Source organism: Furipterus horrens, unplaced genomic scaffold, assembly GCF_987537825.1.
Source record: "Furipterus horrens unplaced genomic scaffold, mFurHor1.1.pri manual_scaffold_4, whole genome shotgun sequence".
NCBI lineage: Eukaryota > Metazoa > Chordata > Mammalia > Chiroptera > Furipteridae > Furipterus > Furipterus horrens.
The window spans coordinates 162,506,862-162,776,572 of NW_028327174.1; the positions used below are offsets into that span (position 1 = coordinate 162,506,862).

Sequence of the window (269,711 nt, forward strand, 5' to 3'; positions counted from 1 at the left end):
GTCTATTATTTTCAGTGGAGGTTTCTATCCCAGACCAGACCCATGTTTCCAGTCCTTAAGAGATTTGAAAGAAACCTTACAGTTAATATACTAATTCATTATCATCTCTCACTACTTCTTCTACTATAATTACAATCTCAGCTAATGAAATCACCAATCAACTTGTCACCCAAGGTAGAAATTTATGATTCATACTGAACTGCCTTCTCCACGTCACCTGACCACCAAGTCCTATCATTTATATCTCAAATATATCTTTTGACAACTTTCCATCCCAATGACCCCTGTCTTAGGTCAAGTCCTCACCATTCTCACCTCTAAATTGCAAATATCCTATCTAGTCTTCCTCTCTTCTATTTCTCCCTGATCTAGTTTATTCATCATATTCCCATATAGAGCGATATGAGTAAGTTGCCTTAAAATAAAAGTGGTAAGAAAAAAAAAAGTAAAATTGTATCTGCTACTCCCTTACTTAAAGGATTGGTAGCTTATGGAAATCTACATAATTAAGTCCAGATTTCTTATTTGGTGAATGATGATAATAACAGCAATACCATATATAGGGTGTCTATTTTATATGTGAGCAAGATGAGTCTCCATAAAACTCACAAGTGACAATGCTGGAATTTCATTATAGACAGAATCCAACCCTGCAGTCCATGCTTGATTTGAATGTCACTTCCCTGATCTAATTCATCTATTTACATATCTATTTCCCCACATAAGCTGTGAACTCTGGAAGGACCGTAATGGTATCTTATTCATTTTTGTTTCCTCAGTGTCTAACACTATATCTGGCACAGAATAGATGCTTAATATATTCTTTTTTTAAATCTTCACTGAGGAGATATGCTTTTTATTAATTTTAGTGAGAGAGGAAAGGAAAGAGAAGAAGGGAGGAAAGGAGAGAGAGAGAGAGAGAGAGAGAGAGAAACATTGATGTGAGAAACATTGATCTGTTGCCTCCTGCATGCACCCTGACGGGGATCAAACCAGAAACATTTGTGTATGGGATGATGCTCCAAACAACTTAGTTACCCAGCCAGGGCTATAATTTTGTTTTTTTAAAAATGAATTTAGGAACAGAGAGAGGAGGAAGGAAAGGAAAGAAGAAATTGAAGAAACTGGTGAGGTTGTTTTAAAAAGAACATGATGTCATTTTAAACTGAAAAACTGCCATGTGGAAAAGGCTTTATCCTCCATATAGAGGGATGCTTTAACCTGAACTTCATGAATGAGCTTAGGGAATGCATTTTTCTAGGATGAGTGTCTATAACTTTCATAAATCTCATAAAGCCGTCTGTGATCCAAATAATAATGTTTAGAACTATTTCTCCAGAGAACTAATGAGCAGATGTTACATGGAGACCAGTTTCAGGTCTTTCTAAAGAGGAAATTTATAACAAGGAGAGTTGTTTGAAAATAAAATCTTTACAGCAAAATGTCAAGAGCTCAGGATCAGTGGAAGCATTCAAGCAAAAATCAGATAAACATGTCCAAAGATATAGAGAAAGAAATCCATAGAATTTTGGCATGCTGAAGACTACCCTAGAAAAATTCCCACACTCTTTCAACCTCTGTGATTCTGTAATTCTCAGATGAAATCCACAAGAAATTTGTCCTTTCTTTCTTTCTTCCTTTCTTTCTTTTACTTTACAAAGATTTTGATTCTTTTAGAACCACCACAGCGTCTTTCTCAGTCTGTTACCTTTCCATCCACTCACCTTTAATAATCATCTTTAGATGTCTTTTCATTTCTTAATAAACTCAACAACTTATATGTGATTTCTATTGATATCTTCAAGCACTAATAATTTCTATTTTTCATGTCTTATCTTCTTGTAACTTGTTGTTTAGCCTGATTGCTCATTTGTCATATATTTTTTGCTTCTTAGGTTATTGAGAAATTAGTTTACATTCTATAAAACTTTGAACATGAGATGTGGAAATAATTGTTCTGTAGACCTAATCCCCTCCAATACTTGAATTACTTTATTGAGTATGGTTTCCTTTTCTCCTCAAAGACATTTATTTATTTCATAATCACTGATTACAGAAAAAAAACCTCAAAAATATTTACATTGCTGCTCCCCACCCCCCAAAAAATCAAGAGTTTAATTTAATGACGTGTAGGAGATTTTCCTAGAAAGTTTTCCTGACATATATCTCATTACTTGCACTTCCAGGTGATTGAAAGGATGCAGTACACTTAAAAAGAGATGGTTCTGCATAAATGTGACTTAATCATAAAATAATAATAGTAAATGTTTACCATTTTGTTCATGTCCTGAAGTCATTACATTCTATTTAGAAATGTAAAAAATATTTGTATCTTTTACAAAGAGTAGCCCTCAAAGCTAAAATTAAATAAATAATCCGTGTTTGGTGATATATGTTAAATTTTATATCTGTGTTATCAAGGAATAAATTAAGACCTTTGCTTTACTATTTCATGTAGTCAAACTTTTATTACAATTTTTTCAAAAGGGAGTAACCTTGCTTCTCAATGTGAGAAGTAATGGGCGAAGCAAATGTAAATGACTTGTTTTTGTTTACACAATTCAGGGAAAATGCATGAAGAAAATATCAAGTCTGAAAGTGTAAATTAGTGCCCATGTCTGGCCAATATTTGCTGCCATCTTCTGGCGAAAAGAGAAAGATGCCAGAAATGGACACATGAGTGGTTTGTGCTTGTAAAATTCCTGTACATCCTGGCTTTAGAGCCAGACCCTTCTGAATGGCAGAGGGGAAGAAAGAGCCAGGTGGCTGATGGGCTGCCTGCCCGCAGGGTAGAACTATGTATTTGCACTGGTCCATGGATTTTTGTCACTTAAACCTTCATTTCAAACTCCTCCTCCCTCAACTTTGATTACAAAGCAAAGAAATCCATTTCTTAAAAATGTTGCCTCCCAGGAAAAATGGCTCTTCTTGGTCAAAGATCGCAAGCTGGAGGCTAGATACAAATTACAAAATTTAGACATAGCCCTGGCTGGTGTGGCTCAGTGGATTGAGTGCCAGCCTGCTAACCAAGGGGCCACCAGTTTGATTCTTGGTTGGGGCACATGCCTGGGTTGCGGGCCTGGTCCCCAGTTGGGGGTGTGCGAGAGGCAGCTGATCGATATGTCTCACTTTCTCTCCTTCTCTTTCTCCCTCTCTTCCCCACTCTCTAAAAGTAAATAAATAAAATCTTTTAAAAAATTTAGACATAGAATTTTATTAAAATGTGGATATTGATTTTAAAATGGGTATGTCCACATAAAAATATGCATTTCCAGCTTCTCTTGGAAAATTGGAGCATCGGACCACACTGGACTCTATTTCAATCAAATCTTTTAACACCTGGTATCCCAGGTTTCTAATCAGCAGGGTTTACTTTATTATTAACAGAAGAAGTATAAAAACTAGCTCAATAAAGTTCTCCTCAGTGAATGTCTTTTCCTCCTTTGGACAGGTGCCATCTTAGGTCAGTTCTCCTGGAAAAGAGAGTTGGAGGTGGAGATTTGCATGTAGGAAGTTCACAGGGAGGCTCTTGGGAAGAATCCCTATAAGGGAGCTAAGGACATGGGATTGGGCAGACAGAAGCTGAGTGGCAGGGTCATTTTGCAACAGAGGGCTCAGGCAGTTCTGTAGAATGTCTGCATCTGAGACCCCCTTTTAGGAGATGTTCTCTACTCAAACAAGGGAACTGAGTTTTTGTACCCTTACACGAACCACTCACTGGAGGTAGGCTGTCCCTGAAGAGGAGACATAAGCCTGTAGGAGGAAACATTCTCCCACCCAGGGCAATGCTCAGAGAAGGACTAAAAATATTCCTGGCCCTTCCTTGTGTGCTCTAGGATTAAAGATAGGGCACGTTCACACCATTCCTAAGATTAGCAGCTGTGAACAGCCACGCTGAGTAATAAATTCAAGGTGTCCTGATCTTTTAGGTGATGAGAATGGTGACTGTAAGGGTGAATAACAAAGATCATTCTAAACACTGAATTTGGAGGGGCAGGTGTTCAGGGCAAAGAGATACCCCTAACAAGAAACAACAGGGACAATGTGGCAGGTCTTTTCTCAAGGCAGGTGCTCCTGGCTGCCTCCCTGCAGTTTTCCTAAGACCTTCCTAATCCTTGACATGTCCCTTACATCAGTGGTGACTGGCATAGGCCCCTCTGGCTTTCCTTGCCATGCTCCCGGCTGCTCTGCTATCCAGCTGCCTTAATGATTCTGGTATCAAAACAAAAATCACTATTGACTTTCATTAGTTTCAAGATCAGAGCTAACAGAAGTAGCCTGTTTCTTAATCAAGGTATGCTTGCCCACCATATGGGTGTTAATCATAGTTCTGTGTTAATTCACTGATTTAAAATGAGAGCAATTGAATACATCTATATGCTTTCTGCTGATTCTATGCAATGCTCTTTAATTGCTTTCATAGACCTGTTTAATGGCTTCTGTAACACTGAAAATAAACCTTTAAAGTAGATCATCTGGGAAACAGAAATTTAAAGATTGAGGAGGAAATTATGGTTGAGTTCATATTGATTTAGTACCCAGTTTCTTAAATCATGATGAAAAGGAAAATTTCAAAATTATTCATACATTAAATATGATAGATACTCTGTAAACACATAATTTAATCCTTCACAAAGATTGGGCTTTAGTAAGATTGAAAAATAAACTCAATTAATAGAGTTCCTTTATACCAACCAAGTGCAAATACTTTCTCAGAATTACATGGTGTTGAATGAAATTCTTGAGGGAAAAAATATTCAGATGGGTTAAAATATATTAAAATTATAATTCTAACAGCATGTTTTATTTTTATTGGTTCCTGTTTAGGTATTGTTATAAACATATAGGAATGTATAAGAGTTAAATGTGCAAGGATTATTAATTGTATAATCTGTCTCCTCTGACTAAATAAAATCAGTATAATATACCTCGTAGAATTGAGTGAAAATGCTCCCTGAGAACAGGGACTTCAATTTGTATACTCAGCACCCAGAACAGTTTCTGGCACATAGCTATAGGTAGTAATAAATATTTGTTGAACAAAAAAGGATTGATGGTGAAATCAGCTGCATGGGGACCAAAACACTTTGAAATATCTCATAGGGCTTGAAGCCAGGATGGTTAATGAGATGGCTAATTAAAACACAAAGTACAAAGAACTGAAAAGAGCACTAGGAAAGCTCAAGGCAAGGGAAGGTGTTCTTTTTTGAGGATAGAAACTCCTGGCCCCAAAGGAGAGTCCCTTGAATATTTCTGAGAGAGAGAGACATAGTCACCAAGCAAGATAAAAGTCATTTAATCCAGAGATGCTTGAGTCCATTGAAATAATTCAATCCTCAAGACAGAACTTGCTCTTATTTTTTTGAGGACCTGACTTTTACATCCAAATAACTTTTTAACATTTAATTCAGGTTTCCTCCTATCTGGGCAAGTTGTCTCACTGCTGGAATCCCAGCAAAGTCCTTGTGCATTTCCTTTGGTAGGGATCAAGTCTCTTCTAGCCATTTCATCCACTCATGTACAACTACTAGCCACATAATGTGGAAGAATGCCCAATTCTGATCAACCATCTTGTAGAAAAATGGCAGACATGCTTATTTATATCTGTTTTTTCCACAACCTGAGTCAGCTCTGATCCATTTCTGTGAAGCCGTCCTGACTTCCCCAAGCAGTGTTAGAAGCTCCTTCTTCTAGGCTCCTGTTACACATTGAACATACATCCATGATGAAATATTGTAAAATAATTGGTTATGTCCCTTTTCTCCCCACAGATTCAATGCTCCTTGAAGGAAGAGTGTGTCTCTATTATCTATATATTTATAACTTGACACAATTGACTTTTGGTAAAACATTCATTAAAGTAGACATTAGTCTGGGGTACTGGCTCTCTGGAGGATTCATGGACCTCAACATACTTGCCAGTATTAGGAGGAAAGATCGGACATGTTCAATCTATCCTTAGAGGATATGTTAACCAACACTTCTAGAAGTCAACAAAAATACTTTTTCCATTGAAACACTTCACTCACCCCTTCCAGGTGATCTTTCCTCTCTCTGTCATACAACCCACATTTCATTACTTTAGATTGAAACATATGAAATCACTGATTATCAACTATTTACCTAGGAAGTACAACAGTATCATATGCCTCAAGCTAATAGTATCAGGGAAGATAGAAGGTAGAAACCTATTAATCCCTCTAACGTCTCAGAGATACCACCTCATCCTCTTGTGAGCTTTGGGTATCTTCTGACATATAGAACCTTTTCCTCAGAACTTAAAGTTTCCATATGACTCACGTTTCCTCATCATTTTGTACCAGGAACATCACTTGGGTAATGTAAAATATCAGTAGATTTATCAAGATTACAGGGGGGAAAGATGAAGGCTAAATATTCTGAAACAAAGAAAAATGCAGATTATCACTGGGTGGATTTGTTTAAAAGATAGTGAACTTGATGATGTCAGAGGACTGTTACCATTCTTAATCTGATGAACATGTGAGGGAAACATACTAATTAATATTGTGACATTAAGACATTATAAAAAGCCAAAGAAATAGGGGTGTGTGTGTATATTTCAATTTTCGATTTTATAACTTCTGACAATTATAATTATTTTACAATGAAATTCCCTAGCAAAAAAATAGGAAGAAATAAAAAAGAAAAAAGAAGCAGCGGGACTCTTTCTATTTAAAAAAAAGAAAAAATTAATTAACCCTCCATTTGTGTTTAATGCAGTAGAGTGGCTGCTAGGACCCCTTGAGAAAAATTTGTCAGTGATTGCACTGACCGCTCTAAAGTGACCAAATTGAAAGGGGCCAGTCAAGCACGGAAATATCAAGTACCCGGCTCACTAATGAACCTCAAAGACACATTCCTGTCACCAGAAACTATATCCTGCAGACAGTAGTAGGCAAAGCAAGGGGCAGGACACAAGAGTTTACTTAGTGTCAGGACTTTGGCAAACAAGTTGTTGAAGAGAGAGCTTGAGCTGCCCTGGATCCTGCCAGGGCTAAGGAGGTACTAATGCTGGGAAATGGGGATTTAGCAACAGAGGGCTCAAAAGAGACTATTGTCATTATAACCTACATCCTTTGGGCTGTATCCATATTCCAGGGAGGAGGAAAATGAAGACCTGTGAGTTGCATGTATAAATCTATTAGAAAAATCAGAAACCTCCTGTTAGCTTTTATTTCATTTTGTGGTCTTCTGAAATATATTGAACATTTTGAAAACTAAATCATGACTACAAAGACTTTATTAAAGAATCTACAAAACAGATATGATAATCATCTTTGGAAATGCAGTACTCTATTTAAAAAGGTAGAATATTTAGGAAAATGGAAGCATAGCACACTCTCCTGGCTCAAAACAATATGAATTTGCTTCACTCACTTGTTTCTCAATGTAAAAAATGTTTCTTTCTCTCTCTTATTTAAGGTTATTTTTCTGATTACAAAATCAATAATGCCCATTGAAACAAATTCAATCATTAAAAACAAACAAATCAAATACTCAAACATTGTCCCCTAATTTTACCACCTGGAGACAACCATTGTTACATTCTAGTGTAAATTCTTCCAGACTGCTTTTTTATATAAATGCTTACAAGAGCTGAACAAATGTCTCTGAAGTGCTTAGCATGCAGCAAGTGTTCAAAAAAGAGGTCAGCTATTTTTCTACCAATCTTTTAAATTTAACAATATTCTAAATACATGTCCTTTCAATATATATATATATATATTCGCTCAAATACAACTTGCATAGTAATTCCCCCCATTAATGGATAATGAGTGCTATTTTTTACTTTTCTCTATTATAAACTTCCCAGTAAACATCCTTATTCTTACAGATGTTCATATATGCCACCCCCTTCTAAAAAAAACCTTATAGACTTGTATGTAACTCCTATTCCAAGTCTTTAATCTCTGGCTTGTCACTGTTCATTAGTTTCCTCATCTGTAAAAGTTGATGATACCATCTGCTTACAAAGTTGTTGGAAAATTAAATACTATGTTTATAAAATGCCTACTATAGTGCCTGGCTCAGAGGTAGAATTCAATCAGTGGTATATTTTATTAAGAATAATTTACCAAAGGTGGATATAATTAGTCCAAGTTGAAGGCTTTTGATATACATTGTCAGATGTCTGTCCAGAAAGATTATAGCAATTTCTATCACCATCAACAGTTCATCATTTCTGTCAGTCTTGTAGGTATTTTCTTTTTTAAAATTTATATTTATTTTGTTTTCTGAAAACTCCAGTATCTTATATAGTTATAAGGCATCTATATCCTGTCACTTGCGCACTTTTCTACCAGAGTTCTTTTACATTTATAAGAATATCTTGCATTTTAATAAAATGACCTGAAAACCTTTTCCTTAATTTATCATTTACTTTTAAGTTACCTTGCAATACTTGGCTTTAGTGTCATGCATAGAAAATCCTCCAACATACCAAGATTATGTTATTCATACATATCTGTTTGTTTGTTTGTATATATACATAGATACATAATCAATTTTCTCAATTATGATATAGATATTCTAAATATTTATTCCTGAGAGAAGAGTGTTAAAGGTTTCTACTCATGGAATGTTAATTTCTCCTATATTTCAAACAGCTTATGTATTATGATCCTACTTAGTTTGGAGCTATATAATTGCTCAAACTTCTCTGTAGGTTGTACTTTTTAACCAATAGAAAACATTTCCCTTTGTCTTATTAATTTTTTTACTTAAATGCTAGTTAATTTTACATTAATATTAGCATCTTGAATTTCTACTGAATTTTCTTATTTTAACTTTGGCTATCCTTTAATATCAATGTTTTTATGTCTTTTTTCTTTTAGAGGCATATCTTACAATACTACATAATTATTTTGCTCTTTTACTCACTGAGCCTAATAAGGAGGAATTAACCCACTTATACTTACTATAGTGACTGATATGTTATTTTGAGTCTTGTTATTTTATATTTTGGCTTAATATGTTTTATTGTTTTATTCTTTAAAAATCCTAGTTCCTTTGATATATTGACCATTTAATTTTTTCACCTTTTATTTTTCTATGGTATAATTAATAGATATATATTTTGTTTCTCTTATCAATTCTATTAATGAATACTTTAAGCTTTTTTGAAATGTATTTGACCCACTATTTCTCAACATTCTATAACCATTTCTCCTACAGAAATTAAAAAATATCTTTCATATTCAACGCAGTATTTCTGGTATCAAGAGAGGAAGAATAAAATTAATTTTTTTCTCTTAGAAACAATATTGTAAATAACATTTTACTGTGATGATAATCATAACAACTATTGTTTTCATGAAGTTCTCTGGGTGTTAGGCACTCTGCCAAGTGCTCTACATATTAAATCATTTAGTCCTCAGCAAAACTCTGTGAGATAGGTACTATTATTATCCTCACTTTACAGATAAGGAGACAGAGACTTAAATAATTGTAATTCATACTGTACATATCCAGGTACATTATGCAACTAACCTGTGTATCTACCACTATTTAGATCATTTCTCTTTTGACACTGACATTTTACTGATTTTTTACATCCCTGGTAATTTTTAATTGGATGCTGGACACTGTGTTGTTATGTTGTTGCATTTCAGGATTTTTTTTTTTTTTTTGGTATTGTTTTAAAGAGTATTATACAGAGAACCCAGAAACAGACCCACACAAATACGTGCAAATTCTATTGACAATAGGGCAAAAGCAATTCAATGGAGGAAGGATAGACTTTTCAACAAATGGTGTTGGAGCGATTGGACAGCCACTCTGGAAAAGTCTGACAGCTTCTTAAAAAACTAAACACCAGATTACTACACTACTGAGCAATTGCACTCATGGGCATTTGTACCAGAGAAATAAAATTAACATTCACACAAAAATATGTTTATAGCAACTTCAGTTATAATGGCCCAGAATGGTAAACAATTGAGAAATTCTTCAATGTATGACTGGTTAAACAACCCATGGTGTGTCCATGTCATAGAATGCTACTTACTCAGAAATAAAGAAACACAAAGTACTGATACATGAAGCAACATTGATGAATATATACTGAGTGAAAAAAAAGTTAACCCCAAAGGGTTACATACTGTATTATTCCATTTATATAACATTCTTAAAATGACAAAATTAGGAAATGGAAGACAAATTAATGTTTGCCAGTGTTTAAGAAAGTTATTTAGGAGGGAAATTGGTATGGCTATAAAAGGGGAACATGAATGATCCTTGTGGTGATGGAAATGTTCTGGATCTTGACAATATCAATGTCAACTTCCTGGTTGTGATATTGTACTATAGTTTTCCAAGATGTTACCACGGAGGAAATTCACTGTATTGTCAGGATTTTCTGTATTATTTCTTCTAATTGCACATGAACTACAATTATCTCAAAATAAAAAAGATTTTTACAAATCATTGTTAAGTGAAATGTCATTTATGGTGTGCCTGTGGGATAAGTAACCTACCTATTTCCATGCCATTGAATCTATCCTTATATAAACTAAAAGATAGACCATCATAAAGTTATTACTTAAGCTGTAACATACGGCCTACCTATCCCAAACAGATATTTACTTGTCACATACAATGCTGGATGCTAGGGTTGTGGCAATGAACAAAACATGAATTTCCTGCATTCAGGGAGTTTGCATTCTAGGGGAGGGTATACTGTATAACAAACCAACCCTAAATGGTGTCTTAAAGAACAAGCATTATTATTAGAGTTTTCCAAACACAAGACTGAGAGTTAGCTTAACTAGGCCAGTTGGGGTTACTGGGGCAACTTTTGTGACTTGGTACTGCCCCCTGTATTACCCATTTTCTAGTAGCCTAGGCCATGTGTGTTCTCATTGCAATGACCACAAGGGAGAGAACAAACCCAACTGTGCAACTGCTTTTCAAGCTCTCCTTGCTTCGCATCTGTTAATACCTCATTGACCTAAACAAGGCACACAACTGAGCACAGAGTCAAAGATTTGGGTTGGATGCACCACCCATAATATGAAGTTTAATGACAAGCTAGAAATGGGCAAACTAATAGAGCCAATGTTGAAATTATTACAGAGAGAGACAGAAAATAAACAAATATGTATTATGAGAGGTAGTGATAACTAGTATTACTGGGGGTGAGGTATGGGTAGAAAGATGGTTGGTGCTATTTTTGATAGAATGGTCAAGGAAAGCCTCTTTGATTAGGAGACATTTGAAGAGCGACCTTAACGTGAGGAAGGATCTTTTAGGGAATTTGAGGAATAGAGGCTACAGGAATAACAACAACAAAATTAATGAAACAAAAGAATAAACCTGTAAACTATAAACTTGTACTCCTTTCAGCTAATATGGTTGAAGGACTGCTTTCATGCGTTTCCAGTATTGAAAAGACACATGAACTTCCTTTGCTGCTCCCATTGTTTACAGGACTGCTAGTCTGATGATGGAATCAATATTTCTGCTGAGGTGCTCACCATGTTTGTCTTTTCATACCAGATGTAATAATGAAGTTTATACAATTAAGGAAAAATTCAAATAGTTTGTATTGGGCATTGCCACTAAAAGATAAATTATAATTCTACACCTAAGTAGTTTGAACCTCTTCAAAGACAAGCTCAAATGTTTGACGTAACCAGTGAGAAGAACTAAACTTTTGTTTAAGAACTGATCCATTAACAATAAATGTTGGGAGAAAAGACAAAGCTGAATATCTATTCAATAACATAAAATTGCAATCAAATATTTTTAAAAATATATGAATTTTCATGAAAAGTAATAAAATATTTAATATGTTATAATTAACACTCAAGTGGGAGAAAAATCAATTCAGTAGTTAAAATGTGGTTAAAATGTCATAAATGAATTATTAATTTTGATTTTCTAATCTGAAGTTTAGTTGAAAATATATTTAGAATTTATTTTAGAAATATGAGACTTAATTTATAATCACTATCGTTTAAAAAGAGAAGTTTAAAAATTTATTACTTCAATTTAAAGACTAATTTGGAAGAACTTTATGTCAAAAATTCCACTAGATGGTGCTCTTATAACTTTCTCTAAGGGAAAATTGAAGCGTTTGAATCAGTAGTTGATGTCTGACTCAGCTAATTTAAAGTTAAAGAAACCAAGTTACTGCATCTGACTCAGAATTTCCTTGGCTATAAGAAGCACAGTGTATAATCTAAGAAAACTAAAAATGTGATAACCAACTGATGGAGACTACTTTTATTAGAAGTGGAAAAATACCATTACTTTCAAAGAAGAGATTTTTGTGCACTTTGGAAAATAAGATCTTATAAAATGTGAACATAGAAAATTTTAGACATTACTGCAGTAATTGTTGAATTAAGCTAAATATTTTAAATAAAAACACACTGCCAATAACCTTTATTTGTTATTAAAAATCTATTCTTCACCTGTGATTGTGATACTACATGTGCATTTTATATATACATATATGATATATGAATTAAATATATAAAATTCATAAGCTATACATGACATGACAAAATTATTAAAATATTAGAGCATATTACAACTTCTATATCACATGTGTTGTGTACATGTATTAAGACTGGGGAGCGAGGGATTTGCTTTTTCAGAACCTCACATACATGCTTATGGTGTTATAGTGGTATATCTTGTTGAGATTTATAGAAGTACATAAAATTAAAAAGGAGTTACATATATAGTTTCTTCAATATCTATTTATAGATGAGCATATTTCCAGGCAAGTGGTTGTTAAGTAAAGAATGCAGGGACAAACTGTGATGAAAGCAGCCAGAAAATAGAATATGTGGGGGTGACTGTTTGGTTTATTTCTGGATCAGTTAAGAGTGATATTTTATTGTGATGATAAAAGCACATACTAGGGCGCCAGCGCAAGCTGCGGGCGCCAGCCGACACCTGCGGATCTGCAGGACCCGGTGGCGAGCCTATGTCGGCGGGGCACTGCACAGAGGGCCTGGAGTTCCCTGGTCCGTCCTGTTGCTGACGTCGTTCCTCATTGCTGGGCTTTTGGTTGGAATTCTACTGAACCCGGTCTGTCGGCTTAGAAAATCGACAGCTTTCCTGCGGTCAGTCTTCCCGTTCATGAGCACAAAGGAAGAAGAGGAGAGAGAGAGAGAGAGACAGAGAGATAGGGAGAGAGAGAGAGAGACATCGATTGGTTGCTTCTCATATGTGCCCCAACCAGAGCCTTCCAAATGGTTAACCTGTGGAGTCTTTGGGAGAGCTGAGTGGGAAGTGTATGGGAACCACTGCTCCCTCTACGCTCTTCCCTTAAGGTGTGGCTTCCTGATGTGCTGCCTACATACCCCCTGAAGCCACGGCCCCGGGGCCCACCCAGACACGGCTCACCTGAAGGGCTGTTGGTTGATGGACCGTCTGAAGGATGCTCACCCAGTTGTTTGGACCTGAGTCCTGTTGTTCTGTAGCCTCTTCGCCCTAAGCCTGTTCACCCGAAGGCTTTTCATGGGAATGCTCTTTACCCGAAGAGTGGTCACCGGAAGGCTGTTCACCTGAAGGGTTTTCTTGCGAAAGCTGATCAGCAGAAGGTTTTTCGCATCCAGCATGCTCACTCCCAGCAGCTGGCTCACCTGCACCAGGCTCGCGGTCCCAGAAACCTTGACCTGGACAGCAGAAGCTTGAAACCTTCAAGCCTCCATGGATCAACTTCAAAACTCTGCACTGATCAGAGCAGTCCAGTTGAGTGTGGTTGTAATGCCACCCATCTGGAAGAGATGAAATTCACGTTCAGTCTGCAGACTACAGCCACGTGCACCTCTGGGCAAGGGCCCCCTCAGCCTGGAGAGCCCCTCACAGTGCCTGAGGTCAGGGGTCTGCTCAGCACAGCACAGCCTGGCTCAACAGCATCACCTCCAGCATATCCAAGCAGATAAAGACCACATTACTACGAGAAACTGAATGTGGACTTTGGAAAAGACCCTGATATGGGGCATCCAAGAGCAGTGAAGAAATACCGTGAGCCGAAGCTCCCAGTGCTGAGACACTGCTCTGGGAAGTCTAGAACCTCAGAATCAACTTCATGTTTGCTAACAATGGGCTGTGCTCTGAGGTTCTCAGCTTGGCCCTCCAGTAGCCCATAAAATAGGCCAGTGCAGGCTGTGTTTGGCACATGCGAGGCTCTCTGTCCTGTTTTTAAAACATTTTATTACCAAAATAGCATATACTCCATAATAAAATTTAAAAGCTAAAAAAAAAAAAAAAAAAAAAAAAGCACATACTAGGACAAGAAGAGCTTAAATAATGCAAAAATACAAAAATAATATGAGCACTTATTGAGTTAATGAACCCTTATTGAAAATGAGTGTCTGTTTCAATATCAAAGGAATTGTGTGTATGTAAGTTCTTGGTGTCAACATGATTTAATTTTCTAAAACACAAACATACCATTGGTAAATATAAGGTTCAAATTTGTTAGTAATACTTTGATATTAAAATCTACTCTTTTAAAATGACGTTGGTTAGGCAGCTCTTAGTTGGTAAATCAAAAGATTTTGCAAGAACACCCTAGCTGGCATGGCTTGGTTGGTTGGGCATTGTCCTGTAAGGCAAAAGGCTGCCTGTTCCATTCCAGTCTGGGCACATGCCTGGGTTGTAGGTTTGGTTCCTCATAGAGGCAACCGATCCACGTTTCTGTCCCTTTCTTTGTCCCTCCCTTCTCCTCTCTCCAAAAAATCAATAAATATTTTTAAAAAAAGACTTTGCAAGTACTCCCTAGTAACTGAATTTGATTTTCTCAGTTTTCATCTTTCCTGACATCTCTAAAATTTTGATGTTGTTGATCACCCCTTCCTCCTAGGAATCCTTCTTGGATTTCTGTGTCCTCCCACTTCAAGTACGTACACTGACTCCTGTACTAGGCCTCCACTCTCATGTCCATTTGACTCTCCTCTAAATGAGAACGTTTCTTCACTGTTCAATCTGAGATCTGCTTTTCTCTCTCTATGTTTCTTCACTTGCAAGTGTCATCCACACATTGAGTATGGATAATTACTTCTTTGTAGGGAGCTCTTAAGAATCCATCTCTTGTTCTAGTCTCACTGGGACCTCATTTCTTAATTTATATCACTAGATAAATCACACTATGTCCTGGATACTTTTCCCTATGTTTCAAATCTTATGGAACTACCCAGAATCTGAACTCTTCTTTATCTCCTATAAAACCAATACCTTCTTTTTACATTTTAGTTATTATGAATGACACAATCTTGAGATTATTTTATTTACCTAATCAGTTTCCAAGGCTCATAAATTCTACCTTAAGACCTCCATTTCATTCATGCCTTTTTATTCAATTAAATTGTCACGATCTAGTTGAGATCTACAATCATCTCCTGCCTAAATCTTGACAGTAGCCTCCTGGGCTGCTCTCTAACTCTGAAAGTTCCCACCCCATTTCATCCTGATGTTAACCTAAAGGTGAAAAAAGGTGAAATAAGAGGCAATAAGCATTTATTTGGGATCAAGGAATTGCAATTCTGAAAGCACAGATTCAGGCAGAAACCCAAAGAATGGCTGAAGGATGAAGGCAAAGGGTTTTTATGAGAAAAGTAAATAACTAGTTACTTGGCTAGAAAAAAGAAATCCCTATTGGTGTCAATAAACCGAGTTACTCTTTACATATACATGGTTGGTTATTGATTCTACCTTCAGATAGAGAATCCATAATCATCAGTCCTTATGGTCAGAATATCTCTTTTCCTGCTGGCTTTACAAACAGTTGTTCAGAGCCAATATTGGGTTGGTCCAGTTCAAGGATCTGGCCCAATTCAAACAGTCCAAAGATTCAAGGAGCAAAATATGCAAGACAGTTCCTCTGGAATGGCTGCTCTGGCTCTATTTTAAAATGGCTCTTCTTATGCCAACTTTCACACTGATCAGTGCCTCTTATTTGAATGTTTCAGATTATTTGCATTAATAGATGGACTGGGTAGGATAGGTAAGGCAGAGTGACAGGCTGGCCTTAGAAGTACACACTGAGATCACACACACACACACACACACACACACACACACACACACAGGATCACACATCCTCCAGTTCAGTCAGTCAGTGGTTCCCTAACGGGGGAAAGAGAATAAAGGCAGGAATTTTAGATAGTTGTCAATACTCAAAAGTTCAGATAGGCAGAGAGTTTGTATCTGGTAGGACTTACAAATTCTGTCTAAAAAAAATTAGCTCAGGAATTGGGAACTGGACTGAAGAAGTAAGAAAGGGGCTGACAGCAGTGGATTCAGTTTATAGTGAGTCACCTAATCCCACTGCTCCTGCACCAAAGAATCATTAAGCACAAACCCCTAGCACTTCATATGTCTCCTGCATCCTTCATTGTGTCCACCGCACACTTCACTGCCTGACCTGTTCTTTTTTTTTTAGTATATTTTATTAATTATATTGTTACAATAGTTCCAATTTTTTCCCCTTTGCTCCCCTCTGCCCAGCAGCCCCCTTCCCCCAACAAACCCACCCCCCACCCCCAGTCCATGCCCATGGGTCATGCATACAAGTTCTCTGGCTTCACCCTTTCCTATATTATTATTTTTTAAAAATAATAATTAATTTTTTATAACAATAAAAATTAACAATCCCTCCCTCTCAGACTTAAGACCATTTATAATCTTATAAAGGACAGTGGGCGAAGGTCTCATGCTCCTCTAGCTGCTTCAATCTGGGCATGCCTGACCTGTTCTTAATTATCTCAGCCCTTGATCCTTGGACTCATTACCTTATTGACTGGCAGCTCCTGCTAGTCCTGACATTTTATTTGATCTCTGACCCTGAGTCTGGCTTCTGTCCTCACCCACAATTTGCATTTACTCTCTTTGATGCTGCTGCTGCTTCCTTCTCTCAGCCTAACATCTCCCCTCACTCATACTGCTCATACTCAATTGTAGACCCTGACTCCGCTCCAAATAAAAAAGATACCTACAAGAGAACTGTTAACAAGGTATAAAATTGTTAAGTAGTTAAAGAGTGAAGAAAAGAGCTCTGATGTACCACCCAGGTAGTTGTTGCAGGAACCCCAAGCATTGAATGAGCAAAGGGACAGACTTGGGAACTTAGAAGAGGAGCCCCTGGACTGAAACTCAGACCTCAAAGAAGGGGGCTACTTGGCTGGGTGTTTCTTTCAGGGGAGACAACGAGGTTGGTTCTACTGCCTCTGAGATGGTGCAGTGATGCTAATTGGGCAAGTTGGGGAGAACAGAGGTCGGATTCAGGTGCTGCTTAGGAACTGCTGATGTCTGGGTGAAGAAGGGTTGCTGGGGTGATGCTCACAAGAAAAGGAAGTAGACAGGAAACCCCAAAAAGAACAGAAAGAATCAAGTCCCTTCTTCCTCCTCCAGCCCCTTTACTGCCCCCTCTTGGCAGAGCCCACCTAGAAGCCAGCTGTGGAAGATGAATGCGGTTAGCCCCCTCATCATAGAGCAGAATATAGAAGGGTAGGTAGGTTTGGCGTTGATTGACAATAATTGAATACGTGGCAGGTATGCTTTTCCTACCTTCCACAAATATGTGAGTGCTCAACCTGTTCTAGGCACAGAGGATAGAACCATGAATAAAACAATAATATTAATTTATCTTTGAGTAGCTTACATTATATTATATACATTGTAGCGGGGAGAGAGAGATGGATAAGAAGCAAATCAGTAAAAAACCCAGCATGTTAAGTGCTAAGTGCTCTGAGGAAATATAAACCAGGGAAGATGGTAGGAGTCCTGAGGAGTGGGGAGAGAGCAGGTATATTTTAACCAGGCTGTTCAGGGAAGGGCTGAAAAAAAGACAAGACCAGAGACATAGGGAGTGAGTCATGCAAATATTTGAGGAAACAACATTCTAGATAAGGGCAGGGTAAAGAGGAAGGCTGGTTAGGCAGGGTCTTATCTACCATTGTAAGGGCTATGGCCATTACCATGGTGATATGGGAAGCTTTGGAGCACATAGGTGACCAGATTTGACTTATCCTTTTGAAGGGTCCTTCTGGGTGTTCTTTTGAGATTAGATTGGTCTCCCTGGACCTAGATTCCCCTCAGCGCTGCCAAAGTGATGGGGGACTCAAATGTTGGAAAATTTTAGTTTCAGGTAACAGCTAATAAGCTTTGTAATTAATGTATGTAAAAAGTTATTGTCTCAGGAACTGGAGGTACGACCTACCTTGACTCCAGGTAAAGATAAGCAGTTCCAGATGAAAGCATGCTGCAGCTTTTATTTGATTAACCTTTTCCCCATATTCCAAGCCCCTTACCTACACTTTTCCTCCCCTTATAAAAAGGGTCCCTTTATAATGGAATTTAAGACAGTCTGTTATGGTACAGACCCACTGTCTTCTCAGATCGTCGACCATCTGAAAAAAGCACCTGTAAAGATTCAATCCCCATCTCTGCTTATGGGTCTGGTAGATGACAGGCAGCATGAACACTGGCTTTTCCGGTTTCAAAAGGGACTTTAATTCTGGACCTAGAGTCTTGTCTTCCATCTGCATCATTTCTCTCTCCTTGTACCTGCCTATCACAGCACTGCAGTGGTAGGCCCCAGCCTAGCTTCCAGTGTCCCTGCTCCTGGGGCTGCAACTTCATTCCACAATCACAGCCTCTGGGGTTCTGTTTGGTTTGTTTGTTTGTTGTACCTGCTGAATAGTCTCTCCTTGAGTGGGTCTTGATATGTTAATCTACTTCTCTGATGGTGGCTTCATATTCAACATTTGTTCATTCTTTCAACAATATGTATTGAAAACCTATTATGTGTCAAGTGCTCAAGTAGGTACTGGGGATATAAGAATCAACTAGACACATGAGCTCTCTATTCTGGTAGTGGCAGTGGTGAGAGAGACAAATTTAAAAACATGTATGGAAGATAATTTCAGAGACCAGTAAATGAGATGTAGATCATAAGGTGCATATGACAGTGTGATTGCTGGCTGGTTGAAACTGAGAAGTCAGGAGGGACCTTTCTGATCAGGTGATATTTGGAGAGCAACCGGAATGACAAGCAATCAGTCATTTGAAAATCTGGGATCAGCAAACACTGATGAACATCAGCTTTTGGGACTCCTTTTTATAGGGAGAAGTGCTCAGTCATTTTAGATACTTTGAGCCAGAGGACAGTGCTCGAAAATTCCTTATTATACATCTTTCCCTTTTACTGGGGACCACAGAGTAATTGATATTTTAATATGTTGTGACAGATCCTTTTCCTTCTCGAGTATTTTACCAAGTACCTTGCACAGGGATATTAAAGCATCATGTAGAATCTCAACTTTCAGGCTACTCTCATGCTCAGGGGCACCTCCTGTTAAGCCCCAAGTTAGCAGAGCATTTAAAAATTATTTCAAAATAACTATAGATTTACAGAAAGTTGCAAAAAAATTTACAGGGAGGTCTCATGTACCTTTAACCCAGTTTCCCCCAATTGTAACATCTTGCATAACTATAGTGCAGTATCAAAACCAGGAAATAAAAACATGGGTATCATCAATGGAGCTTATTCAGATTTCACCAATTTTATATGCCTTCATTTGTGTGATTGTGTATATAGTTTTGTGCATTTTATGCAACCACTACCACAATCAAGATACAGAAGTGTTCCATAAACACAGGATTCCTCCCTGCTATCCATTTGTAGCTACACGCATCCCTCCTCCCCACACCTAGCCATTGGCAACTGCTAATGTTTTCTATCTCTATAACTTTGTTATTTTAAGAATGTTTTATAAATAGAATCATACAGTTTCCACTCAGCATAATGCCCTGTGATCCACTTAAGTTGTTGTATGTATCAATAGTTGATTACTTTTTATTGCTGAGTAGTATTACATGGTATGGATGTACTACATATAATTTGTTTAGCTATTCATCTGTTCAAAAACATTTGGGTTGTTTCCAGTTTTTGCCTATTATGAAAAAAGCCATTGTAAACATACATATACAAGTTTTGTGTATACACCAGTTTTCATTTTTCTGGGATTATGATCAGGAATACAATTGCTGGTATGTATGGTAGACACGCGTTTTATTATTTTTTTAAATAGAAACTGTCGAACTGTTTTCCGGAGTAACTGTACCATTTCACACTCCCACTAACGCATGAATGATCCGGTTTCTCTTTATCTTCACTAGCATTTGGTGTTATCACTTTTTCTTTTTAGCCATTTTGATGGGTATGTATGATAGTGATACCTCATTTGTGTTTTTGTTCATTTCCTCAATGGCTAATACTGAACACATTTTTATGTGCTTATGTGCCATGTGTATATCCTTTTTAGGAAATATCTGTTTATGTCTTTTTTTGAAAGTTCACACACATCACTGTTATCAACTCTCCAAGGCTGGGACCTCGCTCACAAAATTCAGTTAGCTCTAACCCCTGGGCTAACTCGCTAACTCCTAATCTGAAGAAACTCTTGATACGATGAAAGAGGGCTCCGCGTTTTTCATTAAACGAGTGCCATCTCAGATGCAGGGATACGGGCGTGCAATAGCAACCACGAGTTTATGATTTGCAGCCCGGGAAGTTAAATGACCTACAGTTAAGTCCTCGCTAGGCACTCGGCGAGTAGGGGAAAGCAGTTACGGTTTGGCGGGACCCAGGTAGCCAGGAGCCCCTGACTCCCAACCTGTAACAAAGGCAGGGGTGCTCCCTAGAACAACCATCGCGCCAACTCCCGCCTAAAAGCGAAAAATCCACCCCCGCCTTATGAAGTGCAGGCTCTCTGGACCCACGTGTTTGGGGGGGAGGGGTTCCTTCTTGATAGGGGGTGGGCCTTCCCCGGCTGGGCGTAACCGCCCCGCCCCGCTCACGGTGCCGGCCTTGACTTTGGTCTCCAGGTGGGGGCAGGGGCGGAAAATATCCGGCAGCTCTGGCTACTGTCCCCGTTGCCAAGCGATGTGGGTGGAGACGGGCCCACCAGGAAAAGGAGTGGGGACCCCCCCACGAAAAGAGCGAGCGTCCGAGAGCTGGTGGCGCAGTCGGCTTGCTTCCCTCTCTGCCAGGCTCGCCCGGGTTGGCGCCTCGCCCCGCCCCCGTCCTCCAGCCCGAGCTGCGCACGCGTCGCTTGAGCGACCGCCTCCTCCTCATGTCCGGCCGGAGGCGGGGCTGCGCGTCCGGCACGGGTTACGCTAGTGTCGGAGGCACCCCGGAGCCCGTGGACCGAGCCGGTCTCGAGGGAGGGGTGCGGTAGGGCCCGCACAAGAAGAAGGTGCGTGGGGTGCCGGCCTCCGTGTCCACCGCGGCTGTGGAAAATGGTGTTCGAGTCGGTGGTCGTGGATGTGTTGAACCGGTTCTTGGGGGACTATGTGGTGAACCTGGACACTTCCCAGCTCAGTCTGGGCATCTGGGGAGGTAAGGAGACCGCCGCTCTCCCTCAATCTTACCTCCCTTGCGACCACGTATTGCTGGAGCCGGGCCCTACCATCTTGGGGCTTCATGTCCGTGGCTTGCCGGGCGTAGACACCTGCCACCACCCTTCTCGGGGTCAAATTACGTAAAGCGGGTGGCAGTTTCGGGCCTCCGCCCGCGAGTTGTTTATTTTTTGTCAGGAGGGGATGGGGTCGTGGATCCTGGATGAAGAGGCCCCCTTTCCCCCAGCCGAGCGGCCGAAGGTGCCGTAGAAGACTCGAAGGGTCTGGAGTTCAAATTCCTGCCCTCGTGGTCCGGCTTCAGCTGTATTGGGCGAGGGGCACAACCAGACGCACCTGGGCTTGGTCTTATCCCTGTCATTTCTCCCCCTTGGCTGATGATGGACAGCCCACGGAGTGTCGCACGCTGCCTTGCACGTGAAGGCACGAGGCTGTCACCAGAAACGCCGCCTTCCTTCCCCAGCTTCCGTGTATGGCCAAGCCGTGATATTTTCTCGGGCCACACCACCCAGACTCCGGGTTGCTTGCCTGAATGCGGCTGATAAGAAAAAGCGAAACTAGTGTGTAATAACTCCAATGGTTGGTTGTGTGTTTTCAATTCACAGCCTGACCTAGGAATCGGTTACGTTTGTAAGGGTTTGGGGTTTTGTGGGTCAGCGTGAATGACTGAATTTTTAAAGAAACGAGGTTGCAGGTGTGCAACATATCACACCTGCAAAAGACTGGGATGCACCTGCGCGTAACATTGCCCGGGTAGTGAGGGACCGAAGCTTTACTTTGTATCTGTTTACTGTAGTGCTCTAACTTAATAGCAGCCTCATGCTTTACTTTGTATCTGTTTACTGTAGTGCTCTAACTTATTAGCTGCCTCATTTTTAGCTCTAACTTATTAGCTGCCTCATTTTTAGTGCTTCCATCTGTTTTTTTATTATACCCTTTATTTTAAACACCCGTTAGAAAATAGATTTCTTTTCTTTATGAAATGAATCTCCCAGGCCAAAGTTTGACTTGATTTTTTTTTTTGTGTGTGTGTGTGTGTGTGTAAAAAGTATATAGTTTTTTAAAAAATGTTTTATTCTTGAATATGCACACACTTTCAGGCTTCTTCTAAAATACTTGTCTTTCTTGATTTTTGTCTCTGATGACATAGGTAACTTAGTTTGATAAAGAAGACTTAAGAAAACCTCTTCTTGTTAATTACGAACGTTTGTACCTAGAACGATGATAGAGAATGGAACTACAAGAACTAAGAACATAAGTGTTAGGTCAGCATCTCTGACTAGTACCAGAAACTTGCTTATTGTTTAATCTGTGCTGCTTTTCATTTGCAAAGTTAAAATAACAAAACATGTCTCCTCCTACCTCAGAAGGAAGCCTTGAAAATATTTTATGGTGTACTTTGATTTCTCTTGGAAGTTTGCTTCTATATGCTAGGTGGAGCTTTGTGTGGAGTGTGATTTATCCCAGGATTTGTTTTTTTAAAATTTACATACAATAAAATCCACTCTAGTGATAATGCAGTTCAATCTGTCTTGACAAATGCAAAGAAGCATGTAGCCACCATCACAGTCATGATATAGAAGAGTACCAACAAGACTTCCAAATTTCCCTTTACTGCCTCTTGGCAATCCATCCCACCCAGTCCCTACCTCTCCTCCTGGGAACCACTGGTCTGTTACCATCTCTCCAGTTTGCATTTTCTAGAGTGCCATATAAATGGAATTATATGGTATATAGCTTTTGGGGTCTGGCTTCTTTTACTTAGTTTTACTCCTTTCACTTAACTTCTTATGTGAAATGAATTTTGAGAGTCATTTATGTGTTGCATGCATCAGTATTTCATTCTTATATATTTTTAGTAGTATTTCTGTTGTATGGTTGTGCTATAAATGTTTATCTGTTCAGGGTTCGAAGGACATTTCAGTTTTTGGCAACTATGAAGAGCTACTATAAACATTCATGTACTGGTTTTTGTGCGAACATAAATTTTTATTTCATTGTGTGAATACCTAAGAGTGGGATTTTTAGGTCATACAGTAAGTGGATATTTAATTTATGTGAAGTTATGGAACTGCTTTTAAAGTCGCTCTAGCATTTTGCAATCTCACCAGCATTGTGTGAGTGCTGAGTTGCTCTACAACCTCACTAGCACTTAGTATTGTCACTTAACGGAACTTTTTTTTTTTTTTTTGGCCATTCTATTAGGTGTATAGTGATAAAGCATTCTAGTGTTAATTATTTTCATTTCCTTAGTTATTAAAGATGTTGAGTTCCTTGTTCTTCTTTGCTCTTTGTGTCTTTCTGTTGATGTGTCTCTTCAAATTGTTTGCTTATTTTTTCTTTTTCTACTGATACTTAATTCACATATTAAATTCACCCTTTTAAAATGCAGTTTTCACCCTTTTAAAATGCAAAGTGTTTTTAGTGTAGTCACAATATTGTACAACTCTCAACATCATCTAATTCTAGAACATTTTCAAACCCCAGGTAAACATCATACCCATTAACAGTCACTACAAATTCTCTCATTCTTCCTCCACCCTACCTCCAGCAACCACTAATCTACTTTGTTTCTATAGATTAGGATGTTTCTATGGTTCTGGACATTTCATTTAAATGGAATCATACATGGCCTTTCATTTCTGGTTTCTTTTAACATATTTTCAAGGTTCATCCATGTTGTAGCATGTATCAGTATTCATTCCTTTTTATGACTGAATAATATTCCATTGTATGAATGCATCACATTTTGTTTATCCTTTGTTCATTTGATGGACATTTAAGTTTTCCTACTTTTTGGCTTTTAAGAGTAATGCTGCTATGAACATTTATGTACAAGTTTTTTTGTGGGCATATTTCAAATTCTCTTGGATATATACCTAGAAGTGTAATTACAGAATCAAAGAACTTTTTAAGGAGCTGCCAAACTCTTTCCCAAGTGTTTGTTTTCTTATTGTCCAGTGTTGAAAGTTCTTTAGATATTATGGATACAAGTCCTTTGTAAGATATGTGATATGAGAATATGTTTTCTTACTCTTCCAAGTTTGTCTTTGCAAAGCGAAAGTTTTAAATTTTTATGAAGTCTATTTGATAAAAATTTTTGAGTCATGCTTTTCATGTTATCTCTACAAAATCTTTGCCTAGCCCAAAGTCATGAAGATTTTCTTCTAGAAATTTATAATTTAATATTTTACATTAGATTTCTGATCTATTTTTTGTATAAGGTGTGGTATAATTGAAGACTGAGATTCATTTGTTTGCATGTGGATGCAAATGCCCAATTGTTCTAGCACCATTTACTCAAAAATATTTTTTCTCCATTGAGTGTCTTTGTACTTTTGTAAATATCAGTAGACTTTATATTGTGTGAGTTTATTTTTGGATTATAGTCTCTTTCAGTAGTCTGTGTGTCCATCTTTTTTATCAGTACCACACTCGTCTTGATAATGACCTGTATAATAAGTCTTGAAATCAAGTAGTTTGACACCTCTAACTTCGGTGTTTATCACATTTTAAAATAACATGTCAGTGTTTTATGTGTAGAAGATGGTTATATTTTGATAAATGAAGCTTTAAATAATAGCTGGAAATTCTAAAAAATCTTGAGACTTTAAAAAGTAATATTTTATGAATTTAGAGGATTAAAAAAGCTTTCTTTGAACATTTTAATAACAGAAACTAAATAGATGCTGCCTAGGAAAAATGTTAAGGTTATAGACTTACTATTTTATGATCTAATATCAGAAAGACCTATTAGTTTTAAATTTATGCTTATGCTTTTGGGAGACATCTCTGTAATAATCCAGCTAATTTCACGGTTAGTATATTAATTGTATTAATTAGTATTCAGGAGTCACATATGGTTCCAAACTTAATTATGGGTAATATGGTGAAAATTTGTTTCTGAGTTAGATTTTTGGAAATTAGAATCCACTTTTCCTTAGAAACATTGTTATATATGAGTGAAGAATTTCCAAAAACATATTTAATTATAATGTTGGAGAACGGTGCTACTATACTGGGTTCTGTAGCGTAAGTAGATTAAATGCTGGAAAGTATTAATTTGGGGGAAGGGGAAAGATAAATTCAGCTTTATCTCAACTCTTGGCAAATGTTGATGTTGGTAAAGTATACTTTTTCTACACTACTCTTTACAAATTTCCACTCATATATCAGCTACTCAGGGAGGTGGTAGTACTTCATAGACTCATCTGAGATTCATCTTCCAACTTTCTAAGGCAACCTTAGCATTTCACATTTCTTTTAAGAGCCAGGCTGCATTTTAGTATATGTCAATTTTAACTAAATTAAACTGTTAATATATAGCTAATTAATTTATCTGGAGTAGGACACCAAATCTTCCTTTTATTTATTTTTTAAACAAATGACTCAGGATTGCAATGCACCACTAGATGCTTTTTAAGAGTACTTCGGGGCAAAAGTATTAGAAATTCAGAGTCAGAAGCAGTAGTAAGGGTGGCTTGTGTGATAGAATTATCATTTGTAACACACGGAGCACCTGTACTTCATAGCCTCCTCTTATTACAGTAGTCTTTCCTTATCCACAAGGTATATATATGTTTGAAGACCCCCAGTTGAGGTCAGAAACCACAGATAGTACAGATCTTATATATACTGTGTTTTTTTCTTGTGCACACATACCTTTTCACTTAAGGAATCATTTTACGGCTTCTTTTTGGCAAAACTGAGCTGTCAGTATCACTGTTCTTGCACTTTGGGGCCATTATTAAATAAAATAAGGATTATTGGAATACAAATACTGTGATCCCCATACAGTTGATTTGATAACCTAACTGGCCACTAAGAGACAATAATGGGCCAGGAGCATATACAGCATGGATACACTGAACAAAGGGATGGTTCCAGGAGGGTAGAAGCAGGACTCAGTGAGATTTCATCATGCTACTCAGTGCGGTGCACAATTAAAAACTTATGGATTACTTATTTCTAGAATTGTTCACTTACTATTTTCAGATCATGGTTGAACACTGGTAACTGGAACTGCAGGTAAATGAAACCGAGGAAAGTGAAACCTAGGATAAGTAGGTACTTCTGTGTAGTCTTCCTTCTCCCTCTTTCTATTATTTTCTTTAAAATGAAAATACTCGGACAAGTTTGCAACTTTTTTGTTATGTCTGACCTATGTATGTAACATTAGAAGCTCAGATTTGTTTTTAACTAATTTGCATTTCTGTTTTTAAAATGTTAATCTTTCAGTGTTCTTTTTATAATAGAGTTTTATATTCAATGGCCTCTTACTGCTTCCCCCAATGTACCAGTGGCTCTGTAGGAAGATCAGGATTTACTCAGGGCACAATTCCTGATTTTAAGGCATTATCTTGTGTTAGAAGAATACTGTGGAATTGCACAAATGATTGTTTAGTGGTAATTATTAATTTTAATTTTTAAAATTTTAATTTTACCTTTATATTCTAAGATAATTTCATTGAACTTTAGAGCTGGAAGGGAACATTTTGTTTTGAAAAGTGTTCAAATGTACATCAATGTTATAAGGTTTTACAGACCATAACCATATACCCATAATCTGGATTCTACTATTAACTATGTATTAACAGCTTTACCTAGTTAAAATTGACACATAGTAAAATGTACATATTTAGTCTACAATTTGATAAATCTTGACATATGTATGCTCCTGGGAAACTATCATTATGATCAAGATAATGAACATATCCATCACACCCAAAAGTTTCCCTGCCCCCATCCCCAGATGCATCCAATATTCTGATTATTTTCTGCCATACATGTATCTATTCCTGATATTTTTTTCAAGATTGCTGAATTTCATAAAATGATTTTTCTTTATCTGTTGGTATGGTCATAAGATTTTTCTTTTTCAGCCATTGATATAATGTATTACATTAATTGATTTTTGAATGGCCTTTCCTTTAATTTCTGATAATTGTCTCTTCTCTTTTTTTCCTTATTTAACCTGATTAGAGCGTTATCAATTTTATTGACCTTTTCAAAGAACCAGTCTTTGGTTTCATTGATTTTTCTCTGTCGGTATTCTGTATTGAATTTCATTAACTTGTGGTCTATTTAGTATTTATGTTTACATAACATTTAAGTTTCTCTTTTTCTAAGGTCCTGAGGTGGAAGCTTTCATTATTGATTTTCAATATTCTTTTCTAATATATGCATTCAATGATGTAAATCTTCCCCTGAGCCCTGCTTTTGCTGCATATCACCAGTTTTGATAAGCTATATTTTTATTTGATTCAAAATATTTTAAATTACTTTTGAGATATATTCTTTGACCTAGTGTTTATTTAATAATCATCACATATTTTAGGCTTTTCCAGCTTTCTTTCTGTTATGGATTTCTAGTTTAATTCTCTTGTGGTCTGAATGCAAACTTTGTATGACTTCTATTACTTTAAATTGTTAAGGTATGTTTTATGGCCCAGAGTGTGGTCTATCTTGGTAAATACTCCATGTGAACTTGAGAAGAATATGTATTCTGCTGCTGTTGGGTGAAATGCTCTATACATTTCAGTTAGATCCCTTTATTTTTAATTTGTGTGTTTATGTTAAAGTGGATTTCTTATAGACACATTATAGTTTTTTTTTGTTTTCTTATCCACTCTGTCAAGTTTCTTTTTCTTAATTGCTATGTTCAGACCATTAACATTTTATTAAAGTCATTATTGATATAGCTGGGTTAATAGATTTATAGCTATCATATCTGTAGCTCTTTTCTATTTGTTGAATGTCTTTATTAGTGTTTAAAAATCTTCCCCTCTTTTTCTGCCTTCTTTGCTTTTAATTGAGCATTTTGTGTGATTTAATATTTTTCTTCTTTTAGCATATCAGTTATACATTTTTAATTTTAAAAATGGTGCCCTAGAATTACAGTATTCCTTTAATCTAATTCCACTTTAAAATAACACTATACTGCTTCAGAGATAGTGGAGGTACCTCATAACAATATTCTAATGCATCCCCTCTATCCTTTGTAACTTTTTAAAAAATATGCTTTATTGATTATGATGTTACAGTTGTCCCAATTTCTTTTCCCTTTGTTCCCCTCTGCCCAGTGATCCCACCCCCTACAGTTGTTCCCCCCCCCCTTAGTCCATGCCCATTGGTTGTGCATGTAGTTCTTCTCAACATCTTCCTGTCTACTCCACTCCCTCCTGCTGTGCTTCTTAATTCCTGTACCATCTCCCTCCCTTTTCCCCCTTCTATCTACCTGCTGACCTCCCTCATAATGTTCTCCATACCTATAATTCTTTTCCCACTCTCGTTGCCTAATTAGTTTGCCTTTGTTTTGGTTCCCTAGCTTCTGCTGTTGGTTGGTGTGATACAGTTTTCATTTTAATGTTCATAGTTTTGATCCTCTTTTGCTTAAACAAGGCCCTTTAACATTTCATATAACAGTGGTTTGGATTTGATGAACTCCTTCAGTTTTACTTTGTCCTGGAAGCACTTTCTCTGCCCTTCTATTCTAAATGATAGCTTCACTGGATAGAGTAATCATGATTATAGGTTTTTGCTTTTCATTACTTTGAATATTTCTTGCCAGTCCCTTCTTGCCTGCAGAGTTTCTTTTGAGAATTCAGTTACACATAATTTTCTTCTTCTCTCTTGCTGCTTTTAAGATTCTCTCTTTATCCTTAATTTTTGACATTTTGATTATAGTGTTTCTTGGTGTGGTTCTCCCTGGGTCCAGTTGTTTTGGAACTCTGTGCTTCTTGGACCTGTAAGTCTGTTTCCTTCCTCAAGTTAGGGAAGTTCTGCTTCATTATTTTTTCACATAATTTTTCAATTTTTAGATCTTTTTCTTCACCTTCTGGCAGCCCTATGATTCGGATGTTGGCCCGCTTATAGCTGTCCCATAGGTTTCTGAGCCTCTCCTCATTTTCTTCACTTTTCATTTCCTCTTTCTGCACTGATTGACTGTTTGTTCCTTCCCTATGTTCCAATTTGTTGATTTGATCCCTGGTTTTCTTTCCCTCACCACTAGTTTCGTATGTGTTTTCATTCATTTCAGCAGGACTGGCCTTCATTCCTTCCCTGTCTTGTTTAAGATCTGCTGTTAGGTCTGTAAGAATTTTTATAACCAAAGCTCTGAACTGTGCCTCAGAAATATTTCCTATCTGCTGCTTTGCTAGATTAGATATTTGCTGTCTGGTCAGTTGCGTCACCGGGATCTCTATCATGATCTGTGCCATCCTGACAGTTTTGTGTTTACCTTTGCTTCCTGGGTGGGGCTGTCATACCTCCTATGGAATAGGAGACAGAGCCCTGTGCACTCGTCTCAACTGGGCAACCCTTCTCACCACGCTGAGGCATTTTCTGTAGGGATGGGGGTCCAAGATGGATTCCTGCCATTCGCTCTCCGCTGAGAGACAGGGAGCCTCCTCCACTGTACCCATCCCCTCTGGGCCTCACAGTCCAAGGCAATGGGAGTCTGCCTTCCCTGCTATTGGAATCGCAAGGTGACGGGTCTGGTCTGCAGCTGGGAGTGCTCCCCAGGCACTTCTCACCTCCCCTTAAATACAGGTGTCTGTGCTTACTGCCATCCTGCCGCTGTTACCACTGCTTCCGCCGCCAACACAGGTTGACCTGTCCGCCCTGGCTTTGCCCCTCCTTCCCATCCAGACGAGCACCACTTCTTTATAACTTTATACATTGGGTTTCCATGGAGCTTTATTTTCTGGAACTTCTGGTTATCTGGTTTTGTGGTAGTTGTATTCCTTCTTAGTTGTGGAGGGAGATGGAGCGTGTCAATCTAGGCCTCCATCTTGGCCGGAAGTCCGCCTTTGTAATGTTGCTGTCATTCATTTCACTTATCCAAAAGCTGTACTCAATGCACTGTTGCTATTACTATTTTGAACAGTTTTCATTAGATTATTCAGATTAAGGAAAAATAAAAGGCTTAATTTTACTTTTATTTATTCCTTTTCTCATGCTCTTGTACATCTGAATTTCTTAACCTATATATTTTTTAATCTCTAAAAACTTTTAACACTTCTTGCAAGGGAGGTCTGCTAGCAACAAATTCTATCAGTTTTTGTTGGGAAAGTATTTCTCTTCTACCCCCACCCTCCCTTATTTAAGATGCAACATAGAATTTGTCATCTCAATTAACCATTTTAAGTATACAGTTCATTGGCATTAAGTATATTTGCATTGTTGTGCAACCATCACCAACATCTGTCTTTAGAACTCTATTTTGCAAAACTGAAATATCGTGCTCATTAAGCAGTAACTACCCATTTCTCTTTCCCTCAGCTCCTGGCAATACCATTTTATTTTCTGTCTCTGTGAATTTGGCTATACTAGGTACTTCATATAAGTGGTATCATACAATATTTGTCCTTTTGTGTCTGGTTTATTTCACTTGTCATAATGTCTTCAAGGCTCATCAGTGTTGTTGCATATGTCAGAGCTTCATTTATTTTTAAGGTGGAATAATATTCCATTGTACGTATATACCACATTTTGTTTCTCAGTCAGTCTGTCAATGGACACATGAGTTGCTTCCATCTTTTGGCTGTTGTGAGTAATGCTGCTATAAACGTAAGTGTTCAAATATCTCTTTGAGTCCCTGCTTTCAAATATTTTGGGTATATACCTACCAGTGGAATTGCTGGGTCATATGGTAATTCTATTCTTATTTTTGTGGAACCACATACTACTTTCCATGGAGGTTGCGTCATTTTACACTCCTACCAACAGTGCACAAGGGTTCTGATTTCTCCACATCTTCAGAAACATTTGTTATTTTCTGTTTTGTTGATAGAAGCCATTCTAATAAGTGTGAGGTGACATCTCTTTGTCATTTTGATTTACATTTCCCTGGCAATTAGTGATGCTAAACATGTTTTCCTGTGCTTATTGGCCATTTGTATATCTTCTCTGGACAAATGTCTATTCAAGACCTTTGGCCATCCTTTAATTGTTTTTTTTTTTTTTTTTGTTGTTGTTGTTGAGTTGAAGGAGTTCTTTATACATTCTGGATATATGAGTTGCCAATATTTCTCTCATTCCATGTGTTGTATTTGCACTGTTGATAGTGTGCTATGATGCACAAAAGTGTTTTAATTTTGATGAAATCCAGATCATCTCTTTTTTGTTGTTATTGTTCCTTGTGCTTTTGGTGTTATATCGAAGAAACCATTGCCAAATCTAGTATCATGGAACTTTTTACCTATGCTTTCTTTTACGAGTTTTATAGTTTTAAGGTCTGACATTTAAATATTTGATACATTTTGAATTAATTTTTGGATGTGTTATATGGCTTTCATATTAAATTAATGTCAACTTCATAGATTGAGTTTGGAAGCACTCTTTGCACTTTACTTTTCTGAAAGAGGTTGAAGGAGATTAAAAAAAAAACATATTCGGTAGAATTCACAGTGAACCATCTGGTCCTGGGCCTTTTGTTGCTCTTGGGTGGTCCTTGATTACTAAATAAATCTCCTTATGAATTATAGATCTTTTCAGATTATCAATATTTTCAATATTCATTAGGTGTTAGAATTGTGCTTCTAGGATTGTATCCATTTCATCTAGGTTATCCAATTTGTTGACATATTGTTGTTCATAGTACTTTCTTACCTTTTTTGTACTTGCAAAGTTGGTAGTATTGTCCTCTCTATGTTTGAGGTTATTTGACTCTTCTTTCTTTTCTTAGTCAGCCTCGCTAAAGATTTGTCAGTTTTGATTTTGAAGAAGCAACCTTTGATCTCATTGATTTTTCTCTATTGACTTTCTCTTTATTTTGATTATCTCTCTTCTAATCTTTATTATTTTGATCTCTAGTAGTTTTGGGTTTAGTTACTCTTTTTCTATTTCTTTAAGGTGCAGATTTGTATTGTTGATTTGGGATATGTATTCTTTTTAATGTAAACATTTATAGCTATAATTTTTTTCCCAGGACTGCTTTTGCAGCACCCCATAAATTTTGGTATCTTGTGTTTTTGTTTTAATTTTTCTTGAGTCAATTTTTTTCTTGTGGTTTCTTCTTTGCATGTTTATGAGTATGTCAATTTTTTTGGATGTTTCAATTTTACTTCTGTTATTGATTTCTAGATTCATTCCATTATCAGAAAAGATACCTTATGTGATTTAAATCTTTTAAAATTATTCAGATTTATTTTGTTGCCTAACATGTGGCCTATCTTAGAGAATGTTCCATGTACACTTGAGAAAATTGGTATTATGCTGTTATTTGGTAGAATGTTTTGTATATGTTTAAGTTCAGTTAGTCTATTTCCTTGTAATATGCTGTCTGGTTTTTCTATCCATTATTAAAGTCATGTTGAAACCTCCTGACATTATTGTAGAGCCATCTGTTTCTTTAATTCTGTCAATGTTCGTGTCATATGTTTTTAAGCTGTGATGTTTGGTGAATATATGTATATTTACAATTATCTCTTTTTAGTAAATTGAACCTTTGTTATCATATAATTTTTTGTCTGTTGTAATGACTTTGACTTATAGCCCATTTTGTCTAATATTAGTATAGCTATCTCTGCTACCCACAGAGGCACCTACATTTTGTATACATTTGGTGATCACAACACCATGGACGCAAACACATGTGGTTTGGACCCATGCACTGCACGGCAGAATACAGTGGTAATCCACTGCTGCATTAAAAAAATTTTTTTTCATTTCATTTTACTTTGAAAACCCTGTGACGAAACAGTCCAAAATGAACTATCAGATAGTACTGAAAGATAAATCTCCCAAGTCAGAAAGCACTCAAATGGTTACTGGGGGAGAGCAGAGAACAAGTACAAATAGCCTTGTTGCTAATGACATAGCCAAACCAAAGCCAGAAGAACATCTAGTAGTTGATGTGCACAGAGGCCAATGGAAAGTACAGTGCTGCACAATACATGCCAATAGAAATGGAATGTAGCAAGCATGAACCAGGGTAAACTGGAAATTGTAAAGCAAGAAATGTAACATCTACACCTTGCAGTGTTTGGTGTTAGTGAACTCAAATAGACTGGAATGCAACATTTATAGTCAGGCAACTACCAAGTATTTAATCTGGAAATGACAAACTCAGAAGAAGCAGAGTGGCTTCACTACTGAGGTGAGATGTAGCACAAGCAGTTATGGGCCACAGTGCAATGTCTGACCAACTAATATTGAGGAGACTTCTAAGAAAACCTATTAACATAACCATTACTCAAATCTATGTTCCCAACTACAAGGGCTGAAGAAGACGGAATTGAAAGCTAATGCAAATATGAGGAAGAATTTGATCACACTTCAAAACAAAACATGTTGACAGTTATAGGTGATTGGATTGGAATGCAGAAGTAGGAAATTAGGGATCAGAAATAAAAAGCAGAAAATTGGCTCATGGATTTCTGTGAAGCCAGCAACTTGTCCATTGCAAACACATGCTTCAAACAGCTGTACAGAAGACTGTGTAGATGGACATCGCCAGATGGTTAATACAGAAATCATATAGACTATGTAATTGGAAGCAGGAGGTGGAGAGGCTGTGTTCTCCCTGTCAAAACAAGAGCAGGAGCAGATTGTGACACTCACCACCAACTGTTAATATCAAACATTAGAATAAAGCTGAAGAAGAGCACTAAAAGAACTTTAGTGCCAAAATAAAATGTGAATAACATTTCTGATGGATTTGAAGTTCACATAAAAATACAGACTGTTAAACTTGATTGACTGAGCACCAGAACAGCTGTGGACTGAAACTAGCAATATTGTTAGGGGAGAATGAGAAAAAACAATACTGGAAGGAAAGGATAAAAGAAGAAACATGAAAAATTGTTGAAAACAGGCCAGAGGCAAAAGTAAAAAGGTGACGAAAGCAGGGCGAGAACCCTCAACACAGTTTTTCAACCACTACCATGCAGAGAAGAAGAGAACTATTACAATAGTCAGTGTAAGGAGGTAGAAGAGAGCAATAAAAAAGGAAAAACAAGTGATCTCTACCAGAAGATTCTAGAAATGAAATCCAAACCTGAATAAGAAGGCTGAACGATCACCCAGAATGTACATTATCTGACCAAGAGAAAATACAGGGAAGGTGGAAACAGTATACTGAAAAATCTGTCGTCGTCGTCGTCGGCAGCCGTCCGTCTCGAGAGACGATGGTGTAGCTTCTTAAGAGTCTATCTGCACCGCCGAGAATGGCTGTGCAGTCCGACTCGGGAGTGACACGGTATCTGTCTCCTCCCGTGTTGAATCGACATCTTGCGATGACGCTGGAGTGTCCTCTCCAGTGAAGCTGAAGCTACAGAGCCTGGGCAGGGTGATATGGAGGGTCTGCTGTTGCCCATGCAGCAGACCCCCCCTCTCTTCGCAGCTGAAGGGTCCAAGGGAAAGACGGAGTCAATACAGCTTGGCTTCAGGTGCGCCACAGGAGTTGCCGGTGTTGACTACAACGTCAAACCGCCTTAGGGACTCCGGCTCCGGATTTTCTGTCGGGGTTTACTCCCTTAGCCTTTCCCCTGAAGAGGTATGCCGCAAGGCAGCGGAGGTTTTTTGGAGACAGAGTTTTCCTTCTCTGAACTGAAAAATCTGTACAGAACAGACAAAAATATGACAGATAGCTTTGAAGTAGAGTCTTAAGAGGAAGAACCTGTTATTTTAGAAAGTGAAGTGGAACCTGCCTTGAAAGTATTAGGAAAAAATAAATTACCAGGGTTAGATGGGATTCAGATAGAAATTTTTTAAGCCAGAGAGACCAAATTTGTCAAAATTCTAACAAGAATGTGTCAACACATATGGAAAATAAAACAATGGCTTACAGACTGAAAACAGTCAATATACACCCCAATTTTTAAGAAAGGATAATATGTCAAGGAGTGCAGTAACTATAGGACCATTGCCTTAATTTCCCATACAAGTAAAGTGATGCTCAATGTTATGCAACAAAGGCTTCTACCTTATGTAGAACAAGAAATTCTAGATGTTCAAGCTGGATTCAATAAAGGAAGAGGTACTTGAGGTATAATTGTGAAAATTCATTGGATACTGGCATGCTTCAAAGAATTTCAGAAGAAGGTTAGTCTGTGTTTTATAGACTACAGTGAAAACTTTGACTATGGATCATGAAAAGCTGTGGGCATCTGAAAGAAATGGTTGTACCTCAGCACTTGATTGTCCTGATGCATAAACTGTGCTGTGACAGGAAGCCACTATCAAAAGAGAATGTGGAGACATAGACCAGCTTCCTATAGGCAAAGGGTGCATTTAACATTTCTATTTTTAAAACCTGTACCAGAGATATCATATGAACACTGGGATAGACTCAGAGGAAGGAGGAGTGAAAATTGCTAAAAGAAATATCAATAACTTAAGATATGCAGATGATCATCTTACTGGCTGAAAGAAACAATGGTTTGAAATGACTTGAAAGTGAAAGGAGAAAGTGTCAAAGTATGACTGCATTTGATCATCAAGAAGACAAAAAGGATGACTACAGAAAAATATACAACTTTAACATACACTGTGAAGATATTGGAATTGTTACAGATTTTGCTTTTCTTGGTTCAGTAATCAGTTCAAATGGAGACAGCAGCCAAGAAATTAAGAGAAGGCTGAAACTTGGAAAGGCAGCAGAGGAAGAATAGGAATGGTCACCAGTACAAAGATGTGTCATTAGAGACCAGGGCTAAGATCATTCACACCCTCGTATTCTCAATTACCATGTGTGGATGAGAAAACTGGACAGTGAAGAAGGCTGTTAGGAGGAAAAAGGATTCAATTGAAATATGGTGTTTTGGGGAGAGCTCTATGGATACCTTGAACCACCAGAATGATGAACAAAGGCATCCTCAAGCATATTAAGCCTGAAATACTGCTGGAGGCAAAAATGGCAAAACTGAAGCTGTTCTACTTTGGTCCTAATCGTGAGAAGGCAGGGATCTTTGTAAAGACAACAATTCTGGAAAAAATAGAAGGCAGCAGGAGTGAAGGAAGACCATATAAGAGATGGATTGACTCCATAAAGAAGCCATAGGCATGAGTCTTCAGGAGCTGAGCAGGGCTGCTGAGGACAGGACATCATGGGCATCACCCATTCATAGGGTTGGCAGGAGTTGGAGCTGACTCAGTGGCACATAACACATGGGCATGCACGTACACATATACCTCTTGGATATTTGCATGGAAATCTTTTTTCTACCCTTTTACTTTCCATGTATGTATGTATGTATGTATGTATGTTGTCCCTTCAGGGAGTCTCTTGTAGATGGCATAGAGTAGGATCCTATTTTATTAAAAAAAAAAATCCATGCTGCCCATCTTTGTCTTTTGATTGGGGGGGTTTATTTACATACTGATAGGGAAGGACTTACTATTGCCATTTTGTTAATTATTTTCTATATGACATTTTACTTTTTGTGTCATTTTCCCCCCTTACTCTCTTTGTATCCAGTCATTAAAAAAAAAAAAAATTATTTATTTTCAGAGAGAGGGAAAGGGAGGGAGAAAGAGAGGAAGAGAAACATCAATGTGTGGTTTCCTCTCCCATGCCCCCAACTGGGGACCCATCCCACAACCCAGGCATGTGCCCCAACTGGGAACTGAACCAGCAACCCCTCAGTTCACAGGCCAGCACCCAATCCACAGAGCCACACCAGCCAGGGCTAGTAAGTTTTTTTTTATAGTGACATATTTTTATTTTCTTATTTTCTCTTGTGTATTTCTATAGATATTTTCTTTGTGGTTCCACAGGGATAACATATAATATTTTAATTTTCTAATATCATATTTTAAACTGATACCATTCTTTAATCACATCAGTAACTTTTAGTCCTTTAGAGCTTGCCTCCCCAACTTTGTTGTTGATATAACAAATGACATTTTTATATATTATGTGCCTATTAACATAGATTTATATTTTTAATTCCTTTATTTCTTTTATTTCTGAAAAAGACAAAAAATGGAGTTACAAAGTAAAATTACAATAATACTTTTTTTAAAAAATTTATTTGTTTTTATTTATTTTTTAGAGAGAGGGGAAAGGAGAAAGAGAGGGAGAGAAACATCACTGTGTGGTTGCCTCTCACTCGTGCCCCCAACTGGGGACCTGACGTGCAACCTGTTCATGTGCCCTGATTGGGAATCAAACCAGCGACACTTGGCTCGCAGGCCGACACTCAATCCACTGAGCCACAGCAGCCAGGGTTACAATAATACTTTTTAATACTCGTCCATGTATTTACATTTACTATAGAATATATATATATTCTACATATATATTTATATATATATATATTTTTTAATATGGTTTTAAGTTGCTACCTAGCATTTTTTCAACTCTGGACTCCCTTTTAAATTTCTTGTAAGGCAGATCTACTAGTAATAAGCTCCTTCAGCTTTTGTTTATCTGATTGTATCTTAATTTTTTACTCATTTTTGAAGTAGATATATTTTGCTAGGTACAATGTTCTCAGTGGACTTTTTTTGTTGTCTTGCAACACTTTAAATATATCATCTCTGTTCTGGTTTGCAAGATTTCTGTGGAGAAATCTACAGACAATCTTATTGAGGAATCTGTGTATATGTCAATTTTTTCTTGCTGCCTTTAATCTTTCTTTGTCATGTTTCTTGGTGGAGATTCTTGGATTCATATATCCATGTCTTTCCTCAAATTTTGGAGTTTTGGTCATTATTGCTTCAAATATGTTCCTTTACCCTTTTTTTCCCCTCCTTTTGGACTTCTATAATGCATACATTTGGCAGTGTTCCCTGAGTACCTTAGGTTCTGTTCACTTTTCTTCATTTAAAATTTTTGTTCCTTTGTATTTTTAAATAATTTGTTTTCAGGTTTGCTGATTCATTCTTTTATCTTTTTGAGTCAGCTTTTGACTTTCTCTGGTGAATTGTTCAGTTATTCCTTGTATCTCTCTTGGTGTGTGTGTGTGTGTGTGTTTCTGTTTTCATTCAAGATTTTTAATTTTTTTGTTGATCTAACTTACATATAACAGTGTGTAAGTTTAATGGGTGCGCCATGCTGATTTGATATATTTCTTTACAGAATTGGGCAAAAGTAGATTTATGATTGTGAGTACGCAAAACATAGTTTATTCTCGTATTACTATTATTGTATTATGTTCCATACCTACTTTTGCCTCTCCCTGTATTGCATTGTGAGTACCACTGTGGCTTTATCTAACACCTTTACCATGCCACATAATTATAATTTCTTTTTTTTGTGGTTAGAACATTTAAGATGTAGTCTCTTAGCAATTTGAAGTATATAATGCAATATTGTTGACTATAATCACTATGATGTGCATTAGATCTCCAGAACTTACTCATTTCCTAGTTGCAAGTTTGTTTACTTTAACATTTCCCCAATCCCCCACATCCCAGCTCCTGGTAACAAACATCTACTCTCTTTTTCTGAGTTTGACTTTTTTATATCCCACATAAATAATATTTGTCTTTCTATGTCTGGCTTGTCTTACTAAACATAATGCCCTCTAATGTCCATCCATGGTATAGCAAATGTCAGGATTTTCTTTTTTCTCATGGCTGAATATTTCATGTATTTGTGTGTATGTGTGTGTGTGTATCACATCTTTATCCATTCCTTGTTGATATACACACTTAGGTTGGTAGCACATTTTGGTTATTGTGAATAATGCTACAATAACCATGAGAGTGCAGATATCTTTACAATATCCCATTTTCTTTTCTGAGAAGTGGGACTTATGGATCATATTCAATTTTTCTTAGTCTTTGGTTTTTTTCAGTTTGATTATGATATGCTTAAGTGTTGATTTTATTTTTTACTTTTGTATTTTTCTACTTGATATTCTTCAAGCTTCCTGCATCTATGGTTTGGTGTCTTAATCATTAATTTTAGAAAGTTCTCAGTCATTATTACTCCATTTTTTTCTTTTTTTCCTTCTGGCATTTCCATTATGCATATGTTTCAACTATTACATTTGTCCTATAGTTCATGGACATTGTTTCATTATTTTTCTTTTATTTTTTTCTTTGCAATTCAGTTTGGGAAGTTTATGTTTATATAGCTTGCTGATGTTTCCAGATGTTTATTGCAAGTATATTTAAATACAATTCATTTTTGTATCTTGTTTTTATATCATGCTACCTTGCTATATTCATATTATTTGTGTAATTCTGATTAAAATGTAAAAACATGGAGCTACAACTGCAGAGGTCATAACTTAAAATAAATGATATTTGATCAAACATACAATCTTAGACAAGTTGAAGAATGAAGGTGAGCTAATAAGATTATAGTTGGATTCTGTTTTCTGTTATGTATTCGGCTGGCAAAAAGTTCATTTAGTTTTTTCCGTAAAGTAAAAGATACATTTTTTATTTTTACCAACAACTTTATTGATTTGGATATTTTGAGTATGTTCGCTATCTCCTGCTATTGGCTTCTAGTGGGTAGAGGCCAGAGTGGCTGCTAAACATCTTCCAGTGCATAAGTCAGCCCTACAGCAAAGAATTATTTGGCCACAGTGTCAACAGTACCAGGAAACTTCTCGAAACACTTTTGACACATTCTATCAGTCACAACACCTTCTCCATACACTGCAGAAATCTTTTTATGTATTTCAGTGTGTTTTTACCTTGCTTGAAATAAAGCATAGTATGCCAAAAATCTTGCTTATTGTCTTCCATATTCAATATTAAAATGGCTACACAGAAGTTCATCAATTTTGAAGAGCTTTTTTTGAATGCACGCTGATATGACAGCTGTCATAATACTACCTAACAAAATTGTTTCTAATGAGGTGAAGGACAACTAAGCATTACTAGAGCCATCGTATGGAAAAAACTAAATGAACTTTTTTGGCCAACCCAATATCTTATTAGTAATTATTTTTTCTTAATACAACATTTTAGGAATGAAGTATACCTAACTTCAAATGAAAAATATTTGAATATTCAATTTTATTTTTTTAAATAATCTTTTTAGGAGCTGTGGCCCTGAAGAACCTTGAAATCAAAGAAAATGCCCTGGTATGTTTTGACTGTAAGAAATATGTTAGTGCATTTATATAGATTTCTGATTTACTTTGTCCCTTTAAGTCATTTAAGTTTCAGAAAATTATTTGAAAATGTTTTGTAATGTGAATTTTGCAAAAATTGATTCTTAATCTCCTTAAAATCATAAACTGAATGTAATTTTCTCCACATAAAAATACTTATAATATTTCTGTGTGGTTTTATTTTAAAAACTTACTGAAGTATAATAGACATACAATGTTGTATTATAATAGTTTCTGTATTTTTTAAACTTACGTCCCCAATCATCTTCAATTTCTTATACCATTTCAGCCAGTTTTTACTATAGAACTGAGTGGTATTAATTACATTTACAGTGTTGTGCAACCATTGCCAGTATCTTTTTCTAAAACATTTTCATTATGCCAAAGGGAACCCTGTAACCATAAAAAAATTAACTTTCCAGTCCTTCTCCCTGTAGACTCTGGTAACTTCTACTCTTATTTTCTGTTTCTATTCATTTACCTATTCCAGGTACCTCATAAAAGTAGAATGATGCTATTTTGTCATTTTCTGTCTGGCTTGTTTCACTTAGTGTAATTCCTTCAAGGTTCACCCATGTTGTAGTATGTATCAGAACATCTTTCCTTTTTATGGCCAAATAATATTTTACTATATGTATTTGCCACATTTTGTTTATCTATTCTCCTTTTGATGGACACTTGGATTGTTTCTGTCTTTTGGCTCTTATGAAAAATGCTTCATGAACATTGATATACACATATATGTTCAAGTCCGTGCTTTCCATTCATGTGACTAAATACCTAGGAGTTGAATTGCTGGATAATATGATACATTTATGTTTAGCCTTTTCAGGAACCACCAACTGTTTTCTATAGCACCTGAAGCATTTTATATTTCCACTAGCAATGCATGAGAGTTTCAGTTTCTTCACATCCTTGACAACATTTATTTTCTGTTTTTTGATAATACCCATCCTAATGGGTATAAAGTGGTATCTCATTTTGGTTTTTCTTAGCATTTCTGTCATGACTAGTAAGGTTGAGCATATTTTCATGTGTTTATAGCCATTTGTATATGTGCTTCGGTGAAGTGACTTATCAATATTTTAATTTTTTTTTTTTTGGCCAAGTTATATAGTTCTTCATGTATTCTGGATATTTACCCTAATCAGATAAATGATTTGCAAATATGTCCCCCCATTCTGTGGGTTGCCTTATGTCTCTGTTCATGGTGTTCTTTGATTCACATAAGTTTTTAATTTTGATGGAACTGAATTTTATGTCTTCTTTTTCCTTTCGTTGCCTTTGCCTTTGCTGTGACATCCAAGACATCACTGCCAATTATTACCTTATGTTTTCTTCAAAGATTTTATAGTTTTAGTTCTTATGTTTAGGTCTTTGGTCCATTTGGAGTTAATTTTTGTATATTGCATTCTTTTGCAAGTGGGTATCCAGTTTTCCCAGTACCATTTATTGGAAAGTTTGCCCTTTCCCCCACTGAATGTAGAGAATTTTTTGATGATATTTTTGCAAAATGGAGTTTTAAGCTCTACAATTACTTGCTGACATTGGAATTTTTTCCACTTTTTTCCCCCAAACAAGATAAAAGTGGTAGTGATTCTCGTATGGTTAACTTAGGTGGTCATTATTACTGTAGAACCTTTTCGCTATTTATTTTCGAAAGAGCAGTCTTTTTGAATTTTATGGATTTGAGAACAATAATCCAATTATGTGAATATAAATGTGTTACAGGTAAAGGGAGGGTAACCTCTTTACATTCTAGGAAGGAAAGAAGTAGTCATCTGTTTTGTTGAACTATGTGTGTACTAATATTTTATATCTATGTATTTTTTGTAGAGTCAACTGGATGTACCATTTAAAATTAAAGTTGGTCATATAGGTAAGCTCTGTTTATATGAATGTTCTCCCTGCTGGACATGCAACCAGAATAATATGCTTAGTATCTCTGTACTGTGATATTTTTAATGTTTCTGAGCATTAATTGGAAATAATCATGTGTTTTCATCTAGGTTGAGCTTAATTGTATGACTTAAAAGTATTGCATGGTCCATATATTCTTAGCTCAATACTTATGAAATTATACGATTATTAGGTTTTAAGAGTTCATTGAGAATCAAAGCATTAATTGAGAGAATAACCCACTCAATTTCTTAGGCTTCTAACTAGTTATCATTGCTGTATTCTGATTGGCCGTGTATATGTGGTGTAAGTAGTAAAGTCTAGATCAACCAGACAGTGTGGCTACAGACCTATTAGAAACTGAGTTTCTGCTCTGGATGTTTTCTAGGTTTCCATGAATGTTGTGCTAGTTCTTGTTCTGAATTATTTCCCAGTGTTCATATTTGACATTTTAAGTGTATTGCTTGAGCAAAAACTGATTTTGAATATGATGTTTTTAAATGTTTAATAAAATATTTATGGCTTTTTAAATTGTGTTGGCTTAATGTTCCAACTTTATTGTTTAAATTACTGTTTGAACTTGATTGCTTTAAATATTGTGCATGATGATAGTGTCATTATTTGAGACTTGAAAGTATCTAGATATACTTTATTGTGTAGTTTGTGTAGTAGGATTTATATAATGTATTGCAACATTGGTGTCAGTGGGGGACCAAGGCATTTTGAAAGCTTATCTAACAGTCCATAATTTTCTGCCACTTATGGTGGTTGTTAGACCATTTGCCCAAGAAAGTTTTCATCATTTTACATTGCTGAGGCTCAAATTATCTCCCCCAGCCAATTTAAAAACACTTTAGTATAAATAAGAGGGGAAACCATATCACCTATTACTTTTCCACCTGACATACTTATATTTGCATATTTGTATGTGATTTTTTATGTGTATCTTTTAAATTACTTGTAATCATGGTATATGTACAATTCCATATTCTACTCAGTTAACATTTAATAAATATTTCTCATAATCCATGTTGATTTTACCTCATTTTTTAAAATGGTAGTGTTATAAACCAATTAATACATATTTGGACATTGTAGTGAAATCCCGTATTTTCAAAGGTACAAAAATATTACAGTAAACATTTTCATGTAGCTTTTAAAATTTTTCCAAAAGTAATTGAATTTTATAATTATAATCATTATATTTCAGTGTTCATAAATTTAACATTAATTCAAGAAAGGTAAAAGAATGTACAAGGAGAGTAGACAGATCTGATTTTATTTGGAGCCTTCCTTCCTTCCTTTCTTCCTTCCTTCCTTCCTTCCTTCCTTCCTTCCTTCCTTCCTTCCTTCCTCTTTTTTCTTGCCTGACCATGTTTAACAATGATAATCAGGTAATTTTTAGTGTTAATATAAGATAGTGGAAAGTACACTGCATTAAGTACCTAATGTACAAGATAATTTTGATACTCATTTAAGGTGTTGTTTGCACACCTGTCATTCTTTAATATCATTTTTCCTTCTGCTAGACAATGTTTCCTGAGAAGTGGATTTAATTTTTATTGTATCCAAAGCACTTAGCACAATACCTAGCATATAATTGAAACATAATTTGTTCAATGAAAGAAATACATGTTTCCAAATGAGTTACAGTACAGTAATATAACCAGTTGTATAGGAACATATTGTTTTCTTGCTATTATTATATATTGTATATTGTTACTCTTACTGACCTTTCAAAGCTTTCCTCATTAAGTATGCAGAATCCCACATTTATTGAATATAAATATTTATACATATGTATTTTAAAAGTAGTTGTCTTTGTGAGGGAGATTTTTGAAATTATCTTCATTTATATTTTAATGGTGTTTCCAAATTTTCTATAAGAAGTCTACATCTTATAATGAGTGAAAAAAATTGGTTAAAAAAGATTTAGTGGTGAAAATGCTACATTATTAATTTTATGTTTTTCTTTGATTACTTAATGCTATTTTGTCACTATTCTTTGTCCTTAAGTTCATTTTTGGGTTATTAATATACATGTGTGTATGTGTATAACCAGTCTGCTTGATACAATTATTAATAAACTGTCAAATTTGTCACAACTCATTTCATTTTGGTTACATTTTGTACTGTACAGAAATTTGAAATGGTCACTGTCTTCTCGGATTTCAAAACTTAGAAGATTATTCCTCTTTTAGAAATCTGATAGCTTCTTCTTCTCTAGATTGACGTTGTGTGAAGAAATCTTTTTCTTAATTTGTTTTTTTTTAAAACATGGGTTATAGAAAGAAATCTAAGTAGATTTTTTTCCCTTGCCAAATTACTAACCAGTCAATGTGATAATAATGTATTTAATAATCTTTCCCTTTCCCAATTATGAAACTGTTTTTAAATCTAGAGATTCATACTTTCTAAAGAATGTAAAAATATTTAAAACTATTATAAGAATTTTCTAAATACACAAAACTAAAATCAATAGTATAGACAACCCCTTATGTAATATTTTTTTCATTCAAGAAGGTTTTTTCTTGCTATTGGATTGTAAAATATTTGAATAATTTTCAACTATTTCCCATAATCCTCATTATTACTAGAGATATTTGTGTGTACTTTTATAGTGATAATCATACACATGTGTATTACTGTACATCCATTCATATACTGCATGACATTTTGATCAACAGCAGATGCATATACTATATGGTCCCATGAGATTATAATGGAGCTGAAAAGTTCCTACTGCTTAGTGATATCATAGCAATTGCAATTCAATGCATTCATGTGGTTGTAGTGGTGCTGGTGTAAAAATAAACCCACTGCACCGCCAGTTTAAAAGTATAGCACATATACTTATGTACAGTATGTAATACTTGATAAAGATGATAAATTGACTGTTATTGTTTTATGTATTTACTTTTTGCTTTTTATTTCTATTTTAGAGTATTTTTTCTACTTAATAAAGTTGGTTGTGAGTCACTATGTCATGTTACGCTGGCAACAACCTCATACATCTTGTGCTTACTCTCCTGATTGCATCATTTTCTCTTGTGCCTGATTTAATTTTGTGTGTTGTTTTGTACAGTAATATTCTGTATAGGTTTGTAGCCCAGGACCAATAGGTGGTACTATGTAGCCTACATACATTCTAGGCTAGACCTAGGTTTGTGTAAGTACACCTTATGATGTTTGCACAATGACAAAATCACCTCATGATGAATTTCTCAGAATGCATCCCTGTTGCTAAGTTGCACATGACTATAGGAAGGGGGAGCCCCCCAAACCAGAATTATCTTATGAAGGGTGGACCCCTTGTAGTACAGACTTCCCCCGGTAAGTGAGTGTTCTAGGGATTCATCTGTATCAGTGTACCAGCTAGTGTTGTGAGAGCCAGCGTTTGGCTTCAGTGAATTGTTTTTGAAGACTCTCAAGTGTCTGCCCATTTCATGATGGGTGATTTATGAGCACACCTGCCCACACGAAGCAGAGTATTCAGCAGCTTTTGGCCCAAAACAGCATGACCCCCATGCCCCACCTCCCCTGTTCACCCAATCTCACCCCAAGCCACTTCTTTTGTCTGCCCGGTTGAAAAAAGTCCTCAAAGAGAAACATTTTGCAGATGTGGAAGAGGTGAAACAAAAAATGGCAGAAGCACTAAAAGGCATCAAAATTGACAAGTTCAAAAACTGAGTAGTGGAAAAAACATCTCATTAGGTGTATTACATCAAATAGAGAGTAATTTGAAGGTGACTGAAGTATAAACATGTAAAAATAAATACAGTTTTTTGGGGGGTCCCCTTATATATTTGGGGGAAAAAAACACAAAAAGTATATAATCTACTTTTTAAAGGTATAATGAAAGTACTTATAGAGATTTAGAGTAAGAATGAGGAAATTCTAAATTATAATGTCAAGGATTATTGGTTAATAGAAGAAGAATATTAGTATGTTTGTGGTATAAATTGCCATAAAGAGAAACTTATAAATATGTAGGTTATCATTTAATAGGTTTTCCAACAATACTAATACAAATAATTTCACATTTTCCCACCAAATGCTGTTGTTTTGGGTTGTAAAATGGCTTTGTATAAAGTGACTGAGCTTGTAATGTCAGAGGCCACTTTATCTCCACTAATGTCTAACAGAAAATAGGCCAGCAGTAAGTGTTGGTTAAATGAATATGTTTTGTGTTTTTTTTTTAATGTAGGTAATCTAAATCTTACAATTCCATGGAAAAAGCTTTATACTCAACCAGTGGTAGCTGTACTGGAAAACATTTATTTACTCATAGTGCCTACTTCCAGTAAGTCAAATTTTAAACATTATAATTTAAATTACTCTTGTGTGTGAATGCAAAGTCTTTATATTTTATTATTATATTTGTTCAAAATACTTTCGGGAATTTTTTTAAAAGATTTATTTATTTATTTTTAGAGAGAGGGGAAGGGAGGGAGAAAGGGAAAGAAACATCAACGTAAGAGAGAAACATGGATAGGTTGCCTCTCGCATCTCCCTGACTGGGAATCGAACCAGCGACATTTTGCTTTGCAGAACAACACTCAGCCAACTCAGCTGCACGGTCAAGGTTACTTTGGGGGAATTTTTTAAAATAAATATTGAAATTTGGTAATAGGTAATGGAATTGAATTGGTTTTTATATTAAATTTTTGCAGACTTGGAACTAGTCTTTTTTGGAATGAGTCTATTTAAATTTAAGGTAATTAAGAGTCTTCCTTTTTATCTTTCCTGTAGTAATAAAATATGATCCTTTAAAAGAAGAAAAGCAACTCTTGGAAGCAAAGCAACAGGAACTAAAAAGAATAGAAGAAGCAAAACAAAAAGTAGCTGATCAAGGTAAAGAGAGCAAATAAGAATGTTAATAAGAAATGGGGAAAAGACCTAAATATTGTTTATATTTGAATGTTATTTTTCTCTGGAAGCACCAAGATAACAAATATGAGAGAATTTTATTACATGGGGCATTTTAGTGTAGTGTGTTCTATCATGTTTATAGAAATCTTACCTTCTAGACATTTACCTTAGGGCAAATAATATACCTAGCCTATAAGGCTATAGGTATATTAACTATAATAATTAATTTAATCAATTTTGTTTTCTTTCTAGCCATTTTTAAAAATTGAATTTTATAGGTTTTAGATGTATATTTCTACCATATCATGTCTATTGTGTGTTTAACACCCCAAGTCCATCACCATTTATGTCCCCTTTACCCTTTTTTTACCTCCCTCACCCCACTTCCCTCTGGCAGTTGCCCTCCTGCTGTCTGGGTCCATGGGTCTTTCTTCTTTGCTTATCTGGCCTTTTCTTTGTTATTCTCATTATATCAGTCCACCTTTTGGATCTACTTTGTCCCTTGATATACTTATATTTCCCCAGATCTGTTTATTTACCTTCTGGCTTCACATCCTTTCCTGTCCAACCTAGACCAAATGGTCCATCACTTTAACCCCTTCTTTTGTTGGTGGAAGAGATTTCCTGCAGAAATTTAATCCACTCCCACTTGTGCTTCATGCAGTGTCAGCAGCTACCTTCTGTTCTGAGACTCTTAACTTCTCCCTCTAGTGAATCTTTCTTCTTAGCCTGTAAATATACTGTAGCCTTTCGTACTTCTAACATAAATCATGTTTCTAACTTGGTCATGTGTTTATCTTCTCTGTCCTTCATTTAAAAATTAAGCATCTTTAAAAGAAAAGTAGATAAATGAGGTCTGTCCAGAAGGTATCCATCAGGTAGTATGAAATATAGAGACATTTACTGAAGGAGATACAAGATACAAGAAACATTGTACATAGGACAGTGACATCTCAATCCCCTTTATAGTAGGCACCTTGGGACCTCACACAGTTTTCCTGTTGTAATTTCCTGAATCTCATTGACAATCTGAAATCTCTTCCCTTGCAAAGGTGATTTTAGTTTTGGGAAAGGCCAGAAATCACAGGACGCGAAATCTGGGCTGTTGCAGGGCTGAGTCCCCTGGGTGATTTGATGTTTTGCCAAAAACCTCTGTATGAGACGTGATGCATGAGTGGGCATGTTATTGTGATGAAGCTGCTAATCACCATTTGCCCGTAGTTGCGGCCTTCTGAATCACCCAAATAGTTTCCATGGAGGAATGTTCAAGCTTAATGCAAAATTTAATGCAGATTCATTGCTCTAATTGCCTAGTCATTTTGAATGCATTGGCCACACAGTACACATGCTCACTCAATGATGTCTTCCATCTCCAGTGACTAGTACAGTAAAGTCATCGTTGTTCCCGCGTGTGCATTCCAGTCCACTTTCCTTGACTGCCAGGTTACATTGATGTTGCACAAACTGTTCTCATTATGTTAACAATGGCTGGACTTTTTCCGGAAAGACCTCATATACTGATTTCACTATTGTTTCCATACATTAATTTTTTTAAATAAAAATAAAGCCCAATATTTAATAGTTAAAAATATTTAAGGAGATTTAATGTAATTCTGGGCAACATTTCTTATAATTATCTGTCACGGCTCTTTTATATCATGTGTAGTCATTCATACATACCCTCAACCCTCTTTTTAAAATAATACTTTTTACTGTGGCATACACATAAAACAATTTATCATCTTAATCATTTTTACATGTACAGTTCAGTGGTATTAAATACATTTATAAAGTGCAGCCATGACCACCATCCATTTTCATATCTCTTTTCATTCTGTAAAATTGAAACTTTATACCCCTTAAACAATAACTCACCTATTTGTCCCCTCACCTTGCACTCTCAGCCCCTGGCATCCACAATTCTACTTAATGTCTTTATGATTTTGACTAGTCTAAGTACTTCATCTAAGTGGAATCATACAGTATTTGGTTTTTTCTGACTGGCTTATTTTACTTAGCATCCTGTTTTCAAGGTACATTCATGTTGTAGCAAATGTCAGAATTTCCTTCTTAAGGCTGAATAATATTCAGTTTTATGTATGGACCACATTTTGCTTATCTCTTCATCAGTGAACACTTGGGTTGCTTCTTTGCTTTAGCTGTTGTGAGTAATGCTCATTTGAACGTGGGTGTACAAATATCCCTTTGAGACACTGCTTTCAATTTTTTTGTGTATATACAGAAGTAGATGTGCTAGATCATATGGTAATTATATCTTTTAAATGTTTTGTGGGGTCACCATACTGTTTTCTACAGGGACTGATACCATTTTATATTCCTACTAACAGTCCACAGGGTTTCCAAGCCTTTCACATCCTTGCAAGCATTTATTATTATTATTTTAAATAGTAGCATTTTAATGGGGATGAAGTGGTATCTCATATAGTTTGTGTTTCCCTAAGATTAATATTTGAACATTCTTTTATGTGCTGACTGGCCATTGCTATGTTTGGAGAAATGTTTATTCAAGTCTTTTCCCCATCTTTTAATTTTTTTTGTTTTGCAGGGCAGGGGAGGTCAGAGTTCTCTATATATTCTGGATGCTAATTCCTTACTAGAGTATTTGATTTGCAAATTTTCTTCCATTCTATACAGATTATGATTCCATGGGGAAAAGTGTGTTTTAGGAAGTAAAGAATATATCAGATCCTACTGAGATACTAGGTAAATTGAACATTAGGAAATCATTTTATTTAAGATAGCGAGATCATTGGTCACCTTAGAAATAGATATTTTGATTGAGTCATGATTTCAGAGAAGGAGCTTGTATTTCTTCCAAAGTTGGAAGCAGTGTCATGCTAAGAGCAAAGAGAGCAGTGGGAGAGTTGTTGAAACTTGGAGCAGAATCAAAAATAATTTTGAAATAGTTGTTCTGGAGAGTGTGAACAAGTTAACTAGAGGAATGTAGCAGGGTTGCTGGTTGGTGGAAGTTGATGATGGCTAATTTACAGTAATTCCAGTCTGTCCTGTTGTGATTTTTCTCCTGTAGTACTCACCTGGCAAGACATAGACATGTTTATATAAAAAGTAGATAGTTGGTTTTATTCAGGGTTGGAGCTGTATTGGAAGAGGAAAGTGAGAAAAAGAGACCAAGACTTTAAAGTGTTGGTGAAATAAATGATGGAATCTGAGCTGAATAAGGAGATCAGGAGCAAACCAATGGATAGTGAGAGAAAGATTTAGCATGTAATTGAACGAACAGATTTATAGAGTAAAGGGCTTTATTAGGCAGTGGTATGATTTAAAGATTAAAAACTTCTGTCTTCAAAGAGCTTATGTGTATTTACTAATTCTAAAGTTCTTTTATATTCAAATATATGTACTTCTCATTCACGCACACTGCATTTGATGTACATATGACATCTTCATCAATATTCCTTTAAGGCCTCCTGGGTCAGCTGAATTAAGGAGCCGTAGATCCTTAGAGGAAAAGATAGATAATATGTATATGCAGATGAAACAGGACTAGAACGAGGAAAGGAGATAGCTTTCACTGGCATTTATAGGGTGGGGGGAAAGGAGTTGTAACTAGTGGTTATCAAAGGTATATTAAAAAGATTACGAACCTCAACTTTTTATTCTTTGTTTCCCTGAAAAGTATTGAAACTTGAGATAGTAAATATAATTTTTAGAAAAAATAAAAGATGATGAAGTTCATTCTTTCTGGGAAGGAGAGGGGGGAAAAACCTATTTTGTATTCATCAGGAGGAGGGTCATATTCAACTATTTTGTACATCTAATGTCAAACAACTTATGACATTACCTCTAATTTTAACGGAGAGTCTGCCTTTGCTGCTTTCTTGGCTTTTCTCATTTAGAACTATTTTAATTCTTACCTAATAATCTTCATTGTTTTTCATATCTTTATTTATTCAGGTATAGATAACAGAGGGAAGTTATATAATTTAATACCAATAAATTCTACAAAGGCTTTATTTTGACTGAACAAGAAACTAGTTTTGGAAAACTGTGTTTTTAGTTGCCTATAAAATCTTTGGTGCCAAAGACTTTTAGAAAGGAAATCTAAAAATATAGATTTGTTTTTTAACAAGATAACATTAATGTTACCTCAACATGTGGACATTTATTGAGTACATTTTTCATTTAAGTTAAAAAAGAAATATTTGCAATTCTAGAAAAACAGCTGGTGGAGAGACAGGACACTTTTACAGAAAAATTAATTACTCAGATCATAAAAAATCTTCAAGTGAAAATTTCCAACATCCATATTCGTTATGAAGATGATGTAAGTATTTTAATAGATGATACCTGTTTTTATATTTACATGTATTCCACTGTTTATTGAAACCTCCTCTGTAGAAGCCAGCCTATTAGATATTGGGAAGTGGAGGTATATGGCTAAAGATGACATGATCTTTCTTTTGTATAACTAGAGTTCTAATTTGCAGTACTTACTGCCTTGATTATGCTTTTGTAAAATGTTCTAACATCAGATACTGAAGAAAAATGCCTTTCTTATCACCTTTGATAGGTGGAAGTTATGAATTTAGCTATTATGTGTTTTTTACATACTTTATACAATATTTATCTCCTGGGGTGAGCACTGGTCTAGGAATCAGTAGAACAAGATTTAACTAATTGATCTCAAATAGATCATGTATTCTCTCTAAAGCACATAATAATTAGCTTCTCATAGTACTATTGTGAGGGTCAGTCATTTTTTTTATAAGCTTTATTTTTGTAAACTGATATACATTATGCAGGTATATTATTGTATAGCACTAATGCATTGATACCTAATATTTTGATTAGTACTGTAGTAGGAAAAAATATAGGAATAAAAGTTCTTGGAAGTATTAAAAGTGTTTTTGAATGTTTGAAACTGCATACTTCCCAGAGAGTGAACTTTTTTATAATGTGAATTTTGTCCCACTACTAAAAACCTGAGTAAAATTTACTGTGTTTCCTCTTTAGGTCACAAATCGAGAAAATCCATTGTCATTTGGTATTTCCCTTCAAAATCTCAGCATGCAGGTACTTTGTTTAAAAATAAATGTAACCATGTTTAATTGTATAATATGGTTAGTCAGACTACTAATTACTGTTCATTTATGCCAGCAGCAGAAATAGGTGTATATGTAGAATTGATACAGATAGTGCATAAATTAGATTAGAAATGGGGATAGGTAATTTCACATTTAAAATAAAGGTTGATAATCAAACTCTAGTTAAAATATGAGGACCTATTACTATTTGCTAATTATGATATTTGATACTTTTTTACTTAAAAGAATCCATTTCTGAGTACGTACAAAATAAAAGTAACGCGTTTATTTTATAAACTTTGATAAGTCATGAGAAGTGTAAAGAAATAAATCACCATGTCCTTGCCGCCAATATTAATAATAATAATTTTATAATTTTTCAAATTGAGAAATTTTACAAGTAATAGGAGCACACAGGAGATTATGAAACAGTGCTTGAAACCAGAATGAACCTTTGTTAAATTTGTCATTTGGTTTAAATTTTAAATACGTTCAAAGACTATAGCCATTAAAATTGCATATGGTATTTGGTAGGTTTTTAAAACTTTACATAAATATTTTATGTGATTCTTCTGTAAGTTCCCTTTTTCTCTTCACAATGTTTTTTAACATCTGTGTTGCCACATGTATTTCAGTTCATTCAGTTAACTACCATATAGTATTCATTACATGCTTTTATTTGTTATATCCATTGGGTTTTTGTGTATGATTTCTTTTTATTTCTTTATTATTTTTAAACCCTCACCTGAGGATATGTTTATTGATTTTAGAGAGGAAGAGGACAGGGGAGAGAGAAATTGATGGGAGAAAGAAACATCTATTGGTTGCCTCTATCTGCACCCAAACAGGGACCAAACCCACAACCTTTTAGTGTACAGGATGATGCTCCAACCAACTGAGCCATCTGGCCAGGCCATGTATGATTCCTTTTTAAAACATGAGTCCACTACAAGCAAAAGAAAAGAAAAAGGAAAATCCTAATGAAAAGTTGCTCAGTAAAGTTGGGTGGGATAAAATGGCAAATGCTGTTGTTATGTTGAAAAGTTAAGGATGGAGAATTAGCTGTTGAATTTGGCATTGTGAAGGTCATTGGTGACTGTGACAGCAGTGGTTTTGACTATCACCTTTGGAGGTCCTTGGAAACTTTTCCCCAACCCAGATTTTTTTCAATTAGAAACTCAGGTATGGGTCCCAACAATCCATGTTTTTATTTAAAGTATTATTTTATTGATTATGTTGTTACAGTTGTCTCCTTTGCTCCCCTCCACCCAGTATATCACTTCCTTCTAGCAATCCCACCCCGCTTAGTTCATGTCCATGGGTCGTGCATATAAGTTCTTTGGCTTCACCCTTTCCTATATTATTCTTAACTTCCCCCTGTCTCTTTTGTACCAACCAATTATGTTTTTTAATCCCTGCACGATTTCCCCATTTCTCCCTCTTCCCCCTCCCAGCTGATAACCCTCCAAATGATCCCCATACCTATGATTCTGTTCCTGTTCTGGTTTGCTTAGTTGGATTTTGTTTTCATATTTTAGATTCAGTTGTTGATAGTTGTGAGATTGTTGTCATTTTAATGTTCATAATTTTGATCCTCTTTTTCTTAAGTCCCTTTGACATTTCATATAATAATGGCTTAGTGACAATGAACTCCTCTAGATTTACCTCGTCTGGGAAGCACTTTATCAGCCCTTCCATTCTGAGTGATAGCTTTGCTGGATAGAGTAACCCTGGTTGTAGGTCCTTGCTTTTCATCACCTTGAATACTTCTTGCCAGTCCCTTCTTGCCTGCAAAGTTTCTTTTGAGAAATCAGCTGAAAGTCTTATAGGCACCCCTTTGTAGGAATCTCTCTGCTTTTCTCTTGCTGTTTTTAAGATTCTCTCTTTATCTTGAACCTTTGGCATTTTAACGGTGATGTGTCTTGGTATGGTCCTCTTTGGGTCTAGCTTGTTTGGGACTCTCTGTGATTCCTGGACTTGTATGTCTATTTCCTTTGCCAAATTTGGTAAGTTTTCATTTATTATTTTTTCACATAAGCTTTCGATTTCTTGATCTTCCTCTTCTCCTTCTGGCACCCCTATGATTCGGATGTTGGCACGTTTAAAGTTGTCCCAGAAGTTCCTAAGCCTCTTCTCATTTTTTTCAGTTCTTGTTTCCTCATTCTGTCCTGGTTGACTCTTTTTCTTCCTTATGTTCCAAATCATTGATTTGAACCCCATTTTCCTTCCCTTCACCATTGGTTTTGTGTGGATTTTCCTTTGTTTTATTTAGCATAGCCTTCACTTCTTCCCTTATGCCAGCAGTTCTCAACCTGTGGGTCGCAACCCCTTTGGGGTCGAATGACCCTTTGACAGGGGTCGCCTAAGACCATCGGAAAACACATATATAATTACATATTGTTTTTGTGATTAATCACTATACTTTAATTATGTTCAATTTGTAACAATGAAAATACATCCTGCATATCAGATATTTACATTACGATTCATAACAGTAGCCTAATTACAGTTATGAAGTAGCAACAAAAATAATTGTATGGTTGGGGGTCACCACAACACGAAGAACTGTATTAAAGGGTTGTGGCATTAGGAAGGTTGAGAACCACTGCCTTATGCATTTGCTATACTTAAACATGTCTGTTAAGCCTGTGGGCATCTTTATCACTAGTGTTTTGAACTCTATGCCTGTTAGGTTGGCTATCTCCTTGTCGCTTAGTCCTCCCACTGGAACCTTGATCCATTCCCCCATTTTGGGCTATACTTCCTTGTTTCCTTAACTTGACAGGCTCCTATGTTTGTTTGCCTCTGTGTCTTAGGTAGAGCTGTTGCACTTGTTACGTTGTAAGGGGCGGAGCATTAGGTATTCATCAGTACAGGGTGACCTGTTTCACCATGTTGTGGCACTGTATGTGGGGGAGGAGTTTGAGAGGGAACAGCTTGCTCAGCACTTGCCGCTTTTCCAGGCACTTCTTTCACCTCCCTATGGGACTGGCACCCCTCTCGCTGCTGCCCTGGCCACCATTCCCAGAGTGGGTGGGTCTGCAGATACTCTAGGACCATGGGGACCTTTTAAACAAGTGGACTCTACTGAGAGACTGGCAGTTTCTGCCTTCTCCCCCACCCCCACTGGTTTGCACAATCAAGCAATGAGGCTTTATTTTCCCTTGTGCTGGAACCTTGAGCTGTGTGGTCTGGTCTGGTACTGGGAGCGCTTCCCAGGTGTCCCTCCCTACTTTTCAAAATGTGTGACTCTGCTTTTCGCTGGCTTGTTGTTGCCACTGTTGTTACTGCCACCACATCTCTTCCTTTCCACCCCGGCTCTGCCTGACCTACCTGTCTGGATGAGTATTTCTTCTTTATATCTTTGTTTGTTGGACTTCCATGCAGCTCGGTTTTCTGGAACTTCTGGTTGTCTCTAGTTCTGAGGTAGTTGTATTCCTTCTTAGTTGTGGAGAGAGATGCAGAGTGTCTGTCTAGGCCTCCATCTCGGCGGGAAGTCCAACAATCCATCTTTTAAAAACCCTCTATATCAGTGATTCTCAACCTTCCTAAGCCGCGACCCTTTAATACAGTTCCTCGTGTTGTGGTGACCCCCAACCATACAATTATTTTTGTTGCTACTTCATAACTGTAATTTTGCTACTGTTATGAATCGTAATGTAAATATCTGATATGCAGGGTGTATTTTCATTGTTAGAAAATTGAACATAATTAAAGCATAATGATTAATCACAAAAACAATGTGTAATTATATATGTGTTTTCCGATGGTCTTAGGCGACTCCTGTGAAAGGGTCATTTGACCTCCAAAGGGGTCGTGACCCACAGTTTGAGAACCACTGCTCTATATGATCCTGTTGCATAATAAAGTTTGAGAACCACTGTTCTAATTCATTCAGGTCTCTGCAAAAAAATGAAACAATCTTTTTATATAGCACATATAGCACTTTATTCTCCTCAGTACTTTTTATTGCTTTTAGAATAAAGTCCATAGTTTTTTCTTCAGGTCATTTATAATCCTTTTATAATCCAATCCCAGGTAACATATCTGGTTTCAACTCTTGTTTTACATTATGTTTTCTGGCAATACTGGGCCTCTTTAGTTCTCTGAATGTGTCGTATATTTGTGTATCATCCTAGAATGAATCATTCCCTTCTAATCTTAGAATCAATAATTTTATTCATGTCCTATATTAGGTTAGACATCTCTTTCTTCATCACACGCCAGAGTTTGAGGCTGCTACCGTGTTCTCCCAGTACTGTATATGTAACCTCTATATAGCATACCCTTGTTGTAATTGCTTCTTGCTTTTTCAACCAACAAGGAGCTCCTTGAAAGCAGAGACCTTCTTGTAGTCAGTTAATATTCTTTGAGTGTTATGCTTTCAAGGACATCTTCATGGAAACTTGGTCTAGGACATGATAGATAATGATCTCTCACTGCCACATATCACATGGAAATGACAGTTTTATTATCATTTTTCCCTTTCAGACAACTGATCAAAACTGGATTCCTTGTTTACAGGATGAAACTGAAAAACTATTTCGTAAGGTACTAAATATTCTATTTTGTCAACCCATGGAATTAACAAAAGAGACTTTAGAAAACTAATAGTGATATATAACATTGCATGAATTTATGTGAGTTGTGTTTACTTGCCTAACTCTATTATATGAATGAATTATTTGGGGCTTCTGAAAATAACATGTGTTAAAGATCCTTCAAAGAAAATGAGACATATAATGAACTATTTATTTTCAGTTAATCCGATTGGATAACCTTTTTGCATATTGGAATGTGAAGTCTCGGATGTTTTATCTTACTAATTATGATGATTCATTGGTAAGTAAATTTTTTAATATGTGTATATACACAGTTGTTTATATCCTATTTCACATAAAGTTTCATTGTCATTTATCTAACATACTATAGTCTGTGGACATTTTTTTAAGGCAAAATCTATTAGCAGAATTTATAAAAATAGGTGAATATGTACAAGGCCTGTCCAGAAAGTATCCAGCCACATAATATGAAAAATAGAGACATTTATTGAAGAAGATACAAGATACAAGAAACATTGTATATAGGACAATGACATCTCAGTCCCCTTCAAAGTAGGCACCTTGGGACCTCACACAGTTCTCCCAGTTGCCATCAGCTGCCCTGTCATATTTTCCCGAATCTCATTGACAGTCTGAAATCTCTTCCCTTTCAAAGGTGATTTTAGTTTTGGGAGAAGCCAGAAGTCACAGGGTGCCAAATCTGGGCCGTAGTGAGGCTGAGTCACCTGGGTGATTTGATGTTTTGCAAAAAAAACCTCTGCGTGAGATGCGATGCATCAGTGGGCGCATTGTTGTGTTGAAGCTGTCAGTCACCAGCTTCCCATACCTGTGGCTTTCTGAATCATCTGAATAGTTTCTGCAGAGGAATGTTCAAGCTTAATGCAAAATTTAATGCAGATGCATTGTTCTACTCCCTCAGTCATTGTGACTGGGACACCACACAGTACACATGCTCACTCAAATACATCTACCGCCCCTACTGACTAGTACACTGCATGTGCATCCAGTCCATCTCCTTGGTTTCCAGGTGACATCAATCTCATACAAACTGTTCTCATTATATTAACAATGGTTGGACTTTTGTGGACAGACCTCATATATACCTGTACATGAACATGTATAAACACACACCTTGTTTATAATAATTGACATAAAACATTATATTAGCTTCAGCATAATGATTTTATATTTGCATATATTACAAAATGATCATTTCAATAATTCTAGTTAACATCTATAACCATACTTAGTTACAAACAGTTTATTTCAAGGGCTGGTTGTTGGAGGGTGGAGGGCAAAAAATTGGGACAACTATAATAGAATAAAAAACAATAAAAAAATTTTTTTTTCCTGAGATGGAAACTTTCAAATATGCAATGCAGCATTATTAACTATAGTCATCATGCTGTATGTTAAATTCCCATGACTTATTTATTTTATATCTAGAAGATTGTACATTTTGATCCCTATCACCCATTTTGCTACTATCCACGCCTGGCAACCACCTGTTTGTTCTTTATATTAATTAGCTTTTTGTTTTTTGTAGATTCCACAAATAAATGAGGTCATACAATATTTGTCTTTCTCTGTCTGACATGTTCTATTTAGTGTACTGCCCTCAAAGTCCCATGTGTTGTCTCAAATGGCAAGATTTCCTTATTTTCCTATGTTTGAATTATATTTTTGTTAAATATATTGCTTCATTTTCTTTATTCATTCATCTGTTGATGGATGTTTAGGTTGTTTCTATATCTTGACTATTGTAAATAATGCTGCAGTGAACTGAATGCAAATATGTTTTTGAGATAGCGTTTTTGTTTTTATTTGGATAAGGTACCCATTATGGTAGTTCTGTTTTTAATTTTATGAGGAATCTCCATGCTGTTTTCCATAGTGGTTACACTAATTTACATTCCATCAGCATTACACAAGTTTCCTTTTCTTCCTATTCTTTGCAACACTTATTTCTTGTATTTTTATAATACTAATTCAAACAAGTATTAGGTGATAATATATTGTCATCTGGTTTGCAATTCCCTGATTAGTGAGGTTGAGCATTTTTTCATGTCCCTGTTGGCCATCTGTATGTTTTCTTTGGAAAAATATCTATTTAGATCTTCTGCTCATTTTTAATCAATTCGATTATTTTGTTTACTTTTAAGTTGTATGATTTATTTGTATATTTTGGATATTGACACCTTATCAGATACAAGAATAGCAAGTGCTTTTTCCCATTCAGTAAGTTGTCTTTTTATTTTGTTGATTGTTTCCTTTGCTGTGCAGAGGCTTTTTAGTTTGATGTAGTCTCACTTGTTTTTGCCTTTGTTGCTTTTGTTTTTGGTGTGAGATCCAAAAAATCATCACTAAGACGTATCTTGGAGCTTACCATGTATGTTTTCTAAAAGTTTTATGGTTTCAGGTTTTATATCAAATCTTTCATTTATTTTGAGTTAATTTTTGTTTATGGTGTAAGATAGTGGTACAGGTTTATTCTTTTGCATGTGTCTCTCCAGTTTTCCCAAATTTAATGCTTTGTAATAAATTAACTGAGTATGTGCAGGGACTTATTTGTGGACTCCCTATCTGTTCCACTGATCTATGTGTCTGCTTTCATTCTAGTACTATACTGCTTTGATTACTGTAGCTTTGTAATCGAGTTTTAAATCAGGGAGTGTCATGCCTCTAGCTTTGTTCTTGTTTTTCAAGATTGCTTTGGCTCTTTGGGGTTTTGTGACTCCATACAAACGTTATGATTGTTTGTCCTCTTTCTGTGAACAGTGCCATTGGATATTTGATAAGGATTGCATTGAATCTGTAGATTGCTTTGGATAGTATGGCTATTTTAACAATATTAATTCTTCCAATTTTGAATGTGGGGTATCTTCCTATTTATTTGTGTCTTTAATTTCTTTCATCCAAGTTTTATAGTTTTCAGTGTATAGGTCTTTCACATCCTTAGTTAAATTTATTCCTAGGTATTTTATTCTTTTTGATGCAATTATAAATGGGATTGTTTTCTTAATTTTGCTTTCTCATAGTGTGATACTAATGTGTAAGAAATGCAATGGATTTCTGTATATTGGTTTTGTATCCTGCATCATTACTGAATTTGCATGTTCTAACAGGTTTTTTGAGAGGAGTCTTTAGGGTTTGCTATAAATAATATCATGTCATCTATAAATAGTGACAGTATTATTTTCTCCTTTCCAATTTGGATGGCTTTTATTTCTTTTTCTTGCCTAAATGCTCTGACTAGGGCTTCCAGTACTATGTTAAATAAAAGTAGTGACAGTAGGCATCCTTTTCTTGTCCTGATCTTAAGGAGGAACTTTCACCTTTCCCTCTTGAGTGTGGTATTAGTTTTAGGTTTGTCATGTAGATCCTTTATTATGTTCAAGTATAATTATACCTCTATTCATTTTGGTATAGAGCATTTTAATCATAAGTGGATACTGAATTTTGTTAAATTTGGTATATGTGCTTGTATATAAACATATTTAAACATACACATAAATTTTAATATTTATAAGATATTCTTTTATGAGATATTGTATTTAATGAAATATTATTGAACCATTTTAATATTTTTATATCTAAGTCCTAATTTAAGTTATTTTTTTAAAACTGCTTTTAAACTTTTTCTTTTGCATATAATAGGACTTTGTCAGATAAAGTTATACTGGCATTAATATAAATAAAAACAAATTGTCTTTTAATAGGACAGCTTGAAGAATGGCATTGTTGATGAAAATATTGTTCCAGAAGGTTACAATTTTGGTAAGTACATTTCAGAAAATAAAAATTGCAATTTGTATTTTATTAATCAGCATATATTTTAAATGAACATTGTTGATATTACTGGTACTTCATGTTAGTTTTCTCATGCAATTAAATGTATTTTATATATATATTAGTTGTGTGTATATATATATATGCAAAAGCAAAACATTATTCATTGTTGGTGAGCTTTATATTGTTTTATAGCAAAACTGGGAAAGAAGAATGATGTCTAATATGAGAGGTTGTTAATAAATTGTGAAGTCTCTAAGGACTATTTAATAACAATTGTGATAATTTTCAAAGACTTTTAACATGGCAAATATAATTTAGTAAGGCTAGCTGCTGTAGTTTATAATGTGATATTACTATTTTGAAAATGTGCCTTTAAACTTTTTCTTTAAATTTTTTTCTGGTTTTAAATTCTTAAATGAATATGTAGTACTTTAATAATCAGGAATAAGTTACTAAAATAGGCAGAGAGAAGGAGTGCTGTTTCTTTTACCCTGAAGACTCTCAATAAATATTGATTGGTGATGGATAATGTAGTTCTTGAATTGACTGACAATGTTATTAACCATGACTATCCTTCCTGAAAGTTTTTTTTTTTTTTTTTTTTTACTTTAGTGATATGTTGCTGTGTATTTCTACTATCATAAATATTCCTTATTAATTTTTTGACATGGCTATTTTTGTGCTCTCTTAAAATATCATTTTCATAGTTTTGAATTGGTTTCATTTTCTTGATTTCCTCTTCAAAGGAAACGTTAAGAACAGACAGGATTGTCTATGATGTGTGTTGATGATTCTCAAACCTGTCACTTTAGGTTTGACTTATTTCTCCTTTGTTTATTGTCATTTCCTGCTGTCAGTCAGGGCCCAGTGAGGAGAAAGAGAAACCACAAAGTATTATGAGTAGGAACAGTTTAAAGAATTACAACTATTGTGTAACAGGGGATTGGAGTAACAAAGGGAATGTTTATTGAAAAGTGGAGAGAAGTCTAAAGAATCTAGGAATAGTAGAAGAAATAGCTCCTAATCAATGACTAAGATGGAGTGTCTAAAGAGGAGAGCATGCCTTCCTCAGCACTGAGATCTAGAACTTCTTGGAAAGGGCATGGCTGTGGCTCACTGGTTGGAATGATTGAAATAACTGGTCATGGAATTTCAATAGGGTAGGGAGGGAACTGGGAACATGAGGCAGAGGTGAAGGACAGAGAGAGGATCAATGTATGGCGTGTCCCCTGGAACTTGAAGGTTTGGTATTGGAATACTAGAGAGATAGATGGTAGTGGTAAGGAGTTTGATGCTTGAGAACAAGTTTATAGAGAGGTTGAGGATATTGGTGCAATAAGGTCTAGTGGATGAAGGAAGAGTGGAAGAGTCCAAGGAACTGAGAGACCATGGTTTTGGAGAGTTGCCAGGATCCAAAGTCTGAGAGAGGTAGGAGAGGGTATGTAGCACAGAGATGGATAGTTGATTGCAAGTAGGGATGGTATAATGGGTGCTATATCTTTTATGTAACACAAGAATTAAAGCTGTGGAGAGGAATAATTTTATTTTTCAAATAGTGATATTTTTTGCTTTATACACATACTTTTTAGACTTGCTGTACCTTCTATTTATGTACATATAAACATTTCTCATTTTAAACCGTATAGTGTTCTATTGTATAGATGTACCAAAATGAATTTAACTGATGATCTTTTAGTAAAGATCTCCTTTTTTTTTAAAAGTATATTTTGTTTTTTATGCTGTTGTTTCATTCAAGTTAAAAGTGTGTTTGAATGCTTAAGGTGTAAAAAATTAAGTGCTAGGCTTCAGGGGTGATTAAAATGAGAGATACAGTATTATTGTATATAAATTAGCTTTTAATTTAATAGTTGATCTCAATCTAGATGCTGCTATTACTGGTCTTCCTGTGTGTTATTCTCATTCTTTTTTGGCACTCAATACAAGGAGCTGAGAGCAATCTGTCTTAGATTATGAGCTGAGCCAATGAGGTTATCCTGAGCAAACTCTCACTCATCTTTCCTCTTTTTTTACAAGTTAAAAGGGAAAACAGATGGATGCAAGAAACTGATCAGAAATTCAGAAATTATAATTATATAATAGAAATCAGTGGTTAAATGCAGGAATTGGCAAAAGTAGGTTTATCATTGTGAGAACAGAAAACACAGTTTATTCTTGTATTTTTTTAAAAATTAATTATTGTATTACCACTCCTGTATAATCTTTTTCCTGCATTTCTCATGTACTTCCATTCCTTAAATCTGTGTATTATTACTAAAACTATTTTATTGGACTGTTTTGCCTTTTAGAGAGTGTTCTTTCACAGCTTTTGTTGGTGTCTTGAGGGGGAGTTTAGTTAGCCTTTATTGTACTTAAAGATGACAATATGATTTATAGGTAGGAAAAAGGTAAAAGAAACTTTTTCACCAATTAAGTGACAGTTCACCTGACAAAAATCATAGCATTGTGGAAATTGGAGACTGTAGAAAGGATATATAAGAAATGAAAATCAGTGTTTTCAACTTGATCCCTTTAGTACTTTGAAAGTCTTGAAATATAACTCAGTCTATTAAAATTTGTATTATTTTCCAGTATTTCGTCCCATATCTGCTAATGCCAAACTCCAGATGAATCGCCGATCTGATCTTGACTTTTCTGCACCCAAGATAAACCTGGATGTTGAGTTACATGACATAGCAATTGAATTTAATAAGCCACAGGTGATTTTTTTAAATGTTATTTTAAATTGTGAGTTATAGTTTGATGAAAAAAGAACTAAGACTTTAAGTGTTTTTTCAAAAATTCTTAATGTTACGTGGTAAAATTTCCTTTAAGAAGTCAATAATTTAACTTTTATCTTCAATAATTGGAAAAAACCTGAAACATGTAAGAGCTTCAATTTTTCCACTCTTCAGTATTTCAGTCTTATGGAGCTTCTTGAATCAGTTGATATGATGACGCAAAATCTTCCATATAGGAAATTCAGACCTGATGTACCTGTTCATGACCATGCCAGAGAATGGTAAGATGTCTTAAATGTTTAAAAATGAAGTATAATTGATATACAACATTATATTAGTTTTCAGTGTACAGCCTAGTGATTCACATGATCATGATAATAGGTTTAGTTACCATTCATACCATACTTAGCTACAAAAGTTTTCCTGTGATAAGAACTTTTAAGATCTACTCTCTTAGCAACTTTTTAAATATGGAGTGCAATATTAAGTATAGCCACCACGCTGTACATTACATCCCTATGATTTATTTTATAACTGAAAGTTTGTACCTTTTGACACCCTTCAGCCATTTTTCCTACCCCAGACACCCACCTCTGGCAACTACCGATCTGTTCTCTATATCTATGAGCTCAGTTTTTTGTTTTCTGTTTTTTTTAAGATTCTCTTTATAAGTGAGTTCATATAGTATTTATCTCTCTCTGACTTAATTTCATTTGGCACAGTGCTCTCAAGGTCCATTTATGTTGTCATAAGTGGCAAGATTTTATTTTTTTATGGCTGAATAATATTTCATTGTATATATATTACCACATTTTATTCATTTATTCTTCCTTCAGTGGACACTTAGGGTGTTCCACATTTGGCTATTGTAGGTAATGTGGCAGTGAACATGGGGTTGCATGTTTTTTGATTTAGTATTTTCATTTTCTTCAGGTAAATACCCATAAGTGGAATTGCTCAAGCTAAACTTTCTTTAAAATTAAAAACATATAGCATAAATGTGAATTTATTGACTTTTTTAAGAAACTCTTTAAAGGCTGATGCAAACTGTAATTTGACTACAGTTAGAAATTTATTTAGCTGCTTTTGCTTCTTACGCTAATAAAATAGACTTAAGGGATTCTTTATAATCGACTTTACAACTGGAGATACTAAAATACTATTTACTGTATTTTTGGAATTATTATACTAAATTCCAGTTTGTTGTCCATCAATGTTTTTTTAAAAAATTTCAATTTTTTTTATTATACACATTAAACATATTTTTAAACATGAAAAGGTTATGGGAGTATATAAAGTACTATCCTTTTTTGAAATTCAGTCAGAAGTCTTGTTATTCCATTTATTAAGCTCTTCCATAGTTTCTAGAGGTTGTAATTATTGTTTCAGTTGACTATTTTAATTTCTATTCAGGGGACTGTTTGCCAATTAATACTTGAATAGTTTTTCTGTAGACTTTTACTTATTGTAACAAAATTAAAAGATGTTGCTTATTTTCACCTAGGAAAAAGAGAATATTAATTATTGTGAAAATAAATATGCTGTTTGAAAAAAAGCAGGTGCTCAGATAATATACCATTTTTATACTCTCTGAAGGATATGTATGTTAGAATGGAAGCAATATTAACTATTTCATACTGTTGGTTTGAGGGTGTTAAGTGTAGGGTTTTTGTTTCTTTTTAACTAGGTGGGCTTATGCTATACATGGTATTCTTGAAGTAAATGTTTGCCCCCATTTACGGATGTGGTCATGGAAGCATGTTAGAGAACATAGGCAAAAAATGAAGCAATACAAGGAACTTTATAAAAAAAAACTAACAAGTAAGAAGCCACCTGGTGAACTTCTCAGCTTTTTGGAGGTTAGCATTTTTAAAAGTTGTTGAATGTTTTGTGCTATATAACTCCTCACTCTTTAGTGACTAACACTTCCCAATTATTGGTTCTAATTTTAACTGAGCTTTCTCTGTGTTTCTTTTCTTTTCGTTTTTCTTACTCCTGATTAAAGTCAGTTGGGTAATATAACCTTTGGTGTTACTCTCCTGGGAGCTTTTGGAATTTGAGATTATTCTTAATCTGGAGAGATTTGGGTTTATGTAAATAGTAATTTAAAGCCTCACATTAAGATGCTAATTTTCAAGCTGATACATAAATTAATATAAATATATTAAACTATTGCTTCTCAGAACTTAACAGGAATATAATGTTGATGGATGATCTGTTTCCTGCTTCCTGCTTCTTATTATATCTTTAGTGCAGCAATTTGAGAGAATATATATACTAAAGTTATTTATGTAAACACATTTTTATTTATATTTTTAGGAGTTGGAAAAGACCCTGGATGTATTTAATATAACTGTAGTGAGACAACAAGCAGAAGTTGAGGTAATTTCATATTATTTTTCAGTTAGTAAATATTGATTAATATAGATTTGACAGGTGCTGTGACATTATTAGTATGGTGTTGTGTTATAGTATTTCCTAAAAGGGGTCCAAATGTGCTTTTTGTGTTTATTATAAGAAAATTTGATTTAATGCTTTGCTACATCCATTGAAATCAGACAGGTTCTATTGGTAAAATATTATTTCTGAATTATTGGACTTATCAATTACTCGGAGTTCATGCGGAGATGAAAAGCCAATTTTTCTGGTTTGTTTTTGTTTTTGGAATTACCTTTGCTATAAGACAGTGAGATTAACTGCCTGGCAATCCTAAATTCTACATTTGGCTAGTATTGCAGTTATTTCGTTCTGTTGTTAGTTTGTATATTGTTTACATTTATTTACTCAAGTAGACAAGTTTTGAAATGTCAGGCTTCTATTTTTTTGCATTGTTAAATAAAGGATGATTTGTTATTTATTTGAAAATTTATTTTAGGTAAAGAAAGCTGGATACAGGATTTACAAAGAAGGAACAAAAGATTCAGAGGAAAATAAAGGATGGTTTAACTGGTTGTGGACTTGGTCGGAATCAAAAACTGAAGAACAGCAGCCAGATGTTAAACCTGGAAGTATGTTCATTTTATTTTATAGCAGTGCAGTTAATCATCAGGTATGGTAATTTAGCTAATCATCAGGGATGAAAATTGTTTTGCAGAAAATTCTCTAATTAAATAGACATTGTAAGTATATATGCATATGATACATACTTCATCCTTTTTATCAATAAAATTACAATTAAAACATAAGTATATGCCAATTAAAAATTAGGTAAATTTTAAAAAATCATACTAGTGTTTGCAAAAGAGCTTTATGCCCATGGGGTTTAGTAAATGCACATAACACCATAACAGATAAATAAAAATTCCAAAAGTGTATAAATCATTGTCAATTTTTATTGAAGTCAGATTGTTTCTTGGAAAGATTTTTGTGTCTTAACCAAATGCTTAAGATTATAGCTTTGGAGTCTTAGGGACTTAGGTTTATATCATGGATCTATCACTTATGAACATTATGGACCTGGTAAATTATTTAAGCTTTTTGAATCTCAATTTTATCATTTGTAACATGGGGGGTAAGTTATGATATTAATACTACTTTTCTTTGTGTGCTTTGTTGCCTAGCGCAGTGCCATTAAGTTCCTAATACAGTTAACCATTTTGTAAGCTCTTGGTTAATACCAATATCTAGAAACTTATATTGCTAAATTTATGTATTTAGAAATTTATATTTTTGAAGAATAATCCTAAAATTGCCAATACCATTTCAACATTTTGACTATAATTTCTTGAAAGTATTATAAAAAAGAGTAAAAGTTACATTTAATTTATTAAAGGCAACTATATTATGGATTAGTTTTATCTTGTTACCAGTTAAAAACACAAAACACTTTTATGTAATTTGTAGGTCTTGAAGAAATCTTGACACCTGAAGAAAAAACTTTACTGTATGAAGCAATTGGCTATAGTGAAACAGCAGTTGATCCAACCTTGCCAAAATCAGTAAGAGGTTTTCTAGCCTTATACTTCAGTTTAATGATAGTGATACCTATTTTCAATCCTTTAGAAATATATGTTACTGACTTATTCTTTGATTTTTTTTCTGGGTCTGTAATTATTGTTTTTACTTTAATTTTTAAGATGGGGGTAAATATTGTCCCATACTTTGTAGTGTTATGTGGTGATTCTTTAAAATATAAAGGGTTGCTTTTGAAGTATTCTGGTTTTTGGAAAGAAAAAACTATATGAATAGGATATGAATAAGAGTGGTGGTTGTTGCTGTGTGTATATACATACATATACACATATATGTATGTATATACACACTTATTTATTTAATTTTATTCCTCTGAATATACTCTAGTTTGAAGCCATGAAGTTTTATGTACACTTGAAAAGTATGTCTATTGTTCTAAGAGAAGAACAACAAAAACCTGAGCTGTTAGATATTGTAGTAGAAGAATTTAGCACTTGGATTGTACAAAGACCAGGAGCACAAGCAATTAAGTAAGTATTAATTTATTCTCTTTTATCTATAAAAAAGAATTTCACTGTGAAGTTGGAAGTTAGATTATAATTTTACAGTATTTTTTAAAGACTACTGTGGTTTAATGTATCCTTCTGTAGTTTTAGGAGCTTAGTTTTTTCAGTAATACAGATTTTTAATAATTATTGAAATAATACATAGTCAATAGAAAACTGCATGCTGAGGAAACAGAAGGACACTAAAGAAAAACAGAAATCTCAGCAGTCACACTATACAAAAGAAACAGCATTAACAATTTGGTTTTTATCCAGAAATGTCTTTATTTCACCTTTGTTTTTAAAAATAGCTCTACTGAGATACAATTCATTATGCAATTCATCCTTTCAACGTGTAAAATTCACTTGTTTGTGACACTGTATTGTATACCAAATTACAATGGTATGTTTATCAGGTTGTGCAATAATTACCACTAGCTAATTCCAGAACAGTTTTATTCCCTAAGAAAGAAATCCTAATACCCATTAGCTGTCACTCCTCATCCTCCCCTCCCTTGTGTCTGGGAACAACTAATTTACTTTATTTCTGAGAATTTGTCCTTTTTGGGCATTTGATATGCACAGAATCGTGCAATATAAGACCCTTTCTATCTGGCTTCTTTCACATAGCATGGTATTTTCAAAGTTCTTCCATAGTATAACATGAATTAGTGCTTCATCCATCTTAACTGCTGCCAAGTTTGGCAATTATAAAGTTGCTATAAACATCCATGTGCAGGTTTTTGTATAGACAAGTTTTCAACATCTTTGGGTAAACACTAAGGAGCATGATTTCTTGATTATATTGTAAGACTATATTTAGTTTGTAAGAAACTGCCAAACTGTCTTCCGAAGTAACTATACTACTTTGCATACTACCAGCAATGTATTAGAGTTTCTGTTGTTTCACATCCTTATTATTATTTGGTATTGTTCAGTATTCCAGATTTTGGCCATTCTAATAGGTGTGCAGTGGTATCTCATTGCTTAATTTGTATTTCCCTGAAAATACATGATGCGAAGCATCTTATGCTTTCCCTAGGTCATTTGGGCTCTGATAATTAATACCCATCAGGTTAAGCTTGGTTAACTGGTTTCTCTAAAGACCTGGCCTTGTTAAGAAGAACAGAGTACTCTGGAATATTTTTAAATGGTTTCTGTCTCTGCCCCTTGCTTGAAGCTAAAGGGAATTTTTCTGCAATATTTACTGTAGGAACCTGGTCAAATTTCTGGAGATATCTCAAAATACTGTGGAGGCTTCCCTATGACTGGGTCAGCCTAGAGTTTTTGACACCCTGAGTTCTCCACACCGAGTCTTCAGCAGTTCATCAACTACATTTCAGGTTTTCAACCTCGGCACTGGTGTCCTCAGTACTCTACTTTCCTTTCCCAAGTCTCTCCTTTGGTAACTGGGCCTCCCTGTACTCACCGGTCTGCCTCTCTAACCGTGGGGGCAGTGGCTTGCTCTGTGTCCCACTGTTGTCCTCTTTTATGTATCCAAGAACTGTTGATTTTTCAGTTTGTTCTGCTTTTTTACTTGTCATTAGTACAGAATGGTTACTTCCAAGTTCTTTTCATGCAGAACCAGAAACCCCTTACCCTTCATGGCTTTTTAAATGTAGAAATCAACATGTGAATAGGTAGGATTCTCAGTGAATTAATCTTTTTCAAGTCAGATCTAATAGTTGTATATTTTGTTTGATGTGAGCGGACTGGAATAGCAGGAAATGCACAGTGAAATTTTTTTCATTTTTATTATTTTCAATTGAAAATACTTTATAATGATATCAATTGCTAATATTTACCCTATCTTTTTCATGCAGATTTGAAACCAAAATAGACTCCTTTCATGTTACTGGTCTACCAGACAATTCAATAAAACCCCGCCTCCTGTCTTCATTGGACAATGCTACATCACTTTTCCGGATTACATTTGAGACTAATCCATTAGATGAAACTATTGCTCAGAGGTGTATTATAGAAACGGAACCTTTAGAAATGATATATGATGCAGTAAGCTTTGAAAAAATTTCTAAGTTTTCATACATTTCAGTTTGGTTTGATTTTTGTACCTAATTTTAATGATGCTTATTTTGCCAGAGAACAGTGAATAGTATAGTGGAATTCTTCAGACCTCCAAAAGAGGTAAACCTAGCACAGCTCACTTCAGCGACTTTGACAAAACTTGAAGAATTTCGTGATAAGACAGCAACAGGTAAAAATTCCGGTATTAATTTTGGTGAATTAAATACTGAATCCTATACTAAACTTTCAGGCATTTAAAGCTGATTTTAGTAATGTCTTCTTTACGTTTCTATCTAGACTAGATATAATTGAAATTAATTTTGTACATAATCATTTCTTACACTCAGGTCAAACCTATTGACCACATTCAAATTAATTACAAAATTTTGTTAGGATATTTGACATTCTGTTTATGAGAAAAACTGGCCTTTGAATTGTTTTATAAAATCATAGGACTTGTTGAAATGGTGTTTTTTTAGTTTAATCCCTGCCCTTTTATCATTTAGCTCTCTTGTGACCTCTCCTAATCTCTTACTTATTCCAAACAAAATGTTCAGTTAACTACACATGCTTTTGACTATAGTATGAGGTTATACATGTTAAATAAACTACATCACTTAAAATTTTCAATCTAGCTATTCATAATTTTACATATTAGGTTGTTACTGTCATTTTTAGTTTCTCATAAATCATGTTAAAAAACCTGGTCCTCATGTTCTTGTGTGGGTTTTGTTATTGTTGTCTTTTTTAAAGTATATTTTATTGTTTATGCTGTTATAGTTGTCCTAGTTTTTTCCTCATTTGCCCCCTTCTGTCTGGTACCTCTTTCCCTCCAGTAATCTCATCCTTAGTTTATGACCATGGGTTGTGCATAAAAGTTCATTGACTTATTCATTTCCTATACTGTTCTTAACATCCCCCCATCGATTTTGTACCTACCGATTATGCTTCTTAATCCCTGAACCATTTCCCCATTTCCCCCCCTTGCCCCTCCCAGCTGATAATCCTCCAAATGATCCCCATACCTATGATTCTGTTCCTATTCTGGTTGTCTGTTCAGTGCTTTCTTCTTATTTTTATTTTTGTTCTTGTTTTTGTTTTAGATTTAGTTGTTGATAGTTGTGAATTTGTTGCCTTTTTAATGTTCATGGTTTTGATCTTCTTTTTCTTGAATAAGTCCCTTTAACATTTCCTGTAATAATGGCTTGGTGATAATGAATTCCTTTAGCTTTATCTTGCCTGGGAAGCACTTTATCTGCCCTTTCATTCCAAATGATAGTTTTGCTGGATTGAGTAATCTACATTGTAGGTCCTTTATTTTCATCACATTGAATACTGCTTGCCATTCTCTTCTTGTCTTCAAAGTTTCTTTTGAGAAATCAGCTGAGGGTCTTATGGGTACTTCTCTGTAGGTAACTCTCTGCTTTTCTCTTGTTGCCTTTAAGATTCTCTCTTTATCTTGAACCTTTGGTATTTTAGTTATGGTATGTCTTGCTGTGTTCCTCTTTGGGTCCAACTAGTTTGGGGCTCTCTGTGCTTCCTGGATTTTTATGTCTTTTTCCTTTGCCAAATTAGAGAAGTTTTCTTCCATTATTTTTTCAAGTAGGTTTTCAATTTCTTGTTCTTCCTCTTCTCCTTTTGGCATTCCTATGATTCAGATGTTGACACGTTTGGAGATGTCCCAGAGTCTTCTTGTATTATCCTTGTTTTTTTTGAATTCTTGTTTCTTCTTTCTCTTCCGGTTGAATGTTTGTATCTTCCTGATGTTCCAAAGCATTGGTTTGAATCCTGGCTTCCTTCCCTTTTCTGTTGGTTTCCTGTGTATTATTCATTTCACTTAGTGTAACCTTCATTTCTTCCTTTAGTTTTTTTTGCAGTGTACAAGGAGTTCTCTGAGCATCCCGAGTAGCAGTGTTCAACTCTGCATCTGATTGGTTGGCTATCTCCATTTTACTTAGTTCTTTTTCTGGGGTTTTGTTCTGTTATTTCATTTGGGCCATATTTGTTTTCCTCCTCAATTTGACAGCCTCCTTGTGTTTGTTTCTGTGCATTAGATAGAGCTGCTTTTAATTCCTGTCTTAGAAGTGTGGCCTATGTTCAAAGGCACCTGTAAATTGTGGGGCAGAGCCTTAGGTAATTGCCAGGGTTGGGCCACCCATTTCACCATTTTGTGGCTGTGTGACGAGGGCTCAGAAAAGGGACTGTGCTGCCACCTGGCTTCTGGCGGTTTACCCAGCACTCGCCCCCCTTCCAGTCACTTCACCCACTTCCCATATGTGACTGGTGCCCTTCCAGCTGCTGCCCCAGTGGGTGAATCCCGGAGTGGGTAGGTTTTGGTTCATTCTAAGATCATGCTTGCCCTTTAAGCAGCAAAAATCTGGCAGTTTCTTCCACCGCCCCACCCTCCAGTGGTTTTTACCACCAGAGGTAACAGGGATCTATCTTTCTGGTGCTGGAACCCTGGACTGTGTGCTCTGGCCTGAGCTGAGATTTCTCTCTCCCAAGGTATCCTTGCCATCAGTTCCACTACTGTTGCTGCTGGTTCCTCCACCCCCTGGCACCACACAGCCTCTCTGCCCCATCTCTGCAACTCTGCCCCTCCTACGGTCAGGATAAATGTGGCTTCTTTACGTCCTTGATTGTCAGACTTCCATACAGCTCGATTTTCTGGCAGTTCTGGGTATTATTAGTTTTGAGATCTGGTTGTAATTCTTTCTGTGGTTGCACGAGGAGGCGCTGCCTGTCTATCTACCCCTCCATCTTGACCAGAAGTCTATTGTTGTTGTCTTTTGTGAACTAAGGTACCTTTCTGTTTGAATATCAGATGCCCTAAACTTCATAAATTAACATTGTTAATTGATTCAAAATGATTCAGTATCTGCATACAGAATTTGATCTTTAAAGAATAGTTCCCATCTCATGGGGTCATTTTAATTTGATAATTGATAATAATTTTGGATTTCAAAGCCAATGCTGGATTTGGGGCTATAAAATAGATTAGTTCGGTATACAAGTCACATGAAAGTGAATGGATTAAATTTATTAGAATAAAACACCTCAAGTGAGTGAAATACCTAAGGAATAGAAAACACTGGTTTGTTGCCTTTTCTGGCTTACATTTGCTTTTATTGAGGATGATTTAATAATCTAGGCTTTTTCTAGTCTTACTGATATCATAAGGATCAAGAATCATTGTTCAGTAAGGGAGATGTAGCTATATTAAGTTCATGATTTGGAAAGAATTATGTAAATTCATTAGCAGTTATGAATATATGTTTCAAAAAACTTAACTTTTTTAGATATATTATCTCCTGAGTTTTACCCAAATTGATTTTTTGGATTACGAACATTTATTTGAGGAATCATTCTAATTTTGCTCTCAGTTATATTTAAATTAGGAGTACACACATTGAATAGCAAAACTTTTTACTTTATATTGGAAATATTTTGCTCTAGGTAATTTTAAAGTGAATTCTAATTTCACATTCATGCATTTAATAATCCTCTGTTCCTTGAGTAATTTGTGGAAAATATTCATTGTGATGATTTAAATGTTCTGCAGGTCTGCTATATATTATTGAAACACAGAAAGTTCTTGATCTCAAAATTAATTTGAAAGCTTCATATGTTATTATCCCACAAGATGGAATTTTTAGCCCTACGTCAAATCTGCTTCTTTTGGATCTTGGTCATTTAAAGGTATGTACTACTAATATTTATTTTGGAAAATGTATTTAGTTTTTTAGACAGTTTGATTTGGTATATTGATTTTTAGACTTATGGCATATCTAGGATTTGAGAAATCTTTTCTGGTGAATAAAGTGAAATTTCACTTAATTAGGTAGTTTTCCACATTTCTAAAGGCAAAATGAGCAATTGAACTCTGCAGGTCAGGGGTGAACCTAAGAATTATATTTATATGTATAATTTGAGAGTAATGGTTAAGTTTATTTTCTTTTCAATTGAAGTTTATTTTCTTCTCAGTCAAAGTTTATTACTGGATTAATTACAATATGTAGAATGTGTGGGAGTTCTGGAAATAATCAAATATATCTGTCCTTCTGAAGTATTTTCTGTATATAACTTTAGATATTCATATTTTAATATTTCTATTAAATAATCCTAAATTAAGAGATGATAATATTATATTTACCTAAGTCATTTCACTTTCTATCCAGTTATATATATTTTTTTCCTTAGTTTCGAATAGAGAATAATTTTTTGTGTTTCCAGATCTGCACTGTTCATATGATACCTCCTGACTACATATGGTTGATTAACTTGATTAACATAAAGTAAGAAACCCTGGCTGGTAGCTCAGTTGATTAGAGCATTGTCTCGATACACAAAGGTTGTGGGCTTGAGTCCCTGTCAGGTCATATAGAAGAAGCAACCAATGGATGCATAAATGAGTAGAAGAGCAAATTGATGAATCTCTTTCTCTCTCTCTGTCTCTCCCTCTCTCTGTGTGTGTCTCAAAATCAATAAATAAAAAAAATTTTAAATCTTAAATGTAAAAATTCAGTTCCTTAGTCACATTAGCCACATTCAAGTGTTTAATAGTCACAAGTGGCTAGTGGCTACTATATTAGACAGCACAGATGGAAAACAATTTCATCATTGTAGAAAGTTCTATTGGCTACTACTGCTCTATATCATTGACTACAGAGGAATAGTTGTGACAATATAAAGATCCAAGAGGGATGAAGAATGTTAGAATGCCCTTTCTGGCTGCCTAACAAATATATGCCTTACCTTGATTTTGACATTCTCCTTTTTTCTGTTTTACTCTTCAGTTGGTAATTATGTAGGCAACTGCTGGCTTTAGTTATATTTATAAAGCTAATTACTCATATTTCAATTTGGTTATGAAATTAGTTCAAGGTAGTCTAGTGGAATGAGCATAAAGTCAGGAGTAAGGGTATCAATCTAGTTTTGTGATCTTAGGCAATTTGCTTACTCTTTTGCTTAAAATTCATTACCTTTCAAAGAGAGAGAATCAATTTTGACTGTGTATACGTGAGCTATATGAAATAGAGGGGAAATGTTAAAAAAATATATATATATATGATTAAATAAGATTTTTATATACTGCTGTGGAGTGATTTCCGGGATGTTTGTGTGAAAAAGGAGTGTGCATATTATATCAGTAAAGAGGAGATACAAATATAAGTTGCTTGGAGGTCACATAAATGACAGAGTTGGGACTAAAATTTAATGCTGGACTTTAATTAATTTTATTTTATGTTTTAAAAAATTTTTATTGTACTTTTTTCATTACCATTTAGTCCCCTTAGACAACCACCTCACCCCCACAATCACCACACTGTTGTCCGTGTCCATGAGTCCTTTTTCCTTTTCACTCAATCCCTCCGCCCCCTAACCTCCCCACCACTTAGCTGTCAGCCTGCTCTCTATCTATGTGTGTGTGTCTGTTTTACTTGTTAGTTCACTTTGCTCATTAGATTCTGTATATGAGTGAAATCATATGGTATAATTGTGGACTCTTATTTCTTATTCTAAAACTATATACCTGTCATCATGCCAAAAAATGTTTTATAAGCTATATTTGTCTTTTGTCTTCAATAAAAAGACTTATCAGATTTTTAAATAATTTAGATGTATTATTCTCTAGGCCTGGCTTGGTTTCCTTCTTTTAATATAAATAATTAGGAAACCCAACTTAATATCTAGAAATTCACTTTATACCCAACCTTCTATTATACATGTCATGGATCAAGACATTTCTAATAGCCTTATATGCCAGCTTGTGAGTTTATCCTGTCCTATTAACATTTTTATTATAATCCGAATGATAAAAACCTTATATTTTCACTTTGAAGTATTTTTGCAAGGTCTAAACTCTTAATATTAACTTCAAGGTGACAAGTAAAAGTCGTTCAGAATTACCAGATGTGAAACAAGGTGGAGCCAGACTTGAAGAGATAATGCATAGAGCTTATGATTCCTTTGATATTCAGCTTACAAGCATACAGCTGCTTTACAGCAGAGTTGGTAAGTATACAGTGCATTATATATTGTTCATTTTCCCAAAGGGATTAATTATGTTTTTAGACAGTTTCTCTGAAGACATTCATTCTAAATTTGTTAGAACTTTGTTAGAACTTTCATATTTTTTAAAATTAGAAGTATATGGTAGGTAGGAGCAATATCTTAACTGGGAGCGATTTTACCTCCCAAGAGACATTGTCAATATTTGGAGACATATTTGTTTTAACACATGGACAGTGGGGACACTACCAGTATCTAGTGTTCAGTGATGCTACTGAACATACAATGTAGAGGAATATCAGCCAAGATGTATTTGGCACAAAGGCCAGTAGTGCTGAGATCGACAGATACTGATTTAAACTAGTGTTTTCCAACATTTGGACAAGGTTGGAAAACACTGACACATTTTAAAAATATTTGTGTAAGACGGTGGGATAACCAAAAGGGACTGCTCAAGGGTGGAGGCAACCAGCTTAGGGTCTCTGACAACCCCAGTCATAAATATCCACTCAAAGACAGAGGAGAATCACTCTCTCAGGCATAACTACACTCCATTCACTTTGTTGTACTAATCAGGAGTCTCTGATCCAGATCTAGTCAACAGAGACAGAAATTCACTTGTCAGGAGCCACTAAAGGATAGTGAGAGAGCCCTGAGAAGTTGAGCCCTCTTTGCACTGTGTCATATTGCTTTTGAGTCTCTGGAGTGTTAGTGAACATTCAGATAATTCAACAAAGGTGGGTTGGTGACTGTTTTAGAGATCTCTATGTTTATACATATATGGTCATATTTTAATTAACTGAGCTAACTAATGAAAGGAGAAGCAATAGAGAATCCAAAGTAATGGTTGTTAAAAATGTTGGTTTACATACGATTGGAACATTTTGATTTTACTTTTTTAACTATATTTGCTTTAGGATAATAAAATTGGTTTTTGTTTTTATCATATTCTAGTTGGTGTAGAAGGAGCCCAGGAATAAAGTGGGTGGCACTGTTACACAGCGAAAGGGGGTTCATTCACGTGGCACCTTGGTGTAAAACCCAACAACTAGTGTTGAGGAAAACAGGTCTTTATTTACAATATTCCAACCTGGGGAGAGGAGTAAACACTTTAGCTCAGATCCCTGTTTTCCCACGGGACCCAGCACTTCCCTTGCTCCCCAAAAGGGTATAAGCCAAAACCAAGCCCAATAGCGCCCCATCCCTTATCTGTCAGCTGTCTCCTTCAAGATCTGGGGCACGATGTCATCAGCCTCCGTATAAGAGTCCAGGAAAACATGTGCCATGTTGCACTGGATTATGCGTGGTTCTCTCTCTGCCCTTTCAAAGCCGCATGGATCTCTTCTTCTACCTCCTTGCAAACTCTGTGGAACACTATCTCCTTGTAAACTGTGGATCTCCTCTTGGCAAATCGTGTGGTCCTCCTCCCCAAAATGGCAGCCACCTAATTTTTACATCCCTGACCATGGCCTGTGATGCAGTGGGCGTGGTAACTGACTCTGACCATTCACAGAACCTTGCGCAGGCCCTGTATGCTTTCTTCATCATTCTGTGGTCAAAACCCCTCCCATCTCCTTGGGGCCTTGGAAGAACTAAAGCCATTTGCATAACTAAGACACTAGTCACTAGCTATAGATATGCAAAAGCATCTTGAAAGCTGCTCCCTTCCCTTCACCCCCCATCCCGCAGGCTCTGGGGACTTTGGGGGAACCTGCTCTGTAATTGTTTGTAGAAAATTCATCATTTTTTTTCAGGGAATAAATTACTGTATTTTGGTATGTTTGATACATTTTGGTCATTAGTTTTTGAAACCCATTAACTATACTTAATATTTAAGATGTTGAGATGCTTTGTGAAAAAAAAAAATTTATTATCTGAAAATTATTGGAATTCCTTGCAATGTTTTTGATGATCATTAACTATGCTTAAATAATGAAGTAATTTTTGAGCAAGGTTTTATGATATTGGGTTACTTTATGTAATTGTCATAGATTCTCTTGATAAATACTAAAGTACACATTTTTAAATATCTTTTTTAAAGTGTATTTTATTGATTATGTCATTACAGTTGCCCCAATTTTTCCCCCTTCCCTCCAACAGTCATTCCACTGAGTTCATGTCCATGGGTCATGCATATAAGTTCTTTGGCTTCTCCATTTCCTATACTATTCTTAACATCCTCCTGTGTATTTTGTGCCTACCTATTATGCTTCTTAATCCCTGTACCATTTCCACGTTTCTCCTCTTCCCCCCTCCCAGCTGATAACCCTCCAAATGATCTCCATACCTATGATTCTGTTCCTGTTCTGGTTGTTTGCTTTGTTTGTTTATTTTTAAATTCCATTGTTGATAGTCATGAATTTGTAGCCTTTTTAATGTTCATGGTGTTACTCTTCTTCCTTTCCTTAAGTAAGTCATTTTAACATTTCATTTAATAATGGTTTGGTGATGATAAACTGCTTTAGCTTTACCTTGTCTCGGAAGCACTTTATCTGCCTTTCCATTCTAAATGATAGCTTTGTTGGATAGAGTAATCCTGGTTGTAGGTCCTTGCTTTTCATCACTTTTTCAACTGCTTGCCAGTCTCTTCTTGCCTGCAAAGTTTCTTTTAAGAAATCAGCTGAGAGTCTTATGGGTACTCCTTTGTAGGGAACTCTGCTTTTCTCTTACTGCTTTTAAGATTCTCTTTTTATCTTTTACCTTTGGCATTTTAATTATGTGTCTTGGTGTGGTCCTCTTTGGGTCCAACTTGTTTGGGTCTCTCTGTGCCTCCTGGACTTGTATGTTTATTTCCTTCGCCAAATTATGGAAGTTTTCTTTCATTATTTTTCAAGTAAGTTTTCAATTTCTTGCTCTTCCTCTTCTCCTTTTGGCATTCCTATGATTTGGATGTTGACACATTCGGAGATGTCTCAGAGTCTTCTTATACTACCTTCATTTTTTTGAATTCTTGTTTCTTCTTTTCTGTTCTGGTTGAATGTCTTTTTTTTTATGTTCCAAATAGTTGATTTGAATCCCAGCTTCCTTCCCTTCACTGTTGATTCCCTGTAGATTTTTCTTTATTTCATTTCATGTAACCTTCATTTCTTCCTTTATGTTGTTTCTGTAGTCAGCGAGTTCTTTGAGGATTTTGATGACCAGTGTTTTGAACTCTTCATCTGATAGGTTGACTATCTCCATTTCATTTAGTACCTTTTCTGGAGTTTTGTTCTGTTCTTTCATTTGGGCCATATTTCCTTGTCTCCTCAATTTGGCACCCTCCCTGTGTTTATTTCTATGTATTAGATAAAACTGCTCTGACTCCCTGTAAAAAGCACCCATCTGGATGAATGTGGTTTCTTTAAACCCTTGGTTGTCCAACATCCATACAGTTCAATTTTCTGACAGTTCTGGGTGATACTTGTTCTGAGATTTAGTTTTAATTATCTTTGTGGTTGTGTGAGGAGGCAAAGAATGCCTGTTTATGCCTCCATCTTGACCGGAAGTCCAGGTTTTAAAATATCTTATTTTTTCAGCCTGTAAATTGAGAAGTGAAGGAAATGTTTTTTTTTATATCTCATTGCTGTTGGAATTTAAAAGTCGTAATTAAATCCATTTTACTTCCTATCTCTAATAATCTTATCTTTCATTGACTGGTTTTTCTTGACTGAGGATTTTATCTGACTCATGAAATTATTAGGTTCAAATGAGGTAGTGTATATAATATAGTTCAGTGCATACCTACTTGGGTGTTCTTTTTCAATGTATGTGGCCACGAGTATATGGAATATGCTTGCGTGGTATTTTGTGAGTGTCAAGTATTTGTGAATGCATTCTTTACATTAGTTTTATATCCTGATTTTTCTTTCACTTATCAGTAATACTCTGGGCACTTGAATTCATGATTTTTATTGGCTACCTAATGTTCTAAGCCTATGCTGTCAATTACTTAGCTATTTCCTTATTGAACATTAAGGCTTGAAATACTGCAGTGAGTGTTTCCAGAGGGTCACATGTTAGCGAACCTGGATGTAAATTTCAGCTTTATCACTCAGTAGCCTTTTAGTGTTAAGCAAGGTATAAATTTCTTTGTGTCTCAGTTTTCTAAAATGGGATGATTATAAATCATTGTGAGAATTATATGAAAGTTTAAACATTGCCTAGAACAATGCCAATTACAATTCTTGAATAAATGGCAGCTTTTATTAGTTAATACTGAAGAACTGTGTTCTGCCCTATCTTATTCATTATTGCCTTGGAGCCATGTTGTTTTTGTAAGTAAGGTATCTGGTTGAAGTGGTTACCAGTGAATGCACAGCAGATTTGATTAAAATTATATTGTTGTTCTTTTTTTTTTAATATGCTTTATTGATTATGCTGTTACAGTTGTCCCAATTTCTTTTCCCTTTGTTCCTCTCCACCCAGTGACCGCCCCCCCTCCAATAGCCACCCCCTCCTTAGTCTATGCCCATTGGTTGTACATATAGTTCTTCTCAACATCTTCCTGTCTACTCCTTTCCCTCCTACTATGCTTCTTCATTCCTGCATCATCTCCCTCCCTTTCCTCCTTCCTCCTCCCTGCTGACCTCCCCCCAATATGTTCCCCATACCTATAATTCTTTTTCCACTCTCATTGCCTACTTAGTTCGCCTTTGTTTCGGTTCCCTAACTTCTGTTGTTGGTTGTTGTGATACAGTTTTCATTTTAATGTTCATAGTTTTGATCCTCTTTCTCCTTAACAAGTCCCTTTAACATTTCATATAACAGTGGTTTGGATCTGATGAACTCCTTCAGTTTTACTTTGTCCTGAAAGCACTTTCTCTGCCCTTCTATTCTGAATGATAGCTTTGCTGGATAGAGTAATCGTGATAGTAGGTTTTTGCTTTTCATTACTTTGAATATTTCTTGCCAGTCCCTTCTTGCCTGCAGAGTTTCTTTTGAGAAATCAGCTGATAGTTTTATTGGGACCCCTTTGTACATAATTCTCTTCTTCTCTCTTGTTGCTTTTAAGATTCTCTCTTTATCCTTAATTTTTGACAGTTGGATTATAATGTGTCTTGGAGTGGTTCTCCCTGGGTCCAGTTTCTTTTTTAGCTCTCTGTGCTTCTGGACCTATAAGTCTTATTTCCTTCCCCAAGTTACAGAAGTTCTGCTTCATTATCTTTTCACCTAATTTTTCAATTTCTAGTTCTTCTTCACCTTCTGGCAACCCTATGATTCGAATGTTGACCCGTTTATAGCTGTCCCATAGGTTTCTGAGCCTTTGCTCATTTTCCTCACTTTTCATTTCCTGTTTCTGCACTGGTTGACTGTTCCTTCCCTATGTTCTGATTTGTTGATTTGATTCCTGGTTTTCTTTCCCTCACCACTAGTTTTGTATGCGTTTTTGTTCATTTCAGCAAGACTAGCCTTCATTCCTTCCCTGTCTTGTTTCATATCTGCTGTTAGGTCTGTAAGCATTTTTATAACCAAAGCTCTGAACTGTGCCTCGGAAAGATTTCCTGTCTGCTGCTTTGTTAGATTAGATATTTGCTTTCTGGTCAGCTGCGTCACCGGGATCTCTATCATGATCTGTGCCATCTTGACATTTTTGTGTTTACCTTTGTTTCCTGGGCAGGGCTGTCACACCTCCTATGCTATAGGGGGCAGAGCTCCGTGCACTCGTCACGACCAGGCAATTCTTCTCACCACGCTGAGGTGTTTTCTGTGGGGGTGTGGGTCCAAGATGGATTCCTGCCATTCAGTCTCTGCTAAGAGACTGGGAGCCTCCTCCTTTGTTCCCATTCCCTCTGTGCCTCACCGTTCAGGGCAATGGGGGGTCTGCCTTCCCCGGCGTTGGAATGGTGAGCTGACGGGTCTGGTCTGCAGCCAGGGGTGCCCCCCAGGCGCTTCTTGCCTCCCCTTCAATATGGGTGTTGGTGCATATCGCCGTCCTGCTGCCGTTGCCGCCAGCACAGCTTGACCTCCCCGTACCGACTTCACCCCTCCTACCTCTCTGGACAAACACCACTTCTTTATAACTTCATACATTGGACTTCTGTTTGTTTTCTGGAACTTCTGGTTATTTCTGTTTTTTTTGCGGTAGTTGGATTCCTTCTTAGTTGTGGAGGGAGACAGAGCGTGTCAGTCTAGGCCTCCATCTTGGCCAGAAGTCTCCTGTGTGTGTGTTTGCATATTGTTGTTCTTAATAAGCTCTTTCCCTATTAAAACGTAGAGAATTTTGTGAAGTAGCAAAAGGAAAATGTGAAAGGGAAAAGAATTTACCTGCCAATTGTGTGTAGCTTGACATGTGGTATTATGATTATCTAGATTGTATCATTCAATTTGTGACTGTGAAGTATTAAACATAATTTTAGATATAGTGTCTTTCAAGTTATACATGTGTTAAATGTACTGTTTTCTGTAATTAGGTGATAATTGGAAAGAAGCACGAAAACTCAATGTATCTACACAGCATATTTTGGTACCTCTGCACTTCAATGTGGAATTCTCGAAGGCCATGGTTTTCATGGATATAAGGATGCCTAAGTATGTATTATCTGTTTTGTGAGGTAATAGATTTTCTCAGTAATTCTGTAGCTAAGGAAATACCATATTTATTGGTTCATTCTGTGTGTGGTAAAATATACGTCACATAATAGTTACCATTTTTAACTGTGTAATTTACTGACATTAAGTACAGTCATATTCCTGTGCAAGCATCATCACTATCCATCTCTACAGCTTTGTTATTTTCCCAACTGAAACTCTATACCCATCAAACATTCATGTCCTTGCCTTTCCCTCCTGCCCTATGTAGCCTAGCTTATGGCAATCACATCTATGTTATATCTCTATGAATTTGACTACTCTAGGCACAATTGACTCTTGGACAATGGGTTTGAACTGTTTGGGTCCAATTATATGCAGTTTATTTTTTTCAATAAATACACAGTTGTTCTCTGTATAGCCGGATTTTGCATCTGAAGATTCAACAATATATAATGAATGGGCACAGCTGTGTTTCAATACTACTATATTTACAAAAGTAACCCCTGGCCATAGTTTTCCAGCCTCTGGTTCAGTGCATGACAGGCAAACATGATTAGTAAAAGGGAAATAACACCAGGAAAGCCATTTAAACTAGGATTTTATGATACAAAAATGGCTGTGAGTTAGGATTAGAGATGTGTACCTAAAATAATCATGGCTTAGAAACTATAATGATTTAAACAGATGAAATCTGAGAAGCTTTTAAAGAAATTTTGTAAGTTGTGAACAGTATAGATACGATAGTATATAAAATCCTGGAACTCTGCAAATATCAGGTATTTTTTTTTAAGTTTGAACTTAGAAAGTTTAAGGCAAATAAAAGAAGTTTCTGTTATTTGGGAGCTAGTATGTTGGCACCCATCATCTTCAGGTTGGACAGGCATGTTTAAAGAAATGGAAACGTTTAGATACATTAATGAGACTGCTCCATAATATGTCCCTAAGTTAAACTAGTATGTGTGGGATTAATTACAAATATTTAGTATATTGGTAGGAAAAGAAAGCTTATAATTTTCTCTGTGGAATTCAGTTATATTTTTAGAATGATAACCTTAGTAGACTGTGCGTGAATTGAAAAGTAAGTTTTAGGAAAATTTGCTCTCTCTTTGATGTCAGATTCTTTTATTATTATTTTTAAAGAATTTTAACAGTTTTGGGCTCACAGAAAAATTGATAGGAAGATAGATTTCAGCCGTGTCCACCTATACATAGCTCCCCCCATTAACAACATCCCCAACAGAATAATACATCTGTTATAATCGATGAACTTCATTAAACATCATAATCACCTGAAGTCTATAGTTTGCATTGCAGTTCACTGTTTGTGTTGTACATCCTATGGTTTTTGGACAAATGCATAATGACATGTATTCATCTTTATGGTGTCATATAGAGTACATCACATAGAGTATTTTTACTGCTGTAGAAATCTTTTGTTATCAACCTATTTATTCCTCTATCATCCTCAAGCCCTGGCAAACACTGACCTTTGTACTATGTCCATAGTTTTGCTTAATTCAGTATTTCATGTAGTTGGAATCACACAATGTGTAGCCTTTTCTGATTGTCATCTTTCATTTAATAATACACACTTAAAGTTATTCCATGTCTTCTCATAACTTCATAGCACATTTCTTTTTAGTGCTGAATAATATTCCATTGTCTGATACACCAAAGTTTATCCATTCACCCACTGACAGACATGTTGGTTGCTTCCAAATTCTGTCTATTAAGTTGGAATATAAAGTTTTATGTGGATAAGCTTTATTCATATAAAACTATGAGTAAAGATGCTACAAACATTTGTGTGTAGGTTTTTGTGGGGACACAAGTTTCAAATCATTAGGGTAAATACCAAAGAGCTCAGTTGCTAGATCATATCTTTAAACTATGTTTACTTTCGTGAGAAACCACCAAACTTCTTCCAAAGTGGCTGCACCCTTTTGCATTTCCAACAGTAATGAATGAGAGTCCCTACTGTTACACATCATTGCCATTATTTGGTATTGTCAGTATTACAGATTTTGGTCATTTTAATAAGTGTGTTGTGGTATTGCATTGCTGTTTTTAGTTTGTATTTCCCTGATGATATGAAGCATCTTTTCATATGCTTATTTGTTATCAGTATATCTTTTTTGATGAGATATCTGTCAAGATTTTTACCCCATTTCTCAATTGAATTGTTGGTCTTACTGAGGTTTAAGTCTTTTGTATACTCTTGGATAACAGTTCTTTATGAGATGTACCTTTCTCATATATTTTCTTCCCATCTGTAGCATGTCTTATAATTCTCTTAACGTAGTCTTTTGTAGAGCTAAAGTTTTAATGTTAATGAGGTCCAGCTTACCAGTTATGTTTTCATGAATTTTGCCTTTGTATATAAAAAGTCTTAGCCAATACCTAAGGTCATCTAGATTTTCTTGAATTTACCTTTTTGGAGTACTATAGTTTTTGCATTTTTACATTTAGATCTGTGATCCATTTTGAATTTTTGTGAAGACTTAAGTTTGTTGTCTAGATTCATTTTTCTTGCATGTGGATGTCCAGTTATTCCAGCCCCATTTGTTGAAGAGAATGTCTTTGTGCCATTATGTTGCCTTTGTTCCTTTGTCCAAGATCAGTTGACTGTATTTATGTAAGTCTTTTCTTGGGCCCTTTATTTTGGTTAGTTGATCTATTTGTTTATTCTTTCATCAGTATTAATGTCTTACCTACTGTAGCTTTATAGTATTTTTTAAAAGATTTAAAATTTATTTTTATCTTTAGAGAGAAGGGAAGGGAGGGACAGAAACATTGATGTGCAAGACAAGCATCCATTGCCACTTACATGCCCCCAACCAGGGACCTGGCCTGCAACCCAGTCATGTGCCCCAGCCAAAAATGAACTGATGACCTTTCTATCTGCAGGATGACACTCAACCCACTGAGCCACACCAGTCAGGGCTTTAGTAAGTCTTAAAGTCAGGGAGTGTCAATCCTCCAACCTTGTCCTTCTCCTTTAATATTGTGTCGGCTGTTCCAGTGCTTTGCCTCTTCATATAATTTTTAGAATTATTTTGTTAATACCTATTAAATAAGTTGCTGGGATTTTGTTTGTGATTGCATTGAATCTATAGATCAGTTTGGGAAGAACTGACATAGTACAATATTGAGTGTTCCTATTCATGAAAATGGAATGTCTCTTTGTATGTTTTTATTTCATTCTAAAGAGTTTTGTAGTTTTCTCATGTAGATCTTATATATATTGTTAGATTTACACCTGAGTATTTCTTCTGGGTGGGTTGCTAATAGAAATAGTATTATGCTTTTAATTTCAATTCTACTTTTCCATTGCTGGAGTATGGGAAAGATATTGATTATTATATATTAACTTTGTATCCTGCAGCCTTACAATAATGGTTTATAACTTCCAGGAGGTGTTTTTTGTTATTGTTTCTCTTTGGGTTTTCTACATAGACAATCATTTCATCAGTGAACAAAGACAGTTTTATATTTTCTTTTCCAATCTGTATGACTTTTATTTTCTTTCCTTGCCTCATTGCATTAGCTAGGACTGCCAGTATGATCTTGAAAAGGAGAGTGAGAGGAATGTCTGCTTTGTACCTAATCATAGTTGGAAAATTTTTGAGTTTTTTCACCACTAAGTATGACATTAGCTGTAGGTTTTTCAAGTTGAGGAAGTTATTCTTTATTCTAGTTTACTGAGAGATTTCTCTTTATTGTGACTCTACGTTGGATTTGTCACATGTATCTATTTATACAATTATGTGGTATTTTTCTTTTTAGTCAGATCAGATTTTTAAACATGGTTTTAGATATATACTCTCTAGGACAAGGTATTTGAAATTGCTAAAGTCGTAATTTCCTGGTAGGAACTATGTACATATGGGAATTTATATGAAACCGGGAACAGAAATAAGTTGTCAACATCTTAGGTTGTGAGGATGATTTAGTGTAATGCAGTATCAAGTGCTTTCCTTAATGCCTATCATGTAATTAACAGTTGACATATAGTAATTGTCAACTGTCCTTAGCAAATAGTGGTGGGATAATAAACATAATAACATTGGAAAATAAACCTCTAAAAAATAATGAGGGTAATTTATCTAATGACTGGTCAATAAGGTCAAATTTAAATTTGAGTGGAGAATACGGGGTAATTTGTCCATGGTCTGTGGATAATTTTTAGCACTAAAATCACATTTGATTATTTTGGGATAATTTAAGGGGAGCAGTCATCTTTTTAATAAATGTACTTAAATCAGAGTGAAAATTACTTTATAATGATTCCTCTCTTTTTGATACAGATTCAAGATTTTTGGAAAGTTACCACTGATTTCTTTACGAATTTCAGATAAAAAACTGCAAGGGATTTTGGAATTGATTGAAAGCATTCCAAAACCCACACCTGCAACTGAAGTACACGCCCCTGTCAAACCACTTCAGGTAATATTATTTACAAAATTAATTAAAGCACAAATTAAAAAGAATTCACAAATACTACTTTAACAACCACAGCAATTTTGGGTTAAAAAATTTATTCTGAATAGATCTTTAAAAATTACATTTTAAAAAAGCAAATGATGAAGTAGTTAAAGGTACATGTAGTAAAGAAAAGTGTAAAATGGTGAGTCTGCCTTTCTTCACTTCTCCAGCCTTCAGTTCTTGTCCTCAGTGGTAACACTTCAGACGCTGAATCTCTACTTCTCTGAAAATGTTTATTGCATTTGCTAGTATACACACATATAAATATATGTGCCTATGTGTTTGTACATGTATATATATCCTTGTGTTCTTAAAATTTACATAAGTGGAATTATACTTACTCTTCTGAACCTGTATTCTTTACCCTTATTATTTATGTTAAACACCTTAGAGATATTTTCATTTTAGCACAGATCTACCTTATTCTTTTTTATTGTAATATATAGGATGGGGAAAAAGTAGTTTTGCAGTTGTAGTAGTTTATTCTTGTATTATTATTTATTAATTATTATTTTCCATATGAACAACTATAAACCTACTTTTGCCCCCCCTGTAGTTTTGAATTATGTGAATATACCATAATTCACTCCAGTGACCCACTACAGCCAGCGCTCTTTTAGCCCTTTAAATGTCATTCTGTTACTTTCTGTCTTTCATGGATTCTAATGAGAAATTGATTGTTAATTTAATGAGGATACCTACTATGTAGCACGTGGCTTCTCTCTTTTAACTGATGTTTTTGTATTGATTTATTTGAGTGTATGTTACTTTGATTTTAGTGAACTTGTTGGTTTTTTAAGATTCATTGTTTTATTAAATTTGCGGACATTTTTGGCTATTATTTTTGAGACTCCCCCCCTTTTCTTTTTATTCTCCTATTGGTATTCTCATAATATATATATTGACTCACTTCATGGTGTCCCACAGGTCCCTTAGGTTGTGTTTACTTTTTTAAATTTCTTTTTCTTGGCAATTTTGATTGACCTATCTTAATTTTCACTGATTCTTCTGCTAGCTCAAATCTCTTATTGAAATTCTCTAATGAATTTTCCTTTTAGTTTTTTTATTTTTCATATCTATAATTTTTTATTTTTATAATTCCTATCATCTTATTAATATTTTCTAGTTGTGGCTTCATTTTTTTATTTTTCTTTAGCTCTTTCTTTGAAGTTCTTTCTAGCTCTGAGCATATTTAAGACAGTTTAAAGGTTTTTTGCAGTTAAGGTGAATACTGTGCTTTCTCTTGCACTGTTTCTGTAACTTTTTTCTCTGTGTGTGGGCCATACTTTGTTTCTTTGCATGCATTATTCTATTGTAACCTGACTAAAGAATTATGAGAAAACTATAGACCAATGTGTTCATTAACATAGGTGTAAAAATTCTTAACAACTAGTGCAACCAAATAGTATGATATATAAAAAATACAGTACACTGTGACCAAATGCATTTACTCTAAGAAAGTAAAAATGGTTCACCATTCATTGTTATTAACCACATTCATGGAGTAAAGTAGAAAAGTATATGATCATCTCAATAGAAGAGGAAAAAGCATTGACAAAATCCAACAGCCATGCATGGTAAAACTGTTAACAAACTGAGAATGAACAGTAGCTTCTTCAGCCTGGTAGAGGAGATATAGGAAAAAACCTATGGCTGATATATTCTTAATTTGAAAAAGACCGAATGCTTTCCTTGCAGGATCAAGAAGAGGGTAAAAATGCCTTTTTAAAAATTACTTCCAGTAGACTATACTGAAAGTTCTAGTCTTTGCAGTAGTCAAGAAGAATAAAGACAGGATGGAATAAGAAAGTAAACTTATCTTCATTTGCAGATTACATGATCATTTATGCAGAAAGTTCCAGGGAATGTAGAAAAATACCAATAATAATAGTAAGCAAGTTGAGCAAGGTTGTGGGAAACATCAGTGTAAATAATTAGTTGCTTCTAAAAGTGAAATTATGAAAAAGAATATTTATAATAGCATTAAAAAGGGTTAAATATGTAGGAAAAATTAATGAAAAGTACAAATACTATATACTTTACAAAACATTTCTGAAAAAAAAATAAAGACCTAAATAAGTGGAATGATATACCTAATCAAGGTTGGAAGGTTTACTTTATTAAGATGGTAATTCTCACCAAACTCTAAACGCTTCTTACAATCAAAATACCAAAAGATTTTTCTCCTGGAAACTTAACAAGCTTATTATAAAGTACATATGGTAATGCAAGGGGTACATATTTAGCAAAACAATTTTGGATAAGAATGATGTTGGAGGTTATCAAATACTTGATTACAAGGTTTATTTTATAGCTACTTTATTCCAGCAACTGCTGTAGTGGCATACAAATAGATAAGTCAATAAAGTAGAATAAAGTCCAAAAGTAAATCCACAATATGGTTAATATACATTTGACTTCTTACAAAAATGTCAATCCAACTAAGTGAGGGAAGAAAAGTTTTTACAACAAATGGTTCTGAAATAACTAGATTATATATGTGAAAAAATATGTTTTAAAAAAATGACCATTAACCCTTACCTTAAATCATAAATGGAATTTAACTTGAAATGGAACATAGACCTAAATGTAAATGCCCAAGGGTGTTAAGTTTCTTTAACAAAACCCATAAGAGAAAATATTTGAGTCCTTGTGGTGAGTAAAGATATCTTGGGTTTTAAAAAGTGCAAATACAGAAGAAAAATAAATTACATCTCATGAAAATTAAAATTTTCTGATATTTTGAAAGACACTTAAAAACGAAAAAGGCAAGCTATCAATTGGGAAAAACATTTGCAACACATATAACTTAAAAAAGACTTAACCAACATACTCATATATAAGGTTGCCAGCAGCCAAGTAAGAAATGGACACATGTCTAAGTATGTGACTTTATTACTCAGCAGGAGAATACAAAAGAAAACTATTCTTTTATGGCTTTAAATGTAAAACATTTTATTACATTTAAATTAAAATTTGGGCAGCATGATCATAACCTTTTGGGAGCATGTGTAGTGATTCTGAAGAGCATTAGGGAGGCTTCTGAGCTGCTGGTAGTGTTCTGTTCTTGGATCTGGATTTTGGGTGCATGAGTGTTTTTAATTAAAATGAAGGTGAAATTGGCAGTGATATTGGCAAAATTTTAAATGTCTGAAAACATTAAGCTTTCTTGAGGATACGGAGCCATACAAACTCTAATCTACTTCTAACATTAGCATAATATGTTGCAACCACTTGTGAATAATACAGTTTTATATACTTAGAAAGGTGAACATATGCATTTCCACTCTTTGATATATACACCATGGAAGTCTTGCATATGAGCACCTGGGTCAGGTTCAAGGATGCTTATAGTGCCACTGTGAGTGAAAGCAAAAATCTGTGAACAATACAAATAATTATCAACAGTGTAAGGGACAAAGAGGTAGTGGTTTATTTATCAGATGAATACAATATAGCAGTGAGAATGAGTAAACTGTCAATGTAGATGAAATGGAAAGGTTATTTTGCAGAATGTCCCCCCCAAATATATGCAATATTTTCTTTTTCTACAGTATAGAAAGATGCAGATGTAAATGCTTTATTTAGAGACTCATTCTTAAGTTTAAATAAACTAAATAAAAGCGAAGTCATTATCATTAGTAAGGAATGGGATCAAAGGAGGAGCACATAAGGTGCTTCTAGGTTCCTCAAGTATATAGGCTTTAAATCTGGAGACTTTTGGTTGTTTCTCATGGATGTCATGAAGATGGCTTCCATATTTTGCAAGACCTTGAGTTTAGATATATCTAAGATCACTTTCTACTCAAAGCCTGTCAGCAGAGAAATGATTGAAATAGTTCCAGTTTATATTTAGCCCTGAAATTATAAAAATCACTTCTTTATACGTTTTATAACTTGTCTAATTCAGACTGGATTTTTTTCTCTTTTTTGAGGTGGGGTTCCAAATTGTCTTAGAACCTTGAATAAAAGTCTTTGTGCTAATTAACAGTGAATTACTTTTCTTTCAGATACAAAGGTCCGCTTCTTTGGGAGCATCACAGATTTCACAGAAAGTGATTCCTCTATGGGAACTTAAATGTGTTGAAGATGGTAAAATGAAACGGCTTTAGAAAATTTTCCTTATTACAAATATCTTACGGAAATAATTTTTATTTTGAAACCATATTAAAATTTTCAGGCAATAGTAGATATTTGCATGTTTTCCACAAATTTTACTAAAATTCCCTTAAAGCAGTATAATTTGGATGTTCCTTAAAGTTACCTTTATAGTGAGACTTTGGTACATAAAAGTTAAGCTCAGTTACAAGGATCGCTAGTAATTTATTCGTCTTAATCCTGCTGTGAGCTAATTCATGTGATAGTTGTTTTGGAGAATTTTATTATTATAAGTTTATTTTTACTTTATATATTTTCCTTTTTTGTTTTTTTTTGCTATTAAAGGAATAAAATCAAGTCAATATATATTTACACATGAAAACTTGTTAAATATTTTGACATCATCAAATAGATGCTTTTTCTTGGCCACATTAGAATGAAAAATAAATATATTTTTCAGTTTTTAAGACTTTTAAAGTTGCAAAATATTAAATAACAAAAATTTTCATGTTGATTGTCATTTTTCTAGAGAATGTTTTCCTTTGTGTGTGGTGACCAGGGTAGAGATGGGAGGGGAGGGTGGAGGTATGGTTTGTGAGATCTCTACCCTAAATTTGATCTTAGGCTATTAGAGGTATACTTCAGCTGGTTTTAGTTTCCTTTAAGCCTTCTTTTAATGGTTTTACTAGTTTTTGACTTTTTTAAAAATAGCAAGTTCTAGAAATTTATCATATATGTATTTACATATGTATGTATATGAAGTAGTACTCCATCTCAGTTTCTTCATTCAAACTTCAGGACCTGCCTTCTTTTAATATTGCAGAGTGTATGCCAAGGTCCTTTTCTGCTCTCCAGTTACAGGGAACATATTAATGTGTTCCTTTGATTTTTCATGATGTGGTAACCATTGGCATTGTCATTTGCTATAAAATTTTCTTTAACCATTTTTAGATAGACCAATGATTTTAGAAGGTGATGTTCATTAAGGTAGAGATTACATATTATAAATTTCAACACTTTTTAAAAATCAAGACTGTTATTTGTTCAGACATAATCTCTAAATTTTTTAAAGATTTATTTTCTCATCTTTATATTAAACTTTTGAAAGAGACCGTTCTTGGTGTTTTATTCATATTTACTTCAGAAAAATTATAAATGTTATTAAATAAATCCTTTTGGTTATTGATTTAAATAATGTTCTTTGATATTTAGATTCAGAGGAGGAATTTTATGATGCACCATGTAGTCCCTTGGAAGAACCTTTTCAGCCAACAACTAAAGTTAAAAGTTGTCAACAAAAAGAGTTTCAAAAGCTGGATTATTCAAAAAATATAATTCAGTATAAAATAAGATTTGAAGTACCAGAGGTATGTACCATTGTAAAATTGATACGGTTTATTTAAATTGCTTATTATTTCTGTTATTTACAGCTTACTTTTATAGTGTCATTACTAATAGACATTGTTGCTTTCATCCTATTTAAACTGAATCCAGATGTTATTGTCTTGTTTTTCCCTTTGTTTTCTTTGTGTGTATTGTTTATTTGCTTATAAAGTCTTTTCTACATTTTTAATACATATCATTTGTATCATATGTATACCTCATATATCTGTAAATCACTGTCATCCACATAAGCAGTTCTTTGATTTAATAATAAGTTTCTTTTTTTCTTTCTTCTCTAGGTATCAATTCAGTTTTATCACCTTGTTGAAAATTGTGAACTATCTGTGGTAGAAATTGTTGTCCTAGGGTTGGGCACAGAAGTAGAGCTTAGAACATTTGATTTGAAAGCCAGTGCCTTTTTGAAAGAATTCTGCTTAAAATGCCCGGAGTACTTGGGTAAGAATCTGTGTTTTAAAATAAACAGTTTTATTGTTTGGCTGCCTACTGTAGAGTTTTAAATTCTCTAGGCATTAAGTAAGTACATTTGCTAAAACATTCTCAGAAACACATTATGAATTAGTTTTTAACTTTTATACTTGGGAATCTAGGTAGACCAGAGAGAAAAGGAAGATACATTTTTTATTATGGAAAATAAAATAGTCATGGTTTAATTTTAAATTCGTTTAACTGAATTCTTCAACACTGAATTTATTTCCTATTGCTATTGTAACAGTTTATCACAGGCTTAGTGTCTTAAAACAATACCAGTTTATTACCTTAAATGTCTTTAGCTCAGAAGCCTTACATAGTCTCAGCAGGCAGAAATCAAGATGTCAAGAGAGTAGTTCCTTTTTGGAGCGTGTAAGGGAAGATTAATATCTTTTTTTCACTCAGACATTGACAGAATTCAGTTCCATGTGGTTTAAGTGTGTTTTCCTGCTAATTATTAGGTAAGGGCTGTCCTTAGCTGCTAGAGGAATCTCTGGGTTCTTGCACATAGTCCCCTATATCTCATAGGGTACTAGATCCTTCTTATGCTGTCATCTGTCTAACCTATTCTTTTGCCTTCTCATTCCACTATTAAAAACTGAGATAATTAGATTGGGCATATGTGGACGATCCAGGATAACTTTCCCTTTACCTCTGTAAAGTCCATTTTGTCGTATGAGAGAAGATATTTTCAGGTTTTGGGGATTAGAGCATGGACATCCTTGGAGTGGGGGAGCATTATTCTGCCTACCACAAACACTTTTTGTCCCATCATCATAATGGATAAATTGTATGATACCTTAGAAAATATTTACATTTGCTGTATTAGGCATTTAGGAGAGTATTATTTGTATTTCCTCGTCTTACAATTATGGTTTTTTTCTTGAAAGATAATTCTGAATGGTTGATGGAATGATCAAGACAAACTTTTTATTTCCAATTTGGATGCCTTTTAAGCTTCTTTTTCTTTACTAATTTTTCTGGCAATGACTTCTAATACCATTTCAATAAAATGGTGAGAGTAAGCATCCTTGTCCTGTTTCTGATCTTAGAGGAAAAGCTTTTAGCTTTTCACCATTGAGTATGATCATTTTTTTTTAATGTTTTTTATTGATTATATTGTTACAACAGTTCCAATTTTCTCCCCCTTGTTCCCCTCCACCCAGCACCCCCTCCCCCAGCAATCCCCCCCAAGTCCATACCCCTGGTTCGTAAAAATTAACTATCCCCCCCCCTCTCAAATATTAGGACCCTTTGTAATCTTGTAAAGGACAATGGGCGAAGGTCTCAAGCTCCTCTAGCTGCTTCAAGCTGGACATGGTCGTCGTCCTACCTACCCTTGGGTCCAGAAATCCCTAATAAGAGTGGGGGTGTGGAGGGGAGGGTGGCCTTCCCACATGGGGAAGGATCGTGCAGACTCCAGGTCAGTTGGCTGTCTCCGGTCAACGGCGTGCTTGGTTTAACAGGCTGGTGTCCTTGTTGTGTTCTGGGGGCAACAGATTTGGCGAAAAGGGTTAAAAGACATCATTCAATCCATAACTACTAGATGACAAAAGGCAGGGATTAATTTTTCAATGTTCCATATTAGGGAAAAAAAAAAAAAAAAAGCTTCTTTGTAAGAAGGTGTGCTAGGCACATCTCGCCTGTCCAAAACCCTTTTGCCCATTATACTTAGTTTGGGCTGAGGTAAATAGTTTAGGTTTTTCCCCCTCTCAGACCTCTGGGCCTTTTCTGTCCAAGCCATTAGGATAGAAAAGAGAAACCCGTTTTAAAGTGAAGCCCACAGACCACCCCATTCTTCCCCAACCCAGCCATTTAGTTCAGCCAAACCGTTGAGTCTCAGGAGGCAGCGCTGCAGAGAGGATTAAGTGAGGCTTATGCGTGCAGATAATCACTCAGGTAATGCGATCATTGGCTTATGTCCTTTGAAAACAAAAAACACGTGTTAATTTATGTAACATAACCCGCAAACAAGTCTCTAAATCTGGAGAAGAAACTTTTAAGACGGTTAGTTGCCCTGTTTTATACTCTACTACTGATCATTGTGATTTTCCTTGAGTAATAATTTTTCTCCCTAAGGTTACCCTCCTTGTCTTTAAAGGGACTACATTAAGTCCATTTTTAATTTATCCTGTTCGTTTGCATAAACATAACAAGAGCAGCAAATGATCACTTATGATCTTTAGTTCTGCTTTGCTGGAACTTACCCAAGGAATATTCGGGGTGACCTTCAGTCTGTTCTTCAGGGCACAGAAGCTGTGCCACATATCTGGCATTCATCCTTGCCTGTACACACCTGTTTTTTCCAAGTCTTTCTGGTCTTTCCTTGTGCCTTAAGGTCCCTTCTAGCCATCTTTCAGGAAAACAACCTTCGTTCCTTCCCTGGAAAGATTGCTGTGGACCGCACAACCAACCATGGTACCAGGCCTTTTATCTCACGGGCTTTTATTACCTTTGAAAGTCATTCCCAGTTCCTCAGGGCTTTCTGGTAACAATCTGAGCCCAAGTATGTTTCCTTTAGGCTTGACATTCCAGTCAAAGACTTGGTCAAAAAAAAAAAAAAAAAGAACCTCTGTTGACAACTGGTCTTATTAGTTCTATGCAAAGGAACTTATGTCATTACTTACTTGTTTAGAATGCCAAACTCTGGAGGGATCAAATAGGGAGAAAAATATACAACGTGAAGGAAAATCTTTGTCCTAATATTCACTGAACTGGCATTTCCATTCTTCATATTTTCATTTTTCCCCCACTAAAAAATTTTTGTTTGTTTTTCCATTACAGTTGTCTCACTTTTTTAGCCCTCTTGTTTCCCTGCACCCTGTCCCTCCCCTCCCCCACATTTAGTCCCCACTCAGTTGCACCTGTCTGTGGGTCATTCATATATATATATATATTTTTTTTAACTTAACCCATCCCCTTACACCTTTCTTTTCCTCCCCCCCGCCCCCCTTGTTACTGTTAGTCTACTTCTTGTTTACATACCTCTGGTTCAATTTTGCTCATTTGTTTGTGTTGTTCATTAGTTTCCTGTAATAGGTGACAGCATAAGGTATTTTTCTTTTGTTGCCTGGCTTATTTCACTAAGCATAATTTTCTCTAGTTCCATCCATGTTGTTGCAAATGGTAGAAGTTCCTTCTTTCTTTCTGCTGAGTAGTATTCCATTGTGTAGATGTACCACAGTTTTTTGATCCACTCATCTACAGATGGGCATTTAGGTTGTTTCCAGCACTTGGCTATTGTAAATAGTGCTGCTATGGACATTGGAGTGAATAGGTTCTTTTGAATTGGTGTTTCGGGATTTTTTGGATATAATCCTAGCAATGGAATTGCTGGTTCAAAAGGCAGTTCCATTTTTAGTTTTTTAAGGAAATGCCAAACTGTTTTCCACAGTGGCTGCACCAATCTGCATTCCCACCAGCAATGCACCAGGGTTCCCGTTTCTCTGCATCCTCTCCAGCACAAGTTGTTTGTTGATTTGTTGATGATTGCCATTTTGACTGGTGTGAGGTGGTATCTCATTGTGGTTTTAATTTGCATCTCTCTGATGGCTAGTGATGTTGAGCATACTTTCATATGTCTATGGGCCCTCTGTATGTCTTCTTTGGAGAAGTGTTTGTTCAGGTCCTTTGCCCATTTTTTAATTGGGTTGTCTGTCTTCTTGGTGTTGAGTCGTATGAGTTCTTTATATATTTTGGAGATCAATCCCTTGTCTGAGATGTCATTGGCGAATATATTTTCCCATATAGTTGGTTTCCTTGGCATCTTGCTGATGTTTTCTTTAGCTGAGCAGAAACTTTTTAGTTTGATGTAGTCCCATTTGTTTATTCTTTCCTTTATTTCCCTTGCCTTAGGAGATATATCAGTGAAAATGTTGCTACGTGGGATATCTGAAATTTTCCTGCCTATTTTTTCCTCTAGGACTTTTATGGTGTCACGGCTTACATTTAAGTCTTTGATCCATTTTGAGTTTATTCTGGTGTATGGTGTGAGCTGGTGGTCTAGTTTCATTTTTTTGCATGTCCCTGTCCAGTTCTCCCAACACCATTTGTTGAAGAGGCTCTTTTCACTCCATTTGATGTTCTTTCCCCCTTTGTCAAATATTAGTTGACCATATGAACCTGGGCTTATTTCTGGGCTCTCTATTCTGTTCCATTGATCTATATGTCTGTTTTTATGCCAGTACCAGACTGTTTTGATTACCGTGGCCTTGTAGTATAGTTTGATATCGGGTATTGTGATTCCTCCTACTGTGTTCTGCCTCAAAATTGCTGTGGCTATTCGGGCTCTTTTTTGGTTCCATATAAATTTTTGAAGTATTTGTTCTAGGTCTGTGAAATATGTTGCTGGTATTTTAATAGGGATTGCATTGAATCTATAAATTGCTTTGGGTAGTATGGACATTTTAATGATGTTGATTCTTCCCATCCATGAGCATGGTATACGCTTCCATTTATTTGTATCTTCTTTAATTTCTTTCTTCAGTGTTATGTAGTTTTCTGTGTACAGGTCTTTTACCTCTTTGGTTAAGTTTATTCCTAGGTATTTTATTTTTCTTGTTGCTATGGTAAATGGGGTTTTTCTTTCAGTTTCTATCTCTGAGTTTTTATTGTTGGTGTATAAAAATGCCTTCGATTTCTTAATATTGACTTTGTATCCTGCTATTTTGCCGAATTCACTTATTAGATTGAGTAGTTTTTTTGTGGAGTCTAAAGGATTTTCTATGTACACTATCATGTCGTCTGCAAATAATGACAGTTTTACTTCCTCTTTTCCAATTTGGATGCCTTTTATTTCTCTTTCTTGTCTGATTGCTGTGGCTAGAACTTCCAAGACTATGTTGAATAGGAGTGGAGAGAGCGGACATCCTTGTCTTGTTCCTGATCTCAGGGGGAATGCTCTCAGTTTTTGCCCATTGAGTATGATGTTGGTTTCAGGTTTCTCATATATGGCCTTTATTATGTTGAGGTATGCTCCCTCTATTCCCATTTTGCTGAGAGTTTTTATCATAAATGGGTGTTGTACTTTATCAAATGCTTTTTCCGCATCTATTGATATGATCATGTGGTTTTTGTCTTTCATTTTGTTTATGTGGTGTATCACGTTTATTGATTTGCGAATATTAAACCATCCTTGCATCCCTGGGATGAATCCTACTTGATCGTGGTGTATGATCTTTCTAATGTGTTGCTGGATCCGGTTTGCCAATATTTTGTTGAGGATTTTAGCATCTATGTTCATCAGCGATATTGGTCTGTAGTTTTCTTTCTTTGTTGTGTCTTGACCTGGTTTTGGAATTAGGGTTATACTGGCTTCATAGAACGAGTTTGGGAGTCTTCCCTCTTCTTGTATCTTTTGGAATAGTCTGAGGAGGATAGGAGTTAGTTCTTTCCTAAATGTTTTGTAGAATTCACTTGTGAAGCCATCTGGTCCTGGGCTTTTGTGTGCTGGGAGTTTTTTGATTACTGCTTCAATTTTGCTAGCTGTTATTGGTCTATTCAGACTTCCTGCTTCTTCTTGATTCAGTTTGGGCAGACTATAGTTTTCCAGGAATCTGTCCATTTCCTCTAGGTTGTCAAATTTCTTGCCATACAGTTGTTCGTAATAATTTCTTATAATTCTTTGTATTTCTGTGGTATCAGTTGTGATTTCTCCTCTTTCATTTCTGATTTTATTTATTTGGGTTCTCTCTCTTTTTTTCTTGATGAGCCTGGCTAAAGGCTTGTCAATTTTGTTTATCTTTTCAAAGAACCAGCTCCTACTCTTGTTGATCTTTTGAATTGTTACTTTAGACTCTATATCATTTAATTCTGCTCTGATCTTGATGATTTCCTTCCTTCTACTTGATCTGGGTTTTGCTTGTTGTTCTTCCTCTAGTTCTTGTAGCTGTAGGGTTAAATTTTTTATTAGAGATTCTTCTAGCTTTTTTAGGTAGGCTTGTATTGCTATGAACTTTCCTCTTAAGACTGCTTTCGCTGTATCCCATAGGTTTTGGGTTGTTGTGTGTTCATTATCATTGGTTTCCAGGAACTTTTTGATTTCTTCCTTGATGTCATTGTTAACCCATTCATTATTTAATAGCATGTTATTCATTCTCCATGAGTTTGAATGTTTTTGAGTTTTTTCCTTGAGGTTGATTTCCAATTTTAAGGCATTGTGATCTGAGAAGATGCTTGATATAATTTCAATTTTCTTGAATTTATTGAGGCTTGTTTTGTGTCCTACCATGTGGTCTATCTTTGAAAATGTTCCATGTGCACTTGAGAAATATGTATATTTTGCTTCTTTGGGGTGTAAACTTCTATATATATCGACTAAGTCCATTTGATCTAAAGTGTTGTTCAGTGCCTCAATATCTTTGGTGTTTCTTTGCTTTGAAGATCTGTCCATTGTTGACAATGGGGTGTTAAAGTCCCCTACGATGAGTGTGTTGCTGCCTATATCTTTCTTGGAGTCTTTCAAAATTTTCCTTACATATTTGGGTGCTCCTAAGTTGGGTGCATATATATTTATAAGGGTTATATCTTCTTGATGGATTTTTCCCTTAAGTATTATGAAATGCCCTTCTTTGTCTCTTTTTATGGACTTTGCTGTGAAATCTGTTTTGTCTGATATAAGTATTGCTACCCCGGCTTTTTTTTCATGTCCATTTGCTTGGAATACATTTTTCCATCCCTTTACTTTCAGTCTGTGTAGATCTTTTGTTCTAAGGTGGGTCTCTTGTAGACAGCATATATGTGGGTCATTCTTTCTAATCCATTCAGCTACCCTATGTCTTTTAATTGGAGCGTTTAATCCATTTACGTTTAAGGTTATTACTGATAAGTACTTATTCATTGTCATTTTCCCCCTTTGTACTTGTGTTCTTCTCTGTTTCTCTCTGTTTCTTTATCTTCTTAGAGCAGACCCTTTAGCATCTCTTGCATTGCTGGTTTGGTGGAGATGTATTCTTTTAGTCTTCCTTTGTCTGAGAAACTCCTTATTTCGCCTTCCATTTTGAATGAGAGCCTTGCTGGGTAGAGTATTCTTGGTTGTAGGCCTTTGTTTTTCATTGCTTGGAATATTTTTTGCCATTCCCTTCTGGCTTGTAGTGTTTCTGCTGAGAAATCTGAGGATAGCCTTATTGGAGCTCCCTTGTATGTTATTAGTTGTTTCCCTCTTGCTGCTTTTAGGATTCTCTCTTTGTCTTTGGATGTTGCCATTTTAATTATGATGTATCTTGAGGTGGGCCTGTTGGGGTTTATCTTCATTGGGACCCTCTGTGCCTCCTGGATTTGCGTGACTCTTTCTCTCCTCATGTGAGGGAAGTTTTCTGTCATTAGTTTTTCAAAGAGGTTTTCTATCCCTTGCTCTTCTTCTTCTCCTTCTGGAATTCCAATGATACGGATATTGTTACGTTTCATGTTGTCCTGCAGCTGTCTTAGAACCTCTTCAGTCTTGTTCAGTCTTTTTTCATTTTGTTGCATTGTCTGGGAGTTTTTGTGTACGTTGTCCTCCAGCTCGCTGATCCGATCTTCTGCTTTCTCTAGCCTGCTTTTAATTCCTTCTACTGTGTTCTTCAATTCAGAGATTGTATTCTTCATTTCCTCCTGGCTCTTATTGATAGCTTCCATGTCCTTTTTGATGCTGGTATAATTCTCAGTAAGTTCCTTATAGTTCTTCTGGAGTTCACTGTAGTTTTTCTGGAGTTCTTTGTAGTTTCCGCTGAGCTCATTTAGCTTCTCCATAAACCATGTTTTAAATTCTGTATCTGATATTTTGCTCCCCTCTATTTCATTTAGCACTCTTTCTGGGGATTCTACCTTTCCTTTTGATGGGGGGTTGTTTCTCTGTCTCCCCATTTTTGTGATTCCTTTTGTTTGTTGGTGCTTCTTGGAATGATCAGTTCTTCCTGGATCTGCCTCTGGTAGCGTCAGATCATGTACCAGACTGGCCCTAGGCAGCCTGTTGGAGACTTCCAGGGATCTACTACCTTTGTCTCTCTTCTTTAGTTGTTACTATACTCAATCTGTGATCAGCCGTCAGGCTTAAGGACCGTGGGTGTGGCAACTTAATTCCTGTAGGCAGGGCTTTTATTTCCCCTTAGTATGACACCACTTGGAGGGGGATGGTCTGTCTGCTGTACTGGGGCTGAGTCAGCACTGGCTGGTCCTGGGAGGGGTTTAGTGTAGCTTCCACTTACTCCTCCGCCCTCCTGGATCTCCGTCTGTGTTGTCCTTGATGATATTTCTTTAATCTGTCTGGTTGTATTTCAGCTACTTTTTGGTGGATCTTTTTCTCTGGTTAGTTGATTGAGAGTCACTCTGCCCACCTTGTCTTGAGATCTTTTGTGAAGGTGCTGCTAAATCATAATTACACAACCCAGGCAAGAAACCCACACCCTCCAATGTCTCCCCCAAATACAATCCCACTATAGGCTGCAAATGAGCCCGTGTTAATATACTTGTGGAGATACTGGGACTCTTATTTCGTAGGAGAAACAGAAAGGAGTTGTTTTAAATGAAGGAAGGGTAATTTTTGAGCTGGAAGTTGATAGAGTATTAATATTAGCAATTGGGATCAAGGTTATGTAAGAGAGCAGTTAACACTTACACTGTCTGTTTGAAAAGGAGGGGAGGGTTACAGTGTGGAGTGTGAAAGTTGAAGTGTATAGTATTAGGATTATATAATCGGTATATACTATATGATTAGCGTGGGATGTAGGGTAGACACAACAGACATCCAGGTAGACAGACAGCCAGAAATTGAAAGAGAGGGCTGGGGAGGTTAGAAGGTCAGAAATAGATTGAGAGAGAATTTTTTAAGGATAAAAATACATAGTAGAAAATAGCAAGACAGGAAGGGAGAGAGGAAAGAGAGAGAGAAAGTAGAGAAGAGAAGGGTAGGAGAGAGAACAAAAGAAGAAGGGGAGGTAGAAGAGAGGGGACTGGATTAAAATTCTTTTTTAAATTATATGTTATAAAAAAGATTAGGAGATTAAAACATGATATAAAGTTGCAAGATAGAGAGAAAAGGTGATTAGAGAGAGAGAGGAATAGGAGATAGGAAAGCAAGAGGATTTGGGAGGAAAAGAGCTCAGAGGAGGGAAGGAAATCAGGAGGAAGAGGAGATATTAGGGAGGGGAGGATTGAAATTGAAGAGTTGGCAAAAGATAGGATGAAGGAGAGAAATACAAGAGGTAGGGAAAGAAGTGGGGGGATGGGGTAGAAAAAGAGAAGGGGTAAGAATGGGAGAGTAAAGGGAGAGGGGGATAGATTAGAATTATAATTTGAATATTAAGAGATTAGAATATAAAGTGTAATAGGGAGAGAGAGAGATTATGTATAGGGAGAGAAGGAAAATAAGGACAAGAGATGAAAGAAAAATGAATGTAGACTGAAGGGGGACAAAATAAAGAAAGAAATTTAATAAAGTTGAAGGTGCGTAGCGCAGAGAAAGGAGAGGGTGAGAAAGGGAGAGAACTTAAAATTATAAAATTAGCTGAGAATAGGATGCAGGGGAGAATGCTAAGGGGAGAGAAGAGGGGGAAGGGGAGGGGAGAAAAGGACCGAGAATAAGAAGGGACTGACGGTAGGGGTAGTTAGAGAGAGAGTGAGAGATAAAAGAATGAGGATTTTAACTCAATTCAACTTTTATGCACAGTCTCTGGGTATTTTTGGTTTGTTTGTTTTTTGGTTTTTCCTTGCTTCCTTCCTGAGTCCGCTCCTATTCAAAATTCCATGAGTTTCAAATCTTTTCTGGTTGGTTGGCTGGCTGTGGGAGGGTTCTGCTTGATTCTGGGGTTGCTAGTCTTTTTTTCGTGGGCCTACCACCGCTCTGCTGTGATCTGCGTTTAGCTGTCCCCCCCTGAGGCACCCTCAGCCCTCCTCAGGCTTGTCCAGCTACTCCTTCCCCCTGTTGGTCCAGCCTGTGCCTGCCAGCACTCCCCGCCCTGCCTCCAGTCCTGTCTCTATTCCCCGGCTACAGCTTCTGCTCTCTTCCCTGTCTATATGCCTGCGCACCCTACCTCTCTCCCTGTCTCAAGATCATCCCTTTGTTCTGCAGGACTCTGGCACAGTCAGTCAAAGTGCCGGGCCCAGTGGCCCTTTCCTGCCCAGGGCCTCTCCCCTAGTCTGGAGCTTTGCAGTGGCTTTCCTGCCTGTGCTCTTCTCCTTGCCCCAAAACTTTCTCTATTCCGAGCTACCGCTTCTGCTGGCTTCCCTGTCTATCGGCCTGCGCGCTCTATCTTTCTTCCCGCCCCAGCACCGTCCCTTTGTTCTGTGGGACTCTAGTGTGGTCGGTCAGCGCAGCACTCTCCTTCCCCGGAGCTCTCTGCCGGTCTGGAGCTTCGCAGCAGCCCTTCCCTGTGGGCCCTTCTCCCCGCCCTAAAACCGTCTCCCCTCCAGAACCTCCGCCTCTGCTCTCTTCCCTACTTACACACCCTGCACGTCCTATTTCTCTCTTAGCCCCAAACCTGCCTTTTGTTCTGTGGGATTCTAGCGCAACTAAAGAGCAAACACTGATTTCAAGAACACAGTTCTCCCCCGGTCCGGAGTTCCGCAGCAGCTTTTCTGTGCGGCCCGTCTCCTAGCCCCAAAACTGCTCCTTTGTTCTGTAGGGCCCTAGCGCAAGTGCTGGGCGCGCCCGGGATGCCGAGCTTTCCGTCGGAGGTTGCAGCTGAGGATGTTTCTCTCTAGACTCAGGTCACACAGTCTCTCCCAGTCCTGGTTGTTCACTGTTCTCTCCCTCCTCTGGCTTTTTCGGCCAAATCTTCTCCGTAGCTCCCTGCAAGAATTCACTCCCGGCTAGTGAGCTCTCCGGCTTGATACTGCAAACGCACGGAGTCTCAGAATGACTCAGCCTGCAGTTTGTGATAAACCCCTCCACCCCCCTCCACGCTGCTCCCACGATCTCCTCCCCGTTCACGTTATCAGATATTCCCACTCACTCAGTCATTCCTCCCCGAGTTTGTTCCTCCTGGATTGTCTCCTTAACAGGAGCGAGCTGAGAACACTGTTCCTACTCCGCGGCCATCTTGGTCCCCCCCTTGAGTATGATCTTAAATGTGGTCATGCCATACATGGCAGTTATGATGTGGAGGTATGTTTTCTCTGTACTCAACACTGTTAAGGGTTTTTGCCATAAATAGATATTGAATTTTGTCATGTGTTTTTTCTGCTTCTGTTGAGATTTTTGTGATTTTTATCGTTTATTTTGTTAATGTGGTATATCACATTGATTGATTCGCAAATATTGAACCATCTTTATATCCTTGGAATGAATCCTCCTTGATCATGGTGTATGATCCTCTTAATGTATTGTTCTATTCGCTTTGCAAATATTTTGGTGAGGATTTTTGCATCAGTGTTTATCAGGGGTACTGCTATAATTATTATTTCTTGTGGCATCCTTGTGTGGTTTTGGTCTCTTAAAATGAATTTGAAAGTGTTTCCCCCTATTCTGTTTCTTTGAAAAGTTTGAGAAGTATTTGATACTAATTCTTCTCTGATATTTGTTAGATTTCACCAATGAAGTCAATTGGTACTATGATTTTGTTTGTTGGAAGGTGTTTCACTGCTGATTGAATTTCCTTATTAGTAATTGGTTTACGTACTCAAATTTTCTGTTTCTTGATGATTCAGTCTTGAAAGGTTGTATGTTTTTAGGAATTTATCAATTCTTCTAGGTGTCCAGTGCAGTGACTTATAACTTTTCATAGTAATCTCATGATCCTTTGTATTTATGAGTTACCTGTTATAGTGTCTCCTCTTTCATTTCTGATTTTATTTGAGTCCTTTCTTCTTGGCGAATCTATTAGAGCTAAAGGTTTGTCTATTTTATCTTTTCAACGAACCAGCTTTAGTTTTATGATCTTTTCTATTGTCTTTTACACTTCATTTAATCTGATATTTTTTATCTCTTTTATTATACTAATTTTCGGTTTCATTTCTACTTTTTCTGATTCTTCAAGGTGTAAAACTAGGTAGCTTACTTGAGATTTATCTTGTTCCTTGATGTAGGTGCTTTTCACTATAAACTACTCCCTTAGAACTGCTTGCTGCATCCCATAAATTATTGTATTTCCATTTTTGTTTGTTTCAAGGTATTGTTAAAATTTTCTCTTTTGATTTCTTCATTCACCAAATACTAAAACTATCATTTTTACATATATTGTATATTTTAAAAAACCCCACAGTCTCCACCAAAAAAACTTAGAATAGGCAAAATCAATAAAGTTGCAGGATATTAAATCAATATACAGAAATCTGTTGTGTTTCTATACATTAACAAAGAACACTAGAAAGAGAAATAAATAATCCCATTTACAATTACATCAAAAAGAATAAAATACTTAGGAATAAATTTAACCAAGGAGATAAAAGAATTGTACATTGAAAACTATAAGACATTGATGAAAAGAAATTGAGGAAGACACAAATAAATGAAAAAATATTTTGTGCTCATTGGAAAATTTAATATTGTTAAAATGTTCATACTACCCAAAGCAATCTACAGATTCAGTGAAAATGCTATAAAAATTCCAGTGACATTTTTTTCACAGAAATAGAAAAAATTCTAAAATTTGTATGGAACGACAAACGATCCCAAGTGGCGAAAGCAATCATGAGAAAGAAGATCAAAACTGAAGGCATCATGCTCCTTGATGTCAAACTACATTATAAAGCTATAACAATCAAAACAACATGGTACTGCCAAATAAATGGTATAGATCAATGGAACATAATAGAGAGCCCAAAAGTAAACTTACACACTTATGGTCAATTAACCTATGACAAAGGAGTCAAGAATATACACCTGAAAAGGACAGTTTCTTCAATAAATGGTATTAGGAAACTGGCCAAACACAGTGAAACCAGACTAGTATCTTACAGCATATACAGGTTTGTCAAGAAAAAGTCCAGCCATTGTTACTATAACAAGAATGGTTTGTGCAACATTGATGTAACCTGGCAGCCAAGCAGAGTCGACTGGAATGCACATGCATGGACAATGATGACTTCACTGTACTAGTCAGTGGAGGTAGTAGATATACACCATTGAGTGAGTGTGTGTACAATGTGGCCATCACATTCAAAATGACCAAGTGAGTAGAGCAATGAATCTGCATCAAATTTTGTGTAAGCCGGAACATTCCTCCATGGAAAGTATTCAGATGATTTAGAAGGCTTTTGGGGATGATGCAATGGGGCATTGCAAATAAAAGTGTGGCACAAATGCTTCAAAGGTGTTCAAGAATCTTTGGAAAGTGATCCACATTCTGGAAGGCCTGCAACAAGCAGAACACCTGAGAACATTGAATGTGTACGGGCTGCGATCAAGAAAGATTGGCGACTGACAGTGTGAGAACTAGGAGCTGATCTGGGGATTCCAAAAACTACTGCGTCTGAGATTTTGATGCAGGATCTTGTCATGAAACGTGTCATGGCAAAATTCATTACACATCTTCTGCTACCAGAGCAGAAGTAACATCATTCTGCAGTTGCTAATGATTTAATTTAATTTAAACCACTGCCAATGAACCAATTTCTTCAAGAAGGTGATAGCTGGAGATGAATCATGGGTCTATGGCTGTGATCCAAAACGAAGGCCCAGTCACCCAATGGAAATCACCTGGTTCTCCACACCCTAAGGAAGCATGGCAAACTCACAGCAAGATCAAGACCATGACCATGTTAACTGTGTTTTTTGATTGGGAAGGTACTGTCCATCATGAGTATGACCCTCCAGGCCAAACAATTAATAAGGAGTACTACCTCAATGTTCTTAATGAATTGAGAGATGCAATATGACCACAACAGCCCCAGCTATAGGCAACTGATGATTGGCAGCTTCATCATGCCAATGTGCCTGCTCATGCATCGTGTCTCCTGCAGAGTCTTATGGCAAAACATCAAATCACTGAGTTGACTCAGCCCACCTACAGCCCAGATTTGGCATCCTGTGACTTTTGGCTTTTTCCAAAACTAAAATCACCTTTGAAAGGGAAGAGATTTCATACCGTCGGTGAGATTCAGGAAAATATGAGGGGCCAGCTGATGGCAATTTTGCAGTGTTTTGAACAGTCGAAGAGACACTGGGGGAACTGTGTGAGGTCCCAAGGCACCTACTTTAAAGGAGACTGAGGCGTCATTGTCCTATGTGCAATATTTATTATATCTTCTTCAATAAGTGTTTCTTTTTCATATCACATGGTTTGATACTTTCTGGACAGACCTCGTACAAAAATTTAACTCCAAAGGGACTAAAACTTGAATGTAAGAGTTAAAATCATAAAACTTCTGGAAGAAAACATGGTGGTAGGCTTCTTGACATTGGTCTTAGTGATGATTTTTTAAAAATCTGACTTCAGAACCAAAGGTGACAAAACTAAAAATAACCAAAGTGGGAGTACATTAAACTGAAAAACTTCTGCACAGCAATGGAAATGATCACTAAATGAAATGGCAACCTTCTGAAAAAGAGAAAATGCCATTTACATATCTGAGAAGGAGTTAATATCCAAAACATATAAAGAATTCATACAACCCAATAGCAAAAAACAAACAATAAAATTTAAAAAGCAGGCAAAGAATCTGAATAGATGCTTTTCCAAAGATGGCAAACATGTACAAATAAAGATGCTCAATGTCACTATCATCAGCAAAATGGAAATCAAAACCACAATGAGACACTACCTAACACCTGTTAGAATGGCTGTTATCAAAAAGATAATATTGGTGAGGATGTGGAGAAAAAGAAGGAACCTTAATGTACTGTTGGTAGGGATTTAAGTTGACAGCACCACTGTGGAAAAGTGTAGATGTTTCTCAAAAACTTAAAAGTAGTATCACCGTATGATCTAGCAATTCCATTGCTGGATATTTATCTAAAGAAGATGAAAACACTGGTTTGAAAAGATATCTCACTGTCATGCAGTATTATTTACAATAGACAAGGTAAGGAAATAACTAAGGTGTCCATAGATAGATGAATAAGCAAGAAGTGAGATGTGTGTGTGTGTGTGTGTGTGTGTGTAATATATATACACACAATGGAATATTATGCAGGAATAAAAAAGAATGAAATCTTGCCATTTAGGACAACATGGATGGACCCAGAGGGTGCAATAAGTGAAATAAGTCAGACAGAAAGACAAACACTGTATAGTTTCACTTCTATTTGGAATAAAAAACAAAACAAAGCAAATGAATAAACAAAACAAAAACATACATAGAAACAGACCAAAGGGATGTTTGCCATAAGGGAAGTGGATGGGGGATTAGATGAAAAAGTTGAAGGGAAATATAATAAAAATACATTGTGATAAGTTTGCATGACAGTGATAGATGATTACTAGAATTAGTGATCACATTAAAGTGTATAAAACTGTGAAATCACTATATTGTACATCTGAAACTAATATAAATAGTATAATATTGTATACCAACTATACTTAAAAAATTACTTGACCATATTAAAAAAATAAATTCAGTTCCTTGTAGAAAATATATAGTTGGGTCTTCTTTTGATCCACTCTGGCAATCTTTTAATTAGTGGATTTAGTCCATTAATGTTTAAAGTGGTTATTGGTACAATCGGCTTTAAAATTTTTTTTTGGAAATTAACAGTAGTAGTCATTTAACTTTACTTTGAGACCACATAAACATGTTCTGCTTACATGTGTGTAAGAATACTTTTGGTCATCTGAAGAGTCAATATATTTTTGATGGTTGATTTTTTTAATGTTTAGTGATTCGAATTTTAAATTGAAGCTCTCTTGTGACATACTTTCAACTCATTTAGGATTTCCCCCCTCTGGTAAATTGAGATACTGAAAATAAGAGAGTTATAGAACTTTAAAAGTGAAAATTTAAACCCTAACTTCTATCTGTGGGAATTAAGAAAGGTACTGAATATGCTTGTATACATCTCAAGAATTTAAGAAAGCCATTTTATCTAGGTACTCATTCCCAGGCAAAGATGTCAATTAACTTGTATCATGAAAACTTAGCCCTGCATTAAATATGATATTTTTATTTTGGGAAGCAAATTAAGTATTGTGGCCTAAAAGCTCAGTCATTGATATAATTTATCCATTTTATTTTATTTAATTTTTAATTTTTATTTTTTTTTACATTGAAGGAAATCTTTTATTGGCACAGTCATTCCATTCCTTGTGATTTAATAGGGTGAAGCCGTGATTTTTAAACAACAAAAGCTGGTTTCTCCCAGACTATTTTCACTGTAGTATCAGAGGTCAGTAGGTCAGTCAAATGAAGACCACCCAGTTTTGTTTTAAGGAGACAGTCTGTAAAAGTAGTACAGTTCTTCCAGCTGTTAGACTTTCATTCTCATGATTAGCTGAGGCGCACACACAAAAATAAAACTTCTATTTAAAAAGAATCATGCTAAGGACAAGATCAGAGCAAGTTAGCAACACTGCGAAGCTCAGTAGTTGCGGGGACCCTGGGAGAGGGGCTTTTCCAAAGATCCGCCCCACTATTTCTCTTCTTAACCTGTTTCCAAAGCTAGAAAGCTGCTTGCTTGGTGGAACTGCTGAAGGGTGGGAAGCTATCATGTTAGGAAATCAACCTTTCATCCTTTTGGAAAACCTGTGAACCCTTTAGGTGTGTCGTGTTTCCTGGTGATGCACAGATGGGGAAGGGTGAAGGATGTGATGTGGAGGAGGTGGCAGCGAGAGCCAGCGCAGCACTCGTCTAAGGGGGAAGGATTTGCTTGCAGCAGTGGCTTGTGTGGTCTAAGTGCATTGTGACGACAGCCCACTGAATGGCTGGGCGGTAGCCAGGCCTTGGATGTGTCTCCTTGGAAGAGAGCTCTCATGGCAGACACAACGTGTGGCCCAATCCAGTCCTTAGGTCCTGTCTAAAACCTCTTGTATCCTACTCGAACTCAAAGAATAAAAGACATTCCTGTCCCTCAGCTCATCCCCAGTCCTACTGGCTATATTTAGGGAAAAACTGCCCAGGACTGGCTGTAAGAGCCCACAGCAGGTTAAATCCTTTTCTAGTACTGCTCAGTGCATGGGGTTCCAGCCACGATTTCCGATTCAGTTCCACAGTGATCATGTCCTCTCAGGATTTTAAAGAAGCCATTGTCACCCCAGTCGGTGTTCCAGGAATTGCCAACCAGCCAGAAGGGGGTGTCATTCTCCACTCCCCAGCCCAGGATGTGCACTGCGTGGCCTCCCACCATTTCTCCAGTGACATGCTGGTACACTCCCGACTTTTACAGCAGGAAGTCTGAATACACGGAGAAGGCTGCCTCCACTGGGCCATTTTTGTAGATCTCAGCCATGATCTCCTTCTCACCAGTGGGGACGCTGTAGGTGTTGCACCTTAAGTGTTTGTCTTCTTTGTAGGATGGGCTGTAGCCTGGCTCGCAGATCTTGCTGCACTTGGGGGTGCTCCCCTAATTTATCCATTTTAGTTCCATACTCTACAGTTGTTCTGTAGCCCTTGAAAACTCGAGTGCGGTGGATTATGTTCTCTCTTGCTTAGGAAACCATCATACATGGCAGACACAGAGATTTCTTTTATTATGCTTTTTACATCAAGCACCTGTTTTCTCTGGTAATTGGAAGGATAGGTAAACCAACTTGACAGTGTTCCAGTAATCCAGAAACATTATACCAGTTGTTAATTTTTATGTTTATTTTTATTTCCTTTCCCAAAAGCAAAGGATAAACCCTTGTACACAGAATACAGGATATACAATTATCACTGCACCTATTTCTGTAATATTTTTGCTTATGTTTTCTTAGAGTAGGAAGAAGTGAATAGTAGTTTCTTACACAAAGTGTGTATCAGTAAACAGTTGTTCAGTAAATGAATAAATGTGAGAAAAATGGGGACCTTCTCAAGGGTTGAAATGTGAGTGGCACCAGAAGTAGAAATCTGGCTTTAGTACTAATAAGCTTTTAAATTTGGAAGATTCTGTGACATATGTTGCATCTTTACCTCAAGGGTAATACGATTGGTGTAGTCTTTTCTTCCAGCATCTAGATTTTAATATAAAGCAGCCATAGTAATCTGGTAATGATAGTTTTAAGGGCTTTATATAAAATACTCTTCTATAGCAGCTTTTCATTTATTTTTCTAGGTTGTGGCTAAAAGCAGTAATACAGCTAGTAAAAACTGATTATATGGTAATAGGGTTCATTTTAATCTATATTAATGTACAGGAAAACTTTGTTTCTCATCACATACCTAATTGATTTCTTCTCAAAAACTAGGGTTTCAGGGAGTTTTGTTTTGTTTTTAGCTCTTTCTATGGCTCAGGGGTAGAATTCTCTCTCTGTCTTTCTATTGTTCCTATTAGCTATTATGTTTTTTCTTTAACTGATTGCTCCTTTTTAAAAAACCTTACCTTTTATTTAGGTTTGGCAAGGTAAGAGTTTTTAGCATTTGGCATAAGAGAAGGGAAAGGAATTCTGAGGAGAAATTACATTTTTAGAGTTTAAAATAAAAGAACAATGGACCTGACCTGGGTAAGACAGAATCCAAAGCTCAGAACTGATATAGGAGAGTCTTTTTTTTCCAATTTTATATTTAATATATTGTGTGAATTTATTTTCACTTAGTTTTACTATGAAAGAATAATTTTTAAAATTATTTTTAGATAAAAACAAAAAACCAGTTTATTTGATTACAACACTGGATAACACAATGGAGGATCTGTTAACACTGGAATATGTGAAGGTAACCAATACCATTTATATCTGCTTGCTATGGTAAATGAATGGCTGAAATGTTATCAAGTTTTGTAACTTTAGTAATATTCAATTTAATCCTGATTCTAATGAGATATCTATAGCTCCCAAACTAAGATGTTTGGGGTTTTTTTTGTTGTTGTTGCTATATCTTATATAGCAAAATAAGACTCATGTTCTAAGTAGAAATGACCTGTAGTTTTTTCCCCCATCAGGGCATCAAAAAGAAAGAAACACATTAATGATCCTATTTTGTGATTTATAATGCAAGATGAAGCTTACATTTGATTTCTTGAAATTGTCTGAAGTTACCTGATTTTTCTGGTGTCAGTGATTCCTGATATCATCTTTTTCCTATTGATTTTTAATATTGCTTTTATCATTTATTATGTTTTTACATATACTCTGGTATACTTATGATTTATTCCATGCTTTCATTGACCTATTTTCATGTAAGTGCCACGTTATTTTAATAATTACTTTATGGTAAGAATAATGCTGAGAGACCATTTTATCACATTTAAGACCATTTTTTACTATTATGTAGATATTTAAGGGTTTTGTTGTTTATGCATTAAATAGCTTGAATATTACAAAAGTATTTTAGATATAAAGATAACATGGGTTATTTAGATAGTTGGTGGAAAATTCTGTCACAAATTTTGTTTTCACATACTTGATGAGTTAGGAAGGACCATACAGAGTTGATGACTGACTGTTACTCCATATTTAACAATATTTAATTTTCCACTCTTGATACTTGCTATGTGCCAAATTTCTTTTGTTTTGTGGAAGCAGTTGTTCATTTAGGCAATTATATGTATAAATAGCTGGACGTTTTCTATACATCTTTATTGTAACCATTATATAACTGTATTTATGTATGTTTTTAACATATTTTTCTAACAGATTTGTTGTTGTTTTTTTGATAGGCTGAAAAGAATGTACCCAACTTGAAAAGTACCTATAATAATGTTGCACAACTGATTAAGGTATTAGTGAATAATAATTTGGTTTTTAATTAAATACTGGATTTCTAAGTAAACAGGATATTATGAAAATTATTTTATAACTAGAACTCTTAAGATCCATGAACATAAAAGTGGAGTATTATAAATTGGATTCGTTGTACCACAAAGCCTAGTGCTTTTATACAGAGGAGGTAAACAAATATTTATTGACCTATTACTAAAATCAACTTTGTTTTTTAGGTGAATTTTTCCTCTTTGGATATTCACTTGCATACTGAAGCACTTCTGAATACAATAAGTTATTTTACTAATATCCTTCCACAATTGGAGGAAAAATCGGCCTCAGTGTACGTTGCAGAGACTGAAGACAAAGGAGGGGTCATTAAAAAAATATGTATGTTTTTTTAAAATTCCACTTCAAATTATTTTACATGGAGATTAATAAATTTTGACTCTGGCTTTATTAACTTAGAATGTTGTCTTCAGAATTTTGCTGCTTAGCTTAAAATCTATAATGACTCATTCTATTCCAGGTTAATTTTAGAAATTAATAGTAAAGTGATTACTGCTGAAGAAAATGTGGCTTTAATTTAGCATATCATTCTTTTAAGTTGAAGATTATACTATAGAAATATTTGATTTAGATTAAAATTCATGTATTTAATATCATTTAGATTAGAAAAATAGAACTAACAAAATTTGAGTAATATCAGTGTATTTTTAATTAGAGTGCTTTTTAAGCTGTAAAAAGTTGCAAGTTCAATAATGACAATAATTATTGACTCAATAGATTTATTATTTTACCACTAATAATGTCTTAATTTCAAATGTTAGCCTAATCCAGCAATCATTTTTTGTTTTTGTCTATTTGTTTGCTTTTGTTTGGCTATTTGTTTTCATTATATTTGATTGTTTTTTAGAATACCTAATCATTAGAGAATATCTTGTTTGTTTTCAACTGAATTATAAATCAGGTTTTTCTCTAGTATTATTGGGTTGGACAAAAAGTGCATTTGGTTTTTTTTGTAAGATGTCTCTAGTAGCACTCAGTTGTCTTTAACTTCATTTGAAATAGTTTTGCCAGCTTATATTGTGACAGCAGTCATTTCAGCATGCATTAAAAAAAAACAAACATCAAAATTGGTGAATTTTTGTGTAGCTATTTTAATATTGAAGATGGAAGAAAATACAAAAGATTTTTGGCATATTATGCTTTATTATTTTTTAAAAAGGTAAAAATGCACCTAAAATGCAAAAAAAGGATTTGTGCAGTGTATGGGGAAGGTGCTGTGACTAATCGAATGTGTCAAAAGTAGTTTGTTAGGTTTCATGCTGGAGATTTCTCTCTGGAGGATGCCCCATGGTCTAGTAGACCAGTTGAAGTTGATAGTGATCATAATGAGACATTAATTGAGAACAATCAATGTTTTACCATGCAGGAGACAGCTAACATTCTCAAAATATCCAAATCAATAAAGTAAAAATGAAAAGTGTCTTATTTTATGGAAAAGTATGAATTTTTTTTACCAACCCAACACCATTATTTATTATATTTATTTACTTAATAAGTGTAGCGAGGTAGCTACAAGTTTTTCCTTATGTTTTACAATATGATTTTTTTTTTTTTTTTTTTTTTTTTTTGCAGCATCAAAACGATCCAGGAATGAAGATATTATTACCCTCCAGATTTTAGCAGAATTATCATGTTTACAGATCTTTATTCAAGATCAGAAACATAACATTTCTGAAATTAAGATTGAAGGTAATAAAATTTCAGAAAAAATAAATTCAAAACTATTACATGAAAGATAAGGCATTTAACCATTTTTAAAATTTACTTAGGACTTGATTCTGAGATAATTATGAGGACTTCAGTAACTGAAATAAATGCAAAGCTAAGGAATATAATTGTTTTGGATTCTGATGTAACAGCTGTATACAAAAAGGTATGAATTTATTAATAATACATTTTTAAATTTGATGTTCCTTTAGGATTAGTCATAGCTATAAATTAGTCAGACAGTTGTCTGATTTTAGCTGTGTGACTTAATGTCTTTTGGTTTTGGAGTTAGGCATAATTGGATTCTTCCTCTTCTTTTCATTTCTTTTCTTTTCCTTTTTTTTTTTTTTTGTGTGTGTGTGTGAAACTGATGTGTGACCTGCATCAAACCTACATGGCCACAGCCATGCTATGGTAGGTGAACTCTTCAGGCTCCTGCATCACTCAGACCATGCTACTCAGTACCTTGGCTACAATGTCTTCAAGTCATTGTTAGATCAGTACAGGTTCTAGCCTCTGAAGTTCCTGGTTTCCAAGGTGTGATGGATAAAGTGGATTTATCCACACAGCTCTGTAACTGCTATTTTGCCTCTGTCCACAGGAATGCTGAGGCTGGTCCTTTTTTGTCTAAATGGTCAGAACATGTTCTCAGTTGGCATAGATCTTTGTAAACACTAATGTTGATATTTGAATTCCCAGTTGCCAGTGGCACTGGAAAATAGAAGAAAACACTTGGAAAACTACGCATCCCTTTCTTTTTTTTTAAACCTTAAACTTCTATAATGATGGGAACCTAAAAATGTCTGCTTTCTGTGTCTTATAATCATGTGCAACATTTTAAAATCTGGGCCCAGCATCTATTTTTCCTGCTGTTCCCCCCACCTTCTTTCTTTTCTCAACTATTTACTCCTTACTCTCTTTTGATTTTTTTTTTTTTTTGGTCTAATTTTTCCTGGTCTCTCTTCCCTCTTAATCTATACTTATTTCCCTGAGTTCTTATTTTAGTTCTGCTCCGCAGTAGTTGTGTGATCTAATATTGGATTTGGTTTCTTTATATGTAAAATGAGGATTAAGTATCTTGTAAATGAGATAAGTATAAGTAATTACTCCTGGGAACATAGTTGCAGGAGTATGCAGGGACCCCTGGAGGGATGGGGTACTAGTAAATGCATTTTTCACTTTTTTTCTTATTTTTAATTTTCAAATATTGTGAACCTTGTGAAGCATTTTTTTCAAGTCACAAAAATAATCAAATTAAACTTTGGAAAGAAAGAAAGAAATCTTCCACCTTCCAAAAAGAGGTGACAAAAACAGAAGTTTTCTGTAGAAGAAACAGTTCTTGAAACATTTTCCCAGGGTGGAATTATTTTTAAATAAAATTTTATTTTTCTTTCTTTTTCCTAAAGTTTCTTTAAAGTTTGTTTAAAGTTTCTGTGTCCACGAGTTCTTTTTCCTCTTTGCTCAATCCATCCGCCCCTTCCCCTCCCCTCTACACTAGCTGTCACCTGCTCTCCATCTATGAGTCTGTCCCCATTTTCCTTGTTAGTTCAGTTTGTTCATTAGATTCTACATATGAGTGAAATCATATGATATCTGTCTTTCTCTGACTGGCTTATTTCACTTAGCATAAAGTTTTAGATTTCAACAATAGAGGGTCTGAAGTCAGAATAAATAAATAAGTTTATTTTCATCAATGCTTACTAGTGTAGCTGTTAACAATGTTAAGAGAGTCCTTTGAACTGAATGGCTAGTGGGTGAGGGACGGGTAGGTATTTTGTTTTGGGTGTAAAACCATAAGGTTCTTGGACTAGATACTGTTGTGTAGTTGGACATGTAAATTTTTAACTGTGGAGTGTCTAGGTAAGATAGTGTATTTAAGGTAGTGAACAGTGTGAAATAATAGTACGGTAAGAAAAGACTGAGGTACTTGAGTGAGGAAGTCAGAGTTCGGAGTGTGCCAAGAGTGTAGGAAATAGATGAATAGGCTCAGCCAATAATACTGGTGAGGTATGTGCTGACCTGATTTTTGTGTTAACTGAAAGTCCTCATTCTTTATATTTTCATACTATGGCTCGCTAGCGTGATATAACAAGAGTCCCAGAACTAGAGCAAAGGTGCATGACGCAGAGAAATGAAAAAGAAGAAAATTTTCCAAATCCATCATTTGGTTAGCTTTTATTGCTTTTGTTTTTAAAATCATAGTGGTAGAGCATTGAAGAAGATACCTGTTTCATTTGCCCTTTCTAGAAAGGAAAGCTCACATAAATAAATGCATCTGCTAAAAGTCATAGAGGTAGTTAGTAATGGAACCAGTATTATAACTCAAGCACTTTACTCTTTTTCTCTGTAATTTTATTTTTAATTCATGTATAAGGTTAAAAATGCTACTTACAAAAAAGGTGCTAAATAAAAATTTTCTCAGTTCTGTCTTGTTACCCCACCCCTATTTTCCTCTCCTTATTCCTTGACTTTGATTCTGATGTGCATGGTTTTGAAAAATCTACCTTGTTCTGTAGCTCCCACATGTCAAGGAAGCAGAAGACAAGCCTTTTGCACTAGATCACAGCTTCCTAGTTATGCCACGACACTATTATGCCCTGAATGGTTAAGGTATAATAATACATTGAGCCCTCAGCTTTCTGAGCTAAAGAATACCTGGAGTCCTCACGCTGTTTGACATTGTCCTCCATTTATCCTACTACCATTGTACAGATACTGTGGTTATTGATATGTGCCACACTTAAAAAGGATTCTAGCTGACCTGACATTCTTATGAAGTAAGATATCAATGTAAATTAGTTTCTTTTGTTTTCTTTATAGAAAAGTGTTTTAAAAGTGAATGTTTTATAAAAAATCCAGTTATTAATGCTTGATAATTCTGGGTACTAGGTACACAAGTATACCTAAATATTCTCCAGTTTTCTGGCTTTAGTGCCAGGCTAATAGTGGCTTCATAAAATGATTTTGGAAGTGTTTTCTCCTCTGTTTTTGAAAGATTTGTGTAGAATTGGTATTATATCTTCCTTAAGTGTTTGGTGGAATTTACCAGTGAAGCTATTTGACCTTCAGATTTTCTTTGGAGAAAGACTTTTAATTATGATTCTACTTCTTTTACTTAATTTTTTAATTTTTTCAGTTTTATTTACTTATTTTAATTGTATTTTTTTCCATTACCATTTATCCTCCTTATATGCCCCACCCCTGCTCTGCTTGGGTGTTTTTCCCTATCTTGTCTTCCAAATCGCTGATTCAGATTCTGCTTTACCTAATCTGTTATTTACTCCTTCCAGTGTATTATTTATTTCAGATATTGCATTCTTTATTTGACTGGTCTTTTTTATGGTTCCTTTGTCTTTTTTCATTCTGTTGAGTATCCTTATAATCATTACTCTAAACTCTATCTGAAAAATTCCTTGCCTCCATTTCATTTGGTTCTTCTTCTGGAGAGTCATCTTGTTATTTCATTTGGGGCCCCTCTTGTCTTCCCATTTTGCCTGCCTTTTTGTATTTGTTCCTATGTAGTAGGCAGATCTGCACAGATTCTGGTGCAGACCCAAGTCAGACACTGCCTGTGACTGACCTTGGGCAACCTGTTTGGGCTATCAGCAATCCACAGCTTGTAGCTCCCTCTGCTGGGCCCACATGAGCGCACAAAGAACCAAGCTGAGCATCATGGCTGGCTTTTACCAGCATCTGGCCCAAGGGAGGGCCAGCTAAAGTCTCAGAGCTCTCAGAGATCTGCCTTTGCCTGCAAACTTTCACGGAAATCACCTCCAGCTATACTCCTCTGCAGCTTAAGCTCCACAGGGTGGGGCTATTGCTTCCCCCAAGGCTGGCTCCGCTTGGAGGGGAGTGTTCTTCCAGAGAAAGATGGTCTCTATATTATGCAGAATGACTCAGCACAGGGCTCCTGGTGGCTGTTTTTTTTAGTTTTCTCTCCAGAGCTACCAGCCACAGAATCTCCTCACACCTCTCTAGTCCACTCTGCCCTCCCTCTGCCAGAGTCCAGGGGAAGTGGCTGAAAACAAAATTTTGTGCGTTAGCCCTTTAAGAGACTCTTGGTGTCTCTACTATCTCTCCCTGTCAGACAGAAATCATGCTGCTTTTCAAAGCCAGATGTTATGGATGTTATTTGGGTTCCTTTCTTGGTCCTGGTGTTCTGGGCTGGGGAGCTCAGCTTGGGGTTTAGACCCCACACTTTTCGGGGGGCACCCTCCTGGCCACTGAAATATCCCTCTGACACTTCAGCTGCTGCCCGTTGGAGCCCAGCCAGCCATCTTGCACCTCTGCACCCCCTACCAGTCTCATTGTAATTAAGTGATTTTTCCCATATGTCCTTGGTTATAAGGCTTCTCTCCAGCTAGTGTTCAGTTGCGTATTCAGGATGATTTTTCTTTAACTTAGTTGTGGTTCCAGTTTGGTCCTAGGAGGAGGTTAGTGTAGCTTCCACTTACTCCTCCTCCTTGGGTCCTTCCTATTCCACCTCTGTGTGATTGTTATAATCAGCTTTTCTTCTGAGTCAGTTTTGGTAATGTATGATTTGTTTGGTAATTTGTTACCTATTTGTGGTTTTGTTTCTATTATGGTTTACATTTTTATTAAAAATTGAGACAGTAGAAAATGTTATGTAAATTTTATGTCCTTGCTTTTTTCCTTTTTGCTCTTCATTGTACAGTTTCTAACTGTATGTATTTGCATCCTTAAAAAATATTTGCCCAGTTTTGTGATGCTTTGGATATATATTTTTTATTTTATATACACAAAAGCATATAATATAATTTAAAGTACAGCACTAAAACAAAGACCTTTATACCCAACTCTCAAGACAAGTAATAAAACATAGCTTCAGAAGTCAGCAGTATGTCATAACCTGACTGCATTCTGTTGTCTCCTCACGGAGTTAATTATGTCATGATTTTTGTTTTTAATTAATTTTACCAGCCTTGTATGAATCCTTAAATAAAACATTGTTTCAGTTTGCATGCCCCCCTATTCTAAAGGACATCACATTTTATGTATTTGTTTGAGCCTGTCTTTTTTCATTCAACTGTTATATTTTTGAGATATATTCATGTTGATGTGTATATGTATACGTCATTTGTTTGTATTACTGTGTAGTATTTCATTGTATGAATATACCACTGGTTATTTATTGTGATGGATATTTGCATTTTTTTTCTATTTTTTTTTTGCTGTTGTGAACATTGCTGCTATAACTAATTTTATGCAGATCTATTAGTATATTCTTTTATGTAACTCATGCAAGCATTTCTGGAGAACCTTTTTTTTTTTTTTTTTTTTTTGAAAGAGAAAAAACATTTTTTTTTGCTCCAAATAAAATCTTATACAATCAATAAGTTACATTGAAATATGAGTATCACAAATTTAGTCAGACATTGATGGTAAGTCAGCACCAGCACCCAAGGCTGTTAGTACAGGGTTTCAAAGGTTTTTTTTTTTTGTTTTTTTTTTTTTAATTTTGGTTTTTCAATTACAGTTGTCCCCTTTTCCACGGGGAGGGATATGATTGCGGGAGAGGGGGTGGGTTGGAGAACCTTTTTAATGGCACGTGTACTCACAGAAGCAGAGGAAGAGATTTGGTGTTTCACCTCAGTGTCAATGCTTGAAAATTGTTAGACATTAAATTGTTTAAAAATCTTGAGTATATCACTTGGTGTTTCAGTTAGTATTTTAACTATTGAACTTGCAGATCTTTTCATACTATATAGATACAGGCTATTTGTGCTTACTCTTCTATAAAATGCCTGTAAGTTTAACTTAGGAGTTTGCAAACATTTTCTGTAAATAGCCAGATTGCAAATATTTTAGGCTTTGTGGGTCATGTAGTTTTTGTTGCAACTGTTTGACTCACTGTAGTGTGAAAGCAACCATGTAATTTGGATATGTTGCAAAATATTTCTTCCTTTAATACTGTTCAACTATGTGGAGTGTGAAATCCATTCCTTCCCAATCACCCTGGTTGTAGTTTGCTGATCTCTTATTTAATTTATCAATTTTAGTGGAAGGAGTGTTACTTTTTTCTTACTGATTTGTAGGAATAATTTAATATTCTACATATTTTTCTTGATTCATTTATCTGTCAGATATTATCCTCTCATTATGGTGTCTTTTAATGAAAGAAAGTCCTTCATTTTATTTTATTTTTTTACATAGCAATAGATAACTGATATAATTGATAATCAGTTGTTGTTTTCTGTTTAAGTCTTTTTTCCAAGAAACAAATATATATATATATATATATATACACACACTAAAATTGGCATAATGTAAACATAGTTTTGCTTCCTAATTTGCCCCATACCTTACTATGGTACTAAGTAATCCTTCAAAACCAGACTTAATGATATTATATGATTTTATAAATGCATCATTATTAATAAAATACTTCATGGTTAGACTGAGTTTATCATAAAGTTTTTATGATGGTAAATAATTCTATGAAAAAATTCTTCTACACAAACATATTCATTACCCATAATTTTTATTTAGCAATGTATTTTTTTTGTTTGTTTTTGGTTTGAAAATTTTGTATTTTATAAACCATTTTGTTCCTTGAAATCATAAAAATATTACCTTACCTGGTTTTCTAGAAGTTACATAATTTTGCCTTAAACTTTTAGGTCTTTCATTCTACTTGGATTTCGTTTTTATATGGTTGAGGCTGGGGTCTAGTTTAATTATTTTTTTCCACACTGAATATCTAGTGTCATTATTGAAATTGTTATCTTTTTCTCACATCTCTACAGTACTAAGCCTATTAAATAGTATATGTAGATTTGTTTCTGAGTTCTATTCTGTTCCTAGGTTTATTTGTTTATCATTGAATTAGGAGCAAATGTTTATATAGACCTTACTTGGTGCTGGATACTGTTCATAGTGCTTTATAAATATTAAGTTATTTAATCTACCAAATCCTATTAAGATCAGAACTTCATTTTCCATTTTTATGGATAAAGAAACCAAAGTACATGATGTTTTACTTCTTGAGGTCACATAGCTAGTAGAGCTTCATCATACACCCTTAAAGTAAATGGGCATTCTGGCTTTTTCGTTTATGCTTTTAACAAACATTTTATTCTGCTTCTCAATTCCAAACTTAGTTATTGATCTTAATTTGTAACCTTATAATTTGTGTTCTACCTTGTCTTTCATCTTCATTAATGTCTTGGTGATTCTTGACCTTTTTTGTTTATATCTAAATTTTAGAATTTACTAGGATTTTTATTGTTTTAAGTCTAACATTTCACTCTTTAATCCATTTGAGTTTATTTTTGTGCATGGTGTAAGGTGGTGGTCTAGTTTCATTTTCATTGCACGCATCTGTCCACTTTTTCAACATCATTTATTGAGTAGACTGCCTCAATTGACCGCATTATGTGTTTTGCAGCCTTTGTGAAATATTAATTGACTATAAAGGTGCGGGTTTATTTCTGGGTTCTCTATTCTGTTCCATTGATCTGTATGTCTGTTTTTATGCCAGTACCATGCTGTTCTGATTACTATGGCCTTATAGTATAGCTTCATATCAGTTAGTATGATTCCTCCAACTTTGTTCTTCTTTCTCAAGATTGCAGTGGCTCTTCAGGGTCTTTTGTCGTTCCATATAAATGTTTGGAATATTTGTTCTAGTTCTGTGAAATAGGCCATTGTGTTGAATCTATAGATTGCTTTGGTTAGTATGGACGTTTTAATGATGTTAATTCTTCCAACCCACAAACACAGTATATGCTTCCACTTACATCTTTTTCCTTCAATGTCTTATAATTTTCAAAATACTGTACTGATTTTTAGAGAGAGGGGAAAGAGAGGGAGAAAGAGAAGGAGAGGGAGAAAGAGAAGAAGAGAGAGACATCAGTAGGAGAAAAACATTGATTGGTTGCCTCCCACATGTGCCCCAATCAGGGGTCAAACCCACAACCCACTTATGTGCCCTGACTAGGAACCGAACCCACATCCTTTTGGTGTATGGAATGATGCTCCAACCAGCTAATCCACCTGGTCAGGGCCTTAGTTTCCCTTTCTGATACTTTTATTATTGGTGTATAAAAATGCAACTGATTTCTGGATATTTATTTTGTATCTTGCTGTTTTACTGAATTCATTTATCAGTTCTAGTGGTTTTTTTGTGGACAGTTTTACGTCTTCCTTTCCAGTTTGAATGCCTTTTATTTCTTCTTGTCTGATTTGCTGTGGCTAAGACTTCAGTACCATGTTGAATAATAATTTGTTCTATGTATGTATATATGAGTCTTTTTTTGTTCCGTTTCTTCCTTATTTTGTTTTTTAGATTCACTGTTCATACCTATGTATTTATTACCATTTTATTGTTTATATTTTTTATCTGCCCCTCCCCCTTATTCTCCTTATTCTCCTTAAAAGACACATTTATTCAGCATCATGATCAGACTATTACATTTAGCAATCAACAGCATGGGTGCAAAAAAAGAAAAAAGGAAAATAAAACAACAAACTACATTAAAAACCCTTTGTTGTAATGCTTTACAGTTTCCACAGAACAGAAACTAAAATAACCTGTTATACAATTAGTCACAAATACAGTCCTCAAGTTTTTGCCCATTCACATGAGTATTGTCTAAAACATGTCTTCTTTGTAGCAGCTGGGCCCTGCCACCACTGTGCTTGGCTGAGTTCACAAATTTAAAGAAGACTCTTTAAATTTTTATGTAATACTGGTTTGGTGGTGATGAACTCCTTTAGATTTTTCTTGTCTGGGAAGCTCTTATATGTCCTTTGATTCTAAATGATAGCTTTGCCAGGTAGGGCAATCTTGGTTGTAGATCCTTGCTTTTCATCACATTGAATACTTCTTGGCAGTCCCTTATTGCCTGCAAAGTTTCTTTTGAGAAATCAGCTGACAATCTTAATGTAGCTATCTTGTATGTAACTAACTGCTTTTCTCTTGCTGCCTTTAACATTCTCTCTTTTTTTTAATTTTTTGTGTTTTAAATATGATTTGTGTTGATGTGGACCTCTATGGGTTCATCTTGTTTGGGGCTCTGTGCTTTTTGGACTTGTATATGTCTGTTTCCTTCACCAAGTTATGGATGTGTTCTGTCATTATTTTTTCAAATAGGTTTCCAATTTATTGCTCTCTCGTCTTCTGACACCCCCCATGATATGAATGTTGGTACACTTGAAGTTGTCCCAGCAGCTTCTTACACTATCCTCATTTTTTTGGATCCTTTTCTCTTTTTGCTGTTCTAATGGTGTTTTTTGGCTTCCTTATATCCCAAATTGCTGATAAGATTCTTGGCTTTATCTATTTACTTTTGATTCCCTGTAAATTATTCTTCATTTCAGTTAGTGTTTCCTTCATTTCTGACTGGTTCTTTTTTATGGTTTCATATGATTTGAAGTTCTCACAAAGTTTATTAAGCATCCTTATAATGAGTGTTTTGAATTCTGCCTCTAGTAGATTGCTTTTCTCCATTTTGTTGAGTTCTTTTTTCTGGAGTTTTGTTCTGTTCTTTCATTTGTGCCATGTTTCTTTGTCTTCTCATTTTGGCATCCTCCCTGTGCTTGTTTCTGTGTATTAGGTAGAGCTGCTGTGTCTCCCATGCTTGGTAGCATGGCCTTATATAGTAGGTGTCTTGTAGGGTCCAGGGGCACAGCCTTCCTTATCACTCAAGTTGGGTATTTGGGTCTCATGGAACATGCCAGAAAAGGCCAGGTGCCACATTTGTTCTGCCCAGGCTTCCAGCATGAGCTGGAGAGCTATCTGCAGATGGATGTAATTGCAGTGGGCCTGGAGCTGCCCAGATGAGACCAAGCTGCAAACCAAGGTCGGTTTCTCCTGGTGTGGGCCTGGGGTCCTTTAGCAAGAGGTTTGTGACACACAGAGGCCGGATGTTTGAGAAATTGTAAGAATGTCTGAAGCATGAGTCAAAATAGGCCATTCGTATGGAAAGCCAATTGAAACAGCTTATGTGGGCCCCAAAGTTGGGTAAGCCTGCAAGCTGGGTGAAGCAGGGTCTCAGAGAATCACTTGGTTGGGGTCATTAGTATAAGCCAGGGTGATGGCAACTCAGATATGGCACCCGTCTGCTGGCTCTGTTGGCTGGGGTTTTCAGAAAAGGATCAGTGACCTCTCTTGGCAGTTTTTGTTGGCAGAAGGCTGCCCCTCCAGCTCTCGCCCTGATGTCACACTATTCCGTTACACCCTCTATGTTCCTGGTGCCCTTTCAGCTGCTGCTTCACTGCTGGAGCTCAGAGGAAGTAAATCTGAGTAAGTCCTCATGTTGGCCCTTTAAGAGGAACTGTCTGGGACTCCACCAGTCCTTGGTCTCATTCAGCCATAGTGCCCTTGCTGGGTTTTACAGCCAGAAATTTTAGGTACTTCTCTTGCCCGTACTGGAACCCATGGCTTGGGGGCCTGGTGTGGGGCTGGGACCCCTTCCTCCTCAGGGGGAACTTTTGCAGCCAAGATATTCCTCCTGATTTTTATCTACTACATGTAGATGTGGGAGCAGCTCATTTGCATCTCTGCCTCTCTTACCCATCTTGATGTGGCTTCTTTAAATCCTTAGTTGTAGGACTTCCATGTCACTAGATTTCAGGTGGTATTGAATGGTGATTGTTCTGAAGTCTACTTGGAATTTTGTGTGGTTGTGGGAGGATGAAGGTTCTCCATTTATCTACGCTGCCATCTTGATTGGAGGTCAGCTCCACCATTTTAAACTGGTATTGCAAAATTTGTGATTTTAATCTGTTGTCAGTAATTATTGGTTTGCAGTTGAGATGATTTCAGAAACTAGTAAGGAACAGAAATATAGTGATAGGAGACTTGTTTGAAGTATCTGTAGAATCTATTCAGGTACCTCAAATCAACAGAAGCACATTTCATTAAAACATAGAGGTACAGAGTTTTTCAAAGTTTTGATAGTGGCCAGAAATACATTTATATGACAATTCTTTGTACATGAGTAAACACACTAAATGAAAGTGTATATTCTGATCATTTTTCTTTTGTTTTCCTCATTTATAAAAACGTCGGGCCAGACCTACTGAATTAATTTCATGGTGCACAAGGGGAGCTGCCACCACCAATTTAAAAAAACAGCAATATAATTCCAGTAAAGGAGTTAGAATTGTTGCCTTGTTTGCACTTGGCTTGAGTACTTGGAGGATTTTACAAATATATCTATTGCTTTGTTTTTTGTCTGAAGACACATCATTTAAAAAATGGATTATGACATTTGAATTTTCTTTCATTAAGGCTGTTTATATCACTGGAAAAGAGGTTTTCAGCTTCAAAATTATTTCTTACGTGAACGCAACTGCTGGTCCTGCATACACAGATATGAGTGTGGTTGACATTCAAGTTAATTTAACTGTTGGTTGCATCGAAGTAGTTTTTGTCACAAAATTTTTATATTCTATATTGGTAAGTATGTTAATCAATTTTTTATTCTTTCTTGATAGTTGGAAACGGCTATGCATCAAACACAGATGAAGAATAATAGTTTCTCTTTTTTCCCCTGATTTTTTATAATTATTCAGATTATGACTGAAATGTATAATTATTTATGTACCATTATTTTCACATGGGAGTATCCAATTAATTAAATATGTATTTCATATATTAACATGTTAAATATGTGTGCATTATGTCAGATGTTTATATATACATATATATATGAATTGACTTTTTATTTATACATCATTGATTTATATTTTTGTTTTACCTGAGTTCCAACTCTAATTAAAGATACTAAATATATAATTGAAGTTTGTTTTTTCTATTGGGTTATTATTTCAAAATTATATTTTTTCTTCCATTGTAATTCTGTGACTGGGACTTTAGGGCTTTAGTATGATACACCTTAGGGTGTTTGAGTCTCAGTGATGCTTTTCGTAGTAATTTTTTTCTGTGGTTTTCCCAATCTATCAGTTGATATTTTTTCCTCTGAATGTCTTACCTGTTTCTTTGCCTTTACTATTCATTCTTTTAAAATGCTGTCTCTTAGTTTTGATATATAAACTAGACAATTGGTTGATTCTAAGTAAATATTGTTGCTGTTATTTGATCTTTTTAATTGAAATTGTCATGTGGTTTTTGTATACCCATATAAAATTTTAAACCAAAAAGATTAACAAGTGTTTCTCATCTAATTTCTTTTTTCTAATTTCTTTTTAGAACTCAAAAACCTGTTGCAATACCCTTATCCTAAAAAATTACTTGAAATGTTTTTTCTAAATATGAAAATTAAGTATAATTCTAGGTATATTTTATGTCATTGAAGTGTTTTTCCAGAATTCAGAAATTAGAAAAGCTTAGCATTCTTAAGGAAACATATTTCATTATTATTTTATCTTACAAACGTAAATAACCTTTCTGTCCATTGAGGTTGTACAATATAATTGCTAGGCAATTAGAGAAAGTGAGATAATGAAGGAACTAGATATTAGTGAAAGGTTACAATAGTCACATGTTACTTTGTTCCAGGTACTCGATTTTTTAATTGTTTTACTATACCTTTGTATCTGTATCTTTTTGTTTCTCAATTTTTTATTGCAGAAAATTAAAGTTTAATATAGACAGCCAGACTTTGAATGAATAATGCTTGGTTGTACCAAGAAAAATTTTTTCTTATGGAGGTAAATTTATAAACCTCCATCTACATTTAATAAGTCTTATCCATTAACGATAACCTTGAAAATATAATTCTGTTATTTTTATAGGCATTTATAAATAATTTTCAAGCAGTTAAAGAAGCCTTGGCTGAGGCAACTGTTCAGGCAGCCGGAATGGCTGCTACTGGTGTAAAAGAACTGGCACAAAGAAGTACTAGATTGGCATTGGATGTTAACATCAAAGCTCCAGTTGTGGTCATCCCACAGTCTCCAGTTTCTGAAAATGTTTTTGTTGCTGATTTTGGACTAATTACGATGACCAATACATTTCATATGATAACAAAGAGCCAGAGCAACCCCCCACCCATTATTGATTTGATTACAATAAAACTGAGTGAAATGCGATTATACAGGTAAGCTTTTCATGAGAATATTTGAGTAGAATGCAATCTTTTTCTAACTTTTTTCCATTAAAGGCTTTGGTATCCTGAGTCTTCTGTTTACTGTGAGATTTTATTTCATTATAACTCTACTTAATTTTGGGATGCTCTCTCCCGCAAGTATTTTTTGGTGAAATCGATTAGTCTTAGTTTTTAAAAACTTAGAAAGCATTTGAAAATTAGTTCTTAGATGATTAAGAACACTGTAAAATGATTTGAGAAAGTATATTCGTGCTTATTTGTAGTTACTTGTGAATTATAAGGTTATGGAAGAATTGGAGGAATTCCTAATCTAAAACATTTGTTCACATCACAAGTTTTGGGGTGTGTGTTGGAAGGTAATTGTTTGAATCAGGAGGATAAATTCAATTCATGTTATTCTATCTTAGATGGAAGGAGAAATTTCCACCAATTGAATATTTTGAGTATTTCTTAAGCACCTTATGTTTCCTAGTAACTGTGCTAGGAACATGAAGTATAATAGTGAGGTATTTTTTTAAAGGGGTGAATAAAGAGCACCCACCTCATTGGGTTGTTGAGGGAAATACAATTTAATGAATTTAATGAGCTGGTGCATAAAAACAAATTTTGGAGGGATTGTAGAATATAGGTCAAAAGGAGGCAACTGGAAGTTGGAAGAATTGTTTGGGAATTCACAATAAGAATGCTATGTGACACAGTCTAGGGTAGGAAAGTCAGGTAGTTGGGAACTAACCAATTAAGAAAAATTTAAAAAGTAGAATTAATAGTAACTGTTGAGTTGAAAGGATGTCAGGGTTAAAGGAAAGAGGTTAAAGTTGACTCCAGGTTGTAGGTTTGTGAAATTCAGTATTTGGTTATAATGCAGTGTACTGAGATAAAATAGAGAAGAGCAGGGGGAAAAAAAACAGTATAGTGGGGATAGTAATGAGTTCCATCGTGGGCATAGTAACTTGGGTTGTTGCGTGACTTTTATATAGAACTATCTAGAAAGAGATTTGGAAGGCAGATCTGTGTGTCTGGATATTAGGAGAGTGTTTTGATTTCTAGATTGAGAGGGGAGTAATATTTATCTAGTTATTGACACCATTGGAATGACATCACACAGAGAGTTTGTAAAGTGGGACTTGTGAAATAGAAAACTTAGTAATACTAATATTTAAGGAATTGGCAGAAGAATTCTCAAAAGAGACTACAGAGTAGTAGGTAGAGATATAGAAGGGAAACCAGGAAAATTGAGGCAATGTTGAGGGTGCTGTTGATGTTATTAACCATGAATTAATAGTGTATGATTTTTTTTCATGCATTCTTGATATTTGGTATTTGGAGTCTAACAGTCAGTTGGATTAGGCAAGACAGAATTTTTAACAAGCAGGTATGACTGAAGTTAGTGGAACAAGATTAAAATTTTGAGTCATGTTATTGGATAATGGAGAGGGAAGACATTAACAACAAGATGGTACTGATAGAGTAAAAGAATGTAGAGAGGGTTTTATAATCTGGAATCTCAAAAATTAGTACTGATTAATTGTTGATAGATTATAGCAAGAATAGACATGGTTAATCTGGATGATGTTATTCTTCACGGAATAGGAGTGAGATTTCAGGGGCATCGTTATAAATTAAGAAAATGATTTTTTTTGCACTTCTTTATTTCATTTTATTTGTATTGTTTATGCTGTTAGAGCTTGTTCCTGCTTTCTCTCCCTTTCTCTATTTCTACCCAGCCTCAACCTTCCTCCCCCACAAGGCTGTCCCCATAATGTTGTCTGCGTTTATGGATTGTGCATAAATGTTCTTTGGTTAGTCCCTTCCGGATCTTTCATCCCATCCCCCTGCCTCCTTTACAACAGCTGTTAGTCTGTTTTATGTATCTAAGCTTCTGTCACTATTTTGTTTGTTAGTTTATTGTGTTCATTAGGTCCCACATATAAATGGGATCATGTGGTATGTTTTTTTTTTTTCCCTGATTAGCTTAATTCTCTTAGTGTAATTTTCTCCAGGTCCATCCATGCTGTTGCAAAATGTAAGAGTTTCTTTTCTATCTCTTAACTCTGATAGGTAGGGTGTTGGAGAAAAGTCTGCCCCTATTTAATAGAGTGCCATGGAAAGCTAGGTTTCATTAAAGTAAGAAATTAATGATATGTTTAATGAAGACATTGGAAAACATAGGATGATTTGTTCAACTAAGACCAGGGACTTCAGAAATTACAGGGAATATTAGATGAGAGACTTCTATTTTAATAATAGCCTATTGATAGAGAGTAATGATTTTAAGTTTTAGATGGCTCATTAACTTGGAGTTTAAACTATGTAAAAGTCTGAATTTACTGAAATTGAATATTTATGTTTCTATTTAATCACATCTTGCTAGATTTTAAAAAATGGTAGATGTAAATTAGTTGTGAGTCTTTATTACAAAGATTGTTTTTAAGATTTTGCTAAACATATCTAGAGCATTATATAATAATTCTATATCCCCCCAAATTAATTTTTCATTGAAGAAACATATAAAATGGTATTAGGATGAACATTAAAGATTGTTGAAAATATGACCATTCAAAGATAACTACTATTAATAATTTGGTATGTTTCTTCTACTTAATTATATATGAATATATATTTAAGTTAAATAAATAACAATTATATTGTATATTTTGGATTATAATTTTTTTCCCTTAACAATATGCTATAATACTATTTCATGTTAATTTGATGAATAATTGTTTCCAAATATTTTATTTTCTATATTTTTTAGAACTCCATTTGCCTATTGTTAGAAATTTGACTCTATTTTTGTTATAAATAACACCATAAAGATGCTTGATATCTTTGTTTATCAGTATTTTTGGTTTTCTATTCTTAAGGATAATTCATTTCCTTCACATGAATTCTTATAAATATAATTACTATTATAGAATATAATCAGTTTTCTCTGAAATAATTGAAAATTTATTGCTATTTGAAATTTTATTTTATTATATTGCTTATGCTCTAAATGTTGTCCCAATTTTTCCTCCTTTGTTCTCCCTATCCAGCCCTTCCCCACTCCTTCAGGCAATCCCACACTGCTTGTCCATGTCCATATTCTTTGGCTACTCTATTCTCTATACTGTCCTTTACATCCCCATGACTTTTCTGTAACTATCTATTTGTGCTGCTTCTTAATTCCTTCACCTTTTTCACCCACCCCCAATTCCCCTCCCATCTGGCAACCAACAAAATGTTCTGTATCTTGATTCTCTTTCTATCCTGCTTGTTTGTTTATTTTGATTTTTAGATTCAGTTGTTGATAGATATGTATTTATTGCCATTTTATTGTTCATAGTTTTGATCTTCTTAAAGAACACCCTTTAACATTTTATATAATAGTGATTTGATGGTGATGTACTCCTTAAGCTTTTTCTCGTCTGGGAAGCTCTTTCTCTGTCCATTTTATTCTAAATGATAGCGTTGCTGGGTAGAGTAATCTTGGTGGTAGGTCCTTGATTTTCATCACTTTGAATATTTCTTGCCAATCCCTTCTAGCTTGCAAAATTTCTTTTGAGAAATCAGGTGACAGTCTCATGGGAGCGCCCTTGTAGGTAACTAACTGCTTTTCTTTTTCTGCTTTTAAGATTCTTGCTTTATCTTTAACCTTTGGCATTTTAATAATGATGTGTCTTGGTGTATCTTGGGCCTCTTTGGGTTCATCTTGTTTGTGACTCTCTATGCTTCCTGGTCTTGTGTGTCTTTTTCCTTCACCAGATTTGGGAAGTTTCCTGTCATTATTTGTTCAAATAGGTTTCCAGTATTTTGCTTTCTCTCTTCTTTCAGTACCCCCATGGTGTGAATGTTGATATATTTGAAGTTGTCCCAGAGGCTCCTTACAGTCTTTTTTCTTCTTGCTGTTCTGATTGGTTGTTTTTTGCTTTCTTATATTCCAAATTGTTGGTTTCATTCTCAGCTTCATCCACTCTACTATTGATTCCCTGTAATTTGTTCTTTATTTCAATTAGGGTATCCTTCATTTCTTACTGGATCTTTTTTATACTGTTGAGGTTCTTGCTAAGTTCATTGAGCATCCTTATAATGAGTATTTTGAACTCTGCATCTAGTAGATTGCTTGTCTCCATTTCGTTTAGTTCTTTTTCTGGAGTTTTATTTTGTTCTTTCATTTGGGCCATGGTTCTTTGTCTCTCCATTTTGGCAGCCTCCCTGTGTTTGTTTCTATGTATTAGATAGAGCTGCCATTGACCCGTCCCGCAGGTCGAGCAACGAGGACCCTAGAGGGGGAGTGAGGATGAGAAAGGGGCAAGAGGCACAAAGAATGGAGACAAGACAGTGCTCTGATCAAGTCTCGTTTATTCTTAGTCAAAACAGCATTTTTGTAGCTCAGGAGAAGAGGAAGTTTTCATTAGTGAGGAGCGCAGCCGCAGCTGGGGCGTTATCTAACAGATAAGAGTTAAAATGAAGGACAGCAACTCCCAGGAAGAGAAAGAGGGAAGTTGCCCTTAATTAGGAGCAGACAACTATTATGGGATAATGAGGCCATGCCAAGCAGAACTTTAGGATGCCGGTCAGCAAGACTTTAGCCGAGGAACTTTTTAGTTCCCCACATGCTATGTCTTCAAGGCTTGATAGAGTGGCCTAATATAATAGGTGTCCTGTAAGATCCAGTGGTACAGCTTGCCCTATTACTCAAGCTGGGTACTCATGGTGCACCCATGTGTGGGCTGTGTACACACTCCTCCTGTAGTTGAGCCTTGATTGCTTTTGGTGTGTCCTAGATCAGCCACCACCTGTGTTCTGTCTGGGGTCACACAGCATAAGCTACAAAGCAATCTGCAGATGGTTGCTAATTGTGCAGGGCTTGAAGGTGCCCAGTTCAGGCCAAGCTGTGAACCAAGGCTGGCTGCTGCTAGTGCCAGGCCTGGGGCAACTTAGTAAGAGGTATGGGGCTCACTGAAGCCAGGTATTGCTTGTTTGAGAGAATTTAGGAAAATCTGTAGCATGGATCAAGATGAGTCATTCATATGGAGGAGTCACTGGAAATAACTTGGTTGGGCCTGAAAGTTGGGTATGACAGGGCCTCAGGGATCTAACAGGGTGGGCCAAACAATGTGAGCCAAGTTGATGGAATCTTCGATAAGGCACTCACCTGCTGGCTCTGTGAGGGGAGGGCTCAGAAAAGGAACAGTGGCCTGTGCAGCACTTCTGTCTGGGAGAAAGCTGCTCCCCAGCTCTCACCTTGATGCCAGACAAATCAATTCCACCTTGTATGTCTCTTGATGCCTTTCAATCTGCTGCCCCTGTGCTGGAGCTCAGAGGAGTGAGTCCAAGTTAGTCTGCATGGGCTCTTTAAGGGGAACTACCTGAGACTCCAACAGTTTCTGTCTTCCATAGCCTCAGTTCCCGCTGTTTTTTTATAGCCAGAGTTATGGAGATTTATTTTCTTTGCACTGGAACCCTGGGCTGGGAGGCCTGGTGTGGGGCTGAGACCCTTCATTCCTGATATATCCCTCCCAATTTTTATCTGCCACATGTGGGTGTGGGACCAGCCCATTCCACATCTCTGCCTCTCCTGCGGGTCTCAGTGTGGTTTCTTCTTTAATTCTGTAGTTGTAGGACTTCCATTCAGCTCAGTTTCTGATGGTTCTGAATAAGGTTTATCCTCAAGGTTAGTTGTAATTTTGATGTGATTGTGGAAGGAGATGAGCTGTATTTACCTTTGCCACCATTTTGACTGGAGGTTCAGAAATTTAGTTTAGTAATAACTTAATAGAAAGCACATAAAGAAAAACAAATACTTCCATTTTGCCACCACTTGTATTACAATCATTTTTTGCAAACCTGTGGATTGCAATATAAAATTTAAAAAATATATTTATAATGCTTATGTAAGGAAAGTTGTAAAACTTAACTAAGGGCCAGAAAGAAATCTTGAATAAATGTAGCGAGAATGTTTTTCTAGACCATACATTATTATTAACAATGTCAGTTTCTTTTTTATTCTTTATTCTATTACAGTTGACCCAGTTTTTTCCCTTTTTCCTCGCTGCAACCAGACCACCCCTCTCACCCAGAGCCAGTCTCCTCTCCATTGTCCATGTCCATGAGTCATTCATACATATTCTTTTGCTAATCCCCTTCCCCCTCCCTGATGTCAGTTTCTTATAAATTAATTTATATACTTAATCCAACCAATAAAAATCACAGCACATTATTTTTAAAGCCTCTTAAAATTGTTAAGTTTTCTGGAAATATAAAAGGGAACAAAATGTATTAAAGTTTTTTAGGCAGAAATTTAGATGGGGCATGGGAAAATACTAACACTAGAGGTACTACTAAATATAATAGATTGCATCAAATACTACTAAAATGTATCATAAAGGTAAAATAATTCAATGAGTGAAACAGAATAGAAAGCTCAGCAATTGACCATGTGTATCCTTATTATTTGTGTGTGTGTGTTTGTGTATGTAGTCAATTCTCATTATTTACAGACTTTGTGTTTGTGAACTCTCCTACTTGCTGTAACTTATTTGTAACCCCAAAATCAATACATTACACTTTTGTGGGCATGTGCAGAGCTGTGAGAAATTTGGGTCTCCCAAAGCCTACATTTTAGGCTGAGTTGTCAAACTAGGTGACATTCTGCATTTCTATTTCAGCTCTCATATTGTAAACAATCATCTTTTTGCATCCTATGTTTTTTGCATTTGGGAGGTTTTTGTTGGCCATTTTGCTGTTCAAAATGGGTGCCAAGCATAATGCCAGTTACAACCATAAAAGATTAAAAGTGGGTGAATTGTATGGATGTGAATTGTCTCAATAACACTATTTAAAAAGTTGAAGGCTTAGGGGAGGTTAGGGGGTGGAGGGATTGAGCAAAAAGGAAAAAGGACTTATGGACACGGACAACAGTGTGGTGATTGCTGGAGGGAAGGTGGTATAAATGGACTAAAGGTTAATGGAAAAAATACAGTAATGATTAAATAAAATACAAAAATATAAAGTAAAAACATAGCTAAAGGCAAATAACATAAGCATCAGTAATAGCGTAGAACACAAATTCCTAATTTAAGCATTGGTGAAAGAAGAAAAGTGGCAAGGGAAAAATATCAATTGGTTTTAACTCTATGAGAATATAAGTTTCTGAATATTAATTATCAAAACAAAATTATAAGGGAATAAAATTTGGGATAATTAGCAGCATCTTTATCAAAGGATAAAAATCTTTAAATATTTTAAACCAATAAGAAAAAGATATTTTGAAAAATTTATAAAGAACATGATTCAATTCTTGAAAGGAGCAATGATTGTCAATAAGCAACCAAGAGAAATGTTTAATCTCATTAATAATGAAAGGAATGAAAATTAATACAGTAAAATAATGTTTTCCCATTAATTGTGAGAAATTTAATAATGAGTATTTCTTAATTGGGGTACAAGGAGATGGAGATCTCATATGTTGTAGTTTCCATATTGACCCTGGTTCTTGAATGAAACTCAGCAAATAATTTTATAGTGCATGATATATTGCAATAATTTGAGCCAAGTACTGGCAGTAAAACAAAGAATAAGATAAACAGGCCCTGCCCTCGTGAGTCTTTCATTCTAATTGAAACTACAGGTAAGAGAATAAACTATTAAAATACAGTTCATTAAATAGAATTATAGAAAAAGTTTCGGTTATTTGTGTGAGCATATAGGAGAGGTATCTACCTCAGATATTGGGTAGTACTGATGAGGAAAAGTTTTCCGGAAGAATTTATCTTCTGACACAGCAATTAATGACTTTTATAATTTTTCCAGAGGAAGAAACTTACTCAAAGATGTTACAAAGATAATGATCCAAGTATTTATTACATGAAGAATTAGAAACAACATAACTTGTATATGTTTGGCACTTTTATACATATTGCAAAATTCTTTTAAAAATTCATAAAACATTTCAGCTCAGAGAAAGTCACCTAGGTTTCTAGTGTGATGGAGAAACATGTCTCATTTTGATATGGAAGCCCAATGTTTTTTATTTTTGTCTTCACACACACAAAAATTGATTTCTACTATTAGTATATAAAATGATGAATTTAACTGTTCTTACTATCTGAATATATATGAAACTATTCAAAACAATTTTATTTCTTCTTATAGGTCCCAATATATTAATGACACCTACCAAGAAGTATTGGATCTACTGCTGCCATTAAATCTTGAGGTGATTGTTGAGCGAAATTTATCCTGGGAGTGGTACCAGGAAGTTCCTTGTTTTAATGTAAATGCTCAACTAAAGCCCATGGAGGTAATTTTTTGAATACTTATTGATTCCTCTTTTGTTGGTTAAAAAACATTGCTTGGGGACATAAGACATTTTAGGTATAGAAGTTATATATTTATTAATCATCTTTATCAGAATTGAAATAGTAGCTATATTAACCTAGAATTCATTGAATATTCTCCATTCATTCATTCAACAAATATTTAAGTACCTACTGTGTTAAGCCCTGTGCTAGACATTGGTAATATGGTGGCAAAGGAGCATTGTCTCTGGCTTTGTGGACTTAACCAGTCTGATGCAGGGGTTGGTGGTGATGGTAGCCCAGAAGCATGATAGATGGTAAAAAAGTAGACAGATACATTTGTAAAATAGTTTTAAATTGTGGCAAATTCCATGAAGGAAACAAATACTAGACAGGATGCCATAAGTAGTCAGTTGGATATATTAATATAGAACTTAGTGGAGAGGTCTAGGCTAGAGATTGTAAATTGGAAATAATCAGCCATGGGAATATATGAAATAACCTAGTGAAAGTTCTAGAAGAATGGAGAAGTTAAAGATGAAAATTGCAAATTGGTCAGGGCCTTAGGCATAATTTTACCTCTCTGTTGGTTGATATTGCTTCACAAATATCTAATGTGACTATCCACAAGTTCTTATTTTTGTCTCTTGACCTGATGGAAGTCAAAACTAGATCATATGCTTTGCTAAAGTGACAGCATCTTAGGTTGTGTCTGAACGTTTCTCTTTCTGGCCCCCATCCCCAGTTTTCTGTTTCTTCCTATTAAAAACATATTCAAAAAGAGAAAACAATTGTTTTAAAGTTTTAAGATTTTTAAGATAAAAATATGTTTAGAATTTAAAACAACTGAAAGAAAAATTTTAATTCTTAGTGTATAAGATTATATGAACTTCTTATAGATGAAAAAATACCCTCTTAAGGTAAATAATTGAAGTCTGTTTATATTGGTAAGCCAAAAGAGAGAAACTTAGAAAATATAAGTAGCATGCTGAGAAAATCCTCCTCCCACTAGGCACAGTCGTTGGCAGGTTTATGTGGGGTGGCAGGACACCATTTTTCTCTACTTTTCCCCATAGAGAATTCATGCAGAATGTTCAGCTGGTGTTGCAGATCATTTGCAAATGCCTGGCTGATCTTCAGGGCAGATGAAATTGGGTCATCCTTTACCCTGATGTCACCTGAATAGTTAGCAGTTGTTGTAGCTGACCTCTTGGTCCACATATTTGACCCCTCCTGGACATTATGCTCTGCCTCAAAGAGAAGCTGGGATCATCTAGTCTAATTCAGACTAAGTGCTGCAGCTTGTGATTTCTCATTCAGCAGATGTTTGGGGATAGCACACACACCCTGTCCTGATATGTAGGAGCCACAGAGCAACAGTATTGGGATCATTACAGGTTTTCCAACTTTCTGCACTGGGCTGTCGGCAAGATTGAAGAGTGACGATTAATATCAAGATTTGGCAAGCATTCAATATACATGTACTAATTGAAATACATTGGTTTAGAAGTTGTAATATTTAATTTCAGTTTATAAATTTATATGAAAGTGTTTTTGCAATGCCAACTGCACAATAATCACAAAATAAGTGTCATGAGTAAATAATTTTAAAAAATTAAGTAGTAGTTATACATAAATAAAACATAAGTAGCATGAAAAGGAACACACAAACTTAAAAGACTAGGTTAGTATAGAGGCATATCTTGTTTTATTGCGCTTTGCTTTATTGCGCTTCACATATATTGCTTTTCTTTTCTTTTTTTAAAGTATATTTTATTGATTGTATTGTTACAATAGTTCCAATTTTTCCCCTTTGCTACCCTCCACCCAGCACCCCCTCCCCCAGCAGTCCCCCTCAAATCCATGCCCATGGGTTTGTACATACAAGCTCTCCCACTTCGCCCTTTCATATATTCTTCTTCTTTTTTTAATAAATAAATGATTAATTAATTATTTTAATAATAAAAAATAACAATCCCTTCCTCTCAGATATTAAGACCCTTTATAATCTTATAAAGGACAATGGGCGAAGGTCTCAAGCTCCTCTAGCTGCTTCAAGCTGGACATGGTCGTCGTCCTACCTACACTTGGGTCCAGAAATCCCTAATAAGAGTGGGGGTGTGGAGGGGAGGGTGGCCTTCCCACATGGGGAAGGACTGTGCAGACTCCAGGTCAGTTGGCTGTCCCTGGACAACGGCATGCTTGGTTTAACAGGCTGGCATCCTTGTTGTATTCTGGGGGCAACAGATTTGGCAAAAGGGTTAAAAGACATCATTCACTCCATAACTACTAGATGACAAAAGGCAGGGATTAATTTTTCAATGCCCCACATTAGAGGAAAAAAAAGGGCTCCTTTGGAGGAAGGTGTCCCAGGCACATCTCACCTGTCCAAAACCCTTTTGCCCATTGTACTTAGTCTGGGCTGAGGGAAATAGTTTAGGTTTCCCCCCTCTCAGACCTCTGGGTCCTTTCTGTCCAAGCCATTAGGATAGAAAAGAGAAACCAGTTTTAAAGTGAAACCTACAGACCACCCTATTCTTCACCAACCCAGCCACTTAGTTCAGCCAAACCGTTGAGTCTCAGGAGGCAGCACTGCAGACAGGATTAAGTGAGGCCTATATGTACAGACAATTACTCAGGTAATGAGATCATAGGCTTATGCCCTTTGAAAACAGAAAACACGTGTTAATTTCTGTAACATAACTCACAAACAAGTCTCTAAATCTGTAAGACTGTCTTATTGGAAAGACATCCAGTTGCAAGGCATTTGACATTGCTTTTCTTTTTAAACAAATTGAATGGCAAACCTGCTTTGAGCAGCAAATCTGTTAGCACCATTCTCCCAACAACCTTTCCTCACTTTGTGTGTCACATTTTTGTAATTCCTGCAATATTTCCAACTTGTCCATTATTATTATATTTGTTATGGTAACCTGTAGTCAATGATCTTTGATGCTACCATTGTAATTGTTTTGGGGTCACCACGAACCACAACCATATAAGAAGGCATACTTAATAGATAAATGTTGTATGTTTTGACTCCTCTATGAACTGTTCCCTGGTCTGGCTGGTTCCCTTGTTTCTTTCCTCTCTTTGGGTCTTCCTATTCCCTGAAACACAACAATATTGAAATTAGGCCGATTGGTAACCCCTGTAATGGCCTATAAGTGTTCAAGTAAAAGGAAAAGTTCCAACTTTCTCAGTTTAAATCAAAACCTAGAAATGATTAAGCTTGTGAGGAAGGCGTGTCAAAAAGCTAGACTTCTTGGTGGCAAACAGCCAAGTTGTGAATGTAAAGGAAAAGTTCTTGAACGAAATTAAAAGTGTATTCCAGGCAACACACAAATGATCAGAAAGTAAAACAGCCTTATTGCAGATATGGAGAAAGTTTTAATGGTCTGGGGAGAAGATTAAATCAGGCACAACACTCTTTTAAGCTAAAGTCCAATCCAGAACAAGATCTTAACTCTCTTCAGTTCTCTGAAGGCTGAGATAGGTGAGGAAGATGCAGAAGAAAAGTTTGAAGTTAAAGAAGCTGTCTCCATACCATAAAAGCTCAGGGTGAAGCAGCAAATGCTGATGTAAAAGCTGCAGCAAGTTATCCAGAAGATCTAGCTATCCAGAAGATAATTAATGAATATGGTTACACTAAACAACAGATTTTCAATGTTGAAGAAACAGTCTTACATTGGTAGAAGATGCCATTAGAACTTTCATAACTAGAGAGAAGTCAGTGCCGGGCTTTAAAGCTTCAAAGGACAGGTTGACTTGTTTGTTAGGGGCTAATGCAACTGGTTACTTTAAGTTAATGCCAGTACCATTCTGAAAATCTTAGGGTCTTTAAGAATTATGATAGATTTCCTCTGCCTGTGCTCTATAAATGGAACAACAGAACCTGATGATAGCACATCTGTTTACAACATGGTTTAATGACTATTTTAAGCCCACTGTTGGGACCCACTGCTAAGGGGGAAAAAAAAAAGATTCCTTTCAAACTATTACTGCTCATTGACAATGCATGTGGTCACCCAAGGGCTCTGATAGATACAAGATTAATGTTGTTTTTATGCCTGCTAATACAACATCCATTTTGCAGCCCATGGATCAAGGAGTAATTTTCACTTTCAAGTCTTATTATTGGAGAAATACATTTTGTTGGGCTATAGCTCCATACTAGTGATTCCTCTGATGGGTTTGGGCAGAGTAAATTGGAAACCTTCTGGAAAGGATTAACCATCCTAGATGTCATTAAGAACATTCATGATGCATGGAAAGAGGTTAAATATCAATATTAACAGATGTTTGGAAGAAGTTGACACCAACCTTCATGGATGACTTTGAGGGGTTCAAGCCTTCAGTGGAGGAAATAACTGCAGATGTGATGGAAAGGGCTAGATAATTAGATTTAGAAGTGGAGCCTGGAGATATGATTGAATTGCTGCAATCTCATGATAAAACTTTAACAGATAAGGAGTTGCTTCCACTTATGGATGAGTAAAGAAAGTGGTTTCTTGAGATGGAATCTACTCCCGGTGAAGATGCTGTGAAGTTGTTGGAATGACAACAAATGATTTATTATAGAATATTACATAAACTTAATTGATAAAGTAGCAGCAGGTTTTGAGAAGATGGACTCCAATTTTGAAAAGTTCTGTGGATAAAATGCTATCAAATAGCATTGCATGCCATAAAGAAATTGTTCATGCCAAAAAGTGTTAATCAATATGGCAAACTTCATTTTTATCTTATTTTAAGACATTTCGACAGCTACCTCAGCCCTCAGCAGCCATAGCCCTGATCAGTCAGCAGCCATCAACATCAAGGCAAGTCCCTCTAACAGCAAAAAGAGAATGACTCACTGAGGGCTCAGATAATAGCACTTTTTAGCAATAAAGTATTTTTAATAAATGTATGCACATTGTTTTATTTTAGACAATGCTATTTCATGGTTAATAGACTACAGTATAGTGTAAGCATAACTTTTATATGCGCTGGTAACCAAAAAGTTTGAGTGACTCAGTTTATTGTGATATTTGCTTTATAGTGGTTATCTGGAATCAGACCCACAATATCTGCAAGATATGCCTGTATAACGTTTGCAGAGCAGTCAAAGGAAGCCTGGTGAAAATCAAATTGTCAATATTTGTGAAATTAACATTATCCCCTTCATGTAATTAAATATACCAATTTAAATCTCATAGGTCTTTTTTGTCTTTATATTTTGCATAATGGCTTTTGTATTAGAGTTCTCCAAGGAAATAAAACAAATATGATGTTTGGATTTGTGTGTAACTTAGCTTGGTTACACTGACTTCTTGAAGACTTGGTTTTAGCCTCTTCCTGACATTGAGGTTGAGGTCCAAGAGGGGTCAAATATATGGTCTGCCAAGGTGGGCTACAAAAGCTGCTAACCACTAAGTGGGTCATTCTAGTGAGTCTGCTGCAGAAGGCAGCTGTGCACTTTGTAGATGGTGTGCAGCGTGTGTGTGTGTGTGTGTGTGTGTGTGTGTGTGTGTGTGTGTAAAACATCTAGGGATATCTAGATACTGTGACCCAATCAAATTCACATAAAATTAACCATCACAGCTTTCAGGACAGGTGCTATGCTGGTGAGTTTAGGTTAAATTCCCAGCACATGGGGTTTTTAGTTAGTCTGTTAAGTTCGTTAAATGGACTAAAAGCATGATAATAAATCATTTAAGCCTTCTTATAAAATCAGGATTATCTATTCTTTATGCCTGGGACTCATGAAGTTCAAATAAAGCAATTCATGTAAAATACATTATGAACTACTTTTCATTTTATAAATGTATTATTTTCTTTATCCTAATTTATAAATTTAGCTGTTTACTAACCAAAAAGATGTAGCTAAATGAATACTTACACATCTAATTTGCTTTTACATTTTAAAATTACTAGTTAATTAGTACAATCATAACATAAATAGTTTATTATTCATAGCTTCATTGGTATTGACATCTAATTTAGTTCTGTGTTTCACAAGGTACTAAAAATCACATGATCACTCAAAGCTTAATATACAGTTAGTAGAAATATCTCATGTAAAAATGGTTTTGTAGAGGACTGAAATGAAACAATTATTTTTATTGTATGGAAATTTTTTACTACATGAAGTAGTAATATTAAAATAAGCAAATCTTATTTATTTAACAGTTTATTCTTAGTCAAGAAGATATAACAACTATTTTTAAGACATTATATGGTAATATATGGTATGAAGAAGGTGATCGTGTCTCACCGGCAGGAATAAAAGATCCAAGCAGTATTACTAGTGGAGGAAATAATGCTTCACATCATTCAGGAGGTATGTTCTTGACTTTAAATTATTTCTTCCCCCATACCTCCCACTGATCTTTCCTTCCATTCTCTATTTCTAATTTTGAGTAAAATAAGATTTAAAAATCTTTTTGTATTATCTAATTCTATTCAGGTATCTCTAAATTGTTTATTATTAGTCATTCTGTTGATTTCTGTTGATTTTTTCTTTTGATTCAAAATTCTTAGTCGTGTTGTGACAAAATTCTGTAGTATTTATTCTTGTTATCCCAGCTTCCCTATAGATCCTTTTTTTTCCTTCAGGTTTTCTCCCCTTACCTCCTCTTTTCCTTTATTCTTAGTGTAGCATCTAATCCAGATGCTTTTTTTTTTAATTTATAATTATTGTTTTTCAATTACATTTGTCCCATTTTTTCCCCATTGCTCCCCCCCAACCCACCCCTTCTCCCACAGTCATATCCCCCCCACGATGTCCATGTCCATGAGTCATTTATACATATTCTTTGACTAGACCCTTCCCTTGTCCCCCTTTGATATTAGGAGTATCAGAATATTAGAGGGGTCAAGAGAGGGTGAACATTAATAAATTATGGATTTCTACAAATATTTGCAGGATGGATGAAAGGAACAAAACAGAGGGACCCATAACTGAGAAAGGCTGTGCATCCAATATAATGTGCTATGTGGAACCTGACTGGGTTCTGAGTTTAACAACAGTTCAGACAGAGAATTGGGTCAATTAGGGCTGCTGGGATGATTTTGCTTCACAAGAACGAAGTTCTCATTCTGAAACTTTGGGAGATCCCCCAAACTACCTGTCTTAAAGTGTAACCTACTGGCTCATAAAATTTATTCTCACAAAGCCCTGAGATTTTTACACCGCTTTTTCAGTCAAAGAGAATCCTAACACGCAAACAACCCTACATTTATAACATTCCTTTCTAGAACAACCAACCCAGTCTTTTACTGTTAAATATTCCTGAACAGAGATGAAGAAAACTTACAAGAAACCAGCATAAACAGACTAGGTAATTGTTTTATGATCAACAAAACTGGATGGATGATAAAATACAACAGAGCAATATAGTCAAATTTCTCAGGAAAAATGATTTTGAACTTAGGCTTCATATATGGCCAAACCATCATCCAAATATGAAAACACAATAATTCTCACATTTTTTAGGCCTATAAAGTTTACTTATTTCATACCCATTCCGCAATAAATTACTTTCAAAATATTTTCTAGCCAAACAAGGAATTCAGGAAAGAAGAAAACATGGGATCCAAAAACAGTGTGCCTACCCTGGAGTACACTGAAAAGGAATTAAAAATTTTTCTTTTACTGAAATCTGGGGTAAAAAGTACTTCATTTGTATTAAAGAGGAGTTCAGAATAGTTTAATTTTTTTAAAAGTGGAAGAATGTCTTATGAAAAACAGCATAAATTCCATAAAATATGTAGAATGAATAATTAATTTCAGTAATTTTCCCCTTTTCCATGGGGGATACTTTCCAAGACCCCACAGTGGATGCCTGAAACTGGGGGGTATCCAGTGCTGTATATGTTAGGATTTTTCCCATATATACGTACCTGTGATAAAGTTTAATTTGTAAATTAGGCACAATAAGTAACAACGACTGATAATAATATGGAACAGTTATAAAAAATGCTGTAGAAGAAGTTATGTGAAAGACTTTGAGGCCACTATTAAGTAAAACAAGGGTTACCTGAACACATGTCTGCATTACCATGAGAGTCAATCTGATAATCGAGAGGGCAATTAATTGACTAACAAGCAAGTAGCAGAGTGGACATGCAGGACAAAGGAATGATTTCATAACCTGGGCAGGATGTAGTGAGGGTGGCATAATATTTTATGCCACACAGAATGGTGCATAATTTACAACTTGTGAATTATTTCTGGATTTTTCATTTAATGCTTTCACATCTTGGCTGACCATGGATAACTGAAACCACAGAAAGTGAAATTGTGGGTAAGAAAGTTAACTATAACTACCTTATATAAGTGTCATGGTGAGGAAGACATGTTTTCTGTTCCTAAGAAGGCGGAAATCTCTACTATAGTCTGATGCAGAAGTGGAGGAAATTTTGCATGATTTTGAAGCATTGTTAGACTGAGAGGAGATTCTCTTTTTTCATGAGATGCACGTTATAATGTAGCAGAGGAATAATTATAATAAACTATTAATCTCTTCACTGAAAATTATTACATAGCTGTAGTTAAACCAGACACAGTAGACTTAACTCTGTCAATAAGAATGTAAATGTTATTAGCCATATTACATAGTAATAAAGACATAACTGACCAAAGCTGGAAGGAGGAAGAGGGGTCCCATAGAGGAAATGGTAAAGACTTAATATAGTGGGAGTGCAAAGATAATGTCTAAAATGGATGGAAATAAAAACAGACATTTAAATATATTATTATTTTAATAATTTTCTTCTAGAATTTTTTACACATACACCAAAGTAGAAGGAATAAGGTAGTGGACCCACATGTTCACATTACCCAATTTCAACAATTAATATCATGTCGCTATTTCTGTTACTAATGTAACTCTCTTCTTCTATAATCATTTAATTAATAATTCTGTTAAATCTATTTCAAGGATGTTTTAATTAATTCTATCTTTTCTGACTTTTATCTAATAATTTTAATTTTTCCAAGGAACAACTGTAGTGACAGCTGCTGTGGTAGAAGTACATTCACGTGCCTCTCAAGTTAAGACAACACTAAATATGAGTTTTAGAACTGATTATCTCACCATGGTACTGTATAGTCCAAGTCCTGAACAGGTAAGCTGAGGGAAAAAGAAAATATCTTTTTCACTTGATGAAAATTATATAGTGAATGTTTATTAAGGTAACAGTAATTAGCAATTCATGTGTATTTTAGAATGTATTTTATTTTTATGTGAGAAAAAATTATGAATCTGTTCACTTTAATAATAAAATAATTTTAACTATTTTTCTTTTAAAGTGAGTTATCTTTTTTGTAGCCAGTGATGTGAAAAATAAAATTTTAAATTAAAAATTTTGGCCTTTCATTAGTGAGCCCTTTGGAGATAGAGAATGTGGTAGTTTATATGTTAAAAAATGCTTTGTATTTGTGTTTTGTGTAAAACTTGTATTGATTTTCTCTTCCATAGACTGCCTTTACAGATGTTCGTGATCCTGCTCTGAAACTTGCTGAATTTAAGTTGGAGAATATAATAAGCACTTTAAAAATGTATACAGATGACTCAACATTTTCTTCCTTCTCATTAAAAAACTGTATTTTAGATGATAAAAGGCCTCATGTCAAGAAGGCAACTCCTAGGTAATTGTGTTCTCTGAGTTTTTACTTGAGAAATGGTTGATGTATTTCATAAAACTTATTCCCAAAATTGCAGGTCCATTTTCTGGGTAGATCCTTAACATCTTCAGAGCTTTCATTCAGTTGAGTCATGGTTCTCAGTCAACATTTAAAATGTCTAACTTCAGTTTTGTGCTCTTCTTGCTGTATGGTTGATTGATTGGTTAAATAGAAATAATCAGTGTAATTACTTTGGTTTTTTTAAATTAATCTATATTATATAAATTATTATCAATCCTTTCAAATTGTAATAGAAAATACATGAAAAATTGAGAGGGAAAATGTGCTGAGACTCAAAATTCTGATAATGTCTTAAAGATACACTTTCTAATTTATGAAACAGTTTGCTCCAGAAGTTTATAAGTCTGTTAATTGGGGTACTTTGAGATCCTCCCACGAGAAATGACTTCACGTGCTGGTTGACTGTCAGTGAAAGAGTAAGAGGTCTTTGAATTTTATTGGTGTGTTTGGTTATTTGTAAAATATTCATAGGAATTATTATTGTGTTTTTCAGAATGATAGGTCTGACAGTTGGATTTGACAAAAAGGACATGATGGATGTAAAGTATAAGAAAGTCAGAGATGGTTGTGTGACTGATTTAGTCCTTCAAGAAACATACATTTGTGCAAGTGTGGAATTTCTGCTGACAGTTGCAAATGTCTTTCTTGAGGCCTACACCACAGGCTCTGCTGTAGAAACCAATGTTCAAGCATGGGCTGCTAAGGAAGAAGGTTAGTTATTAACTAAAATATTTATATCTGTGTTATTGAAGTGCTACAATACACTTGATTAGGTTTCTAGATCAGCAATTTTCAACTAGTGTTAAATTTTTAAATTCATGCAATACCTGACTGTTTAGTCAGGGACACTGACATCTTTTCCCTTAGATTGTCAAATAAAAAAAATGACAACAGCCAACACAACAGTTGCCACCTGGTGTGAATGAATTAAAATCATTCCTATTGTTCTCCCATCAGATTGGCAGAAAATATATTTTTTGATTTGCTGCAGAATTTTAGTAATTAATTTATGTGTGCCATGAGGTGAAAAAGGTTGAAAATTGCTGTTCTCGTTGGTGAGGTTAAGTGAATTAATAAATTAAAATTTTTATTTTTTTCAGAGGTAAGAGGAAAACATGTTTTTCTGTTGGGATGTCAGTTTGCATATTTTTCAAGGTTTGACTATATTTTGGGTTCAAAAATTAGTGAGATCTTTATTCTAATAAGTACCTATATTTCTCTGCAGGAAGTAATTTGAAAGAATGTTGGAAGAAAACCAGCAGGGGGAAATAATGAACCAACTACTCTATTCCATTATTAAGGAGTATTTTAACTTAAAATACTCTTATTTTTGTTTTATTTATAGTTTTCTACTGTTTTTTGTATATTTTATTTATTGTGGTATAGTAGAAAGAGTATCAGGTTGATAGTTAGAAACTGGATTAGTTTTCAGCTCTGCCATTATATAGTAGAGATTTTTTTCCACATTTTAAAATGACCTATAACAGTAGCTTCTTTACATCTAGCACTAAGAAAGTTACTATAGATTTCTTAGGGAGCTAAGATTCCTTTGTTTTACTTTTTACTTAGAATGAAAATAACATTTTCCAAGAAATAATAAATTTTTATAAAAAATATGTGTAACGAAGATTTAGAAATATTTTAAATTATTCATTTATTTTTATTTCTATTTTAGTACCTACACAGGAACAAACGAAGTGGGAAATTAATATCATTATTAAAAATCCTGAAATTGTGTTTGTGGCTGATATGACAAGAAATGATGCTCCTGCCTTAGTCATTACAACACAATGTGAAATTTGTTGGAAGGGTGACCTTGAAAACAATACAATGACTGCTGCTATTAAAGATTTGCAAATGAGAGCATGCCCATTCCTCCCAGACAAGAGAAAAGACAAAATCACTACTGTGAGTTTATTTAATTTTCTGCTTAATTGTAAACTGGTTTGGATTTAGTATATACCACTTTAGGAATTTACCTACAGACTTTTCAGCCTTTCTTTATAAAGTCCTTTCTTTCTGCTTGCAGAGGCTTATCTGGATTATTATTATACCAGCTTTGAAACTCTTTTTTTGTTCTGCCAGTTGTTCCTCATTGTATTATGTATTTGTGGGAATAGTCTCACTAAAAAGCTGTTTTCATCTTCAGCTTCTTTACTGAGACCTTCCTTGAACTTTCTATCCTTGCCAATTCCACACTATTCTTAGGCCTTGAAAACTGTCTGCCAGTTCTTTGAGATGTTGTTGCAATTTTATTTTATTTTTCATATTTTCCTCGCATCCGGACATTTTTGCTCGGATATATGATTTTACTTTCTCCATGCAATATATTTGAACCTCAGCCATTTGCTTTGACATACTTCACATTTGTATTTTACTCTAGCAACCTCTTGGCCTTCCTCCTCTTCATAACATTAAAATTGATTTCTTCAAAGATATCTTTTCAAATTAACTCTCTGACGCCTAGTACTTTTTAAAAACACTTATAAAAATGTTTAGTCTTCTACAGGAATAATAGAAGCATAAATATTCTAAAAATTGTCAACATAGAAATGTAAGCTGTAATTCCGTAGTTGCAAGGCTGGTGGCTCATCACTAAGAAAAGAGAGGATGTGGAAAACGGAGGGTATCTGATTCTCTTTTAGGTAATGACTTAGAAATTGTATATATATTTGTTCTATTCACATCATTTGGCTTGAATGTAACCATGCTGATCTGCAAAAACAGTTGGAGAATGTGGTCTTTTTTTTCCGGAGTCACTTTGTGCCCAGATAAATCCTCTCTTCATTTGATATACTAAAGACTACTTTAACAGTAGGTTTGGGGAGGGGGAGATAGAGGACATTTGTGATCAGATTGATTGCCACAGACTGGCTGCTATGTCTGATTTTAATAAGAATTGTCAGAGAAAGAATAGGAGCCACAGTCTTTTCTCGTGCTGAGGCTCCTCTTTAGAGTTTTGAGTTTCCTCAGTATTTTCCTTTCTCTCATAGGACTTTGCAAACAGCAGAAAGAGCTAAAAATAGAGAAAAATTCTAAATATTCCAAACCTGTCTGGCTAAAGTTTTTGGCTGTTTAAAAACAGTATGGTCTTTCTTCCTAGTTATCACCAGTAGCAGTTTTGCCAAATATTTTGATACAGCATTGGTAAAATCATCCACTTTCTATTTTGAGATATCCTTTGTCCGTCTAATTACTAACTCAATCACAAATATTTTTTACTTTGCTGCAGCACCACCAACTTCCAGGTATGAAATTTTGTATTAGTTAGGATATTAATTAGGCTGCTCTAACAAGAGATACCCCCACCCCAAGGATAGCTAAAGCGTGGAAGAACTACATATTTCTTTCTTGGAACATAGTACAATGTCTCAATATAATGGCTATGGTTTAATATAGGGGAACCAGGTTCTTTCCATCTTGTTCTGATCTTCCTCAGATGTAACTTACTCTGCTTTTTCAAAGATAGTTTATAATGAATCAAGCTTATAGTTTGCCACAGGTGAGTGGTAGTGGTAAGGAGAAAAAAGGGAGGAATAAAGTAATGTAGTATTGTCATTAACATGTTGGACCAGCTGCATTTTTAACCCTAGGTAACTTAAGTAGACTTGACAATATAGGAGTTGGATAAGGAGCAAAGCATACTTTCATATTTATTTTGGGAAGGGGCTATACAAAGAAGCCAATTAAAAATTTTCAAGTTAGAAACTTTTATATATATTTAAAATAGTATTATTTGGTTTTGTTTTTTTCCATTTTCTGAGATGAAGATATAAATTTTATGTTGAAAATTTTGGATTGTGTATTGTAATGTAATTATAATTTCTTATCCTTGAAGTTTCAAGTAATAACATTGAATAATTAAGTCACATACTAGTTGCTTTTGCTGAATTATTAGAATAATGGCAGATTTTAATGTGATTTCTTAAGAGAATGGGTTTGGTGGTCATATTTTTTTTTCCTGAATTTATTTTTCATTGTTAAATGTAGACAGAATTTTAAAATAGCCCCCAAGATTTCTACCACCTGTCGCATATGCCCAGTATAGGCTCCTCCCATTGAGTGTGGACAGGACCAATGAATATAATTAGTTACTAATCAATTAACTTTGAGTTAACTAAAGAGAGATTCTGGGTGGGCCTAAACTAGTTTTTACCTGGAGTCTGCACAATCCTTCCCCATGTGGGAAGGCCACCCTCCCCTCCACACCCCCACTCTTATTAGGGTTTTCTGGACCCAAGGGTAGGTAGGACGACCACCATGTCCAGCTTGAAGCAGCTAGAGGAGCTTGAGACCTTCGCCCATTGTCCTTTACAAGATTACAAAGGGTCCTAATATTTGAGAGGGGGGGGATAGTTAATTTTTACGAACCAGGGCTATGGACTTGGGGGGGATTGCTGGGGGAGGGGGGTGCTGGGTGGCGGGGAGCAAGGGGGAGAAAATTGGAACTGTTGTAACAATATAATCAATAAAAAACATTAAAAAAAAAAATAAAATGCTGGCCTAGAAGGAGCAAGCTGTCATGCTGTGGGGAAGGTGTATTGCGAGAACCTGTAAAAGACTAAGAGGAGGCAAAACCAGTCCCTGGCTGACAGCAGCAAGCAAATGGAGATGAGATCTCAGTTTTAGGGCCACAAAGAAATGAGTTCTGCAAACAACCTGAATGAATTTGTGCACAGACTTTTCCCTGGTTGAAGCTCTAGGAAAAGACACGACCAGCTGGTACCTGATTTCAGCAAGATTCCTGTTCCATGAAAATGAAGAAAAATAAATAAATTTGTGTTGTGTTAAGCCACTAAGTTTATGATTCTTTGTTATGCAGCAATAGGAAACAAATACGATGGCAGTATGCAGAGGTTTGCAGGAGTCAGAGGAGTTTTGAGATGAATGATAGAGAAAGCCTAAATTACAGTATTCCCTCACTTATCACGGTATTATGTTCTAGACCCCCACCCCCCGCGAAGTAGGAACCTTACATTTATTCTACACTCTTAAACCTACGTAACTTTAACAACGTACGTATACAGTACCACAAAATCCTGCGATATAACGAAAAATCCACGATAAATAATTAAATATAATATTTTTAAAAATCCTGTGATACAGTGAGGCCGCAATAAGTGAACTGCGATATAGAGAGGGACTACTGTATGTTGAACAGACTCTTGGTAGAAATATGGTCATTGAGGACACTGCCAATGAAGAATTAGGAGGTATTGAATAAAAGATGTGTAATTGGAAAGTAGAGGGACAGCTTGATATGTAGGCACAGAAAGCTTTGCAAAATTATCTTGCAGTTATATGTAAAGCAGAGCTTGTAAGTGACCAACATGGATATATAACTAAGGAAATTTCCCAGCTGCCTGATTTAAAGGTGCTGCTCTGTGTCCTAACTCTTTATACTAAAATGCTAGAGCCAAGAGATATTGTGGGAAAAACAGTAGTACAGAAAGAACTAGGACTTAATGATTTTGATAATTCTTAGCCTTCTAAATGACAGAGGATGTTAAAAATCAGAATTGACTGCCAAAGTATAGCATAGAGAAAAGACTGTGTGATTATATATATTTTTGCTAAATATTAGATAAAAAATTCGTAGTGTTCAGTCACACAAAGGGCCCTTTGGTGAAATTAATGTGTTTCTTTCATGTTATCTTCTGAGTCAAACCAGAGAAACTCTAGGAATCATGAGGGTGTTGCCCCCTCAGCTCTCTCAGCAGGAGGCCATGATTATCTAAAAAACGATCTGTAGATGTGGTTTTTGCCTCATGGAGTAAAACCTTGTGAGAAAATTATTTTAGTGGAAACACTGCCAGTGCGGACTGAGGGGACAGAGTACAAAATGAAGAGAGACTCTTGAATGCCCAACATTCTATGGGCAGTATGATAAAACTACTCAGCTGAAAAAAAAGAAAAAAATGAAACCCCAAGACCAAAAACACTCAGCTGCAAACTTGTATTATCTTTTATAAAGAAGGGAGGATGGCTCAGGGTGGAGCTGAGAGCCACAGAGAATTATTATTAGGCTTTGTAACCAAATCAATAAACTCATTTACCTGGATGGATTTCAGGGCTGCTTTGGGCAAGTGACTTCTTTTTACCTTCCACTTTCCCCACTAGGACAGGAATACCTGTAATTGTTGTCATTGGTCTGCCCCGCCATTCTGTTGTTGGGAATGATGGGAGAAGGTAACTCATCTTAGTTTCACAATTTTATAAAAGGATAGAAATTGTGCCTTAGTGGCTATATTTAAAAGATTACACCCAGGAATTGCATCAGCTCCTGGAGCTGATTTAATTTTAGACTTTGAGCTGGTAAGAGATAGATGAGATTTTAGATTTTTTAATCAGCAAATGAGAGAGATAGATGAAATACATGTATGATGAGATACAGACTTAGATGTGATTTTGGACTTTGGCCTGTAGTGGGATCAGACTGTGAGGAAGTGAATATATTTTGTGTTTGGGAGGAGTATGGGTTACTGGATGTTAGAGAACAGAATCCTGCTTACCACAGTTAGGGAAAACTCAATTTATAATTACATTAAGGATTATTTAGTAAGTCGAATATATTTATAATTTTTTCATCTCATCTTTTGTAGCTTTTTCTATATGGATAAATTTATTTTATTTTAATTTTATAATGGAAAAGATACCATGATAAAGTTTTTATTTTAGTAAGTAAAATAATATGTATAATACAAGTTTTATATATTTGTTTATATATTTGAGGATATTTATGAAACCCTACGTATTGTTTTATTAATACTGCTAATTTTAATACTTCCTAATATAATTAATGATTAAGTAAAGAGGATAATTAAGTATATTATTGAGTCACTTATTTTTCAACAGTTTTGACTAACTTGTTTACTTAATATAGTTAGCCATTACTCAGAAAATCTTTAAATAAAAGTATTTTAAGAACAATGGTAATTTAGTGGTATTGCTTTTTTTTTTTTTTTCTCATAGGTTTTGCAGCCCTGTGACTTGTTCTATCAAGCTACTCAGATAGGTAGAGATCCACAAGTGATTGACATATCAGTAAAATCTCTGACACTAAAGGTAAGTTAAAATGTAGTCAGTCGTTTAGATCTTTAGTGAACTTAAAAAAAAAAAAACCCACTAGAAATAGCAATTATTATATCAAGTCTTTTAATTGTTAAAAAGCTATATTTTAAAAATATTTTAATATCTATAAGATTCATGTAAACATCTTAATTGAAATTAGTTATAATAATTAAAAAATTTTGTAAACAGTGAATTGTCATTGCTATTTCATGGTAGTAATAGTATTATTTCAACATTAGTTACTCATGATCCTTCAGAAAATATATTCAATTTTTTGAAGTATGTATTTTTAAAAGTAATATGAGTAGATTTTTTATTAGTTTAATTTTTTTCTCCTTAGGTTTCACCAGTTATCATAAATACTGTGATTACCATAACTTCAGCACTTTATACAACTAAGGAAACTATCCCACAAGAAACTACTTCTTCTACAGCACATTTATGGGAAAAGAAGGATACAAAGAATTTAAAAATGTGGTTTCTTGAAGAGCCAAATGAAGTTCAAAACATAGCTCCCACAACTGAATTGGTACCCAAAGGAGAGAAAATAAAAATGAACATTGATTCAATTTTTATAGTTCTTGAGGCTGGAATTGGTCATAGAACAGTTCCTATGCTTTTGGCAAAATCACGTTTTTCAGGGGAAGGCAAAAATTGGAGTTCCCTGATAAATCTCCACTGTCAACTAGAGCTAGAAGTAAGCATATGTAGTATTTTTTCTAGATTTTATAACAAATAATGTTATGCATGGGATATTTTGAGAATCTTATTTAAATATTTAAATTAAGCATTTTAAATAGGATGCTGGCTCACAAAACTTTTGGAAGAAAGTTTATAAATGTATGCCTTTGATATAGTTTTATGTGTACAGTAATTCCTCACTCGAGCCCTGGCTGGTTTAGCTCAGTGGATTGAGCGTCGGCCTGCGAGCTAAGTGTCGCTGGTTCGATCTTCCAGTCAGGGTACATCAGAGAAGGAAAACTCTGACTCCAAAAAACCTCCGCTGCCTTGCGGCATACCTCTTCAGGGGAAAGGCTAAGGGAGTAAACCCCGACAGAAAATCCGGAGCCGGAGTCCCTAAGGCGGTTCGACGTTGTAGTCAACACCGGCAACTCCTGCGGCGCACCTGAAGCCAAGCTGTATTGACTCCGTCTTTCCCTTGGATCCTTCAGCTGCGAAGAGAGGGGGCGTCTGCTGCATGGGCAACAGCTGGCCCTCCATATCACCCTGCCCAGGCTCTGTAGCTTCAGCGTCATCGCAAGATGTCGATTCAACATGGGAGGAGACAGATACCATGTCACTCCCGAGTCGGACTGCACAGCCATTCTCGGCCGTGCAGATAGACTCTTAAGAAGCTACACCATCGTCTCTCGAGACGGACGGCTGCCGACGAATTCCTCACTTAATGTTATTGATAGGTTCTTTGACTTTAAGCAAAAGAACATAAAAGAAAACCAATTTTACCATAGCTAATTAATATGAACAAGAGTTAAATTCCTACATGTCATTAGTATTATAATAAAACAACGTTGAACAAAACAACATTATTTGAGGACCTGCTGTACATTACTTTTAGACTACTATTCCCCATTAAGCTTTAGTTTGTATTTCAATTGATTTTATCAATTGAAACATGATATATTAATAGACTGCTGTTGATTAGATTCCAAATTCTTATTTTTAAGAATTAAATTGAATACCTTTTTCCTTTAAAAGAAAAATAAACTATTTCTGAATCTCTTCTCAAAGAGTAATGTAAAGAAGTAGAAGGATATGTCTTATACTTTTATATAATGCAGAATCTTTATACCCTAGAGAAAATCCACTAAGATCTTTCAGATTTTTATGAGAGTACTTGATATGAGAAATATTTTTTAGAACTAATGTATATTTTGCTTTAGAATTTATCTATATAGAATCATCCCCAGAGGTACTTTGGTTTAAATTATTAATCAAGTTTATGTCTAGTGGAAACTAATCTGATAATTACCTTTTGTCAAAAAATGTGGAGCTTATAATCTATGTTATTTGTGTTGATACAGTTATATATTAATAGAGGTAGAAATGACTGACTAGATTACAAATGTTCAAATTCTGTCTAAAATTCTGTGTATTTTCCTGAGGATTTAATCTAGGGTGTCACAGAATTCAAATAAATAAACACTCATCAAATCCTATATTACTTGCCTGTGAAGACACCTGAAAAGTCAGTGGAGGTAGTCAGACATGTTTAAAAGTGTCAATAGTATATAGTAAACGAACAGTTTTTTGTTTAGCCTGGCCTGAAAGTCAAGGAAAGATTGTTAAAAGAGAATTTTATCTGGATTAAATTATGAAGACTGAACTATGAAGTTATCCAGGTGATGAAAGCACCGAGGGAGGGAGTGTGTAGGAGACTAATGAATGGCAGATAGGATGGCTTTCATATAGGAGAACTAGCACAGCCAAAGGAATGGTAGTGGGCAGCAACATGGAAGGTCATTTTAGCAAATACCAGAATGCCTAATTTAAAAAACTAAAAATTCTCTCTATAGGTGCATTATTACAATGAAATGTTTGGTGTATGGGAACCTTTGCTTGAACCTTTAGAAATTGACCAGACTGAGCAATTTAGACCATGGAATCTTGGAATCAAGGTATATTTGAAGTCTAAAAAGTTTTCAAAAATTGAGTATGTCTATTAACTTTAATCACAACAAAGTTTGTGCTTTCTCATTATGACCCTTACTGCATGCTTCCCTGTTTGACCTCTGACTGTAATTTTCAAACCCAAGGTCAATGCCCACCAGTGATTTTTCTAATACAAATAATTATATAACATTTATTACATAGTAGACACTTGTTTAAATGATGTACTTTTGCTTTTATCCTTATAACAACTGTCTAAAGAATATACAGTTTTTAATTTTATAATAATGTGAGAAGACTTAGACTAGAGAGGGGCTTCACTAAAGTAATAATTTGCATACCTTCAAAGTAGAGGAGGTGCAGTGCAATTCTGGCCCCAGAGTCCCCACTCATATTAAAATGCCACTAGCATTCTGTGGGTTGTTGTTCATCCTGTGTTTCCTTTGTCTTCTGAAGAATGTGTATATGAAAGAAAATATACTATTATTTGTTTGAAATATGTTGTGCTTTATGTAATCATAAGACTCAGGACCTTTAGATGGATGAAATTGTGCTTCTGAAGTAAGTAACTGCACGAATACTAGCTTATTTCCTCACTAATGAAGATTCAGTCAACCTGCAGACAGGTTTTCAGTGGTTTGAAGCCATTTAAAGTAACAATAAAGGTGACTAGCTTGACGTGTTCAGCTTTTTATGTTAGATCACTACATTTGATTTAACACACATTTTAGATAAAGGGTTTTGGTAAAGGAACTTATTTGGTGGTTTTTAGGTTGGAATGTATACATGGGCACTGGATCTGTCAATCCTAAAAAGAGGGAGATGGTATTGTTTCTCTCTGGGTTCTAGTGGCCCTGTTCTGAAGCTGTTGTTGGACCTCATAAGTCCCTGATTTTCTGCTCGTTATTTAAAACATAACCAATAGACTAAATGACTTTTCTCACTCTGAATTTCCATGTGCTTTTCATTTTCATTGTGATGCCACATGCATTTGGTGATTTTGATTTTTTCCTTCTAAAATGTGACTGTCATTTAAATGTCACTGAAGATGAGAAGAATTTTTCTTCTAATACTGCTCCTGTGCCATGTGACTTTAGTTGGCTGATGTCCAAGTAATTCCAGTAAGGCAATGGAGCTGATAAAATTTCTTGCTATCTCTAATGTTATTGGAATTTGTCTAAAGTTTGTTTTTCCTTTGCAAAATGAGTTATATTGTGCTCTTAGGAACAAATTTTCTTTATATTTCAATAATTTATATGTCATTTCAGATGAAAAAGAAAACAAAACAGGCCATTGTTGAGTCAGATACTGAAGAAGAAAATTATAAAGTGCCAGAATATAAAACCGTCATCAGTTTCTATTCAAAAGACCAACTAAACATTACATTATCCAAATGTGGTCTTGTAATGTTAAATAATTTAGTCAAGGTAAGAAATGACATTGGAAACTTTGTACTAGTCTGAGTTAACTCTTTTCTTGAATAAATTTTTTAAAAAATTAACTTAGTTATTTTTCATGTGTCTACTATGGTTCTGCTTATCATTTAGTTTTCCACATTTCATTTTATTTTACTTATGATAATTCTTCCTTATTAGGCATTTACAGAAGCTGCCACTGGATCTTCAGCTGTCATCATAAGGGGTCTAGAGCCATTTATGATATTAAATTCTCTTGGACTTACCATTTCAGTTTCACCAAGTGATTCTTTTAGTGTACTCAACATTCCAATGGCAAAATCATATGTATTGAAAAATGAGGAGAGTTTAAGTATGGATTATGTCCGAACAAACGACAATGATCATTTCAATGCAATGACCAGCCTAAGCAGCAAACTTTTCTTCATTCTTCTTAGTAAGTGATAAATTATCTTCCTAGGGCTTTAATTTCTTTCAGTTATATTATACATTTCATTTTTCTCATTTGTGATATCTTACAAGTTTTTTATCTCCTTCCTAATAGGTTGGGGATTTCATTTCTTCCTGTGTAGGTCTTCGGTTGCTGTTGTCACTATATTTTCGTATGCCAAATTCTAACTTTCTTTATTCACTGCTTTATTTATAGGTTGGTAATTTACTGCTTTATTTGTGGGGGAGGAAAAATACTAGATCTCATTCTTACACGCTTTTACATACTATAGATATTGGTGGTGGTTGTTTTAACCACCTTTGGTATAATTCAATAGCATTCTATTAGTGTGGCTGAATGAATTCAAAATAAGGTTTGGTTTTATGGAAATGGTACATTGTAATAATGGTTTTGGGGTTCGTAAATGATTTTCATGTTATGCTTGCTTGGGTGAAAAATTTTTTTGTCCTTTCTGCTTCCCAGCAGTTTTTCATTTTCATGAGAAGTGATAGTAAATAAACTTTTAAGTTATCATAATATATATACTCATTATGAAGTTAAATAGTCCCAAAGCCTTGCCCAGAGCACTTTCTGATACTTTGACATTTAAATAGTTAAGGTGGAGGATATTTGAAAGATTAATTAAGCATTGGGTCCGAGTACCAAAACTGATAGCTAGGGCTTTCTCATAGTCAAGAAATGATGCACCACTGTGGCTAGATTTCAGGTCTTGTCTGAGCATGGTCAGTGAATTGTGCTCGTCAGTTTTATCTCTGTTTGATTTTAACTTAACATTTTTATGGAATAGAGTGAGGGGATTAATGTAAATAATACTTCATCCCCCAATACAGTATACGTATGTATATTAGATAAATATGCGTAAAATTTTGTTTAATCAAATCCTAGATATCACAGAGTGCCACATGTTGAAAAAATTAAAAATGGAAAAATTACAACTACCTTGGTAATTTCCAATGATTGCCTGAAGGTATTAGGCTCTGGTTATTATAACAGCAAATCAGAGATCACTTTTCTTGTATTTTATAATTCTTCTCATCAGTTATTTTGAGAAGGTGTATGAAACTTTTTTTTTTTTCATTTTTATCTCCATGGGTCCTTTATTCTTGTTCCTTGACTAGACCCTTCACCTTCTTTCCCCCATTATGAAACTTTTTGTTCATAAGTGTTGTCTTAGATTCAACTACTGAATGAGTTTTTATTTCTATTAAAATTTTTTTTGTTAAAATATTTTGAAGCTTTTAGATGAATGTGATGGAAATGCATTGTGGTTTCTTAGACTATCCCTTGGTGTACATTGTGTCTATGTAAATAAATAACCTTTGTATAATTTCTTTGTTTAGTTTTAAATCCAAAGACTTGAGTGACTTTAAAAAATCATCTGATATTTCTGTTATTTAACATCTATCTAAAATTAATATATGATGACCTATACTAAAAATTTTCAAACATATACATTCAATTTAGCACCTGCTAACCACTCTACGGCTGATAAAATTCCTTTAACAAAAGTGGGACGCAGACTGTACACTGTAAGACACAGAGAGTCTGGAGTTGAAAGATCTGTTGTTTGTCAAATTGATGCAGTGGAAGGAAGTAAGAAGATAACAGTTCGCTCCCCAGTGCAGGTACGAAATGATCCAGTTTTTGTGCGGTAATATGCATATTTATGTTAATAAAGAAGAAAACAAAACTACAGCAAATTACTACCAAGAAATACACATTATAGTAGGAATACAGCTAATACCAAAAAGAAGAATTATTACTAGTAATTGTACTACTCTAATATGAGCAGTCATAGGATTTTGTTTAATATAATTATAATGTTTTATAGGACTATTTTGTAAAATCTTTCTGGACTATTTTGAAAAAAATAAAAAAACAACTCAATATTTTGTTTGGGCTTTTTGTAGTAGGTATAGTACCTGTTTTAATTCAAGAATATGGTGAGAGAAAATTTTTGTAGCTTTAATTAAGTAAAATTGATGTATAATAAGCTGCATATATTTAAAGTTGAGGAGTTTGACACAAAAGTACACCTGTGAAACCCCTATCACAGCCAAGGTAATGAACATATTTATGTTTGCAAAACGTCTCCTCTCTCCCTGCTTGTCCCTTCCCAGGACTCCACTGACATGTTCTCATTGTACATTAGTTACAATACAGAGTTTTATATAAATGAAATGGAGTACAAAATGGAGTCTTGCTTCTTTTACTAGGCATAATTTTGTATATTATTAATGTTGTTGCATACAGTTGCATTTTGAATAGTAGTCTATAATGTGGACGTACATACCACTTACCATTTGGTCTATGATATGAGGTAAGGGTTGAAGTTCATTTTTTTCCATATGGCTGGCTTATAAGTTGTTCTATACAAGATTATCCTTTTTTCATTAAATTGTCCTGATACTTTTATCAAACATAAATTAATTATGTCTGTATGTATTTCTGAACTTTCTATTCTGTTTTATTGTTGTTTGTTTATCTTCATGCTAATGCCACACTCTCTTGATTATACTTTACCCTGAATTTTGAAATTGGGTAGTACAAGGTATCCCACTTTGTTCTTTCGGAGGTTGTTTGGGCTACTCTTAGTCATTTCCATTTAAATTTTAGGCTGATGTTTTCAATTTTTATTTAAAAATTTGGAGAAAAGTTGCATTTTTACATACTAATTTCTGATTTTTCCTTATTAGGGATAGTACACTTAATTTTTATATTAACTTATGCAAACTTACTATTTGCACCGTTTCATTCTAGTGCTTTTTTATGTATAGTTACGGTGTCTGTAAAGGCATTTTTACATCTTTCTTTCTACTCTGGATGTATATTATCTTATTCTATTTTATTTTTTGCCTGTTGTGCAGGCTTGAACCTCCAGTACCATCTGAATAGGAATCATGAAAGCAGATGTTTTTGCCTTTTTCTCAATTTTAGTGTAAAAGTATTCACTCTTTTACCATTATGTTTTGAGGTGGTTTTTTTCTGTTTGTTTTTTGGGTTTTTTTTTTGTTTTTTGTTTTTTTTTTTTAGATGCCCTTTCTCAGGTTGAGAATGCTTCCTTCTGTTCCTAGTTTGGTGATATTTTTACCAGATTTGTCAAGTGATTTTATGTTTATTGAGAGGATCTTTTTTAAAAATGTTAATAGTTGATTTTTGTTATATTAAGTAAAGTTTGATTGGTTTTTAAATGTTAAGTCAACCTTGCATTGCCAGTGTAAATCTCAGTTGGTCATGAAGTATTATGGACCTTTTAATGCATTGTTGGATTGATTTGCTAAATTATGTTCAGAGTTTTTGCATTTCTATTCATGAAGGATATTGAACTCAAGTTTTCTTATAATGGTTTCTTTTTGTGAAGGTTTTTTAAATATAGTTTAACTTTATTTTATGTGGAAAGGCTATTCAGCTTATCTGTTATTTCTCAAGTGAACTCTTCTAGAAATTTAGAGTCTTCCGTGAAATTTGTCCGTGAATTATTTCCATTTTTATTTTACTTTTTATGTTTTAAGTCATTTTCACTAGGTATAGAAATCTAGTTTGCTAGTTTATTCTTTATACTTCTTAAGAAGTTGTTCCACTGTTGACTGGATTACATTGTTTCTGACCACAGTCTGCTTTTATGTTTATATTTGCTGTTTTATGAAAAGTGTTGATTTTTTTTATATACATTTAACTTCTTTTCCTTTATCACTGTTTTTAAGTAATTTGGTTGTGATGAATCTTAGTGCAGTTTACTTTATGTTTCTTGTACTTGGGTTTATTAAGTTTCTTGAATCTGTGTATTTACAGTTTTATCAACTTTGGAAAGTTTTGCCATATTTTTCAATTTTTTTTCCTGTTTTTCCCCTCTTCTCTCTTCTTTACTTACTGTAGTTAGGTATATATTAGAGTGTTTAAGTCTGCCCCACAGCTTACTAATGCTCTGTTCATTTTCTCTTTCAGTTTTTTTCCCCTTGTGTTTCTGTTTAGTTTCTATTATTATGTCTTTAAGTTCAGTTTTGTTTTTCAATGTCCAGTTTTCGCTTATTCTATCTAATATATTTTTATCTCTAGAATTTCAATTTGCATTTTTTAATGTATTTTATTGATTATATTGTTACAATAGTTCCAATTTTGTCCCCTTTACTCCCCTCCACCCAGCATCTCCCTCCCCCAGCAATCCCCCCCCCAAGTCCATATCCATGGTTTGTACATACAAGCTTTCCTGCTTCACCCTTTTATATATTCTTCTTCTTCTTCTCTCTCTTTTTTTTTTTAGTAAATATGTGATTAATTAATTATTTTAACAATAAAAAATAACAATCCCTCCCTCTCAGATATTAAAACCCTTTGTAATCTTATAAAGGACAATGGGCGAAGGTCTCAAGCTCCTCTAGCTGCTTCAAGCTGGACATGGTCGTCATCCTACCTACCCTTGGGTCCAGAAATCCCTAATAAGAGTGGGGGTGTGGAGGGGAGGGTGACATTCCCACATGGGGAAGGATCGTGCAGACTCCAGGTCAGTTGGCTGTCTCCGGACAATGGCGTGCTTGCTTTAACAGGCTGGCATCCTTGTTGTATTCTGGGGGTAACAGATTTGGCAAAAAGGGTTAAAAGACATCATTCACTCCATAACTACTAGATGACAAAAGGCAGGGATTAATTTTTCAATGTTCCACATTAGGGGGGAAAAAAAAAGAAAGAAAAAAAGGGCTTCTTTGGAGGAAGGTGTGCTAGGCACATCTCACCTGTCCAAAACTCTTTTGCCCATTATACTTAGTTTGGGCTGAGGGAAATAGTTTAGGTTTCCCCCTTCTCAGATTCTGGGTCCTTTCTGTCCAAGCCATTAGGATAGAAAAGAGAAACCAGTTTAAAGTGAAGCCCACAGGCCACCCCATTCTTTACCAACCCAGCCATTTAGTTCAGCCAAACTGTTGAGTTTCAGGAGGCAGCGCTGCAGAGAGGATTAAGTGAGGCCTATACGTACAGACAATCACTCAGGTAATGCGGTCATAAGCTTATGCCCTTTGAAAACAGAAAACACATGTTAATTTATGTGACATAACCCACAAACATGTCTCTAAATCTGTAAGACTGTCTTATTGGGAAGACATCCAGTTGCAAGGCACTTGACATTCTACTTGCCTGCAGCTTCAATATCTTTGATGATATCACAGACATGGCTTAACTTTCAAGTGAAAACATATTTTAAATGAAAAGAAACTTTTAAGACGGTTAGCTGCACTACTTTATAGTCTACCACTGATCATTATGATTTTCCTTGAATAATGATTTTTCTCCGTAAGATTACCCTCCTTGTCATTAAAGGGACTACATTAAGTCCATTTTTAATTTATCCTGTTCATTTGCATAAACACAACAAGAGCAGCAAATGATCACATATGATCTTTAGTTCTGCTTTGCAGGAACTTACCCAAGGAACACTTAGGGTGACCTTCAGTCTGCTCTTCAGGGCACAGAAGCTGGGCCACATACCTGGCATTCATCCTTGCCTGTACACCTGTCCTTTCCAAGTCTTTCTGGTTTTTCATTGTGCCTTAAGATCCCTTCTAGCCATCTTTCAGGAAAACAACCTTCGTTCCTTCCCTGGAAAGATTGCTGTGGACCGCACAACCAACCATGGTACCAGGCCTTTTATCTCGCGGGCTTTTATTACCTTTGAAAGTCATTCCCTGTTCCTCAGGGCTTTTTGGTAACAACCTGAGCCCAAGCATGTCTCCTTTAGGCTTGACATTCCAGTCAAAGACTTGGTCAAAAAAAAAAAAAAAAAAAAAGAAAAGAACCTCTATTAACAACTGGTCTTATTAGTTTTATGCAAAGAAACTTATGTGATACTTACTTGTTTAGAATGCCAAACTCTGGAGGGATCAAATAGGGAGAAAAATATACAACGTGAAGGAAAATCTTTGTCCTAATATTCACTGAACTGGCATTTCCATTCTTCATATTTTCATTTCTCCCCCACTAAAAAAAAATTTTTTTTTCCATTACAGTTGTCTCACTTTTTTCCCCCTTTTGCTTCCCTGTGCCCTGACCCTCCCTTCCCCCATATTCAGTCCCCACTCAGTTGCCCATGTCTGTGGGTCATTTATACATGTTCTTTGACTAGACCCTTCCCCTTCTTACCCCCTTCTCTCTCTCCCATCTCCCCCCTTGTTACTGTTAGTCTACTTCTTGTTTACATACCTCTGGTTCAATTTTGCTCATTTGTTTGTGTTGTTCATTAGTTTCCTGTAATAGGTGATAGCATAATGTATTTTTCTTTCGTTGCCTGGCTTATTTCACTAAGCATAATTCTCTCTAGTTCCATCCATGTTGTTGCAAATGGTAGAAGTTCCTTCTTTCTTTCTGCTACATAGTACTCCATTGTGTAAATGTACCACAGTTTTTTGATCCACTCATCTACAGATGGGCACTTAGGTTGTTTCCAGCACTTGGCTATTGTAAATAGTGCTGCTATGAACATTGGAGTGCATAGGTTCTTTTGAATTGGTGTTTCAGGATTTTTCGGATATAATCCTAGCAATGGAATTGCTGGTTCAAAAGGCAGTTCCATTTTTAGTTTTTTGAGGAAATTTCATACTGTTTTCCACAGTGGCTGCACCAGTCTGCATTCCCACCAGCAGTGCACCAGGGTTCCCTTTTCTCCACATCCTTGCCAACACATGTTTGTTGATTTGTTGATGATGGCCATTCTGACTGGTGTGAGGTGGTATCTCATTGTGGTTTTTATTTGCATCTCTCTGATGGCTAGTGATGTTGAGCATACTTTCATATGTCTATGGGCCCTCTGTATGTCTTCTTTGGAGAAGTGTTTGTTCAGGTCCTTTGCCCATTTTTTAATTGGGTTGTCTGTCTTCTCGGTGTTGAGTCGTATGAGTTCTTTATATACTTTGGAGATCAATCCCTTGTCTGAGATGTCATTGGTGAATATATTTTCCCATATGGTTGGTTTCCTTTTCATCTTGTTGATGTTTTCTTTAGCTGAGCAGAAACTTTTTAGCTTGATGTAGTCCCATTTGTTTACTCTTCTCTTTATTTCCCTTGCCTTAGGAGATATATCAGTGAAAATGTTGCTACGTGGGATATCTGAAATTTTCCTGCCTATTTTTTCCTCTAGGAGTTTTATAGTATCATGGCTTACATTTAAGTCTTTGATCCATTTTGAGTTTATTCTGGTGTATGGTTCAATTTGCATTTTTATTTATATTTTTCATATCTTATTAATACCCTCAGTTTTTCCCCTACCTTTCAGCTTATCAAATACAGTTGTTTTAATGTCTTCATCTCCTAATTCTCTTATGTGTAGCATATCTGATTTGTTTCCTTTTATTTTTAATTATGGGTCATTTAAAAAATTGCCTATTAATTTTTTATTGGATGCCTAAAATTGTAAATTTTATCTTGTTAGATGTTTTATATATTTGTATTTCTTCATGTATTCTTGAATTTCATTCTCCAATTCAATTATGTTAGTTAGAAAATGATCCTTTTAGTCTTTATATTTAAACTTATTAGGTGGGACTCCAGCAGCCTTTAGTCCAGGGCTAATTTTGCCCCACTAGTAAGGAACTGCAGCTAATACCTTCTGTACTTAACAAGGTTTCACCACTTTGGGTGATGAGGAAAGGAACAGTTTCAGCACTGGAGATTGTTCTTCCCCTTTTAGGTGGTTCTTACCAAGCTTTACATTGTTTGCTTATGTGCATGTGCTGATCTGTACTAACTGAAGTCTTGACAGTAGGGCACACTCTTAAATCTCACAGATTCCCTCTCTGCAACTTTCACCTCTCCAGGCAGTGCTCTCCTCTCTCATGCAATGTGCTGTAAGCTTAAAGCACATTGGCTTTCAAAAGTTTCCTACCTTTCTTTAAGTTAGTCATACTTGGCTTGGTTTTACTTCTCCTTCCCTATGCAGTAGCCTAAAACTCTCTAGGCAGTAAGCTGGAGAAGTTTTAGTGCTTTTCTTGATGGCTTTTGTTTTTATTTTTTTCTTTCCTGTGCTGCTTATCACCCGGTGTCTGAAAATTATTGTTTAATGTGTATTTTTCCCCCAGAATATAGTTATTTAGGTTGGGAAGGTATATCTGGTCCCTATTTTTCCATTATGGCTAAAAACAAAAGTTCCTTTTCTTTTATTTATGATTTATTATTAACTTCTAAAAGATGACTGTTGGGCTGTCCTCATTGTTGATTTTAAAAATTTCATTAAGTAGTTAAACATTAATTTTAAGTTTCTTATAGGTATTTTTATAGAAATAAAAATATTTCTGTGGCTTTAAGCAGGTGGGGCAAACAATATGTCTAGAAATAAAATATAGTGAAGTTAAGACTATCCACTTAATCTTATTTCTCAGCAAGTTTTATATTTTGGTATGATTTTTTTAAATTGGTAAGATTATAGTAAGATATAGAAAGATAAAATGGTCTTACTATCCCATTTGTTTTTATCTGTCCAGAGATAACTATAACTCTTTGTAGATTTATCAGATAATATGTAATAATGAAAATTATGTTACCTTTATATCACTGTTGTATGCTACTCGTTGGATGAGATGCCCTCCATGCACTGTATCTCATCCAGTGAATAACATAGAAGAGCAATGTAAAAAGGTGGGCTCTTAACCTGAGGCTTATTCTTTACTTTGCCATAGAGACATTTAAAATTTTGATGTAATACTTTTTCTTGTGAACTTTTTCTACTATTTTTGTTTAAAGAAGTTATTCCTTATCTCAAAGTCAAGAAGATACTATCTTATTTCTTTCTAGGGTTTTTAAAGTTTTGTTTTTTGAGATTCCTTTTCTATAAAACAATTGAAACTTTTCTTGTATTTCTAGGATAAATAATTGCATGTTTGTTTCTTCTCTAGCTTATGTAAACAATGTAAATATTACTGCATAATTTTTTTGTTGGAATATTTAGATGGAACATACTTTAAATGTCATTAGTTTGTTAGATTAATGATACTAAATATTATTTGTTTTTCTTTCCCAGATCAGAAATCATTTTTCAATCCCACTTTCTGTTTATGAAGGGGATACTTTATTGGGAATGGCTACACCTGGAAATGAATTTAACGTACCATTAGCATCTTACAGGTGATTCTTCTTTATCTTTCTTTTTTTTGCTCTATAGTCTCAAATAGAATTTTTAGTTTCTGATTTGGTAGAGATATCTACATACATTGTAAAAACATATTTAAGATGGTAAGTTTATAAGAAAAATATTCTTCTCTTAAAAGCTAAATAGTTCATTAGTTTCCTGAAAGATGGAGATGTCTATCTATTGCCTATCTTACTTATCTCTAAGGAGATGAAAATGTAAAAATGTATTACAGTAGTATGGAGGGATGTAATTTCATTGTTCTAAAGCTGTAATCAAATAATTTAATATGTTTTCTTTTAAAGCATTTCAACACATATTGTTTAATCTTTTATGCAGATCACTGCTTTGTCTGAAGCCAGAAGACGAGGACTATCAAATGTGTGAAGGAATTGACTTTGAAGAAATTATAAAAAATGATGGCACTTTTCTAAAGAAGACATGTAAACCTATAAACCCTTCTAAGAAACCATTTATTATTAATGTTGTTCCAGAAAAAGATAATTTGACATCTCTGTCAGTGTATTCAGACGATGGTTGGGACTTACCATATATAATACATTTGTGGCCACCTATCCTGCTCCGAAATCTTCTTCCTTACAAAATTGCTTATTATATTGAGGTATTTTGGAATTTTTAAAATGACTTTGTGTCTTTGATTTTGTAGCTTTAGTTATTTAAAAGTATGAACAATAATAAAAATGTTAGTACTGGTGATAGGTAGTACTTCAAATGGAAAAGGATGTTTCAATCATGTTCTATAAAGAGAGGATTAAAAAGTATTTTCCATGGATTTACCTTTGAAATTTGGCTACTAAGTTGAATGTAAATTACATACACAAGTGTGATGTCATTTTAAAAACATTTATGAAAGTAATATAAATTCCTATTAGAAAACAGAGAGATAATAAAAAATGCCTATAATCACATCATCTGAAAGTAGCACTTCAGTTGACAATATTTTAAGTTTTAGAATATACTTTTCAATATTTTCTATGCATGTACATTTCATATATCATACATTAAAAAGATGGATTGTAACTTTTGAAACAAGTAATGAGAATTAGTATTAAAATTATATTCAAGTACTAGACTTAAATGAAAAAACCCTGCTACATTATATTATATTGTCCTCATAGTAGTTCTCTAAAAGGATTTTATGCCTTATAAAGATGCTTTTTTTTTTTAAATACTCTCTTTTAACAAATTATATCTGATTCCATGTTAGGATTTTAATATTACATTTGCCATGCTTATAAAAGTATAAGAAAGTTCTTTATTGTAATCTATTAATTATTGCTCTTGTTATAGCTTATTAACTTAATTGTTGGGGTTTACTGTATGTATACACTTTTTATAAAAATTTTTGGGTGGGTGAAGTTAACATATCCATGATTTAAGAATATCTGTCTTTTTCTTATGGTTGGCAGATATCATGGTGGTTAAGAATTGGCACTTTGCTGTCAGGTAGATTTGAGATTTAATCCTAGCTGTATCACTTACTAACTGTCTGTCTTTAGACTGGGTATATTATCTTTCTGAATTATTTAGCCTACTTTATAAAATGGGGCTGGTGATACAACTTGTATAATTGGGATATGGGAAAAATCAAATTAAATACTGTATGTAAAGGATTTAGCACAGTGCTTCACAGACATGCGGTTGCCATTTATGTACCTAACACCACCACCACCACCACCACTGTTCTATTCTGTGGATATTAACATGTCAGGTATCAGTGACTTAAATTATTTTTGCTTTAAAATCTTAAGAGGAAGAAATTCCTATGTTATAACAACAGGAAGGAATCAGGTTAGAGATGCTGTTAAAACTGGTGAATTATCCAGATATGCCATCTATGTTTAGTTCTCATAGAACTTTTAATTTGATGCTTTTAGGGAATACATTCTGTTTGCTAGTTTCCGAAGGGTATGATCAGTTTTTAAAAGTTGATTCTGTGGTATGGAGAAGGGGTCAGAAGAGACAAGAGCAGTTAGGAGCCTTAAAGTGAGAGGTCACAGTGACATGAGTTAAGGTAATGGAAGTGTGGGTGGAGAGAAATGAACAGTTTCAAGAGATACATAAGATGCAATATTATAAACAATAATTGGAAATAGGTGATGAGAGATTGTTAAAAATCAAGAATGGGAATTAGTAGGGATTACTTATTTGGGATTGCTATCAGTTTCCTCATGCATTTTCCACTAATTTTTAGTTTTCAAAACTAAAATCACTAATGGATAAGATTTTTAAAAATGTTTTATTAATTATAGTGTTTTATAATGTTTATTAGTTTCGACAGAGTTTCACATTGTGCTGTTTAGTTTTATCCTAACAATAGACCATTTTACAAATACAATAACTCGTATCTTAAATCATTTACAAAGTTCACATAGTTGGCAGAGTTAGAATTTGAATGTAAGTCTTCTGTCTTGTTCTGACAGAAACATGTTTCAAAAGCATTTTGCATAGCATTTGGAATCATTAAATAGAATTTTTGACATATTCTGAAACATTAAAAATTTTACTATATTTTTTTGTTACAGGGACATGAACATAGAGTTTTTACTCTGAATGAAGGATGTTCTGCCCATATTTGTACTATACAATTGGATAAAGCCAAGATCCATTTAAAATTACTTGACTATCTCAATCATGATTGGAAAAGTGAATATCATATAAAACCTAATCAACAAGATATTAGTTTCATCAATTTTACCTGTGTTACAGAAATAGAAAAGACTGAATTAGATATTGCTATTCATGTGACTTATAATCCTGGCCAGACAATTGTGGCATTTCATAGTCCTTATTGGATGGTCAATAAAACTGGTCGAATGTTACAATATAAAGCAGATGGAATTCATCGAAAGCATCCACCTAATTATAAAATGCCAGTTCTCTTTTCTTTTCAGCCCAAACACTTTTTTAATAACAATAAGGTATGTAAAGTTTTTTTTTAACTTCCATTATTCTTAGTTATTTATTATTTCTTTCTAGATTTTAGAATTTTAAAGAATAACATACTATGAAACAAGTAGAAGTAACATTTGTTAAATATTTGAGGTTATAAAGATTAGAATTTCATATTGGGCAATGTTTAGTGCATTAACAGTATAGTATTGTGGACATGGACAACAAGGTGGGGATTGCCTGTGGGAGTGGGGGGCGCAGGGATGAGCAGTGGGGGGGAATTGGGACAACTGTAAAAGACCAACAATAAAAAGGGGGGGAAACAATATAATATTATTTATGCTAAAAAGCAAAAGACATCAATTTAGATTGGAATTTTTAAAGGTTTAAATTGTAATATATTTGAAATATTTTTTTCTAGGTTCAGCTTATGGTAACTGATAGTGAATTATCAGATCAGTTTTCCATTGATACTGTTGGTAGTCATGGAGCTGTTAAATGTAAAGCCCTGAAAATGGATTATCAAGTGAGTTAATTCTATACTCATTAAGAAACTTATCTAAACTGTGTCTATTGACTCTAGTGACTATTTAATTTTTTAGGATATTATTTTAACGTAACCGTTTTTGAAATGCTAATATTTTTTTCTTAGGTTGGTGTCACTATTGGCCTCAGCAGTTTTAACATTACCAGAATTGTGACATTTACCCCTTTTTATATGATTGAAAACAAAAGCAAGTATCATGTATCAGTGGCTGAAGAGGGAAATGATAGATGGCTTTCTCTTGATTTGGAGCAGGTGGGTAAATGAATTTCAATAATGTAACTCTTTGGATTTTAATTTTTTCTTGAAATTAGGTCACTGAAATTACTATGTAATGTTTTAATTTATCACCTGCCCCCCGCCAACTTTGTTTCAGTTCCATGAACATTTATTATTTGTACCAAGACCTAGATATTTAGTTATTAAAATCCAAACCTTGTCATCTAGAAATACATTGCTTGATAAAGGAGGTAGACATTTAACAGTTACTAATCAAATGGGCTCAAATACAGCAGTAGAAGACTAGATAAAGTAAAAATGCAAGAGAGAGAAGGAAATGATTTATTCTCTACAGGATTCTGTTAGAACTGCCTTTAAAGAATATGTTAAGCCAGGTATTTTAGGAAGCCGGTAGTGACTTAGAAGGAAAATATTTATTTTACTCTGTCTTTAGCCTTTAAACCTCTAGGTAAGAGCTTTCTGAAGGACTACCTGAGGTTGATAGAATATTTTACTTTTGAACAAAGTTTATTATAAATATCTTATGATTATAAGAGAAGTGTTTACTATTTTCCTTCACTATTTCTTCTGGCTTTAAGCCATCCTTCTAGAATCATCCTTCTTGATGTGCATCCTTTAAAATTTCCTTTGTGCTGGTGTTGGAGGTAAAAAGAATGTTTGTGTTTATCCATAAAAGTTTTTATCATCATCTTTATTTTATGGTACTTTTCCTTGATAGTGAATTCTATTTTTTCTCAGCATGTTGTATATTTTACTCCACTGTTTTTTGGCTTCTGTTTTTGTTGAAAACTTGGCTGTGGTTCTGTCATTCCTTTGAAGGTTATCTTTCTTTTCTTTTTAGCTGCCTTCAATCTTCTCTTTGTGTTTGATGTTCTGCAGTCATACTACTATTTTTCCACATGTGGGTTCCTTTAATATATCTTGCTTGAGACACTTTACTGCTAGTTCTGTGGATTAATGATTTTTCACACTTTCTGTAAAATTTGTTTCTTTAAATATTGTCTCTGTTCTCCCATTTTCCCCTTCTGAGCCTTTAATCAGACATGTTTTAGACTTTTGTATCCTATCTTCCATGTCTCTTAATGTCTTTTTTATATTTTTCATATGTATAATTCTCTGTGCTGTAATCTGGATAAATTCTACATATATGTGTTCCATAATTTTTTACTTTTACTATGTTTAAACTGCTATTTAAGCCTTCAGTTGATTTTTTTATTTGAATAACTGTATTTCTTATTTCCAGAAGCTCCACTTTTTTCAAGTCTGCCTGTTAATTCATTCTTTCAGCAAATACTTACTGAGTACTCCTATGTGCCTTATGATAGATACATCTGTTAACGAAACCACAAGTCTGTCCTCATGTAGTTTATATTTCAGTGGAGGTATAGGGAAACAATAAAGTAATGATACCATGATCAGTTAATAAAATATATAATGTGTTTAAAGATGACAAATATAATGGAGGAAAAGAAAATAAGACAGGTAAAGGAGTAGTAAGAGTTATCATTAGCAAGGGGTGAGCTGTAATTTTACATAAGGAGGTCAAGGATAGGACTCATTGAGGTAACGTTTGAACAGACTCGGGGGAAATCTGAGAGGTAGCAATCGTCAGGAGTTCAGCTGAGCTTTAGCTGAGCCACCAGGTATTGGAGTAGCTGATTAAGACAACAAACCTAAATGAACATAACAATCAAGCCTTTAATTACTTACTGAGATAGTATAAGCACAAAGCTAAACTGGAGAAAGCGCCAGCTCCCCCAAGGAATAGCATTGGTCAGTGCTCAGGTGGATCAGCACAGATCCGGGGGTTTGTCACTGTCAGGGGAGCCATGAACAAGAGGCTTTTACAGTTTTATGGAGCTGAGGGGAGGGGGAGAACAAGGGAAAAGGCTAGGAGTGGAGAAGTCCTGAGCACTGAGTCAGAGTAGAGAATAAGCATCTTCAAGGTTCCTCCTCTCACCTTGATAAAGAAGTTTTGCAGAAGTTCCTGAGGAAGGCCTCTGCCAAGGGCCCTAATAAAGAGACCTCTGAATGAAGGTGCTGGGGGTAGGAGTACAGATATGTGTATGAACTTGGCCGGAGGTAGGGCTGGGTTCTGGACAATGCAGTGTGCTGGCTGTGCACCTAGTCTGGTATGAGGAGGACAGCTTTTCCCTGTGAGGCCTGCCGGATAAAATCCCCTTTGTAATTGACTACGTTCTGACCTGAAGAATTACACATAGCTTTTAAGCCAGGAGCTGGACTCCTCAGCAATGTAGGTGTCTGGAGAAGATCTTTAGAGATGGAAGGATCAGCCAGGACTGGTGCCCTCAGGTGGGAGAATACTTGGCATGTTTAAGGGATAGCAAAAGTGGCCAATGTTACTGGAAGAAGAAGTAGCAGAGAACAAGGTATAATGCTGATAAAGGGTAATCGTGCAGCACTTTCTGAGCCAGGGCAAGGATTTTAGCTTTTGCTTTGAGTAAAATGGAGAACTGTTGGAGGGTGTTGAATAGTGATTAAACATAGTATGCCTTCAATACATATTTTTTGAATAATCATATGAATTATTTTTGCAAATATTTCTTGTGTGCTCATTAAGTCTATGGGTTTTTGGTTAGTTGGATATAGAGCTCTATATCTAGCTACTAACATTACAATTCCAGCTTTGCTTTGCTTTGCTTTGCTTTATAGATTTTCTCTGTATATCTTTTCCTATACTTTTATTTACAACAGTTCTGTGTCTTGAATTATGTGTCTATAGCCAATAACATTATTGGGTCCTTTTAAAAACCTAATCTATAGCCTGTATTTCAACAGTTAATTTACATTTTTATTAATTGCAATTAAAACTGCATAACAATTTTTTTTATTTTTAATTTCAGTCTTTCTTAACATAGCACTGGTGAACACAATTTTTGTTGAGTTAGATCTGACACTTGTTTTTTACTAACTTTTGGCGTATGAATCCAAAAATGATCCCAGTTTTTCTCTATCACATCAACTTTTTAAAGGTACAGAATACCATCCCTTTGTCCCAAAAATCATACAAAGTGTACATACAAAGGAAAATAAAGAAAAAAATTACCTGAATATACTGTTTATTTAGAGTAATTTTATTCATATAAAGGCTATATATTGTTACTGTAAGTCAAATTGTGTACAAGTAGTAAAGTTCTGCTACCAAACATACATATTAAGGTATTTTATCTTTTCAAACGACAGGCTAGGAAATGCCAAAATGAGATACTTGAAAGAGTCTCCTTCAGTTGGCAAAGCTTTAACAAATTGCTTCATGAGACTCAGTTTTATATGCAGAGGTGGGAACAAAATGTTCTTTCTGTCAATGAGTGGCTCATGTAGAATGTTTGGATCACCAGGTTTGAGGTCAGATCTTGGAGGCCAATTCGATTCCACCCAATGCTTCTCATGAGCTCTGCTGACCCAATACACAGAAAACAGGTCAACACAGATGATCCAATTGTGCTTGTGATATTGCAACAGATCAATGATACTCTTTATGTGTTCATATTCTTCATGAAAACAAACTGAATAACCAATTGGGACTGCACCAAATAAATTGCCATTGTGGAGGAGGACACCCTTCAAGCTCCGCTTTGAGCTGTCGATGAACGGTCACCATTCAGTTGCATTCTAGATTGGAATTCCCAATTCCTCCATTAAACCGTGTATGTTATGGCAATCCACAAAGCCACCATCACTTCGAAAATACTGCAGAAATGCACTTTCTCTCAATTGAAAGCAGGATGCCTTCGCTCTTCTTTCAAGCAAGTTTTTCTCATGCAGTCTTGATGCTAGGAGTTCTGAAGCCTTTTTGGATAGTCCCAAATCTCATGCCAAATCATTCAACTCATGCTGATCAAATCTCTTATGAACTGAGTCATCTTCAATTTCAAAATCTTCATTGTTGCTGTTACTTAGTTTTTCACCATACTCCTTGTTTTTTGAAAGAGGATAGTTCAGTGGAAGCTGGCACTGGGCATATGGCTGATGGTAGACTAGGATGCTCTATTTTACATTTATTTTTCTTGTTATATCCTGACGTTTTCACTATACAAAAGTAACAGTCACTTGAATGATCTCTGGGCTCTGGCCAAACCATAGGTATACCAAATGGCAATTTATCATGTGTTCCCTTTGTCTACATTCGTAAACTCTTGACACACTGCTTGCACACCTTGTAAGGGCCCCAAGACTTATCTTGATCACCAAATTTTACTTTAAAATATGCAAAATAGGCTTGCCTGACAAATGCACTGATGTTTGTCCTTTGGGAATGGTGAAACTGCCACATATATAACAAAAGGAATCAGGGTTGTTTAGGCACTTATGATGAGAAATAGCAGAGGCAGGCATGATCTGAAAGGAAGGAAATAAGTACATATGTAAATAAAAAAATAAATTCTGCTAATTCCTTGTATGCAGACAAGGACTCGGACTACACTTCAGAATACGATTCACTATATAGAGCGGCACACAACCTCTCACCACAGTGTCTCATGTGTAACTGAACAGCCTAGATAAGTATGAACCTGTCGGTGGTCTCCAAGGTTGTCCCCACCCCTCCGCACTTGAGGGAGGTTTGCTCTCAGTCAATAGGAGAGCACTGGTGCTTCCCTCGATCTAGGCTTGATCCAGCCTAGAGTGGTTGCATTAAGATAAGCTGTACAGAAAAAACTTGACATGATAGAAGAAAACCAACTGCAGTTTTGAAATCAGCATGCCTATTTAAGTCTAAAACAGCTGAAAAATTGAACTCAGCAGGAATTGTGTTAAAAATTGATCCCCTGTGTAGTTTTTATTTGCTATTTTAAAAGGTTTGCATTTTAATTTTGGCTTATTTTGGCCAATCTTATATTAAGATTTATAGTCATAATCATTGCCTATGTAGATTTGTTAAACATATCTATTATTTTCATTTTCCCACTACAAGAGACAAGTACTTCCCTTTCTCTAGTCTCAAGAGGTAGAGCACATAATATTTTTAAAAGATATATAGCGTATCTTACTAAACATAAAAACATATATTTTTAAGGCAAAGGCTCTCAGAAAATAGCAGCCTAGGTGATGTTCAGAGAGCACATCAGTTACTCATTGGAAGTACACTTGGATTAATAGTGACTCTTCCAGGTAAATTTCTGCTAGGTTGCAGGAAACCCTGAGAGGAACCTTCTAGGCCTCTTCTAGCCTTCACCATGTTCCATGTCTAGTTCTGTTAATTACCTTTTATGGTTGGCTAGAACTGACTCTAACAGCTCAGTTCTACTACGTTGTTCCCAGGTCATATGGCGATAATCAGATATCACACATGAGCAGTCTCATTGAAATATGGGAAGTCTCCAGTCTGGTCAGGGCCTATCACACTAAGTCATGGTTTGCAGCAGCTTTCAGAAAAGTTTGCTTCTCCTTTCCTGGTCTTTTAGCTCTTTTCTTTGTTTCTTCATGTTTGGCTTTCTTTCTGGGTACACTGACTATCTCCTATTCTTTTAGTTTGGTTTCCAGATCACTGATATCCAGGTTATTTTAAAGATTTTGAGCCTATTTCTACTTTGAACTTTGAAATTTTGTTTTACTTTTTACCCATTTTTGACTTCCCTGACTCTGGATTTAATATGTATCCTGAGTCAACATTCGAGTGTACTTTGGCTACTGCCTAATTACCAAATGATGCCCACATCCTGATTATGATTTTTTGTAATATACCCTTGTTTTAAACTGTTCACCTGATTGCCAGCTCTCTCCTCAGCTTACTTGCTGATTTTTCAACCCTTCTCTAGACCTGTACCACACCGAAATCTCTGCTTGTCATAGCTTTTCAACTTACCACCAGTTACTGCCTGCATTTACACAGTCCGCAAGTGACAACCCATCTAAGTGGACAGTTTATAGGTATTGAGGTAAACAATCCAATAACCAGAGCAGTGTTGAAAGAGATTTACTTTAATTTTATCTTAAGTCTACTCTGATGGGTTTATTAAAATGATAAAGGTTTTTATGATGCAATCTGTTCTTTTAAAAAAATAAACATATGTAATACATATGTTTCAGTGTATTCCCTTTTGGCCTGAGGATGCTTCAAATAAACTTCTTATTCAAGTTGAAAGAAGTAAAAGCCCTCCCAAAAAGATACATTTTAACAAACAAGAGAATTGTATTTTATTGCGTCTGGATAATGAGGTAATTTTTGGATGTGTGTGTGTGTGTATGTGTATGTGTGTATGATTAGGGAAGCTAATGTTACTTACTAGTATTTAATTTTTTTATATCAAATAATTTTCTCATTTTTTTCTTCCACCAAAAATGAACAAGGACTTTTTTGTGTGTGTGAAGAAAAAAAGTACTAAAAGGGAACAGTCATAAAAGAATTTAATTGTTGTACAGAAAGTTAGTTGAAGTTCCTAGAATATATGTCTGGAATTTGACATATCTATATAGAATAATTGAGAGCATGGTTTCCCAAACATGCAATGTAAAATATTTTTAAAAGTTATAAATAGTTTTATTATTAAATGTTAGTTAATAGTCTTTGGGAAATTATCACATTAGAGAATTGTTTTCCTTTTTTTTCTAGCTTGGAGGTATTATAGCAGAAGTTAACTTGGCTGAGCATTCTACAGTTATTACATTTTCAGATTATCATGATGGAGCAGCTGCATTCCTGTTAATAAATCACACTAAGGATGACATTGTTGAATATAAGCAAAGGTAAGAAGATTATCACAAATACGGTGTCCCCTGATTTGAGCAAGATCTAGGTGATGAGACACTGACTTTATGATGATTTCTTAAAAATATAAACACTGATAATGACATTTTGGCTATATTAAACTGTGTTCTCATTTAAAAAAAATTATGCTGAAGTATATACGAATAAAACTGACTTCATATCTATACTTTTATTAAATTGTGATATAACCGATGCATAACATTGTATCAGTTTCAGGTATACAACATAATGTTTTGATACTTGTACGTATCGCAAAATGATCACCACAAAACTAGTTAACATCCATCACCATACATAGTATGATTTTTTTCTTGTGATAAGACCTTTTAAGGTTTACTCTCTAAGCAATTAAAAAGCACAACATTATTACTGTAGTCACAATGCTGTACGTTACCTACTGAACATTATATGACATTTATTTTATAACTGAAGTTTGCACCTTTTGACCACCTTCACCCATTTCATCTAGTCCCCAACTCCAACTCTGGCAGGCAGCCACCCACCTGTGTTTTGTATTTAGGTGTTTGGGTTTTTGTTTTTTTGTTTTACAATTTCACACATAAGTGAGATCGTGTGGTATTTACCTTTCTCTGACTTATTTCACTTATCCTGATGCCCTTAAGGTCCATCCATGTTGTCACAAATGGCAAGGTTTCCTTTTATGTGGCTGCAAAATATTTCACTGTATACATATACCACATTTTGTTTATTCTTCCACCTTAGGACACTTAAGATTGTTCCCATGTCTTGGCAATTGTAGATAAAGCAGCAATGAACATGGGAGTTACTCTTTTTGAATTAGTGTTTTCATCTCTTTTTCTTTTTTTGGCTTAATATCCAGAAATAGAATTGCGGGATCATATGGTCATTTTATTTTTAGTATTTTGAGGAAATTCCATACTGTTTTATATAGTGGCTGTACCGAGTTACAGTCCCACCAACAGTGTGCAGGGTACCTTTTTCTCCATGTCCTTGCCAATACTTATTATAACTTTTCTCTTTCTTTTTTAAAAAAAATAATAACTCTCCTAATAGGTGTGAGGCGATATCTCTTTGTGATTTTTATTTGCATTTTCCTGATGATTAGTGATGATGAGCATCTTTTCATATGTCTGTTGGATATCTGTATGTTCTCTTTTAATTTACTGTCAGATGCGTCAGAAAAACAAAAAGGAAGAACTGAGGCAGGTATGTCAGAAGCTTGATCATTGTGGAATTCTATGAGGAAAATGTCAGGGTTAATTTTAAGACACTTGATTTTCAAATTTTTTATATTTTTAATGAACACAATATAAATATTCAAACTTCAGTGGTTTTTTTCCAAAGAGTAGATACCTTCTTGCTGAGGTGTGTGTGAAAGGACTGCTACATTTTTAAACTTTCCTAAAGACTATACTTATATCTTGATATTTCAGGACTCCTACTAACATCATTTATTTCAGCTTGCTGTGCTATGATATCCTTGTAGTAATGCTATAGTTTATGTAACTTTATGTTCCTGTACTTATTAGTCCCACGCTATCTTGAAATTATTTTGTCTGCTTTTTTCAGCTTGTTTTCATCTGTCACTTTATAAGTGGGCCTATATTTATTAGTGTACTGACGCTTTCCTATCACTGTTAAATGTACAATCTTAATCATTGATTCAAGTTAAATAGACATTGATTGAGGACCCCAAAGCTGGTCAGGCACATACCTGGAACCCCTCTTTGTCCATCAATTCTCCCATCTGCAGAAGATGGTGAGAGAGAGGAAAACTTATTTTTTATGATAAACTATTATGAAAATTTTTAATTTGTTGATTAAAAATGACAAAAACAGCCCTGCCTGGTGGTTAAGTTTGTTGGAGTGTTCCCGTACACACACACATGGTTGCAGGCTCAATTCCCAGTCAGAGAACATACCTAGGATGCAGATTCCATCCTCAGTTGGGGTGTGTACAGGAGCCAATTAATCAATATTTCTCTGTCATAAAAAAATATAAGAAATACAAGGCTTTTATTTTCTCTACTTTCTTTTCCCTTGGCATTTTTGTTTTTACTGTGGTTAATTGTTTTCTGCATATAAAAATATTAGCTGCTAATTTTTTAAATTTTTATAGAAAAATTGAGAAAACTATAATTCCTGGAATCCCAACAAGCAAAATATTTTGATATGTTTTTTCACACTATTTTACTATTTCTTTTTGTCTGTCTTTTTGAATCTCTTGTTTTTAACAACTCTTGTGAGCATGTTAATTTGCTTCAAAAACAATTTTTAATGACTGCATGATATTCCATCATGTGGAATCACTATCAATTAAATACTCCTCTAAAGATCTTTAACCCATTTTTAATCCCTAAAATAACTAATTTATGGTTCATTGCCATGTATTTTTTGTAATGTAGATTATTTTCTTCTAGTGATGATTTGGAAAATAAGCGTTCTGTTTTTGTTCTAGATAAGTTACTTCTTTGTTTTTGAAGATTTTGATGCATTTTAAATTTTGAGAGTGCTAATTACCCATGAAAAATTTGGAATACTTTTACATTTTCTTCAACTCCTCTTTCCAAATTCCTGGTGTCTTATGAATATAATTTGGGATTTTTGACCCAGGTTAATATAAAATGTTTAGTTTTTAAAAAATATGTTCATTCAAGGCTTTTTTTGGCATTTGTATCGATTTATAACATATTGAAAATTTTATTTTTTTTACTGGTATAGTTGCTCAATATTTCTGCATCTCAGTTCTTAAAATTTTATTTTGAGTCATCTCTGGCTTGGTTGGAAATAAAGTCTACGAGTTAGTCTTTCAGTAAGATTTTGTGGATAATCTCTTATGCTATTGCTTGTTTGAAAATATCTTACTCACAAATTAATGACAATCTGACCAAAAATTTTAAGTCAAACTCTTTTCCCTTAAAATTGTGTAGTCACTGCCCCACTGTTTTCTGTCATTCAGTATTTTAGAAAAGTGTAAGACTAGTCTTATTTATATTACTTTGTGGGTAACTCTGCTTTTCCTAGATGTGTATAGGCTGTTTTCTCTTTATTTTCTTAAAATTTAAATATTTTACAAAGATACCTGTAGGAAGATATTCTGTTACTAATTTTGTCTCATAACGAATGAAGTGTTTTAATCTGGAAAATCTACTTATTCAGCTCACAAAAGTTATATTTTATTATTTCTTTGGTTTGTAACTTCTCCAGTTTTTTTAAATTCTGGTAATCATTTTGTGAGTTGATTGAATTTCTTAGATTTATATTCTATGTCTTACGGTTTTTAAAAGTAATTGAGCTGTATGTATTGTTTTTGCCAGACCAAGACCAATACTCATGAAAGAGTTACCAACTAAATTAAATCCTCCCAGATTTAGTATAAATAAGATAAAGTAATTGGAATAATTTTCTTTCATAACTAATTTATATTAACACAAAAGTTGAGAAAGTAATTTTAAAAACCTGAAGACCTTTATTTCCTATATAGGACAAATATTTCCCTTGAAATATTCTTATTATTTTCTTAGAAAACCTCTTTTCCATTGCATAAGGAAAAATTTACAGTCTACTCTTAATCAGAACTATTACAAATCTCAATTATTGCACTTGGAATTAATGAAGTATTATTTTGGGCTTTTTTTATATTAATATACTTGCACCTAATTTAATGCATATATTTACTATTTATGCCAGTTCTCTCAGTGAAGTAGAAGATGCTCTCCCTCCTGGAAAAGCAGTGTTTTATACGTGGGCCGATCCAGTGGGCTCTAGAAAGCTGAAGTGGAGTTGTGGAAAATACAACGGTGAAGTGACACAGAAGGATGTAGGTGTTGGGCTGATTATCATGCCGCTGTTCTCAGTAGCTATTTTTTCATGGTGTTCTCTTTTAGCCTTGCTAGTTTAATGCTTGTTTTATGTCTACACTTCTAAGAGAAACTGCCAAAGATTTTAAAGTGGTATTCAAACTTTAACTTAACCAAAAATGTTTAAAACTAGAACTAGTTTTATTTTGTCTACATTATTATTTGCTTCCATTACGTTTTAGGGGTAAATTGTGCTTAGCAAGGCACTTTCAGCATTCGCCTTGTGAACAGATATGCTCTTCACTGACAGTCTCTTAGGTTATTTTCACTTCTGTGAGGAACACCTACCAGTCTACTAACTAAAGCATTTATTTCTGGTAGCAAGCTATTATAGATTTGTTTTTTCATAATGATAAAGTTATGCATAAATATTTTCCAGTAACATTTTCAATAGCTTTCAGAAATTGTTTTATTACAATTTTAGTAGTCTTTCAAAATATGTCTTAATTTGACCTCTACTCCAATGTCTTATTTATTTGATCTATTGATTAGAAATATTGCATATTTATGTCATGATAGTTAAATTTTATAAAGCTAAATCTAAATCCACTAGAAAATATTAAAAATACTTTTTTCAATTGAATTTATTGGGGTGACATTGGCTAATAAAATTACATAAGTTTCAGGTATACAATTCTACAATATATTATCTGTATATTGTGTACTATGTTCACTACCCTAAGTCAAGTCTCCTTCCATCAGCATTTATCCCCCCTTTCCCCTTTTCTCCCCCCAAACTGCCTTCCCTCTAGCAATCTCCAAACTTTAGAAATATTTGAAAATAAGTTAGTTTTCTTATTTCTCAGTATAGTTTCACTGCTATATATTTTATTTTAGAAAGAATTATAATATGACTCTTTCTAGATATTGATTTTATGGTAGTGACTCCAGTTTTTCATTTCAGTGGATTGTAACATGAATATGTACTGAATATTTCTCCTTAATCAGAATATTACTTAACTAGAAACTCATGGATGACTTAATTATTAGAATTTGCTATATTTATCTTGTAATTGATCCTCAAGACACTGATAATCAGCACAATGCTTATAAATAAGGACTTCCTATAGAATTATTCACCTGTGGTGAATATCCATGTTTTGTAGAGCATGCAATTGAGATATTAGATATGTTTTATTCTATTTAATTCAGCTCTGTAAGAAAATATGAATTTTTGATGGAAGACATGTAACACATTGGTTAGTCTTAGAATAAGGGAGAGAAAATGATACTTTGTGTTATTGATAAGTCTGCACAGGAGAACTATTTAATTAGATTTTATCAAGATGTTAAATGAAGGAACAATTGATGTATCTTCCTGACTAATAACTTTATAATATTAATCACAGAAGCTAATATCAAATGATTCTAATTATGTAAATTTCCAATGTTATACAAATATTAATTCATTGAGTTTGTTTGACCCTATGAAGGACCTTCCATAAACTATGCTCAGTTTTTAAAAGTGAATTCTAGATTTCATGTTGCTTGGGACCAAATTCTTAATTTTTTATTTTTTTGTGGTTTTATTTTAGGATATGATGACAGCTATAAATTTAGGGGGAAAAACTATTTATTTAGTTTCATTCTTTGAAGGCTTACAGCGCATTATTTTATTCACTGAAGATCCAAAAGTATTTAAAGTGACATATGAAAATGAGAAAGCAGAATTAGCAGAGCAAGAAATTGTGTTGGCATTACAAGACGTTGGAATTTCTCTTGTCAACAATTACACAAAGCAAGAAATAGCCTATATTGGCATTACAAGGTTAGATGCATTAATACTTGTATGAATTTAAATGATCAGTTGTTAATCATGTAGAATGGTGGTTGTGAAAATAAAATAACTTAGTTTAACTTCTTTGTTTTGGTTAGACATTAATACTAAGGTAGTGCTAATTTAAAAATACTTGTGAGATATATTTTTTTTGCACTTTGACATAAAGATATATCAAAAATCAGATTTATAAATCCCTCTTTATGTTCATTCTCTCAGCTCTCTAAAACATTAGATTTATTCTGCTTATCAAAAGTATACTTTATTTAACATGTCATAAGGTTATCCTACCACAATTCAGATTACATTGTAGATGTTCCTTAAATAGTTGTTCAAGGAATAAAGACAATTACATTCTATTTTGACCTTGGTACTTTATGATGTAATAAAGTAATGCTATATTTATCATTCCCCATGTAAGTCATCACTAGTAAAGTTCTTTTCTTTCCCTATACCATTACTATTCCTAGTCAAAAACTCGAAGTAAAATTAATAACTTATGTATATTCCTAATTTGAGAGCATTTCTGGATTCCAATCTGTATAACCAGGATAATGTAGTTTAAATCCCTGACTTAAATTATTAAATAAATATACATATTAAAGGTATATAATAGAGATCTTAATTTGTTTTTTTCTGTAAATGCATCTAGAAATACCTCTGACTCCTCATGGAATGGAATTCATTTTAAACAGAACAGTAAAAAGAAAACTTTGTTTAAAATATTTACTGTGCTCAAAAATGTGCTTATTATTTTAAAATGTCAAATAGGCAACAGATTTTAAGCATATTATGTCCTGTGCTGTGATGTGAAAGCAAGTGGAAGTAAATAATACATGGTTCTTACCTTTCTTTTTATTAAGTTAATATAAATTTTAGAAGGAATAAATAAATAGAATACTTAAATAAAAGTAAGAAACTTAAATACTAAAAGAGAAAGAACAAAGTGATTTTAGAATGTGGATAGATTTTTTTGTTCTATATTTATTATTTTCATCAATTTTTCAGTAAGTTAGATTTGTTGCTTTCATTCTCTCTCTCCTAGACTATTGTTTCATACTTCGTCTTTTTCTCAACCCCAGTTTCCTCTCTCATCTCACTGCCTGGCATCTATTTCACTGAGAAAATTGAAGTAATCACAAAGGAACTTTTAGAGACTCACCCCCCAATATCAACTTCCTACCCACCAGCATTTATTACCTACATGCTATGCTGACGTACTTCACCACAGTTAAAGATATATGTGCTCCTATTTAAATAAATTCTACTTTTGCATTGTATTCTATTCCTTCTTACCTCTTGAGACACTGGTCCAGAAATTCACTTCTTTTTTCCTCCTATGTCAACAGTTCTTGGCTCTCTTTTGGATTGTTCTCGTCAGTGTTCTTTCAACTTAAAAAAAAAAAAATTCTCTTGAGCCTGTTTCCCTGCTACCTACTACCTATTTATTTGCTTCCTTTTATAGCCAAACTGCCCAAAGTGTTGTCCATTACAAAAGAGTTAAATATATTCAGTGTGTTCAATTCTTTCTTTCTTTTTTACCCTTTTTTCCTTTAACCATTCCAAATAGGCTATTGCTCTCAGAATAGCATGAAAATGGTGTTGTCAGGATCACCCTAGAGACCTGTGTATTGCCAGGTTCAATGCACAATTAACACTTCCCCTGTTGCTTCAGGTCATAACACTTAACACAGATCCCTTCTTTGACTTGAAGATTCCTCACCATCTTGATTTTTCTTTCTATCCCAACATTCTCAGTCTCATTTGTTGCTTCCTTGTCTTCATATTGGTTGCGATGAGGCTCTCAGACCTTAGTCCTCTTCTCTGTTTCAGTTTTATGATTTCAAATACCACATATATGCCAGAATTTTCTAGAAATATATCTTCAGCCAGATTTTTTTCTTGAACTTCCAGCTTGTATATCCAACTGCTTACACAAAATTTCTACTCAGATAACTAAGAGACTTAAACTTCATGTTTAAAACCCAATTCCTGATCTTTTGCCAAAAACTTACCTTCCTATTGAAGTTAATGACAACTGCATCTAAATTCATCTCTTTATCTCACACCCTCCATCTAATCCATCTAGAAGTTCTGTGCTGGCTCCACCTTCAAAACACATAGATCCTGACCACTTTCCTCACTGTCATCGCCCTATGCAGAACCATCACTTCTCCCCCAGCTTACCACAACTCCTGACAAATTTTTCTGCTTCTCCCAGTTGTCCCCTTGTCTCCTCCCATCCCAGCAGTGTATTCCTAACAAAGCTTAAGTCAGATCATGTCACTGATCTTCTCAAAACCTATTGATGGTTGTTCATCGCAGAGTAAAACTCCAAGTCTTTACAATATCCTACAAGGCTTTCCCTTTATCTGGCCTCTCACAATGTCTTCATCATCTACTCTTAATGTGTACTCTTTTTTTTTTTTTAAGTATATTTTATTGGTTATATTGTTACAATAGTTCCAATTTTTTCCCCTTTGGTCCCCTCCGCCCAGCATCCCCCCCTGGTGTAATTCTCAGTAAGTTCCTTGTAGTTTCCCTGGAGTTCTTTGTAGTTCCCACTGAGCTCATTGAGCTTCTCCATAATCCATGTTTTGAATTCCATATCTGATAGTTTGGTCCCCTCTATTTCATTTAGCACTCTTTCTGGGGATTCTACCTTTCCTTTCGGTGGGGGGTTGTTTCTCGGCCTCCCCATTTTTGTGACTCCTATTGTTTGTTGGTGCTTCTTAGAATGATCTGCACTTCCTGGATCTGCCCCTGGTGGCGTCAGATCCTGTACCAGTCTGGGCCTAGGCAGCCTGTTGGAGACTTTCAGGGATCTACTGCCTTTGTCTGGCTTCTTTAGTTGTTAATCTGTTCAATCTGTGATTAGCCGTCAGGCTTCAGGACCGTGGGTATGGCAGCTTAATTCCTGTAGGCAGGGCCTTTGCTTCCCCTCAAGCTGACGCCACTTGGCCGGGAATGGTCTGCCTGCAGTGTGGGGATGAGTCAGCACTGGGACCCGATCGGCTGCCTCCCCAGTTCTCCCCTCAAAGCCACCACACCAAACTCTCCTCAAGTGTCTCTAGTCCTCTCTGTCTTCCCTCCGCTCAAGCCCAGGGTAAGTGGGGGCCAAAATATTTTCGTATGTGATCCGCTTAAGAGCTCTTTTCCTCCAGCTGTTTCTCTCTGGCTAGCAAGAAACCCTGTGGCTTTTCGCTCTTCACAGCTGATACTATTTTACTTTCCACTCTGTTGCTGTAGGCTGGGAAGCTCAGCTGGGGGTTTAGACCCTGCCCTTCTCAGGGGGAATCCCCGGCTGCTGAGCTGTTTCTCAGTCCCTTCAGCTGCCACCCGTGGGAGCCCAGCCAGCCCTTCCGCGTCTCCGCACTCCCTACTGGTCACGTTGTGATGTAGCGGCCTTTTCTGTCTCTCCGTGGTTATAAGACTTCTCTCCAGCCAGTTTTCAGTTGGTTATTCCAGATGATTTCTCCAAAATTAAGTTGTAAATCCAGACTAGTTCTGGGAGGAGGTTAGTGTAGCTTCCACTTACTCTTCCGCCATCTTGTTTCCCCTCTTAATGTGTACTCTTAATGCCAGCCTCCTTGCTCCTCTTTATACACTACATGTGTTTTCTGCTTTGGAGCCTTGACTCTAACTGGTCCCTCTGCTTGAAATGTTCACCTGTTGTCTTCTGGATGAATCTCCTTTAACATTGTTGAAATCTTACTCCGTGACACCCCTATTGACCACTCTATTTTAATACTGCAACTCCACAACCTTGCATATCTCAGTATTCCATATCCACCTTACCCTTCCTACTTTTTCTTCGTTCAAAAGAGTTTCACTCCCTAATATGTTAAAGTTCGCTAAATTACTGTATTTATGTTGTTTTACCTATCACTCCTCAGCTAAAATAAAGCTCCAGAATTAGAGGGATGTTCACTGATAGGATTCCTATAGCCCAGAATGGTATATAAGTGGGAATTTAATAAGATTGGTTGAATGAATTCATGTTTTTTAAACTTGTAATTTGCTTGCTTATTACTGAGGATATTGTAGAATGTTCACTCAAGTTTTTGTAATTCATGTAATAAACCAGTTAAAATGAAAATGTGAATTAATTAGTACCTTGATTTTTGTTTTCATATATAAGTTCTGATGTGGTTTGGGAGACAAAGCCCAAGAAGAAGGCGAGGTGGAAGCCAATGAGTATAAAGCACACTGACAAGTTAGAGAAAGAATTTAAGGAATATATTGAATCTTCACCTTTGGAAGATAAGGTTATTGAGTTGGACACTAATATTCCGGTAATAATTTTAAGTACTGATAATGAAGTTTTAATTTTTATCCGTTGTAATTAGATTAATCACTAGAGAATTTCTAAGGAAAGATTTATTTCCTTATAAAACAATAAATGCTACAATATATACTTTGTTATAAAATATTTTAAATAGTTGTATTAAAAACTGAGACTTCCTCTTGAGATGCTAATGATTGTTCCTTGGTTAAAAGCCTTTTATTTTATTTCTAAGATTATTTTATCTTTTATCACTTGTTTTTGGTAAATTTTAGTAAATTTACATTAAAAGTCATACGACCACACTGTAAGGAATATCTGAGTATTTTTGTGAATTGAAAGGATATGAGCTATAAAGATCTCAGTTTTAATCTAATCAAATATTTAGCCTGTTATTTTAATTAAGATTTAAAAAATTTTGGTACAAATTTCTAATTTTAATCAGTTATGAACAAAGAGAAATTCTGTGTTTTGTGGGGCATGGCATATTTTTCAGGTTCTCTTTACCCCAAGTGGTATTAACATGAAAATTCTCCAACCACATGAAATAGCTATACGAAGAAATTATCTGCCAGCATTAAAAGCGGAATATAACACATCAGCACATCAATCATCATTTAGAATTCAAATTTATAGAATACAGGTAAGTCTGAGAAGATAGTCAAATTATATTCTAAAGGAACATAGCAATAAACTAATGTATTCCCATGGTCTGTTTTAGTTAGCATTTCCATTTCAATATGGGACTAGACTTCTTGATTCCTTCTACTTCTTAAATCTTGTTATTCTAGTCAGGTTCTAAAATTTATGTTTGAATGTATTGACTTTTTTTTTCTCTTAATTTTCTTAGATCCAAAACCAGATACATGGTGCTGTATTTCCATTTGTATTTTATCCTATTAAACCTCCCAAGTCAGTCACCATGGATTCAGGTTTGTTTATATTTTTAGATTGCCATAAAAGTGGTACTATTAGCTGTTTGGTTTATTTTTTTATGAAACAAAACCATTTTGTGCAGCTCACTTCAACAAAACTGAATAAATACTGAAGAAAAGATTAACTAGAAATATATACTTAAATTTTTAGAAATGTTAATTTTTTTTAAATTATGAATTTTAAACCTGTGATTTAAAAGCCACTGGGACCTTTGAATAAATTGTGATGAACTTCAAATTCAGACTGTTGACGGATCACAGAAAGTGTCCTATAATCTCCAGATGAGAATGACTGACAGATCCTTTCTTCCATCCTCTTCTTCCCGTTCACATCCATACCACTGACTCTAAACGATCTAAGGGAGTGTTCATAATCTGCTTGGAAGATTTTGACCTGTATACATGCCAAGCCCTTCCATCTAGAAAACTGGGTCAGGATCTTGAAATCTTTGTTTTTACGAAGTTTTCGTAATGCTTCTAATGCTTGCTTCTAATTTAAAACCATGAATTTAAAGGATTGGTAATCTTTATAGTGAATGTAGATAAATTACAAAAACAATCCTAGAGTCTGAAATTAAGATTGTAATGGATTGTGCAAATATCAATAGTTTTAATTGATATTAAAACAATCCTAGAGTCTGAAATTAAGATTGTAATGGATTGTGCAAATATCAATAGTTTTAATTGATATTCATAATTTAGTAAATAATTTAGTTGGCCATTGTGATTTGTATTACATTGCAAAAAATTCTTATCTGTTTTTTTAAAGCATTGTGGTTTTAATCATATTATTAACCTTTCCAGCACCAAAGCCTTTCACAGATGTCTGTATTGTAATGAGATCTGCAGGGCATTCCCAGATATCACGTATTAAGTAAGTATCTTAATATATTTCTTGTGTGCTTATTTAATGTTTGATTTAAATATACGAGTTAATTGTACCCTTTAAAAAATAAATTTTAGATGAGTAAAATATTTAAGTGTAAAATACTAAATTATAAAGATCATAGAAAAAGTCTATTAATTATTATGTAATTATGGAGAATCAGAAGGCTCTGAATGAAATACACCTCGATATTAACAATAACCATTTTTTAATTATGGGCATTTTGCCCTAACCTGTGTGTCTCACTTGGTTGGACAATGCTAAAGCTCGCGGGTTCGATTGCCAGCCAGGAAGATGCTTAGATTGCAAGTTCAGTCCCCAGTCTAGGCATGTATGAGAGGTAACTGATTATTCGATACTTCTCTCTCACATTGATGTTTCTCTCACTCTCTTTCTCCCTCCTTTCCTATCTCTCAAATAGATAAATAAATAAATCAGTCTTAAAAAATTCTGGGTATTTATTATTTTTATCTCTGTTTATTTGCTTTTACTCTTAAGTTTTTTATAATTACTATATATTGTTTTAGAAACAAGAAAGAAATAGTATTTTGAAATTCAGTCTCCACCTAATCCAAGAAATAAAACATTTAAAGAAAGACCCATCTATATATTCTTACCTTTTCTTGTTTTCTCTACCCTGTCACCAAGACAAGTGCTATCTTTATTCCCTTGCTTTTTAAAATTATAGTTGTATATGTGTACCTAAACATTATTGTTCTTAATTTTCCCCTTAATTAAAAAAAGTTTCAAACTGTACACATACTCCTAGGACTTGTTCATTTCATTAAACTTTTTTCTAAAATTTATTCGTTTTGTTGTATATAGCTAGAGTTTAGTCATAATCACTAATAATGTTTTTTATGACTGTCCACCACAGTTTACTTAGATATTGTCTCTCTACAGTCATTTTCATACTTCTTTTTGTTGCTATTATGAGCAATGTTGCTATGATAGTTATCTTTCTAGGATAATTATTCATTCCTGCTTTTTTCTCATCTAATTTTTTAAATACAGTTCATTGATGATCTTCAATGTTTTCTATTTTGTGATATAGATACTTCAAAGTGTTGATCCAGGAAATGGATCTCAGGTTAGATCTTGGGTTTGTCTATGCTTTAGCAGAACTTATGACAGAAGCTGAAGTAACTGAAAAAACAGAGGTAAGATTTACAATAATAGCATTGATGAGAGGGATTAGGGAAATAAGAAAAAATGATGTCCTGCTACTTTGCCAAATTCATTTATTAAATCTATTAGGTTTTTGTTGGAATCTTTAGGGTTTTTTATGTACAATATCGTCCCATCTGGGAACAATGACAGTTTTACTTCCTCCTTTTCAGTTTGGATGCCTTTCTTTTTTCTTGTCTGATTACTGTGGCTAGTTCTTCCAGTACTCTGTTGAGTAAGAGTGGTGAAAGCAGACACCACTGTGTCTTTTTTCTTATATTAAGGGAAACACTTTCAGTTTTTGCCCATTGAGTATGATGTTGGCTGTGGGTTTGTCATATATGGTCTTTATTATGTTGAGGAACATCCACCATTTTTTAGAGCCGCAATTTTCAGCCTGTGTACTGCAGCACACTGGCGCACCACAAAAAATTTTAAAACACATAATACCTGATTATTTAGTCAGGGGCACTGACCTCTTTTCCCTTAGATTGTCAAATTTGAAAAATAATGACAACAGTCAACACAACAGTAGCTATTTGGTGTGAATGAATTAAAATAGTACCTAAATTTTTTGTCACATGGGAAAAGAATATTTTTTGGTATGCCACAGAATTTTAATAATTAGTTTATGTGGGCCATGAGATGAAAAAGGTTGAAAGTTGCTGTGCTAGAGCATTCTTAGGCTTGAACTTCTTTACACTGTGGTGAATGAAGTCAGTTTCTTTTCAAAGAAATTAGGAACTGTCTCTCCCAGGTAAAATCTTTGAGCCAGATCTTTGGAGCTTGGGGTGGGGCAGTATTCTTAGCAGTGTCACACTGAAGTTGAGCCTTTACTCCATGAGTGGAGGCTGGACAGAAGAAAGAAACTGTCCCCTCTCCTATTATTTAACAGCTAGTAGCTGGGCATAGGGTGAGAAATGTTGATATCCTGTGCCTTCCAGGAAGAAACTCCTCCAGTTGGAGTCTGGGCAGAGAGATAACTCTGTGTTCTTGGGTAGACCAGTCTAAAGTAGAATTTTAGCTTATTGAGCTGGAAGGGGAAATTGAGAGAATGGTTCTTGTTCAAATATTGCAGACTCACTTTTTTAACCAAGTTTTTGTAGATGTTCTTAAAGAGATGTTTCATTTCCTTATGCCTTTAAGACCATTCATAGAAGCCTTAAATGTTTGTTTTTTAAATAAATTTCACCAGTTTCACTGGGGAGCTGGAAAAGAGCACCTCACAGTGTCATCTAGAAGTCAGTTTTCATATATACTTTTAATAAGGCCATCACTTTGATGGTTTGTTAATAGGTTAAAATGTGAATGTTGGGCCATTTCTCAACACATAGAAGTAACTTAGTGTTTGGAAGAGAAGTAATGTTGATTATCAAGCATGAAAGCACTGATTGATCACTTTGTGAAAAATAATTTTCAGTGCCTTCTTCTATTTTTTATTATATTAATAGCCTCTGTACATGTAAGTAAGGCATTAAGCAAAAAGCTACAAGTGGACATTATATTTAAAAAGTAAATATTCCTAAAAAAGTGTTGAAAGGGTTAGTGGTCTTTTGGAATAAAAACTATAGTCACATGAGGAAAAGCTTAACATCTTCCAATGAATTAGATGGAAACATAGAAGATATGCTTATCAGTTTCTGAGTGACAGAAAGAATTTTTCTAACAATAGAAATATTAGTTTCTTTCCTGAGGCAGTAACTTTCTAATTATGAATAATGTTGAATTTGGATATTTTAGAGCACGTTCTGCAGTGTATGAGCTATTTGCTTAAATACTTCATGAAGATAGGTCCCTTAACTTTTTATTTCTTTATGTTCCTTTACAGATTGAACTTTTTCAAAAAGATATAGAAGTTTTCCAAGAAGAATATAAAGCAGTGTCATTAGTAGATTCATCACAAGTCAGTCTCTATGAGTACTTTCATATATCGCCTATCAAGGTAGGGGAAGTGTAAGTTATTTCTATTATCTATGATAATCTAGGTAGTAGGAAATTTACTGGGTCTTTTGGGTGGATATAGTATTCAAATTATGTTCTTAAATAGTTCATAAATTCTGTAACTTCACAATTACAAATATAACTAAATAGCAAAGCAATAATCCTTTTAAATTATTATTATTAAATTGTAATAATTTTCACTATATGGTAATAATAGTGGAGCCACATGCAGTATGTGTTTATATATTTGCCTCAGCCTGATATTATGTTACCTTAGTGTTAAGGTGTTTAATGACAATTTTCAAAATTCTGTGCATGATGTATATGTAAGTTTTTGTTTTGAGTTATAATTGACACATTTTTATTCATTTCAGGTGTACAGTGTAATGGTTTGACATTTGTGTACACTATGAAATGATCATTCCAATATGTTACCATCTGTCACTATACGTATTATGCAGTTTTGTTTTGTTTTTATTGTGATGAGGACTTTTAAGATCTACTCTCTTAGCAGCTTTCAAATATGCAATACAGTATTATTAACTATAATATATAAGTTTTAATTTATAAAGCAACCTTGATTTAAGATTTGAAGATTGAATGGAACTTAATGTAAGTTCTTAACACAAAGTTTCTATTATTTACTTAGGATTACTTGAAGAAAATTATTATGAAACTGTGTATACAGTATCTATATGCATACAATATAAAACTGCTTTTGAACTGGCCTCATCTTATTAACTCATTTCTAGTAGCTGACACATTCACTTAATGGAGACATTTGAGTTATTTTCAACAAATTTAACTTCTAGATTATTGTTATTAAAATGTATAAAATTAATATTTTCCTAGATTTATCAAAATAATTGCATTGAACTAAATATATCATTTTACATCACTGAATTTAAAATTTAAAAAGAACTGTTTTAGATTTAACTGTCCACTTACTAATTGTGGCATAGTACTGATAACTTTGAAACTTTATTAATGGTGTAGTGAATTTAAAATGAAGTTGAATATTAAAAGTTAATATTGTCATTATGAAGATCCTGATATTTATCTCTGTCTCATTAGCTGCATTTAAGTGTATCATTGAGTTCGGGTAAAGAAGCAGCTGAAGAATCAGAACAACGTGGAGGATTAATTGCAATTCGTTCTTTAAATCTTTTGCTGAAGAGTATTGGTGCCACTCTCACAGATGTACAAGATGTAGTTTTTAAGTATGTTTAATATTCAAATCTATAAACTGATGAAAGTCCATTTTATATTTACCTAAAAATTCATAAGTAAAAAATATGTAAAGTATATTGCAGATCTTAGGCACAATTTAGTGTTTGCTGTTTAATACAATTTAGATAACATACACTTGCTAACCCTTAACTATTAAATAACAAGTTAATTGTTAAATAATTTTCTTAAGAAATAGGGACAAGGTCATGCATGCTTGTGCATCATATAAGGCCTTTCTGGCCTAGGGAAGAATTCCTAAGAAGCTTTGTATACCCGAAGGTGTGGTGTTTAAAAGATGGGGCTTCAAGGCCTGTGGAATCAAGACTCTTCAAGCATATGTGACTAGGAGAAATGAATGTCATGATAGAGGAAATGAAGGGATCAGTTCAGATGTCGCAGTCAGGAATTGACATTTTAATGTGAGTTGTAAATGGGAGCTATTAGAATATCTGACCAAAGAGACTCAGAGTCTGAGTGGAGACTTCAGATGAGAATGCCCTTTTCAGGTGGCACCTAGAATTGTTATTGTGAACAGTAGTAAGAATCAGTGATCCAATAAGATATAACTCCAAGTCTGGATAGAGTTAGGTAACAGTCAAATTACAGAACATAGGTTTGAATACATCACCTCAGGAATAAGATGAGATTTCTTATCTTGCTGCCCTCTTATCTGTTAGTCTTGACCTCCCCAATTAGTTGATTGGGTATATGCTGGGAATAGGTTATGAGTAAACTAACCTTGATTCCTTGGCTGTTGGCTGATCAGGCAGGCCCTACCCTGCAGCAACTGAACCCTGGCCATTCTTGGGCAGCCTCTTCCGTTTATCTCATTGTGTCAAACATATTCTCTGCGGACCATGATAGGACAGAGTTGACAAATATAAGTTCCTGTCCATGAGTGGAATCCAAGGGGTCTCCAAATCCACTAAATTATGTGGAAAATATGTGTATGTTGGTGGCTTTTATTAGAATAAGATCCATAGCTTTTATCAGACTTTTAGAGCTTTCTTTGACTGGAAGGTGCAGAGATGTATGTAAAAGGGTAGACTTTCTTATTGACATGGGAAAATGTACTATAAAAGGAAAGATTTGCAGAAAAATTCTAATGAAAATAAAACCTTAATATTGAAAACTCTCCCTCCCTCCCTCTCTTCGTGCACACAATATTTATACATTTGTATGTTTTTTTTTCAGGCTTGCATTTTTTGAACTCAACTATCGGTTTCATACAACATCTGAATTACAATCTGAAGTAGTAAGGCACTATTCAAAACAGGTTTGTCTAGATTATTTTACAAAGGGCAGGGCAATATAAAATAGTGAAACTGTATGTGGCTGTACATATATAATGTAGATTTGGCAAGGAAGTTAATAGCCAGTTTGAAAATTTTTAAACACGTTTTTTATTTTCAGATTTGTAGAAAGAAATTGAGACTAACCATTTCAATTTTCTGTTCTTCTGATTTTTAGCCATGTACTGAAATCTTTTCTGGATCAGTGTGGATTAGACATAAACATTTAAATAAAATATTAAGTAATTCACCACATTCACTTTAAAACATAGGATCAAGGGAAACTACTTATTAGTAACTAAATGATGAACACATCATATTTTTAATGTAATTGAGTTGTTGAGTCTGCTATATAATAGTGGATTTTCCCCCACTTTTGGAAAGACTTTGGTATTTTGATATAACATAGAACATCTGAGACAGCTGTTGTACAGTGGACAGATCACTGAGTGTGCCTCAGGAGGTCTGGATTTGGATCCCAGTTTTGCCATTTAACCCCTATGTGGCCCTCAGCATCCAATAACTTCTGTGTTTCTCCAGTCTATAAAATGATGGTAGTATAAAAACGGTCACACATAGCTGTAAAAGTGAGAGCATTTTGAGTATTCTAAAGCATTACGTAAATATTTCATAAAGTGTCTCTCATACTCTTAACAGCAAATTGCTTTTTAAAATCTATGACTAGTGATGAATAAGGTGATAATGGTTCATGAGTTGAAATTGATGATAAGGATTAGCCTGGAAAATTGGATGTGTATACTGACTATAAGAAAAAATATTAAGTCTGATTATCCAAGTTGTTTAATGTTCATATTTCATTTTTAGGCCATTAAGCAGATGTATGTACTCATTCTTGGACTTGAAGTTTTGGGAAATCCCTTTGGTTTGATTAGAGAATTATCTGAAGGTGTAGAAGCATTTTTCTATGAACCTTACCAGGTAAAATAGTTATTCTTACACCGTATCACACTAATACTTTTGAATAAATAATGCATTGCAGTTGTTAACTTGAGTGGTAGATGTAAATGGATTTTGGGAGACACTACAAAAGGACATTATTTTGTGGCAAACAATGGTAGGAGCTTTTGAGAAATTTGAGGAGAAATTTTTATCTTTTCCCTCAAAATTTAAACTTAAGACTACAAAAATGTACTGAGTTTTAAGTGTTCTGTTGGATAAAATTTACACAACAGTAGGAAGAAGAGTATCATAGACAGGTAGTCTTGCTGTGCACAATAACATGGGACAGTAAAAATAACCCTGCAAGATGGCGCTGTGCAGAGCAATCTTAATCACGGCCAAGATTGTGATTTTCTACGTCCCTTAAAGTTTTCTGTCAGAATGTTCAAGACTCTTCTACTTACACTTTTAAGAGTAGATGATAATGAAAAATATAGTAAAACTAATATTTATTTTGTACACTATAATTTAAAGCATTAGATATATTAAGAATTAAAGTGTTTTTATTTATTTTGTAAAATATTACCAAGAATAGTGTGTGCTCACCTTCTTATTGTATACCTTACCTAAAGAACAAACATTTTTGTGTGCACTTTGGTGAAGTCATACTCTTTTCTAAGTTTCGATTAACTTCCAACAGTTAATCCTTTTTACTTGCAATGTCATGAAATATGTCTGAGACTTCTGTTAATGGGAAGTTTTCTGCTGGTGTCACTTTCTTGGGGACCTCTTTATTTTTGACCCTACTGTTTTCCTCATTTATATCAATTAATACACCTTTAAAAGTAAATATAACCTTATTTGTTGCTTTTAAATTTTGACCCTTTAGGGAGCCATCCAGGGTCCTGAAGAGTTTGTGGAGGGAATGGCACTAGGAGTGAAAGCATTGGTTGGTGGAGCTGTTGGTAAGAAACAGAATGCCTCCCAAGTATGATTACACTAGAAAGTAATGATGTATTTGCTTTTACTAAAGATATGATAATTTCCGCTAGGTGGATTAGCTGGTGCTGCCTCCAGAATCACCAGTGCTATGGCAAAAGGGGTAGCAGCTATGACCATGGATGAAGACTACCAACAGAAGAGAAGAGAAGCCATGAATAAACAACCAGCTGGTCTTAGGGAAGGCATCACCCGTGGAGGAAAAGGCTTAGTTTCTGTAAGACATGTCTCAGTGTGTGAACATTACAGGAAATAGCTTTTAAAGCCACATTCTGTGAATAAGAAAATAGACACGTAACTTTCATTCCTTCAAATATTATTTCAATATTGGAGGAGTAGTGGGTTGTGGCCCATATAAAATATCTCAGTAGCCTCCAAAAGCATTCTGTTTAACTAAAATGCTTAGGAAATATGTTAATTCTTATGGTGTCTAGAAAGCAGAACATTGTATTTTTTTTATTGTATTTTATTGATTATGCTATTATAGTTGTCCTCATTTTTCCACCTTTGCCCCCTCTCCACCTCTGCCTAGCACCTTCCACTCCCTCAGGCAATCCCGCCACTATTTTTCATGTCTATGAGCCATGCATATAAGTTCTTTGGCTACTCCATTTCATATACTGTATGTTACATTCCCATGACTGTTCTGTAACTGTTTATTTGTACTTCTTAATCCCCTCACTTCACCCATCCCCCCTCTCATCTGGCAACCATCAAAATGCTCTCTGTATCCATGATTCTATCTCTCTTCTTCTTGTTTGCTTAGTTAGATTCAATTTTTGATAGATTTGGGGTTGGTTTTTTTTTTTGCCATTGCTCACAGTTTCAATCTTCTTAAATTAGTCCCTTTAACATTTCATATAATGAGGGCTTGGTGAAGATGGACTCCTTTAGTTTTTCTTTGTCTGGGAAGCTCTTTATCTGCCCTTTGATTCTAAATGATAGCTTTGCTGGGTAGAGAATTCTTAGCTGTAGGTCCCTGCTTTTCCTGACTTTGAATATCTCTTGCCAATCCCGTCTAGCCTGCAAAGTTTCTTTTGAGAAATCAGCTGACAGTCTTATGGGCACTCCCCTATAGGTAACTAACTTCTTTTCTCTCTTTATCTTTAACCTTTGACATTTTAATTTTGTGTCTTGGAGTGGGCCTCTTTGCATGCATCTTGTGTGGGACTCTCTGTGTTTCCTGGACTTGCATGTCTATTTCCTTCACCAAATTAGGGAAGTTTTCTTTCATTATTTTTTCAAATAGATTTCTATTTTTTTGCTCTTCTTCTTTTCCTCTTGGCACCCCCTATGATGAGAATGTTGGACCTCTTGAAGTTGTCCCAGAAGGCTGCTTATATTATCCTCTTTTTTTTTTTTTGTAATTGCTTTTTGTTGTTGTGTTCTGATGGGTGTTTTCCTTTCCTATGCTCCAAATCATTGATTTGATTCTCAGCTTCATTCACTCTACTGTTGTTTTCCTGCAAATTGTTCTTTATTTCAATTACTGTATCCTTCATTTCTGACTGTATCTTTTTTATGCTGTTGAGATCCTCAATAAGTTCCCTGAGCATCCTTAAAACCAGTGTTTTGAACTCTGCATCTGTTAGATTGCTTATCTCCATTTCATTTACCTCTTTTTCTGGAGTTTTGATCTTTTCTTTCATTTAGGCCACATTTCCTTGTCTCCTCATTTTGGCAGCCTTGCAGTGTTTGTTTCTATGTATTAGGTTGAACTGCTTTGACTCCATCCCTTGGTAGCATGGCCGAATGTAGTAGGTGTGCTGTAAGGTTCAGTGGCACAGCCTCCCCTATCACCTAAGCTGGGTACCTGAGGTGTGCCCATTGCGTAGGCTGAGTACACCCTTCTCTTGTAGTTGAGCCTTGGTTGCTGTTGGCAGATCAGTGGGAGGGTTTACCTAGGCCAGTCAGCTGCAAGGGACTGGTATGACCACTGACCACCAACATCCGCCCCCCCTTGCAGAATCCACTGGGATGGGGCAGGATGGTGGTGCTCTGTCGTGGTCTGTAGCTTCCTTTGGGTGCGCTGGCCCTGGGGTTTCCCAGGTGGTGCAGGCCAAGGTCAGCCCCCACCTATGTTTTTCCGAGGGCCACCCTGCCTGAGCTATAAAGCAATCTGAGATGGCTACTTGTGCTTCGCTTAGATATTCCCGTGATTCTCTGCAGGCTGTGGCTAGTGCCGGGCCTGTGGCTCACTGAAGCCCGCTGATGCTTGTTTGATAGGATTTAGAAGTTGTGAAGTATGAGCCAAGACCAGCCATTCATATGGAAAAGTAGCTTGGGTGGACCAGTAAGTTGGGTGTATGGAGTCTCTGGGGATCTCCAAGGTGGGTCTAATAGTGTTAGCCAGGTTGATGGATTCTCACATATGGCACCAGCTTGCGGGCTCTGTGAGGGAGGGTTTAGAAAAGAGACTGTGGCCTCTGCTCACCTTGATGCCAAACACTTCAGTTTCTCCTTGTATACCACTGGTGCTTTTCAAGCTGCTACCCTGTGCTGCAGCTCAGAGGGAGGGAATCTGAGTAGGTGAGTCCATGTGTGGGTTCTTTAAGAGGAACTGATTGGAGCTCCAGCAGTTTCTTCTGCCAACTCAATCCCTGCTGGGTTTTGCAGCCAGAAATTGTGGGGAGTTATCTTCCTGGTGCTGGAACCCTGGGCTGGGGTGCCTGGTGGGGAGCTGGGACTCCTAGTTCCTGAGATATCCCTTTTGAATTTTTAGCTACCACATGTGGGTGAAGGACCAACCTGTTCGTGTCTGCATGCCTCCTACCAGTCTGGATGGATGTGGTTTCTTTAATTCCGTGGTTGTCAGACTTCCATTCAACTCAGTTTCTGACAGTTCTGAGTGATGGTTGTTCTATAAAGTTTTAGTTGTAATTTTGATGTTGTGCAAAGAGGTGAACCATGTCTGCCTGTGCCACCATCTTTACCAAAAGTCCAAATCTCTGTATTTTTGTAAATCAGACTTGGTTCTTCAAGGCATCATGTGAATGTATTATAAATGTTCAATTTTGCTTTCTTTCTAGGGTTTTGTAAGTGGCATAACAGGAATTGTTACAAAACCAATCAAAGGCAAGTGTAGTAATTCCTTTGGGTGATATATATTACCAAGTCTTTCACAAATTGATTCAATTTTTATTCTTGATCTAATTGTCTAAAACTTTGTCTTTTTTCTTCCTAGGAGCTCAAAAAGGAGGAGCAGCTGGTTTCCTTAAAGGTGTTGGGAAAGGTTTAGTTGGAGCAGTGGCAAGGCCAACTGGAGGCATCATAGACATGGCTAGCAGTACATTTCAGGGAATAAAAAGGTAAATTTTCTATGTTGTAGGGTATGAGTAAAACGCTTAAACTATGAGAAATGAAAAACCTGCCATTTGGCTCAAGGCACTTAGTTATGAAACGTATAATATGGCAAGTTGCATGTGATCTTCCTGATTTCTTTTGATATTCTTTTAAGTTGTTGCCATTGCATCATTTCACCTTGATAGAGTTTTCCTTTAGTCATCATTCTTCCCAACAGCCTGGACAAGAAAGGTTTGGCAAGCAGGCTTCATCGTTATCTTGTTCAGAATACATTATAATGATGTAATGCTACATGTCAGTTATAAAATTAGCAAATATAATATTTCCTTTTTGGGGGGGAACAAAGAATGACATTTTCTATTCTGAGTTCAAACCATTTGTGTACAACCTTCCTTTATGATATTATTTTGTTAAAGATTGTTACATCCATTTCCTCTATTTCTCTTCATTTGTGCACATTTTAAAATATGTCCTCTCCTCCTCCAAATTAAATTTAGCTTAAGGCTGAAATGTAGTGTTTGCATTGTTGTTACCTCTATTCTAGAAGTTTGCAACAGGCACTGAAATTCATTTAATTCATGCTAATGAGACCTAGTTTAGAAAATTAGGTGGGTGGATATCTTCCTAATCTGTTCCGTCTATATTTTGATTTGCTTCCTGCTCTATAAAGATAAGTGTTGTCATTATATGAGTTGCTCTTCTTTTTGGGGGGAAGAAAATCACTTTATTTTAATTGATTCACAAACATTAGCATCACAAAAGCTGGTCTAAGGAAGCCACAAAACCATTTGCCCAGCTCCAAACTCAATACCACCTCAATGAACTTCTATGTAGTAAGTACACTCTCTTCCATTGCAATTCCGAGGCAAGAAAACTATTAATAATAAGAGAGGTTTAACTGGTAGTTTTATACTTTCACTATCAATTATATCTTTATACTAAATTAACTTGCTCATGAGAGATGATTTTCCATTTCTTCATTACGAACTTCTTGATTAGGCTAATCCATCTGCAAGCTTGCACTGTTTCAGCACCTCGCTGAAACCCTCATAAAGCTTAAGGTCACTCTGGTTCTGTGCACACTCCAAAAACTGTTTCATCTCATAGTGGCATGGGCCAGACTGCTGCTGCTGGTGTGGAGGCTGAGTTCCCTGAGGCTCCTGGTAAGTGAGGTCGGGCCTTGAGGTCTCAGTATTACCTCCTCCACTGAAGCCCCCAGTGATGGCATGACCTATTGTGTGGCCGACAGCAGAGCCCACAGCCACACCAGCTGCAGTGGTTGCCATCTGGGCCATGAGACCTGGCTGCCGGGGGGCAGCAGCAGGTGAGCCAACTGCAGATGGTGGAGCTGGTGCTGGCCTGGGCACAGCTCTCATCTGAGGTGCCCGGCTGGCCGCAGGGGCCACGCGGGAGGTGCAGCTTCGGCTTCCACGCGGCATCACAACTGCTCTATAGCTCTGCGTCTACTGGTGTGAAACTCGGAGACGACTCCGGCGGCTTCTATGAGTTGTTCTTCTTAAGTCACTATTTCATACCTCTTTACTATAATTGTGGATGTTCCCAGTTTTGTAATTTTAGAAGATTGAAAAAAAGGTTCAGTCTATTCTACCTGTAACTTTAGTTTCACAAATATAATGTGTTGAGTCATAGTCCTTGAACAAGATGAAAAGTCAATGAAATATAAAAAATTCAAAATATATAGAGCTCTATGCAGGTGTCTACCCAGAACTGCTTGAATAACCTTACAAGCTATACCAAGCTACATTTCCTTTAAACAAAATAAAACATTTTAAGAAAAATGAGACTAAAAACTAACAAGGGATGTACTTGTGAAGAAGGACATTGATAAGCAGAAAGAAGAAGTGGGTTACAAGAATCAAATGTACAAATATAAATCAGTGGTTAAACCTAACTGAACTGTATAAAAACGACATTAGAGCCAAAAAATTTTAAATAATAAGATACAATTTAAAAAGGGAATGATTGGCATTAAGCATTTTAATATTTCTGAAGGTGATATAATATTAGATGAAATAGACATTAAAGCCAAAAAAGCATTTTTTTGGATAAATAAGATAATTGGTTAATGATAAAAAGAACAGTTAACCAAGGAAATATTAACAGTTTTGAATTTGCACTCAACTCACAATAGACTCAATCTTTTTAAAGCAAAAACTGATAAAATTACAAGAACTTTCCAAATTCTTTATAATGGTGGAAGAACTTAACATTTCCCTCAATAATTGATATATCAGGAAAACAAAAGTAAAGTGATTTGAACATTTAAATGATCTAGAATACACATATAATATTTATTGATTAACCCCATTTTAGAGAGCATCTTGTATGTCTAGATACTGTTTTAATCACCCAGGGAGCCAGAAATGAATACAATTGACCAAGTTCCTATCCTCATACAGCTTATATTCTAATGGGGAATTATAGATGAAAATAAATAAACTGAGAAATATATGATATACTAAGTGGTGAAAAATTCTATGAAGGAAAATAAAGCAGAGTAAAAGACTTAAAGAGGTCCAAAGTGATAGGGAGGAAGGTGACTATTTTATATATAAGATGTTCAGGGAAATTTCATTGGTAAGATTAAATTTGAGGGGAGATATGAAGGAAGTAAGGTAGTGAGTCCCGTGAGAAGAACACTGAAGGCAGCAGGAACAGCAGGTAGAAAATCCTGATGCAGGAGTATGCGTGGCCTGTTTAAGGAACAGCTGGACCCGTACACCTGGAATAGAGTGAGCAAAGGAGAAGGTTGGAAAGGTGCTGCAGAGCACAAGCAGGGAATTAGGTTACATGTACAGGGCTTGGTAAGCTACTGTAAGGACTTTGGTTTTTTGGTTGTTATTGTTGTTTGTTTTGTTTTTTAAGTAAGACAAAAAAACCTCTGGACCAGATGAAAACTGTTCCCTGGTGGGGACCAGCCTGCAGTGGGTCTGCCTCAGCGTGGCCTGTAGTGTGTGGGTTCTTGACTTGGTGTAGGAAAGATTTCACAATATGAGTCCAGGTGATTTTGAGAGTGTTTATTACAGGTGGGGACAGTGAAACAAGGAAGGACAGGGTGGAAGAAACAACAGGAGAAAGCCTAGGTGGTGCTGTGCTTTGGCTCCCCAGAAACCTGATAGGAGAGAAGTGAGCCAAGGAGGGGCTGCTGTTAGCCCACTGGAAAGTCAGAAGAAAGGGGTGCTTGGAGATGGGACCAGAGAGTAAGCTGCTGTTGCTGTCTGCTGCTTTCCTGGTTGCCAGTCTCATGGGGACCCTTAGAGTTTAGGAGAAAGTAAAAAGTTCATGCTGAGAAGGGGCATGCACACCTCTGTTCTTTATTTTCTCAACCAGGGTGATTTAAGCTATGTATTCTCTGGTTAGGGAGGAGAGGTGTAAATCATCTGCTCTCAAGTGTCCTTGGTTAGGGAAGAATAGGTCTTCCTATTCACTAACTGGCTATAAGTTGTTCAAATTGTTTGGCCTTATTTAATTTCTTGTTTTAGTTTCCCTATACCACTTTCCCAGGACTTTTCCTAGCTTCTTACTATCCTTTCACAGAATGATGTGAACTGGCTGCTATATTGAAAATAAACCATAGGTGGACCTGGGTAGAAACAAGGAAATAATAAGGAGGCTTTTGCAATAATCTGTATGAGAAATGATAATGATTAGACCATTATAAGCTAAAAGCTGTAACACAGGGTCATGTTCTGCATGTGTTTTGAAGGTAACAGGATTAATTTATAAATTGGATGTAGGATATGAAAGAAAAAGAATCATCAGGGATAATTCTGAAGTTTTTGTCTGAACCGTTGGAAGGATGGGATTGTTACTCTTTTTAGGGATTTAGAAATTTTGTTTTGAGTGTATTAAGTTTAATTAACAGACATCCAAATGCTGACATCAAATAGTTAATGAGACAGGAGTCTGAAGTTCAAGAGAATTGTTCTAGCTAGAGTTAAAAATTTGAGTTTCATGAGTCTATAATAAGGTGGTTAAAACCATAAGATTGGATGAGATCATCTAGGGAATGAGAGTGGAAAAGAGGAAGGAAAAAAAGTCCAAAGACTTGGCCCTTGGTTACATTGATACTTAGTAGTAAGGGAAGTAAAGAGGGCCCAGCAGAGGAGACTGAAAAGGAATGTAAAGGAAGGGAGAAAATTGAGAAAGTTGTGTTACAGAGCAAACCTGGCTACAGGTTCCATTAGCCCCATCCGGGGTCGCCAAAACTGTTATAGAGTGAAAGGGGGTTCTTCCATGTGGCGCCTTGGTGTAAAACCCAAAAGTAGTGTTGAGGAAAACAGGTCATTATTTACAATATTCCCATCTGGGGAGGGCAGTGAGCGCTTCAGCTCAGAACCCTGTTCTACAACAGGACCCAGCACTCCCCTTGCTCCCCAAAAGGCTAGAAGCCAAAAACATGCCAGGAAGTTCCCCATTCCTTATCTGTCAGCTGTCTCCTTCAGGACCTGGGGTACAATGTCATCAGCCTCCGTATAACAGTCCAGGAAAACATGCGCCATGTTGCACTGGATCATGCATGGTTCTCTCTTTGCCCTTTCAAAGCCGCATGGAGTTCCTTCTCTGCCCTCCTTGCAAACTGGATCTCCTCTCCTCCTCTAAAATGGTTGCCGCCTATTTTTAAATCCCTGAGTCCTGTGACACAGTGGGCATGGTAACCAGTTCTGACCAGTCACAGAACCTTGCTCAGGCTCTCTATGCTCATTTTGCACCATTCCATGATCAAAATCCCTCCTGTCTTTTTGGGGTCTTGGAAGAACCAAAGCCATTTGCATAACTGAGAAACTAGTTACTAGCCATAGTCATGCAAAGGCATCTTAAAAGCTGTTCTCTTTTCCCCATCCCGGAACCTGCAGGCTCTGGGGATTTTTGGATACCCCCACTCTGTAACAGTGTTCCAAAAGCCAGAAACAGACCATCGCATTATAATAGTTTAAGAGAAAAGAGAAATCTAAAAATCTCAACCTCCCCCCCACCCCCAAATATCGCTCATCTATGTGAGAGTATTAATTTGAAACTCAGACGTGGAGCTTAAAACAGGAATTGCTCTCCCCTCTTTAGAATACTCTTCCCTCTGTTGTCAGCACGGTCACTTTCTTTATTCAAAAGTTGTCTTCCCAGTGAGGTCTGTCATGGGCCACCCTAAAATTTCAGCTTACCTGCTACCCCAACTCAGAGACTTCATATATCTTTTTCCTCTTATTTTTTTCCTCTTTAGCTCTTATTATTGTTTAATACTGTCTGTATTTTCCCTTGTTTATTTGTCTCTTCTGCTAGTAAGTTCTATGAAAGCAGTGGCTCTTGTGCTTCCACAGTACTTAGGTGATTGGTAGTCTTTTTTGAAATTAAGATAATTGTAGAGTCACATGCAGTTGTAGAAGGTAACACAGAGAGTTTCTTTGTACACTATGTTATGTTTCCTATGGCTGCTGTAACAAAGTATTGCAGACTTGATGGCTTAAATAACAGAAATTTATTCTCACTGCTCTGGAGTCCAGAAGTCAGAGATGAAGGGGTCAGCAGGACTGCACTCCCTCTGAGGCGAAGAATGTGTGTCTAGCCTTTCAAACCTTCTGCTGGTGGCTGCAGGCATTTCTTAGCTTGTGGTTGCATCCCTGCAGTGTCTGCCTTCACCTTCACATCACCTCCTCTGAATGCCTGATCTCCCTCTGCCTCTCTTATGAGCACATTTGTGGTGACATTTAAAGCCTACCCAGATAATCCAAGATTATCACCTCATCTCAAAATCCTTATGTGAATCCCATCTACATAGACTTTACCATATAAAATAACATTCAGAAATTCCAGGGATTCAAGTCTGATATCTTTGGGAACCATCATTCAGACCACTACATATACTTTTGCCAGTTTCCCCAATGGTGACATTTTGTAAAAGTATAGCACAATATCACAAGCCGTATATTGACATTGATACAACCCACTAATTTTATTCAGATTTCCCCAGTTTGATTTGTACTTACTTGCTTGTATGTGCACTAATTCCATACAATTTTATCAGGTACATTTTTGTGTAGCCACCACCACACTCAAGATGTTACAGAACCCCTGGGCTGTTCCAATTGCAAACAAACCCACGGGCTCTTTAGTTAGGGGCCCGATTGCCCACCGCCAGAATTATAACTCTCAATACCAGAGTTTAGTGAAAAGAAAAAGAATTGTTTATTTAACAGTTATATAGATTTAGTTATTTGCGGATTTCTGTTGTTAAGTCTTATGTTCTTTAAAATACTCATAAACACATATCCTTGCCCCCCCCCCCCCACGAAACCAGGCTAATTTTAGAAAAGTCAGAGAAACCCTTTCCCTACTTTCCAAACACAGTTCAGCTTTACCAGTAGCTGCCAATCATTCAATCCTGATTGGGGAGACCTCGTCTGTGTTATGGGGTCCACCAGCTTTTAATCCAGAACCTCGTGGATTCTTGGCCTCCTTGTAAACTCTATAGTTAGTCCTTTTGTAATCAGTACAGTCAACCTCAGCCTCAGTCAAATCTGCAGTCAGCCTCAGTTTTAGTCAAATCCGAGTCAGCTGCCTGGCTAAAATGTCTGCCGCTTATGTTCAAATCCCTGACTGCATCCTCTGACGCAGTGGGCGTTACAAACAGTTCTGACCATTCACAGAACCTTACGTAGGCTCTGTGTGCTTTTTCCATACGTCCCCTGGTTCAAGACTCCTCCCATCTACCTGAGGCTTTGGATGCATTAAAGCCATTTTGCATAAAAAAGACACTAGCCACCAGCCTCAGTCATGTGGAGGCATTCTAAACGCTGCTTCCTTCTGCCCATCCCCCAGCCGCAAACTCTGGGGATTTTTGGACTCCCCTATTTCTGTAACAAAGATGCTAAGCAATTTCAGCACCACAAAAGCCTTGTGTTGTTCTTTTCTAATTTATAACTACATCTACCTCCCTCTCATATAACCCCGTTTATAACGCTGCCTTGAACACCCTGATATATACTCTATCTAAAATTGAGATATGATTTACATACTATTTAAAATGTGCATTTCAGGTAGTTTTAGTATATGTACAAGGTTGTGCAACCATCACCACTGTATAATTCCAGAATATTTTCATCACCCCAGAAAGAAGCCCTGTGCTTGTCAGCAGTTACCATTTCCCCCTCTGCTCAGACAACAGCAACTCCTGTTTTTTCTGTTCTGTATGAATTTGCCTGTGCTTGACATTTCATATAAAAGGAATCATACAATGTGTGTGGCCTCTTGTGGCTGGATTCTTTCACCTAGCATTATGATATTTTCAAGGTTATCCATGTTGTAGCATTCATGAGAAAATTTTTATGGCTAAATAATATTCTTTTGTATGGGCATACCACCTTTGGTTACCTATTCAGTGGCTGTTGGATATTTAGGTTATTTACAGTTTTGACTTTTATGAACACTGCTGCTAAGGACATTCATGTTTAAGTTTTCGTGTGGACATATGTTTTCAGTTCTCTTGGGTTTATAGTATTTAGAAGTGGAATTGCTGGGTTGGTATGGTAACTCTGTATTTAACTTTTTAAAGAACTGCCAAAGTATTTTCCATAGCAGCTGCACTATTTTACATCCCCACCATCAATGAATGTTTTTAATTTCTTCACATTCTAGTACTAGATGTTTTCCATTTTTCTTTTTTAAAAATAGCTAACCTATTGTGTGTAAAGTAATATCTCATTGTGGTTTGATTTGCATTTCCTAGTGATTAATGATGTTGAGCATTTGTGTGTGTGTGTGTGTGTGTGTGTGTGCGCGCGCGTGCTTCTTGGCCACGTGTACCACTTCTCTGCAGAAATGTCTGCTCAGATTCTCTTACATTTTAATTGGGTTGGTTGTCTATTTATTGTTGGGTTGTATGAGTTCTTTATATTCTGGAAACTAGACTGCATTTTCTCTTATTTGTGTATTGTCTTAGCTTTCTTGATAGTATTTTTTTATTAAGTCTAATTTATCTGTATCTTTGGATGCTTGAGCTTTTGGTGTCATATCTAAGAAAGCATTACCTGCTCCAAGGTCATGAAAATTTACTCCTATATTTTCTTCTAGCTGAGTTATAGTTTTATCATCTAATTCAGGTCTTTGCTCCATTTTGATTAATTTGTATGTATGAAGAGAGTTTGGGTCCAAATGTATTCTTTTGCATGTGCATATCTAGTCCCAGCACCATTTGTGGAAGAGACTATATTTTCCCCATTGAATAATCTTAATACCATATTCCACATTAGCTGACCATAAATTTGAGTTTATTTCTGGAGTCTTAGTTCTAGTCCATTGTTCTATGTGTCCATCCTTATGCCAATAACACTCTGGTTTGATTACTGTAGCTTTTTACTGCGTTTTGAAATCAGGAATTGAGAGTCCTCTTTGTTCTTCTTATTCAAGATTATTGAGGTATTCTCTGAGACATTGAATTTCCATATGAATTTTAGGATCAGTTTGTCAATTTCTGCAAAAAAGACAGCTGGGACTTTGGTAGGGATTGTATTGAATCTGTGGGTAATTTGGAGACCATTGCCATGTTAACAACATTAAATCTCCCAATCTATGAAAACAGATGTCTTCCCACTTATTTTAGTGATGTTTTGTAGTTTCAGTATCTGTCTTTTCTTTTATTCCTAAGTATTCTATTATTTTGGGTGTTATTATAAATGTTTTCATTTTTGGATTATTATTGGTAGTATATAAAAACACAGTTAGTTTTGTATATTGACCTTGTGTTATGCAACCTTACCAAGATCACTTATTATCTCTAGTAGTTGTTTTGTGGATTCATAAGGGTTTCATATACATAAGATCATATTATCTGTATATACAAGTAATTTTACTTCTTTCTTTCTGATCTGCATTTTTTTTTCCCTAATTGCCTTTGCTAAAACCTTGAGTACAACATTGAATATAAGTGCCAAGAGCAGACAATAGTGTAGTGAAGGTTGGAGGTGTAGGTGCTGGGTGGAGGTGGGCGAAGTGGGGGAAGTGGATGACATCTCTAATAGTGTCAATGATAACAAAAAAAAGAAGAAGAAGAATATGCAGTTTACTCTTATTGTATTGAATGTTTTACTGATGTCTGTTAGGTCTAGTAGGTTATAATGTTTTCAAGTCTTTTCTTTCCTTGCTGATCTTCTGTTTGGTATTCATTATTGAAAGTTGGGTATTAAAATAAGTATTATTATTGAATTGTCTTTTTCTCTTTTCAGTACTGTTAGTTTTGCTTTGTGTATTTAGAGGCTATATTGTTAAGTACTTACATGTTTACAGTTTTTGAATCTTTTTGATGTATTGACCCTTTTCTCATGGTAAAATTGTCCTTGTTTGTGTCACTAATTTTTTTATCTTACTATAATTGTTCCAGCTTTTCTTTGGTTATTGTGTACATGGCATATCTTTTTTCTATCCTTTTACATTCAACTTATTTGTGTCTTTGACTCTAAAGTGAGTCTTTTGTGAACAGCATATATATTATTGGATCCTATTTTTATCCATTTTGCCAATCTCTGGTTTTAATTGGAAGTATTAATACTATCTATGCATATGTGTCTATATATGTGATATATTATGTGGTAAGGTATGTTTCTATAATAAATTAATACTTATTGAATTTATGAATATTTGTTGAATGAATGAACAAACATATGGACCATTCTCATGTAGGTTCATAAGTCAAAAGTGTTGAATAAAATATTACAGTACCAAATTCAGCAATGTATATATGTGTTTCAAACAATATATATCAAGCCCCAGTAGAATTGTGAGGGATGTGAGGGTATTTGAATATTAGAAAACCAAGTAATGTGATTTATAGCATTTAGATTGAAGAAAATAAGCCATATGTTCAGAACAATGATCAGGAAATAAATTCTTAAATTGTATTGCCCATTCAGGATTTTCAGAAACAGTAACAATAACCAAAAAATGACTATAAGCAAACTAAGAGTAGAAATGAACTTCCTTGGCTTGACAAAAGATGCCTTTAAAAAACAAAATGTTGCTAATATCTGCACTTTAAGGAGAACTAGTCAAACAACATGTATGAGTGACCCATGGACATGGACAACAGTGTGGGGGTTGATGGTGGGAGTTGGGGGATGGGCTGGGTGGAGGAGAGCAAAGGGGAAAAAATTGGGACAACTTTAATAGAATAACAATAAAAATAAGAGAGAAGTGATATAATAGTCTTATTTTATCCAAAAGAAAATTCTTTTTAGTAACTGCATTTTAAAGACTACATAGGAACTTTTGAATACTTTTTAAATCAAGTTATATTTTTTCCCTCTAGGGCTACAGAGACTTCTGATGAAGTGCAGAGTCTGCGACCCCCTAGGTTCTTTAATGAAGATGGAGTTATCAGACCTTACAGGTTGAGGGATGGTACTGGAAATCAGATGTTACAGGTGGGTAACTTTAAGTTAAAATTAGTTTAGTCAAGTTAGCTTTATTAAAAGTTGCTATATAATGCTTTAATATGTATTAGATTTTTTTAAAACTTCTATATAATTTGCTTAATTCCATTTATAAGTGTCTTATATTTACTTAGGTTTTAATGTATGTTTATTTACTATAAGACTTTTTTTCTTTTTTACAGGCATCAAAAAGTTTGATATGAAAACAGTTAATGCATGACTTTGCAAGTGAAAGCCAACAGTAGATTTTAGTCTTAAAATTTATAAACCACGTACAGCTGTTCAGTGTTTGAAATACAAAGAAAAGCTTTTGTATTGGTAACTTCTGTATAGGATTTTTAATGAATCTGATCTTTGTATAGGGTATTCTTAGTTCTATGCTGGATTTGGTAGATTTGTGGAAAGCCATTGTGCCTATATACCCTCATAGTTGGTGGTACTTCTTAGCCAATTAGACCATTTCTTTTTAGAGTACTTCCTCCTTTTTATCAAACCAGCAGTAGTGTTTATACTGAATATAATTCTCATGTCCAATTAGGCATGGATAAGGAGAAAAATCAGGACCATTGCAATTTGAATTCTTGGGCCCTTGTGTTTTCCTTTTGAAGATGGTCAAGTGGCCAAAACCCTCTTTCTGCTTTCTACTTGCTGCTTGCATAGTCCATTTAAAACCTTGTGGGGTTTGCTAAGTAGTTCACAAGAAAGCCAGGATCTTTTAATAAGAAAAATTAGCTTTTGGGACAATAGACAGTTTGGTGGTAGAATATTATATCTGTTTAGATTACTTTCTTACTAGTGAATTGGACTTTTTAAAAATCTGGATTATGGTATAGGTAATAACCATCATAATAAGTATACCACTTTAAAGTAGTTTGTGTGGTTTAGATGTAGAATACTAAATTAAATTATTTTTGAAAACAATGAGTCATTATGTTGCATAGACTTGAAAATATTCAGGATAATAATAATACACTGTGGGAATATGACCCTTTATAGCCTTGGATTTTAAATATTGTCATATTTGAAGTGATTAAAGATTTAAAACTTTAATATTTTGCTCAGTGCATGCAGAGTATATAATTTTGCATAAAATGTACCATCATCTAGTATAGTAAAACATAACCATTGAATTAATGTGATATTTAGTAAAATGATTTTACATTGTGTTTAAAATGTTTTTAAAGCGTCAAAATAATTTCGTGTTAAGATGGAACTGGCAATCAAGTGGGAGGCTGTGATCTCAAAGGCATTTTGTACAGTCCTTATAATGACAGTGTACCATTCTGTGGAAGACAGAAGTGTTGCAGAACTAAGCTGTGGTCCTTACACTGGAAGCATATATTTCGACTCAGTACTTGCCTTCCCTTTTTAGAACAAAATTAACAGGTTACTAACATTTTACTTAGACTGAGTAGTTATCACATCATCTTTTAAACAACTAAAAATATTTTTTCAGAAACTATTTTAAAAAACTTAATAGAAAGTAAGAATGAATAAGAAGAATTTAGAAATACATCGTCATATTAGAAAATAGATTATAACATATTAAAAAAGCCATGAGAAAACAAACATTTCTCATGGTTGATAACTTGATTTCACTGACAAGTAAATTTGTTCTATACCTTCATTAATTGCTTCTTGAAGCTTTAAACTTTGGGATTTAAAGGTCATGACTTTTGATTGTATTTTTAAAAATATGTATAATATTTTTAGTAGGCCAATCTCAGCATTAACTGCTAAAAGAGCTATTTATGTGACAAAAACTCACAATCCTTCTCAGCCATTACTGGAATGCCTAAAGGAATTTACCAGATGCCTCAGGGTGTTTTTGGTTTTAATTATTCTGTTAGAAGTATAATAACTGGGTTGTTGCTTTGGTGGTAACAGTGCTTCTTTGAGTCAAAACTCTACTGTACTATTAGCAAATGCTTTAAAATACATGAGTACTATGGTAAAGAATTAGATGACATAGAAACAGGAATCATAATCTCATCAGTTTAGATTTAATCTAAGTGATTTAACAGTGATACCCTTAGAAAATGTTTAATATTTACAAATGTTTCTCCTTTTATTTTCTTATTTTCCAAAAACTGTGCTCTGTGTTTACTAAATTGTACATGCCCAATGTAATAATTAAATATAAAATATACTTTTGTGTGTATCTTTCTGTCTAGAAAGTAGCACATTATTATAATGCTTTCTAGAGGTAGATTGAAGTTGCCTACTAGAAAAACAGAATAATTCTAATATATTGGTATCACCAAACTATACATTAAATGTAGCAACCAGTAGAGTTTAGTCTTAGTCTATTAAGTTATGGAATATTATACCCATAATTACTATTCTACTCAGAGCTGAAAAGTCTGCTTCAAAATTATTCTGACTCCTTAAACATTTTATAAGTTAACATGTTTTCCAAGGAATTTGTCATTCTTAACTAACGCTGTGCTTCTTTTTCCCTTTGGCATGCTTACAGAAAATTCAGGTCTACAGGGAATGGATTATGACTCACAGTAGCAGTAGAGATGATGATGATGATGATGATGATAATGATTAGTTAGAACTCAAATGTTAAAATTCATATGTTCTTTGTCATTTTATTTTAAATGTTTCATTAACATATTTTGTATGACTGCTACCATAACACTCATGTTCATTTTTAGTGAGTTAAAATACTTTTTCTTTTCAAAATGTTTTTCTACACAATTTCAAAAAGAAGAATAAATGCATTATTTAAGCACAGAAAAATGTATTTTACATCAAAAATAGGGCATATTATAGAATTTGTTTGTATATATTTTTGTAATACAATTTGTCTTTAAGATTTAAAGTAAGACTTAAATTTTTTGTTGATGTTATCTAGCTTTACCTTATTTTAAATTAGCTGTTTGTTAGCAAAACATCATTTTTAATGTTCTTTGTTCATGTTTTGGACTGTAATGTAATACCATCTGTAAAAAAAAAAAGAGAAAGAAAAGAAATACTAATAGCTAGCCAATATGTTATCTTTCTTTAGCTTTTTAGAAGTATTTTTGTCAAATTTCTTTTAATAATAATAAACTTAATTTGAAGCAATATAAATTGTTGTTCTATTCCAAAATCATATAGTTTGGACTACTGTTATAAGGAACATTTATGATTTGTCACTGAAGTGATAATTTATAGTCTGAGAATGGGGAAAAAGTGTTCTGTCATTTACTTTTTTTTGTATTTAATATATAGTATATATAATAAAACAATGAACAAAGTTGGTTTTACAATCATTATATCTACTTAACTTATATATGCATTTGCTATATCACTATTATAAAATGCTACAAATTAATTCAGGACAGAAGAATTTTATTAGTAATAGTATAATTTTTCTTGGTAATATTGGAAAAATGTTATCTGTGTCTCTGTGAGCAAATTTTTATATCTTGTGTACTGAAGGGTTTTTTTTTTTTTTTGTAACTTCTACTTACCTATCTAGTCCTATTTCCCTAGTATATCAGATATACTATTTAAAAAAAAAAAAAAAAACTCTAAAAAGTGAATGACTATTAATAGCATTTTGTTTAATCCTTTTTGACTGCAGTGGTTTTTGATCAACAAAGGAACATTTGCCTTGACTTACGTTAAGCACTCTGTTCATAATGGACTTACACTGGACTTACATTAGATTGCAGTAAATAATTACCTTAATTGCTCAACTTTTGACTTAATTGATGCAACCCATGATTTCTGAATTACTTCTACTTTTTAAGTTTATCAAGATTTTGATTCTGTAAATCACTGTTTTTCTAGTTCTTAGAAAATGACTTTTTAAAATTCAACTTACAGAAAAGGAAGCTAAAAAGTTATCAGCTCTTTTGAAATCACTACCTGCCGAGCTTTCATTCCAATTAAATAGGAACCAAGGTTGTGTGTATTAAGAAGTATGCGAATGGCAAATAATTTAATTATTTTCATCAAAGTAATTTTCATATCTTTTTTGGAAAAAATGAATAAATGAAAACAGTATACCTTAAAATAGTCACTGCTAGTGTCAGAAACAAATTTGTCATGCACCCACTGCTCTAGCACCCTTGGCCACAGCCAAAGCCTGCTGGTTCTATTAGAAGCTACAAAGAATACAGCCCATTGTTATGCATTGTGTATGCCTGAGGAATGCCTTCCCTGGCTTTTTTCATTCCCACTTTGCTAGGTGCAAGACCTTTCTAAGAGAAAAAATGCTAAACTACTTGTTAAATGTGGTTGGTCTGTGACACTTTACTGTATGGTACAGGTTTCATAAAGACCCTTAAGAATTTATCTGAAAAAGTTCTGGATATTTTATCACTGGCTAACCATTTTAAGGAAAAGAAAATTGGAAGTAGGATTACTTTATTTAAAATGTCTTGAAGAATAAAAAGATTTAAAACAATATTCTGATAACTAGTAAACTTTGTTCTTACGGTCTTAAGGATTCATCATTCTTTATTTTAGCCCTTAGAAATGAAATATGTTCTTTGATAGTTTAATTGCCCTTTTTCCTTCTGTTTCCCTGCCACAGAGAAATAATCTTTTAAGCTTCTTTGACCACAGGTATTATCTTTAGTTTTTTTAAATTTATATATCCTTTTTCTAAGAGAAATGTTTGAGACTGAGGATAACTTCATTTTTTTATGCCAATGTGTTATTGATGGAGATTTAGGACCTGGACAAAATACTTTTACTCCCCATCAAATATATAGAAAATGATGGGTTTTTTTTTTTTTGGTTGCTGTTGTTTGTTTGTTTGTTTGTTTGTTCTACACCACATTTTTTTGGTGATGAAATAGGGCCTGGACAAAAATATAGTCAAACCTAATTTCTGGAACATCTTGGTTCTCGAACAATTTGGTTTGTGACCAAGTTGTTCATGGAAAAAATGTCTTGGTTGTCTAACAAAATTTTAGGTCTTGATTCTCTACCCGGTAACCCTTTCATGATGATACCTGTATGATCAGTCACATGCCTCTCAGGTGACAAAGGATATTCAATTCATAAATAAATCACTTTTCAAACAGTTTTCCGGACTGAATTAAGTTCAACAACCGAACTTATCCTTCTTATTCCTCATCAAATGTACAAAAAAAAAAAAAAAAAAAAAACAGCTCAACTTTGGGACTAAATGAGATGAACAGAGCTTTTGTTTATTACTGGCTCTATAAATAATTAGAACTTTAAAATGGAAGTATCCGTTTAACAAGAAAGTTGAGTGAGAAAGCTAGGTGTGGAAGAGTTTGTGATACCATTCCTTTCCACGTCCTTTAACTTTATTTATATTCCAAATTTCTATGTGATTATGTCATACATGTAGAAAAAAAGAGCTTTCTCTTTCCTAAGGATATAATCATTTGTTTTTTATTGTTTGTGTCTACTTAACACTTGAGTAACATACTGAAAACTGGCAGGAAGAAAGCTTTACTTGAAGTTGTGGATACCCATCACCAGATAAGTTTGTAAGGACCTGTAAATAAAATTAATTGGTGCTCACAGTGCATATAGCTAACAAATGTAAATCCAGAACAATATTGCCAATTTCAATATTCCTTATAGAAAAAAAAAGTTAGAATAAATTTCAGTTTGTTTCTATATTTAAAAGAATCAAGATTTTATAAATTTTACTTTTTGAAATAGTTCAAAAGCACCTATCATTGATGCAATATTGATTTTATGTCATGTTATTAAAATTTGTAGTTGGAGCCATTACAGTACTCCCTCTCTATATTGCGGTTCACGTATCTCGGCCTCACTGTATCACGGGATTTTTAAAAATATTGTATTATTTATCACGGATAAATAAAGTTACGTAGGTTTAAGAGTGTAGAATAAATGTAAGGTTCCTACCTCGTGGGGGGTCTAGAACGTAATACCCGTGATAAGTGAGGGAATGTATTGATCTGTGACTGGGACATCAGTGTTCAACATGATATATATGCTATTGTATTTACATCCAAAGGTCATACACAATAAAGAGTGATGACCGCTATATTAGCTACTATACTCGTTTGTCTGATTTAAGTCCTGTGGTGAAATTTCACATTATACTTTTTTTATATTGATGGGTGGACTAGAGACAACCATTCCAAATTGTACTTAGTACCTTTTTCTACTGCCCCTCAAGCCTCTGCTTTTTGTTTTATATGTTTACTTGCAAATTTACAATTTATTATAGTCCAAAAATGTTAAAGGTCCTGTGGGGTCTAAATAAGATATACCAACTATTCATTGAAATCAAGTAATACTTATGTGTATATAAAAAGAATGTCAATTTATTTTATTTCATTTTTCAATTACAGTTACATGCAATATTCACTTCTATTAAGTCATATACTTTACAGTGTTCCCCTCAATATTTCCAGTACCCACCTGGCACCATGCATAGTTATTATAATATTAATGACTGCAGTCCCTGTGCTGTAGTTTATCTCCCTCTGTGACAGTTTTGTAACTGCCAATTTGTACTTCTTAATCCCTTCACCTTTTACTCAGTTTCCCTATCCCTATCCCCTCTGGCAGCCATCATTCTGTTCTCTTTATGAGTCTGTTTCTATTTTGTTTGTTCATTTATTTTGTTCTTTAGATTCCACATATAAGTGGAATAACATGGCATATGCCTTTCTGTGACTTATTTCACTTAGTATAACACCCTCTAAGGTCATCCGTACTGTCATAAATGGTAAGATTTCATGCTTTTTTCACTGTACCTATGTACCACAACTTTTTTTATCCATTCATCTATTGATGGGCATTTGGGCTGCTTCCATATCTTGGCTATTGTAAATAATGCTACAGTAAACATAGGGGTGCTTATATATGTCAATATTATTTGTTATTCTATCCCTGCACCTTTGGGATACATGGAGATCAATTAAAAATATTTAGATCATTAATTTTTAATTCCAGTGAATGAATGAGCTTATGAGTACAGTGAGTCAAGCAGTACTATACAAAGCATAGAAAGTATTAAATCAAAGAAAAACAAAACACATGATTTTAAATAGGTCCGTGTCAGGGAGTAAATTAGAATAATTTATGATTATCATATATAGGAGTTTATGGTTTGTTTTGTTTTAATGTGGTAGACATTTTCATGTCCATAATTTTTTCTCAATTAGTGTGATAAGTTTATTTAGCAGTTATTTCATATCAACCTATATATATATGGCAACAGTGTACCTCCAGATACCAGTTTTTAAATAAATATTTAATAATTTTATAAAATTTATTTTTCATGTAACCTTCTTCATTGCATATACATACTCTAAGCAGTGAAATGGTAACAGACATCTACTAAATTGCATTATGCCATTCCTCTGGATCTCAGAGATGCTTACATATTTGAGCATTCAAAATGTTACAATCATTATTTGTGTTTAAAAACAGAGAATAAGCTAAATATATTCTTCTTAATTAGACATGCTTGTTTTTCTACCATAGAAATTTATCAATAACCTGTTAACTATATATGTTTACAAAGATTTTCTAAATATATTCAGTAAAACTTGAGGTTTCTATTAAATGATAAATTAAGTGACTCATATTTCCATGGATAAAGCTAAATTCCTCTTATGAATGAGTTAGCTAATATTCTCAATCTATAATTTTAGTATTTTACAGGAGACATGAATATTTTCAAAAATTAGATTATTTTCTATATTAAATATATGCTCAGAAAAAAAAAGTTATCTTTTCTCTCCACCATTGATGGTGCATTTCCTTTTTAAGTTGTTTATGTGATTATGACCCAAATATATACATGTCTTATATATTTTTATAAACAAAATTATTAATTTGTAAAGATTTTAAAGTGACCCATTTATAGATTCTTCTTCATATGGAAAGCCTGGTTTTTATTTCTGGAATGCACAAGTAGCCAGCAAAACCTTTTCTTTATTTGTATAGCTGATAGAGAAGCTTTTTCTTTTTTGATTGAACATATTTCTACCTTTTGATTCTACCTTTTAAAAAAGCTTCTACCCCTTAAAAATGTCTCTGTGTGTGTGTGTGAGAGTGTACATTCCTTGTCTTCTTCCTTTATTATATATGAGTATTGACATCTGGGTTGTCCAGTGAGGGTAGTATATTCTTATCTATTTCAGATGTTTTTAAACTTTGTTGTTTTTGAATATCTTACTTCTCTTACAAAGATACCATAATTGCCATGATGTAAGTTTTTGTAGAAGGGAGGCTGTTTTTGTTTGTTGTATATTTCTTTTCTTTCAGAAATTACAGATGTTTATAATTAGCTTCAAACACTGCCTTAATTACAATGGGATGATAACTGCCTTCCGCCGATGTGGCCTTTCCCTTTACATCTGGAGGAGAATTACAGCTGATCTGGAGAAAGGGCTTACCATAGGCAGTCAGATCACCAGAGTAGTGATGCAGCTCTTCCTGGCTTCACCTGAAATTTTGAGTAAGTGCACAAGAACTAGAAGACAAAGGCTTATTGGATTTCACTCTTCATTTTGGAACTCTTCCTCTCCAGAAGTGTACTTCTGAATGGGATGAGAAAAAGAAGAGAGCCAAATTCTATTATCCAGGCAAGTGGAAATGGAGATACCTATCCAAGTTGGATACAATTATTATACCTCATTTATTAGTTTAGTAGAAATCTCATGGACAGTCCTTGGTACATCATTTTCAAAGACCCATACTTTTGACTATTTAGTAGTAGGTCACACTAACTTAATTTTGGTTCAGTAGAGTGATTCACCCTACTTAGTATTACATTAAAATACTTTTCAGAATAAGACTTTGAAATTACATCTTTTTCTAGAGGCACTAATCCATTTAGGGGACGTTTCAGTTTTCTCTTTGTCTCAAGTGTAAAATGAAATTTTTAATTATTTCTTAAAATTCAGTAACTTGAATGAGATTAATTTGAGTCCTAATTCTTTTTCAAAAGTTTGTCATCATTGCATTACTTATATATATTAAGGAAGGATAAATACTATTAAAACAGAAAATTTAGTATGTTTAACTTTAAAAGAAATCCTGAAATGTTAAGCTCAAGTAGATTCAACTTGAGTCTTCCTTTCTTCATACTGAGGCTGTGCAAATAGAGCTAAAACTCTGCAGTGGGTATTAGTTTTGAAGATCTTTAGTCTTCATTTAGCTAATAGTGCTAAATTATAACCTGGGACTCAACCCATGTTTTAGAGCTTTGCCTTATAACTTTCCCTGGTTGCTTTGGACAGCACAGAAATTCTCAGCATAAGTTGAGTTTAGTAAAGCTAAATCTGATTTTTTATAACAGTACTACCATAATGTTGTTAGAAGACTAGTGTAAATATGAAAAGGTTTTTTATTGGTCAAATTTCCTATGAAAATTCATTTTCATACAAAATTAGATTGCAGACCTCTTTCATTCATCTAAAAACAAAACTTAATGTAATCTATGAAAGGAAGCACCTTGTATATACTTTTGTCAGTTAAGACTAGTTATAAATTCAAATGAATTGCTATTCTGTTGTAGTTACTATTGATGATGACTCAAATAAGCTGTAGTGCCAATTTTTCAGTGAAAATTAATCCTAAAGAACCTTATAAGAAGCAATGTGGAGAAATGTACATTTAGTTATTTTGTGGTACTTTGGGTCTAGGTAGTTGTTTTAGTTAGAAATTTCATGAGGTTACAGTGTTGGAATACAAGTATGGGTGACTGGGTATTTCATCTAAAGTTAACCCTTCTGGAAAAAATTGCCAGGCCATTTTGAATTTTAAAATTTCCAAAAGAGCAAATGTATAATTATATATGTATAATTGAATTTTTGCTGGATGATTTGGTAGCATAGTTTATATGAATACAAAGAAAAAAATGTGATGTCATGTATTCATTTTTTTTACAAGTATTTGTTAAACTACTATACTTTATGTATCAGATGCTCTTCTAGATTTTAATGTTATAGCCCTGAAGAGGGTAGTCAAGATTCCTGCTCATCTCATGAGATTATAATTATAATCAACCTTATTATTCTGGTGATTGGGAATAAAACACATGCCATGTTAGAGTCCAATCCTGTAATGTTGGATCTTCACAGTATCATTCCCAGTTGTTGACTAACTGCTACATGTGAGGCTCTGAAGAACTGTAGGAATGAAAAGACACATAAGAAATGCCCAGTCTTCCAAAGAGATAGTGATCCCCAGGTACTACATGAAATTGAAGCATTACAAGAAATATGATACAGCTTGTGGGATATTGATATCTGAACTCCTATTCCAATGAGTTGTAAAAATGGAATCCTAATGCATCTACTGGTATACATACAGTTCTTCTGTGCTTATCTTGACAATAAAATTGCCTCAGACGTAGCAATACCATGTTGCTCAGGGCCTGGATTCTGGAATCAAGTAAATTTGAGTTCAGTTCCAACCTTTCCTTTTATTAGCTTTATAATCTTTTTATTATGTTTATCTGACCTTGGTTTTCAGATTGTAAAAAAGATAGTTATAGTACTTAACAGTACCTTGATGTATCTTGGTGGCGTTGCTGAGATTAAAACAAGTGAAGTAATGTATATGATTATTAATACAATGTCTAATAAGAGCTTATTATATTTTTGTTATTCCAGATGAATACCAGTTGATGCTAACTCTTGGTCATCATTATATCATTCTATATTCCTCATTTGTCTCTTCACCAAGTTAAAAGCGTCATTAAGTTTTATCCTTTTTTCTTTGAAGATTAAGAGAATACTTTAGTTAAAGTAGCAGGACAATTTTCACACTAATTGGTGAGCAATAGAAACAATAAAATCTCAGTTATTTGGACTGCTCTGAATTATATAGTGTTTTATAAAAAATGTTGTTTCCAAGTATATTTAGTATCATGGGTCATAAATGTTACACATAGAGGTTCTGCTGGAAATGCATTAGAGAGAGTCTTCTAAACTATCCATTTACATCATTATTTCTAATCAACTTCTCTGGCTCTTTTTCTAGAATGTATTAGGTAGGTTAATTACTGGTGTGTTGTTCAATGCAAATATTATGTCATGAACATAATTGTTTCCTTTCTCTAGACTGTTGTAGTTGAACCAGTTGATGACAGTTCACCCTTATTAAGGAATAGTTTATTTGATTTTATGTCACAGGGTTATGCTGAACTTTCCTGCCCTGTCTAAACAGTCAACATAGTTTATAGTTTGGCTGACAAATGAAATATCATATTAGCATGGGAAGAGACAAAGGTATGGGGGATTAATTAAGGGCTAATTCCTCTTCAGATTTGATGACAGTCAATAAAATTTGTTTGTTTTTTAACCAATTTGCCCCACAAAATAAGCTAAATGTCACTTTTTTGCTGTTTATATTTATTCTATTATATATATGAAATCATTGAACTTTGAGGTAAGATAATGAATTTCTCCCATAGCTGATCATGAATCTTCATTGAATGCCTATTTTTCCTGACTGTGGCCCTCAAAGTCTTTCATATTTGGAGTGAATTAGTAAACCATTTTTTTATCCATAACCTTTAATTACATAACTCTAAAGAAGTTATACTTACTGATTATATTTTTCTCTCAAGATAAGATTGTTTTGAACAAGTTGTCTACTTCTTAAATAATTAAGAAATGGAAGCATTTACTACTTTTACTTACAATTACCTGCCTGAATTTTGTTGGTTTTTCTTGCTTGATACCATTCTTTCTTTATCTTTTATCTAGATGAATTTTATTTTCCTTTTATCCCCAGCAATCTTTAAAAAAATTAGTTATTAAATTTTTTTTAGCCAAACTATGTGTTTTTATCCTTTATACTAGTATCTTAAATATATTTCTGACTAATATCAGCACTTTAAAATGAGCCCTTCATATCTGCTGGTTCCACCAACCACATATTGAATTGAATTTGAGGGTGTTGAACCCACAGATATGGAGGGCCAACAAAGGGACTTGAGTGTTGCCAGATTTTGGTATTGGGGTCAGGGCAAGGGGTGTATGTCCTGGAACTAATTCCCTGTGGATACTGAGGAACAACTGGATATTATTTGGGAATTGAAGCATTTTGTGGTAGTGATTTGTTCCTAATATCTATCTACATTTTATTTTGTTTTTTTCCAGAACTATTTTTATTATAGAATTCTGCTACTTTCATAGCATTTGTATGATTCGAAGGTTAGCAATGTTTTCTGCATAGTATTTCTAGCTTGTGTTCTCTTTCTAAAGCATTGGGACCTACCTCACAGGAAATTATGGGTTTTAGTAGAGGGTCACCCTGACACCACTGTCTTTCAAGTTCCTGCTTTCTCTGTGTTTCTGAGTTTGTGATAAATTTGGTTTGGGCTTATTGATATCTAGTAATTAAGGTTTACATACTCACCTTTCCTAATGCAAAGGGGATCCTTTTACCAAAAACCATACATTTTGTTATTTATAAATTCTGACAGTTATATGTAATAAATACAGTTACCTTTGTGTTTATTTCTTTAAGGAACCTTTTTTTAAATGATAGGTAATTCGTATATACTTTATATGAGTAAGGAAAAAATTGTTTTCCCTTTAACATTATAGCATGTTAAATCAGACTAACATATCTAAAGTACTGGATGGTACTTGATACTTCAGCCAAATCATTTGATAGTGCAGCCAAATCTTGGTCCTCATACAAAGGCTCTACATAGTGATTTCTAGCCCCTGATTTTGCTAGTTCATTTATTTTAAAGGGTATCACAAATTATTTTAGCAGAAACATCCATACATAACATGTTTGGGATGGAGAAAGGTAGCATGTTAACACAAATTGTTTGGACCCTAACACAAATTGTTTGGACCCTATTAATCTAAAACAAGCACAACCAGCTTGAGCTGCTTTAGCAGCTCTCCTCAGCACCTTCCAGCTTCCAGGAGTATTGAAGCTATTTCTGAGGTAGTATGGGAAATATATGACTAACACTGTAAGAGCGGACACCATGGTATAGTGCAAGCACAGGAATTAGAAATAAAGAAATCACTCTTCTGAGGCCACTTTTGCAACTGACGATATGACCCCAAGCAAGTCACTTAACTGCAGTCTAACGGAACTACACGAGGTGGTTGTGAAAATTACATAAGACATTCACCGGATCCTCAATTTCTTCATGTTTCTTCTGGTCTAAAATCCTGGTTTTTTTCCCCTAAAATAATATGTGATGACATTCCAAAAAGTATACAGCTTCATATTTAGGGAATATATAAAGTCAAATAATTGGGCAGGAAATCATTACCAAAGCATATTTGCAGACTCTGCAGCATGATGGAAACTGATAGCTGGTATATCACATTCTCTCCCATGCTTCTGTGGGTTTTATTTCCAAAGTTTTTGCTTCTGCTTATGGTGCTGTAATTATTCTGTATTCACATGTTTATAATGAGACTGACCAGAAACATTTTGCTGTATATGGAGTTATCTTTGACATTAATTCAAATACATCCATTCTAATAACAAAGAATGCAGTTAATCAGTAGACTGTTTGGGTCATTCGTCCTTCAGGTGTTGTAGCTAAGGTTTTTGATAAACTTCAGAAAACATTGCATGAGTGACATTTTTGGATTTTTTAGCTTTTATTTATACCAGATGTTGTCGTTACTATTGAAATTGGTTTAATTGCATGTATGCACAGGTTAGATTTGATTTAAGTTAGGGCTGAAAAGTGGAAAGTGATGAGAGGCAGGCTCAACTGCAATGTCCAAACTTCACACAATATTTAGATAGAGGCTAGGTACTGAGGTTAGGGGTGAACCATAGCTTTTAAGTTATTTAAAGGTTTTAATCTGTTAAAGGGGTATATAGACTCCTGACTCCTAGTACTAGTGATATTCATGAGATCAACATTTGTGTTCTTCGTTTTAAAACTTGGCCATTAAATCAAAAGAAAGTAAATACTTTTAAACTAATTTATTTTCAGATAACTATAAAACTGAAACAAAGGAATGTCCAGTTAAAAATAAAGCTTCACTTCCACACCCACTATTACCCTTCCCAAGCCCAGAGATAAGTGCAATGAGTAGATTGGTACCAACCCTTCCAAAAATTTTCTGTGCATATATAAATAAGTACACATATATCTGTTTCTGCTTTCCCCCCAACACATTCTCAGTAATTTTACGTAATATATGTTGCACATTTTTCTATATCTCTACAGATATCTTCCTTTTTATTTTTCCGGACCTATTATATGTCTATACTGTAATCATTTTAAAAAGTCCCCTATTAAAAAAAATAAAAATAAAAAATCCCCGATTAATGGACATTTAGATTTTTCACTTTTAACACACTATTACCATGGAGATTTATTTATGTATACCTTGGGATATTTTTGCATAAGATAAATCCTAGCAGTGGAATTGCAGACTCAACAGTTATATTTAATTGATTTGCATTTTCTTGATTTTGAATTAAATTGAACATTTTCTCATATGTTTATTGGTCAGATTTCGTGTTTTGTTGAACTACCTGTTCATAAACTTCACACGTTTTCTTATTAGTTTACTCATTTTTTTATATTGGTTTATTTATATCCCTAAATTATCTGTATATGAAATTAACTCTATATCTCTGTATTGACAAATGTTTTCCAAACTTATTCTTTGTTTTGTGTGTGTGTGTGTAATTTCTCTTTTTGCTTGTTGTTTTACCATTTAATAGTGTTTTATTTTCATGCACTTTGGAAATTTTTTACATTAAACTTTACGAACTTTGTATTTTATATTTAAGCCTTTTTCACTTTAAGATTATTAAAATGTTATTTTTTAGTACTTCTATAGTGTTGTTTTACATACTTAAATAAGTGATTAATGTGGAATTAATTTGGTACATAGAGAGAAGTAGCGATCAACCTTAGCTACCTACTTGCCTGAAACACCATTTATTTGCTAATACATGCTTTTGTCCATGAACTTGAATTGCTGTTTTGATTTCATAAATCCCTATATTTGTATACATAGAATTTTATAAAGTCCTGTGTGCATTTTGGTCAGTTTCTGGAATCTATATTCTTTCTATGATATGTCTGTATATAACTTCTACCAGGACCAAACTGTTTCACTACTGCAACTTACAAATTGTATTAATGTCTGCTAAGGTACTTATTCTCCTTTCATAACTTACTGGATATTATAAATTTTTTCCTAGGTAAATATTAGTATAATTTTTTAGAGTCATTCTCCCCCTACCCAAAACAAACTAACATCATCTTGGAATCACATTGAGAGAGAGAGAGAGAGAGAGTGTGTGTGTGTATGTGTGTGTGTGTGTGTGTGTGTGTGTGTGTGTTTGTTTGTTTGTGAGCAAGAGAATGAAAATGAGGTGATAACATCTTTATTATGAATTTTTTAATCCAAGAATAAGACATGGATTTCCATTTTCAAATTTTCTTATTACCCTCAGTAAAGTGTTACAGCTTTTATCACATAAATTCTCCATGTTATTTCTTAAACTTCGTGTAAATTTATTTTTTATTACACTTATAAAACAGGATTTTTTCTTTCATTTTTCAAGTTGATTATTGTGTTTATTAAGTAAGGTTACTGGGTAGTGTGTACCTTTGTTTTCTAGATATATCTTATCTGCAAATAATTTCTACTCTTTTTCTCCAATATTTGCTGCTTCTTTCTCATAATAATTTATATTTTCTCAGAACATGACCCATTTCACCTAGTTTTTCAAATTTATTTACATAATTTGTGACCTAATAATTCTTAGTTTCTTCTGAATCTGTGGTTACATCCCTTTTACATTTGTAGTTCAAGAAATTTGTATTTATTTGCCCTACCTACTACAGAAAATAGTAAAGATACACTTTGCTCAATATTATAATCTTTGAGGTTATAAAATTCTTCCATGCAATTAATTTGTATGCCTCATTCTGCTTTCATAGTTGGGTTTTCTTGCTGTTGTTGTTGTAACTTCTGTCTCCAACAGAAATGAAAACTATTCTATTAGGCTTCTTTACCAAGATTATTAAGTAGTCACGTGTTACCTTTCTTCTAAGCTAAATAATTTTAATTTTTTAAAATACAGCCTTATGGGACATAATTTTCTAAAATCTTTATATCCTTTTTTGGGATTTCGTCAAAAGATCTAACATTTAAGCTGAATTCTTAACATATCTCTTCTTGAGGGATCTTAGTCACAATTACATCACTTGTCTTTAAAGAATGGTTGTCTAGCCTTCTATATATTTTAAATAGCCAAAGTAATTTCATCCTCAGAACAAATAGTAGTATTCAGAACAGAATTCAAAATGAACAAGTCTCTTCTGTTCACATAGTTACCTTTACATATTCTGGGACAAAGAATGGTTGCCAGTGTCATGGGTAGAAGGTGCTTCATCAGTCTTGAGAATAAAGTTAAAGACCACTGCATAGTTTAATTAGGACCGGGGGCCTGAAGTTCCCTGTTTGCCCAGAAACCCTCTGCTCCTTAGTTCTGAATGCGTTGTGAGATTGACAAAGAAAAGGCAGATAGGGAAATTCCAGGGAAGAGGCAGGGTGGAAGCTGATAGTTAACTTATGTGATACATATGTTTAAGCATGTATGTTTACATATGTTCTTGTACAGATGTGATTAAATACTAATATATTTTCCAAGGTAAGATGATTGTGATAGTTTAATAATAAACTTACTAGCTTGATTTAAACTTTATAGGATATTAGCAGTATTTTCTAAAATTTTAGCATTAAAGATTGGTATAGCTGTGCTTGAGTAATCTTGAATAAAGCAGTGCAGATAGGTTCTTTTAAAAAGGAAGCAGCAATTATTTTGTGAATATTCAATTTTCTGATGATATATTTATTATATAAATGTTAATGACTTGCCCCAGCAAGAAATGGTTTTAGAAAATCACAAGGGATTACTTACATTACAGTTGGAATAATTATTGATTTTCTCTCTCTCACATTTTTTTTAGGTCATAGAAAATGGAAGATTTGCAAAATACAAATATTTTACCCATGTCATGATCAATAAAACAGATATGTTAATGATAACCAAAAGGTAACTAACTTTCTCTAATGTAATTTAATAAAAGATTAACTCAACAGCCACTCATGAAGTGAGCAGTTGTTACTCACCTTTTGTTCCAGATACACTGACTCCTGCTAACTCTGGTCCTCTTGCTCTATACACCTCCTACCTAAAACCTTACATAAATTCATGTTTAGCTTTGTGCTCTAATACAGATAAATACATAGCCATGCACAGACATAATTATAAATGAAATAATTTTGAATTCATTTCAACCAGTTCAGACTGATACAGAAATTTCAATAAAACTGTTCTCTCAAGGGTAGGCAGTACTGTTCCATCTTCCCCTCTGAAAAAGTACGCAACTTCAAGTTAGTCCAGAAGTCAATAGTCTTCTGGTGCTGTCTCTTCATTAGAACACATATTGATGCACTCACATAAGTAGGTGTGTTAGCAGCGAAGTCGGCTCTCAGTTCTTGAGTTTGGCAAAGAAAGAATTTAGAATCAAGCACTCCTGTTCACGAGAAAGTTTACTTAGTATCCAAAATTAAAGTATACTCAAAGAGAAGCTTCAAGCGGGCTGCTTAGAAAGCTGCCTTGGTCTTTTAGAGAGAAAGTTACAGGAGCGCGAGAAGTGAGCCAGCTGGGTTGCATGGACCCAGAAAACAAATTACAGATGCAAAAGAAGGGCCCTTACAGATTAGGAGAAGGAAAGCAAAGATACCTGCCTGAAGAAGGAAGGTATGGGCATGCTCTAGAGAGAAGGTGTGGTAGGGAGGTCTCAAGGGAGGATCTCAACAGAATATTCATCAGCTTCCCAGTTGGATTCTGTAATATGCTCATTCATCTATAATGAGGATTTAGGGTCAGGTTTGTGGTCAGTGCTAGGGTAGGGGGTTATTGGTCATTGCATCTGGTCCAAACGTCAACCCAAGCATTGCTGCTTTTCTGGGCCTGGGGCTGAAATACAACTGAGGCCTAGATATTATCTCTAGTTTGACCAAAACTGTCTCTGTGGTCAATAGACCTAAGGCTTTCTTCCTAAGGTTATTTCATACTGACCAGAACCTCACTGGCCTGAGGGTTTAATGCTTAAGGAAGTGATCATGCAAGGGAGAAGGAGGCAGGTAAGGCAGGGTGCTGAACAAGGCCAGTTTGAGTCAGCTATCTGTCTCAGGTTCGCCATTCCGCTTGCCAAGGAATTTTCCTGGCTTACCACCCTGCCTCAGGTGTAACGTTGGAGACAGTTCAATTCTTATGCGAATGATCCCAGCTACTGCCAAATTCTCAAATAGACCTGTAGACAGTTGAAGGATACATGCAAAAATACAGTGGCATAGCCTCAGAAGGGCAAGTTTTTGCAGCAGTCATTGTATTTTACCGAGGAAAAGAATGAGCAAGTGCAGTATTAATATGGCGATTTTGGGGTGGCAGAGAGTGAAAATGTGGCTGAGGGGGAGAGATTATGGATAAATAGGAGTCGTCAATAAACCTATGTGGTTTTGTTCATTATCAAAAAGGTGAAGTTATATAAGAATTTTGTTCACGTTGACTATTGAGCTTATTTTTAATTCCTTAGTCTAAAATTTACAGCATTAACTTGATTTTCTCACACAGTATTAAAAGTACACATGTAAAAGTCAGTCTTTGTTCAATCCCAGATACCAGTTCCTCTTTTCCCCATCTGAGAAACAACTAGTTTTATTAGTTCCCTTTGAATCCTTCCTGAAATATTCTTTGCCTATGCAAGCATACATGCATCTGTATTTTAATGTAAATGGGCTCAATTATATATACAATTCTGTACTTTAAGTTTTTACTTTAGATCTATGTTGTAAAGATTATTTGTCATCATTTGGAGATCTGTCTTAATTTGTAAAAGACTGCCTCGTATTATTCATTGAATAGTACGTACTATAATTTACATCAAAAATTATTTCTAAACTTTTGTAGTTTCAGACAGTGCTTCAGCAGTTACTTTCTTCATAGCAATTTTCAATCATGCATTTATTAACCCTTTTTCTCATTGGCTAAAGGAAAAGTTATTCACCAGAGTTAAACAAAAGTCAGCTTATTAGTTTACAAATCTTGTAACATTCTTATGACAGAATTCTTTAAATGAGGTCACATAAACCTTGACAGAGTAAGGAAGTTACTTAATTTTAATTAATTGAAGGGTAATATTTATTCTCAGACTTCCTTTCTTTCCAAGTTTCAGACTTGAGGATGAAAGGGCCTTTGAATGAGGAGAGGGAGTACTAGGCACCTGCTGCAGGATTAGCCTACCTTTGATTAGTCACATGCTTGAGGATGTACTAGAGGACCGGTAGGTTTGTTCCACAGCCCCTATGATCCAGGATTGGTGAAAGAGGGTACCAGAGACCAAGATTGAGGTGAGAAATATAAATTCTGATTAGTTTTCTCTTCAATTCTAGTCAGGAGTCTGCTTTTTCAACTCAGTTCCTTAACTTAATGTATATGTTACTTAAAGAAACCTCTGGTTACACTTACAATTGATGTCTTTCTTGGGGAAGAAAGGCCTTTGAGGAAGGATTAAATAGAATAACTATAAACAGAATAACATTTTCATTGCTTTATTTTTTTTCCTCAAAATGGGGAGAGGGACCAGAATTAATTTTAAAAGCCTCTTTCTGATGTAGGTTGGTAAACATATTACATGGAGTCTTAGTAATAAAAGCATTTATTCTAAAGTATTAATTACATGAAAGTTCCCAAAAATATTGGTTGATAATTGGTTCTGCAAATTTTTTAAAAGATTTCATTTATTTATTTATTAATTTATTTTTAGAGAGAAGGGAATGGAGGGAGAAAAGGAGGGAAACATCACTGTGTGGTTGCCTCTCGCGTGCCCCCAACTGGGGACCTGGCCCACAACCCAGGCATGTGCCCTGACTGGGAATTGAATCAGTGACTCTTTGGTTCACAGGCCGGTGCTCAGTCCACAGAGCTGTACCACCCAGGGCTGCAAATTATTTCCTATTTCTTACAAGTACCTTATATATTTGACTTTTTAACTATATTTTTTCTAATATTGTATGTTGTGCTATAAATTCCCCACTAACGTTACTTAAGCTGCATCCCACAAACTTGGTTATGATGTATTTTCATTCTCATTCAGTTCAAAATAGTTTCTAATTTCTTCTGAGATTCTTTGACCCATGGATTATCTACAAGTATGAAAATTTTCAAGCATTTAGAAATATTCTTGTTTTTCTGTTACTGGTTTCTAGTTTAATTTCACTGTGATCTCAGAATAGACTTTGTAAGATTTTAGTTCTTTTAAATTCATTAAGGTTTTTTTTTTTAATGACCCATAATAGTCTTGGCAAATGTTCTGTGTACACTTGCAAAGAATGTGTATCCAGATATTATTATATTCCTGGGTGTAAGTGCTTTGGTGTTTAAAGTAGATTTTTTCTGCAGTGGTGTGTTATTTGTAACAAAAGGAACATTTGGACAGCTCACATGTGAGTGGCAGTACAGTTTTGATGAGTTTACCAAAGAGCCATTCATCATTCATGGGAGAAGATTGCGCATTGAAGCAAAGGTATGTTGAATAGACTTTTTAAAATTTGGAACTGAAAATAACACATTGAAATGGTCTTCTTTACTTTTGCAAGTTCCCACTTTTATAGATGTCGCTTTATCTTCATATGGCTTTTCTTTACACTTGCTATCTCAGGTTTAAAGAAAAAGCTAGGACAAGAAACAATATGCTACTTTTTGTGCTATTACATTGACTACCACATTCCCGAGTTCTTATTTTATGTTCAATAAGAGAACCTTACCTTTTCATTGTTGTCCAAGGCAGTAAAATGATAAAATAGTTTGTATATCTCAAAATCTCTAGCAGTACCCTACAGAATGGTTTTCCTTGAAAATCTCACAAAAAGACGCTTGAAAATGATAGCTGATAGTTGATAGTTCTTTCTCTTTTCCCAATTTAGTTATAATTTTGAAGGTAGAGACCATTTTGCTTTCTGTTTTGATTACCAGCAGCTAGCACACTGCCTGGTACTTGAGTGTTGATATAAAATACACTGAACTTCTAGTCATTTGGTAAATCAATAAACTCAATATCCATTGTAAGCTGTAAGGATCACACTAAGTATTATAGAATGCAGTGTATAAGTGTAGTAATATAGTATGTATATGTGATAAAAGATAATGTTATTTGGCCTCAAGGTATTTGACTATATTTGGCACTGGCTGTATTAGCAAATATAGTGACTCAACCCAAGTAAGTTTTTTGTTATTTTTGTTATGTTTTGATTTTCAGGGATTTAATTGACTCATGTAACTGAAAAGTCTTATGTCTATATCTTGTAATTTAGATATGCTCACGTGATGTTATTAGCAATTATCCTCCCCCATTTCCTGTCCTTCTCCATTCTCCCCTTCTTTGCCACCCCCATCTCTAGGCTCTCCTTCCCTCAGTGTTGGCTTCATTCTCAGGCCGGCTATCCTTTGGTGATAGGAGGACCGGCAGAAGTTTCAGGCTCATATCCTAGTAGCTCAGCCGAATGAAAGCTTCTCACTGGGTTACCTCTGGTCACTTGCTTTTTCCTCAATCAATCCCTTTGGTTAGGGAGGGTCCTGGGATCACCATGGTGCTACCAGGTGTTGGAGTGAGAGAAGGTGAGAAGTAAGGGGACATTGGACACAAGCAGGCAGAAACAACAGGTACCTCTTTGGTACCCTCTAGAACAAAACTGCCCTAGGCCTATGTTTAACCAGTGAAGACCATTTCTCCAATCTCACCACTCATTCCAAAGACATGGGAGAGTAGACTGGGTATTAGCTCCTGGGGATGTTAGATCAACTTTTCCCATTGAGAATTTCTCTAATTCACTCAGAAAATGAAAGGCCCTGTGGCCAACCTATGAAATAATGCATAATGGCTAGTAGCTTCTCGTCTAACCTATACTGCTCTCTTGTTTGTTTGTTTTTCTATCTCCAAGGATAACCTTTTTATCTCCTTGATTTCTTCCCCTTCTAGTTATTATCAAGATATTATATTAGCAGTCATCCTTTCTTTTTAATAAAAGAATCTGACTTCTTCTGGAGTCTATATTTGCATGGATATTGGAATGACTTATAGGAATTGTTAGACTAGTAAAAGACTCCACATTGCTTCTTCCATGACCCTACCCATAGTTAATAGCGGTAAATGCCACCCTCTTCCTCAATAATCCATTCTTTCTATTTGTCCCTCTAATGTTTAATATCCACCATTAGACAGTTCTTGCCACAAACACTGAAGACTGTAGGAGTGCAAAAAGTGAAAAAAAAATTATATAAGATCTAGGAACCACCCTGATTTCTTTGATCCTTAAGCTACATTCTATTGAATGATCCATTTAAAAGTCAGAATTTACATGTATATATACGAACATGCACACTTCCATAAACACATGTGCATATATAGATGTATGTACACACATATGTATATATTATTTTTGAGCTGAAATCATCATCATTCCATGGCCAGATATCAAGAACTATATGAGAAGGTTTTTTTTCTCCTTCCCATCTTCTGTATAAACCCTTTATGACTTTAGCAATAAAATCTCACCTAAAGCTTTATAACTTACGTTTAGTGATAATGGATGTGTTAGCATTTAGTCTTTTGTGTGTGTTTGATTGTTCTTGGTCTCCCATTCATGGCTTTTTTTAAGGTGTATGATTTGTGTAAAATGGATGGTTTAAGCACTGACTTCTGAAACTGTGTGTCATTTCTTTATCATATTTCTACAACTGGTCTTGCATTTTAATGAAGTTACCTGTTCCGTTTATAGGAACGGGTGAAGTCTGTTTTCCATGCCAAAGAATTTGGAAAAATAATTAACTTCAAGACCCCAGAGGATGCTAAGGTAAATACAGATTTTTACATAAACAGACAGCATCTTCACTTTTCAAAGTCATGAAAGTTGGACTGTTTTTTAAAGCAGATAAGTTTTGTTTGTTTTTAATTATGTTTTTGTGTTTTAACAATTTTAATATATGTAACTAGATAATATTTCCCCAAAACTACTTTTCATTAGATTGAATATAACACACCTACTTGTTTTTCATGCCAAGTGGCTCCATATTATTTTAAATCCTAACTCTAATACTTTGTGAAAAAGTCAAACAAAAGAAATTATTTCATTCTAATGCTAACCTACCAGCTCTGGCAGTGGCAGTTTAGCCCCACATTGTAGATTTCTCTACTGTATAGCTATGGTGATTTTTAAATTTGGGCGGGAAAAAAGTGGGAGAGCTGTAATAGAAAAACAAAAGTTTTTAGTGGGAAAAAAATAATTAAAGCAAATATATAAATAAGTAAATAATTTTTAAAATCTTTTAAAGGTTTATTTTTTAGAGCGAGGGGAAGGGAGGGAGAAAGAGAAGGAGGGAAACATTGATGCATGAGAAAAACATTGATTGGTTGCCTCTCAGTGTGCCCCAACTGGGGACTAGGCCCGCAACCCAGGCACATGCCCTGACCAGGAATTGAGCTGGTGACCCTTCACCTTGCGGGAAAATGCCCAACCAACTGATCCATGCCAGTCAGGGCTATGGTGATTTTTTTTTTTTTTAATTGCTATATGCCCTAGCTGGTGTGGCTCAGTGGACTGAGTGTTGACTTGCAAACCAAAAGGTCACCGGTTCAATTCCCAGTCAGAGCACATGCCTAAGGTTGCAGGCCAGGCCCTGGGTTGGGGCATGTGGGAGGCATCTGGATCAATGTTTCTCTCCCTCTCTTTCTCCCTCCCTTCCCCTCTCTCTAAATAAGTAAAATCTTTTTTTAAAAATTGCTATTACCTGGCATGTAACAAATGAGCCAGGCCTATAGTCAGAAAATCTGGGTTTCAATATTTGTTCTGTTCCTTCTTGATTGTAGGACCTCGGGGGAGTCATTTAACTTTAGTTTCCTTAGAATATGAATGATATGAACTGAAAAGCACTTGCAGACTTTAGGGGTTATGGCAATTACAAGGATATGCATTGTCAGGAAAAGGAAGACTACAAACTGCTTGTCTTCTCATTAATCACAACTAAGATCCTGTTCCTGATACTGAATTGTACTATGTCATGAAGTGTGTAATATTTATTGACTCCGTCATACTGTGTTGTGCTGGCTGGGCATGACTACTTACGTTTACTTGTCACATCTGGACCCTAAACCAGGAACGCTGGACCATTTAGCATGTTCCATGTGATTTTCGTATCCAGACATTATGATATAAGACAACACTGGCATACCAAGAGCAGAGAACTGAAAGGAGGAAGAGTGTGACGAGAACCTCAATATGCTTGTTGCCCTGAACAAGGAAACAGACTAGAGCATAACAATAGCATGACTTTCAGGCTATCTTCTTTCATGTTGCTGAAGGACATTACCGCCTGTTGCGGTTTCTCTGTAATCAGTTTTCCATTTAAGCTCTGTCACCATGTTATTTTATCCCAGAAGGATTGTTTTTAATCTCCTGCTCTGTCAGAAACATTCAGAAAGGCCGCTGAGCTCTGTTCTCTTTCTCTCCTTATCCTACCTAGAGCCGTTCCCACTAGGTTCTCCTTAGTTAAAGAAGCATGGATCTCTCTGCCAAAGTGTATCATCCTGGGAAAATCCCAGGATCACCTCCAAGGCTCTTGTCTGTCATACTGGCCCAATGATAATAGATGTTACTGATAGAAATGTTTGCATTACATTTGCATTTTATGTTTGTGTTTTCAAATCTTTTCAAAATAGAAAATACAATGAGAACAACTAAAATGCTCAAGAATGTTGCTGTGCTACTACTACCCACTGTAGAATATGTAATTATTCCTACTCAATGAGTAGAATCCTATATATGGAGTCATGAAACTTTGTGATACAGAATTGGTATAGGTCGGAAAGAATTTTGTGTAGATAATTTCATACTATGCTCAAGTTATTCAGTCCAGTTGCCAAATTACCCCATCTCTCATTTTACTTTTCTTATTCTGAAGGTGAACATTCAAGTCCAATGACCTTGGAAAGATGTTATTCTTACTGTTAAATAAAACTCAGTGGCATTGACCCTGAGCCATGTGAGCCATTTTAATGAGTAAATGATCTCTTATGCGGGATAAATTTAATTAGTGGCTATGAGTATACACCTTACTAAACTGGAAAGTCAACTTAGATTCCTGTTCTTTACATATTGAGTTTCATTGCAAGTTCATTGAATAAGCAACTATCGGTTTGGTTTATTTCCTCATAACAGTGGATCCTCTCCAAGCTAGAAGAAGCGAGAGAACCTTCCCCAAGCCTGTAATGGAGAACACTGCCTGAAGACACACAGTAATTATTACGGTGGCCACTTTGTACCTTCCGAAACCTGTTTGGGAAGAACAGTACAGACGTAATTTCAAACACATAAAAAAATATGTGTGTGTTGGTTAGAATCAAGAAAACAGCTATGTAATTAAAATATCTCAACTTTTTGGGACACCATCCGGTTTTCTAACTTGAATCATGCATCAGGTTAAAATTCTAACTACTTCATAAAAGAAACATTTCTTTTGTAAATCTTAAATATTTACTCCAGATGATTCTCTGCAGTGGTGGAGAAATTGCCCATATTTAGCCTTCACCTGGAGCTAAGTTGAATGTTCCTAGTTTACACTTTAAACTTTCTCATGCTTACTTCAAACTCCCTGAATAAGTGATAGGAGTGATCACATCAATGAGCAAATCTGTGGTATCAAGAGAACTTTGGTGGTGGTTGCTGTAGAAACATGGAGTTCTTTTTACAGATAAATATTTTGATATTATTTTCCTTATTTTTATAAAGAATAGGTTTGGACTATAGTTCAGATATACAGCATGAAAATGAAAAAATCTTTTTATATATAATGCAAATTAAATAATACCCTTTCAAGCCTCCTCTAAAGAAAGGCTTGAAGAATGAGTGTCAGACCACACAAGAGAAAGCCCTTCTCAGAACTCTGAAGCCTTAGAAATACACCCTCAAGCCATCTCCATGGGACCTACTTGGTTTAGCCAGGTCATGTTTTTAATGGAATGCTGAAATTTGAAGGAATATTCCTGAAGCCTTAACAATACCAACTTTCCACTCACTGGTGATATGAAATAAACGTACTGGTAATTCTCACCACCTTAAATAAGAGTTATGCTTCAGAACAGATAGCCCCTCCCCCAATAAATGTATGTACCCTACAGTCTAACCCAGTAACCTGTCCTGTTGGTAACAGGGAGTTTCTGGTTTGCTTTCTCTACAGTTATTCAAATGAGAATCATTTTTTTAAATGCATAGTTCATCAGAACAAAAATCAAGGCGGCACATTAGTTAAAATAAGGTCATGGGTTCTTTTCCTTGGTGTTTGTTCAAAAACCTTAATATTAATGGACTTTCTCAAGTGAAAGATGAATATATGATTATGAACCACGAAGAGAATGATGCAGTGTCTTATTTAGTTATTAAATGATACAGAGTATTTGATGCATGTTGTATGTGCCATGAAATTATTACAAACTGTTTTTGGAATTGGAGACTGTACAGTAAATGATTGTGAAATGCTCCCCAGGTTCCTCAAACCCTTGCTTTGTTGTAAAAGCTAAAATAAACAGCATGCCAGACTGTAATTATATTTCTTCCTCACCAAATCCTGCTACTCAATACTATTGACTTTCCTTTTATTATAAAAACACTTTGTTATTAGTAGTTTCTCCCAGAATGTTACTTTCTTTGTTGAACATAAATTGAATCAAAAGATGACAAATTTCAAATTACATGATACTGTGTGTTCCCTTGATCACCTTTGTCTAAAGTCACATATACATTTTCTCTGTTGCTGAGCTCTTCCAGTTTTGCATACACCAGAATTAAACCTAAGAGTAGAGGTAGTCAGAAAACTCAGCAGATTGTCCTTGTTGGAATTATTGCTTTACTGGAGTTCCATTCAGTGCCATTAGCCGAGTACCTCATTACCTACTCCTGGTTCATGGTTTTAGTCTCAGGAAAATGTTCAGGCCCATAACTCCTTGGGTGTCCCATGGTAAAGGGGAAGAGCCTAAAAGAGTAGCAGAGAAATTCTTCTAGCATCCTCTGGAGGCTAGCAGGGATGGGTCTAGTAGCTCTTAACTCAGGCAGAGCCAGTATGCCTGTCTTTCCTGCTCTCTTACCAATAAGAACCTGGAAATGTCTTTTCTTACTTTTTCTCTACCAGTCATCTACCTGTCAACACCTCCTGTCTCTTCTTCTGCTTCTGAAGTAGAATGCCCACAATGTCAAGAGCAGTAGTTTTTCAGTTATTTTTAGATTTTATCTTAACAGTGTCAGTAGATCAGATGTGCCTGTCTTTTTAGTATTTTTAAAATTTTACAAGTATGTATGTGAGTCTATATTCTCTTTTCTTGAATATTACAGAGTCCATAATCTTATTGCAATGAAAACAGTCTGCCCCAAATTCTATTTTACTACATTTAATGGCTTTCTGTTTGAGAACTCGAAGCTTGTTGTTTGGTAGTTGCTATGGAATGAGGTTCTGAGCATTGTGTCAGTTCCTTGTATTATTTGTTAGCTATCACCCCAGGACCTTAATTCTAGCACAGCATATATTCTGATTTGTGATTATTGTGTGAAACCCAAGGCAGAGTGTCTGTTCCCCCTGCCAACTCTCTTCCAGAAAACTATGATCAATAGAAGTAGCAACTTTGATTTCTGGTACAAAAAGAAGCTTCTTCACATTAACAAAATACTGTCTGAACTGAAGAACATTGACTTCTCCAATGGCTTCCCTATTACAGAGTATGTGTTGGCTGCTTCTTCCCTAGTGTTAGTTAGGCTTTGGAATTTTTCCCATCCTCGGTTTAGTAGAATTGAGTTATTTTCTGGTCCCTAAATAATCATTACCAGCTATACTCGGCCCTTCCCTGGCCCTCTCTCCTCCATATACTTAATGCATTCCAACTATCCAGTGTCTTTAAATAAGAAAGTTTTCTTAACTTTTTCTATCATAATTATTTCTCTCATTTTTTCCTGACAGTAGTAGCTGTAATATTATCCCAGTGTTTCCATATGCACCTATGGAAATATTCTATAATATTATTATATTTTGGTCTGATAAAAACTGAAGAGTGTACACAGTGCTGAATTTTCTGCACCTTAGTTATCCAGTCATCAGTTGATCCTTCAGGCCAATCCAGAGCCCCTGTATGAAACAGATTGGGAGAAGGCACTGGGTTAGTTTGCTTGTAGGAGCTGAAAACTGTGCTGAATACCCTGAAAGTAGAAGTAGCCATGTGGGACTGGGTGTTTTCATGCCCCAGCCAACACAATTTAGAGAAATCTGTTTGGGTTCCGGAGCCATTACCTTTTTAAAAATATATATTTTATTTTATTTTATTGATTCTAGAGAGGAAGAGGAAAGGAGAAAGAGAAACATCAACTCATTGTTCCACCCATTTATGCAATCATTGGTTGATTCTTGTATGTGCCCTGACGGGGGATCAAACCCACAACCTTGGTGCTCTAACCACCTGAGCTACTCAGCCAGGGCCCAGAGGTATTACTTTTTACCTTTTCTCAGGATCAGCCAACATCCTCAAGGACAGTGTTTTTCAAACCATAAGTCTTAACCCATTAGTGGGCCATGATGTGAATTTAATTGCTCAAGATCAGTATATTTTAAAAGCGAAACAGAAAAAAAGAGAGAACAATGCATGTAACAAGGTCAAACATTATTTCCCGAAATTTGTTTTGTTTAAATACTCTATAAACTGTGTGTGCACTGAGTCACACTATAAAATATTATTTCCTATTGTGAATTGTAGTTCAAAGAAAACCCCGGAAACCTTGAAAGCCATTGCTCCAGGAGGTGTGGGCTAGCCAGTGAATGCTGGAACACTGTGGATTGCATGGAGCCTGACCTTAGATAGGGCGCAGAGGTTAACAACCCAGGTCTTCAGCTTTTGAGCACTGTCGCTTTCTTTAGAGTGACAAGATAGGATAGCTCTTGTTTTGGTTTATAAAATTTTTTCTGTCATGGTGTGTTTCTGGTCTCACTGCTACCAGGTATTAGGGGGACCAGAGAAAGCATAGAAAACTTAGGTCCACAAACAGCACCCAAAAAGGCCACAGGATATCATTTAACTTGATATATTTCAACCTCTCTCCCACTAAGTGTTTTACAAGGACTAGGGACAGAAGTTCTCCTTTTAAGTAAGTTGAATTTGCTTCATCTACCTTCCAGTTCATCACACAGGAAGCAAAGACCCTTAAAATGGGGGTCTTATACATAGGTTACATTCTTATAAGGCCAAAATATTCATTCACTGGAGGGTACTCTAAAAATGCCAATACAGTTTAGCTGAAAATAAGTAGGTTTCCTCATTTTCATAGGATTTAAGTAGTAAATGTAGATAACCTGCATTTCTTATGAATACTCAATGCAAATTGATTCAGTCTGATTTTCTCCGGTGCTAACGTTATCGCCTGTAGCTTCTTTACATAGTCTCAAGGGGATATTCACCCTCCTGCCCAATCCTTTGAAAGTATACCTCACCTAGGTGAGTGGTCATTAATTAGTTCAAATTTGTATGATTCTTGTTATCTACATTTTTGATAATTGGCCCAAACAGCTATTAGTGCAGACTTTTTTTCAAGCTTTTCTTTCTGCCACAATTAGTGTAAAGTAATACTTGTTTCAGGGCTATTCTAAAAGCAGGTCAGCACATGTTCGAAGAAGATGCTGGATCTTATGTGTTTGTTACCTGCCCTTGAGTCAGCTCTGACTCCTGGCAACTCTGGGAATGAGTGATGTCCACAGTGGCCTGTCCTCAGCAGCCCTGCTCCGCTCCTGTGGACTCCTGCCTGTGGCTTCTTATATGGAGTCAGTTCACCTCGTATTTGATTGTCTTCTTTTCCTGCTGCCGCTACTTCCCCAGCATTATTGTCTTTTCCAGAGAACTCTGCCTTCTCATGATGTGCCCGAAGTAGGAGAGTCCTACTTTATTACAAACCTCCTTCATGTTTCTTTTCTTGAAACATTTTTTACTTTTACTCTTCCTTTGTAAAAATAAATTGTTCCATATCATTTTGTAAAGTTTGACTTAAAAATAACAGATTAGTTCTTTTTTAAAAGCATTAGGGCATTTTTCCAAAAAAATATTTTGGTTAACTGCAGTGCTCCATAAGAAGAGTAACTTCAAATTTTATAAGTTAATATGAGTGTATTTTAATATTTTTAATTTTACACAAATACAAATTAATTTGCATTGTAGTTTAACCCCTGCTATGATAAACATCTGTCAACCTGAAAATCCCTGTCACTGAATACCATTCATTTAGTATTGCTCTGATACCTTAATAATGTGTTCCTTCTAAGGGTGTCCTTGTAACAAGAAACCCTGTGAGAGTGGTCTAATAAAATGTCTAATAATCAGAACTACTAAAAATAAAACACATTGGAAAACCCCAACATTTCTTATTATGCCATCATGCCACTCATATACCATTGGCTACCCAGAAGTTCCCAACTGGGGGACTGAAGAACATTCAAGTAAAAATGTAGATTACCTTGAAATGTTCTCAGTGTCAATAATTTCATATCCACACTCACAAACTATTAGAAATTGTATCTGGGGCTTGTTGCAAGATTAGATTGCTATAGACTTTTTAAAGTGATTATCTCTATGTATGAATATATATATATCACATATGGAAATGAATTTTTCAGGGAATGTGCACTTTAAAATATACTTTCTTACTAATTTTTGTATTGACCAAATAGTGCTTCTTTGGAATGCTTACTCTTTGGTAAAAAATATAGCCATTGATGATGATAATTAGTTTTTGTAAGTATCTATTTCTATATCACTGCACTATTTTTTTTTTCACTTTTGTGTCCCTTTTATGTGGCCCGGTTGCCTGTTACACAGTTTCTGTCTTGCTTCTGTGTATTCTGTAAAATGATTTATAAGCACAAATGTTTACAGTGAAGTTCTTCCTCTTGAAATGTACCTTAGTCTTTTTTTTTCCCCCTGAATATTAGATGGTCATGCTCGCTAATGACTAATTTTTCTAAATAAAAATAATTTCTTGCTATTGGAGAATTAAATTGCTTGGTCAGATGATTGTCTGGTTTAATTATGTATATCTTTCTCAAATAAATAAAGTCAAAGATTTCTGATTTTCAGCCTGCTTCTGTTTTTAGTTAACTGAACTATAATAGAAACGTTATCAATAAGCTTTCCCTCACCCACCTAAACTCTCCTCTCTTCGAGGCCCCCATAAGTATTGGTAACTAACAGATTGCCCAAGGTCCCAATTCTTCGGTCAAAGCCAGCCATCCCACAGCATTCCAGGCCAGCAGGATCATCACTGACCAAAAGCTTGGGTGGTAATTCTTCTAAAATTTTAAGCATCAAGACGGTGCCTCTCAACCTCAGAAAACTTCAGATGGCTCATTTCCACACTATGTAAGTAATGAGTATATTTTGCAAGAAAGGCTAGGAGAGAATTTTCTACTTGCAGAATTAATATTGAGAGAAAGAATAATTTACCTCTGCTATGGAGAGTTCAGCCTTTTCATTACTTAAGAAAATGCTTCACTGCCTTTTGTTCCGATTTATTTGACAGCCCTCCTGCAGTAGAAGTGATTGAGAACCGTTGCTGCCTCGCACGCTTTGTCAGCCAAAGGGACGTCAAAAATAAGTCACCCGATGCTAGAAAGTACTTCCAATTTTTTTTAATCCCACATTTTTAAATTCCCGATTACTGATTCTCTTGAGCCCTTTTCCTGTTCATTGGACAATCAGAAGCAGTTCATGATATTTAGTGCATGGTGCCTCCCCCCGCGCCTTCCCAGGATTGTCTTGATTTTTGTTTGTTATGTTTCTCAAGAGCTACTTCCCCATCTGTTTGTTCTCTAGTGTAAATTTTCCTGGCTATTTTTGGACCTTTACTATTCCAGATAAATTTTTAATATCAGTTTCCCAGGTTCCATAGAAACTGCGGCATTTGCATTCATTTCTTGAGTGCAAGTAACTTTATAAAGCTTAATGTTGCTGTGGTAGCTATAACATAATTTCTGTCTTTTCCAACATTGACGCTCTTTTCTTTGATAGCTTCACCCTTGAAGGTAGAACTTGACTGTCCTAGCTGTTGGATGGGAAGGCTTAGTACAGTCACGGGAATGCTTACACATTGTTCTTTCCATAACATACCTAACTCATCTGGGTACATTCTGTAGACTGATTGGAGAAAAGACCTGTCTCACTTAAACCCCTAAGTGATGTGCTTGTGTGTGTGTGTGTGTTTGTATATGTGTGCACACTATCAAATAAAAACCAAGAATAAAAGCATCTTTGGCCTTTAGTTTGAAGCACCTTATACCTCCCAGGTGATTCTGCTTCTGCTTTCTGAACCAGCTACTAAGGGAATTCTAACATAGTAGGATGATTGCAGATTGGCCTTGAAAAGGAGAATGAAGGGGAGCAGAGTATGCCACCCCAAAACATTCCTCTCTGGCATAGGGAGTTTTTGAGCTGATGATTTTTAAGAAACAGCAAACACAGGGAAAGCTCTAGAAACCTAGTAGAAGTTATCCTTTCATAAAGGAAATTTACATTTATAAGACAAACTTAATTTGTAAGGGTGCTTCCCTCTCTCTGCCTAAAAGAGGATGACTATAAATTACAAGAGATGTATCAATGGAGAAGGCTCCAACTTAAATCTGTGAAACCACCTTACTCTTGTTTACGTGCTTCTCCTGGTAACCTCCCTAACTGGCCATTCCCACTCCCCTCACCCCCAACATCTTTCTAATCTCTTCAGGTGAAGAAGGTATGTAAGGGGATGGCCTGGCCTGTTTGGGGGATTTACTTAATTTTCCTGGGTATCTCATGTACACAGGAGATATGGGTATGTATACCTATATAACACGGGTTTACTTGTTATTAAACTTGTTTTTCTCCTCTTAATCTGTCTTTTATTATACAGAATGGGATCTCAGTGAAGAACCAGGAAGGGTAGAGGGAATATCATTTTTCCTCACATACAGTTTGGCAACTGGTGATGGGACCTGCTGAGATACCCTTCTTGCTCGGAGACTGTAGATAGGATCCTGGAAAAGTGGCCAAAGCCAGCAAAGGTATGAATTGTTACCAAAGTCAGCTTCCCCGAATCTCTGTGCTGCCCAATGTGGAGGGGAAGGGAAAAATCCACCTGTCTGTTCCTTTCCATAATTTAGGTAGCACAAAAAATATTTGTATGAACTCGTTCCTTTGGTATAGAGGTTCTGGTAAAGGTTAGAATTAGTACCCTTGTACCCCTTCCTCCCAGAGATGTTCTCTGTTGTCTCTGTCTTTTTGTGTCATTTATCATAAGGACGAAAACCACAGACCATATGAGATTTTTCCTTTTGTCTTATTCTGTATCTTAAGAGCTTGGCTTTTGGACCAGTTCAAGAATACGCTCTGGTCTCCACAGGCTGGAAGATGCAGGTGTGGGCTCGTCTCTGGCAGCCAGTGGAATAGGCTGAGCACCTGACACACAGAGTGATGATAAACTGCATTCTCTTTGTCCCCCATGCCAACCCTCAAGGGAGTTTGTCTTATGCGGTCCAGGGCCATCAGGGGGGGCCTTTTTGTCCCTGGGAGTGAACTCTCTGGACTTGGGAGAGCCGCATCTTTTGCGCCTTCTTTAGGGCTGCCTCTTGTGTCCATGGTTAAGTCATAAAAAGTTTCTTGGTTTGAGTTGCTACTGAAATTAATATACCATTGAAGATCCTGCTCATCAATGGCCAGACAATGGATCCTTTAAATTGAAATAACACCAATAGTTGAAAAAATATTTTTTTAAGAGAGCTCACTTCCTAAACACTTGTCTTATTGGTTCCTATGGATTGATCAAATTGAAAAGAGGACTCGAAAGAGTAAGGCATTCCAGCCTCAGGGACTCTTACCAAAGTGAAATTACAAGGCCCTTTTTACCTACACCTTCAGAAGTTCCTCCCGGACATAAAAAAAGAGAAAGATCAATGCCCATGCACAATCTGCTCACAGGAGCCCTGACTGACTGCTCAGGGGTGTTCATCCCACCCGTGAATATACTGTAGTCATCTGACAGGCCAGACAGCTGCTAGGTGTAAGAAACAAGGTCATAGTGACTCCCAAACCAGTAAAAAGTCATTAGTAACAAAGGGCAAATGTAATTAAAGGGTCTTAAGGACAAATGTAATTAAAGGATGTCTGAGAAGGAAGTTGACAGCATTAGCTTATCTACAAATCACAATAGGGGCATTTAAATGAACAGGTTAGATTGTACCTCTGGAGTAACCAGTCATGGAGAAACGGGGAAGAAGGAGAGGGGAGGGGGAGCTAGTTGCATTAGGGTGGGGAAGCTAATCGCTCTCACTTTAGGGTGGCAATTTCAGGGTGGGGAAGCCAAAACTATAAAACCAGGTTCCTTTGTCTACTAGGCGCACACATTCTGCTGGCTGTGAGGGTGTGCCCCGCTCTGCAGACTCGTGAATAAAGGCCTCGCTTTACTGCTCAAGTCCTGTGTCCCAGTTTTTATTGTGAGCGTTTCTCACATAGGGAAATGCCCTCATAGAGAAAATGGATGACCACAATTTCTCCCAGTAACCTCCTGCAAATAATCAGGAAATGGACTGCCTGAAGCCGATGTTATGGGACTGACAGAAGCAATAATAGAGGCTTTCCCCTCTAAAGTGAGTGGGTCCAAGACTGGATTTGTATCCTCAAAAAGGAGAGCATTTGAGGGCCTTTCTTGAACGCTTTATACAGACTTTACAAAGGCATACTGCATTAAACCCTGAAATTTCAGAACATAGGATTGGAATACTTAGATTTCCATCTTAGTTGGAATGGAAATCCTCTCCCTAATATAAGGAAAAAAATTAGAGATAATGTAGTTGGATGAGCAGGTCAGTTCCATGATATTATTCAAGCTCACCCAGCTCTTTGAGGAATTGGAAACAGCTATTTGCCTTACGAATCTTTCCTAAACCAGAAATGCAGTTCTACAAGCAATGCAAATCCAACTATCCTTACCAATCCCAAAAGCTCCCTTCTTTATCTCAAAATGCTTATGACATCGTAAAAGATTGGGACATTGCTAAAGAATTGTCCTGCACTTAAGAAGAGGAAAAAAATTAAAGAGTAATGACCCTAGATATCTGATAATAGGCAAATACACCCAAAACTCCTTGGAGAAAACTTGGTTACTTTCTGTGTGCCTTTTAAATTTAAATTTTCTACCCCCATCATTAGGACTTGACAGCCATCTCTTTAAAATGCAAATTTTAAAGAGAAGATTCTCATCTGAAGGAGAAAAGGAGCTATTTAGAAATTAGGCAAAAGAAAACTTGTGTCTTCACAAATATTTGTAAAGAAGTTTTAGCCATTTGAGTAGGTCAGCTTAACCTAGTCCATCTGCCAGAAACACAATTTGGATCCCACTGTTTTTTGTTTTTTGTTTTTAAATAAACTAGTGAGTTTTGTGCAGTTTACCTGACTCATGGCTAAGATTTTGAATAGTAGCTACAAGGTTTCTGTGTTTGTATGTCTACAAATATATATGTAGATTGTAGGTGTACATTTTTCTACCTCCAGATGGTATGGCCAAAATTAATTTGTAAAATAGCTATTCAGTCGGCTTAAAAAGGTGTACTTATATCCTGGCCAGTGTGGCTCAGTTGGTGGTTGGAATGTTGTCCCAAACACCAAAAGACTGGAGGTTTGATTCTAGGTCAGGGCACATGCCTCAGTTGTGGGTTCAGTCCCCAGTTGGGGCGTGTGTGAGAGGCAGCCTACATTTCTCTCGCACATTGATGTTTCTCTCCCTCTCTTTCTCCCTCCCTTCCCCCTCTCTAAAAAACTCTCTTTCCCTTCCTCTCTCTAAAACCAATGAAAAAATGTCCTCGGGTGAGGATAAATTTTTTTTTATGTGTGCTTACATGAAATATTTCTAGACTCTTAGAAGTATGGAAACTAATTCAAACGTTTTTTATGTTTGCATGATCTGGGGAAATATTCAGTAAATAAAAGCTAGTTTAAGCCCTGGCTAGTGTGGCCCAGTGGATCTAGCACTGGCCTGCAAACCAAAGGGTCACTAGTTTGATTCCCAGTCAGGGCACATGCCTGGGTCGCAGGCCAGGTCCCCAGTTAGGGATGCGCGAGAAAAACATTGATGTTTCTCTCCCTCTCTTTCTCTCTCCTTTCCCCTCTAAGACTAAATAAGTAAAAAAATTTTAAGCTAGTTTAAGTCAGTTTAAAATAGGCATGTGTTCAGAATTGTCAGAAATGGATATAACACAGACATATAACTTTTATTCTATCAGGGTTTATTAGTCAAATAGGTTCATGTTATCTCTGTTATAAAATTTGTCAGCAAGAAAAATAATGGGATGATGGTTGACTTTGTTTAATGTCTCATGAAATTTTCAGAAGTAATCTAAGTATGATTTTTCAGAACAAGTGAATTAAATAGATGTAAGTGCAATGAATTTTTAACAATTACAAAGTTTTCTTAAGTATATTTAATTTATTATGTTGTTATAGTAGTCCCAATTTTTTTTCCCTTTGCTCCCCTCCGCCCAGTAATCCCCTTCCCTCCAGCAATTGCACCCCCTCTTAGTTCATGTCCATGGGTCGTGCATGTAAGTTCTTTGGCTTCACTCTTTCCTATATTATTCTTAACTTCCCCGTCTATTTTGTACCAACTGATTGTGCTTTTTAGTCCCTGCACCATTTCCCCATTTCTCCCCCTTCTCCCTTCCCTCTCCCAGCTGATAACCCTCCAAATGATCCCCAAATGATCCCCATACCTATGATTCTGTTCCTATTCTGGTTTGCTTAGTTGGAATTTATTTTTATTTTTTAGATGCAGTTGTTGATAGTTGTGAGTTCATTGTCATTTTAATGCTCATAATTTTGATCTTCTTTTTCTTAAGTCCCTTTGACATTTCATATAATAATGGCTTGGTGATTATTAAGTTCTTTAGCTTTACCTTATCTGGGAAGCACTTTACCTGCCCTTCCATTCTAAATGATAGCTTTGTTTGATAGAGTAATCTGTGTAGTAGGTCTTGCTTTTCATCACCTTGAATACTTCTTGCCAGTCCCTTCTTTCCTGCAAAGCTTCTTTTGAGAAATCAGCTCATAGTCTTATAGGAACCCCTTTGTATGTAACTCTCTGCTTTTCTCTTGCTTTTAAGATTCTCTCTTTATCTTTTACCTTTGGCATTTTAATTATGGTGTGTCCTGGTGTGGTCCTTTTTGGGTCTAGCTTCTTTGGGACTTCCTGTGCTTCCTGGACTTGTATGTCTATTTCCTTCGTCAAATTTGGGAACTTTTCCTTCATTATTTTTTCATTTAAGCTTTCAATTTCTTGCACTTCCTCTTCTTCTGGCACCCCTATGCTTCAGATGTTGGCACGTTTAAAGAGGTTCCTAAGCCTCGCCTCATTTTTTTCAATTCTTGTTTCCTCATTCTTTACTGGTTGACTGTTTTTTTTCTTCTTTATATTCCAAATCATTCATTTGAACCCCAGTTTCCTTCCCTTCACCATTGGTTTTGTGTGGATTTTCTTGTTTCACTTAGCATAGCCTTCACTTCTTCCCTTATGCATTTTCTGTACTTAAGCATATCTGTCAAGCCTGTGAGCATCTTTATCACCAGTGTTTTGAACTCTGCATCTGTTAGGTTGGCTATCTCATCATCACTTAGTTCTCCCACTAGAATCTTGATCCGTTCCCTCTTTGGAGCCATACTTCTCTGTCTCCTCATCTTGACAGACTCCTGTGTTTGTTTAACAATTATAAAGTTTTATAACATGTCTGCTTTAAAATAGCTTCCAAGCATTTTTGGTAACATGAAACCTTAAAATTGTGCTGAGCTGAATGATGGAAATTCATTCAATATTTAGATAATTCTCAAATAAGATAAAATACTAAAACTTTAATTGCTGAATATAGTTTTACCTACTCTTGGCTTATTACAGAGAAACTAAATACATTTGGGTCTGTCAGTAAACATATCTTGTGCTACACTGAAAAACTGTACTGCAAAGAAGCATATTCTTCTAGAAATTATGAAATGTATTAACAAATTTGCCAATCTACATAATGTTGGTGTGTAGTGGTTCAAGACTGCTTACTTCTTAGTAGTCAATAGAAATTAAGGTTTCAAAGGTTGGAAATTCAAATTATTATATGTAAGTGAAAACTGTGGAAACAGTAAAGGAAGCATATCTCTCTATATGGAAAGTAAGATGTGTATTTGGTTAAGAAAAGGTTAGAGATAGAAAGATGCATTTTTGTTAAGAAAAGGAGTAATTCTTCCTAAAGTATAACCACTTGTTTCAAAATTGTGAAGAGGAGAATAAAACACAAAATAATAGATATAGAAAGCTGGAAGGTGAGAGAGGAAACCTTGGGTAATTAAGGTAGTTAAAATGGAATGAATTTATTATAAAGGTTTAAATGTAAGCTTTAATATCAGTAGTTTCCTTATGTAAAACTGAAACTTACTTTTCTTTCCATCTGCTAACCAGATTTTCTTGGACTTTTGGTATGCTCCTGATAAAGGAGTGTGAAAAGTTTTTCTTTTCCCTTTTAAGTAATCTGCCTAAAAAGCAAAGATTTTATATTTTACTAAAACAATTATGTGCTTCATGTTATCTTGATCATCACATCTTTGATTACTTAAGAAAACCAAGTCTTCTTAATATCGAGAGCTAAGTTTTGCTCACAACTGTGTAACTTTCTGTATCTGCCTTTAAAATATTTTATTGTCATTTTAGTTAAATGGGTAATTAAGTATTATTTCCTAATGATCTGTGATCTCATTTTGTCAAATGTCCAAACCTTTTGATATTTTGGAAAAACTTCTGAAAATAAAATTCTAAATTAAGCCTATTTGACCTGAACTAACTTGGAATATTTCAGAGGGCCCCTGAAATATATCAAGATTTCTCTCTCCTTGTAAAAAGAGATATTAAACTAATTAGGCTTTTTTTATACTATGTGGGAAGGATTGGCAAATAAGTAATGCAAAATAACTTTTAGGTTGTATTTGTGTGCATACATGTTATTAATATGTGTTCCAGAAATTGTATGAAATTCCTGGAAACCTGATATGTCCTAGTATAATGTTATCACTGTAACTCTAGTTATTATCTTAAAATGCTTGTCACAGGAACAACCAAATGTCCTTGTTGATTGCATTATAATGACCTCTGAACAGATCTTTAACCATGACCATTTTAAAGTCTTCTGTTATCTACAGAAATCATTGTTTTACTTTTGCAGAAGTGCTTCATCTTCAGGAAGATTCATGAAAAGGACTCTCAAAAATACATGTTTCTGATAACTTTCAGATCATACCATTGAACTGGGGAAAATAAACCAGGAAAATCTCCAAGGAAAAAATGGATTCATAAAACTGCTAACAAAAGCTCATGATCAACAAATATTATCTGGGACTCAATGAAAAAAAAAGGAAGGTTATAATTTTTATAACTTTTTTAATGTTTTGTTTTTCCAGATTTAAGGAAACTTTTTTTCTTAAACTATCTGCGACTTAAAGGAATTTGGTAAATATACCTTTGTGAACAAGATGAAACAATTCCTCTTCTCCCTACCTGATTTCTTCAGAGTTTGGAAAGTCAGTGTATTCTTGTTTTCATGACAACATAGTTATTTGCATAAATTCAATAAGAGTCTGTTCTTCTTGTAACAGGACACAATTGGAAACACTGGTTTTATTACCAAGACTTTGACTGGAAACTCACATACAAAAATGTGCAAAGAATCAGGTATGACCAGACAGTTTTAAGAAGTTTTAATAAAGCCCCTTGGAAAAGCCACCTGGTACCTTGCTTATAGGGTGACTGGCAGCCTTCCCAGGTAAGTAAGGAAGGTCATTCCTGGCATATGCAGGAACCTCAGGATATATTGGGGACCTTGAGAAGAAAGAAAATAGCCTAAATGTATAGATAGGCATTATAGGCAAAGTTTGAGGGCAAGACCTTGGCTTGGACCCCTAGCCTTGATAGGCTTTTGGCAAGTCCAACCTGAGATTCCTTATGAAAAGGTCCAGCAAAAGAGATTTTAAAGTGCCTGTATCTGCTCAACCACTCTTCTTGCTGCACTTATGTAAATAATCAAGCCAGGTTTATTGCAACTAGATTTATTTTGAAAACAAATTAGTTTTACTGTAATTCTCTTTGGTAAAAATGGGGTGAGAGGAAAAATGATGCTAAGGTAGAAACTGCCATGCATCTTGAGGCTATTTCTAGTCTTAATTGTCTGAGGTTTCATTTTCTACCCATAAACTGGACTGGATCCTGCGATCTTCTAGTTTCCTCAAATAATCTGGCTACAAGTCTTCAAACAAACATTTCCACCCCCCACCCCCCACCCCTACTCTTTTGACTTGGAATCAATAAGAACAAATTTCATGAAATTCCTATAAATCTGATATGTCCTGGTATGCTGTTACATGTAATTCTAGTTATCTTAAAAGGCATGTCACAGAAATAACCAAATTTGTTTGTCAACTGTATTATAATGAACTCTCCTCAAATCTTTCACTGGAGCCATTTTTAAGCCTTATTCATTTACAGGGATTATTGTGTTGTTTTTACAGTTTCCCAACCCCCTGCAAGTAGAATATGAACATCTTGATATAAACTTCAGCAAAATAGTCACAGTAGTTCCTGTTCAGACACTTCTTGCCTGTGTTGTATGGGCCGCTGAGAAAGTTCACCTGAACCCCGGTGACATCAGACACAGTAACACTGCAAAAGATGCTTCATCTAGAAATCTTCTGTCCGGCTGCCCTCGGGACTCAGACTGAGTTTAAAATTTGCTCCAACCATTAACTTTTGTTTTCTTTTGTTTCCGCAGAAATGCCTCTTAATAGGTATCTGATTGCTCCCGCCCTATAGGCCTAACTTTGGAAGCGCACCTGCAATGCCATCTCCTGAAATGAGTAACAACTGTGTAACTGAACTGACATATTCTCAAGATTAAGAGACTGGCTCAAGGAAATAACACAGCTCTCTATCAACTCAGCCTCTGGACTGCGAAACACCTTTGACATTTCAAAGGTAAGACTGACGGGAGCAGAATATGCCACCCCAAAATATGCCTCTTGGGCATAAGGACTTTTTGAGCTGATTATTTTTAAGAAACAGCAGACACAAGAAAAGCTCTGAAAATGTAGAAGTAGTGACCCTTTCATAAGGAAAAGTTACAATTACAACAGAAAACTCTCCATTTGTTAAGGTGTTTCCCTCTCTGTTCCTGGAAGAGGATGACTCTAAATCAGAAGAAACTCTTATCAATGGAAAAGATTCCAACTTAAATCTGCGAAACAACCTTATCCTTGTTTTCTGTGATTTTCCTGGTAACCTTCCTTAACAGGCTTTTCCCACCCTCAACATAAGGCGATGGCTTGGGCCACTTTAGGAGAGTTACTCAGTTCTCCGGGGTGTCTCCCATCTATACAAGAGGCATAAATGTTCTTAAACTTTGGTTTTTCTCCCCTTTAATCTCTTTTTTTTATTACAGGAACAGGTCTCAGCCCAGAACTGAAAATAGAGGGGCAAAATTATTTTTCCTTTCCTACAAGGACACTTAGAAAGTTTCTGAGTGGTTAACTGTTAAAAGTTACAGCATTTTTCTTTTTAGGAGCAGAACCATAAATCAGCCATGAACTGAAAGAAACACATTGAACAATGCTAAGGGCAGAATGGTGTATTCGCAGCCTCCCCAGAAAGGCACAGCACACACCGTTTAGAGAGCACATGGTGGTGGCCAGCAGATCTTGGCAGGGGTTACATTGCATTTCTTAAACAGCTGTGGCTTTTAACCATTTCATAAGTGTGTAAGACCTGGCCACATACACTGGAATACATACACATTTTTCAACAATATAACATACATGCTATTTAGAGCCCATTTGCCTACGTCAACTTTGGCAAAACCACATTAAATAGACTGACCTAGTCATTAATTTGACTTAGAAAGCTAACACAGAAAAGAACCATTTTAAAAGAACCTTTGATGGCATGTTAAAGGCATGATACTTTTCAGCGTAAAAAAAGAAAAACACTCAAAAATGCCTGAAAAGTACAGGATTTAATAAAAAGCTTAAAACTCAACTTAAAAAAAGAAGGCACCCCAATTAATCCTAGAGGTCTCAAACCATGTATCCAAAATTAACAGGCTCCCTTGTTACGTGATTTTCTAATGGCTGTTCAACACACTTAAATTTAATATAAAAAGTAACAGTACATCTCAGTGGCTTTAAAATTCTATAAAACCTTAAATTCAAAAATTACACAAAACCTGACAGCCAAAAGTCAAAGGAAAAGAAATATAAAAACAATTTTGAAATAAAGGCTTTTTTAAAAGTTTGTTAACCTCAAATATCTTACAACCTCCACCCCCGGCCTCTGTCGCCCTGGCCGGCAGGCGGAGTGGCACCGCCCGGTGCGGGGGCGGCTGCTGTCGAAGCGGAAGCGCTGGAATGAAACACGTGGGACCCGCCCACCTGCTTCCGGTCTTGGCCAGGAGGCGGCAGCACGTTTTAAACCAGGTTGAACTCCTTCAGGTTTAGCTGTAGAATCGTGTCCTTCACAGCGGCGAACACAAAGCGGATATTCTCTGTATCCGTAGCGCACGTGAAGTGAGAGTAGATGACCTTCTCTTTGTCAGGGTTCTGGTCTTGATAAAGCTTCAGGATAAAGTCTTTGGCAGCTTTAACGTCCTGCTTTGGACCTGGTCACAGGGCGGAGAGAGGAATAAAGAAGAGAGATGCCGGCTCACCACCAGGTTCCCCCCAAAGTTGGTTCCCACGTACCAACTTTAAGGGTCCTGTCTTATTTCTGGAGACTAATTTGCCTCGGGCTTTATCTTTTATTATATCGCACCGTGAACTTGTAAAAGTATTTTAGAGGGTTTTCTCATATCTAAAAATTGTACTTTAAGGCAATTGGTTAAAAAATAGTGACCCAGTTAACCTTTCTGACTCGGGACCCTTGTGAAGAGAGCTAATTCCTGTTAACTCGGGCAGACAGAACTAGGCTAGGAGAAGGAAAAAGAAAAATATGGGAACGAACATTATTAGCTACCCAAGTCTGATTTTAGAGCTTGTGGGCTCTCTACTACATGGCCAGCACAGTTAATAAAAGTAAAAAGCAAAGTGCTGAAACACTAATCCTCTAAATACCGATTTCAAACTTAGTAATATTTGAGACCCCCAGTACTAGAAATAATCAGCTATAGGCCATAAACTCCCGCCTTGGAGCAGTCATGTATATGAAGAAACTCAGTGTTCGCGCTGGGTCTGGCAAAAGGGCTGCCACACTGGAGCCTACACATAGGAAGTGCCCGGTTCTCTGACTGGCACTAGGACTGCAGAGGTAGGTCGGACACAGTCTCTGCCCTGAGAGGCCGACGAGAGAGAGAGCACGGTGAGCCCAGGCTGCCAAGGGGGCACAAGGGAGGTGTACCTGCTGGGTAGGGGGTGGGGTGAGGGTTGGAGGACTTCCCAGAGGAGGAGTTAAGGAAGGGAGCAAGCAAGCATATTCCGGGCACTGGGAGAGGCATGTGTGGAGGTGAAAACAACGATTCCACTGGTGGTTTGTTCAAAGGAATGGTGACAAAGTCTTTTAGAGACAGATGGGGGAGGGCCCTATGAGCCACATGAAGAACTCTGGACTGATGTCAGCAAGGTTGACAACATGGACACGTACCTGTGTATTCTGGAAAATAGCTAATTAGATGAGAATACATGATTTTCTCTTCCAAAAGATCCTTTTTGTTTAAGAACAAAATCACGGATGAGTTCAGAAACCAGGGGTAGGTGATAATGGTTTTAAATAGAGCTTTGCTCTCTTCCATGCGGTTCTGAGTGAGGAAAAAGGCACTTCGGGTTAACCAGGAAGAAACACAGTATTTTAGAAACAACATGCCAAGTCACTGGTTCTGTCCATCTGACCTCATACCCAGCTGCAGTCTGGGAGGTCACTGTCCTTGCAGGAGCTGGTGAACACGTGGGGGGCCCTCAGCAAGCCACCTCCCCCACCCCCACCCTCGCTAATCACCCGCTCGGGCTCCCCCTCCTGTGGCACCTCAGCCAAGCCCCAACTAATATGTAAGGATATAAGGAAGGCTTTGGTGCAACATGGAAAAAGAGGGTTCTTACCCATATTTGACAGAAGTTTTGTGTGTCATTATTGGGATTACCAATGAGGGAAGTTGACAGTTTCAGACCTGAGACACCCATCTTATGGGGTGTGATGGGAAAGTGAGAGGAAGACTTGCTCTCCCAGCAGGGCCTCCGCCCTTAGAAAGGCTGGATGCTGGAGAGAAGGGAGCAAACACTACCGACACAGACCCTGTGCTACATCTCACATACCGGTGTGCTCTGCGGGGGGTGAGGGAGGGGACACGGTGTGGTCTGTGAGGAGAACAGGGTCCCCAGTTTATGGACGGGCATGCTGTTGGTCACAGAACTTAAATACTTTCCCAAGCCCATATAATGGTAGGATCTGGTGGAAATCAATTCAGAAGGACTAAAATTTCTGAGCATTTGACACTGGCAAGACAATATTAACTTCCTAATTTATGGAGAGCAGACAGGGCACATACAAATCTTATCTGGTGACAATAATTGTTCTAGATAGCATTCTGTTCTCTCTCAAGTATTTGTAAGAGGAAAGAAACAAGAACTTCCCTTTCAGGAGTTCTGAAAAACAGCAAAGCCCAGAGGGACAGACAGTACTTCTCCATTTCCCTACAACTCTCAGACATAGGAGCTTTTCTCCTGTTCAATATATTTTGGGGGATTAAGATCTGGAATTTATCGCCCAAGCTGTAACCTCTCTTGGCTTTCAAAGCTTCTTTAAAAATTACTATGATCTTATCAATAATAACCTCTAAAGAAATAGAACATATGAAAAAAGTAATTTCTGTCCAGCACAATGAGAGGATACAACACCTGTCTGCAACCAGAAGGGAAGAGCTGAGAGTGGCAGCCACTTAATTTTCTCCAGATACCTTGTGATTTTTATTTTTTCAGGAGAGGAGAAACTGTTTAATTTTTTAGCACATCAGGCTGAAGTACTTGACCCTTGCACACCTGAGTAATCTTTTGAGTTTCCTGAGACAAATTTGAAGCTATTTTTTCATATTAATAACTCAATTTTCCTTTTTTAAAAATTTCTCCAGCTGAAGAGCTTGGTGGCAGCCAAGATTTCTATTGTTCTTCACACAATGACATGAGTAAATGGGTTAATCCTTCACTAATTAGCTAATGTAACTGCTCCTCAGAGAAAAGTCTGCTCTCAAGAAATACAAGATTTGACTTGTTCATGGTTATTACCTAATCCTGGACAGGCTTCTTTATTGATTTACTTTTATGCCCTAGAAGCAAGATACATTTTTCTTTAGTCAAGAGGTCTTGTGGAGAGTAGGGGAAAAGACAATGGGAAGACAATGCTATCCCACAGAAAACACCCCACAAAGATGTGATTATGGACTCTGCAGAGGGCACTGAAAGCCTGATAGGGTGGATCGGTCCCAGCTGCCCTGAGCTAGTCCCTTCCAGGGGAAGTGAAGGGCAGACACTGCCCAGGCGGCCCCTGAACAGCTGCAAGCATCTGGTGCCACTCCCTGTGCCAGCTCAGCTGGGGACCTAAAGCTGGAGGGTCATGAGGGTGGGGAAGCCTGTTCCCAGGTCAAGCTTATTAGAAATAGCATTGTGCAACTTTGGCAGTACATTAGCATCCCTAGGGGACTTGGAAAAGATGCCCCCACCTCAAACCCAACAATATGAATCTCTAATGTGGGGTCCAAAAGACTTTTTCCTTCAAAACTCCCCAAGGGATTTCAACATGCAGCCCAGGCTGAAAACCAGGGCTTTGGGGTGGCCCCACCCTGGCAGCACATTAGACTAGATCCTGTGTTCAGGCTGCACATGCCACCAGTTAAATCAGAATCTCAGCTCGAATCCAGGCACCAGGTTTTTCCATCAGGTACCCATGGAATTCCAATGTGTATCCAAATGCGAGAACCAGGATTCTAGGGCAGTGACCCTCAAACTCGCGTGCATATGTGAATTACCTGGGATTTTGTTAAAATGCAGATTCTGATTTACTTGGTCTGCATTGATTTAGAAGGCGTACATTTCTAACGAGCATCCAGGTGAGGCCTGTGCTGCTAGTCTACTGACTCCACTTTGAGTAGCAAGACAGCTCAACCGCAGGAATGGGGTCTCATGGCAGAGCTGGCTGGCTTTTCACAAAATGCAAAAATAGGTCTCTGTCTTCCCCAGCTGACCAGACTCCCTACCCAGCATACCTCGTTGTCAGACTCAGCCAGGACCTGGTCATATTCACTCAGAGCAACCAAAAAAATAATGGAGGTGACACTCTCAAAGCAGTGAATCCATTTCCGTCTTTCAGATCGCTGGCCGCCAACATCCACCATCCTGTTCAACAGAAACACAGATCTCTCAAGGGGCGGAACATAAGACTCACGGAAGTCAGTACTTTTTACGTTCCTTGGGAATCTTTTAGAGTGGAAAGGGATCCTAAGGTTGAAATGTTTGAGCACCACTGCTTTAGGCAGTGAGGAACCACTGGGAGTTTCCTAGCAAAGGAGGGCAGCATGTAAGTGAAGTCACTGAAAACAATGCAGCAGTCACTCAGGTGGAGCCTGCTTGGGGACACCAGTTAGGAAGCATCAGTCGTACAGGCAGAAATCACAAGCAGCTGCTTGGGCGTTGCTCTTCCCACTGTGGAGTGCCGGGATGCCAGCCCCGAGAGGGGCGGGAAGGCAGGCGGTCTGCCAGTCTACTCCGCATTCTCCAGGCCTCTAACTTATCCACAAGTTCCGTCTGTGTTAGGTGGGTACTGCCCCTTCCTCCCTATAAAGATGTGTGAGTGCCCTCTGACAGTGGAGACCCAAAGTGTCCATAGGGAAGACCGCAGGCACTCAACAGCTGAAGGGTTGATCCCAAGCTTGACTGCCCCAGGGGCCGGGCTTCTGCCAAGTCGAAAGCTTGCCCTTGGAGAGTGCAAGGACCCTGTCTAAGGGGATGACTGTGACACAGCTGAAGCCAACCACCGGGGGACAAAATTGCAGGCTCAATAGGACCAGATCTGCCAACTTCTCAAGAGAAACAAGATACCAACTGTTCTAAGTGAAACAGCCCAAATTGTAAATGTTGCCTCAAAAGTTGTTTAAAACACCAAGTGAGCCAAAGAAAATACATAGTGGACCAGATACAGGCTTTGGAAGTTGTAAGCAGCATCGATGCTGAAAAGCTTGAGATAAACTCATGGGCACACAGCACAGGGGGCATGCTCGCAAAGATGCAGAATTTCCAGGGGCTTGACCTCAGGACCCCCCAATGATCCAGAAGCGCTGAGGTGGATTGGCATTTACAGACAGGATCTGGATGTGGCAGGACTGGACTTGCGTTGTCTCAACTAGAAAAATGTGTGTAATAACTACTAGGAGGAACAAGGGGACTAGTGGACATAAAAGTGCTTTGAAATTTGCAGTGCTGTGCATATGTGCCATATTATTATTCATTTTTGCCGTAATGAAATGCAATGTAGGCCTACTTAAACCATCCTAAAAGTATTATATTTATAGGTGAAAAGTCTTACACAGCTGTAAAATAGTTTATATGTTATGTAATTTTTAAAACACTTTTTTGTATTGATTCTTTGTTTTCTTTTTTAAGGATAAATCTTGGAGAAGGTAAGAGAAATATTTTCAATATTATGGCAGAGACATCAGTATATTCAGTGTATAGGTTACAGGAGTATCCATCTGTGTGTGTGTGTATAGTGGTGGGGTGGGGAGTTAAATATAAGAATCATCCCAGACATTAGTAAGGAGACTCTTCATCTCCAAGGGGAATAGAAAGGTGGTTTCCTCTCTATATTAGGACTTGAGAACTACTGTCATTCTAAATACCCTGTGATGGAGAGGGCATATTGCCCTGAAAGTTATAACTCATTTTAGGACTATCATATTTAAGTATACTTTTAGGGACTTCTAAGCATGCACAGATTCCTAATGGGCCATGTCAGGGAGACATTCTTACCGGAAGACGATGTTTTCCAGGTCAAAGGGGTACTCGATGATGCCAGTTGTGGGCACTCGAACACGAAGTACGTCTTGCTGCGTTGGCACGAACGATGCCATGGCGATCCGGTCAATGTCATTCAGGTAACTGTGACATTAGAGAACAAGGTGGTGAGACTCTTTTAGAGAAAGGAGGAGTGTCCATCCCACTCCAGAAAGTCACCCAACTATGAGCAACCCCCACTCAGATCCATGGGTTCCATCAATGACTTCGAGAGCCAGCCCTCCTACAACTGTTCTGGAGAGAATATGGATCAGAAGCTTCTATGGGCCTTCAAGGAAATCTGCAGATCACTCCATCACCTCCCCCTGGACCTAAGCTTGATCACTACCTGGCTGTGAGAGACAGCAGGGCCAGAAGAGGATGTTGGAATCTGCCCTCCGCCTTCCAAGGCCCTTGCCCTTTCCACACTCACCCTCATCCAAGAACATTATAGAATGCAGATGCTGTTTCTAAACGCTTTGCTCAATGAGTTAGAGTTTCTAAGAAAACATGACAGCATAAAATAGGCCAACAGGAAGTTCTTTCAAAATAATAACAAGAAAAGTTTTCCTGTTACACAGAGAAATTAAACATCTAAAACAACCCAAAGCTTGGATTATTTTTTGCCATATATTAAAGAAAGCCCTAAGCTTAAAACATACCACATCTCTGTGGTAAAACAAGAGGGCACTTTTTAAAAAGTTTTTTAAAGCCTTTATAAAAGGCACTTTGAATAAAACAGCTCAGGCCCTGGCCAATGACAGAGCTGGTGATTCCAAGCCAGCAGCCTTCTGCACACACCCTCTGTGCCCCATATGTGACCTAGGGCTAATTGTCACGGACTTCCATATGTGTAGTCTTTATACCTGTCTTGTTCCACTAGGGTGTGTCCCCCTCACCATCAGAGAGCACTAGCTGTACCTGCCCCCCTCACCTCAGTGCCTGGTCCATAGCAGGCACACATCACATTTCTTGCAGTGAGTGCCTATCCAAATGAGCAGATGCGACCAGCAGAGCAGGTGATCACCACTGGCCTGGACCAAGGACATGCACAAGTGTCTCAGCTCTCACCAGTTCCAAAGGCAGGGCAACTGGCTGGGCTTGTTTTCTCTGCTGCAGCTCTGTCCACCAACCTCGTCACTTTAACGATCCTCTCAACCTTGCCACAGTTTCAAGGCTCCACTGAATTTTATAGCAGCTCCAGTGGGTCTTTTTCAAATGGATCTACATGAAGAGCCCCAGCCTCTCCCCTCCACAGAAGCAAGTGATGCTAGGCTTCCTCAAGGAAGGGCCAGGATGCCTTCACCCACTGGGGGTTGTCCCCAAGTCCCCGCTGTCACAGGCAACCTGCCCCCTTCTGGCTTTCCTCTGTGCTCATCCAATGCCTTAGTGGGACTTCTTTTATTTCTTTTTTCTGCTTTGCACCTCAGTGTTCCTGAACTCAGATTGGTTGTGCCAACCTGGATTAATGGATTAGACAAACACTCAGCCTGGGACTAATGCCAAAGGTAAGACTGCAGTTTCCTTTCCTGCTGATGGCCTTGTCCAGATAATGGGAGTGAATCACCCACCATGCCAGCTCAGAGGACGATGACGGCCCCTGAAGGGAAGGGGACGTCTTGGGAAAAGATTTCAGGGCCCTCAGAAGACAGAAGATGACGTGGGCCAAGAGGGAAAAGAGCTGAGCTGTAGAAGCAGGAATCATTTCTTCAAGGACATGATTAAACTCATGGCCCAGTGATCTCACTGAGCAAGGCAGTGCCTCAGGAAATTCTTAAAAATATGAGATTCTGTGATCTCACTGGGATATTCTGCATGCAAAACCATCTATTTATTTTTTTACCCTAAGGAAAACATTTAAAACGAGAGCTTTATGGATCCAAAATAATAGTGTGTAGGCCTTCACAAGTCAATAAACAAAGGGCTCCAGGACTGAGATGCTTCCCTGTGCTGGGCCCGCAGAGCCTATGTTTCCCACTAGAGGGCAGCACAAGATCAGCCACTGACAGGCCTACAGCATTGAGGTCTAAACTGTGATTTTGGATTTTAGGATAACTGGATCGCGAGTCCACTCATCAGGAAACCAGAAGGCAAAGGGATATAGAGAGGACAAAAGTAGAAGCCAGAATCAGATGCAGTCCTTATTTAAATCAGATCATGTTAGCATCCCAAATGAGATCAGTTCCACCAAGGGAACCCCACATTTGATTTAGCCTCATTGAAAAGGACAGAAGCTCAGGACATGGTGAGGAAAGGCGGGTGTGGGCAAGGAGAGAACTTGGGATCCACAGAGGCACTGAAGGTTTTAGTAGGTGGGAAGAGACTCACCATGAAGCAAGAGGGAGGTAGTGTTGCCCCTGAGCGAGACACAGCCCTCTTTTCCCCAAGAGAAGCTTCGCTGAGGCATGTATAGCACATCTGCCTGAGAGCCCTGGGCTCTGTACTCACTATTTGGCCGAGTCTGACAGCTGGTACTCCCTCCTCCTATCGTAGCACTCCTGGATCCCGGGGTCCAGCCAGAGCTGCCTGATGGCCTGCGCCTGCTCCCTGGAGAGCATGGAGACCCTGTCCACTTCCACTTCTCTGATCAGCTGGGCGTTGTCCTATTCAAAGGAAAGAGAACCTCTTATTAAGCAAAGGAAAGGAAGCCAGCCCACTGGGGCCTTGGGGACAAGACTTGCCATGGTTTATGGGTTGTGGAAGACCATAGGTGCTGGGGCGTGGTGGGTGCCCTCCAGACAGGCTTCACACAGCCACGGCACTCCGCTGCAGCCATGGTGAGTGGAGCCAATGTGGCTGCATCACTCAGTGGAGAGAGCCACTGAGCCCAGCACCATGGCTTTTAGTCCCAGCAGTATTCCGAGTCCAGCTTCTCCAGCATGCAACACCCCGTCCTGAACAGAGAAACACTGGCCCATTGATCATCATTAACATCCTACTTATTTGAATGTCTGCATAGCCAGTGGAACAGCTTAAAAATAGCCATTGTTATTGTCAATGACATACCAAGATTGGGGTGGAAGCAACAAGGGAATGCATTGTCTCTAGAGAATTGAAAACCAATGGTATCGCCAACTAATTGCCAGTCTACTCTCTTCTTTCTCTTTAATTGACCTTATTTTTTAGAGCAGATACAGCGGAAAGTACAGAGAGTTCTCACAGAGTCTTCTTTTTATTATCATGTGTCACTGATAAAACTCCCACTGGGAGAAGCCCTTCCACAGCAGCCCCCAACCCCATGCCACTGATTGCTATACTGTTATTATGCATATTATTACCGTCATTATTAAATAAGTATTGCTCTAGTGCTATTGCCCTATTATTTCAGTAAAAATCATTATTATTGCAATTACTAGTATTATAGCACCTACCATTTATTGCCCACTTACTATGTGCCACGGGTTCCACATACATTATCTCATTTAATCAATGGGGGACTAGCACATGACCAGAAATCTTTTCAAACCTTAGCAAATGAAAATGATAGGTTGGCCTGCATCCACAAGTAGAGCAGACAAGAGAATTCTGCTGAGAGAGACAGGAGCCCGGCCCCTTCTTCACTCCCATCTTGCAGAATCTCACAGCAGTTGTATCACGCAAAGTTGGCTACTCACGGCAGCTGTGAGTCAGCAAAGCACCCATTTGGCAGCTGTGATCTCGAGTATAGTGGTAGCCCTGGAAAAGTTGCTCTCATCTTGCATTGCTCATTCTCATTAATAGCCCAACAGGAAGCCAGAGAATAGGGAGATCTAGATTCACCTGGTTCGAGCATGACTGAGGGCTGTGATGAAATGAACATGACTTTGCACCACATCTGTCACTAGAATGGATGTAAACTCTTCCACTAGACTGTAGGATCATCAGGTAGGTAGAGTCTCAAGCAAAGTCACAAAAGGATGGGTCAGTGGGAAGTGCCCTGGGTGGTGAAGCAGGACCCTAGGTTCTAAGTAGGGCAGCTGGAACTTTTAAGGACCCCAACAAGTTATGTGCCTTGTTGTCCTCATTTGTTAAAGGAGCCAGTGACTTTCAGGGGAACCTGATTATAAAGTATCACCCAAATGTAAGTAGAAGTAGCCTTATTATTGTAACAGATGCCTAATAAATATTGGGTTGGCCAAAAAGTTTGTTTTTTTCCATAAGATGGCTCTAGTAATGCTTAGTTGTCTTTCATTTTATTGTATTGTGACAGCTGTCATATCAACATGCATTTAAAACAAAACATCAAAATTGGTGAATTTTTGTGCAGCCAATTTAATATTGAAGATGGAAGAAAATATGCAACATTTTTGGTATATTATGCTTTATTATTTCAAGAAAGGTAAAAATACAACTGAAACACACAAAGATTTGTGCAGTGTATGGAGAAGGTGCTATGACTGATCAAATGTGTCAAAAAGTGATTTGCAAAGTTTCATGCTGGAAATTTCTCACTGGGTGATGCTCCATGGTTGGGTAGACAAGTTGATGTTGATAGTAATCAAATTGAGACATTAATTGAGAACAATCAATGTTATACTATGTGGGAGACAGCCAACATACTCAAAATATGCAAATCAATAGTTATTCCTGAAAATGAAAAATGTGTCTTTTATGGAAAAAAAGCTATATAGACTTTTTGGCCAACCCAAAATTTGTTTGCAAAACAGAACATATTGATAGCCCTTAAACCACAACTTCTAACCCTACTCACTAGCACATCTGATCATCTGCCCTGTTCTCAGCCAGCGAGAATGATAAATGGGAGAACCTGGACAGTGTATTAAACAGAAGGGCTGTCTCCGACTCCAGCCCCCCTCCTCTCTCCACCCTCCCTCCTCCCCAGAGGATCACATGGTCTCTTCTCACCTTCAAAATTTAAAGTATCTGTGCTTAACTCCACCCTCTGAATTTAAAATGTCTGTTTTCCTCTCTGTCTCTTCATGACAAGTCAGGAAAATGCCATGTCTTATTGGTCCTTATATCTCATAACCCATGGCAGTGTCTGGCAAATAACAAGTGCCCTCCATTGATGCAGGTGTCCAATAAACATTTGTGACGTTCATAAAAATGTATCTTAACAGACAGAAAACTCACAAAGGAAATAATAGCAAAAGGGTGCTGGGGCAGGATGGAAGCCTCTGCCAGTCACGGCTGAGGCACTGGGAGCTAGAGGATGGGGAAGTCTCAGAGAAGGAAATGCTTGGTGACTCTTGGTCATCCTTCTCCATTTAACTAAGAGGCAGCACTGTGAGAACCATCAGGGATGTTACAAGTATTTCTACCTCCTCTCACAGACACAACGTAGGATTATTCTTGGTGGCAAATGAAATATAAGCAGAAGCAACATTTGTCTCTTTTAGGAAGAAGCTTCAGTCACTCAGGAAGCCTGGCTAATGGGGGCTGCAGAGACCCTCTAACATGTTTAATACACCATATTGTATATGTAGCCTGAATGATAAATCAACTTTTAATGTATTGAGTAAACTGAACTTGGGGGCAGCTTGTTACTGTGGTATAACCCACTCTTTTCTGCCTGACACATCCAATGGAGAAACCCAGCATTCAGGTAGCAGAGAGGAAAAGTCCTTCACAGCGACATATCAAAGGGGAACATGGGCTTCTACAAAGGCTGGTATGGGATGGAATTTGAGGCAAAGCATAGACTTGAGCTTACAGGTTACCAGGGGAGCTCAGCCAGAGAAGAAAACATTTTGTTCAGCTAAGTGAGGGGACTCTGGGGTGGGGGGTTGGGGGGTGAAGGAAGAAGAGAAATCAGTCTCCTTAGAAACCCAACAATGGGACTTGGGTTTGAAACAGACTGAACTCAAAGGGCCCAGAAATATTTCAAGTTCAGTGGTCTCCTCCTGGTTAGCTCTTCTACCTGTTAAGATCAATTTTCTTTTTCCTTTTGGATTCTGAAATAATTTGACTTGCAAAATTATAGGGAAAATGGTACAAGAGTTCCCTTATGCCCTTCAAGATTTCTCAAATATTAACGATTTACTACCTTGCTTTATCATTCATCCCCTTTCCCATACATACACCCATGCACACATACACTTTTTCATGAAACGTTTGAGAGGAAGTTGCAGGCATAATGCCTCTTTAAAGACTTCAATATGGTTTCCTTACATAGTCACAGGATATTAACATTGATACATTATTGTAATCTAATCTTCAGGCCTTACCCAGAATTGGCCAATTGTCCCATTAATGTTCTTTATCTGCCCAATCTAGGGTCCCAGTGCCTTTACTTGTCTCTCTAGACTCCACGTACCTGGATTGGTTCTGCCATCAGAGAAGTCGTTTTTGTCACTCTGATCAAGAATGGCCTGATCAGGATTATATTTAGTATACGTCACCATGAGGAGGGCTGGCAGAGAGAGTAACACAGCCAAGACTCACAGAATCTCCACGGGTGAATACTAGGAAGGGAAGGGATGAGTGAAGAAGAGAGTGGCCTGTTTTGAAAGTAAATTTTATTGAAATATGCAATGAATGACTTTTGTACAGCAGCCGCTGGGATACTGTCATTTCACTAAACATTTTGTTGTAATGTTGGGGAGCTGCCACAGGCACTTAACTCTTGTTTATACTGATGAGCCTGTGGTAAGATTGGTTTTGTTACATGTAGTTTCACTTCAAGTTGCAGAACCTGTGGGCGACATGAAATGAGGGCTTACTGAGCACTGTTAGCAATGTCTGTGTGTTGCCAAGAGCGGGACTTCGTGCGCACTTCCCTCTGGCAAGGCTGGATGGCTTTGTGCTCAGCAGCGGGGCCACTTTGATGGGCCTGGTCCAACTACTCAATAGGGCACAGCCTCAAAGAGCAGGGGCCCCTTATAAATGTAGGAATAGTTTTGTGCCATTTAAGACTGACTTCTTCATCTCATGGAAAAAGGGGGAGAAAAGTTGGAAGAGGATCAGGTTCAGGGAAATGTTCTGACTTGGGAGGGGACATGCTGACGCTGAGGTAGCTGACATCTAAGATGTTCAGGACGCAGGTGATCACAATACAATGGTCTGCAGTTCAGGGCAGAGTCCTCAGCCAGATGAGCACATTGAATTGAAACTGCCTAACACATTCATTTTATTGAAAAGAAAGAAAAATCACAAAGGACCTAATGCAGCAGATACAACAGAAACATGACCACTTTCTCAAAGACTGAGCGCCTATCTGGCTTCTCCTCTTCTCCCTTCTCAAACAAAACCACCATTTCCACTGCTCTGAAGGAGAAACACGGAAAACAGATGTCCTACATGTGTTTCGCTTGGAAATTGCCAGGGTGACAGAGAAAGGAGTTGCTCACAAAGGGACGCCTTGCTGGTTTCACACATGGACCCACAGCTGCCCGGGTGACAGACACTGTGGAGCCCAGCAGGCCCCTATGGCTGGAATCCAGGACGCAGCGGGCAGCCGGTTCCCCAGCAGACCCTCCCTGGGAAGCCTCCACATCACCGGCCACACCAGACCGCAGGGACTAGTACTTTCTCTCCACGCCTGACTTTCTCACTGACAAGGAGAGAGTCTTCTCTTGGCAGGGAGCCAGAGTTCTTGTTCCTGCATCAGATATATAAGCATTATCATTAAAATCTATATTCATTAATATGCTCTAGCTGATAAAAACCTAACTTAATATATTAAGTGTCTACTGTCATATGTAGTACCTATGAAGCCCATAAGCTTTGTGAAAGCAAGTGAGATTAAAGTAAAATACACTTAAAATGAAAGTTCTCTGTACCACAGTATTTCTGACTTGTACAATCAGCCCTACTTGTTTTAACATCTACCTCAAGATCCAGAACTACACGGGACTTCCGGCCAAGATGGAGGCTTAGACGGACACGCTAGGTCTCCCTCTACAACTAGAGAGGAATACAACTACTTCAAAACAAAGGATAACTAGAAATTCCAGAAAATAAAACTACACGGAAGCCCAACATATGAAGTTATAAACCAGCGGTGCCATTTGGGCAGGTAAGAGTTAAAGAGGGCAGCGCTGTTTGCGGTCGCACCTGGAGCGGCGGGGCGGCGAGGAATCCCGGCTGCGGTCAAGCCCCTGGCGGTGCGCGACCCCGGCGCTGGGGAAAGCAGCCACCGCATCGCCTTGAACAGTGAGGCCCAGGGGGGCGGGAGGACGGATCCCGGTCTCCTAGCTGAATAACTGTGTGAATCCATCTTGGACCCCCGCCCCCAAAGAAGGTACCACAGGGCTGCGAAATAGGTCGCAGACAGGCACCGGTCGCTGGGTTGTGACGCGTACACAGGCACTGCCCCTTACAGCCGGCCCAAGAAAACAAAACGCATCTGTCAAAATGAGGCAGACAACTATAGAAATCCTGGTAGCACAGCTCACCAGGCAACAGATAGAGAACCTGACAGATGAACAGATAAGAAACCTGTCAGAGGCTCAGTTCTGGGCCATTGTTAGCAGGTGGCTTACAGAATTCACAAAAGAGCAGGAAAAAGATAAGAAAGAAGCGAAAAACATTCATAACGAAAGGAACAAAACCACATACGAGACAGATGGTGAGGAAAAAAAATCCAGAGTTCATTTCAACAAACTGGAATATGGAGAAGGAACAAGCAGTCAACCAATGCAGCGAGAGGAAATGGGAAGCAACAATGAGAGGATCAGAAACCTCTGGGACAGCTATAAAAGGCCCAACATAAGAATCATTGGTTTGCCAGAGAGTGAGGAAGATGAACTAGAACTTGAAAAATTGAGTGAAAATATAATAAAGGAGAACTTCCCAGACTTGGGGAAGGGAATAGACTTGCAGGTCCAGGAAGCAAGGAGAGTTCCCAAGAGACTGGACCCAGGGAGAACCACTCCAAGACACATTATAATCAAAATGTCAAAAATTAAAGATAAAGAGAGAATCTTAAAAGCAGCAAGAGAGAAGAAAAGAATTATGTACAAAGGGGTCCCAATTAGACTATCAGCTGACTTCTCAAGGAAGACCCTACAGGCAAGAAGGGACTGGCAAGAAATATTCAAAGTAATGAAAATCCAAAACCTACAACCACGAATACTCTATCCAGCGAAATTGTCATTCAGAATAGAAGGACAGAGAAAGTGTTTCCAGGACAAAATAAAACTGAAAGAGTTCATTAGATCCAAACCACTGTTATATGAGATGTTAAAGGGACTGGTTTAAAAAACAGAAGCTAGGGAGATGAAACAAAGGCAAACTAAACAGGCAACGAGAGTGGAAAAGGAACTGTGGGTACGGGAAGCATATTGGGGGGAGGTCAACAGGGAGGGGGAGTGGGGAGAGGGAGGGAGATGATATAGGAATTGGGGATTATGGTAGGAGGGAATGGAATAGACGGAGAGAGGTTGGGAGGAACTGTATGCACAACTAATGGACATAATCTAAAAGGGGGGGGACAACTGGAGGGAGGGGGGCCACCAGGTGGAGGGGAGCAGAGGGAAGGGAAATTGGCACAAATGTAATATTTTAATCAATAAAACACATTAAATCTGAAAAAAAAATTTGATTTGTGGTTTATGCGAAGTTCAAATAAAACTGGGTGTCCTGTATCATTATTTTCTAAATCTACCAACACTAACAAGGTGTTTTAAATATTTCAAGGTATAAGAAGGCACTAGGAAAAGAATTTCCTAGAGAGTAATTAGTAGCAAAATATTAAACAGGTATTATATGAGAGTTTTCTATCAAACATTCTAAGATGAAAATAATATAATTATTAGAATTTTAATTCCAAAAATAAAAATTTATGAAGTTAAGCATACACTGAATTTTTATTTCATAGGATATACACAGAAATTATTCTTTTGAAAAACAACTAATATAAGGGAAACCTAATGATTAGTGGTTAGTCTTCAAATATTAGTTTTTTTATTTATATTATATATCCTTTATTTTATAAAGAATTGAAATTTATGTGCTGCATTTTTAAAACGAGATAAGAGCAGCTGGCCATATTCACTCTCTTTTCAACTAAGAAAATTACTATTCCACACTAGCATCACTTGGTCTATTTCAGATTTGAGCTAAGAGATGAGACTAAGAGCGTGCATTTTAGATTACAATTTGGCACAGTGTATTTCAACGGTGCATTGGGTTTATGGATTGCCATGTATTTCCACTACATCACCAGAAACAAGTAATAAATGGATGAATGTAAGGGCTGACTATGGAGAAGCTGCTAGAGACTATACCTTGAATGAATACGAATGACATATTAAGAAGCTAGAACTTCACTCTGCAAGTTATTCAAGTTTTTTGAACAGAATAGTGTGGTCCAACATTGCTCTCCTGTGACAGTGTGGTTCTGATATCAACTCACTTAGAGACTTTAAAGATAATTCTCACACCAGGAGAGCTCTGTTTTCCTTTTGAATAAGCATTATTGGCTTGCTAAGCCTTCATTCCTTGTCATTTCCATAAGAAACACCACCAAATTTTCAAGAGTATAAAAGCTGTCACCTTCAACCATGTCATTCTATAAATATCTGCTTTTGACGAGGTATATAGGTAAAGAAAAGCTCTGCTATTATATCAAACCTTGCAAATACACAAAATAATATAATATTTAAATTGACATTATAAAATACAATCGAAGTTTTAAATTTAACATCAATGAGACAAATATTGCATACAGAAAGAAGAGCATAGCTCGATGTATGAATGTGTTTTATAGAGATGTCCTTTGTTCAAAGGTACAAGGAAATGCATGATCAGCCAACATTTCTCCAGGGATTTACTCGGTTGAAGGATTCTGTAGGTGTGTTGTTTCTAATTTTTTTTTCCTCTTCCTACACACATTTAGCTATTCACTCAATTTATTTGTTTCTTCATATTTATAAAAGAGTGCATTTGTAGTGAAAAAAAATTCTCAAATAAATCCACTCATCCTACTTGTTTCCTATTCTGACTAAAGCATCATGGGAGATAATTATGAGCCAGTTAAAATGAAGATCTGTGGCTCTGTTTTTTCAGGTTCTCACCATTATCTGTTATTTTTAAGAAAGTGGGCATTGGCTTCCTGTAATGCATGGAATCACATATTTTCAAATAAAAAACAACTATGTATGTGATTGAAGAACTAGAAGCTTGAAAAGACCAGGGGAAATTTCATTACAACAATAGCAACAATAAAGCAATGCAGGGTATCTGTGGTATATCTGTAACTGGGAAATAAAATAATTTTCTTTGTTCAAAATAATCATGCAGGCAGTACATGACAAAAAAACCATATGTTGAAATTGAAATTCTCACATCAATTAGCAGAATCAAATGTTAATTTTTATTGTTATGGTTATGACTGGTAAAAAAATTAAAGAGAATATCAGTAACTATTAATTAATTCATTATTTTTAAAAATATTTAAATGGAATTTCTCTCTTCTACCCTCAATCTCACTATCTAAAATGAAAAAAGATGTCAATGAACAGACTATAAAATAAAGGTAGTGGCATTGCATCCACATGTGTAGTTAAAATGGTCTCACAAGTTAGTGAATTTCTTAGGTTGCTAAATACAAAGAAGGAATAATGGTATAATTAGAAATCCATGAGATTGAAATTTAGACCAATTTGGTTTTAACTCGAGTAAATTATGTATTTTCTGACTTATTGTTTTCTCCTCAATGGGAATAATAAATTGTAAGGTTCTTTGAGAATTACATTTCATTATGTATATAAATGATATTATACTATATATATTACAAAGTTATATGTACAAATGCATAAACATTAATTTTCTTTCTCTCAAAATGAATGTTTTACAAGTGTATATTTAGGGTACAAATTTATGCTATGTTGCAAAAAATACTCTTAAGGAAACTTTTTTCATATTTATATATTCGTTCCATCTGCACACTTAGAATATTGTGCTTACGCATAGAAAGGGCCCACTGACATACATTCACAGTCAGTTTCTATCATCATTTTTGTATTCCCAGAGTACACATCCTTGGGGAGAGTATGCTTCCCAAGTGGCCATCCAGATCAGATGTACCATCTTATTTCTCACTGGAATAAAAGCCAAGTAAATATAAACATGAAATACACATTGTTCAAAATGGGCTGCCTAAAGAGGTCATGGCAATTCATGTACTCATTTTTTCTTTATGCAAAATATCTTACCTGTGTTGATAATAGCCTCCGAAATTTAGATTTTACTATGTTTTAAAGGAAGGCTTGTTGTGTTCTTATAACTATTTGCATTAGTCAATATGTGCTAACTAAT

General features: G+C 35.7%; 2 protein-coding genes and 1 pseudogene across 3 annotated transcripts; 1 reads left to right on the forward strand and 2 right to left on the reverse strand.

The window, feature by feature from the left end:
- Positions 1 to 21,094: 21,094 nt before the first annotated feature.
- VPS13A (vacuolar protein sorting 13 homolog A) lies at positions 21,095 to 235,973 on the forward strand. Of its 2 annotated transcripts, XM_090274189.1 has the most exons (72): positions 21,096 to 21,382; positions 40,349 to 40,392; positions 42,258 to 42,300; positions 46,528 to 46,623; positions 47,073 to 47,174; positions 51,389 to 51,498; positions 52,188 to 52,247; positions 56,750 to 56,809; positions 57,020 to 57,100; positions 60,540 to 60,597; positions 63,202 to 63,329; positions 63,525 to 63,631; positions 65,038 to 65,209; positions 65,670 to 65,732; positions 66,226 to 66,358; positions 67,194 to 67,288; positions 67,650 to 67,792; positions 69,631 to 69,820; positions 69,908 to 70,022; positions 73,395 to 73,531; positions 75,715 to 75,847; positions 82,234 to 82,351; positions 86,662 to 86,800; positions 90,850 to 90,931; positions 92,150 to 92,304; positions 92,620 to 92,776; positions 111,429 to 111,508; positions 112,452 to 112,511; positions 112,731 to 112,884; positions 114,136 to 114,252; positions 114,333 to 114,436; positions 125,528 to 125,695; positions 126,994 to 127,298; positions 135,444 to 135,591; positions 141,764 to 141,914; positions 144,576 to 144,703; positions 145,057 to 145,226; positions 145,777 to 145,994; positions 146,959 to 147,191; positions 152,256 to 152,348; positions 152,695 to 153,051; positions 154,889 to 154,990; positions 156,251 to 156,409; positions 156,578 to 156,833; positions 158,313 to 158,473; positions 165,847 to 165,950; positions 166,294 to 166,576; positions 168,501 to 168,896; positions 169,289 to 169,393; positions 169,520 to 169,666; positions 175,700 to 175,828; positions 176,223 to 176,356; positions 180,051 to 180,180; positions 181,756 to 181,988; positions 186,139 to 186,292; positions 186,779 to 186,925; positions 187,133 to 187,214; positions 188,022 to 188,091; positions 189,158 to 189,263; positions 191,099 to 191,212; positions 192,286 to 192,431; positions 193,636 to 193,717; positions 194,559 to 194,672; positions 195,523 to 195,598; positions 195,686 to 195,849; positions 198,662 to 198,707; positions 198,817 to 198,940; positions 209,251 to 209,365; positions 226,281 to 226,366; positions 229,781 to 229,904; positions 232,156 to 232,230; positions 234,592 to 235,973. In XM_090274189.1, exons 1-72 carry the CDS (start codon positions 21,283 to 21,285, stop codon positions 234,640 to 234,642), a joined length of 9,522 nt encoding a protein of 3,173 aa, XP_090130315.1. In that variant the 5' UTR covers positions 21,096 to 21,282; the 3' UTR covers positions 234,643 to 235,973. The 2 variants fall into 2 exon arrangements, with proteins under 2 accessions (XP_090130316.1, XP_090130315.1); XM_090274190.1 differs by lacking the exons at positions 226,281 to 226,366; positions 229,781 to 229,904; positions 232,156 to 232,230; positions 234,592 to 235,973 and adding an exon at positions 209,557 to 211,844 and having other exon boundaries at positions 21,095 to 21,382.
- On the reverse strand, positions 199,931 to 200,374 carry LOC150013197 (coiled-coil-helix-coiled-coil-helix domain-containing protein 2 pseudogene; annotated as a pseudogene).
- A 15,128-nt stretch (positions 235,974 to 251,101) lies between the features above and the next one.
- Positions 251,102 to 260,132, reverse strand: LOC150013198 (guanine nucleotide-binding protein subunit alpha-14-like). Its single transcript, XM_090274192.1, has 5 exons — positions 259,959 to 260,132; positions 257,487 to 257,615; positions 255,728 to 255,857; positions 253,120 to 253,273; positions 251,102 to 252,142 (listed from the first exon to the last, which is right to left on the reverse strand). The coding sequence occupies exons 1-5, from the start codon at positions 260,066 to 260,068 to the stop codon at positions 251,952 to 251,954; spliced, it is 714 nt and encodes a 237-aa protein (XP_090130318.1). The 5' UTR covers positions 260,069 to 260,132; the 3' UTR covers positions 251,102 to 251,951.
- Between the last annotated feature and the right edge of the window lie 9,579 nt (positions 260,133 to 269,711).

Excerpts from the sequence above, each read along its gene's own strand:
- VPS13A (XM_090274189.1), top strand. The coding sequence starts at position 21,283 with ATGGTGTTCGAGTCGGTGGTCGTGGATGTGTTGAACCGGTTCTTGGGG. Across the intron at positions 168,897-169,288 it reads ACTTTTTTAATAACAATAAG|GTTCAGCTTATGGTAACTGA; the intron begins GTATGTAAAGTT and ends ATTTTTTTCTAG. Across the intron at positions 232,231-234,591 it reads AGACCCCAGAGGATGCTAAG|TGGATCCTCTCCAAGCTAGA; the intron begins GTAAATACAGAT and ends TCCTCATAACAG.
- LOC150013198 (XM_090274192.1), bottom strand. The coding sequence starts at position 260,068 with ATGCTCTCCAGGGAGCAGGCGCAGGCCATCAGGCAGCTCTGGCTGGAC. Across the intron at positions 257,616-259,958 it reads CTGTCAGACTCGGCCAAATA|TTACCTGAATGACATTGACC; the intron begins GTGAGTACAGAG and ends CTAATGTCACAG. Across the intron at positions 253,274-255,727 it reads TGGCTGAGTCTGACAACGAG|AACCGCATGGAAGAGAGCAA; the intron begins GTATGCTGGGTA and ends TTCCTCACTCAG.